We start from the raw sequence: 288358 nt of genomic DNA, 5'->3' as shown, positions 1-288358 counted from the left end.
CAAAATTAAATATTTCATCGATTCCTGATCCCCGTTATAGTTATCCTGGTGGGTCATCTTCAATCCATTAAATTGATGATTTCCCCAATGATCTTGTATGTTTTATTCATGTTCCCTGTCCCAATTCCCAATAATTTCTTTCCGCCTCCAACTCCCTCTGGGTCAGTTGTTTCTCCAAGCAACGAGTTGGTGGTAGATCTCTTTCTTCAGCTGGGGCTTCCTCCTGGAACAGCCTCCATGCCTCCCTGAAACTTAAGGAGAACCATCTCCGGTTCCGGAAGCACCTCAAAACCTTTCTCCTTGCTTCTGCCTTTTCTCCTCCTCTACCCTGCTGACCTCCTGGCTGAAACGGAATCTGCACTGGTTACGTGGCCACCCTCTGATCCCGGTCCAGGTCCCTCCCCTGCCAGTCACACACACCTGCACTGCCTGCCTGGCAACCCCCGCACATGGGGACTGTTCTTTATCCCTTCAGTCCCACTACCTGCACTTGACACCTGATGCCTACACTTACCTCTGCACTTGCCTTCTGCTGGCCGTTACTTTTACTTATTGTTATTATTCTATTCCCATGTACTGCACTGTCCCTTCCCCCTCCCCCCGCACTTTCCCTTTCCCCATCCCATGCACTTGCCCGATCTGAATGACACCTGGCCTAGTATGATCGATGTCTGTCCTCCCCTTGTTCCCCCTCCCTTGCCTCATTGCGCCTTGAAACACTTGTGTATAGGCACGTTATAAATGCCATATCATATCATATCATATCATATCATATCAAAGATGTAGATTCATGTCTTGCAAGATTTTTGTGTGGTAAGAAAAAACATAGGATCTCCCTTAGTTGACTAAATGAGAAATCCACATGGGGAAGAGGGGCTTTCCAGATTTTGCTAAATATCATTCTGCCTTTATATTAAAGCAAGACAGTGCTGGTTTCATCAAGCTGGACATGTTTCACCACATTATGGGTTCGGCCAGATGGCAATATGGTTTGGACTTTTTCTCTATCTGATTGTTATGTGTTTGATCCTAAAAATAGATTTATTAAATGTAAGAATGTTCAATTTACAGCCACACAGATTAGAAGGTATTTCATTTCTACACATCACTCCAAAATCATATCACTGTTCATATGGTTTAATAATCTTGTATGGATTAATGGCAAAGTTATTTGTTGGAAAAATTGGATACTTAAAGGAAATAAATATGTACACCAACTTTTTCATCAGGAGACACTGTTAATTTTCACTGAATTCAGAGAAAAATTCTTCACTCCCGAGTCTTTTTATCACCAATACCCTCTATTAGTGGATGCCATTATAGAGAATTTGGATCCTCTGATGGAATCCCTCAGACAAACAAGTGTGGTCAGAGAGAATCATATGTATAATGATCAGCTTTCAGCCTCTCTCTTCAATAAAGAACTGTGGAAAATCCTCAATCGAAAACGATGCAAGAATGGCCACAGGTCTGCTCTCTTACTTTAGAAGACTACGGTTTTCCATCTTTCTGGAAATAAACTTTAAACATAACGGTGTTGGCTAATCTTACCCAAATTCTTTTCTTTTTTCACCACTGATTTGTTATTACCCCTCCTATGCTTTTTAAGTGTAATATATCCTTAGTTAATAAATGCTGGAACTGTCATAATGCTGAAGGTTCTTTCAACCATATTTTCGGAATGCAAGTATATTGTAACATTTTTGAAAAGTGTATGGTGCATCATAAAATATATCTTTAAAGTAGATGAACCTTCTCATTTTAAGAGTTTATATCAGGGAAGTATTCTTTTTCAACATCATTTAGGCACATACATATCCATCACATCTATTTGATCTTTTCATTTTGATTGCAGTTCAAGTTATCAGGACTAATTGGAAGACATTTGAGCAGATTAATCATAAAATATGGTGGAATTCCATATGCAATATACACAGAAGTAAGGGATTTCAACCGCGTTATTACATCACAAATATGAATTGAAATGGAGAATGTTTTCTCATTTCCTAAATCAAAGGCTTATATTATTTAATATGATATCTCTAGTGTGGTTTAAAATAGTCCCCTTATCACATCTTTCCCCCTGCCCGCTGGCCCCCTGCACTACCTCACCGTCTTGTTTGTAATGTAAGTTATATACCTCAAACCCCCAACTTCATAAAGGCACATCTTATTCTTTTTGCTTTAACTCATGCAGGGTCCAAGCCCAATGCATCATACCTTATATTAGCAATCTATGTTACTAAAATGGATTATTATACAAATGTTTGAGCCTTGTTATTTTACTCTGGACTATGCTGTATTTGTATTGTTTGATGCCTTTAGTAAAAATGTGTTAACAAAAAATAACGTAAATACCTGAATGCCTTTGCTTTAAGCTAAAAGGCTTTCTTTGAAAATCTGCAGCAGCTAATCGCGAAAAGAACTTAACAGGCTTCTTCTGAAATAAATGTTGTGACGTGCTCACATGCAGCAAGGTCCTTTTCTTTAAGGATCTCGATTGAGCCCTTTTGGGTGAATAGAAAGGTTATGTTGTGATTAGGTGTTAGTACGTTTAGACACCCGCTAGCCGTGGTACATCCACTAGTTTTTAAAGTTCAGCATTGTCTAATGCCGCTTTTACCAGGGCAAACATATACAGGAGATGACTGCATCGCATAAACACCTTGCATATCCTTTGCAGGCAACACTCACACTTTTAAAATATTACAGTTCATTGATAATACTAATTAATTATGTAAATTTTTTCTTTACTGTACTTAGCTCAATCTGGTTGCTGAAGCTGCCTTGTTCTTTCTTCTTCAGTTCACACCACCTTTTCAGGATAACGCTATATGCTTTTCCATGAGCTATCTTTGCTCAGCTTTTAGTGCCCATGGTTCAACAACTAACCACAAGCACTTAGAAGTGAAGTTGGCGGCTAAATACAGAGTGACACTTCACTACAATATAATGCAATGTCTTTATAGATAGAAGTATGTTTTAAATATTGTATTTATCTCTAATGCAGTTAGATTGATTACATAAAGGTAAAATCAGTATTCCCTGGGGAAACAGCTAAGTTTCTACATGTAAATGTACTAAAGTACCTCATGATCATGGTGGCTCATTTTCTCTCAACGATATCCATGAACAGTTGAGGGCTACATTTTTTGGTTTACGATCTTGATTGCTTACCATGTTCTATGCTAAGCATGGATGAATTAGCTGAGCAGCAAATATTCCTGTGGCTGATCAGAGTTGGCAGTGGAGTAAATGACAATGTACATGCCCACATTGCTCTGAAACCACATGGAATGGGTGCCAAAATGAAGGAGAAATGGTACACAGAGGAAAAGATGTGAAAGAACACTGCAGGAGCTGCTGCGCTGGTGAATCAAGGGGACGCAGTACTTTTATTAAGTCTGGAGCACACTGAAGCAAAGGAAAGACAGCATGAGGGCATGTGAGTATGAGCTAATGGCCCTTTGAAAAGTACATCTGTTACTGGATGGGATTACACCAGAATAATTCTGAGTCCAAATAACTGGACAAACTCAAGAAGATGGCGAGTTGCTGTTTTATTAGCAATCATCGAAAACTGGGAGTTATAACGAGCATCAACGGACGTATGCTCATTCTCAGCGATTTCCACATGAAATAAAATGATATACTCTCTTTGTGCATCTGAAAGACTTCATGCTATGTATCAATAGTAAAAAACCTATCAAGCGTTGGGATTGGTTAAGGGAGACATCTATATATACATTCATGTTGGAGCTAGGATTGTTATTGTCTGTCAGATATCAGGTGGACAACACAAGACAACCTCTTCATACGTGTCATTTAAGAAGAATCTGTTACACAGTGTTTCATTGGTTTCTCAAGGTATAATTTCCTCATTATAAGGACTAATATAATTGGTTTGGCATGATCTCCCATGTCTGGAACATTTGGTTCAATTAGCAGCACAAAAGCCAAGACCCAGGTGCAAGTAGATAGTACATGAATCTGCCATACTACTCAGGAAGCCCAACATCTCTCATCACCCATACCTTCTGCCATGAAATTCTCCTAGTACTTGGCATTGCAGCATATTATTATCCTGGGAATACAATGGGAGTGAGGCCACTCACTAATTTATCTGGAACTCCAAGCTCAAGCCCTATTTTCAGCCTCGACTCACATGACAAGAGACCATGAGTCTGTTAATTTCTGCAAGCTTTTAAATGTTTTAATGAATTAAGACTTGTCATGTGCTCTTTCTTGCACTTTAACATGGGATGATTCCTCCTCCGCACACATGTTCCTCTTTAGAATAGAAAGCTGACCTCGACTTCTATGTTCTTTACTTCAGGCCAGACAGCCTCCCAACGCAGCTCCAACAACCTGTTATTCTACTGCGACACAGCCTTTTATTTTATTTTCATGGTTCTTTGGCTTACTTATTTCATGATACCAATGTCCAGTTTCTGTGCAATTGTGGCTCTGCCTACATTCTATTCACTACTTGTAGCTAACCTATATTATGATTTGATCTATCTTGCATTTCAGCGTATATACGTTCATTATACTTCTGATTTCTGCAGGACTTTCTAATGTGTAATCTTCCTGTTTTACACTTTTAAGGTCCACTTGATTCTTTGCTTCTTCATTTCTCCTCCAAGATTCATAGATTGTCTTCATTCAGCATTTTAGGACTTTGTGCACACTTTCTTATGACATCATCAGTTCATTTTCTTAGATCTTTCTCATATTCCTTCAGGGATCTTCTCCTGCAGGCTGTCATCAACTCAAGGGTATATTCGATATGGTTGTCTTAATGGATACCGTCTTCCAAATACCAGCTATGGTATTGGTAGAATAGCTAGTGTTAGACATGGCACAGTCTCATGTCTCCAATACAGTTGTTGGGCCTCGTGGTTGGTCTTGTTATGAATATTCACAGGTACGTGTATTATTTACGTCCTGATAGTCCAGTTTCTGATTCAGCTTGATTTGGCACAAGCATTGTACATCAGCAACAAATGTCAGTCCGGGAAAGTATTCTCAAAAAAGTCCCAAAAGTCACTGATTGAATTGGCTCCAACTAACTGCGGTAGCTCTCTTTATACAGGCTCGATTCCTGCAGTGCTTTTCACAGGGATCGAGGCCGGGGACATTTTCGAGAATACTTTCCTCATGTTCTATTCTCTGGGAATTAGGTAATACTTTAACATTATAAACAAAGAAATATCCATTTGTGCAAGAAATATTTTATTATTTACCTTGATAGTATAGTATAATAAATTACACTTCAGAATGCATAGAAACAAAAGTATGTGATCAATTATTCATTCCTGACATGGGGCTTCTTGAGACGGCCGTGAATCATTCATATTGAATTTTGATTTAGAAATAGAAAAGGTTTATGTCCAAGAAAATAAAGGCCTTTTTTAAAATATACAATAACATATATTCAATCCAAGTTGTTAAACTAGATTACATATATACGGAGTGGTATGAGGAAACTGTTCAGCTTCCCACACAACAGGAGGTGAGATTGAAGAGAAGTTAACATTTGCCTCGGAGATATGTGCATAACCTACAGTTACATCATTAAAGTGAGTACTAATGACACGTATTACTACATTCTATGAACATTACAGTATTGGCCGAAGATCCCTACACATACTTGTCTCCTCAACATCCTGTCAATGAGGAACTGGGCCTCATTCCGAGTATGGTGGTAGCCATGGAGCAATTAGCTCCATGGCTGCCTTGCGTACCGGTACCGCAGCCGGCTTGGTGCAATCGGGACTTACCGGTCCATTCCGAGCTTGGAGGGACCAGTAAATCCCCCTGGACAAAACCATTCCCCATTCCCATTTTAGCCCCCATAGGGCTCAATGGGAATGGGGAAGGAGCAAATAACGGTACCGCAAATTGCGGTACCGTTATTGGCTCCAAAGTCCCTTAACGGGTCCCGTCCACAACGCCTGGTCAGGCCAAGCGTTAAAGGAGGGACCCGCTAATGGACTCGGAATTGGGCACAAAGGGTTTACCTGCACCAGTGTCCTTACCGGTGCCGGTAATCCCTTTGCGCCCAACTCGGAATGAGGCCCACTGTCTCTTAAGGTAAGAGGAGACGATGTACAGGTCAGCATATAACTGGGCGAAGGAAATGGAAATGGCATATGACAGCAGTACCATTGCATGAGAAGATGTATCTTGCATATGATGACTATACAATTGGCATGTGATGCTGTAAATAGTATAAAATGGCAGTACCTATTCATATGACACGGGACTTACATATAGAGGCAGTGCTATTACCTTATGATGGTTCTACTAGGTGTGCCACTGGCATAGCTTTATCACAGTTACAGCATGTCTAGGCTGTATCTTACGTAAAAGGTGTACATTTATTTATTTATTTATATAGTGCACAAAACCCGGAGGTATCTGGGCACTTATGCTTAAGAGATTGGATTCAGTGCTTAACAAATACAAAGGAAGCGCAGGAAGTGATTACATCATAGAGAAATGTACAGAGGTAATTACATCACAAGCCAAGTGCAAAAAAAGAGTTCAAAGAGAGCACATTCATGGAGCCTAACCACATGTTGCAGGGAGGCTACAACACAGAGATAATTAGATTGGCACTTTCATGGAGCCTATCCCCATGTTGCAGGGCGGCTACGACACAGAGATGCAAAAGTCAATTAGAGGGGCACATTCATGGTGCCTAACCCTATGTTACAGGGCGGCTATGACACAGAAATAGAGTCAATAGAGTGTATAGTGTATGGTCACCACGACAGGGTTATTCTTGGCCTTATAGATAAGCAACATATGTTTGTTAGCCACTGCAAGGGTAACAATTTTAACAACTTTGCGAGGATAAAGGGATGAGTGGACTTGCCAGGATTCTAACCTGTGACTATGAGGTTAAACACAGATCCTAGTGAATATAGATTTTGTAACTCAAAAGACAGTGGGCCTCATTACGGGGTAGGAGGTAACCATGGTGCTATTAGCACCATGGCTACCCCCTTACCACATTCCTGGTCCGGTTTCCCGAAATAGGGATTTACCAGGTCATTCCAACCTTGGAGGATCCGGTAAGTCCCCATTGCGGGAACCATTCCCCATTCCCATTCGAGCCCCCATATAGGCTCAATGGGGATGGAGGTAATAACGGTACCGCAATTTGCGGTACCGTTATTAGCTCTGAAGTCCCTTAACGGGTCCCATCCATAACGCCTGGTAAAACCAGACGTTGAGGAAGGGACCCGCTAAGGGACCTCGGAATAGGGTGGTAAGGGATTACCGGCACCGGTGACCTTGCCAGTGCCGGTAATCCCTTACCACCTACCACGTAATGAGGCCCAATGTATCTACTTTAAAAAGCACCAAATATTTTTTTTGGGTTGTGCTTAATGTGGGTATTTTATATCGATTATGCCAGTTTCCTTGGTTATCCCAAGGGTTACGATCAGGGGACTGCACTTCTATAATGCAATAGATGTGAAAAGTCATGTGATATAATATCACGGAACGTCATCAGGCAAGTTAAGTCTCTTAAACTACTGCAGACATTTAGGTGAAATGATATCCCTGCCTACTTAGAGAATCAGTATACATAGATCATGTTGCCAATCACAAGTTACACGCTACTCACATTTAAAGTGTTGACTTTATTAAAATGCATTAATGAAGCTGCTGGTTGACATCATTAGCTATCAGCTCTTCCAAGCACGTTTGTCGGAATCTGGCGAGTCCCTGATTATCTTGCTCTTCTGTCTTCCTTCCAGTGGTCTTGGGCTTCTGTCTTCCTTCCAGTGGTCTTGGGCTTCTGTCTTCCTTCCAGTGGTCTTGGGCTTCTGTCTTCCTTCCAGTGGTCTTGGTCTTCTGTCTTCCTTCCAGTGGTCTTGGGCTTCTGTCTTCCTTCCAGTGGTCTTGGTCTTCTGTCTTCCTTCCAGTGGTCTTGGGCTTCTGTCTTCCTTCCAGTGGTCTTGGGCTTCTGTCTTCCTTCCAGTGGTCTTGGGCTTCTGTCTTCCTTCCAGTGGTCTTGGTCTTCTGTCTTCCTTCCAGTGGTCTTGGGCTTCTGTCTTCCTTCCAGTGGTCTTGGGCTTGCTGAATATTGTAAGTAGTCGCACTGAACGATACAACCCCCAGAAAGTTGTGTGAAGAATGTACTAGAGACTTTAATAACAAGATCTGTGTAGGAGGAGAAGTGGTCATCATTTTATAGGTAAAAGGCCTGCCTTGTTAAATGCTGCAGACACTCTGATTATTGAAATCATGTTCTTTGAGCAAATGAATCTCTGAATTTGTAAAGAAATGGAAGAAAAGGTTAATGCTTAAGGGCAAAGGCATGTTTTGCTAAATGGAGCCAACACCTTGTTTGATCATGTTAATCACATTTTATGAACAGAATGTTCACTCAATAAGTAAACAAGGGATCGTCTCTGTATGCCACATCACCTTGCAAACAAGAATCTGAGTCTGTTCAGCGGCTACACATATGTACCGTTTTCCAACTTATCTGAGCAATTCGATATTGAATAGCTGTACGTTTGAAAACACATGTCTGGACTATTTATAGTGTTACCCTCTTAGAAGGGCCAGTAAGGAGGACGCGCACACGGAGTGGATGTAACAACTTCTTTATTCTTCTCATCTCTAACCGGAACTGGCGCCTTCGCGCCTTACCCAGAACTCCCCGTTTCTCCTTCCCGCTCCCCAATACAATAACTCCGCCTCCCCAACGGCGGGGGCTGCACTCGTTAACTCTCGAGTGCCTGGCAACACCACCCCCGAACAATATGTCCAAACATCAAAGTCAACACTCTTCAACTAGTCTCACCGGCTTCTTGATAACTCTCCGAGGCCTCTCATCAGGGCCGCTTGGTCCCAGGGTTTCCGGAGCGTCTTCTTCCTGACTCGGCCAGTCCGGGTCTCTTCCCGGGGGAATCCACGGGTCATCCCACGGCTCGCGAGGCTCTGGAGAGACAGACCTTTGGGGCGTTCCTACTCCCTCTCGTCTGTTGTAGTGTTTAAAGTGTTGACAGTTCCTGGTGACAGCTCGATGTTGGTCCTCCGCTGTCACCATAGTGCCATTGACTGCGGTTACCCTCATGGGGCTTGGGGCAAACCGCGGATCGATCTTCCTAAGGGTTGGTTGTTGTACGAGCACTTCGTCCCCTATTTGGAAGTCTGGTAACGTTGCATGGCGGCGAGCGTCAGTGTCCCATCTCGCTTTTTCCTTTGCCTCTGCGTCCTTTTGAAGCACCTCCATGTCAGGCGGTTCTTCAGGTGACAGATTGTGAGGTATGCGAGTTCTCACCTTGTATCGAAGCATTAGTTCGGCCGGCGTCTTGTTCGTGGCTTCGTGTGGGGTGTTTCTATAATCCCTTAGGAGTCGGCACAACGCCTGGTGAGGATCGACTGCCTCCAGCATGGCTCTTTGTCGTGTTTTTTTGATGGATGCCATGAAGCGTTCGGCCATGCCATTTGCTTGTGGGTGGCGAGGGGTCACCTTCATGTGTTTGAACCCTAAGTGTTCTGCTAGTGTCCTGAATTCGTGGCCACAGAATGGCGGTCCATTGTCAGATTTGACCATCTTCGGGATCCCCCACTCGCTGAATGCCTCTTCTATCACCGCTGCTACCTGGGGGAATGCGGTGGTGGTGACGCATTTGACTAATGGGAACCTTGAGTGCTCGTCTATGAGAAGCAGGAGGTAGTCGCCAACTTCCGTCGGCCCGTAAAAGTCCATTGCCACGCGCTCCCACGGGCGTTCTGGAATCTGTGTGAGCTGTAGCGGAGGAGGGTGTTCTGGAGGGGCCGTGCACTGGCATGCATGGCAGTTTCTCACCCATTCTTCTACTGCCGTGTCCAGGAAGGGGAACCAGACGTGGCACCTCAGCTGTTTCTTTGTATTGTCCACACCCCTGTGGCCTTCGTGTGCTATGTGCACGACCTCGTTCCGTAGCGTGGCGGGGATGACGATCTTGCACCCTCTGAGGAGGATGTCGTTGTCTTTGACTGCCAGCTCCCTGTGTATCCTGGCCAACCGCTCGATTTCCTGCGTGCACACCCCCGGGTGCGCCAGCATCGCTCTGCGATGGTCGTGCCACTTGTTGGCGGAGGTGAGGCTGATGGCAAGGGCCATGGTTGGGTCGGCCGCCGAAGCAGCTGCAACTCTCTCAAGGGTCATCGCGGGTGGCAGTGAGTTGGCAGAGATGAACTGTACGTATGCGACGTCACCCTCCCGGGTCACTGGCGCCCCGACGGGGTGTCGTGATAAATAGTCAGCAGGGTTGAGGTCGCCCCCGGGGCGGTGTATGATGTCGTAGTTGTATTCTTGCAGGCGGATGCCCCACCTCTCGATCCTGGGGGGCATCTTGGTGTGGGGGTTCCCAAACAGGAACAGCAGGGCCTGATGATCAGTGATGAGCGTGAACTTTTTGCCAATGACGAAATTGTGGAAATGTTCGCAGGCCCAGACGGCTGCCAGGCTCTCCTTTTCCGCCTGGGAATAGGCAAGTTCCGGGGCGGACAGCGCCCTGCTCGCATAGGCGATCACGTGCCGTGGGTGACTGTCTTCCCCGCTGGTCTGGGCCAGGATGGCGCCGAGGCCCACCGGGCTAGCATCCACGACAATTTCAGTGTGCCATGACGGGTTAAAGTACGCCAATCGGTGTGCCTCCGCCAGGGCACGTTTGATGTCGGAGAATGCCGCACGACACGCGGGGGTCCACTCGAAGGCTGCTTCCTTCTGCAGGAGTTTGCGTAGTGGGTCCGTGAGGGACGCGTAGTGGGGTATGTATCTGGCACAATACCCCGCCATGCCGAGGAACGAACGGACTTCGGCTACTTGTCGCGGCTCGCTCAGGTTGGTAATGGTGTCGACCTTGTCAGGGTCCGGGAGCATCCCCTCACGGGAGAAGATGTGGCCGAAGAATTTCAGCTTCGACTTACTGAACCTGCATTTGGAGATGTTGAGGGTGAGACCCGCGTCTTGGAGTGCCGTGCACGTGGCAAGGAGGGCACGGTCATGGGCCTCTTTTGTGGGCCCAAACACGAGGATATCGTCGCTGTAGTTTAGGGTACCTTTAATGGGTCTTATTACCTGCCGGATGGCCTCTTGAAAAATTTCCGCAGCGGACGAGATCCCAAAGTTCAATCGCCGGTATCTGTAGAGGCCATCGTGGGTGGCGAATGTGGTGATGGGTCTGGACTCCGGATGTAGCTCCAGCTGATGGTAACCTTGATTGAGGTCGAGCTTGGAGAACATCTGTGCGTTGTTTAGTTGGACGATCATGTCCTCGATGCACGGTCCTGGATGTCTCTCCCGTTGGATGGCGGTGTTTGCCACCCTCATGTCGACGCACAGCCGTATTTTGCCCCCTTCCTTGGGCACGATCACCAGTGGTGACACCCACGGCGTCGGCCCAGTGGCCGGTTCAATGATGCCGTCGGAGAGCAGTTGGTGAAGTGCTTCCGACACTGCCGTCTGTAGGTGAAATCCAACTCTCCGAGGGTGTTGCGGGACGGGGGTCACCGAAGGGTCGATGTGTAGCCGGATGGGGGGGGCCTTGAGCTTGCCTAGGCCCTTGCACAGCTTCGGGAAACCACTCGCAACGTCGGCCTGTGTGATCACGTTTTGCGGTTGGTGGCACGTGACGGTGCCGACAGAGTCTCTCGGGTTTGGGTTGTCCGAGGTTGCGGCAATGACGTCTCCCGGTCTCACGTGGATCTCGATTAGTCCCAGACGAGATGCCGTGTGATAACTGAGGAGGCATCGGCTTTTGGTGAGCGACCTGATGACGTGGATGGTCGTGTCGATCCGCCGGCCATTCAGGAGGAAACATTGTGTAAAACACCCCACCGACTGTAGGGGCGTTGCGGCACCCCACTGGAAGATTCTGGAGCGGGGGGCTACCAGTGCTGGAGGGTTCAGAATTTTGGCGTAGTCTTGTTCGCCCATGATGTTGACGGTGGCGCCTGAGTCGATCATGAAAAGGAATTGTTGATTTCCCATCTTGATGGGGATCTTGGGGGCCTCTCTGGCCTCTTCCGTGTCCTGTATCAGGTTGACGAATTTGTCCTGGTCATATATGTCATACGTCGGGTCGTATGCCGCCTCTTGAACGTCGTGGTAGGCAGTCCCATATCTGAAGTCTATCGGGGGGTGGTCATATTCGTCGGTGAGAGCTTGTGGCTGATCCGGTTGTTCAGGTTGCATCGGGTAGCCTTGGGTCTGGTACTCGTCGATGGCTCTGATGTAGCGCCGCTGTCCCCCTCCGGGCTGGCCGAATCTTGATTGGTGGAATTGTGGGGACGGCGGGCGAAAAGGCATCCTGGCCTGTGTGAGGGGTCTCACCGGCGGAAATGGTATGCCCTCTCGGCACACGGACTGGAAGTGGCCCTCTCTCCCGCAGTTTGAGCAACGTTGTGATAGCGCTGGACACGCTCCGGCATGGGGGAACGACATTCCGCATCGATAGCACTGCCGCTGTAGGCGAGGGGTTTGCGTGGGCTGCGTCCTGTATGGGTATGAGCTTCTCTCTCCCGGGCGAGATGGCTGTAATGCTGCAACAGATTCAGCAGTGTCCAATTTGAGTTGGGCCGGATTGCACATGGATGTGGCCTGGGCATCCACCCTCTCATGAATGCGGGCCAATTCACTCACCTCCTGGATGGTGAGAGGTTTCTTCAGGAGCTGTTTCTTGAGAGCCGGAGACAGGCATCCTTCAATGACCCTCAGTCTTATGGCCTCTTCCAGTGAATACGCGTCAAATTGACAGTTTGCTCCTTTTACCCGAAGGCGGGTGATGAACTCATCTACCGTCTCTTGCGGCATTTGGGTGCACTTGTTGAATAGGTAGCGTTCATAGTCACGATTGACCTCAATAATGAGGAGTTTGTCGAGCGCTTTAATCAAGTTCTTGAAAGTGTTTTGTTCTGCAGCGGGAATCGTTTTCACCACGGTTTTAATCTCTCCCCCCACCAGATTGAGGAAGATGTCCCTGATGTTGGGCGATTCTCCATCGCCGGACCCACGTACGTAGTGCTGAAAATCCTCCATCCAGTCAGTCCATCGCGGCCCTTTCGTGGACTGCGGGGTCATGGTGAACGGTGGGGGCAGCCGCAGTTGAATCGGTTGTGCCGCACGGGGCAGTTGAGGCGAACTGGGCCCGGACCCCGAGGTGGAGCCTCTTCTGCTCATGGCGATGTGCGGTGAGCGCTCGTCGGGAGGAGACCAGTCAGGCCGTGGCGTGTCGCAGTTGCCGGAGGACACGTGGGGAATCCCCGATGTAGCGGAGCAGGAAGGTGGTGGCACGTGTGCGGCCACCGAAGGAGCAGGAGGAGGTGCCTGCGGCGGAGGAGCCGGTAGGCCTGCCGAGCACTAGTATGGCGGATTGCCAAGGAGGAGGAGGACTCCGCGGTGCGCACTGGAAAGACCTCGTCGCCAGTGTTACCCTCTTAGAAGGGCCAGTAAGGAGGACGCGCACACGGAGTGGATGTAACAACTTCTTTATTCTTCTCATCTCTAACCGGAACTGGCGCCTTCGCGCCTTACCCAGAACTCCCCGTTTCTCCTTCCCGCTCCCCAATACAATAACTCCGCCTCCCCAACGGCGGGGGCTGCACTCGTTAACTCTCGAGTGCCTGGCAACATATAGATTCTTAGATGCACTGATAGGGTGTCATTCATTCATGACATCTCCTCAAGAAAGGTAAAAACATAAATGATTGAAAACACAAAAAACTATTCAAATGACTACTGTTCAGATTCCGCAGCTGGATTCCCAAGTCTGTGGAGTAACCACAGTCCTGAAGCAATTCGGCCATGTTTGTTCCAGTATCCTAACCAATGCTTTCATTGGACTAAGGCATATGATCCATCAGGCTCAGGTTTAGTATACTGGAAGGCAATGTTTTCGAACAGCCTGAATGCATCACATGGGTTGTAAGTAGGACATTAAAGTGGCGCTATCATATCCCTCACTTTAGGAGGATGCATTACCACCTTTCGCCAACAGCAACAGGAACATCAAGAACTCGCTTCTGCGAAATGGCAGACCCATAACACTTGCTATTTGAGGCAGTCCCTCTACTGGCTAGTGGGGTGGGGCTCATGTCCATGAATTCTCTCTAAATGGGCAGTGGAATAAATGAGGCTAAACAGATATTGTCCCACACTAAACCTGACAGACCTTCGCAGGACGCCTGCACAGGAACTGCAATGCACACAAGAAGGACACTGTGGAGATATTGCCATACAGAGGTCACTGAAAAGAGCAATTACATTGTTTCACACAATCAAGGCACCCCCACGTTGACTGCGTGCCATGAGTTAATCAGATTAAATGTGAAAAATGCATTCAATTCTCTGAAAGTCTAAAACCACAATTTACCGATTTCCTTATTTACATTTTATTAGGCATTTGTACAGCGCTTATACATCAATTAATTGAGTTTCAGAGCAAGCACCCACAGGACAAAGGGAAGCAAACAAGGAAACAACAGGAAAATGGAATATGATAACAGTGATAACAGAGATGAAAAAATTACAAAAAGCGCTCCTTGTAAACATTGGAGCATGCAAGTGCAGAGAGAGAGAAGGGACAAGGGAATGGGTAACTGCTAGAGGCTCCACAATGGGGGAAGTGCCAGAGAGCCATTTGCAAAGGCAACAGGTAGGTGCCAGAGAGCCAGTTGCAAAGGCAACAGGTAAGTGCCAAGCAGTGACCACCTGGTGGAAGAGAGGTCACAAGCCAATATAAGTGCAGAACTGTGAGACATGACAGGCCAGTGGTGCCCGTAAGGCAAATGCAGGCAGAGGGCGGATGCTGCAGGCAATTGGAAAGAAGGCCGGGGCCCAGAAGGACACATAAAGGCCCCGCCACCAATCACAGTGACTGTGGGGTTTAGCACGGGAGGGAGAAGGAGAAGAGGAAAGTCTTGAGGTGCTTGTAGAACTTGAGGAGATTCAGCTCCGGTTGGGGAGAAAGGGGAGGCTGTTCCAGAGGAGGGAGCCAGCTGAGGAGAGAGAACGGCCACCCGCTTTCTGATTAGTGAAACGCTTGACAAGCAGAGAGTTGGAGCGGGAGGATCAGAGGGATCTGGAATGAGAGTATTTGGTAGAGCAAGTTGCAGATAGTGTGGTCCCCGGCCCCAGACAGCCTTCTGGATGATGCAGAGGGATTTCCATTTGATCCTTGCAGAAACCGGGAGCCAGTGGATACATTTTAGGGTTGGAGAGATACAGTCCCTGGGCTTCAGGCCAAGGATACGTCTTGCAGCACTATTCTGGATTAGCTGGAGGTGGCAGAGGGAGCAAGAAGGTAGTTTAAGGAAGAGGCTGTTACAATAGTCCAGCCTGGAGAGTACCGGAGCTCTGGAGACATTAAGCTTCTGGGGGAAAGGGAGGATGCCTCTGAGGAGGCAGAATTGGAAATGGGCCTTCTTGGAAAGGTTCAAGATGTGATGAATGAAAGAGAGATAGCAGTCGAAAATAATTTCCAGATTTCTGGTTTCAGAGGAAGGAGAGTGGGGAGAGCCCATAGAGAGTGACTAGAGTGAAAGGAGAAAAGAGGAAACAGGAGTCATGATAAGAAGAATCTCAGTCTTGCTGACATTGAGCCAGAGAGAATTGGAGGTGCATTGTAGGTGCACCAAGACTGGATGGCGGACAGGCAATCACGAATGACAGAAGAAGTCAAAAAAGATGCAGAGGTTAGTCTGAAGAAGAGTTGGGTGTCATCTGCATAACATTGGAAGTGCAGGGGCAAAGTGGAAATAAGGTGAGCAAGAGAGGTGAGATAGATGTTAAAGAGCCAAGGCGAAAGTATAGAACCCTGAGGAACGCCACAAGTGGAGATAGAGGTGGGGTAGGAGAAAGAAACCAGGACAACCTGGGAGAGACGTTCAGTGAGGAAGGAGGTCAGCCAATCCAGTGCCTGCTCCGAGATACCAAGGGTATCATGGAGACGATTTATGAGGATGGAGTGGTTGACCATGTCAAAAGCAGAGGAGAGAACAAGTAGAATGAGAACAGTGAGTGAGTTGGAGGCAAGAGATGCAAGCAATTCTTCACAGGTGTTCAGGAGATCAGTTTCCGTACCTCTGGATGCTCGGAATTGATTGTCATGCAGGCAACCAACAAGTTGGGGGAAGACCAAGTTGGGGGAAGACCACCTTCTCCAGAAATTTCTCCAGAAGCTTCCCAAGGGAGGGAGTGATAGAGATGGGGTGGAAGCTAGCCGGACATGAGGGGTCGGCAGAAGGCATTTTCAGGAGGGGGCGTGCAAAGGAGTGCTTGAGGGAAGAGGGGATGACTCAGTGGCAAGAGATTGATTACAGATCAGTGAGTGCAGGGGCAAGGGAACCAATGTCTGTCCTTAATAGTTCTGGAAGAACAGGGGGAGACCTGTTTGGAGGAGACCTCCAGAACCTTAATAGTCAACTCTAGTGACCTCATATGATGTGATAGGAGAGAAGGAGGAAAGAGTGGATGAGGGAGGAGAAAGTACCAAGGGTTGCAGGGGCACATGAAAGGGTGAGGAAGAGAGATAACTCAGGATGCCTGAGTTTTAGCAGTGAAGGGGGTGGCCAGTGCAGTGTGGGGGGCCTGAGAAGGAAGAGGTGAGGTAGAAACTGCAAATGGATTGGATAGTTCCTTGCAGATTTTAAAGAGTTCAGCCATGTTGTTAGAAGCTCCAGAGATGTTAGCCCTCTTCTTGTAGCGAATGGAGAGACGATATTGCCTTTGTAGAAGGTGACAGGCCATTTTGTAAGAGGATGAGCTCTAGGTCGTCACTTCCGTTCAGGAGCTCTGCACTTACGTTTCAGAGCTGCTTAATCAGAATTGTACCAAGTGTTACGCTTGGTGACAAGTTCCAGATGGATCCTCATGACTGGAGTGTCATGAACTTCAGATCACGCCCCTTTTGGACCTCCTGGTCCTTGTCTCAACGGGCCTTACATTCCGTACTACTTCCAACATGGCCATCCAGAGCTGAAGCCCTTGCTCGCTCCATGCGCTGAACGCGGCATGAAATATTTATAGACCACGCCTTACGCGGCTCCACGCGTCTCAATGCTATTCGCAGAGTAACCTCAGATGTGTCTTTTCGTAGCTCGCGGTATTGTTTCCTTTGTCCCAGTGCTATTACCCGCTCCTGAACCTCCCCCCTTCCTGATTCCGAGCATTACTAGCTTTCCAAGACTCTGGGATTCCTGGACTCTGCATTCCCGGAACTAAACACAACCTGGAACCAGACGAGACTCGGGCAGCACTGTTCAAGACCAGGAGCATTCGCAAGAAGGCAGCGATCAAAGACACCGGCAAACACCGGACCCAGGTGAGAAGGGGGGAACTCCTTGACAGTTTGAGACACCACCAGATCGAACCAAAAAACGAGATGGAAGCCGCTGTGCAGGGCTTAATGCGACGCATGCAAGAATTATCAACCGAGGTCCAAAATCTTAAGGCGGAAAACGCTGCGCTCAAACAATTGGTCTTATCCCTGGATTCCTCTACAAAGGAGAGTGCCCTGTTGGGCGGTATTGTTGACAAGTATGATGGATCGGCAAAAACATTTCGCGGATTCGTGGATTCATGCCTGGTCCACTTCACCTGTAAGCCCTATTATTTCTTGACTCCTAGGGCTAAGGTGGGTTTCATCATATCCCACCTTTCCGGCAACGCCTTAACTTGGGCAACTCCCCTTGTTAACTCTGGCGATGCCCTCATAGATGACTATGATGGGTTCCATACAGGCCCTTAAAGGCATGTTTGACCGTCCAGAGCAGGTCTATACTGCCCAAGAACGCTTGCTGGACTTTCAACAGGGCTCCCAAGATATGCTCACTTATGTGACCAGATTTAAACAATTGGCTAAGGAAGCAGACTGGTCCTCTGAGGCTAGTTTTACCCTGTTCAAGGAGAGGCCTGAACAATGAGATCAAGGATGAACTGGCCAGGGTGGCTCGACCAAATTCATTCCAAGCACTAATGGACCTGGCCTTGCAAATAGACTTTCGCATCCAGGAAAGGAAGGCTGAAAAGAAGAAATCCAAGGGAAACCCACCCAAGACGTCCTTTGAGAGCACAGACAGAACGGACGCAAACCCAAGCCCAGCCCCAGAACCTGAACCCATGCAAATTGGAACCATTTCGTGGACCCATATCACCTCAAGAAAGGTTGAGAAGGATCCATACAGGTTTGTGTATGTATTGTGCTCAGACAAACATTTGGTCAGGGAATGTCCTCTGGCACCTCCTCGGCGTTCGGGAAACGCCAGCTCCTGATCTTAAATGGAGCAGAGATTCGGGAGAGAGATGTTTGCTCCACATCAATTCCATCCTTGAACTCTCTTGGACAAAACAGACTGGTCGTTCTCCAGGCATTTCTTTCACCCTCGAAGAGTAAGATCTGCCCCATTCTGGCCTTGGTTGACTGTGGAGCTATGGGAACCTTCATAGATCAGGAATGGGTTGTCAGTCATCAAATCCCATATGAGGCACGAAGCACCATGTAGCCTGTGGAAGCCATCGATGGAAGACCCCTCAGTTCAGGGCCCATAAGCCTACAGACCAAGGAAATCCAGCTCTCAATAAACCACCATCAAGAGCTAATCAGATTCAATATCATTAAGTCCGCCCACTACCCAATGGTATTGGGTATGCCCTGGTTACAAAAACACAATCCGCATATAAACTGGACAGCAGGATCACTATTCCTAGGCTCAGAGATTTGTATGTCTCATTGTCTCTCCCTGGAACTTCCTTTAACACCCCCTGAGGAACCACCTAAGGAGCAAGAAACTCCACTCATGGTTTCCAATATAATACAGGTTCCGGAGGCCTACCAAGGATTCGCCAATGTCTTTTCCACTGCCATAGTCCAGCCTTTACCTCCACACAGACCCGAAGACTGCGCAATTGAAACAGAAACCTCGGCAGTGATCCCTTTCGGTAGGATGTTTATCCTTTCCAAACCTGAGAAAGAGGTCCTCAAAGAATATCTGGATACAAACCTTGAAAACGGTACCATAAGACCTTCAAAGTCACCAGCAGGCGCATCATTTTTCTTTGTTCCTAAGAAAGACACCAAGGAACTTAGACCTTGCCTCGAGTATCGTGGCCTAAATCAATGCACTCTTAAGGACCGATACCCACTACCCTTGATATCGGATATCCTAGAAGCAGTGAGAGGTGCAGTAATATTCACCAAATTGGATCTCAGGGGTGCCTACCATTTGATCCATATCCGGGAAGGAGATGAATGGAAGACTGCCTTTAGAACACCCTTTGGCCACTACGAGTACCTGGTCATGCCCTTTGGACTAGCCAATGCCCCAGCAGTATTCCAACGTTTTATGGATAGGGTGTTCTCTGACATGTTGTTTCTCTTCGTCATTGTCTATCTGGACGACATATTGATTTTTTCCAAGGACCCTCTGAAGCATGAAGGACATGTTAAGGCAGTTCTACAAAGACTCCGGGAACATCACCTCTTAGCCAAGCCTGAAAAATGTTTGTTTCACGTTACCTCTGTGCACTATCTGGGATTTCTCCTTAGTCCAGAGGGGTTTGGCATGGACCCTTCAAAAGTAAAGGGCATTCTCGCATGGCTTACTCCCACGTCCGTGAAACAAATCCAATCCTTCCTAGGACTAGCCAATTTCTACCGAAAGTTCATAGCCACCTTTTCTGAGATTGTACAACCTATAGTGGCTCTGCTAAAGAAGGATACCCCATTTGTCTGGTCAACATTACAAGAAACTGCATTCCAGCGTTTGAAGACCGAGTTTACACAAGCTCCCATTTTGGCTCAACCCGATACAAGTTGACCCTTTTTAGTGGAAACGGATGCCACTAATTACGGTATAGGAGCAGTGTTGAAGCAGAAAATGGAGGACGATTTGGAACACCCCGTTGCTTATCTTTCAAGAACCTTAACTCCGAGTGAAACACACTACTCCGTCCTGGAAAAGGAACTGTTAGCCATTCGCCAAGCCTTCACTTAATGGCAACACCTACTTCTGGGAGCTCGACATCCTGTCCACGTCCGTACTGATCATCAAAACCTTCAGATTCTACAGTCACTGGAGTGCAGGAACAGTCGTCAGGCACGTTGGGCCTACTTTTTTGCCCAGTATCCGTTCCACATGACTCATGTCCCTGGATCACAGAACCTGATCGCTGACACCTTGTCTCGCCGTCCTGACTATGTGACCACTGAAGATAAGGCATTTCCTAAAATGTTTTCCCCCACGATCTTCATAGCCCAAGCAGTTGATCTCCTGTAAGAAGTCCGATCGTAAACCCAATCCTCCGAAATATGGAAGGACATCTCAACAAGAAACCACTGGAAATTAAGAGCCAAGGAAGGCTACTTATTCAAGGAAAATGCACTACTCATTCCTACACGGAAGTTACAGCAGATAATAATAAACCTTTGTCATGACACACTCCATTACGGGCACCGACGTATCCCCAACACCCTCCGTCTTAGAGGTTCTGGTGGCCTAAAATGAAGTCTGACGTACAGCAATACATCCAGGCTTGTATGACCTGTGCCCAAAATAAACATGATAACAAAAGACTAGCGGCTCTTCTTCTACAGCCCACTCTACCCTGTAAACCATGGGAAATCATTGCTACAGACTTCATAGTGGAGTTACCACCTTCCCGAGGATATACTACCATCATGGTCACCATAGATTTATTCACCCATATGACCAATTTTACGCCACTGATGAAACTACCCTCCTTTTCAGAGCTAGCTGTAATATTTCTGGAACACATATTCCGACTACATGGGCTTCCTTCCAAGATCATATCTGACCGGGGTCCCCAATACATTTCACAATTCTGGAAACACCTCTGTCGAGTCCTAGGAATCCAACGTGCCCTCTCTTTAGGATATCACCCCCAAACCAACAGAGCCACAGAACGTGCTTACCAGACCCTGGAACAATATCTCCGATGTTTCGCCACCAAGGTCCAGGATGACTGGTCTCTCCTGATACCCGTTGCGGAATTCGCTTACAGCAACTCCGAACACTCAGCGCTACAGACCAGCCCCTTTTATTTTTTTAAAACGTATTTTATTGGTTTTGATAGAAAAAAGAAAAAGAAAACGTGCAATACAACAAGAAATCAACAGTGGTTTGAACTGGGGAAGAGACGGTGAGGGGGAAACAGGGGGGGGGGAACAAACAAATCAACAACAGTCTTCATGTTGTAGCAAACTTACAGTGGACGGGTGGGTTAGGGGCAATGACCCAAAGTTTCAGGAAGCAAGAGGGGTCAAACACAGGGGTGGTTCCACCAATGCCGGCATCCGAGCAGTGTCAATGCAGTGGTGTGGGACTTCAGGGGGGTTTGTAGTCAGCGCTGAAGCGTATGTCTCTGAGGAGGGCCTTCCATGATTCCAAAGTGCCACCTTCGGTTTCGCCACTGTTCGTGATTCCTTCCTGCCAGGCCCTGGTTTCAGCTGTTGTCCATCTCTCGAGTTCTTTGAGCCATCTCTCTTGCCTGGGGCCCGACGGCGTCTTCCAGGCCATCGCTATTGTTCTTTTAGCCAGGATACATGAGATGTCCATTAATTTAACAGCGTGCTTGGATTTGCTAGGTCTGGGGTAGGTCCCCAGGAGGCACTCGCCAGGAGTCCATTCGTATCTTGTCATTCCGGCGTCCATGCAGGTCTGTTTGGCCTTGGACCACAGTGCCATCGCCTTGGTGCAGGTCCAGAACATGTGAATCACATCTGCTTTATCATTCCCGCACCAGGGGCATGCAGGGGAGGATGTCTTATTGAAGGAGGCAACCCTATGTGGGGTCATGTATGTCCTGTAAAGAACGTTCAATTGGATCTGGCCAAACCTGGTGTTCCTGGATACTTTTTTGGGAAATATCAGCGCTCTTTCCCATTCTTTATCTGAAATCGGGGTCTCAAGGTCCGCCTCCCATTTTGTCCTCAGATCTTCGCATTTAGGGTTGGTTTTATCACATAGTCTGCTGTAAAGCCTGGAGACAGGTCTCCAGCCGTCCGAGAGGTCATGCATCTCTTGTAGCAGAGGGTCAGGGGAGGGCTCCTCCGGCCATCCGGTCCATTGTTTCTTAGCAGTTTGTTTGAGGCGATGGTACCAGAGGAACTGGCCCGGGGGAATTCCATCGGCAGCCTTAAGAGATTCGAAATCCCTGAATTCTCCCTCCTCATACATGTCGCTCCATGTGTAAATGCCGGCCTCTTCCCACCTCCTTGCCGTAGAGATGTCTGCAACCGTTCGACAGGTGTCTGCTAGGATGGGATTGTCCGGAGAGTATGGGTGTCGTATTCGCCTGATGCAGCAGGACCTGGCCCATATCTTTCTTCCCAGGTCAATCACCATGGAGGGGACCGGGGGTTGCCATGTAGGGTGCCATAGGATCTCCTTGGGGATCACATTGTCCAAGGGTTGCCTCAGCAGTTCGGTCTCTGCTGAAGGCTCATCCGAGAGCCATCTCGTTATGTGACTCAGCTGGGCAGCCAGGTAGTACAACTGGAGATCCGGTAACTTTATTCCGCCTTCTTTGTGTGGGAGAGAGAGGACGGACAGCGACAGTTTATGCCTGTGTGGGCCCCAAAGGAAGTCCCTGATGATGGCCTCCAGCTTCTTGAAGAAGGACGGTCTAATGTAATGGCAAATGTTTACGAAGAAATACAGGAATCGGGGGAGTACGATCATCTTGACAATCGCTGCCCTGCCCACCATGGCCAATGGGAGCTTGGACCAAAACTTTATAGAACTTCGGAGACTCGTGATGGCGGCCTCGGTGTTGTGTTCATGCATGAGTAGCGGGGTGTGGCTTATGTTGATCCCCAAATAACGGAACTGGACCAGTTGCCAGCTTATTCCTATCTCTGGGAGATTGTTTTCCGGAATGTTGCGTAAGCCCGCCAAGGGGAAGGCAGAGGACTTATTCCTACTAAAGCGGATCCCTGAGTACTTCGCATAGTTGTCCAGTATCTCCAACGCGGTTGGCGCGTTAACTTCGGGGGAGCTTAGGTAAAGAAGGACGTCGTCTGCATACAAGGATATTATGTGGTGTGCATTGCCCACCTTAATGCCAGCATCGAAAAGCTGCTGCCTGAAGTATAATGCAATCGGTTCCAGGCCCAGTATGTACAGCATGGGTGATAACGGGCAGCCCTGCCTTGTTCCCCTTTGTATATCCCAAGCCGCTGAAACCACTCTTCCCGTTCTTACTCTCGCCGTCGGGGAATTGTAGAGGACCTCAACCCACCTGATGAAGCCCCCTCCAAAGCCAAATCTTCTCAGGACCTCCCTGATCCACTCCCAGAATATGGAGTCGAAGGCCTTGATGGCGTCGAGCGACAACACCGCCAGGTCCTCGTCCCTGTCATATGTTTCGGCCATTACATGCTGCAACCTCCGGAGGTTAGCAGTGGTGTTGCGCCCAGGAACGAATCCGTTCTGATCTTCGTGAACGATGGAACCCACCACCCTGGCTAGCTTGCGGGCCAATATGGATGTGAGGATCTTGGCATCGTAGTTTAGCATAGCCAGAGGGCGATAGGACTCACAGTCGGTGGGCGATTTGTGTGGCTTGAGCATGGGGACTATTATGGTTTCCTTCATGGTGTTGGGGAGAATCCCATCCGTGTATGCCTCCTGGTAGACCTCGTGGAGAACTGGGGCAAGGATGGACTCATACGCTTTATAGAACTCAGGTGGGAGGCCGTCACTGCCAGGGGCTTTGTTGTTGGAGAGGGACCTGATTGCCCCTTGAACGTCCTCAAGAGTGATCTCGGTTTCCAGCTCCTCTCTCTGCTCGAGCGAGATGTGGGGAAGTTCTATCTCCTCGAGTGTGTCTATGATGTCTGCAGCAGGAATCTGGGTCTTGTGGGTATACAGTTCTGTGTAGAATTTAGCAAAGGCTTCATTGATCCCTAGCTGAGTCGAGTGGGATGACCCATTAGCGTCCCGTATCTCCACTGGGAGATGTTTGGGGTGTTCCCGTTTGCAGAGCCATGCTAGTAGTCTTCCCGGTTTGTCCGATTCTTTATGAGATCTGGCGGTGTGCGTGGCGAAATCAAATTTTTCCAGTCTTTCCCATGCCTGCTGACATTCTGTGCGGGCTTCCTTCAGCTTGGTCTCTGTCTCCATAGAGTTGTCGCATGTGGACTCCAGTCGGGAGATCTCAGCTTCCTGTGCTTCCAGGGTTCTCCGCAACTGCCTGCGAGTTCCGCCGGCTCTCGATATGATTTCGCCTCTGGTCACCACCTTCATTGCTTCCCATAATGTGCCCCAGGAGGGGACCGAACCGATGTTGTTCTCCAAGTATTCTTCCAATTTTTCGGCAAGGGTTTCCCTGAACTCGAGGTCCGCAAGTGCCGCGGTCGGCATCCTCCACATGGGGATCGGGGGTCTGGGGCCTCTCATTTGCCATAACATGGTCAGTGGGGAGTGGTCGGAGATCGTCCGCCCCAGGTATTCTGTGGTTGCTATGTGTGGGGTAAGTTCCTTATTGATGAACAGATAGTCAATTCTTGTGTGAACTCCGTGTGGAGCTGAGTAGTGGGAGTAGGACCTGTCGGTCGGATGGTGTTCCCTCCAGATGTCCACTAAGTTGAGTTGCTCCAGAGTTTCCCTCAAGGCACCGGATGTGAGGCTGCACGGGCGTGGGGGGGGCAGCGATCTGTCTGCACTCGTGTCAGCAACACAGTTGAAGTCCCCTCCCCATATGAAGGTGCGGTCCCGGTACCGAGTCAGCTTCGTTATCAATGTGGCGAGGTACGCCGATATCCCGTGATGAGGGAAGTAAGAGTTGATGAAGCAGACTGGGGTTTGTTCCAATGTGCCCCAAATCGCTGTGAATCTCCCTTCTTTATCTTGTTCACTTCCCTCCATCTGGAAGGGGACGTCCGGGCTTATCCATATTAGCACCCCTCTGGCGTATTTAGAGTAGGGGGACCCTCTAACAGTCCCAGCCCATCGGTCTGCAATTTTAGACATGGCCTCCGTCGTGAGGTGAGTCTCTTGAAGGAGTGCAATGGAGATTTTCTTCCTCCTGAGGTAGGACTGTATACGATTGCGCCTGAGTTATGAGCCCATGCCCCGCACATTCCAGGTCATTACAGTAAGCTGTGCTGCCATCCGGTTCGAGTTTCAGATTTGGTGTGGGACTCTGGGGTCCGACTCCACTTTAGTCTTGTTCGGGTGGGCTGCAGGGGGGATACCACTGCATTTCGTTCATCGGTGTCATGTCCCAGACCCATCTCGGTCTGCGTTGGCAAAAGAGGCATGAAGACTGTACAACTAATAAAACTAACAACAAAACTTAAACTGGTGCGCCCAGCAACTACAACATTGTCGCGGTGCTCAGGCGCTCTCGAGCCGTCGGAGCCCATCCGGGAGTCGGGCGCGAGCTGGGTCAGGCGGGTGCCCAGACCGGGTAAATACTACGCTGGGGGTGGGGCAAGGGCCTGGCGGCAGAGCCGAACGAGGCCGTTTCCAAGTGAAAAAACTGTAGTTGGATTATCTTCTGTATTCCGGTCTCACGTGCGATGTTTCTTACATGGGGGTCGCTGGGGGGTTAGGTCTCAGTCTGTGAGTTGTCCTTGCCATCCGCCAGGTTATTATCCTCAAGCCACATGTTGGCCGCATCTGGGTTCTCGAGAAATACCACTCTCTCCTTGTAGACAACCCTGAGGCGCGATGGATAAAGTAGTCTATATTTTAGGTTCAGTTGTCGGAGCCGGGCTTTTATCGGGACAAATGAGTGCCGCTCTCTTTGTACCTTCTGCGTGTAGTCCGGATAAATGGAGATTTTGGAGTCTCCTCGCTCGATGGGGCCCCCCTCCCTGGATCGCCGTAAGATAGTTTCTCTGTCCTGAAAGTTCAGTATCTTAGCGATTATGGGTCTGGGGTGCGATCCGGGGGGAGGGCGCCTCTGAAGGGATCTGTGGGCCCTTTCGACAGAGAATCCCTGGGTCAATTTGCCGGCCCCTATTTCTTGTAGCAGAAGGGTTTCGACGAAGGATGTGGTATTTACTCCCTCGTTCCCCTCCGGGACCCCCAGGATCCTGATGTTGCTCCGTCTGGCCCGACCTTCGGCCTCCTCCGCCTTTTCCTCCAAAAAGGTGACTTTCCTCTTCAGGAGGACAACTTCGGACTTTATGGCTGTGATGGCCGTGGAGGCTTCCTCTGCCGACTGTTCAACGGTCGCGACCCTCTCCGTTAAGTTGCGAGCGTCTTGGCGGATCAGTTGAATATCGACTTTGAATTCGTCGATCTTGGAGTCTATATGCGTCTTTAGCGAGGCTATAGCATCAAGTATCTGAGAGTGGTTATCGGCCGCCACCTCTTCGCTCGACTGGGCAACTTCAGAGGAGCTGGCCTTGGATTGAGTGGGGGTCTTCGCCCTGGTGGAAACAAAGGAGTCCATGGTGGCGGCTCTGGTCTTGTTCTTGGCGGCCATCTTGGGGCGATGGTTGCGGGTGTTTTAGGCCTCAAAAGTTAGTTCACTTGTGAGATTACTGGTGGGGCCCTTCACCTGGCCAAATATCGGGCCGTGAGCTGTGGTCTGCCCCCGTGTGTGATGGTGTGGTCCGTAGAGGTGGTCTCTAGAAGAGCGGAGCCTCTCTTTTGCTGCTGCCTCTCCCCGCCAGGCCCTGGAATCCGTTGGGGGAGGGGGTACCCCTCGCAGGCACCGCTATGCTGTGCGGGGCGCCATCTTGGATCCAGTAAGAACGGGAGGGGGGGAGAACCGATTCAGGGCCACCGGAGTCTCAGGGGGGTCCAATTTGGTGGGCCCAACAACTATTCAGGTGCAGGGCTGCTTCGCCCAACCGCTCGTTCCTTTTCAGAAGTCGGGGTCGCACGCGAGCCGGAGAAAAAGGATCAGGAAACGGCGTCTCGGCCGGAGCTCGGCGGATCAGCTACCGCTCGCCATCGGCGCCAAGCCACGCCCCCGACCAGCCCCTTTTATTGTAGTCAGGGGTTCCATCCATCGGTTTTACCCTCGGTTCTTCCTTACCCTACACCAGTACTGATTCCTGGATCGAAACTCTTATCAACATTCACCGGGAGGCTAAAGAACACTTGGAGAAAGCCAGATTACAGACCAAGAGGTATACAGATTTCAAGAGAAGACCAGGTCCTTCCTATACGGTCGGTGACCGAGTGTGGTTGTCATCAAAACTTCTTCCCCGACACTTGTGACCAAACAAGCTGGCTCCCTGCTACTATGGTCCATTTCCCATCAAGGAGATTATCAATCCTGTCTCATATCGAATCAAGCTACCTGACTCCTGGAAAATAATTCATCCAGTTTTTCACACATCCCTATTGAAACCTTACATCCAATCCTCTCGAAAATCCAGTAGACCTCCTCCTCTACTGGTTGACAGCCAACTGGAATATGAGTTGTCTCGGATTTGTGACTCCAGGTATAAGCAGGGCCATCTTCAATACCTAGTGGAGTGGAAAGGATATACTCCTAGCTAAAGAACCTGGGAACCTGTTTCAAATATCAAGGCTCTTCGGTTGCTCAGAAGATTTCACCTAATACACCCGGGCAAACCTGGAGGAAAAGGCCTTCGGAGGAGGCATGCTGTCATGAACTTCAGATCACGCCCCTTTTGGACCTCCTGGTCCTTGTCTCAACGGGGCTTACATTCCGTACTACTTCCAACATGGCCGCCCAGAGCTGAAGCCCTTGCTCGCTACATGCGCTGAACGCGGCGTGATCTATTTATAGGCCACGCCTTCTCCAGCTCTGCGCATCTCAATGCTATTGCAGAGTAGCTTCAGACGTGTGTTTGTAGCTCGCGGTATTGTTTCCTTTGTCCCAGTGCTATTACCCGCTCCTGAACCTTCCCCCTTCCTGATTCCGAGCATTACTAGCTTTCCAAGACGCCCGGAATCCTGGACTCTGCGTTCCCGGAACTAAACACAACCTGGAACCAGACGAGACTCGAGCAGCACTGTTCAAGACCAGGAGCGTTCGTAAGAAGGCAGCGATCGAAGACACCGGCAAACACCGGAACCAGGTGAGAAGGGGGGAACCCCTTGACATGGGGCAAATATATCTAGAGTGATAGAAAGATGGAGATTGTTGAGAGTCTGTAGTGGGAGGAGTGGGGGGGGGTGAAGGTGGAAGCAAATGCAGCAACTGACACGTTTCATTGGATGGATGTCTACAAACATGGCTGGCAGAGCTGGGGGAGCTTCAGTCAGAGGACGGAGAGGTTCCAGGTGGGTGAGAGGAGGGAGTGGTCAGACCAGGTGAGTGGGGTGGAGAGAGGGGTAGAGGGCAAAAGTTCAGAATGAATGAAGGGAAGAATCAAAGTGTATGTTGAAGTCACCCAGAAGGAGGAGTTTAGAGGTGGAAGTCAGGAGAGAGGAGGAAAATTCATCCCATTCTGAAAGGAAAGAGGCGATAGGTCACAGGGGCCTGTAGAAAGTGTCAATGATCAAATGATCAAAGAGGAAGTAGAAGAGATGCCAAGCTTGCAGACCAGGCTTTCAAAGGAGGGGTAGGGCTGGGTGGGAATAAGGGAAGAAGGAACTCAATCAGAGATGGTCTATGCTACTCCACCACCAGCACGGTTGGGATGGGGCTTTGAGATGATCTTGTAGCCGTCAGGGAGAAGGGAGTCAAATGCAATGACTGAGCTGGCATTGAATCATGTCTCGGTGAGAGCGAGGATGTCAAGATCAAAGTTTTCAAGGAGGAGGCAGATGTTGTAAGAGTGTTTGAAAGAAGAACAAGCTTTAAGTGTGGCTAAGTGAAGCCGGTCACCACGCTTGAAGGTTTTCCGATGTGGGGTACATGGAAGTGTTGCAACCATCAGAGGAGGGGAAGGAGGTGCTGAGAGACAGGAAGGAGGGATAGCAGGAGCGGGTGGAAAGTTGATGCTCTGATGGCAGGCACCCGTCAAAAGGAGGAGATTAGATTAAGGACCCTGAGCCATGATAGATGAGAACACTGCCAAGTGAACTTCCTATTTAGTGCCACCATAAATGGGTGAGGAAGAGGAAGCGGAGAGAGTGGAGATCAGATGCAGAGTCCAAAGGTCTGGATAGGGGACAGAAGAGAGGATATCAGTGACACTTTGTCTGGAATGAGCACTGACAAAAGTGTCCGCGATCGGTAAGCCAGGATTGGAGTAAAGGAGCTCTTTCTTGAACTTTTTTCTTCCAGGCTTCGTGAGAGAGGCAGGATAGGTAATAGAATAGCAGATAAAGCAGATAGGAGAGATGGAAAGACACATGGTGGTTGTAGAGTGGGGAGTAAAGGGATAGGTGGAAATAGTCCAGGCACAAGCTATTCACTGAGCGGCCTACTAGCCGAAAGAATCGGATAGTTCAAAAAGCACACACAGTTTTGAATTTGCTGAAAACTACTAGAAAAAGCACAATATGGAAGTTGCAGCAATTTAAAACCATCTGAGCAAGCTGAGGTGATGAGCTGGCTTGTTGAACCTGTGCACAGTTTCCATTCCTCAGTGCTTAGTGACCAAAATTACTAACACCAAAGTCACAACCATAACTAGAGTGTAGAAAGCTGGTGACAGGACTACAGCAAGTTAGAATATTTACCCAATCAGAACATTCTATGTGATGCCTGGAGCATGAGGTGCCCATCCTGTCACCATGCTCAAAAAACAGTCAACCCCCTTTATAGGTGAGCTGTTGAGCATGGCACCAATAGCATCAGGTGTGGAATCTGCATGACACAGCATGTTTGTGATCAAATTGATCATATGAGCTGAATCTGCTTGAAAAGTGTCAGATACACAAATGAAGAATTTTAACGGACATCATAGGAAAATCAAGGTGTTGCCAGGTGAGACAGGTCTTGAATGGATAGGGAGCTGTGATAGGAATCTACAACACGCAATTCTTATCGCCACTGTATACCATGTATGTTTACTTACATGCACATGAGGTTGTAAGACACTCCTGTAATTGCTCGCCAGGTTATGAAAGTTTTGCTTAAATGAGAGTTTATGGTAATCGGGCCCCATTACGAGAATGGAGGTAATTCAGCAGTGAATCTACAGAATTGCCTTCAAAATCAATTACTGTTACCGCCACTTTGACCTGTGCCATTAAGGCATATCCCATCCCCATAGGATGAGTTAAAAAAAACGCCCCTTCTCTTTTTCCAAATCAGGGTGTAAGGATATATCGTTGTTTCTTCTATAGTAATTATGGCTCTTCTCCAACATCCACTGGTATCAGTGGCATCAGATTAACCATGCTTGTTCAATGTGTAGATCAGCTTGAGTCAAAAACCAGCTCCTGCCAAGGGAGATGCTACTGTGGTGACACAGACTCCCCTCTATTTGGAACAAAACAGGCAAACTGTGCATGTCATGGTTTGAAGACTACTTAAACCACGTTCTATGTTTTTCAGGTGCAGCCCTTGTCTGTCTACCTCACTTATTATTAGCTGTCCTATTGCCACCTCCTGTTCTTCATATACATCAAGGGAAATAGGATCTCCATAAGGCATTCGAGAGAGAACAGCTAGATTAGGTTTTCGCTTATCTAAGGCTACTTGGCGTGTTCACTGTTTTGGTGGTAAGACCAACCTTCAAGGGCCCACATAACAGATTAATTGAAGCTTTGGTCTGTGTTAAGGATCAAATCCTGTTCAATCGTTACTCTTCTCTGTCACCCAATCGCCTTGTTTTCGGGTATGTTCCTCAGTCAAAATGTTTTTCTTTGCGAACCGGTAACTGCTTCTGATTCATTCCTGAAACTGGAGGGATTATGTAGATCACGCATATACAGGGCGGTGCCATGAATCCATTCATCTGGATTTGTGCTGTTACATTGTTACACTGTTACATTGTGATTGGGGGAAAAAACGTGTTCACACTTCTCACTACTAAAGGTACATGATCAGCCCAGGTCTCCCAGAAGTAAGCATGCACTTGTTCAAGGCCTGTTGAATGCCACAATTAAACCTCTCCTTCACTCCATTGGCCCGTATTCTGAAATGTGTGGAGAATTGCAAATTATAACCCAGCTTGCCAGGGCCCATTGTCAGCATGCAGTCTTCTAGCTGCTTTCATGATTATTTTGGGTTGCATGTGTTTCAGTATGATTCACTGTTGTCAGTAAACAAGTGACACAATTTGATTTTTAATGTCTTGCATATCTTTATAGTTCCATCCAACATTACGTTGCTGAAAGCATATACGTGGTTTCCGTCATGGCAAAATGGATGTTTTTTAAGGCAGCATGACAGGTCCCAAGACATTGGACCACATCACCACCATTTTGCGTGACATACACTGGGATTCTCTTCAAAATCTCCTTCATCACTTTCAAGGCAACCATCGTGTGTACATTGCTGTACCTTGCTGCCAAACTAACCACCTCTGATGGCACATGCTCCTAAAGGAGCCAGACCATCACAAGGCTTGAAATAAAAGTGGCATGTAGGGAGAAGACAAGGAAACAGTCCTTTTCTGCTGTGCCCCAGCATATTGTAACACCATCCTGGTCGGGACCAACACCGCCCTAATGCCATTGCAGTTCGGCAAAGACCTTAAGACTCTTTGTAGGGACTTTCAATGGTTGCATAGGGTCCACTGCCCCCAGATTACCAGCGCTCATCCTGTTCTCTCTAACGCAGGCACAGGTCTATGTTGCACCTGATTTCGTCATGCTGCACATAACACACATCCCATGTTATCTGCTCTGTTTACACGATGCCAAAATGTTAATTTAGTTCAATGCATTTTAAAACAAAATATATTCGTGCAAAATACACACAAGCATTCCAGGATCACTTTGCCTCAAACATCTGATATATAATCATCATTTAGAGAGCATTCTGTAGAACTGGTACAAATATGGAGTTCCGAATTTCACCCATCAACCATCTGTCTGAATTTCCTGATTTAATGTGTGCCTATTACAGCTGTTCAAAACACTTCGGGAGTGTGCTAAAATGTTGCCCTCTGTCAAAAACAATGTGACAGTTAATAGTCTGTTTTTCAAGTCGAGTACTTAATAAATCTGCTTTGGAATGACAGGCTCTTTACACGCTGAAGCCAATTGTCTATTGCCCATTAACGTCTCCTTTCAAGCAGGCGTTTGACGTTGCAGAGAGTCACATTTTGTTTACAAGCATGTTTGGTTCCAGGGTGTAGAGGAAGCAATTACTGCACATGAGCCAACCATTGAGAACTTAAATGTCATTAGTAAAGTATGGCTATTATGAAAGAGAACCATATCAATGAGTAAAGGCAGGGTTTAACTTGGAGGTCCGCACTATAAAAATTGTAGCACTCAATCTTACCACATTAAGTGAATCCTATCAAGCTCGCAAAGAAAATACTTGGTCCTAGAAAGCTCCACGTGTATACAGAAATAACAAATAGCAAGTGATCAATACAACCAATCTCAGACCACACGACTACCTAACAAAACACTTTACAATCACCATGCCCAGGATATTATCAGTTCTCCCTATCACCCCTGTATTCTTCTTATTGTATTTTATTTATTGGGTATTTAAAATGCGCCTATACAGCAAATGGTGATTCAAGGCGCAACAAGACAAAAGAGGAGGGGGAGGGAACAGGGATGAACAATAAACAAAAGCTGTCCTATTATGCCTTCTGTCAACCGGATCGTGTGAGTGCAGTAACAAGAAGTGCAGGGGAGTGGAGAGGAGGGGGGAAGTGCTAGTCAAAATGAAAAGCGCTAATGCTAAGGAGTGAAAGTAAGTGAAAGTTGGAGTGGAGAGAGTGCAGGTGCTGGATAGGGGGTTGTGGGAGGGAAGAGGGCCCCTGAGCTAGGCAAGTACTAAGGGGCGGCCAGGTGGACATGTGCCAGGGGAATGCAGAGAGTGCAGGGGAATGAAGCGCCACATACTATGTGGCATGAAGGGGATGAATGCGCTCAATAGGGGTGCAGGCTTATACAGGCTAATGCAGCGGGAGGGAGCCCGGTAGGGCAAGGGCAGATGGAGGGGTGGGGGATCTGGGGAGATTGAGGTATCGGGGTAGACTGAGTGAGGAGGGCCTGGTGCCCAGTAGGAATCAGAAGGAACCAGGCAGCTAGTCAATGTGGCAGTGGGGGACATTTGCAGGGGAGGGGGAGAGGGAAGGATGAAGGGAAAAGGAGGGTCTTGAGAAGCTTCCAGAACTTAAGGAGATCCGCTTCAAGTCTAGGAGGGGCAAGGAGACCATTCCAGAGAGAGACTCCTGTGGAAGAGAGAGATCTACTCCCTTTTCTGCCCGGGGAAGTGTCTGATCTGCAGAGAGTTGAAGCTAGAAGACGGAAGGGCTCTAGCAGAGAAGTATTTAGGGAGAGAGTGGTGGATGTAGCAGGTCCAAGGCCCCAGAAAGCCTTGTGGATGATGCAGAGGGTCCTGAACTTGATCCAGCAACAGTGGAGAGATTTTAGGGCTGGGGAGATGCGGGCCCTGGGCTTGAGGTCAAAGATAAGTCTTGCAGTCTGATTCAGGATTAGATGAATTGAGGAAGAGGCTGTTGCAGTGGTCTAGCCTAGAGAGGACCAAAGCTCTGGCGACATTGGGCCTCCTTACCAGTCTGCCAGTCCGCAAACAAAGGTGCCAGTAGCAACATATCAGCACCCTTTCCAGAACGGCAGACTACAACACTGCCTGCCGGAGCAGATGCGCCTAGCAGGTCTGAACTGCTGGGCACATTAGCCCCGGTAGGCAGAGTTGTCACAGAAGCACTGCCACCGATGCTAACTGTGCCGGTGTGACTGAGTCCTCATTCCCACAGAGTCCTATGGAACTCTGTGGTAATGGGGACTAACACTTTCCACCGCCCGATATCCCACACAGCTGGGACTGGTAATGTCCTGATGGCACCGGGATCTAATGCAGCGGAAACAGTGTTAAAGTCTGGTGGCAACCCACCGGTTGGACCGGCGGATTACTGCTGGACTTGGAATGAGGCCCATTGAGCTTCTGCAGGAAGGTGAGGAAAGGGAGAATGCCACTGAGGAGGTACAGCTGAAAGTGGGTGTTCTTGGGAGGGACTGTGGTGTGAGGAGCGAAGAAGAGAGAGGAGTCGAAGATGACATCAAGGTTATTTGCCTCAAAGGAGGTAGAGGAGAGGGGCACATGGAGGGCGGCCAGAGAGTAGGAGGGAAGGAGGGAGCTGGTGTCCCAATGAGAAGGATATCAGTCTTACTGGCATTAAGGTTGAGACTGTTAGCAGCAAACATTCCTAAATAGCAGTCAGTCAGGAATGAGACAGGAAGAAGAGTAGGCAATGGAGGGAAGTTTGAAGGACAGGTGCGTGTCATCCACATAACACTGCAAGTGAGGAGAGAAGGCAAAGATGAAATTGGCTAGAGGGGAAAGGTAGATGTTAAAGAGCCACAGCACGAGGATAGAGTCCTGAGAGATGCCACAGGTGGAGAGTGTGATGGTGGAGAGAAAAGGGCACAGTTGAATCTGGCATGATCTGTCAGAGAGGAATGAGGTCATCCAGTCCAGTGCCAGGTATGTGATGCCAAGGGTATCACAGAGCCAATTTATAAGAGTGGCATGATTGATCATATCAAAGGCAGAGGGAAGGTCAAGTAGTATGAGAATGGAAGGAGAGGTGGAATCAAGATTTGAGAGCAAGTCTTCACGAGTGTTCAGGAGTGCAATTTCCATGCCTCTGGTTTCTCTGAAGCTAGACTGGTGGTCATGGAGGCAATCAATAGATTCAGTGTGGCGGATCAGCTGGGAGAGCGCCAGCTCTGCCGAGGGTTTGCCCAGGAAGGGGGTAATGGAGATAGGATGTTAGTTAGCTTGACAGGAGGGGTCAGAAAAAGGCTTTTTGAGGAGATGGTGCACAAGGGAGTACTTGAGGAGTAGCAGGAATGAGCCAGTGGCAAAGGAGTGATAGCAGAAGTCAGCCAAGGCTGGAGAAAGGGAGGCAACGTTGTCCTTAATAGTTCTTGAGGAGCAGGGGAGCACCTGTTTGGAGGAAGATTTCATAGAGAGGACTTGTCTAGATACCTCATCGGGTGATATGGGCAAGAAGCAGGAGAGTAGGAGTGAATGGGAGAGGGGGGGCCAAGGGAGGCCTGTGAGTGGGTGAGGGAGAAGGGAGGAGTGTAGAGGAGAGTGAGGACAAGATGTCCTGAGTTTTGGTTATGATGTGAGAGGCCAGTGCAGAGGGTCAGGGATGGCAGAGGAGAAGTGGAGACTACAGTAGGTTTGGCAAGTTCCTTGCAGATTTTTAACAGTTCAGCCATGTTGTTAGTGGCCCTGGAGATGTGTAATTGGATATAGACTTTCTTCTTCGAGTAGATGGAGTGTCTGTATTGCCTTTGGAGCAAGTGACAGGCCAGTGTGTCAGAGGATGTGCTTGAAGCCTGCCACGTCCGCTCAGCAGCTCTGCACTTGCTTTCAGAGAGGCTAGGTCGGAATCATCCCAGGTGCTGTGCTTGGAGGCAGGCTTCATGCAGATCCTCATGACAGGGGCAAGGATGTCCAGAGTGTTGGAGATGGTGAGGTGAAGGTTAGCAAGGGCAGTGTCAGAGTGGGAGGGGGAATGAAAGTGGTGGCAAAATCAGCATCTGACACTCTCTTCATTGGTTGAATGATGGAGAAGGAGACTGGAAATGGGAGCAGATACTTAGCCAGGGGACCCAGGAGATCCAGGTGAGAGGACAGCAGAGCATGATCAGACCAGGAGAGAGGTGTAGTGAGTGGGTTGGAAATGGGGATGTCTGCTGAGATGAGAGCATCCAAGGTGTTTCCGGCACATTGCATCGGACCAGAGGAAAGAATGTTGAGGGAAAGAGAAGCACATAGGCTGTGGAAGAGACCAGAAGCTGCATCAGGGGAGTCAAGGTGAATATTGAAGCCTCTGAGGAAGAGAAGCTGTTGGAGGTGGAGGCCAGGAGAGAAGAGGTGAGGTCAGACCACTCTGAGAGGAAGAGGGAGACCGGACCAGGAGTCCTGTAGATGGTGGCAAGAATGAGCAAGAGGATTGGAGAGTCACCAGGTAGGACTGCATGGGTTTTATAGTAGCAGGGACCCATTCAGGGATGATCAGGGTCACTCCGCCCCCATACCTGTTAGGCCTGGGTTTAGAGAGGATCTTGTAGCCCTCTGGGAGGAGTGTGTCAAAAATAGTGACAGAGCTGGCCATGACTCACTTCTCGGTGAGAGCGAAGGCATTAAGGCTGAATTCTTCAAGCAGGTAGCAGATGTCAGAGGAGTGTTTAACAGCAGAGCTGTTTGCCACCTTTGAAGGTCCTCCAAAGAGGGGTGCAGGAAAGTGGTACGACCATCGGTAGTGGCGAAGGGCCCAGCGAGGTGGCAGAAAGAGGAGTGGCAGTTGAAGGGAGGAAGTTGATAAGAGATGATAGACATCTATCAAGAAGGAGGAGGTTGGACTGAGAGCTCTGTACAATGACAGTGCCATTCTGGTAGACATTAATGATGCCCCTAGAGGATGGGAAATATTCCAAGAGTACTTCCCATCGGGTTCTATCATTAATGGGCAAAGAAGAGAAAGGGGAGCGCACTGAGATCATATGGGGATTACAAATGTCCGGAGATGAAACAACAAAGAGGATGCTTGGAATAAGCATTGACATAGTTGTCAGCTATGGTCAGGCTTAGATTGGAGACCAAATCTTTCTTGAACTTTTCCTTCCAGTCTTTGAAAGAGAAATAGGATAGGTGATAGAGTAGCAGTTAGAGAAGATAGGGGAGATGGAAAGCAAGGGAGGGAGAAAATGCGCAATGCATGACAAACTCACCAGGTGGCTTACCAGCAAGCCAGGCAAAACACAGCAAATACAAAAAACCTAGATTTGAGCTTCCTGGGTAGAGGAAAAAGGCCTACATTTCAGATCACAACAGAAGAAGCAGAACATCCAGATTTGAGCTTGCTCGATAGTGGGAAAAAGACTACATTTCAGAACACAGCAGCACTGCAAAACACCTATATTCAAGTTTCCTGGATAAAGGGAAGATGCCTCAAGATCTTTTTCAGAGAGGACATGCCTCATCTTGGCCTGCCACATATCCCCCCCAAATACATAGGGCCTCATTACAAGTATGGGGGAGCGGAAAGAAATTGTTGGTAACAGAATTACCGCCAATGTTCCCACTCCGCCATACTATGAGTTTGGCCGTGGAGTGGAAAATGTATCTTCATCATCGTGCTGAGGGTGAATCCTCCAACTCTCCACCAAAAAATCAGCAAAATAAGCAGAATTGCCTGTGCGATAAAAAGCCCTATAGAGTGGTACGGACTCATAAAAACTGGGGATTTACACTGCCACCACCACTTTTAATCTGGCGGTAATTCCGCCAGACAAAGTGGGGTTAATGCTAATTCAGTTGGATGGTATTTCTGCGGATTTACCGTCGGAATACTGGCCAACTCGTAATGAGGCCAATATGGTTGCGTGATGAACTGCGTGTAAAACATAAAAAGTGAAGATTTTCTTTTTTCTTTATAATGCAAACCTTTACATTGTGTTGAAACCGGCCATATCCTTAACTCTGAATTATTATTGCTGGAATGTACATGAGTTCTGTGCTTGACCCAGCTACGCTAGAACTATGTCTGTGTCTCTTCCCTGCACATGTGTTGCTCAGCTTGTCAGGATTTGGGTTGTATAGACTGTATGTATATTTTACCGTCTAGACATTCTCATCTCTGGATAGGTTGCGCTCTCACATTTGACATGGAAAATGCTGCACTTCCTTCACATGTTTGAATCTCCCCGGCGTTGATTCAGTCCTCCATATTTCTTTGATCAATATTTTCAGTACCATTAAACTGGCTGATAACAACCACTATAATTACAGTGCTTACAGGAGGGAAGAATCTGCACAAAATGCTATTGCACTTAATATAAACAGATTATTATTGAGAGATGGCCTTAGTATTTTCTGTATAGAAGACATACACAATGTACCAACCACATCATAAATCCACAGTATGATGCCTGGCAGGGTCTGCTCTGTACACCAGGATGCTTTAGAAATACACACAATATATGCCTTTACTATTGAATGTACTTTGCTGCAGAGTAGACACAGCTCTACTAATCAAGCATCACTTGGCTCTTCTCTTCTGCCCTTCTCTTCTGCCAGGCACAGTCAGAGGAATAACCCATTAGCAACACATGTGCCACCACTCTCAAACCATTGGGAGAACCCAAACCTTTCTTTCCCTGTACAGGATCATAGCTCTCCCAAGAGCTGTGAATCATACATTGACCCCACCCACAGCAGACTCCCACCATTACAGTTGTTTGCCTCTCATATTTATGGCTCCTGCCCCGAGCGATGCCAGAGGTTACGATTAATTCTAAACCTACCAGCCATCAATTCTTTTTTGCTTTGGTCACCCCGAGTGGGGCGGGTTATTCCCAGACGTGGGTTGTGTGCCTCCCAGGACTAGAGATCCAAGATACCCCTAATAATGATGCCCAATGAGGCCAAAACATGTCTGGGGATGCTTGAGGTCTCGTGCAGAGGGGATGTGACCTAGCAGTTCCAGCTGGACTTCCCCTTTTGGGGCAGAACCAAGCCTGATTTCATGTGGTCTTTCCTCTCTCTGTAATGGCTTAGCAGTCGGCCAATGTCCAGCAAATCACTGCAAACATCACAGAGGAAAGCTTGGAATTCAACAGTAATTAAAAATGTTTACTCACATCTCTTAATAGGGGGTTCACTAAATGGGAAGAATACCCTGAACCATACACCTAGCAGCACCATCAGACCACAAAACATGATCATACTTGTCAAAGCTCATCAGACAGGCACTGCTTAACCTAGCAACACCATATCTACCCAAAATGATGTATGGTGCTTCTAACAGTTTCCTGTGAACTATTCCACAAGAATCTATTAAAATCTTTTAGGGCAACAACAAAACACCAATCTTCAAAGGACAACACATGTAATGGTTTGGTAATTACCTAACTGGGTTGGATACCACCCAACTTTATTTGAGTTAATGCCCACCCTTCTGGAGGTATTACAGCTGGATCACGGGTTGGGTGCTAACCGTTACTCCCCATTCCCTTTGGAATCAATGGGGAATTTTCGGTGCAATTACTGCGCGGTAATAGCACCGACAGTAATTGTGCCCAAAATGGGCATTTTCCAGCATGTTTACCCCAGCTCTTAGCTGGGTAAACATGCCAGAATCGTGATCGGGCAGACTCTTTAATGCAGCAGTAATGCCATTATTGCCGCATTTAAGGGCTACTGCCCAACTCGTGATGAGGCCCATAATCTGCCTTGTCCTACTGGAAATAGTAGGGCCTGGAAGGGAAAGAGCATCAACAGAAAAGGAACTCATTCCCAGGTGCACCTTCCGCTCTCTGGGATTAATAAGTGCATGGTCTTATCAATCACTATACCATGAATAGATACGGCTTATTTGTAGAGATTAACATGACACAAGACTGATAAGGGCAACAATTTCTACATTTCAATTCAGATGTATAGAAGTTAAGACCCCACCTCTAATGGCAGAGACGTTGAACCTTCCCTGTGCCACTGGAGACCAGGGGCTGCAGATGTTAGGAGACTGGTGCAGCAAAGGCACATTGATGCACTATGCTTTTGGCATGAAGCTATTTATTGAAGGGGTCTGATCAGCAGGCACCCCTTTCAGAAACAGAACTACCCACATCATTGTAGTTGTTCATATAAATAGAAAAGTCAGGACTTTCACAGCCTTGCCAAATGGCATCATGTCACAGCTATGTATTGCAGTCACTGTTCACTCACCATTCAAGAACCAGCAGTCACAGTTTTTTTTCTTAGTGTATTTATTGAATACAGTTGGATACTGTAAATGCCCATCCATTCCCCTCCATTCTGAACCAGCTCACTTTCCTTGCCGCACCTTCTAGAGCCCCCAGCAACAAACACACCATTCCAGTCAACCCATGCACAAACAGTAACAAGTGAATGCAACACATCTCCCCCTTTCCACATACACATCATTACATGACTATACCCTGAAATAAGCTACTCTAGTCAGGCTCCACAATTGTCCATCACATGTCACCACACTCGAATTAGTGATTTTGACACTCTGATAGGAGTGCTGAATTTTAATTCAACTTTGAGCACACCGTTTAGTAGTATAATTGTAACAATATCGTCTACCTTGATTCCCATAAATCCAGTCCCATTCTTCTCATCATATCTCTCTTTCATCTTGTCCTTTTTTCTACTAACCCATAATCCACACCCTTACATTGTTCATGAACTTGCTAATGATGCCGAGGTGAGTGCTAGTGCTTGACCTGGGGCTCCAGCACTGAGTGTTGCCTTAACTATATTGCTGGCCTGATTACTTTGTGCCACAGCCCCCTCGCGGCCATTACAGCTGGCCGCTTCCTTGTTTTTCATTGTCCCCTTCCTCCTCCCTCTATTCCTGACTCCTGATTGGGCATTTGTCTCTTCTTATGTGTTCTCAGCAGGGAAGCCCTTTGAACATTGCAGCCCTTATGGCGAAGTACTCAGAGGCTACGAACAGCTCCTGTGAAGCAGCTACAGATGGTGTCTGGCGGTGTCCACCGGGGAAGCAAGTAGCCTGCAGCCATCAACCTGCTGTGACCAATCAGATAGGTGGTCAGGAGGGGCAACACTCACTGCACATCCTCACTGCCCCCTCAAATCATTCCTAATCATTTACCGCACCAGACACAAGCATCTCAGTAAATTCTATTGTTTAACCTGCCCTCACATCTCCTCAGGAAAGTCATACTCTTTTTGCATTGCAGCTGTGTTTAACAACTAGGCCTTCTTCTCTCTTTTCAGGAAAGTTGAATCTGGGTGTTTTGCATTGCTACTGTGTTTAAAAACTATGCCTTTTCCCCTTATTTTTAGGAAAGTCAAATCTGGTTTGGCTTTGTGGTAACTGTGGTGCTGTTAACTGTGTCTCATTAAGCTCTTCCCATTCCCTAGGTCCTCACCCCGCTGGGAGTACCTTTGCACTGTTGAGTGTACCTGTCTGCTCCTTCTGTGTGTAACCTACTGTGTGACCCCCTCCCTCTGCACATCCTATGCTGTGCAGCACTGGGATGTGCATCCCTCTTCTCTCTTTCACTCCCTCCTCCTCCTACTTCCTCTTTGTACCCTCTATGGTGCTTTCTGTCTCCTCCAGCTTCTGTAGCTGCTACTCTATCTACTATCCTATCCCTCTCACTAAGTCGGGAAGGAAGACATTCAAGAGGGACATCCTGGTCTCCAACACAGGCCTCCCTTTTGCTGATGCCTACATCAGTGTTTCCTCCAGACAGACACTCACCAACATACTCTTTGCTGTTTCCTCTCCAGACCTATGAACCCCTCATATGGTCTCTGTTCTCTCTCCTTTTTCCTCCTCTCCCATTAATGGTGGTACATGGTGGGAGGTCCTCTTGGCCCCCTTCCACTCTTCCAAGACCATCATTAATGTCTATATGAATGGCACTGTCTTGGTCTAGGGCCCTCAACCCAATCTCCTCCTTTTCGATAGGTGTCTCCCGCATCTTATCAACTTACTTCCTTTTCCTGCTACTCCTATTAGCACCACTGTGGCTCCTCCACCACCTTGTTCTTCCACAGCCTCTCTGGCACACTCCTCCTACTCTCAGGCTACTATGTCACCTCCTTTTCCCACCTCTGCCCACTCCCAGGCCTTTCTATCTCTTCCACAGGTTGTTCCTCTAGCCTGTATCCCACCACGGAAGCCTTTCAAATGTCGTGACCTGCTCCATGCCACTACTCTCAACCCTCACACTAGTGTCACTCCAATGTCAAACACTCCTCTGGCATCTGCTACCTCCTTGAAGAACTTGACCTCGATGTCCTCGCTCTCCCTAGGACATGGCTCACGGTCAGCTCTGTCACAGGTTTTGACACTCTCCTCCCTGATGGCTACAAGATCCTCTCTGAACCCAGAACTAACCGTCCTGGAGGTGAAGTAGCTCTGATCTTTCCGGAGTGGGTCCCTGCTTCTTTCATTCCTACGCTGACCTACTCCTCCTTTGGATGTTTCGTCTGCAGGCTCTCTATCTCTCCTGGCCACTCTCTGACTATGGCCAGCATCTATAGGCCACCTGGCCAGTCACCCGCTTCATCTGAGAGTGGGCTGACCTCTGCTCTTCTCGTCTTGTCTCTACTTCTCAGCTTCTCTTCTTGGAGACCTCAACATCCACCTGGATGATTCTAATCCCTCCTCATAGCTCTTCCACAACTTCTGCGACACTCTCTCTCTTTCCATTCTATCCTCTGGTCTGTGAGAAACCAGAAGGTGTCTCACCCGCTTGTCCCCGGGATTCTGTCATCCAGGTGGGCAGGACATGGCCATCGCTTTTGGATCCAGTTCCTGTGGGTGGACTAGTGCATGAGGATCACCTGGGCGAAGGGTATTCAGGGAGTCAGAGTGGGACACCGGATGGTGAGACGCGGTATCCTTTTCCTTGTAACCCTTTTACCCCATCCTACCAGATAGAATATTTATGAACTCTACCCCCGCTTTAAAACACAAACACTTTCTCATGTACAGCCCAATATGAGAGAAAACAGACTAACACCGAGCAGTATACTGGACGTGTCCCAATACAATAGTCAGGCGAGGTCAGGCAATTACTGACCATCACACACACCTGACTTCCATTACACTTCCCACATGGATAAAAGGTGGAGCATGAGAGCACACTCTGAGCGAGGGAAAGCACACGAGGAAACAGCAGTTTCCAGATGGCAGCTGAGAGCAGAGGAAAGACGGCAAAACCAAATGGAATCGCAAGGAGGGAAATTCCCTTGACCTTTTTGACAAGGAAAAATTACTTTCCAGAGACCTAGAGAATAAAAAGTGTAGCACTAGGAAACCAGGCTGAAGAAACCTGCATAGTGAGTTGGAGATACTCGGGGCCCTCCCGCCTCAATAATCAAGGCGGGGAGAATCACCAGTCGCTGTGGTATTGCCCTGGTCCGCGTTTGGCTCCAAGAACAATGTGAAATCAGTGAAATCAACACAGCCGGTGAGTTGGGCAGACCGATACAAGACCAGTCTGTGTTGAAGCCAAGGTTGCAAGCAGCAAAATTGTATGGCGAGCGCATGACGAACATTGTTAAAACGCGAGTGATGAGATACACAAGTGAATTTGAACTGCTGATGATTGATTGAACTTTAAAGAAAACTATAATACCTATGGCTGAGCAGTCTGGCACCACGTGGACACTCAATCGCAGGTCTCTGTAAGGTATCCAGCTGAGAAGTGACAAAAGTAGATACATTTGGTCTGAGCCTGGTGGAGGGAGACCAATTGAAAGAGAGCAAACAAATGTGAATAGAAGTGGTCCTGTACGATGGTACGTGGTGATACTGTTCCTGCGTGGAGATAAGAGTGTGTGAGTGCACCAATCTGTGATTGTTGTACCTCTCAAACCCTTCACCCCAAAGTACGGTTTCTGTGAGCATACGCCGGCCCATAAAACTCACCTGTGAATTATGGAAGATAAGCTCTCCGTCCTGCTACTTCTGGCAGGGGCGCGTCAAATGGGATCTAGTTCCTTCACTGATCCCTGATAAGTATTAGTCCAGTCCAGCTGCGACTATGCATCTCCTTATGATTGGTAAGTCTTTCCTGAGCTCTTGTGATGATGTTCATTCTGTTTAATGTCTTTATATGTTGCTCCTATTTATGCTTGCAATAATGTATCTCTTCTGTTTTCTTCCATTAGATGGAAATGTGACCTCGATACAGCTGTGAGACTCGAGACGCGGTTGGATGGAAGATGGATGCTACCGCAATGTTCGACAGCAGGTAAGTGATGGTTTAAGGAAAAGCGCAAAGTATGGTGAAGTGCAACCTTAAACTGACTGTTTTTTCAATGTCTAACCTTGTCTTCTGTTTTTCCTTTTAGGTGCTGCTGTCGACGATGGAGCATGTCATGCTGTGGTGCCAAGATGAAGATTTTGGCGTTCCGGAAAGTGTAAAGATGAATACTTGGTTTTCTGAAGATGTACAGGTAAGAACAGCTTCCCCCAGTTGGTAAGTATGCTGGCAGAGAGCAGGATGTCCAGGAAGCAGGATCTTCAAAGATAAGTGTGACCTCAGGCGACGGTGAGCGTTATGCTGCTTAAAAGTGCAGAATAACGCGAAGCGTCTATCTTGAGGATCGGGGCAGTTTATATAGCTAAGATTGTGGGCACACCCATTAGGGCCGGCTTACCAGCCACCCCATGCCACTCCTAGAGAGTGAGCACGTGCAAAGGCAATCCATTAGCAGCCACACTCAAGAATACACTTGGGGCTGATTAATGGATGGAATGTTCAAGTGCTATGTCCATACTAAAAGATTTATGGTGTAAAATGGTTGTTCTTGTTTACTGTTGCTCATAAGCCTAGCACCAAAGACGCCAGGACAGTGTCCACCCAGGTCTCCTATGCATGCGACCCCTGCATGCTTGTGCCCCTGACTTCATGACCATGACAGCACTCCCCCTCAGGGCCCCTCTCAAGGTGGTTCTCGTCCCGATCCTGGTTTGGTGGGATTATTGCGATGGAACTGTCTGATTATACGCGGAGCATGGACGTGTTCACTAGGTTCCCAAGTTCGGTCTTGAGGTCTGTAATCTTTCCAGTCAATTAGGTAATATAATTTTGATCGAACCACCTTGGAGTCCAGGATGGATTTGACTTCATATTCTGCTTCTCCATCTATTACTTCGGGCTCTGGCAGAGAACTAAGCCGTGTATTGGATTTCATTGGTTTGAGGAGAGAGACATGAAATACGGGGTGAATTTTCATGTGAGATGGTAACTCCAATTTCATGGCGACAGGATTGATTATGAACTTTATAGTATAGGGGCCCAGGTATCTTGGGCAGAAAGCTCTTGGCCCCATCAGGGGAATCTATTTGGATGCTAACCTTTTCTCCAATCTGGTAGGCGGGAGCTTCCTTCCGATGTCAATCAGCAAACAGTTTTTGTCTTTCCTTAGCCATGGTCAGATGCTCTGTCGCCTCCTTAAGGACCTGAGTGATGGTTTTATGCAAGTTTTTTATGGCTGGCTTTCAGGGTATCAGGTGGATCAAATACTGATGTCCTTGGATGTCTTCCGTGCACAGTGTAGAATGGAGTTTGCCCTGTGCTTGTGTTAACTGAGTTGTTGTATGCATACTCAGCAATCCAGAGAATATTTTTCCAAGAATCCTCGGACTGTTGCAACACACACCTGAGATATTGCTATAAGGCTTGGTTGGTTCATTCAGTTTGCACCATCTGTTTGAGGGTGATGGCTTGTTGGCAACCGGAGATCGATTTTGGCAATCGTACAACACTTTCTCCAAAAGGCAGAAAAAAATTGTGTTTTGCGATCAGATACTAATATAGATAGAAATCCATGCAATTGAACAATTTGCTCTAGGAACACAGAAGCGAGAGTTGATGCAGTTGGGAGTCCCTTCAGAGGAATGAAATGGGCCATTTTGGAGAATAAATCCACAACGAATAATATGGTGTTGTATCCATTGCAGGGTGGAAGATCAGTGATGAAGTCCATCGACTGGGTATGCCAAGGTGCTGGCGGTACTGTTAGGGGATGTAGTAAGCCAGCAGGGTTCTGTTTTTGAGACTTGTGTTGTGCACAGACACCGCAGATTTCAATAAATTGGGTGATGTCTTTTCACCAGGTTGGCCACCAGTAGCTGTGTTTTACCTTAGCCTGAGTTTTGGCTATTCCTGGGTGTCCTTTCACTAATGAATCGTGGTAATTTGTGATGATTTGCTTTTGCAGTTCTTGGTTTTGGACATATAATCGTCCTTGGAAATACGGTAGATTGTCTTCGATGGTGTACTGGTCACCTTTTAACAGCCATTCCCGTTGTGTTGATTGATCCATCGCGGATTTCAAACTGGTTCTTTGGTCATCCACACACGTGGTGGCAGCTATTCTGGTCTGAATCCTTTCCTCAGGAATTATGGCCACGGGGTCAGATGCTTTAAAAGCTTCTTTTTCTTCACTCATGCGTAATAGAGCATCTACTTTCCCATTGCGTACTCCAGGTCTATAAGTGATAATAAAATCATATTCTGCGAAAAAGAGAGTCCAACGAAGTTGACACGAGGATTGTGCTTTGGCGGTTTTCAACTATTGCAAGATACGGTGGTCCGTAATGACAGTGACTGTATGTCTTGCCCCAAGAAGGTAATGTCTCCAGCGCTTGAATGCTGCTTTAATCACCAGTGATTCCTTATCTGTGATTGCGTATTTCAACTCGGTTGCTGAAAATTTGCAGGACCAGAATGCAATGGGGTGTAGTTGTCCTGTTTCAGGGTCTCGTTGTGACAATACTGCTCCCATAGCTATTTTTGCAGCATCTGTCTCAACTATGTAAGGTACGTCTGGTCATGGGTGTCAAAGGACTGGTGCTGTAATGAATGCTACTTTTAACCTCTGGAAGGCTTCTTCAGCTTCTGTCGACCAATGGAACTTTTGATTTTTCTTTAACATGGAGGTAATTGGATGTACAATTTGTGAAAACCCAGTTACAAACCGACCGTAAAAGTTGGCGAATCCGAGCACGCCTTGCACTCCTTTCATGGATGTTGGTGAGGGCCATTGGAGGATTGCATCCACCTTTCGTGTATCCAAAATAAAAATCACAAGGTTCGACCTCTTGATCCTCTTTATTTTCCAACTCTGACCCTAACTATGTCCCTTATTGGACCCTTTGAATTACAAACAATGACTGTTCATTACATATGGCTCCCCTAGATTTCTACGATAATGCATTTCCACTGTACTAAATTGTATATGGATGAAATACTACACCTTTGTTACTTATTGACTCAAAACTATGTTTGAGATCTTTACATTACCTGACAATTTAAAGAATGGGTTTTGACTTAGTACTTTCAATCTATTATGTTTGGATTTAAAGAGATTGATTTCTTTCAATATTGAATGTAAATACTGTACATATATCTTTTCCAAAATTTAAATTGCCCCTGATGAAGAGTGTTGTATCACTCGAAACGCGTTGTGCCCGCCACAGCTCCATCATCATGAATAAAATGGAGATTGGTTCTTATGACCCTATCTGACTGAATGATTATTCTTTCAAAATTGTCACTTTTTTAATATATGCAATATAATTACTCACTTGAAATACTGTTAATTCAAAATATGAATTGTTGGTCTGGTATTCCAGATATATGAAAGTGTGCAGGGGACGTGAGTTCCCAAATTGGGATTTCCCAATATCATCTGGAACTGAGGAACACCGATGAGATCGAAAGTAATGTCCTCTTGATGCCCGTCCTGACACAGAAGCTTGACTTTCTCGGTGTATTGTGTCACCGGGCCGGATGATAGATGCGAGCCATCCACAGCAGTGACATTTTCTGATTTCTGCTTCTGTCAGAGAGGAAGGCCTATTCGGAGAGCCAAATCTTGATCAATGTAGTTACCCACAGTTCCAAAATCAATATATGCCTCCAAGGCATGAATTTTTGATGGTTGCTTGTGATTCACCAAAAGCACTGGAAGGACTAGATGTGAGGTCTTGCTCGACAAGTGGACCCCTGAACTTGCTGGGCATTGGCGTTTCCCGAGTTCTGTTCTTCTTCTTCATCAGTTTTGTCTGTTGCCCCAATCGTTTTCTTGGGTGGTTTTACCGGGCAGTCACGGAAGAAGTGACCTACTTGTTCACAATACAAGCAAATCTGTTGTTGTCTTCTTGTTTCCCTTTCTGCTTTGGTAAGGGGACTTTGCAATCCACCAATTTGCATTGGCTCAGACGGTTCATGTGGTTTAGTCTGAGTCCCATGAGGGCGTACGTAAACTGACCATCCCTCTGATCTAGCTCGATCCATTTTCCGATTCTCCAACCTATGATCGAGTTGCATCGTCAGGTCTATGTAGTCCGCACACCTCTCAGGGGGATTCACCACTTGCACCAACACATCCTTAAGTTCTCCACATAACCCTCGGTAAAAGAGTGTAGTCCTCTTCTCTTCTGGCCAGTTGGTCTGGGCTATGAGACGATTGAAGGTTGCAATATAGGTTCATAGATCTTGACTCCCTTGTCTGAGTGACAACAACTTGTTGTCCAGAGCTTGTCCTTGAGTATGATGGGCAAACAATTTCTCCATCTCATGTAGGAAATTCCCAAAGTTCCGGAGTAAAGGGTCATCTTAATTTACCGAAGGTATAGAACAGTCCGCCGCACTACCTCCTAAATACGACAGCACAAACAGCACTTTGGCTTGGTCATTAGGAAAGGCTCCTGGTCTGCAAAAGAAATGAAGGCGACATTGGTTCATAAATACAGCAAACATGTTTGGTTCGCCGATGAAGCATTTGGGAGGGGCTAGAGGCACTGCTCCTGGAAGAACCGCCTGAACCGGTGTTGATTGTTGTGATGTGGAAGAGGAGAAGAATGGGGCACTCCAGGTGGTGGAATGTCCTGCTTATGCTTGTAGCATTTGTCTTACCAATTCGTCAGGTCTTTCTCGAGTTACACTAAGATCCCTCCTAATGCATTGATTTCCTGTCTTGAAGCATGTACTTCAGCCTGTAATTCATCTAGTAAGAGGGCTAACTGATCTGTTTCTGAAGTTTCCATAACGCCCAGGCAGAGAGTATTAGAGGTTTCACGTTATGTTACGCTCCTGTGCATGGGACCCTTGCATGCCTGTGCCCCTAACTTCATGACCATGACACTTACCTCCCTCTGAAAATAAACTTGTCTCAAAGTGGCCTGGGCCATATGAAGTATTAGAGCGAACAGGGACCTGTACCTATAAAATAGCCCAACCTGACAAGAAACAAAAGACCATCTCTACAACGTAAATCTCTAAAAAGAGTGGAAAGAAAATCCTTCTACAGCCACAGCCATGATACTGTCTTGTTTGGTACCAGAGGAAATAGATAATTTTGAATGAATTCCCCAAGAGCTGTCTAGTTAACAACAAGAACACTACAAAGATTTAGTCACAACATTCCCCGATGTATTCTGTGAGAAACCAGGGAGAGTGCCAGGCACTTATCATTATATCAGAACTCCAAAGGGAAAAAGTGGTCCATTTGAAGCCAAATAGACTCTCTGAAGGCCATAGACTGATAGTGGTTGAGGAAGTGAACAAAATGCTATGGGCAAATATTATGAAACCCTCTTCAAGCCCATATCCTCCCCTATTGTATTGGTCACAAAATCTGATAATTCCTGGATGTTTTGCATAGACTTCTGACAGGTCAACGCCATCTCCGACTGCAATGCCTCTCCCATGCCATGCATTGATGAATTGATTTTTTTTTAAATTTCTTTTATTGATTTTATGCAAACAAAACAACAAAAACCAAACAAGCAGCATAATCATAATAGTTCCATTACACATCAATTTATCTTAATCACTGCTCCCACAACCCGTCCCTGCCCCCATGAGCCTATTTGCCAATCTCATTCAACGTCTGGCACATGCGGCAGGGTTTCGTTCTCTTCGGAGTCTGTTGGATCTGATATTACGCCAAACAATTCTGCTGTTAGCATTTTCCAAGCCAACAGGGTGCCCGCCTCCCCTTCTTTGGCCCGGCTACTCGCTTCTTGCCATGCCACCGTTTCAGCCTCCGCCCATTTCTGCAAGTCCATACACCATACATCCACCTTAGGCTTGTGGCATTTCTTCCACCCCATGGCGATCCTACGTTTAGCAAGCACATACGCCAGATTTCTCAGTTTCTCAATATGCTTGAGTTTCCGTGGCCTAGGGAACCCGCCCAGTAAGCAGGCCCAGGCCGTGTCTGTAACAAGGGTAACCCACTTATCAGCCAGTTTCTGCACCACTTCTCCCCAAAAACACCTAATGACCGGGCATGACCAAAACATATGTGTCATGTCAGCGTTTTCTAGGTTACATTTAGGACACACTTGTCTTCCAGCGTTTCGGAACTTAGATATCCTCAAGGGGGTCATGTATGCCCTATGCGTTACATAGAGCTGTATTTGTTTTAATCTGGTATTTCTAGACACTTTTTTGTGATAGCCCAGGGCACGCTTCCACACCCCATCCTCCATCGGGGCCCCCACTTCCGCCTCCCAGTCCAGTCTCAGATGTGTCAAATCTTTCCCCACCTTAGCAATCACCATCTCATGCCCTCCTTCGGATATATCATATATTGCTCCCAAAACTGCATCTGGTTCTTCTATCAAAACTGTCTCTGGCCAGATGTTCTTAATCATCCGCACCAACTTAACGTACGTGACATATTGGCCCGTGTGCAGCCCCGCCTCTTCATTGAGTTCTATAAACTCCTTAATGTACCCCTCTTGCCAAACATCGCCTAGCGTTGCCAGCCCCACCGATTCCCGTAGGTCCTAGTAATCACCCTCAGCGGATTATCCCCTCCTGTCAAAGCAACCAGAGGTATCTGCGGGAGGCACGGGCATGGGACTTCCATCAAACGACAAGCCCTGCGCCAAATTTTCCATCCAAGCCTCAGCATCGCAGGACGCCCCCTTATTTTGGTTTCAGGCAGCCAAATCATTTCTTTCAAATAAAACGGGCGCAATCCTGCCCAAACACCCTGTGCTCAGGGGTCACTTCATCAGGAAGCCACTTAGCCACATACTGTAGCTGTTCCGCCAAATAGTACACCTCAAAATGAGGCAGTCTGATACCTCCGTTTTCATACAAGTTCTGCAGTTTCCAAAACGCCACTCTATTTCGGGTACCGTGCCACAGGAAGTCCCTACACATGCTGTTCAATTTACTGAAAAACTTCTTGGTATCATGTATGGGACATTACTAAAGTAATGCAGGAGCCTGGGTAGAACTACCATCTTGAGCATAGCCCCCCGCCCCATCATCGCCAGGGGCAGCCTTGCCCAAAACTGCATGCTGTTCCTAATTTTCTCGACGGCTACTTGCGTATTATGTCTGTGTTCTTCTTCCACCGTGTGGTATACATCTACGCCCAAGTAACGAAAAGAGCTAGTTGCCCATGGTACCTGTAGCACCGGTAGTCTATCTACAGGGGTCCACTTATAGCTACCTAGCGGGGATATGACAGACTTTTGGGGGTTCACCGATATGCCTGACAACTCTGCATACCTTTCCATCACTTCAAGTATGTATAAGAGATTTTCTTCTGGGTATTGCAGGTACAATAACAAATCATCTGCGTACAAGGATATCAAGTGTCGTTCCCCTCCTACCTCAATGCCTATCGCATCATACTGTGCCCTAAGGCATATTGCCAGAGGCTCCATGGCTAAGATGTAAAGCATCAGGGACCAGGGGCACCCTTGTCTGGTGCCTCTACCAAGTTGCCATCTCTCGGATATCACCGCTCCAGTTCGGACCCTGGCAAGCGGCTCACTATACAACATATTAGCCCACCTGATGTAGCCCGGCCCATTCCATACCCTTCCAGAGCAGCCAATAGCCATGACCACTTGACTGAATCAAATGCTTTAACTGCATCTAGAGACACTATCGCCATCTCACCCTCGTTCTTACTACCCCATTCGACCACCCGGTGAAGTCGTCTATGGTTGTGTGTTATGTTCCTGTTCGGGACATAACCCGTTTGATCAGGATGTATGAGTCTACCAATCACCTTTTGCAATCGATTTGCTAGGACAGCCGTTAGAATCTTGCTGTCCTGATTTAGCATCGACAAAGGCCTGTAGGAACTACATCTATGCTCCGGTTTATTGGGCTTGGGCAGCGGTATTATGATCGCCTCTCTGAGCGACTCAGGAAACCGTCCTATCTCAAACGCTTCATTAAGCATGTCCAGCATTGGGGGGAGGATTTCCTCTCTGTATACTTTATAGAATTCGCTGGGGAACCCATCTGCTCCCGGGGTCTTACAGGTAGGCAACTGCTTCACAACCGCCTCTAACTCCTCTAACGTGATTGGCTCATCTAACTCCTCCCTCTCTTCTTCACTTATCTTGGGCAGCCCTATGTCTTCTATCGTTTCAATTATCTTGAATTGTTTGATAAACTTGGAAATGCCACCTTCCATTCAACCCTAGACTTAACCAAGGGGTATTGACAGGACCCAGTACATGGATCTGATAAGGAAATTACAGCTTTCTCGAAGCCCCTGGGACTGTTCCAGTTCAAGGTCCTCCCTTTTGGCTTACACAGGGCCCCTGCCACTTTCCAAAGGCTTTTGGACAGAATATTACAGCCCTACTCTGAGGATACTGGCACTTTACCGGACCACCTGACTACTGAAGTGCCAGTGGGGCACCTGGGTGACCTCCAGCTAAATGCTGAAGGTAAGCCAGGTGCTTTACCACCCAAAAAAGCCACAGTGGCGGTAATGATTGCAAATCCTCTTATGGAGTACAATTGGACTCCGTGAATGGGGATTTAGACTGCTCCACCGGCAACCGTAATGCTTAGTAATGGGTGTTAGTAAAGGTAAGTACCAGATGCCAGTATCTGGGGTGCTCTACCGTCAGGATACCGGCATAGTCAGAATAAAGACCAGGGTTCTTAGTTCTGGCCCTAGAGTGAATCTTACCCAAGAGTTATTTTATCCTAGTCTAGTCTGTTGGAATGAGTTTATTTGTAATGGATGAGCACCAGTTCAGCCTGTGAGCTGATACTTTGAGCCATTTATCAAGTACACTGTTTTTGTCTTTCAAAGTGTTTTGAAATCAGTTTGTTGTTTGACAGGGTGCAACTGTGAACTTTGTAAAGCATTAGAGATGTGGTCATTTTAAACTAGGTTTAGGACTAGACAAGCTGGTCTATTCTGGATTAATTGTAGTGCCAGATTGTCTTTCTTCTTTGGATTTCAATATAGGGTGTTGTTGAAGTCCTTACAAATGATTCTTTTTCGTCTAAACTACTTCTGAGAACTTTTGCAAAGACTTTACCGTTTGATACCAGAACTGCTCTTTACTATCCAGAACACTAGCCATTGACTTTGGCCTGGCCTACTGACTTGAATTGAACACTTCTGGTGAACTGAAACTATTTGCACTGCCTAGAAAGTATATGTGATCTATTCTACTTACATTTGTCCTTTTTTCTCACTGCGAAGTAACTGAACTGCCATTTGGCTCCTATTTCAGGGGAGCTCAAACTGTCTCAAAAGCTTAGAGTTTTGTGGTGAAGTGTATCGTTATATAATATTAAGTTGCCTCCTTCGAGTGAAATATTTTCTAAATGATTGTGTAATACATTACTAAGTATTTGTTTTGCCAAGAAACCGTGAGTATAAGTGTCTACTTGAATCACTGTGATTGAAAGTCCTCAGTGTAACGCCTTGTACTGCTCACATTCACTCTTGAGATAAGCCTGGCTACTCAGCTCACTAGTAAAAACTGTGTGGTACAGACTTATACCAAAGGTTGGTTTGGCTAACACCTGTAGTCCTAATTGTGTGTAGTGGTCCCAGAGGGTACTGCCTGCAATTCTGCCTGACAATCCCCATGTTGAATCATTACCTGCATGTCATTGGCACAGAAGGGGTGAGGGATGATAATGCTCTCAATCATGAGAAATCAGGTGCACCAAGTAAAAATTAAAATAAAACATGGTAAATATGTAAACCTATGCAGGACCTCACAATGCTCAGTCAGAGGGTTCCAACATTTATCTATCTTTATTAAAATGACTTTCAGGAAGGAAGCTATCCAGTGGAGGGCAGGGCCTTGAATGTGCACTTTCCATAGTAGCTAGGGCAGCGAGGTTGGGTGGTCACCAGCGTTGAATGTTGTGTAGAGATTGACCATTATAAGGTTTATAGGCTGCTTGTCTTACAGCCAATCTAACATTACTTCCCTCAGGTGCTGTTGTTTCAGTGGAGTCATTCTATTCTATCATTTTGTCAGGTGCCTTGCTGATCAATGTTACCTTATGCTGCAATGAGTTGGCATTTTCAGGAGATAAGGCACTGTTATGTGGGTTTTGTTGGACGGAGTGCATCATTGCTGCATCTCTGGGGAGCTCTCAACATGCATTTCACAAAGGGGTAACTGCCTGGGGGTTGCTGAAAGCGTTTTTGTTTTTTTGCGTATACTACATGAAGAATATTGGTTGGCAGCATTGTCAGGGCCAGACAAAAAGTAGAAGATTCTGATAGCCACAAGAATGGTGGGTATTGGGCTTTGGGTTCTGCAGTCTGGTGACATTTTCTGTACTGGGCAAGGGATGGGTGTAGTTGGGTGAGGGGAGGCTGGCATCAGGCATTCCTTAGTGTCATGGTATTGGCTGGGATAACGGTGGGGCACGGTTGCTGCATATTTATTGTGGACTTGCTTCAGGATCTCTTGCTGGATGGGCCCACTGCCCTGGCTTGGCTTGACGTGGTTGTGTCTATATTAGGCTTTCAGGTAGTGGAGACTTGATCGCACTTTCTCGCTACAATTGCACGTTCTGAATACTCACAAGGCATAATAGGCTATTCTTTATTTTTACTGTATTCATTGTTTTCAATCGCATTCTCCCTCCCTGTTTCCCTGTGGGTGCTTTGAAACATAAGTGACTTACTGTATAAGCACCTAACAAATGCACATTAAATAAATAAACAATAAATAAATTAAGTTAGGAATGGGTTTACGTTTTCTGGATTGCTGATTCTGGAATTTAATTGCAGGGCAAATGCTCTCACGTGATCTAATTGATTCCATTATCATATACTACCTACTTTAGGTCTCCTCAAAGGAGTAGAGCTCAAATCTGCAATTCCGGTCATTTTCAGATAGGTATACAACTGTTCATTGGAATGCCATGTACATTCATACATCTCACTGGAACTGTGAAGTATCTTGCTCGCTGACCCCGACTAATAGAAGGCATTTATTAACAACCAGTATGCTTCTCGCTCATATTGTGATTTCACTACGTTGAAAAGCCTTTATACATGTTCGTCAGTGGTTTATGTACAGTGCCTTTACATTGTATCTGCAGTGTAGATAATGCAGCATATATCTCTTTTTAGAGACTGTCAGCCCTCTCTTATTAGTTCTAACTGAAGTGACCCACTCTCAGACTTCTTCAGTTTCTAAAAGTAGTTCCATTTGCCTTTATACAAATCATCAGCCGAACAGTGGGCACCACTTACAGACATGTCCTTTACTGGGAACGCTATGCAATGTGTCGCTAGCGTGCCCTAGATGACCAGGGACTAGAGTGTTTTCAATTGGCAGAGAGAGAATATTTGATATTTCTCAGAATGTGTGACCAGGGATGGTTTCAAGATGTCTAGGTTCAAACCAACACATGCCTCAAACTGTATGCCAAATATTACTGAAGGTGATGATGATGTAGATAAACTTAGGCAGGCATACATGTTATAGCATAGATTAAAAATAACGAGTTTCTAATTTAAAACTGAACTGGGTTGCATTGAAAAGTCAGATCGCCCTGTTCACCATCTTGCCTCTAAACCAACTTATTGCATTTGACATGCAACGTAATGGAAGAATTTGACAAATTACTTTATATCCGGCAACAAAAAGGTTTAAAAACATTCTTAGGTTTTTCATTTAAAAACATTGTGCTAAAACATATCACTAATCATTTCATCTGTATTGGTTCATGACAAACCCATAATGTTTAGTTCAAAATGTAAAGAAAGGATTCTTGAATTATGCAATATTGCATTTTTGTCCGGGAAAGCATGAAAACCCGTTACATTGTTTATTCTCACCAGGCACACAGTACATTGATGCCATGTAACCAATCCCAATCTCATTAGATGCCATTTAAACATAGCAGTAAAAACAGTGTTTATCAGCTTCAATAGCTAAACGCTAGGAATAACTCAAACGCACAATATAGAAAATGCATTGGACAGCAGGAACAGGGCCATAGTAAGATTAGGTGTTGAAAGTCAGAAGAGAAAGACAAGGCTGTGAGAGTTCCTCTTGGGTGTGCGGGTATGTTGTGAAGGAAGGATAGGGAGTGATCAGAGAGGAGGGAGTCGAGTTCAGCCTGCTGGTTAGTAGAGATTTGGGGGAGGTTGGAGTCTCCCATGAGCATGAGAGATGTATCAGTGAGTTTGTGGTCATGAAGGAGTTTGAGATTATATAAGAAGGATGTAAGTAGTCCACCCCAGCATACAACAAAGGATATGTCATATCAAATCACAGATCAGCCCTAAAATAATTATGGCATGTGCAAAAGTAAACCCCAGGAATGACAGTCTTTATGGGGTTAATTGCTGTGAGAACCAAAGGAGTGTGTGATTGGTTTTGGAGCTGAATGGCCATTGCAGCAGCCAACACACCAACATAATTTGATTGCTTGGTGCCTTCTACTCCAGAGCGGGGGGACCCTGCTTGCAGCAACATACTTGCCAACCCTACCGTTTGATGGGGTAGGTTACTGCATGTCAAGCAGTCCTACCGTCTATGGATTTTGCAGTCCAAACCTACCGATTTATGGCTGCAGCAGGCCTGGAGGCCTGAGGCCCAGTGGTAGCAAGAAACAGCATCCTCCAGTGTACGGTGGGCATGTTAAATGGCCCATTCATTTGATTGATGTCCTGCTTGTCCTTCTGGCCTGCGGTTTGTAGAGTTGTGGAAAGGATTTAACTGCAAGTGTGACAATGTCTAGTCAGTGTGGAAAATGGCATTGCTGTCGCTGCTTGGTTACTCCCATACACCTAATTCTAAGGACAACTAAGTAAACAGCAGAATCTCAAAGAATACCAGTGGTGGTTTCTAAGTTACTGTGGCAGCGTGAGGCTGCCTGAATAATTATCTTCTTGCTCCATGTAATGAAGCTGTGTTTCTCCATGTTGAAAGCATTCTTGTATTTCAAAATGTACTCATCTCTGTGAATACTGGTGCTACGGCTAATGCTGTGCCCTCAAGTGACCATACTTTGTCTTCAATGCACATATTGCTATATTTGAAGACTTACAATTACCAGTTTTTACCGTCACTTAACTTGGGGTATACAGATTTGCTATCACCTCATTGTGTGTTTGAAGAGGAAAATATGTCTTAATGAGGACGAAATTGGTCACAGTAGTCACAGCTCACACATGTGTTACATTTCTTTCTCATGTTGGGTCAGAGGACAAGCAGTCCTTTCCTGCAATCTCTTTAAGGCAATATGTCAAGTGAAATCATTGACTGTGATGTTGTAAGTTCTAAGTTCACGTGACATAATTTCCTGTGATGTCATCTCCTGTCATTTCATTGGGTCAAGCTGATGTGACATCATTTCCTGGGATCTCATCATTATGCTAATTACTATTTTTGAAACGTCAAGATTCCTACAGATTTTTAGTCACAGAATGTTGGCATGTCCTCACCAGATTCCACTGTGACCCCAAACAACAGGCGTCACAGTGGAAGTAAATTGTGAGGAATGGAGCAGATAATACTGCTTTTTCTTTCTCATATATTTGCTGGTTTATTGCTTGCCTGCATCTCGCATTCTCTCGGGCTGCCCTACCTCTCTCGCTTATAATGAGCTGTCATTAAATGGCTCAACCTTCTATTTAACAGCAGCACTGCCTGCTCATTGAACATAAAGTCCTATGATAGTTTAGCCTTAAAAGTGGAATCCGACTTCAAATGTTATGCACACTAATGGCCTTCATTATGAGGTTGCCGGTGCTTACCAGCAACCTCAGCTTACTGTTTCCGCCGCCAGATATCCCAGTAATACTGGGATATTACGGGCGGCGGAGAAACGGTAAGTTCCCATTCCCGTGGATTCCCATAGAACTCCATGGGTATGGGAACAATGAAGCATTGGTACCATTAGTAATGGTGTCGGTGCTTCAGTGAAAAATTTGCCGGTAGGGGCTTGAACAACTGACAGGTCAGGCATTTGTCATAGAACATCAACCCCAGAATGAAAGCAACCACAGGTGGACAGCCCCACTGCAATAATGCTCCCTCCGCCCCCCAATAGCAGGGAGACTACCCAACTATAGCCGAGTGAAGCTGGCAGCACTCTAATCAGTTATAGCTTTCATTGGCACACTGGGATCAATTTATAATACCACCTTTTCAAAGGAACAAAGGGTGGGCGGGCTGGGAGGCGGGAGGGAGGTAAAATGAACAGGGAAGGAGGAAGTGGGATCAGAGAGGGAGAAAAAGTAAAACAGCGAACCTGGGAGCACACAAACAGTCAGAGATGATAACAGAGGCCCAGGGGGGGACTTCAACACGTGGTAATGCTCACCTGCTCAGCTTAGATAGGAAACGCGAGCAGGGAGCACCTCGGGGCGTTAGGCACAAAAGGTACCAGAGGAATGACCAATCAGGGAGGATGGGCGGGCTGGGAGGCAGGAGGGAGGTGAAATGAACGGGGAAGGAGGAAGTAGGATTGGAGAAGGAGAAAAGGTGAAACAGCGGGCCTGGGTGCCCAGAATGTTATGCAAATGAATATTTCTCCTTTGTGAAAGCTACAGTGAACTGAAACATGATTGTAGACACTCCAAAGAGGGCACATTCACAGAGAATAGGTTATGTGGCCATGCTCACTCTGCTTAGAGAGGCACAGCTTCTCCTCACTGATGAGGCCGAACTAGGCAGAAACACATGCCTGGATTTGCTGTGGGTACTCTTGCTCATTGGAGAATTGCCTAGCATTTCGGTACTGAACTGCCAAAGTTGGTGGGACCAGACTGATATGTAAATGGTACAGTGAGCTAAACTATGGTTGCAGACACTCCCAAGTCTGCACCTTCTTGGAGAACAGGTTATTTGCCTGTGTTCATATTCCATAGACACTTTTTTTGTATGATTATCAATACTCTCCTCTTCCACAGTGACGTTTCAAATGGTCTCAAGAATGCTACTATCTTTTCTGGCTAAAATGGTGTTTGCTGGCCCACATTTGCTGGTAAAATTCTAGCCTATTACAAATGCTGGACAAAGTGGCTGCACAACAACTTCTGGTATACAGCAAATCCAACAAACATGTTTATTTATTTTTCTATTTTATTTGATTTTTGTATTTGGTTAAAAATCCATAAACAAATAAAGACAAACCTTTACAATGTAATATAGTCATGATCATCATACGCCATTCATACAAAATAAATAAAATCAGATAACATTAAAACAAAACCCCAGAGACAAAATCCCCTCACCCCATTTAGAGAGGGAAACTATAGCTGTGGAGAGTGCAGGTACGGCCCCCTCCCTTCCTTTTTTACCTCTGGATCTTTTGAGGCTTTCCTAGCTGCTGGGATGCTGTTTTGTAGTAATGGGTGACTATCCACTTAGAAACCTAGTGCCCCCAAACCCCCACTCTCTCTGTGTTCAATATTATTTTATAGAAAGAGGTTTAGTGCCCTTAATACTTCCACTATTGCCGCCGTCAGTTGGACTTCATGCCCTTATATCCTTCTAAACCACATGTTCTCTGTTGTTAGCCATTCTCTCCTTTTGACAAACGTTCCTAACTTTTTTACCCTTAGGGACCATGTCCCTGCGCACTCCATCAACAGATGCCGCAGGGACTGATTTGCTGGGGCCTCACAACCTTTGCAGTACTTTAACGCCTTGGCCCCTTGCTTTTGAATTTCTAATATCTCCCCGGTGGGCAGTATGTTTAACCTAGCCCTAAGGAAGTTGTTCCTGATCTTACCATCTGGGAACTTTTGCAGATATCTTGGAAGGAATCCTAATTTGTTATCAATACCCAGAAACATATTCTTTGGGAGAGATGTCCTGACTTTAGAGATGGTATCTATCCAGTCCATTAATTGCAACTCTCGTTTTACCTTCACAGGGTTTCTGATCAGGGATTCAAGATCTAGACCTATTTTCGTTAGCTCTGATTCCACTATGCGTTCAAGGCACTGCAGATCACTCGATTTTAAGAGCTCAAGATGCGCTTTAATGTCCTCATATAGTGAATCCGGTTTCGGATGAATGATCTCTCTAAAGAGTGAAAGCAATTTCCATTTTGCCATACAGCCTAGGGATTTCAACCTAGTTCATACCTTAGATGCCACCCAGGGGTACTCCAGGGTAGATTTAACGCCCCCTTCCATTATCTGCCCTCCAACATTGACCAGTTAAATTCCCAAAGTTGTGGTTTGGCTTATAAGCCATGTAGTACTATTGGCACGATTTTAGCAGAATAATACTTTCTCATTGGAACAATAGAGATTCTACAGTATTTGCAGTGGATTTTTTTTTTAAGTGGGGAACTAGTGAGAGTCCTTTACTCACAATGGGCCTCATTACGACCCAGGTGGTAAGTTACCGCCTGGGCCGTGACTTTACCACCATGGCGTAAACTACGTTTACGCCATGGTGGTTGGCGGACTTACCGCCCCATTCCGAGGTCGGCGGGGCGGTAAGTCCCCAATCCCCATTTACCCTTCCCCATTCCCATTTTTGCCCCATAGGGCATAATGGGAGTGGGGAAGGCGTTAATTACGCCACCGTAAATTACGGTGGCGTAATTAACTCCATGGTCCCTTAGCGCCATGGGTTTTAACACCTGCTAAAAGCAGGTGTTAAAAGCGCCATGGCGCTAAGGGACCTCGTAATTGGCGGTAAGGGGTCGGCGCAGCTAACGCTGGCGTAAACCCCTTACCGCCAGGGTCGTAATGAGGCCCAATATCCTGTTCGATTTTGTAGGTTGCTGGACTAGCGTAGACCTTATACCCAGATATACTAGTTCTTCCACTTGAGGGATTATTTGGCCATCTAATGCCCAGTGTTTACATTTGATCTTCTTCAATGGGTGTTTAAACACCATGATCTTTGATTTGTTTGGGTTAATTTATAGGCCGTTTTTTACAGCATAAACATGTTTATGACAATATGTCAGGTTTCAGCAATGCACACACCACAGAATATGTGGTGTGTGCATATCCATTTCAAAGCCATGCCCTGTTCTGGCAGACCCTTGCCACCCAGGGCATGGCTTTGAAATGGATCATGTCATTCTTACAAGACAGATGGGTCATAGTAAGAAGCTGCACATTTTATCTACATTTTTCACTACTGATAATCGACTACGCCAAGGGCTTGTCTTACCAACAAGGCTCTGCAACTGCTACATAAGACCTCTGCTAGCTACCACAGTCCATACGACAGTATGCAGATGATACATCTATCATCTTCAAACTGCAAAACCTCTCTGAAATAGAACATATCATCACCTTTGTGTGGTATTGATACAATAATGGATGATTGACAATCACTCCTGCCTGAATGTATCGAAAACTAAAACCATCTTCTTGGGTCTCAGCATTATTCGCACTCTCCCCTTTGTCTAGTCAGACTTGTGCCTCCCACAAAATGTAGTTACGGCAAAATACCTTGCCACTTTCACCTTCATAGGATAAACCAGGTTCTGCCATTCCTTAATATGCACCTTACGTTGTGGTGACCATATTTTACTGGCAACATATTGGTATTGCAACATCTTGTCCTTGGGCCCCCAAAAGCAGCTAAGACACATTATCCAAGTAATACATAATAAAGCTGTGTGTGGCTCATCTTGAAATTGAATAGCTTAGACCACGTCACCCTATGGAAGAAAGCCTTTCATTGGTGTACCATGGAGTAAATTGAATTGAAATGGATTTGTATTATTCATAGGCTGTTCACAAGGAGTGTTCAAGCCTCTCTGAAAATGCACAACATGGCTTGCAACCTTCCCAGGGAATGAAACGGGCATTACCATAGAGGGTTATCCTTGGCAAAAGTCAGGGAACAAACAGATGTTAACCGGTTCTGGGTGTTGCCTCTTTCCCGGTGCCTTGTGCTTTTTCCACCGATTACTTAAGGAGCACAGGACACACTTCCTGCCAGTTGATTCTTCTGGACTCACAAGGCATGATCTCTATGAGGTTGCAGCATGTCCCTGTCTCATAGGTTTCTTTACTATACATTCTATCAATATTCAAGATTTGTGTGGTCTTAGGTTCATCCACAAATTCCATGTGCAACCCTGCCACTCCCCAATATTGTTTTGCTGTAGGACACATATGGTCTGCCGGGCACTCCTAGCACAGCTGCACTTCATCTTTTTCAGCTCCTTTGCACTTATATGTTTCTAAATGTACCAAGAACCGACATCTGTGAAATACATGTTAACTGTACCCCTCCTTTGTAGCTGTTTCCCTCTCTCGTTATTTTTGGGGCACCACATGAACTGCGGTTTGCGCCATAAAAATCAACAGTAAATAAATGCATACATGTTATATTATGTTAAAGGTTCTTATACCGCGCACTGTTGCCATCTACCCGTGTGGCCTCTTGGCGCTCGGATGGATCTGTAATGCAAGGAGGCGGGTGGGGTATGTTAGTAAGACTGACCGGGAAAAAGCGCAAGAGTGCTGTGATTTGCTGTTGGCAGCTTCAGTTCAGAGAAACCGGTCACTGAGCATAGGTGTGTTTTTCGGTTGGTAGTTACCATGTGGTGTTGGTCGAGATATGGGCCTCATTACAACTGTGGTGGTCCGGAAATAAGGGTGCCATTAGCACTGTACCGGCACCCTTTCCGGACCGCCACAGTACAGCTCTGCCTATTTGAGGTGTGACCTGCCGAGCGCAGTGGCCCAGGAAAGCAGAGTTGTCACAGAAGCACCAACACTGTTAGCAATGGTACTGGTGCTTCCGAGTCTCCATTCCCATTGAGTCCTATGGGACTAACATTTTCCGCCGCCTGACTTCCCGATCTGCCGAAACTTGTAATATTGTCGTGTTTACCATTCCACCACATAGAAAAGAGAAACTGGGAAAATTCATTTTAGGCGCATTTCTGTGTTTTTGCTATGATGATTTGAGTATCTGCATTCACCTGCAGTTGACGTCCATTAATTCACTGTACAGAAAAGTATTGAATGGCAACATTACACTTTTGCTCACCTCAAATGGTTGTTTCTTCTTCTGAAAGCATACCAGTGATAGAAATCACCTGATGTTTCCTCGGAGCTGCAATGGGAAATGCAGTGTTCAGTTACATTGACAGCAGTCTCCCTTATCAGCAAGCCACACGCGAAAATGTTGGCATGTGTGTCTCCCACAAGAAATCTAAGAGTCATGCACTTTATCATTTCATGTCAACCTAGGGTTCTGGCTTACTAGATCCAGTGCATGAAAAACACATTAGATCAGGACATCATCCACGGTGATTGATGCCGTCCAATCCCCATGACTGCCGTCGACCATATACACTATCTCAGAAAGTTAGATTTGTTTTGAGTGCACAAACTACAATATATGTCATGGGTTTTAAATCAGTTACATGTGTTCTATGTTTGGGGGAAGACACGCAAAAACATCACAATTTCAATTAAATCTGGATTGTCATGTTTTACAAAATGTCCTTGGTAGAAAGAAATGAGGCAATGCGATCTGGTATGACACTCTGAAGATTTTATTTAGCAAACATGCTAATATGAATTGGTTACTGGAATGACCAGTAATGTGTCTACACAAAATCGGAAATGATCTGTTCTTTTTTACAAATCCATTAAATGCCTGAGTATATTCCGAAAGAAAATAATCCCTATATTATGAATTACAAAAGGGGCTTGGATGGCGCATGCATGTCTGGAACTGTCTTGAAGAAGTCCGAGGTTACTCACTTATCTCGTGTCTGAAGGGAAAGCTCGAAGTCTGAACTGGTATCAGTTGGAAACTATGTACATCTGTAAAAAGCCTCACGTCACAACTATAGGTTAATGGTTAAAGTGACATGGTTAAGGAGGGGTCAGTTTGAAAAGTGATCCATTTGGGCTTGTCCAGATGATAACTATGGCAGATGTAAACATTTGGCACATTTCTCAAGCCCAGCAACAAGGCTGCTCTCCTGTCCATGTGCCTTCTGAAGAGTGGCCCTGCCCAACTGTTTCATCAGGCAGACACGCAATTCCAGGCCCTCTGAATACTCCTCAGCTGCAGCATCCAAAGTGCTGCTCGGTCAATTTACACCTGTTCCAGTGGTTTGGGTGAAGGAACGTCTGCTTGTGCTACAGAGTGAGTGATGGAAGGAACATGAGAATGAATGCCATCAAGCAAGTGTGTAAAAACCCCAGCTTTTTTTGATTATTATTAATAATACGTAATGCTGGTAATTCTATCTCTGAAAGGGTGGTCTGCTAGTCAGACCCAACGTTCATCAAGCACCATGACAAAAGCGAAATGTACAACTGTGCCCTGCTGCACCAGTATCCTGATCGGCAGCAGCACGTAGCAGGTCACAGACACTTCAGCACAGAGGTTGCGCTTAACATCTGCACCTCTGTCCCAAATCCACATAATTATGATGGACTGTATTCCTGGTGGCAGTTTAAAATATACAAATAAGCCATACCTGAATTGATGTATGGTGACTGCTAATGCACATAATTATTAAAGCTACGTGTGATCAGTACGACACATGTGTCAACATTGTGAGTCCAGACCAGCCATACACAGGATGTGTGTATTTTGCCTAGACTGTTTGTCTTTTATAATTATAATTGTTCTTTCACAACTCGCTTAATACAGGAGACCAATTTCTAAGCACGAGACCGGGATTCAAACCAGTGTTGAGATGCATTGTCTTGCTTCCAAGACAAACATGTTGCCCCTGAGCTATCCTCCCAACCTCCCATCCTCCCAACCTATGTAAGCAGCAGGACAATAGCCAGCATGACCTACCTCTGTTTCTTTCCTTTGTGAGGCTTTCCTAGGAAACAGGATTCGAAGGGCACACCTTATACAAAAGGACTACCCTCACAACAGGGCTTTGCATACCAAAGGGCCTTTGGCGCTATGGCTCTGAGAATGGCTTGTGGTGAGTGTAACCATAGGGCGCTCAGCATAGTTGGGGAAGAATTCTGCCATCTTGCTTCTCTCTATACATATCTTTCCTTCCTGTCTCCTACACTTCTTTTTGCACAAACACTCTGGGTATGAATCAACTGTGAGACATCTGTCATCCAGGTGGCCGGGGCACAGTCATTGGAATTGGACCAGTGCGGGAGGATCACCTGGGTGAGGGGTCCTGGGGAGTAGGGCCCCCCGAGGAGGGACGCAGTATCCCTGTTCCCATTTTCCTGTAGAACACCCTCATTCCATGTACTATCTAGAATCTTTGTCTCCCCCCACTTTCCTACAAACACTCTGCTGCATGGACAGAGCGCTCCAGGGAGAGACAGACTCACACACAACCAGTCAGTTTGACATGTACCCACATCACAACCACATCACAACCAGGCAGAGTCAGACACTTCACCTTAATGACTCACACCTTTAACCGGTTACCCTTCCCCACTGGGATAAAAGGCCGAGCGTGAGTGCACCTGGAAAGCAAGGCGAAAAGGGCAACCAAAGCGAGCAAGACCAGCAGAACAGAAGGGCAGGAAATACCGGAAAGGCGATGCGACTATGGAAGCAGAGCAGAGGGGACTAGGAGGTGAATTAAAGGCTGTGGTCCTACCAGCTGCGAGAGGAAAGCCGCTGCAGGAAACCAAAGGGGCTTTCCTGCTACTGTAGAAGGTCACAGAGGTACCTCCTTCATGTGTGGCGTGAGGACTTGAAACGAGGCTAGCTACGCTGGGACAACTGTCTTGACTGAATGGAAGGCCTTGATAAACTGTATCAGCAGCTGCCGGTAAGTGAAAGGTGAGACAGGCTTGTGTTGATAAATGAAAAGGACATTAACATTTTTAGTGCTTGTTGGGTTGTCGAGAAAAACTGTGAGCAAAAGCATGTTCTAGCAAGAATGAAGAATGCCGAGATTTTGCGTGTGAAAGAAGCCGTGGAAGAGAATAACTGAGAAAGGAGGCAAATAGTCAACATGGTCATATGAGAGTAAAGTCAAGGGTACAACCCCTCCCTCGTACAGCCGAAAGTCTTCAACAAAATAACCTGAACTGTATCGAGTATTCTGGGTTGCGTGTAGGAAGGCACTGTGCGAAAGAAAAGCTTGATTTTGAAAAGTCAACCCACTTGCTACAATATAACAGAGTGGCCCGGAGAGATGCGATCGCCTATCGGAACTCTCTGTAGCGAATTGGCAAGTACTTAAAAGTGAAAGCGTGAAAGGTTGCAAAGTAACAAGTGTAATGCTGGCGGTGTGAAGGCTCATGGCCAATCTAGGCCAGCCTGAACTGCTCACAGAGGAAGGTCTGAGCCCAGAGGAGGGGAACCTGAGTGAACCGGTTTAAGTGAACTAAATATTTGTTTAAAAAGACATTAAGAGTTCCTGAATGCTGTAAGCTAGTAGAACTGGTGAAGTTAACTGAACTGTGGTTTGAAGGTTAGAGTGAATCTTACAGAGGAATACCAAGTGAAAGCAAGGGAAAGTGAATCACGCATTTTTTTTTTTAAAACTTTCTTTATTGATGGTCACAAAGGTACAGGGGCACCACATCTCGTGCAAACTTGCATATATGACAAGGAGTGCATTTAACCATAGTTCTATGTATACTGTTACAATGGCATGTCATCATTCTCAATCATATTACATAAATAGACCCTGAAGGGGCCCCATATGTCCTTGGGCCTGCATGCTGTAGGTTGGGTCATAACAAATTGTTCCTCTGCCTCATTTACATGCGTTAATTCTTTCAAAAAATGATTCATACTGGGCGGGGCGAGGCTCTTCCATTTCCGGAGTATGCATTTCTTGGCCATGGCACAAATAATATTGAATAATCTTCGAATTTTTTCAGAACATTTGCCAATATCGCCAAATAAGTATTTCTGAGGAGTCATAACCGGGGGAACTTGTGTTATTTCTTCCAGCAATTCCGCCACTTCTCTCCAGAACCCCGCCACCACCGGACATTTCCAGTACATATGAAAGGCATCAGCCTGAGGTGCATCGCATTTAGGGCAGGATTCGGAGGCACCCGGCACAATCCTAGCCACCTTGGCGGGTGTATAATGTAACCTATTTAGGATCTTGAATTGAATCAATCTCAAACCAGAGTTAAGTGAGATGTTTTTAGTAAGCATGCAATACCTTGCCAATTTGTCCTCCTCAATTGGTGTCTGTAGGTCTGCCTCCCACCTCTCCCTGACGTGGTTCAGTGTAGGGGTGTGGGCCTGAACCATGGTGTATAACCTGGAGACCCCCAAGCCTTTAGTAGCTGTTATTAACTGTATACACGGATGAGCCACCGGTTCATCCGGGAACATCGGCCATCGCTTAATAAATGCAGACCTCATACGGTAGTATTGGAGAGTTTTAGGTGGTCCATCTCCCAGTGCCCTCAAGAACAACTTCAGATCCGCAAACTTCCCTTCTACAAACATATTGCCTACTTTCATTTCCCCATCTGGATGCCACGATTCTTGTAAGCCGGTGTCATGAGTGGGAGGCAAGCCCGGAAAGTTCCAAAGAGGGACCTCCGGGTTATAGGGTGTCTCAATCTTTAACCTTTTAAATATTGCCTCCCATGCCCTTACAGTGCAGCTCACAGGGTTATAATCACAAGTATCTCTATACTTTGTGTCAAAAAGGACAGATTGTATATTTGTGGGGTGTGCAGTACGCTCCTCTATCCATGCGTGTGGTGTGTTTTCTGGGGGCTCATACCAGTGTTTTGCAAACTGTGCCTGGGAAACATAGTAATAAAGCTCAAAGTCGGGGGCCGCTATGCCTCCCATGGAATACGGTTCCGTCATTTTTTCCCAGCTTATTCTAGCCGTTTTTCCGCCCCAGAGAAATGTGACAGCTATAGATCGGAGTTTGGTGAAAAAGACTCTGCCCGGCCATATGGGGATGTTGACAAAGAGGTACAGCAGCTTGGGAAGGATCACCATTTTAAGGACCGCGACTCTCCCTGCCAGCGAAAGTGGGAGGCGCCCCCAAATCTGGAGTTTCGTGCCTATGTTACGTAGTACAATCTCATGATTGTCGGAGTACAGCGTGTGTTTGTCTCTAGATACCAGAACCCCCAAGTATCTGATGTGGTGTTCTGACCATTTAAGCCCTCCAGTGGTGGGGGGCTGCCCAGTGGCCGGGGTAAGTGGAAAGATCTCAGACTTGGTCTTGTTTATGGTGTACCCGGAGTATGCTGCGAATTCCTGTATCTCTTCCATTATAGGTGTTATATTTACCTCGGGTTCTTTGATATATAATAATGTGTCATCTGCATAGATTGAAACCAGCTGGGTGGACCCCTTCATGATGATCCCTCGGTGTATGTGTCTCAATCTGACCGTAGCCGCCATTGGTTCGATGGTTAAAGCAAACAGTAGGGGCGATAATGGGCATCCCTGTCTGGTACCCCTGCCCAAAAGGAACATATCAGAGATGGTTTTATTGGTTAATACTCCTGCACCAGGTTTTGTATATAGCAACCTGACATATTTTACAAAATTGGGGCCCACCCCGAACGCCTCAAGAACCGCAAGAAGGTAAACCCACGAGACAGAGTCGAATGCCTTCTCTGCATCGAGGGCTATAGCCACCGCGCTTCTTCCCGGATCTATCTGTGCCATAATGCCGAAAAGCCTACGCAGATTCAGGGCGGTGGACCTTGTGGGAATGAACCCATTCTGATTCGGGTAGACAAGGGTGGGGACAGCCGGGAGAAGTCGGTTCGCCAGGACTTTAGCAAATATTTTTGCATCTGTGTTTATAAGTGACAGGGGTCTATATGACGATACGTCCTGTGGTGGTCGTCGTGGCTTGGGGAGGACCGTTATTACAGCTTCCTCATGGTTGGAGGCAGGATTTTATTTTCAAGAGCCTCCTCCTACACCTGCATTAATATAGACGCAAGCCCCTTGATTGCTTCCGTGACCTCATCTGGGGTTATCGGTAGGTCCATGGCGAGGCGTTCCTCCTCAGGGAGCTTAGGGAGTGAGAGGGCTTCTAAATATGACCTAATTTCCGGGAGTGACTTCACATCTTTGTTTGAGTAGAGGTGTTTATAGAAGTTGACAAATTCCCCATTTATATCCGCGTCAGTGAGGCGTACATCGCCTTGTGCTGTATGAATACTAGTGATCAGGGTGGGTTGTCTACCCTGCTTGAGTAAATTGGAAAGGGTTCTACCCGCCTTATTCCCTTCCCGATATCTGCGAGCTCGTATGGGTGCTGCAATATATTGCACCTCTCTGCCGGCCAATTTGTTAAACTCTTGCAGGTGTGCCTGTATGTCTCCCAATATGTCTTTGTTTTGAGTGCGTGTGAATTCTGTTTCTAACCTATCTAGTTTGGTCTCAACCTCCGTTAACTCGGTTCTCACCCTTTTGAGCATACCAGCAGACCTGGATATCAACACTCCCCTAAACCAAACCTTAAAGGACTCCCATACTGTTGAAATCTTATCAACCGATCCCACATTGTTCACCAAATATTCCACAATTTCAACATGCAATGTCTCAACTTCCCCGGGGTCTGCAATCATTCCGCCGGGCATTCTCCACCTTCTGGCGGGTGCGGGAACATTCTGGAGCAATAGGTCTAACAACACTGGGGAATGGTCTGTCATAGTGCGTGGAAGAATTTCACATCCCCTCAGTGCCGTCGTCATTGATGAAGAGACCAACCAGTAATCAATTCTTGATTCAGAGTCGTGGACTGAAGAGTAAAATGTGTATCGTCTACCATCAGGATGTAGCTCCCTCCAGGAATCCACTAACAGAAGTTGAGACTGGATATGTGCCAGAGTCTGGGCGGCTTTACTGGGAGCTCTAACAGCCTTGGAGGCCCTGTCTAGTCTCGGGTCAAGGACCAGATTAAAATCCCCCCCCCAAATGACCCCTGAAATTTCAAGCGAAACAATTATCTGATACAGTTCTAAGTAAAAGGCAGGGTCGTCGACATTGGGCCCATACGTGTTGACTAGGAGAAGGCGCTGGGAGGCGATCTCCCCCCATACCAAAACATACCTCCCAGCGGGTCAACCCTGTGGCCTTCTGGCCTAAACCCCAGCCCTGGATGTATGAGTGTGATGACCCCCCTGGACTGAGACGAATAGTCTGTGTAGTACCTAAGGGATCCCCATCTAGGCAATATGTGCATATTATCGGTCCCCACCATATGAGTTTCTTGTAACATCAGTATCTGTGGGCTGTGTCTGGCGATGTAGTTACCAATTTTTTTTGCTTTCATATGATTATTTAGCCCCCGAACATTCCATGTTAACAGTTTAACCTTCAGCCCCTCGCCTGCACATCATGAGGAAGTATCTGACATTGTCACGAACGACGGTTCTACAGTATTCATATACTTGGCTCGGTACCGGTCCAAATGTGACCACATTTTTACATTTCAGGTCATAATTACCAACTTTGTGCCACAGTAGGGCTAGTCCAGAACTGTAACGTCCAATCCCAACTCCCCTTTCCGCCCCCCACCCTCATTGTCACCCTCAACTTGACAATGGATCAAACCAAACTCGTGGAACATTCCGAGGGTAGCCGTGTTGCTTCACATGGCCGCCGACTGGGTCCCAGCCTCCACTTACTCGAAGTGCCTAGACCAATAAGTATTACAGAATTTTTTTTTAAATTACGCCCCTCAAGCACCTTATGTTACATCTTCGTTCGTCTCATGAGATCATACTCCCCCTTCAATCTGCCGGTCTGGGCCTGTTGTTTTGCGCCGGTCTGCCCCCCTTGGGAGGAAGAGGTATAGAGGTTTTGATGTAGTGCGTAGCCTCAGCCGGAGATTAAAAAAAATGCGCCCTGCCTGCGTGCTGGATCCGCATTTTGGCAGGAAAAATTAGAGCATATGGGATTTGACGCTCTCGCAGGAGCTTCTTAACCGGCTCGTAGGATCTCCTGTTTGCCTGTACCCCGGCAGAGAAGTCAGGATATATATGAATGCGATTTTCCTCAAATTGAAGTGTTCCTGTCTCTCTTGCCCTGCGCAGGATTGTGTCCCAGTCTCTGTAGTTCAGGAGTTTTGCAATGATAGTGCGTGGCGGGGCACCCGGTTTAGGAGCCGGGGCCAAAGTGCGATGTGCCCTTTCGACCAGAAAGTGATCAGAGAATGCCTCTCGCCCAAACAAGTTTTTAAGTAGCTCCTCCAATTGCCGCTCCATCTGGCTTTTCCCAAAGGATTCAGAAACCCCCACCACTCGGATGTTGTTCCTCCTTGATCTCGATTCGAGATCCTCGTCCTTGTTTTGCAATTTGGCCAAGTCTCCCTTGATCTGGGCAATATCTCGGGTATGGTGTGTAATGGTGTCTTCATTGGTGCTTATTCTGTTTTCAGCCTCTGTGACACGTGAGCTCTCCTTTTCCACTCTAGCCTTAAGGGAGCCCATGGTGGAAACAATGTCATCCAGTTTCGTATTAATAGAAAGGAAGCCACTCTGAACTATCTCTGTTAGTTTATCAACTTGATCGCCAGGTTCAGGGTTCGAGGTCACATCAGTGGGAGAATGAAGCTCCACAATCGTGGTAGGGTTTTGACTTCCCGTGTATGCATCCATCGGGCCCTTCTTCTTGCCTGCCGGGGTTTTGGAGCCCCTTCCCGACTTGGCTGGTTCCCCCATAATAGTATCCGCTATATTGGCTGTACCGATGGAGTGGTCTGTTGTCTCACCCTTGTGCAGTGTGTATGAAAAGGAACGGGATGCGGTGATCCACCCCCGACACCTGGGGGGAGCCACCCAATATATCCGAATGAACTGTGTCCTCCCACGTACTGTGCAACGGCAGTGCCAACTCGTAATCTTATGCAGAAGTCTAAGAATGTATGTCAGCACTACCGGCCCCCGCAAGTTATTTCACCGGGAGATGGCCGTGGCGAACTTCAAAAGGTGTAAGAGTGCCGGGTGGGTCCACCTCACCTTATTCAGATGTGTGTCACCGTTCCTGGGGGCCCTCCGTCAGGCGGGACCCCCTCGCCGCCACCAACGTCTGTTTTTCCACTCTCCCTCTGCTGGGACAGCTCCGGTCCCCCCTCTCACGGTGATATGGAGTTTACAATTCCCTCTCGGCGCCACGTACAAGCCGTGTTACGGGCTGGACACCCGCCGAGTGACCAGCCCGGCGATGGACTCACCGGAGCTCCGAGCGCGGGGCCGCCTTAGGCTGAGTGCCCACCCGGTCGCGGGGTCCGGTCTTCCAGGCCTGTCCCACCAGCAGTGAGCCCAGCAGCGCGATCTCAGCACGGAGAGCGGGCGCCGGATAGGGCCTCAGGCTCCTCCCACCCGCGGCCACTCTGCACGGCCAAGCTGCGGCGCTCGAGTGAGCTGCCCTGGTACCCGATTCCGGGTCTCGACTGCCACAGGGGCCGGCCAATGTTCGGGTCGGCACAGCTCCGTCCTCTCCGGTCTCCGGCACACAGGAGTTGCAGGGGATGTTCACGGTTACTCGGGCCAGCGATGCCTGCGTCCGGGGTACACTGGGCAGGTCCAAGACAGATTTCTACCAACAGGATTTGTCAGTGGAGCGGGAGCTCGGCAATCAGGCGGCCATTTGTAACGTGCGCAACAGCGCCCCCGTGAATCACGCATTTTAACAAAGTGACTGAACAGTGCTGTAAAGACGAAGGTAAACCCAACAGAGAGGTATCACGCAAAAGCCCTGGAGGAGGGGAATCCCGCCTGGTGAGAGCTTGGGAAAAGTCTTGTGATGCCAAGCAAAAGACAATGGGCCACATTAATAAGGGCACGGCTACCGCCAAACTTGGTACCAGCCCCGGCACCCACAAATTGGCCATTACCGGCCCATTACAAGATGAATGGGCCGGTAATTGCCCATTTGCGGATGCCGGTACAGCTGGCCTCCCGATCCCCATTCTGCCCCAAAGGGGGTCAGGAGCATGGTTGCACCGGCACCGTTAATAACAGTGCCGGTTCAATCACATGTTCTGCTCTTGGGTGCCGGTCTGCACGCCTGGTCAGACCACGCATGCAGTCCGGAACCGGCAAGCATAACTCGTAATGTGGTGGAGAGGTAACAACGGCGCCGGTAGCACTACCGGCGCCGTTGTTGCCTTTCCGCCACATTCGTAATGAGGCCCAATGATTTGAGGGATCCTGCCTTTTCTGTAGAAACTGCTCTCTGATGCCTATAGACTCAATGGGTGCTCACAGTCCTTCTACTGTTCTGCCTTGTCCCGTGATGCAACGTGGGGAAGGGAGTGTATTAGTTCAGCATTCCTGAACTACCAAAACCTTCTGGACATTTCAGTTTGCATTTCACTCTTCTGTTATACATTTCATTGTCCCACACCCTTTTGTTATATAGAGTTAAGATGTGGCAATAGGTTTATTAGTACAGGCCATTTTGTTTTGACACACTACTACTAGGACAGCGTTTTCTTTATGTTGATGGTCATAGCTTCCTCACATCTTAGATTTAGGTTTAGAATAGGTGGTTTTCTCACCCATGTACTGTTCAATAAACAAATTTGGATTTTACACTTTGTGTCTGTTGTACTTCTGATAACAATTCCTTCCCTACACAAACAACCAAGCAAAGACCACTTGTCACAAGGACAAGGATCAGACCCTTTAACAGAGGCTTGTTTCCTTCCATGTTATTAATTAATTTATTTAATGTTTTAATTTTATTTATTTCTTTATTTAACATTTGTATAGTGCGCCACACCATGAGGCATCAGGGTGCTGTTTACATGAGACAGGTACAGGTTTCTTACAGCTACAGGGAGACAAGTAAGGGGAAGTAGGTGTAAGGCAGTGTTGCAGGTGCCGAGATAACTACATGTCGTATACAGCTGCAGCAGTATGAGCATGGTAGCACTGCCGGCGGTGAGCTGGTGAAGGTGGTGGGGTGTTGATGTCTGTGTGGTGATACGGTGGTCCTAGGTTAGGTGTCCTAAGACACTTAACCTAGGACACCTATATCCCATGTTATAATTTGCCTATAATATAGGGGGTCTTCCTCCCCTTCTTTTTTTCACTCTGGACCATCAAGGGCTTAACAAATAATTATTTTGGATCTCTTATGGGAGAGTTGATCTTTCCAAAGCCCTCAGCCATTGGGATAAAGGAGTGCTTAAAGGAAGAGATATGCTTTGCTCCCTTTCAGGGTTTTGCTGAACCACTCAACAAGTCCATTCATGTGTGGATGAGGGGCTGCAGAGAGCATGTAAGTTACCCACATTTACCCCACTCCCAGGCCGCATCTGTTTGCAAACCTCACTAGGCTGGGAGAGTAGACTCTGAAATGATTACCTTGTCCTATAGCCCCTGCAGTGGGTCTCACATCATCATGAAAGCCAAAAGAGGCAGGATCACTGTTTCCCTCCATTGAACTGCTTCAAGCCATCTTTGGACCACCTTCAACACCCTTCGAACCTACCGATGGTTTGCTACTATCTCATATTCTGCAAATATAGCCCTTCCTCTAGCCACATTACTACAAAAGAAGTGTGGGGCACCCAAGCTTGAGGAAGTGTATCTCCTAGTTATGCCTATTTTGCCTTTATGATTGTGATCACTGTGCTTTGTAGATGTGTGGGGCTGAGTAGGCAGTTTAGCCACTACTCATCATTGTATTTCTGCAGAGAAGAAGTAATTTAATAACAGAAGGCAAATGCAGGTAAGAGCATTTGGTAGGCTGGAGGAGGTTGTAAATATCCTTGTGTTCAGGTTACCCTGAAATAGCATGGCTATGCTCCAACGTGACACTCTGTCTGCCTGAGACATTAGCCTGATGACCTGTGCCAGTCAACCGTAGAACTAATTCACTTTCTGGGCATTGGCACGCCCCTCCTACCACAGGGGGAATCTCTAGTGTGCACCCTTTGAGGGGGAAGATATGAGTTAATTTACTACTAGGCATTTTAAATGGGCAATGATTAGCGCACAGTCAATTCCAGAAATTGATGATTTGATATTAGATCTTAATCTCGATCTTGCGTACATGCTATTTCATTATTAATCAGAATAGGACAGAAGGTGGAGGAGGAGGGTTGCTCTGATATGTCGGCATATGCATACAGTAAAAACTCACTCACTAGCCAGGTTTCATAAGGCTGAGATTTTAAAAGTTTCAATACACCCACATCCTTCCTTCACTATTAATGTTAATATTTGGTATCTTTCTAGGAGACTTTAATGAGACTTTCATCTCGACCATGATGTGGAAGATGCCTTTACACTCCCACTCAGACAAGAACTGCTAGATCTCGGTTTCTCTGCTCGTGACTTTGGCAAACCCATGTGAAAGGCCAGTCACTTGAACTTTTTCATGAACACCATTTTGACGAATATTTCAGTCAGATGGGTGGATTGAACAAATCATGACCTCTTCTCCTTCACCTCCTCAGTGTCTTCTTTAACAATGGCACTTTCAAATGAATGGAAGGTCATCTCCTATACATGAGCCGAATTAGGAAATCCTTTATCCAAACACACTGTTAACAACGTAATAAATATTTTTAGAGCGAAATTAACCACTTCCTGGTGAATCTAATAAATAGTTGTCTCCTTTTCCGAGCCTGTCAAGTTAATATTTTCTTCCGCTTCACACGCCCCAAATAACTCAGACATAGCACTCAGGTTATGCGTCGGTTTTACAGTAGATATGGGCTATGTGTTCGATTCCAAGGTATAGAGGGTTTGTCTGATGATTTAAGTTGGCTTTGTTTTGACTCCATCTACAGTCCATCTTCCAAGAAGTCTCTGAGTGGATGTCTAATAATTGGCTGGGATTTAATCAATCTCAACCAGAGATTGTTTTAACTCCCCTCCCACCAGCTCAGAAAAGAACATCACACATCACACATCACACAGAGCTTTGTTTGGTATAAGTGGCGACAAAAATAAAATCATCTTTGTCGATGGATCCTCAAATTAGTGCTTAAAACTAACCAGCGAAGGAATCCAAGTCCCACCACTACTGACGGTTTAAGTCTGAATACTGATCTGTAAATGGCGATCAATTCATAAAAATGAGATGCTGAAAAGCTGAATTCCTCCTTCAAGTGTGGTGCATATAATTCATAATTCAGTTGTATAGAGAAATGTTATTCTGATAAAGCAGGCAGAAAGGCCTCACTCATGTAATGGACAGCACTTAGCATAAGAAATGGAGGCTGTCTCAATTTAAATTGAAGTGGTACCGGAATAATGCATTGCTTCATTCAAAAGTTGTAGCACAAGACAAGCAGATCAGAACACTAATACTTCATTGTGAAAAAATATGTGAGAAATGCTGAAAAGCACAGAAGAAAATTTTGTTTGCATTGTTGAAATGTATATGAGCTCTAGTGCAATCAGGAAAGCAACCCATCTTTAATTTGATAATGTCACATGCAAAATATTCCAAATAGAGCACATGAGTAGTTCATTATGAAGAAATGAAAAGATGATTTTGTTTTAAATTACGCTGTGTCTTTGGGCAGGGTGTGTTGAACAAAAATGAGTGAAGCCATTGTAAAACATTTGCTAAGAATGCCCACAATCCAACAATACAATAGAAGTTCATGCATATAAAATAATATGGTGTCATGAGATGGCGTTAGACAATGCTTGGTTTGCTGTTGCCCTTCTAACCTCACTATAAGGTAAGCTTTATTCAACTTAGATTTGCTGTGGGGGTGGATTCAAGATTCTCATGAGACATACCTTTTTCCTTCGACGTGGAATTCTTTATTGTGTGTTACCATGAAAATCCCTTAGGTTCACAAAAATAAAAAAACCCTCTAGAACAGGCTTCTGAGTTAATGAGCTGACTCCACCCTCTTGAGCCCATTTCAAGGAAATATTTCAAATAAATACATTGTAAAATTCCCGGAGAGGCTGGAATGTGGTGTCATGGGATATAGAAAGGTGAAAATACTACATGGTTAGATCCCTGTTTGAGCTTCAAAGAAATATTATTGCATTTAGAGTGTCACCTTTGATATGAGTTAAGGCAATACAGCTGACCAAATGGCCAGCTTAATGCAAACTCAAACAAATGAGGCCCTTGTCAACAGACCCAGGGTAATCATTAACTAAATGGCCTGCTAGCATTAGGCGTTTGCAATCCAAAGAAACAAAACTCAAGGCTGCAACTCTGCTTCAGAAATAATGGGCCATTTAAATCAACATTACCCATGCATTATTAATGATTTGGCTTATCAAATTACAATCCTATAACTGAGGAACAAATAGAAGTGTATTATGAACACGAGGATATGATCTATCAAATTCGAATCGGCCATAGTTTTTAATAATTGATACAATTATTAATATGATTAACTTCATTAAACATTGTCATACAAACTGAAGTCGAATATCCAGGAGTTAAACTAGGCCATGGAATCACAGAAACCCACATTTCATCGGTGTTGCATGTTGATATGATAAATATCATATAAAACCGATGTTTGAATTAAAAAGCAGTCAACCTTATTTTTCTTTTCACATTTAATGAACTTACGATCAGCCTACGCATACTTGGGGTTGTAAATTCTCTGGGAGTGTTGGCTGTTAAACAGCCATTAGACATATATGGCCAGTAAAAGTGTAATTTCATCAATGACAGAGTTTGGGAATAATTCCAATTATACAAGTAGAAATAAACACGGAATCGGTGCTCACCCAGAATAAAAAGCTGCAAGAAAGGAGAACAACCTTCCAAATGGATGAGTTCTGATCTGGTATACTATCTGGAAATTACAGGGCCTTGTGCACAAGGCAGTCTGAACAAGTATAAACAGAGGCAGATCTGCTTTCCCCCCAAAAAGGAGGAAGGGACCAGGAGAATCTTGCTTGCTGTGAATTTCCTGGGAATACTTAAAGCTCTCTCCTGGGTCTGTGCCTTAAAGAAGTATGCAAACATCAGTATGAATAGTCTCCTAAATGTAATTAGATAAGTCTCTTGGGATTATAGCTCCGCTATGTCCTTGGAGTGAGAAGTAATTAAGTGGGCATTAGGAGGTGGTTTACAATAGGAGGCACTCATTTCAAATAGAACATCATGTTATGTTTGTGTGAAATACAATAATGCTTTATTACTATATTTAATGTCAAGTGATACTTGACTTTTGTAGAAAACATAGCAGTTTTCTGTATACAGACCACAGAGGCTGATAAATTAATATTAATAGAATGAGAACAGGATATTGTACTTTGTTAGTGTGAATTATGTTGTATTGTATTGTAGTTGTCATTTGTATAGCCTCAATGCGCTTTGTGGTTGGAACACCCTAAGGGACCGGGTACAGGCATGGGGAAACATTCTCAGAAAGGCTTACAGTGCATGTGTGCATTTGGCCAAGATTAGGAATTAGGTGGGTTGGCTAGGCTACATTAAGCAACCCAAGAGGTCAGGCATGTGGATGGGTGCTGAGGGATGTCACGACAGAGCACTAGTGCAAGAGACTTGATGTGTGACCAGCTAGACCCAAAATTGTTGCAGGTTGTCACTGTATTCTAATGGTGTTTAGACAAGTCTGGTGTAAGGGCAGAGTTATTATGTGTCCAGCTAGACCAAATTTGTCATAGTCATAGCTGCATTCCAAATGTGTGTATGAATAGCCATGCCTGTGGCAGATGTACACCCAAGTGGTGCATTTATACGTATTTAATGCTCCGATTGAGCTCATCTTTGATACTACTGTCTGATCCGGTCATCTGGATGTCCTGAGTTCACTATACAAAAGCTGGCACTGTGGGATCTGAATCGGTGGCCATGCAAAATAGACCAAATAGGGAATATGTTGATAATTTGTGACCTATGAAAGCCATAGATATTTAAAAAGAGTATGTGGTGGCAAAAGGTGTGTAGCCATCCTAATTCCTTGCCAATGGAAAATTATACCAATATAAATATATCCTCCTCTCTTGACGCTGCACTGTGAGGGAAGATCTCCACACTTGTGACACCCTATTTGTGAAGTGAAGTGGGATGGGTACGCATCCTTGACCTCTGAGGATAGGTTGCTACGTTCTAAAATGTGTATCTTTTCTGGTCCATCCCCCATTGTAAACATTGACATCAGCATTGAAAGAGTTTCATATATAGTTTCATATAGAGATACAGTACTGTGTGCTGTCTTCTTCCCATCCTCGAGAATGTAATTAATTTTCTACTGGCATTGGTAGGGATTGCTCACTGTGACAGTGTACCGTGCTCTGTGATGGTGTTCTTTTCCCAATTTTAAAGTTCCAGTACATTAACATACTCTATGATGTTTTTCTTTAGAGGCAATGCCCACTGGACCTCATCTTGGGGGAGGATTTTAACCCCAGTTGGAAAAGTGTTAGGAGCCAAAGCAACCTTCCTACAATAGCAACTATGTAGTGGTGTTGCAAAAAGTGAAAACAAAACTGGTGGGCGGCACCATCGTCTCAGGTAAGGGGCAGGGGTGAGGTAAGCGGCATCCCTCGGTACAATCTCAGGTGATTGAGTAGTGGTTCTGTAAGTGCAGAAATGTCCTTCATATGAAGAAGGACAATTGGGTGCTCATTTAAAAGTAAACCACCTCCAGGTATGTACCTTCCCACTGGATTCCTGGAAATTGAGAATTTCCTCCAAAATATGTAGTTAATTGATATTTGGTCATTCTAAGGCAGAATGTGTACCCATTAAAGAACAGTGTGCAACCAATCATAGGGAGCGGGCTCCCTGTGTGTCTGCAGGTGTCCGCAGGGGAGGCCAGGCGCCAGTTCCTCCGCTCTCCGGCCCACCCCTCCTCACCTTGCTCACCTCATCCGCATGATGCCTCGCCCCCCCTATTCTAATTGTTTGGGAAACTAGGGTGCTTTTCTCCCCTCGCAGGATTCTCAAACTTAGGTGGCCCTGACCTACTACGCTTTACTGTTTGCTCTGCACTGTGTTAAACTAGTGCCCTCCACTCACTTCCTGTCTGCATACTCGTGTCGGCCGCCTCCCCTCCTACTCCATGGTGCTCTCTATCTCGCCTATCTACTCTAACTGCTTCTCCATTGACTATCCTGCTCTCCTCACTAAATCCGGTAGGAAAAAGTTTAAAAAGGACATCCTGGTCTCCAACCCAGGCCTCCCTATCGCTGACACCTACACGAGCGCCTGCTCAAAGGAAACCCTCACTGACATTCTCTTTTTCGTGCCTTCACCTGAACTTTGGACCCTTCACATGGTCGCTGTGCTCTCTCCTTTCTCCACCTCTCCCATTAATGGTGGCACCCGTTGGGATGTCCTCTTGGCCCCTTTCCACTCCTCTAAAGCCATCATTAATGTCTATGCTAACGGGACCGTCTTGGTCCAAGGCCCTCAGGCCAACCTACACCTCTTTGATAGACGCTTCCCATGCCTCATCAACTTCCTCTCCGCTCCCGCTGTCCCCCCTCCTCTGTCCTCGGCTACCTTGCCTCTCCCCTCCCTCCCTGCCCCTTCTCTTGCTCCCTCTTCAACTCCTTCTCCAACACCTCCGCAGGACGTACCTCTGTTCTGTACCCCTCCCCGGAAGTTTTTCAAGGGTGGCAACCTTCTCCACATTGCCACTCTAAATTCTCGCTCTGCCATCAAGCACTCCTCTGATATCTGTCGCCTTCTTGAGGAACTGGACCTCGACGTCCTCGGTCTCACTGAGACTTGGTTCACTGCCAGCTCTGCCACCAGCTTCGACACACTCCTACCTGACGGCTACAAGATCCTCTCCGTGCCCAGGCCCAACCGTTCAGGTGGTGGTGTTGCCCTTATCTTCCCTGAGTGGATTCCTGCCACTGTCACTCCTACGCAGACCTACTCCTCTTTTGAATGTCTTGTCTGCCGACTCTCTCTCTCTCCTAGCCATTCCCTTACCGTGGCTACTATCTATCGGCCACCTGGTCAAATTTCCTCCTTCCTCTCTGAGTGGGCTGACCTCTCCTCCTCACTCCTGTCCTCAACCACCCAACTCCTCTTTCTCGGTGACTTCAACATCCACCTCGATGCCTCCTGTCCCCCCACTGGTCTCTTTCGCGAACTCTGCAACTCTCTCTCACTCTCTATTCTCCCGTCTGGGCCTACTCACTCTGCAGGGCACACTCTTGATGCTCTGATCTCTTCTGACCTTCCCCTCTCCCTCCCTCTCTCCACTCCTCTCTCCTGGAGCGATCACTTTCTCCTTTCCTCCCACCTCTCCCTCCCTAACCCACAGGCAAAGCCACCCTCTTCACTGCCACCCACCTTCTCGGTCATCCGACCTATGAAGCGCGTGTCAGTTGAGGCTTTCGCTGCTACCTTCTCGCCCCCTTCTCCCCCCTCGGCTGACTCCCACCCTGACACAGCCCTCTCCATGCTCTATTCCTCTATATCTGATACTCTCGATATCCTTGCCCCCGTCATGAGAATCCGCCTGAAGCCCAAAGCCAAATGTAACTCTTGGTATGACTCGGATCTCGTCACCCTAAAACGCAAGTGCAGGGTGGCAGAGAGGAAATGGCGTGCTTCATGTTCATCCTCTGACAAACTGGCCTGCCGCCTGCTCCAAAGGCAATACCGGCTCTCCGTTCTCACCAAGAAGAGAGCCCTTATCCAAGCCCGCATCTCTGAGGCATCTAACAACTCGGCCGAACTCTTTAAAATCTGCAAGGAGCTGGCCAACCCTGCTGCAGTCTCTACCTCTCCTGTCCCCTCCCAGGCCCTCTGCACTGCACTGGCCTCGCACTTCATCTCAAAAACTCAGGACATCCTGTCCTCGCTCTCCTCCTCTCTCCTCCCTCCCTCTCTTCTCGGCTCTTCCTCTTGCTCTCTTGCAGCCGCCCCTCCGCCCTCCTTCTCTGCTTTTCCACCTTTTTCTGCTGATGAGGTTTCCAGACAAGTCCGATCTATGAAAGCCTCTTCTAAACAGGTTCACCCCTGCTCCTCCAAAACCTTCAAGGACCACATCGACTCCCTGGCTCCTGCCCTGACTGACTTTTGCAACCACTCATTCGCCTCTGGAGTCTTCCCATCCCCCCTCAAGCACTCCCTTGTGCACCCCCTCCTCAAGAAACCCTCTTCCGACCCCTCCTGCCCGGCCAACTATCGCCCAATCTCCATCACTCCCTTCCTGGGCAAGCTCCTGGAGAAACTGGCCATCTCCCAGCTTAACCTCCATGCTGAATATGTTGGTAATCTTCATGACCATCAATCCGGCTTCAGAGCGGCCAGAAGCACGGAAACTGCTCTCCTGAACATCCGTGAGGACCTGCTCCTGAACCTCGATTCCAACACTCCCTGTGTTCTCATTCTGCTCGATCTCTCCTCTGCCTTTGACACTGTCAACCATGCCATCCTGCTCAACCGTCTCCGTGATAACCTGGATATCACTGGTCAGGCTCTGGCATGGCTGACCTCTTTCCTCCCGGTCGACCCTCCCAGGTCCAAATGGGCTCCTTCCTCTCTGACATCTTTTTCTCCACCTGTGGTGTCCCCCAGGGATCCAACCTCTCTCCCTGGCTTTTCAACCAGTATCTGGCACTCCTTGCCCACCGCATCGCCGCTCTCTGCCCCCACTTCCAGTGCTATGCGGACGATACCCAGCTCATTTTCAGGCTACCCTCGGCCTCCTCCCCTCCTTCCCTCATCTCCGACTGTCTGTCTGCTATCCAGGAATGGTGTGCCGCCAATGACCTCTGCCTTAATGCCAGTAAGACTGAGATTCTACTCATCGGCACACCCACTCCCTCCTTCCCTGCAGCTCTCTGGCCGGCCTCCCTTGGCCCCCTTCCTGCCCCTACCTGCAAGGCTAAAAACCTCGGGGTCATCTTCGACTCCACACTCTCCTTCTCTCCTCATATATCTGACGTCTCTAAGAAGTCACACTACCAGCTGCACCTCCTCAGAGGTATTCTTCCCTTCCTCTCCTTCCCCCAGAAGCTCACTGTCTCCCGAGCCCTGGTTCTCTCAAGGCTGGACTACTGTAACAGCCTCTATCTTAATCTGCCTGCCTCCACTCTCCGCCCTCTGCAACTTATCCAGAACAGAACTGCGAGACTTGTCCTTGGCCTCAAGCCCAGGGACCGTATCTCTCCAGGACTGAAATCTCTGCACTGGCTCCCAGTGGCTGCGAGGATTAAGTTCAAAACCCTCTGCATTGTCCACAAGGCCTTCTGGGGCCTGGGGCCTAAATACCTTCAACTCTCTCTTCCTAAATATCTTCCTTCACGAGCCCTTCGCTCATCCGTCTCCAACTCCCTCATGGTCATCCGCTTCTCGAAGCAACGAGCTGGGGGTAGATCTCTCTCCGCAGCAGGGGCCTCCCTCTGGAACAGCCTTCCTGCCTCCCTGAAACTTGAGGAGAACCATCTCCGGTTCCGGAAGCACCTTAAAACCTTCCTCTTCGCTTCTGCCTTCTCTCTCCCTCTCCCCTGCTAAACCTGCTTAACTCCCCACTGAACTCTGCACTAAACCTGCATCTTGGCCACTCTTAGCGACCTCGGTCCAGGGCCCAGCCACTCTCCACTTGCACTGCCTCCCTGGCTCCCCCTGCACTGTGGGACTGTCACTGTATCCCTACAGCCCCCTTCCCAGCACTTGCTCTGCACTTACCTCGCACTTGCTACCAGCTGGCCCTTTTATTTATTATTTATTATTTTATTACGCTACTTACCTTGTATTGCACTTCCCCCCCACCTCCTCCCCTTGCACTTTCTCCTTTTCCCCTTACCTCTGCACTTGCGCGATCTGAATGTCACCTGGCCTAGTAGGATCGTTTGTCTGTCTTCCCCTTGTTTCCCTCCGTCCCTGCCTCGTCGCGCCTTGAAACACTTGTGTATAGGCGCGTTACAAATACCATGTCATATCATATCATGGGTCATGACACATAAAAGCGGTACTGTCAGGTGCTTTTGAAATATTAAATATAGTTGTGTAAAAGAACCCCAAAAGGAAGAGTCCATTACTCTTACTTTTACTCAATCATTCCATGACTTCAATATACACACCCTCAAATGCAACTACCATTTCTACCTGGATGTCCCTCCCCTTCACACCTTTAGCAAGTATGCCAGTTCCACCACCCTCACCTTGACACCATATCACCTTGCTCTTGATCCCCAATGACACCTACCTCCTTTACAGCATCGCTCATGACATCTCCCCTGCACCATGTTTCCCCTGTGTAGAATACATCAGTCCCAGAGAAAGCCTAGATTCTGCCTTCACCCCATGTCCCAGTTACTGCCCATGATAGCTCTGATATCTGACACCACACCCCACACCCCGGTTGCAAGTAAGAGAAGCATATACGCCCAGTTTCACGACTACCAATTTTGAGACATTATTCTGGAGGATAACAAGGTCATTTCTAGCATCTGCAAAAACTCTATGTGCGAGATGATTTGCATTGTGTTCAAACTTTTCAGTAAGTTTGTTCAGTGTCAAGAATTGTTTAGAAAAGTAATCTTTTGATAGTTTGATTACAAGTTATCTCTGTCTCTTAATCTAATTACCAAAATCCTGTCATTTGCCCATGTAAGATGAATAGGGGATCATAGCCGTGAAAGCAAAAGGTAAATTAATTCTTGAGGATGATCTGACAGCAGTCCTGGCTACAATTGCATCCCCACTCACCAGAGTCAGAACCTCTCCCACCTTGGTCACGCAAGTATCTCTGCGAACCACCTTAGGCCAACATAAAACATTCCTTAAACCTCCCACACATCTTCTAAACATGCTGCAACACTTCTCCCAACAGAATGCTGCTAAACACTTCATAATTATTCTTTTATAATGTGCTTAATTCCGGAGACCAGTTTCTTAGTGCAAGCCTAAGATTCAAACCTGTGTTGCTATGCGTTGTATTGCTTCCAAGAAAAAAAAACGTGTTGCCCCTGAACTAAGCAGACTCATTTATGCATGTATACATTAATGACAACATTCCTTTTGAATGTTTGCAAATAAAACAAAAACAATCAATCAGTACAACTATCTTTGTGTCCTCTCCCTCTGTGAGCACCATGTTGATTGGGTAAGATTCAGATAAAACCTTTATGGGGCACTGCCTGGGATTCTGGCAGACTCTCAGATCTGCAATGGACACCACCACACTTTTCACCTCTGTCCCAACATGTAGCCCTTCAGAAAGCCAATGCACTGTCCACACTTGACAGTGAATAGCTGCAACATGAATTTGCAGAGCATGCCACTCTGGTTGACCTAGAGGTTGAAGAATATCTTTATCAGAACCTCATGGCATGGCATGAGATGTATGGCCTGCCATTAGTAATAGTCTCTTCTTTGAAAACGTTGCACACATTGCATTACTAACATTATTTTATCTTGTGGGTCATTTATACTGCACCTGTCATGACATGCCCACCAAAACAACCAAATGGGGACACACAGGAAGTGCTTCAGCACCCAGCACACATTAGGCCCACAACACCATCATCCTGGACCAACATGGTGCAAATTTCGAGAAAGGACAAATGGGCATGCAAGAACCAAATCCCATGAATCACCTGGGCTCGAGGTCCAGAGAGATTCAGAACATCTCACTGGATCTTGGGATCTCGCTTGCCATCTTGGACCCAAGGCTATTTTAGCCTTTTCCCCAGAACCAGTATGCGGCTCACTTTCTTTTTACACCGCTGCACCTGAATGTGGTGGCGGCTCCTCGCACCACACCTTCCCTTAGCCTCCCATAGCGCCAGAGTGAATGGAAACTTCTTACACCTACTGTGATGTCATCAACATTGAAAAGGGACTCCAGGAGTGCCTCTGGGCCACGCAGAAGAGACACGTTTCTTTTTGATGTAAAAATAAAAAGCACACTCTTAGCATGCATGTAGCTAACTACATGGGTGCTGAGAGGTGAGGGGGAGGGAGAGGGAAAAGAAGGAGGAGCAAAGGGGCACAGGCCAGCAGCAACCAGGCTGCTCGGAACATGGGCTTGTATCATACAGTACAGCCCACGTTCAAAAAATTTTGATAGACCAGCGCCCACTGCCAGGGTGCTAATGAAGAACGAATTGAGTTTGAAATAGATTTCAAGCCTGTAGGATTTGTGTTTTTCAGAAATGTAACGCCTGATGTAGATCAGAAAAGGCCTAATGCTTGAAAATCATGATATTGGGTTGGCATGTGAGGGCAGTTTCTAGTACTTACATTGTAGTACCGTCTTTGTTCAGTTTCATGATGACCCTTAAACGTGCTTAAGCATATCCTGGAAGCATGGCATCTTGTTTGCTAAGGTTTACAGTAACCTGACAATTGCCAGATAACATCTGTATGATACCTTCATTGAAACGGTATCACCTGAAATGAACAGCTCTAAGGGATACCTGAACACCAAACAATCATGAAAGGAGACAGAATCATCAACATTGAAGAGTGAGATGTCTAACTCTAATATCCTAGCAGAAGTGGTTGGAAGTATCACATTTTGCCTCCCGCCAAGGTGTATAGTGCATTAGTGCCAAAACCTTAATGCACTAGTTTTTCATCTTTCTGAAATCTGAGAATAAAGTCGCTGACTTTGTCTGAATCCACTTCATTTATAATAGGTGGCATACAGTGCAGTACTGAGGGCTGATATGGGAATGTCTCCAATGATAGAAAAGGACATTAAGCATAAAGTAAACCCATGTGAATGTCTAGAGCAGGTAGATGTCCATGCTAGCAAATACCAGCATCAATCAAGAGATATCAATTTAGGGACACAGCTTTTTCCAATCAACAAAAATGTATGTAGTGAGTACCAGAATACAGCATGGCAGTGGAATTGAGGGGCATACATGCTGCCATGCAGCAACTGGAGGCACACAATATCCTCACAAGACCATTCTTAAACAGTTACAAAGAATTGCAGTTATATTTGTGTTGTGATGTGCTTGTCTCTGTATGTGAAAGCTGGTGATGTCATGTGGAGTGTTGCCTTGTGAATGTCGGAATGTTTACCCAAGGTTTCCACATCCAGCCAGTTAGAGCTTCCCAGCCTGGGTGATGGGAGCCAGTGTTATGACCTGTCCACTTATGTATATAACTTCATGTAACTGTGACTTAAGTACTTGTAATAAACATATAAGTAATCCCAAGAAGCCTGGAAGTCACTTTACAACATTGGCGATGAGTTGGTCTTACAAAGAATAACATGCAAGCAAGAAACTGAAGAAAGTGGATGAAGCCTGCTGCTGGGGGTGCAGGAAGAAGTTGGAAAAGAAGGACAACACTGCCCCAAAACACAAGTAAGACCCAACACCCAGGGCACCAAAAGGGAGGAAGGAAGCCCTATATAGGAAGGATAAGCTGCCCATAAGGCGGAGGGAGAGCTGGGTCCTGGGGCTGAAGAGAGGAGCAGGGCCTTGAAGGGAAGCTCAAGAAGGGAGCTAGGCCTTTAAGATGAAGAAATCTGTGTGAAGAAGTCAAGCCTGTAAAAGTAAAATCAGAAGTGTTGTCTGTTAAGTGAAGATAAAAGGAATCTTAAAATTACACCTGGGCCCTTAAACTGAGGAAGGAATCCCACCCCATTAGTTTAAGAAACCTGTAGATTAAACAAAGCTCGTAGTGAAGATGACTTCCATGAGAGAGGGAGGAGCAAAGGAGCTGTGGGCAAGAGAAGACAGCTGATGTCATGACCAGCAGCAACTCTTTGTGATAGGAAGGTGTTCCTGGGGTATGGCGTGCTGGGTGAAGATGTCGCATTGCAAGTGCGAAGTACTGAGGGGTGAAGAAGAAAGCTCTGCAGTGATGTTTCCATTCACCAGTCAAAGTATCATTCCCCAGTCAAGCAGCGCAGGGATGTGATGCTGTTTACCTCATATGAAACCAAAAGTAAGATTTGGGGAAGTATGAAGCCCAGTAAGCATCCTCCCGTGTAGGAGTGTAAGTCTGCTTTGAGTTCATAAGTGGGACTTGGAGAAGGATGTGAGACTGCGGACAGTGAGTTGAGGGGTTCCCCAACGAGCCACTATGATGTTAGGGAAGATTTTGAAGTGACAGTCTGGAGTGAGCAGCGAGTACTGGCTCTGCATGTCCCAAGCGCAATGTGAACTAAAGGTTAGACCCAGGCAGCGCTAGCCTGGTAGCATATGCTCAGGGAAAGGGATGCAGGGAAACTGCCTGCGTGCCACTTTGTTTTCAAGGATCAAAAGCGGATTGTGTTTTGGAAGCAGTGAACCGTTTTAAAATATTGAAGTTGAAGGGTGAGATGCGCTGGGTCGAGGTACGTGGTATGAGTGACGTTTGGCTTATGAAGATCAGCATTGCCCCGAGGCAGAGGTGTGACTGGTGACATCACAGCTGGTCTAAGGGAGTCGGCGATGCCATAGAACGCCAGATTCAAGCATTATGTTCGTATAAGAATGCACTCACCATGCCAGATTCCAGCCGGTAGTCGAAGCCGTTAACCGAGGCAGGATGAAGAATAAAATAAACGATGTTATGAGGAAAGAACACTGCGACGTGCATTGCTGTGCACAGGAAGAGGGGAGCTGAAGGCATTGGGCCGTAAGATGAGTGAATAAACCTAAGTGCATTGTGGGGTGAGAGGAGAGACCCCCCTACAAATCATCTTCACAGTGTGCCTACGATTTTATGGGTATTGTCCGGCTGAGAGATGTGGAGCGCTGCTGAGCACGTCGGTGAGTCTGAAAAGCAGACAGGAATAAGAGCGCAGTAGTAAATCCGAATTCCAATATAGGATTTGCCAAGGATGTCATTATTGTCGTCATGAGTGTCGTTTCTGGTGAAGGGAATGTGGCAAATTTAGGTTATGGTGCATCAAGGTGCTGCGACTGCAGAGGAGGCACAAGGACCATATTTGAATTAATGGCTGCAGTGTATCATTTTATGTTTAAGTGATTATGATGGTCACGAATCTGGTCTTTCAGAAGATAACGTTGGACATTCAGGAGCAGCAACGTGTATCCTTTAACTGTTTTTGCATTAAGTTTGTGTTACCAACCTAGTTTTGTAACAGATTAAGGATTGACAAGAATGGAAGGTGCCCAAGAAGTTTGTGTGTGGATATATGCATGCCGGAATTGAGGTTGAAATCTAAAATGTATTGGATTTAACACATTTGAGGAATTTTAGGTTCAAAAGGACTCATTTGGACATTCTGAACATGCACAATATGCATATGCATTAAGTTTGTGGTACCAACCGAGTTTTGTAACAGATTAAGGATTGACAAGCATGGGAAGTGCAAGAGAAGTTTGTGTGTGGATATATGCGTGCAGGAAGTGAGGTTAAAAGCTAAAATGTATTAGATTTAACGCATTTGAGGAATTTCAGGTTCAAAAGGACTCATTTGGACATTCTGAACATGCACAATATGCGTAGACGTGTGCAAGTCAGTAGCAGAGTGTGAGAGAGGTTAGAGAAACCTTTGAGGGATTGCAGGGTAGGCTGCAGCCAACATGGACATGTAGGAATAAATGCGCATATTTCTTGGTTACGCCATAAGGGCTGTGTACACAAATGTCACTATGAAGTTGAGTTGTTAGGCAGTGTAGACACAAGTGTTTGTGGGTGAGTGCCACAGAGGTGCAAGAACATAGTAGATCAGAGTGATTGTGGGTGAGTGCCACAAAGATGCAGGGTGGTACTAAACTGGCCATGGATTTTAGGAAATGTAATTATATAGTTTGCTATTGCTTTAATGGTGAGAAAAGAAGTATATATATTGTGCAACATGTATTATTAGGATGGTAAGTTTTGCAAAATGGCAATGGAAAATGTTGTTTTATGTGACTCATGTATGAAATGGGTGCACATGGGTAAAACATGTGTTTTGCTAAGAGTCAAAGAGGTTGAGTGTTGGTTATCACCCAGAATATGTATTGTATGTGGGTGAAAGTGCCACATGGGTTTGGAGGTAGCGACTCCAGTGTATATGTAAGTATGGGTTTGGTTGAGTGAAACCACAGCTGTATGGGTGGTAGCGCCGCCATTAAACTAGAAAAATGTGGTGAGTGTGCCACAGCGGCCTGGACGGTAGTACATCCAGTTGTGCAGGGTAAAGATGGATAGCCTGCGTGACCATTTGGGTATGTTAGAGGTGTGTGTGGTTAGGAAAACCACAGGTGTTGCAAAATACCACAGGTGTTGCTGGGAGATAACGCCTCTAGTTCACTTTCAAGCATAGCAGTGAGAATGTATGTGAGTTGGGAGGTAGCATTTACAAGCATAACAGTGAGGATTTACGTAAGTTTTAATCGCTCCATAATAAGATGCATTCATGTTCCCTCAATGTTCCAGTGTGGCTTTATGTGTGTAGATTAGGAGATTAATGCGGAGTACCATTCTCCATTAAAAGGAAGGTTTTTGAGAGTTGCGAGGTTTGGGATGTTATGAAATAGTGTAATGGGTGAAGTGAGGTGAGAGCGAGAGTGAGTCAGAGAAGATGTGAAATGGGGCAGCACCCATAGTGTGTGTAGCCTGTGGATGTGCTACAATGAAGTGAGGAGGCAGCTCCTCCGTGACTATAGTGGAGGTAGCACTTCCACGGGTACAGTGGAGGTAGCGCCTCTCACATGAGGAGCATGAAAGTATTTTTGGAGGTAGCACCTCCGCCAGAGTAATTGGAGGTAGCGCCTCTGCCATAGTAATAGGAGGTAGCACCTCCGCCAGAGTAGTTGTAGGTAGCGCCTCGGCCACTGTGATTGGAGGCAGCTTCTCCACCAGAGTGTTTGGAGGGAGCACCTCCGCCAGTGTCATTGGAGGTGGTGCCTCTGCCTGAGTATTTGGAGGTAGCGCCTCCACCAGTGTGATTAGAGGTAGCACCTCTGCCAGTGTATTTGGAGGTAGCACCTCCGCCAGTGTAATTGTAAGTAGTGCCTCTGCCAGAGTATTTGGAGGTAGCGCTTCCGCCAGTGTAATTGGAGGTAGCACCCCTCCAGAGTATTTGGAGGTAAGACCTCAGCCAGTGGAATTGGGTAGCGCCCTGCCAGGGTCCCAGTGTAGTTGGAGGTAGCACCTCCGCCTGAGTAATTGGAGGTAGCGCCTCCGCCTGTGTAATTGGGGGTAGGGTCCCGCCAGAGTATGTGGAGGTAGCGCTTCTGCTTGTGTCATTTGGTAGCGCCCTGCCAGAGTGTTTGGAGGTAGCGCCTCTGCCAGAATACTTGAAGGGAGCACCTCCGCCTGAATAATTGGAGGTAGCGCCACCACCAGTGTGATTGGAGGTAGCGCCTCCGCAAGAGTATTTTGAGGTAGCATGTAGCGAATCTGCTAGAGTATTTGGAGGTAGCGTATCCACCAGTGCGATTGGAGATATCACCCCAGATGCTTGAAGGTGTAGGTGGGTGTGTAGGGTTAGTGGCCTAAAGAAGTAGGGAGAGTGTCCCTCAGAATTGATATTCCCCATGCTGGTGATGGATGTGGAAAGGAGGGGAATATGCTGTGGTGTATTTGTCCGTGTGTGTTGACGTTTGAGAAGAAGGGAGATATGTTGTGTCTATTTGATGTATCTGTGTGGGTGCAGTGTGAATCAGTAAAGGAAGGAGATGTGATATATTGTGCCTGAGTGTGTTTGTAATGTTTATCAGTAGAGGAAGGAGATGTGTTGTGATGTGCTTGTCTCTGTATGTGAAAGCTGGTGATGTCATGTGGAGTGTTGCCTTGTGAATGTCGGAATGTTTACCCAAGGTTTCCACATCCAGCTAGTTAGAGCTTCCCAGCCTGGGTGATGGGAGCCAGTCTTATGACCTGTCCACTTATGTATATAACTTCATGTAACTGTGACTTAAGTACTTGTAATAAACATATAAGTAATGCCAAGATTCCTGGAAGTCAATTTACAACAATTTCACATGCCAGAACATCTATATGAAGCAATCCCAAAACCTACAGTAAGGTTCCTTGACACCACAAGACCGGTCTCTGTGCCCTCATCATCCAAAGAAAACATCCTTTTTTTAACACCACATCCCAATACCACACTGCCACAATAAGCTTCAGGACACCTCAGTAAACCCGGCAGCATGCCATAAGAGATAAGACCTGACCAATATAAGAGCAACACTTTTTGTAATACTTTCTTAGATTTTTATCAAGATACATAACATAGGAGGTAAAGAGCATACATACTAACCTGCAATACAATGTGGTACAAGATAAGTCATGAGGGCTGAAAGCCTTCAAAATCAGAGACACATTTCTTAGGATACGTAGCTAAATATAACATATTAAAGTCAAGGATACACTCCAAGGATCTTCAAGAATTCCGTAGTAGATTAACTGGATGGACAGCAGTCTATGTGCAATAAACACCAACCATCTCACTAGTCCATGTAGTGTTCCAGCAGACTGAAATGTGTACGGTTTATAGGGAGGTTAGTACTGCAGATGAAGGAGAGTGCTTAGAGTGCAGGGGAGAAAGAACATTCAGCCTTTGTATGCTTCCAGAAAACTGTACCAGATTTTCTTGAATAATTGTTCTAGTTCCCTTACTCTCTGGGACATTCATTTCATGGTTGTGAGTTTCCCTGTCTTTACCAGCCAATAATCTACTTGGAGATGCTTTTATAGCTTCCAGAATATGTTCCACAATAGCCAAAGGATGCTGGATAGCACAAACGCATGAGGGCAATGTTGTATAAACTTTGGTCTCATGATAAGGAATCATTTATTGGAACCAGACATGCACCTATCTAGAACAAACCACTCTTGAGAATTAATGTGAATATGATTTCCCGGTGTCCATGATATTGGCATGCATATCAGATCTATGCCAACTCTGTGTGCTGATAATCTAAAAGCCTGTTGTTAATCTCAAGGCAGAATTTGCTGTGGGAGATAATGGAATAATGGCCAATCTTATATTAAGGGACATGCTTCTTTGTCAACAAAGTACGATTTTCAGCTCCCAAAATATGACTGGCAGCTTCTGGACTGCACTTGAGGAATGGAGCAATGAGGGCACCACTAAACTGGACATTCACCAAAATATATGGCCATGCCAACATGCATCTGTTTGGTGGATGCCTAACTGACTGGAACAGTGACCTTGGACTTCAATTGTTCAGACATCGTGGAGAAAGATTCCAATGAAAATACCAAAAGATACCATCATCATGGAAGACTGCCTCAGACAGCACAAAGAATGATTACAAGTATTCTGGACCCCTGTATGGACGTACCAGGCTGAACTCGGAAACCGGCAAATGAAATAAAGAAAATGGCACATATGTACATTACAGGCCTTTTGCAAAACAAAAGTAGGAATGCTTCGTATGGTAAGCTCATGGGAAGTACCCTGAACTTCCAGATAAATGAAACCATTAATGAGAACCAATGGCTCTTCATCCAAAGACATGAAAGCAACCTGTGAGACAGTTTGGCGAAAGTATCTGCATCTGTCGGATAAAAGAAATCATGGCTTTTCACATTGGTTTGCCTACTTTAAATAGATCTCCTGCTTATTATGTTAAGTCCGGTGTGTAATTGAAAAGGTTCTGATTAATAGATAGTGATAGGTGTACAGAAAACATTTACTACGTGATATCCCAATAATACTCCTCCTGTTTGCCTTACTCTACTCTTTAAAACCTCAATTATAATTAGAATGTATAGACAACTCCAAAAGTCAGTATTTGTGGCCTCTGCCTGCATTTGAGGAAGTGGTGTATTCTCCTACAGTGTCTATTGATTTAATTACATTGAATTGCCAAAAGTGAGAGCATCCCTGTCAAACGTTGCAATCAAGCTTACAGGTAGATGATGGTTCTCTAGAATGGATGCAAGGATGAAATGCTCACATGAATTGGTACCCCATTCGCTTGACCATTAAACAAAAAGATTTCTTCGAGAGGTAGAAAGCAACCAAGCACACGAGATGCAATCCGGAACTGGTAAAATAGTGGCATGAAGAGAAGGTGATTCTTAATGAGTATCACCCATGTCAAGGCTATTAAAATGCAGAGGCTGAAAATCCGGGGCTATTTTAGTAGAGGAATCTGTCCCTTTCACAATGCAAGCGAGGATTGATCAGGCGAACCACTCCATCTCAAGACTTCAAAATAACTCCATAGGGACTTTACATCTTTAATCACTTACATATTTTGTATTGTGCTTATATTATTTTGGCTATTCCAGCACCTCTGTAAGATTGCATTGCTTTTTTGCAAAAGTTAACAAAGGACAACCAAGTTTAAAAGTGGCTCACCGATTGTAGGGATAGCTTTCTGGTTTTACTTAGTGGAATCTTTAATTATTTTGTCGTTTGGGGAGAATTCATTCATCTCTATCTTCTGCTTAACTTCCATTGTCTTTGTTAGCTTCTACAATCATTTGTTTCAAATTGTTACATAGTCTGACAGCCAGTTGTGACTAATTGGATTCTACCTCGCAGGAGTACAAGGATGAGCAGGAGTAAAATGGCCCACTCTGCCCTCACACTTCTACAAACCAAAATTCAAACAGGGACAATCAAGGGATATATCTCCTTCAAATTTTGTGGTAATGGAGGCCAAAGGAAGACTATACTCTCAAGAGGGGTGTGATGGTGAACCAGTAGTGAGCCAAACAACACTGCTTCATAGTCCAAAATAAAGGTAATGTACAAACAAGGTTGTATAAAAATATAAGCACTTTAATAAAACACACCATCTGCACATAGAATGAAAAAAAGAGATTTCAATACGAAAACCCAGCCCAAAGGAAAGAACAGAGAAGATGTGATAGAATGGAGAAAGTAGCACGTTAAGTGTAGTTCCAGGGGTGGTAGGTAAGGTACTGCCAAAAAAAGGATAGTTGATTGAAAACAAGAGCAACCGTGACCTAATCAGTCTGCAGGGCCCAAGCGGGCCATGGTGACATTTCAGTGTCACAGGACCTGGATTCAGTTCTTGGTGGGCTGACACATCAGACTTGCTCAGCCCAAACAAAATCATTCCAGGAAACATTCCACATTGACATCACAGGCCATGCATCTTTACCATAGAATCAAAAAGCATTGGACTACAACAGACTCTAAGCTCGGATTACAGTGTACATATATATTCTCTTACTTTAAAAACGCACAACGTCTAAAATACTTTTGCTGAGCTGTTTCATAGTGAAGCATTGTATTTCTTTCATTTTTGCTGCTGAAAATAATCTTAGGTACAGTCGCATGAGTGTAAATAAGTGCCACTGAACCTCTTTGCTTTCTTCCTTTCTCATACTGGCATCTCATGTGCATAAATAGGTTTATTTCCATTGACTAAATAAATGCTACTGGACGGCTCCACTTTCTCATATTGTGCATGGTGTGTATGATGACGTTTTGTTCTGTATAGAGCATCATTCTAGTGAGGATTGAAATAAAATCATAAGGAGTGCATGCATAAAATCAATGGATTTCACGACAAACATGTTTGTAATGCTCCCTTCTCTGAAATACAGGAATGGAAAATACATGCAACTAATTAACCTCTAGTTGGGTGTTGCTGTCTGCAACATGGCCCAGACAGCTTTATATGGTGGGTTGCGGATAAAGTATACAATACCAGCAACATCACCAACTCTCTCAATTTTAAAGAAAACTGGTGGATATACAAACTTCAATCCACTACCTCAGGACTTAATGAAATAGAACCTCATCACTATTTGTAGTACCTGCTTTTGCCACCCTCAGGGTCCTGTGGGCATCTTTCTGGGCTCCGCCCGCACCTGCCTCGCCATTTCCGACAATTTCGCAAAGGCCGCCGAGTCTACGGCCCTTGCACCACTGCTTGTGCCCGGGGCCTTTGGTCGCCCGACCTGCCTCCACTACAGTTCGCAGGGAGCATATACAAAGAGTAAACACCAGCCCTGGTCCGCTAGTCCCTGTGCGTAACGCTCCATTGCAGGGACACTAGGGGCCCAGCAGCTGGCTATAACTGAGCATGCGCAGCCCTGCTCGGCATACACAGCTTCACTCTGTGCCTCTTCGAGCTTACGATCGAACGCGAAGGTCGGAGCCCGTACTTGACAGGTATGTGAGGTTCTGTCTAGCCTTCCTTTGCAATAGCAAGGTGGATAGCGCTCCCCTTACCATTTACAGCAAGCCTGACTTCCCCCCTAAAGGCTGCAGTTCTGCAGTTCTTCTGTGACGTTATAGACTTGAGCTGATTTTGTTCTCCATCCCACAGACTCGCTCTGTTCCAGTCCACTGCATTTCTCCAGTTACCCCAGCCGGCCATTTTGGTCCTTCATTATTTGGACTGCCCTGGGGCCGGGATCATCATTTTCTAGTCCAGGTAATTACGCTGGAACAGCCCTCTACCATACTCTGCCTGTTTGCCCCCAGTTTTTGCTCAGGGGCCCTCCACACACATGAGCCTTACTTTCCTCTGTACTTGCTTTCCAGCTCCATCTATCAAGTAGTAAACACCATTTTCTACTAGAGTTATTCATCAGAAATTCCATTCTTAGCCAGTTGGCTATTACCCAGGACTTCGTCCTGAGCAAGGTTAGTACCTGACCACCAATATGAGTCTACCAGAGCTCCCCTGTTTTTTCAGTGTGTCCTTTTGTATGTATTGTATTAACTTTATACATGTAATCTGTTTATATACCATGCCCTGCCAATACATAAGGGGCCTCATTCCGAGTATGGCGGTAAGGGATAGCGGCCACCGCTAACGAGAGCGGTGGCGGTAATCCCTTACCGCCATACTCCGAGTTCCCTTAGCGCCATGGTGCTTTTAACACCTGCTTTTAGCAGGCGTTAAATACCATGGCGCTAAGGGACCTTGATGTTAATTACGCCACCGTAATTTACGGTGGCGTAATTGACGCCTTCCCCACTCCCATTATGCCCTATGGGGCAAGAATGGGAATGGGGAAGGGTAAATGGGGATTGGGGAATTACCGCCCCGCCAACCTTGGAATGGGGCGGTAATTCCGCCAACCACCAAGGCGCTGCCGGTCCGGGTACGGCGTCAACCAAGGCGTTAATAGCGCCATTGGTTAGCGCCGTACTCGGAATGAGGCCCAAGGTGTTTTAATTACAGTACCCCTTCCTCTTTCACAGGGGGTCTCCATACCTTGGCTCCATGAAGAAGGCTGTGATCTACCGTCTAGCCGAAACGTCCAGGGACCCTTCCCCCCTTAGGGGTCGATAGGTCCCCACTTTCCAATTGTCTTTGATTTATGTCAGTGACGTCGATCCATTTTGGTCACCCTCTAGCCTGGCTTCTGTTAGACCCATCCAAGGTTTTGTGATAGAGCAATTAAGTGTTCTGCTAGTCCCATTGCATTGAGGGACAAGTGCTATTTCACCTTTCATTCTTCTAAGGTGTTTAATAAGAAGAACTTGGAATGTACTTAATATGTTTTAAAAAAAATCTGAGTGCATATGAATGGCACCAGTTGATACATTTATGCATCAATCTGTTTATGCTTTGTTGAAGTGTATAACATTATCCCTGTACGATTTATGTGTCCATGCAATTTCTATGTATGTAGAAGTGTACATTTAAGTGAGGAGAGTAAAATAAAAAACACTCCCAGTTACATATTAATCAAGTTTATGTGGTATATATATATATCTTTCCTCCTTGGTGCTTTTTCATCTTTCCCCTGGATATGTATAAATAATAGATATAACAGGAGAACAGATACACATTTAAATTTATTTGCATCCAAACTAATTGCAATTAGCTCTGACTGTTTGAGTCAGGACAACCCCCCTTGTGTGTTTTTTGCTGTCTGCAGCATCAGCAACGCATGGCTAGAGTGAACACATCTATTGTTTAGACTCCAAGTGCCCAGGCTACTCTTCAGATGCAATGAAAAAACTAATACTGTATTATGTCCTTAAACTACTGTATAAAGGATGTCACATTGTGGGGCAGTCTACCGATGACCAGCTGAACTCAATATTAGAAGAGATCAAAAAACATGTGTTGTATGATAAAAAATTATATGCAGAAGATATGCATGAATTTTAATAACAATGAAATACACAAATGTGTGAATGGATGACCGGATAAATAATCGATGAACTACTTCACCGTTAAAATATCAGAATGCAACAGCTAAGACAGATGACAAAACACCTTCTGAGACAGAAGGGCATAAACTGCTCTTGTTTTATCAGTCAAATAAACAAACAAGCATCATGACAAAATCTGCCTGTTAACCGGGGGTTCCCGGCCACGCTATGTGGGTCCAGCCTCCAGAAGCTTCTGAAGAGATCTTTTGTTTCAGAATGTTACATCCCTGCGCCAGTGGTGCCGGTTGAGGATGGAATGCTTGCAGGCCAAGCCGCGGTGTCATCACGGGCGCAGATCGAGAGCGAAAATAAAGAATGTCATGCTGTGCATTTGTTCTGCTCTGCCGGTTTACGGCAGGTGGGCCCTTTATTGATCCTCACGTCATCACGTTAGCGTGATGTGAGGCGGATACAACATACCTCCTTTATTTTAAACAAACAAAACTTTAAAAATAACAGTGAACAACCACAGGGGCTCCCCCTGCATACTCAAGTCCACTGCATGCGGAGCACACCCCTTTAGCTACCAACACATTAAAAATCCCAAATAGTCTTTGTGGCCTTTACCACTCATAGTCTCGCAGCCTCGCTGGGGCTTTGGGGGTGGCCCTCAGAATATATCAATGGAGCCGTGGGGGCGGCATTGTCTCTGGTCGGGTGCATCTTCGTCGTCCGATATATCACCTTGCCAGCCACCTCCGGTATCTTCCTCTTCGATGAATGGCCCCTGATGGTGCTGTGCAGGGCCGTCTCCACCTTGTGGTTGCTCGCTACTATTTTTCCACATCTCCTCGGGCCATTTCTTGAACCAGATGCGTTTTCTCGTGATGATTTGCTGTCCCCTACTTGCCGTCACCATCGACCCTTCAGTCTTTATCACCTTCCATTGTTGATGGTCATACCTCGACTCTAGTTTAGAATTTTGTGAGGTTCTGCAACAAAAAAACAGTGTCGCACACTCTGTGTCTGGCTTCCCTGGCATTTCCCTTACGACTCATGTACTTATTGGCTGAAACTCTTTTTTCGTGAGTCTGTCCACCATTAATGTCATCCACACCTTGCTCGGGTGATGGGGAATGGACAAGTCAACCACTGTTCCGTACGTGAGGTCTGCCGGGGGTCCATTGGTGGAGCTATGAGGTGTCACTCGGTCATTTCGTAGGAACCGGTATAGGTTCACCTGCCAGTGGCTGTTTTGACTTTTGGAGATGTGTAGTACCTTGTTAATTGTCCTCATAAATCTCTCTGCATCCCCATTAGCTTGCAGGCAGTGGGGGGTGGTGTGGTGGTATTGGATATGGAGCTCTTCCATGAATTTCTTTAACTCTGTCCCCTGAAAAGGTGGTCCGTTGTCACTCTTGACACATCTTGGTATACCATGTATCATGAACATTTTCTCCAATGTGGGGATAACCGTGTCCTCTGAGGTTGAACTGATGATCTCCACTTTGGGGTACCATGGGTGGTTGTCAATTGCTACCAGGAGGTAGATGCCCTCCTGTACAGTACAAAAGTCAATACTGATGGCGTCCCACCTTGAGGATCTGCGTTCTGCCAATTGGATCGGTTCAGGGTGTGGGGGTGCTCCTGTGATTTGGCATGGGAGGCAGGCCCCAATGATGCCCTCTATCTTTGTGTCCAGGTGAGGGAACCACACATTGGGCCTCATTACGACCCTGGCGGTCCTGTAATGAACGGTGCCGGTACGGGACCAGCACCGTTCATTACAGGATGCCTGATTACGAGGTCCCCTTGCGGGACCTGGAACAGACGTCTGGTAAAACCAGACATCCCTTCCGGTCCGGGTCCCCACGAGGGGACCAAGGAGATAATAACGGGCCCGTTATTAGCTCCATCCCCATTCCAATTGAGCCCTATGGTCGGAATGACCCAGTAATTCCTCATTCACAGAACCCGGTATTGGAGCCCGGTATGGAGGGAGCCATGCCCTTATTAAGGGCATGGCTCCCTCCATACTCGTAATGAGGCCCATTGTATCTTATTATGGCCTTTGTACGGACCATCCCTTGGTGTCACTCATGTGCAAGGGAGATTATCCTGTCTTGTAAGCTGCAGGGGATCACTATCCGGGTGACTCTTAGGATCAGTTCCTGCCACACCGGTAACATCCCCGTCACAAATTCTCTGGCCGCTGCTGTGCGGTTATGTACATTTTGGAGAAACAAGCTCCAATCACATGCTATGATCGAGTTTTTGATGATGTCGCAGCATGGATCATCTTGCATGGCCTCGACGATATCTGCAATGCTGACAGCTCTGGGCTTAGTGGCATTGATTACTTGGCAGATGTGCTCCTCTGTCTCCTCTGCCTCGTCCACTTCACCTTGTGTCGCCGGGTGTGGGTGCCTCGATAGGAAGTCTGTGGGCTTGTCTGCCCCTGCCTGGTACACCAACTCGAACTCGTACTGCTGCAGATGCAGTAACCACATGCCTATCCTGGCGGGAGGGTGTGCTGATGACCTTGTGAAGATCGGGAGCAGTGGTTTGTGGTCAGCGAATTCTCTAAATCTCTGTCCATAAAGGTAAATGTGGAAGTGCCGGCATCCCCAGAGGACCGCTATTGCTTCTTTCTTATGTGGGAATACCTCTGTTCAGTCGGTGTGAGAGCTCTGGATGCGTATGCGATCAGTCGGGTTTCCCCGGTCTGTGACTTCTGCACCAGTATTGCCCCGAGTCTGACTGGGCTTGTGTCCACATATAGCTCCGTGGCCAGAACTGGGTCAAAGTAGACCATCAAAGTGTAGGCAGACAATTATTTCTTGATGCACTCAAAGGTTTCCATGCATTGTAGGTTCCATTCTCATTTGACACTCTGTCTGGTGAGTTCACGGAGCAGTGCTGACATGGTGGCCAGATTGGGGATAAATATACCACAGTACAAGGACATAACCAGGAAGCTGCACACCTCCGTGGGTGTGGTTGGAGGTGATGCTTCTTTTATGTCTGCTACCTACTGGGAGTCGGTTGATCCCCTTCCTTGTTGAACACATAGCCAAAAAAGGCGATCTCCTCCTTCATGAACTCACACTTATCCCTATGGATCGCAAGACCTGCTTTCTCCAACATGTTGAGTACTGTTTCTAGACGACGTAGATGTTCCTCCCTGTTTTTAGTGTGGATGAGGATATCATCACTGACATTAGGTATGCCGGCAATGACCAGGATTACTTCCCGGATGGCCTGTTGGAATACTTCCGCCATCGAGGATATCCCAAAGCTTAGCCTCTTGTAACACTGCAGGCACAGGTGGGTCGAGAAAGTTGTTATGTAACTTGAGTCTCTGTGTAATTTGAGCTGGTGATAGCAGGCATTGAGATCTATTTGGAGAAGATCTTTGACCCTGTGAGGTCCGTGATGATCTTGTCCAATGTTGGGGTGATGTGGTTCTCCCTTTTTATAGCGGCATTGGGTAGGCGCATATCTATGCATATCTGTACCTTCCCTGGTTGTTTGGGCTTTTTGGTGACAACCATCGGGGACACCCAAGGGGTTGGGCCAGTCACTTGCTCGATGATAACCACCCTTTTGAGTTCTTGCAGTTGTTCGCTACAATGTCCCTCATGTGAAATAGGGGTTCTTCCATGGTGGACTACCGTTGGTTGTACTGTTTGATCAATGTGGAGCTTGATCAGTTTCCCTTTCAGGCATCCAATTCCCTGTAGAATGCCTAAGTATTTTGCTGGTAGACTGTTGATCTCTGTGGAGTCGGTTATGTCACAAATGAACTGGATGAGTTCCAGGTTTACCATGGCCTCCCAACTGAGTAGTCACTTGATGCCAGCGTTGACCACAAATATTTTGGAGTTGATGGTTGTGTCACTTCTACTCAATGTGGTCCAGAATAGCCCCACCACTGGGAGCGGTTTCTTGCTGCCATAAGCAAACAGTTTGGTGTCTGTCCTTGAGTGTGGGTTGCGGACACAGTTTCCAGAACATACTTGTCGGCATGACATTCACAGATGCTCCTGTATCGATGGTCATCACCGTCTCTTGTACTTGTATGTTTACAAGGCATTTTGGACTTTATCTTTTCTTCTTTTGGGTGTTGTTGCCTTGATCCAGAGCTGTGATGAGGTGGACCTTACCTTTTTTCTTTACTCGTCCTGCTGTGATTGTTGTCACTGCTTCCTCGTCTTCATCCCCTGATTCGTCCGTCGATGGATTGTTTTCAGTTGCTACCAAGTGTGTCTCTGCCTGCTTTCTCTTCTTCGTAGGGTGTTTTGTGGGCAGCGGATGTAGGCATTGGTTCGGGCCTGCCAATGCTCTTCAGACACGTACATAATGGTCTCTTCAGCCACAGTCCCTTGTGCTGGTCCATTCCTTTTTCCATGACATGCCCCTCCGCACCAACCATACTACGTTGGACTGGGGATTCTCGGCTGCCATTGAGTTTTGTGCCTGGCTATTGTCATACCTTTGTGATGGCCAGTTCATTAGCTGCGCTATGGTTGCTGTTGCTGGTGCCGCTTGCAGTTTGTGGTTGGTGGTGCCCAGTTGGGCTGCCCTTGCATGAGACAGCTCCCTCTGGCATCCGTACCCGAGTATTCTTGCCAATATGATCCCTTTCTCACTCAATATCCCTCTGTGCAGTTTTTCAGTGACATACCATTTATTATTTGGCGCCTTATCTCCTTTTTGTTGCCATCAAACTTGCAGGACAGCGCTAACCTCCTCAAGCGTGTGTGGTATACGTCCAGGGTCTCTTCCTGCAATTGCACTGTGGTGCAGAAGTTGAAAGTCTGAAAGTCTGGATTGGGTTGTGGCATGAAGTGTGCAGTTAGAGCGTCTCTGGCTAGTTGGTATGTATCTGCACTGTTGCCTATCGCCCGCGAGTTAAAAATGTGCAACACATCATCACCGACATTCAGCAGCTGATGTGACTTCATCTTCCTTGGTGTGGTGATGTCCTTCCAGACCATGGCCATTTCAAACTTCTGGATCCAGATTGTCCAGCGAGACCCCAAAGATATTAGGTCTGTGTAGGGTTGGAATGGTCCAAGCGCTGAAGTTACACCCCCTTGGCGATGGGTGTGGTGTCTGGGGTGACAGTGTTGCTGCCAGCCTTACCAGTGTGTTGGCCCTGGTTGTGGAAAACCCTGTGGCCATGTTGCTGTGCGTGGGGGTGTTCACTTCCATGCTGGTGGGGGCATAGGACCGTCTGCCTCCTCACCTGTACTATTATCCTTGTGTGCTGTTCCACCCTTGCTTGATGGTGATTCTTGTATTCCAGTTTTTTTTCTCATGAGTAACAAGATAAAAGAAAATGAAAGCATTGCAGGTGTTGTACCGTTTTTCCTTCAACACATGGCCTTGTGGCAAATGTGTGCCGAGGATGAAACCCCCTCGGTGGTTTGAAAAATGTTTTCATTTGTTGTTCTTCATGAGCTCAACAGGGATCGGTCCGCCGCGTTACAGCTGATGTGCGTGAGTCGTACTGACTCCCCATCGCCAGTGTTACATCCACGCGCCGGTGGCGTCAGCAGGGGGTGGAATGATTGCAGGCTGCGCTGGGGTGTCAGCACTGGCACGTATCGGGACGTAAATAAATCATGTTATGCTGTGCATTCATTCTGCTACACTCTTCCAGCTTCTGGCGGCCAGGGCCTTTATTGGGCCTCATGTCATAGCGTTAGCGTGACGTGAAGGGGATACAACACAGAAGCCAGAACTCGACTTCAGAAATAAATGATTTCTTCAGGGATTTCTTTCAGCAGTTGCACCGCTGGATGAAAGAGTCATTCCTGCTGTGAAATGGGAATGTTTCCTTCTAATGGTGGTGTTAGGCAGAATTATACGCAGTACCGTTTGGGAAAACCACACACAATTAGGACTACAAGTGACAGTACAAATTCACCTTTGGTACAAGCCTGTACTACACAGTAAAGTGGTAGCGATGGCTGAGCAGCCAGACTTATCTCAAGAGTAAAGTGAGCAGTATAAATAGTTACACAAAGGAAAGCAATTGCTATGATTCAAACAAAGACTGACTCAAGGTTTCTGAGTAAAAGAATATACATTTATTCACACATCAGTTATTAAACATTTCACTATTATCAAGCAGTAGAAAAGTCACATTACTAATACACTATACCACACCCAATAGATTCTAGACAAGTTATGCTCAAAATGAAGTGTGAGCAAAATGGCACTCCAGCAATTTAAAAGGGAGGGAAAGACAAAGTTAAACAGAAATTGAGCAGCACCAACAAGTGAGTAAGCAGGGCAATCTAGAAAAAGGAACTACAGTGAGGAAATCAAATTAAAGGGGCCAGGCCCAAAGTCAATGGACCAAAGTCTTTGCAGAGGATCACATAGTGTAGGGTAGTTTGCGGTTAAGTCTTTGCCAAGAGTTCAGAACGAAGTTGGTCGGATGAAAAGTTACTTTAAAGAATGGAGAAGGACAAGCCCTTGGATAGGCGAAAGATTTCACACACTTTCACCACGGCTGGATGAAACGAACAACCAGGTTAGCACAGGACATTTAAAGCCGAAGACTGCTGTAGCTGAGGCAGACGTTCCTGGCAGGTCCTGCAGGCTCACGGTTCCTGAAGCGACTGTCAGATTTACAAGAAGGGGGAAGACTGGAGGGTCCTGCACTGCTCAGGGAAGAAACCAGCAGCAGAGCAAAGCGCTGAATAAAAGGGGCTCTTCTTAAAACGCAAGCAGGGTTCGTTCCTCCTGGCTATCCGGTTCACTGTAGCTTTGTACAGCAAATTCGACCTGAGAAGGGAGGCTTGGCGGGCAGTTTGGTGAACTGGTTGTTCCCATCAGCTCAAAGGGAGAAGATTCCTTGCAGATCTTCCCTGTCGTCGAGGTTTGGAGATTCGGACTCGCAGCAGGGCTTCACCGGGAGGTTCAGTCATGGTAGAGGTCCTCTTCTGTCAGCTTCTTGTCGGCTCTCTCGATCCATTGACGACTCTGCCTTTCCAAACCCAGAGACCTGTTTTTTATGCAGTTTTCCCCCATTCACACAGCCTGGCTGTCAATTACACAGCAGGGTGGCTGGCCCGCCGGGACAGTCACCACAGCCAATCATATCAGAGTGCAGGGAATCTTACACCCCTCCTTCACATCCTGTCCCCCTCAGACATACAGGCGCCTCAGGAGGGCTTCTGTGCAGAAGCCCGCAAAAGGACGGCGAACAAAAGAACCAAACCTGGTTTGGCACGCAGAGTAAAACACATTACAAAAAGAAATGGTGAATAAACCCAGCTGGAACCGTATAAAAATGTATATGGTCTAGCGGGTTGAAGTTGAGGCTACCAAGAAAACAATACCAGGGCTATTTAAGATAACCGCGGTAGGAAAAATAGGGTAGTTACCATTGCTTCCAGGCAAGTGTTAATGAAAAGGGAACAACACAATGTTCCAAGAGAAACAGACACAAGGGATAAGTATTAACCCTTTCCAAAACTTGATGAAAGATAATTTGTACTAGGTCTGTGAGTTTTAAAAGAGAGTAATAAAGTCAATGGCAACTTTGTATGTTCTTGGAGACAGTAGTCAGTCTCAGAAAATTGGGTCTGAGTTGGGAAGTCTAAAAGACAACCCTGTGTCATTGCACTGAAGGTGCTGTGTAACACACAGTAAAAGATGATGCCTATGGAGTAGGTGGGGCTCCACAGTCTATGAACACAAGAAAATGTTAAACACACACAGCAAAACGCATGTAAGAGTGGGAAAAAAAGGCTCACACTCTTACCAGCTGAAAAAAAGAAATCCTAGAAATCCATCAAAGCTGCTGAGGGACTAAGTAGGTAAGGGAAATTAGCCATTCTGGAGAATTCTCCCTAACAGGCAGTGGCCCTTTGTGAATAACAGGACCAAGGAAGCAGGGGACGCAGAGCCCCTGCTTCCCAGTTTCTGTCAGCGTGGCGCAGCTCAGGGAGCCAGAAGCTCGCCTTCTAGAGGAGTTGTTCGCTGGCAGCAGATAAGAAATAAATACTTATTAAAAGGTATATATGCTGCATGCGTGCAAGCGAGCAAGGGTGTTTTCATGTTGTTGATGGATGTTTGTATGCGTGCATGTAGGGTGAATTATGAATATGTGATTTTTTTTAAAAAAAAAAATTAAAAACCTTTATTTTGGGTTTTTGAACATAAACAACTTCACACCCACATTAGGGTGGATTTAACTGTGCGCCGTACCCTAAACCGCCCTTCCCCCTCCCCACCACATAGCTCAGTATCTTCACAGGTATGTACTGCACAGTTCCAGTTCTCTGCCCCAGAGAGACCAAGGCGCCAGACCAAAGTGTTTGTCGGAGCGCGTCCTTTGTCTATTGAGTGCTTGCTGGGGAGGGAGGGGTTTCTTCGGCTTCCTTCACCAGAATAGTATCACTGGGCCCCAAATATCAGGCGGACGGGCATGTAGGGGCAGTAGTTTAACGAAGTCTGTTTCTACATCTTGGCAGTAGAGAATGTCCTTGAGCCAGGTAGAGGCTTTGGGGAGGGGGCCGCGGCACCGGGCCATGGCGATTCTCCTGCGGGCGAGTGTTAACAGTAATCCTGCCAGTTTCCTTACTGGTGCTGACAGCAGCTTTGTCATTCCCAGTAGGGCCGCCAGTTGGACAGGTTGCATCTCTTCCCCCACAATTGCAGCTGTCGTCTCCAGGACTTGGTTCCAGAACAGGGTCAGTTTAGGGAACTCCCACGCAAGATGGACAAAGTCGGCGACGGGTGTTCCACATCTTTCGTATTTTGAGGATGCTTCAGGATGGTGTTTGTTCGCTTTTGCTGGCGTATAGTAGGTTTGGTGAAGGAAGTTAAAATGGATTAGTTTAAAGTGTGAGTTGAGGGCTATTTTTTGCGTTTGCCTCAGGATGTAGGTCCAGTCTTCTTCTGGGATGGTTATGTGTAGGGACTTTTCCCATCTGACTTTTGCGCAGGTGTTGCTAGGGGTTGTGTCGGTAATGACGGCTCTGTAGATCTGGGATACCAGCCTGCCCTCTCTCTGTGCCTGTATTACGTTGTGTAGCAGTTGCCAGGTCTGTGGTTGCTGCGGGAAGTCGGGCAGGAGTGCCTGTAGGGTATATCGGGTTCTGAAGTAGATGAATGTGTCAAGTGCGGTAATGCCGCATCTCAGTTTTGCTTGCTGTGGAGTAATGAAGCCATCCTCAGTGAAGAATTCTCCTAGAGTACTTATATGCAGCTTTTCAACCCAATGGTGGAAGCCCCTCTCCGAAGTCAGTGGAACCCCTGGAATGAACTTGACGGGGAGAAAGGGTGAGTATCGTGTTTGCACCCCATATTTTTGGGCGAGTCTCTTCCATATCTTGTACGTTGAGAGCACCACGTTCATGGTGGTGTGGGGGACCGGGGTCTGCTAAAGATAATATCTATCAGCAGATTAGGTGTCGCCATGGCCCACTCTATTTGTACGTGTGGTCCGATTGCCTGTGTGGAGTACCAATAGCTGAGGAACTGTGCCTGTGCCGCCCAAAAGTATTTCTCCAGATCTGGGAGGCCTAGTCCTCCACTTGTTACCGGAAGAGTCAGTGTTGCATGTGCCACTCTGGCCGGTTTGCCTGCCCATAGCAGCTCGAGGACCATGCTTTTCAGTTTGTTCAGGAAGTATTGAGGTAGCAAAATCGGAATGTTGTTGAATAAGTACAGGAGCTTTGGTAGGATCACCATCTTGACCAGGGAGGCTCGTCCCCAGAGGGTTAGTGGCAGGGTCTTCCATCGCGTCACTTTTTCCTGCAAGGTTTTGGCCACCTCTTCGTAGTTGTCTTGGAACACCTCATGATAGCTTAGCGACATCTGTATCCCCAGGTTCCTGGATGTTTTCCATGTGAACTGGTAGTCATCTTCAAATGGCTTAGTTGCCAGGGTTAGTGGAAATATGATGGATTTTGACTGGTTGATTTTTAACCCGGAGGCTGCTCCGAATTTAATAACTTCCCTCATGACTGGGTTCAGATTTTCTGCAGGGTCACGTATGAACAGCGCCACATCGTCCGTGTATAGGGATATGATGAGCTTGTGCGGGCCTATTATGAGTCCTCTGAGTTGTCGTTGTTCCCGTGGGTTGGAAGCTAGTGGTTCCATTACCAGCACAAATATAAACGCTGATAGTGGCCAGCCCTGCCTGGTACCGCGTTGTAGTTCTACGGGGGCTGATTTTGCTGTCCCTACGATGATATTGGCTCGTGGCCTGGTATACAATAGGGACACCAGTTTGATGAAACAGGCTCCCATTCCCATCCTGGTAAGTAATGCGAACAGGAACGGCCACTCTACCGAGTCGAATACCTTCTCGGCATCAAGTATGACCGCGATTGCCTGTTGGGAGGGGTCTAGCGCTTCGGTGATGCCAAATAGCCTTCGGATTCTGAAGGTCGTATTACGGCCTGGTATGAACCTTGCTTAGTCTGCGAGCACCAGGGCGGGCATCACTGGCATCAACCTGTTTGTGAGAACCTTTGCTAGTATTTTGTTGTCAAGGTTGAGCAGGGAGATGGGGCGATAATACGCACATTCCTCTGGTGGCTTACCGGGTTTATGTAGGAGAACGACGTTGGCTTCGCAGGTGGACTGGGGGAGGGCTCCCTTCTCTAGTGCCTCTTCGTACACTGCTGCTAGGAGGGGGGCCAGGGTGTTCGCAAAGGCCTTATAGAATTCTCCGGTTAGGCCGTCCAGGCCCTTTGGAATTTGGGATGGCTTTGATGATCTCTTCTTGCGTGTCTAGTTTATTTTTTAAAAACTTCTGTTTATTGGCAGAAAATGAAGACAGGTACAGTACATCATACAGAGAGAGGAACAGGAATCACATTGTCACGTTCGGGCATTACATCATGCACATATCTCACAACAGTTCGAAACATGGGGGGAGGCTTAACAGTCCAGAGGGGCTAGGTGCCCAGGACATCAGGTGCCGGGTGGCCAACTCCAACAGTGGAGTGGGGCTTCCGTCCACCTCGTCCTTGTTGTTTAAATAGCTGGAAAACTCTGTCCACACATTTTTTGGGCGAGTTGATGCAGGCAAGAGTACAATATAATCCTCCTCACACCTTTGTACCCAGGGAAGGGCTTTCAGCCACATCTCGAAGGTAGGGGGAGAGCGACGCTTCCAATTCTGCAATATACATCTTTTGGCAACGATTGCACTTATATTCAAAAATTTCGACATTTTTTTTGCATTTTCCCCGGACCATATTCCAAACAGCAAAGCCAGCGGGTCTGTGTCTACTGGAGACCCAATTATCTCCGAGAGAGCCTCTGTCACCTTCAGCCAGAACGTACCCAGTGTAGTACAGGACCAGAACATATGCACGTGATCTGCCTCGCCAAAGTTACATCTCGGGAAGGTGTGGGAAGGGTCGCGTCTGAACTTCGCCACTCTATGTTGCGTGTAGTAAAGCCTGTTAAGAAATTTATATTGTATGCACCGGAATCTAGCGTTAAGGGCGACTTTTCGCGTGTATGCACACATTTTGTCCCACATTTCTTCAGTAATTTCTATTTCTAGTTCCCTGGCCCAAGCTTCACATGGTTTGAGGGATGCATTCCCTCGTTTTTCCAGTTGCATTTTGTACAAGGAGGATATTATGCCCCTGCCACCTGTAGAGTTTGCTATATACATTGGAGTTCGGGTACGTCTGGGGGCTCGTCTGCGTAGGAGGGCCACATTGTACGGACCACCGCTCTCAGCCTGAAGTATTGCAGTAACTCAAGGGCTGAGTTGGAGTGTTCGGGCCGCCATGTTAGGGGAGTGATAAATTTACTATTTTGGAACAGGTCAGTTAGCGCTCGATATCCCAGAGCCTCCCAGTGTCGCACAAAGTGCTGGTCGTTCGTGGGGGAGAGTCCCGGGAACTGCCATATAGGAAGCCATTTATAATATGGATGATGGTCCTGTGTGGTGTTCAAGATCTTGTTCCATGCCATGATTGTGGTGGCCACAGGGTCTGCCGGGGCATCTGTCTGATATGTATGATGTAGCACCATGGTCATGATATTGGTCCCATCCCCTACCATTTTCTCCAGTTTGACATGTGGAGGCGGGTTCGTATGTGCGTACCAGTGCGTAGCATGCTGGGCCTGCGCCGCAATCCAGTAGAGGGTCAAGTCAGGGGCCGCGAAGCCTCCTTTTTCGTAGAGAGGGGTCATATGTTGCCACTTCTTGCGAACGGCACCGGAGTGCCAGAGGAACTGAGCACACGCTAGATGGAGCTTTTTGAAATATTGCTTCCCCGGGCACACCGGCACGTTGGCAAAGATGTAGAGAAGCTTGGGGACCGCAATCATCTTAACTAAGGACAGTCTGCCCACCAGAGACAGTGGGAGGTTGCGCCAATTAAGCATCTTGGCTTCAATGAGCCGCGCTGTCGACTCGTAGTTCTCAGCCAGTAGAGAGGCTCTTGAAAGCGATATCTGCACCCCCAAGTATTTGATGCCCCCTGGGGACCAGCGTAGGGGGTATTCGCATGATGGTTGTTGAGTTACCACGGTCACGGGGAATATTTCAGATTTAGAGTAGTTGATCGTAAAGCCGGAGTATGTGCCTATTTTAGCTATGGCTCTGATGATCGGGTCCAGGTGCGTGGAGGGGTTTCTTACATAAAGGAGTACATCATCGGCATACAGTGAGACGATTTCCGGTGTGTCTTGTAAACGTATACCCTTGTGAGTGTGACGATCCCTGACGTGGTCAGCCATGGGTTCAATGGCGAGCGCAAAAAGAATGGGGGAAAACGGACATCCCTGGCGGGTACCCCTGTGCAACTGAAAGGGAGAGGAGACAATAGAGTTGGCGAGTACTCTGGCCAATGGGCCCGTGTACAGCAGTTTTATATAGGAGATCATGTTTGGACCCACTCCCATTTTCCCCAACACAGCCCATAGATACTGCCACGAGACCATATCAAATGCCTTTTGGGCATCTAGCGTGACCGCTACTGCATCCGCCTTAGGGTCGATTCTGGACATCACATTGAACAATCGGCAGATATTAAGTGCTGTAGAACGGCCAGGAACAAAGCCACTCTGGTCCTTGTGGACCAGGTGGGGCATAAGTGGAAGGAACCTGTTCGCAATTATTTTAGCGAATATTTTCGTGTCAGTATTGATGAGAGACAGGGGCCGATAGGAGCAACATTCGTCTAAAGGTTTCCTGGGTTTGGGAAGGACGGTGATTAGGGCTTCCCGCAGGGAGGGGGCGAGGGTGGCCAGCCGGAGTGATTCGGTCCAGACCCCATGCAGTATGGGAGCAAGGATAGCAACATGTTCCCTATAGAACTCGGACGTAAGGCCATCAGGGCCCAGAGATTTATTTTTCGGGAGGTCCGTAAGTACCTGGACTATCTCCTCGATGGTGAACAGGGTATCCAATTGCTCCATAGTGCTTTGGGAGATAAGAGTCATAGAGATGCGTTCTAACAAGTTATCCAGGTTGTGGGCGTTGTGTTCCAGCTGGGGGCCGTATAGGCTGGCATAAAAACTAGCAAAGGTGTCAGTAATGGCTTGGTCTGACCAGTGTCGCTGGCCCTGCTCATCCAGAATGCTGTCTATCCGGGATCTACCCCCTTCCACGTGCACTATTTTGGCCAGGGTTCTACTGGGTCTGTCCCCCTCCCCATATCTTCGGGCAGCCACGGGGCAGGCAAAGTATTGTATCTCGCTCAGGGCATGGGATTCGAAGAGTTCCAGTTCTGTCCTAATTTTCGCCAGGGTTGCCGGGGCAGGCGCTGCGGCGTGTTCTTGTTCTAGGGTTTTAAGTTTCTTTTCGGAATTAGTTAGGGCCTGCCTTATGGCCTTGAGAACCCCGGCCTCCCTTGAGATGCACATCCCCCTGATGTATACCTTGAATGCTTCCCACCGGGTCCCCTCAGGTTTGTCCTGCGCTTTGTTGTTCTCGAAGAAAGTGCGTATATCCGAGAGGATGTCCGCTTTAAAGACAATGGGCCTCATTCCGACTCAGGCGTTAAGGGGTTTACGGTGCCGTAAACGGCGCCGACCCTTAACGGCTGATTACAAGGTTCCCTTTGCGGGATGGCTGTTTAAGCATGCCGCAAAGGGACCTTGGCGATAATTACGGCACAGTAATTTACGGTGCGTATTTATCACCTTTCCCGATTCCCATTATGCCCTATGGGGCAAAAATGGGAATGGGGAAGGGGCCATTGGTGAATGGGGAATAACCGCCCCACTCACCTTGGAATGGGGCGGTAATTCCGCCATCCACCATGGCGGAATTGCAACCTTAGCGGCATGGACCATGGTGCTAATAGCACCGTGGTCCTCCGCCAAGGTTGTAATGAGGCCCAATGTCAGATAAGGCCTCAGATTTAAAGCGTCAGGCGGGCCGGGGGCCAGAGTGTTCCCAAGTTGAATCTGTAGTAGCACGGGAGAATGATCAGAGAGCGTGCGTGGGAGAATCTCAACGACTTTCACCCTGCCCACCAGGCACCCAGAGAGAAGGAACACATCTATTCTTGAGGAGCTCTCATGTACTGTAGAGTAAAAGGTGTAGTCTCTAACCTGGGGGTGAAGCGTCCTCCACACGTCGTGTAGATGGAGGGAGTCCATGTAAGCGAGGAGTCTTTTGGCTGCTTGAGTCGTGTCCCTGCGGGTCGCTGACGTCCTATCCAGAGTATTGTCAAATTTGAGATTAATGTCTCCCCCCCATATAATGGGGACCTCCACATACCTCATAAGGATGGTGGACAGAGCATCAATGAACTCAGGGGAGTCAGTATTGGGGCCGTAGGAGTTCACGAGCAAACATTCTTCATTATCCAAAGTGCAGTGGAGAATAACATATCTGCCCTCTGTATCGATGTGGGGTGTATGGAGTGCAAATTTTACCGATTTGTGGATGAGGGTCAGGACCCCTTTGGACTGAGTAGAGAATTGGGTGTAGAATCTTTTCGAGCCCCAGGATTGTGCAAGGTTAGATGATAGGTGTTTCAAAGCATGGGTCTCCTGCAGCATGAGCACCTTGATCCCGTGCCTCTGTGTATATGCCGCAATTCTGCTGGACTTTGTGAACTTTGTCAACCCCCGGACATTCCATGTCATTATTTTAATAGCCATATTGACAGTTACGGGACATCCCAACCAAAGGATTTGTCTCTGTCTAACTCGGTGTGTATTGCAGTGGCGTAAGTGCGCCTCTCAATAGAACCAGTCCTTCCTTTCCTGCCGATTTTATGATAACAGTCCCCAACTTTCCCGCCCCCCACCCTCACCGCCCGAACCAAACTAGCAGTGCGTAAGTACCCACCCCTGGAGTGCCCAACTGCGTGCCATCCCCAACTGGGCGACGCTTGACCAATACCCCAACAGGGGCTTAACGATAAACACTCTGCCTTTAACGACATTGCAGCTGCAGTGGGGGCTGCCGCTGCCGTTGACCCACATTGGTGCCACATATCATGAAATACATCATTAATCTTGAAACGGCTAACATATGAGGAAATTACAAAATAGCAAGTATGTTCTTAGGTAATAAAAACTGAACAAACATCAGCCCAGTCTAGTGCCAGGCTGTATGGCTCGAGTGTCAATGTATGGGCCCAGTGCGCGCCATTCTGGTTAGGATGTCAAAGGGTGTACCCCCACCAAAGAGGACGCACAAGTATCCAAACGTGAGGGCTGTGTCAGGCCCGAGCAGAAGTAGAGGAGGGGGGGCAGATACACCCCGGGGAGGGCAGAGTTAAGGTGTGGGACAACTGGTGGGGCTCCCGAAGGACCATGAGAGCCTTTACCACAGTCATCAACACAGGTTCGTCTGCCGGTGAACGCCCGGGGGATCAATTGATATGTTGTTGACTTGGCGCGAGAGTGTTAGGTGAGAGTCTAGGGCGCATCCAAGGGTCCAATCAATTGTTATATCAAGACTGGACTACGCTAACCCCCTCTACCTCAGAGTCCATGCATACCAACTGAAAAAACTACAAAGAGCACAAAACGCTGCAGCCAAACTGCTACTAGTGCTTGGTCCGAGAGGCCACATCTCCCCAGCCCTCAAAACCCTGCACTGGCTTCCGGTTGCCCGAAGGGTGACCTTCAAAACCTTATGCATTTCTCACCGAGCACTGCACAAAACCAGACATCAATATCTTCAAGACAAATTAAAACCCTACCACCCTGCACGTACACTAAGATCAAGCTCAGCCGGCCTCCTAGTCATACCAAAAGAAGAGAGAACTCGAAAAATAAACTCTAACGGATAGCCAAAAGGTTCTATTGGTTAGCTAAAAGGACCCAAAAAAAAGAAAAGGAAAAAAAAAGTGCATAGAGCGGGCGAGTGCGTGAAGCGGGCGAATACGTGGACCAGATGAATGAGTGGAGCAGATGTGTGCGTGGAGCGGATGAGAGCGCAAAATGAATGAGGGCATAGAACGGATGAGAGCATGTAACAGATAGGAGCGTGGTGCGGTTGTAGGTTGTGGTGCAGATGTAGATTGTGTGAGTGGATAATAGAATGGGGCGGATGTAGAGTGTTGAGTGGATTTAGGGCGTTGAGCGGATGTAGGACGTGATGGTGTTGAGCGGATGTAGGGTGTTGGTGGTGTTGAGCCAATGTAGGGTGTTGAGCGGATGTAGAGTATGGTGCGGGTGCGGAGTGGGTGTAGAGTGCGGAGTAGTTGTAGAGTCCGGAGCGAGTGTAGAGCGCAAAGCGGGTGTCGTGTTATGGAGCAAATGGGTGATGTATGTGCAGGATGGAATAGTTTAGAATGCATGGAACGTTTGAAAGAGCATGGAAGTGAACGGTTTTGAGTGCCTGAAACGGTTGTAATGCATGGAACAGTCGGAGTACATGGAACAGATGGAGTACATGGAACTATTGGAGTGGGCCCTAGCTCAAACACCTAAGGTAAACCTCCATATCACATCTCCATGCTTACTCTCTTCTTTACACCACCACTCAACTAGAACACAGCGATAATATGACACCATTCGGTATAGCTGTTCTCATGCCATCATCTGCCTCATGCTCCCCATCACCCTAATAAATCACTGCTGGTAAAACACCCTCCAGCCTAGGCGTTCTCCTCAGGCCTAACGCAGCCAGAATCGGTCTGGATAAAACCTGCCAGAACAAACACATACTCCTGATTTCTCAACCACCACACCTATCGCTAAGAAGCAGCTCTCACACGAATGCCACACCAGCTGCACACATATCCGGTGCTCACACACACCTTTGACTCTCTCTATTCTCTCTACCGACTTGAACTTCGGTTCCCGAGGCCGTTCAACCTACCAGCGCCTTGAGACCACACCAATGGTACATAAGGCACTATACAAATGCAAGGTAACATAACATAACATAACATATCCCCATTCCCATTGGGCACTATGGGGGCTGAAATGGGACTGGGGATGTACCGGGCCGGATTCCCTGAATGGGGAAATACCGGGCCCTCCAAGGTCGGAATGGCCCGGTATTTCCCCATTCAGGGAACCCAGACGCGGTACCCGGAATGTGGGTAGCCATGCTGCAACAAGCAGCATGGTTACCTCCAAGGTCGTAATGAGGCCCAATGTGTGAAAAGGTTACCTGTTTTTGTTTCAATGTTCGACAAATACAGGTATACTAGATGGTGTTATGAAATGATTATATTCTACCAAAAAGAAACGCTTTTTGGTGTGTTAAATATGAACATCTGAAAATAATGTAGTTAGTTTAAAACTGCTTGTGTGATATGTTTTAAGTGGCCTGGAGGAGGGTGTAGATTTAGGCTGCTAACTCGTGCTTTGTGTGTGTTTTTAGAATACAAATGACCCTTTGCATTTCTTAACACAGAAACATCTTGCCCAAAAAAATTGTCTCTTAAGTGAGCCATGAATTTAAATCGCTCATACTTTAAAAACTGGGCTAGAACAAAGAAAGTGGTAATTATGGAGCCTGCAGCATCTGATGGGCTGCTGGGAGGGAGCATTTGTATTAAGAGCATCACAGGGGGTTGGGAGGTGACCCGGTGGCCTCAGTCGGACAAACAGAAATGCTCAAATATTCCAAGGAAGCAGCACAGCCCCTCTTTATAATAATGTGAAGTGGCATAGTCAAGGCAGGCACTGGTGCCTGTGGTGGCGCCCTCTGACAGTGGGGCCCTGTGCAACAGCACAGACTGCCCATGCCTTGGTCCAGCTCTGGATGCCGGTTTGAATGAGAGACTGAATGTTGTGTGAATTGGTGCCTGTGTGTGGTGTGCGTAGTGCTGGAAATGGACATTGTTGTGATCAGGTGGGGGAGTTTTATTGTCAATGGTGTGGGGCGGACTGAGGGACAGACCTAGGTGTTGAATACTGTGGGTGCCCTGAATATAGGATGTTGGCTGCTTTGCATGAAAACAAAGTGCATTTTGGGAACAAAGTGCAACTCAGGAGGATAGCTCAGGGGAAGCAGGCTTGTCTTGTCAGCAAGGCAACACAAGTTCGATCCCTGAGTCCGCGCTTAGAAACCTCTGGCTATTAAGCGCGTTATAAATAACCAGATAAAATTACAATCACAACATAAGAAAGACCACCAATTATGTTGATGTATTCATCTGTAAGATGATGCATTGCAAAGACTTAAACCTGAATTGAATAAGCCGAAGACTTAAATGGGTGAAAGTGAAGCATTGATCGATTGTTTTATATATTGGCCCTCATTACAAGTCAGGCGTTAAGGGTTTAACGGCGCCGTCGGCGCCGTTAACCCTTAACGCCTGATTCACACTTTAACGCCTGCTTTTTGCAGGCGTTAAAGTCCAAGGCGCTAAGCGACCTTGGTGCTAATTACGGCACTGTCATTTACGGTGCCGTAATTAGCGCCTTCCCCATCCCCATTATGCCCTATGGGGCAAAAATGGGAATGGGGAAGGGCAAATGGTGAATGGGGAATTACCGCCCCACTCACCTTGGAATGGGGCGATAATTCCACCATCCACCATGGCGGTATCCGGCATGGACCATGGTGCTAATATTTTACAATGAACTACCATGATCTTTTCCGACCGGGAACACTGTTAGCTAAAAAATCGCTGGAGTCATGTTTTTCAAGATGGCACCTTAAACCCCTTAAACAGGTCCCGGTCTTCTTTTTTAGCCATTTCTTTTTGGAAAATGTATTCTAGAATTTGTCTCTGCGCGCCAAACCAGGTTTGGTCACTTTGTTTGTACACCTTTGGTGGGCTTCAGGACTGAAGACAACCTCTGGAGCCTGAGTGCCTAGGGTGGGCAGGAAGTGAGGGAGGTGGCCGAAACTCCCCGTGCTTAGTCTCCTAGGAGACCCAAATGCACTCTGGTGTGATTGGCTGGTTGACTGTTCGGCAAGGCCAGCCACTCTGCTGGGTGAGTGACAGCTAGGCTGGAATGAAAGGGAGAAAACTGTTTAAAAGGCAAGTCTCTTGGACTGGAAAGCAGAGTCGACCACTGGAACGAAAGAACCGAATACGAGCTGGAAGAGGGTAGCTGCTGCAACTCCTGGAGGGAGTTGTACATTTCACATTATACCGGTGCATTTGGCTAGTAATGAAATCAGTGAGTCTGCATTCTTTCTAAAGTCCATACAGTTTGAGGACAATGAGAACAGTAATTTTGAGGGCATGGGCTGCCCTTGAGCACATCTCAGATCGAAGAGAATTAAGGGGGTGCTTAGAAGGGTCTACCCATGTTCATGTGACACAGTCAACAGGGACGGTGCGGTCAGATATTCTGTTACAAAATCACACCACATCATTTCATTCTGGGACGCTTTTCCATGGAGAGCTGCAGTAATTCGTTCCATTGTGTATATGTTGTGGGATGTATTTACCCATGCATCCGAGCCCTACCTCAAAACTGTGCAGTACTGACATGGAAAACCTCATGATGGCCAGAGCTTCCCAGAAAATGCACAGGGAAATGCATGAAGAATAGGCTGCCACTCATTTTTGCCGATGTTATGGGCACAGAAGGACACTGCCTAAAACCACCATTGGACTACCCACACAGTAGTCTGAAACCATTGGGAATGGCAATGCTGATTGCCAAAAGCAAACCCATAACTGTGGGGAATTCATTCTTAAATCTCAAAAATGGGTGCAGTACCAGTACTCACCACTATCCAAAAGCCGGCATTTTAAAACCACACCAGATTTTACTTTTTTGTGTAAAACTGAATGAACCCAAAGCAGGCCAAAGAAAGACTTACTGAGAGGTGGATACAATGTAAAGTGATATTCTGAAGTGACTTGAAGGTTTATAACAAGACTGGCTTAGCTGTGGATTTCAGCAGTTTAAGTAAATTTGGACTGAAAGACACTACAAATCTAAATGTTTAAAAGAAATGAGTGACCTACTTTGAGTGTCACATAGGTTGCAATTGTTTAAATGTCATAGTTTGGAACTTAGAATCAGCATTCTAGCTGCATATGTGAAAATGTTTCGTTTTATTTGAATGCAGAAACTGGGGAACAGAAATGACAGCTTAAAGAGATTCCAATTTGCCTGGCAACTACCCCCATCAGGAGTGAAACTTGAGTCACAGCTGTGTTCCCAGGCCTAGCTGCCCTTTTGCTGCTCACACTAAGGATATGCCATCTATCTGATAATTGAATTACCTGTGCTCTGCAGGAAAGTGAACAAAGCCCTGTCCTGGCTCAGGCAAAGGTTTTATTGGCAGGAGTCGTAAATGGTCGTAAAAAGTGGCTTCCTCCTGAGGAAAGGGGAGGGGCACTGCCTGTGAGAGCAAGCTGGCTTGGCAGAACTGGAAAAACCAGAAATTCAACCTTGTGCTGAGGGTAAACCACACCCCTTTGTAGCCAGAATATTGTTTAGAAAAAGATGAATAACTCATAGTACGGACATGTGAAAATTTTATAAATGACACCATAATTCTTGTGATTTTTCTGCCCACATTTTAAGAGGTTTTTCGACCCGGTGGCATGTTCAGGGGGGTTTTAGCGGAAAAGTGGATATTACTCTAAATGTATGCATGTTAAAAGTCTGAAACTTCATCAGTTAATGTCCATACTCCCTACGCACATGTATGTAAAGTTGGGTCAATGTCAGAAATTGAAAAATCAGTTAAAAAGTCAATTATCTGCCATTTCTGAATGCAAGCTCTTAGAAACAGCAGATTTGGACAGAGACATGGCTAAATTCAGCCACACCATGTATATGTAATTTCAAGCAACTGTGTAACTGTGAAATATGTCTTTTATTATCAAATATAGAATGTGTGCAATCTGACAGAGGAGTGTCCTATCTGCAAGCCATAAAATGACATCCCTCTGACTCACAGTTCATTCCCCAATCAAATGATAAATGGAAGTTTGACCAATTAGAAGCTGAGAGAGAGGTAGGGTCAGTGATGCTAGAACACACCCACATTCTAAACACATAAAAGCAGACAGACAGGACAGATAGGGACCTTCAATTCCATCTGCAGTGGGACGCTCTGCCGGAAAAATCCATACTTTACCTCCATCAAACCTCCAGAGAGCCAAACTAGAGACTTCAATCTATCCAGAACTAGAGACCCAGACCAGAGAACCAGAGAGAGCTGACCCAGATCACTGTGAAGTGCAGAGACCAGAGGCGAGTTAAAACCCTGACCAGATCCGTGACGAGGCCCATTTAATTCAAGAATATAGTGTGAGTACATAGTAAAACTGTGCAGATCCAATCTCTTAGTTAAAATAATATAATTCAATCCATTTTTAACCTAAGTAGAACTGCAGCTTAGCAATTGTGTTATCCTGCCATCATTTTTAAAGCTGAAAAAGTGTGCGTTTAAAATTTCAAATCTGAAAACGACCTTTATTCAATCGTTCATATCTCCGCAACCGTTTGTGCTAGAGACTTGCAGTAACTTTCATTTTGAAGCTGAGATCCTAGGCTTTCCTAGGACCCCAAAACGATAGAGATAGTCCTTGTGGTTCCTCTGTAATAGCGCTCGGCGCATCCGCGAATTTTGCCGCGATTTGCAAATTTCTCCACATGTAAAATCAGCTGCTGCTTGCCTTCCATTTGCCAGAATTTCGTTTAACCTGCTAACTATCCCGGCCTCATTGCTAGTGTGAGCCTGGACTAATATTAACTAGATACCACTCACCCTGAACCTCTGAAAGGGAATTAAAAGTATTTTAGCATATTTTTCAATTCATTGCCAGCACATATCAAAGCAATTTGGGCCTGTGTTTTCAAACTTCTGTAGTGTAAGCTTGCTGGGGTGAACTGATTTACATTGATTGCATTTCTGAGAACTGTGTGTTTTCCAGAGAAAAGTGATTACATTGTTTGGTTGAAATCATATTGAGTATTTTCTGTACTGCATTCATTGAATATTGCATCCATCTGAGCTTACATAAATCATCCTCTACCCCATTATACTTTCGTTCCTATTCACCTGTGTGCTACCTTATCCATTTCATGTCAACTCCTTATTGATTATAGAGAAGCGTGTTAGTGCCAGATTCTCCGTTGTTAATCTTTATCATATCAGATTAAGTGTGCTATTCAATTATTAATTTATTATAAGGTGTGATATATACATCTCTTGTTTAAATTATCAAATAAACCTTTTAACTTGCAAAACAGAACTACTTCTTGGCTCAGTGGGGTCAGGGGGATTCCAAGAGAGGGGTGTTATATAGGGGTAGTCATCCAGAACGCATGAACTGGACATAAAGATATATCAATAAGGGTTTCCATTCAGTATCCCAGACTAGGCATTGACTTAGCTGTAGTGTTGAATTGAATCCTCTTACAATGTTGGTTGTCACTGTAATCCATTCCCTCTGGCTAGGGAGTGTGGCCGCTTTCCATTTGGTGGCTAAACATGCTCTTGCAGCTAATATGAGCATGGCCGCTATGCCTCTTAGTTTATTCATCTCCCCCTCGGACTGTTCAAGGCCGAATAGAACCACCAGTGGAGTAGTTTCTCTGGAGATCCCATCCACCTTTTTGATCCAGCTAAGGACTTCATTCCAATATGTTTGGGCCCTGGGGCACACCCACCACATGTGCCAATAGTCTGCTTATTCCCCACATTGACGCCAACACAATCGGCTTCCGGCCTGGTACATTTTAGACAATCTATGGGGGTCGTATTGCCACCTATGGAGGTGCTTGATGGCGTGGAGCTTATACTGGGCTGCTATTGATACCTGAGCTGCTCCCCCACAGATGATATTCCAATCGCTTGGCTCCAGTTCTATGCCCTGGTCCCTTTCCCATTTGTGTTTGAGATTATAAGTCAATCCCTTGCCTACCTCTAGTAGTGTTTTATACATGCATGCTATCATGCCCTTTGTCTCGGACATCGTGTCTAAAAGCTTTTCAAAGGGGATGAGCTCTCTTTGAATTTTTTCAGCCCTTTCTTTCCTCATGAGGGTGCCCTTTAGTTGTAGGAAGAGGAAGACTGGGAGTGGGTGGATCCCCAGTGCCTCCTCGAGTTTAGTAAGTGTGATGTATGTTCCATTTCTCCATAATTACCCAACCCTTTCCAAGCCTGCATCGTACCATGGTTGAAATCGAGGGTGATTGTGGATTTCCTCACTTATACCTGGGCACCATATGTGGCTCAGTGGGGAAGGCCACGTAGTGACTCCTTTCATGCCTGTGCACTCTCTCCATATATCCCATATTGTACCTAGTATCAGGTGTGTCTGTAGTGTGTTTTTTTCTCTCAGGTGGTGGATTAGTATTCTCAGTTGCACTGCGTTGTAGAACAGTCACAGATCGGGGAGACCTACGCCTACTTTTTCTTTGGGCAGGGTGAGGGTGTCGTAATCTTTTTTTGGTTTTATCCTTTGCCATAGGAATCTGACGATCGCTCTTTTTACTTCTTTAAAGAATGTGTCTGAGATTTTTATGGGGAGCATTTGGAATGTATAAGTACCTCGGGAGGCAGACCTTAATCGCATTCAGTCTCCCCATCCAGGAGATCGTGAGTTTTTGCCATTTCGCTAGATCGTTATGGAAGCATGCCACGAGTTGGGGAAAGTTTGCCTCATATAGATGGTCTATTTCTTGTGTAAGGTTTATACCTAAGTATCGGATGACATTACTTCCCATTACTAATCCGAGTGCAGAGCAGGTGTAAGTGTCCACTGGGGTGAGTTCCTTCAGTGGGAATATTACTGTTTTTGACTTGTTGATTTTGAAGCCTGAAGCCTGAGAGGGTGCCATATTCTTCAATCAATAGTATAGCCCTTGGTATTGTCGTGAGGGGATTTTGAACGTGAAGTAATATTTCGTCTGCATAGAGGGCTATTTTGTATTCTTTAACGGCTGTCCGGAGGCCTTCTACCCTGGGATCCACCCTTAGGACTTGTGCAAGAGTTTCTTAGGGTGAATAGGATAGCAGATAGCGGGCAGCCCTGTCTCGTTCCTCTGCTTAAGTCAAACCACTTTGAGTATTCAGAATTTACCATAACCGAGGCCTTTGGGGCTGTGTACATTGCCTTGATTCCTCTACGTAGGGTTGTGCCTATTGCTATCTTGGTGAGGGCTGCTTCCAAGAAGCTCCATTCCACTCTGTCAAATGCTTTCTCAGCATCTAAGGACAGGAGCACTGGGTTGTTCACCATTTTCTGTGACTCATGAATGAGGTTTAGTGTTTTCCTCATCGTGTCCACTCCCTGTTGGCCTAGTATGAATCCCACTTGATCTGAGTGGATTATGGAGGGCATATGACTTTCCAACCTGGCAGTGAGAACCCTCGTGTATATTTTTGCATCTTTATTAAGAAGGAAGATAGGACGGTAGGAGCCACAATATTTGGGGTCCTTTCCTTCTTTTGGGATTACAGAGATCAAGACCTGGGAGAATGATTCAGGGGCAAGTCCTGTTTGCAAGATGTCATTCAATAGCTCTACCATGAAGGGAAGGAAGGGTGTTATAAAGGTTTTATAAAACCCTGCAGTGTAGCCATCGTTTCCAGGTGCTTTCCACTGTGGAAGTCGCATAATTGCTTTTTCCACTTCCTCTGCCGTAATTGGTGAGACTATCCCTTCTGCTGCGTCTTGGGGTAGTCTATTCCCTCTAGGTATAGGTTGATCTGCTCCTGGGTTTGTCCTATTTCTGACGTGTAGAGGCGTATATAGAATTTTGCAAATGCCTCGGAGATCCCTCCTGGGTCCGCTATCTGCATTCCATTCTCCACTTCAATAGCCTTGACCCAACTTTCTGCCCGTTGTCCCCGTAATCTGGCTGCCAGTAAGGCGTCGGCCTTGTCTCCCTTTTCATAATGTTTCTATTTGAGGAATTGGAGTTTGTGGACTACTAGGCCTTCCTCTAAGCATTTTAATTCTTCCCTTTTCTGCATTGCCTCTGCGACTTTTGCAGCCCTATCCGTGTCATTATTCCACGCTATTGAGTCTAGCTGTGTGATTTAATTCCTCAATTTCTTTCTCTATTATGGCCCTTTCCCTGTTCTTTGCCACCCCCTCCCTAATTATGATGGCCCTCCATGTCACCTTGCCCGCCTCCCATACAGTTCTTTAGAAGATGTCACCCGTGTCATTTATTTTGAAATATTCTTCAATTGCGTGGGTCATTTTGGTACAGAAAATTGGGTCTTTCCAAAGTGACTCATTACATTGCCATTTTGTATTTTTGGAAGGTAGGGTGTCCAATTTAATGGCGACCATTACCAAGTCATGGTCAGACCACGAGATTGGGATTATGTCAGCTGTGTCGGTGACTTCAAGAATGTCATTCGTTAAGTGTATGTAGTCTATCCTAGTGTATGTTAGGGGTGGGGCTGAATAGAAATTTAATCCTTTTTCCCCGGGGTGTAAGAGTCGCCAGGTATCATGCAAACCATAGATTTTCAACATCTCTATCACCTCTGCCCGGCCTCCGTCTGATAGAGGGGTGGCATCTGGGTTGCCTGCCTGTCTGTCTATGGTGGGATCAGGCCATAGATTAAAGTCCCCTCCTAGGATGGTGTGTCCAGCTGGCTCTAACATTATCTTCGGGACAGTTTGCTTCAAAAAGCGGGTCTGACCTGTGTTAGGGGAGTGTAGTGTGGCTAAGGTAAGAGTTATATTGTGGATTCTGCCCACCACTAAGATGGCCCTCCCTTCCTGATCGGTCTATGTCTTGGAGACCTCTAGGTTTAACCCCTTCCTTATCAATATGCCTACGCCAGCCTTTCTCAAGGGGCCAGAGCTCCAGTATTCTAAGCCCATTCAGGTATGTAAATCTTTTCGTTCTTCTCCCCTTATAGATTTTGTTTCCTGTAAAAAGAGCACGTCTAGGCACGCTCTCTTGAATTCTCTTTACACCAGGGATCACTTGTTTGGTGAGTTTAGGCCCTTCACATTCAGTGTGCCGATCCTGAGCAGCCCATGTGCGTTAACTGGGGGGTGGTGCCATCATTGTACTCCTGTTCGTTTTTGTTTCTATGCGGAGATCTCACACACCTATGGACCTTTAGTTGCACTGTGTATTTGCTTCCAATTGTAGACTCCCCTGATTCTGCTTGTTTCCTTTCCCCATGCTCCCCTCTCCCTTCCTTCCTCCCTCCCCTTTGGCATCCGATCTAGCTGGAACATCTCACCCATCCAGCCTCGGACCGCAAGTGCTGAATGTGCTATCCACGTTCCACATTTTAAACATCTCTAATAACTTTGAGCCCCCCTGACCTGCCCCCCTCTCATGTGTTCATTTCCGGAAGTCTTTCTGTTCTTTGCCACTTATTTGTGTGAATCGCACCTTCTTGGTAAAGACTCAACTACTAGTGTCATGGCTAGGTTCAAACGGTTTGACTCACCATGTCGATGCTTGACCCGTTAGTCATCTAGGAATAAGTACTGGCATCTACTGGAGTATATATCTGTGGTGCTTTGAGCGTCAACGTTCTCCGAGGAGGTGCTTCTGTTAATCCCTTCTGTTTCCTGTCTACTATTCTTACTGTTCCATAACCGGCGATGTGTTCATTCTCCTGTATTTCCTTGATCCCTTGATTCTTCTATGTCTGGGACCTTGTACCTTCGATTGTCGGTCGTCATAGGGTCTTTCATCCGAGTTCTGTTTATTGGGGAGGTTGCCTACTAAGTCTGCTATGCAGTTCCGTATGTCCTTTACTGTTTGGAGTCTGACATGCTTCCTTCATGTTCAAATGTGAGGGATAAGGGAAATCTCCACCGATATCAGATACATTTTTCTTTAAGCCATTTGGTCAGTGGTATGCATTTCCTTCGCATGGCTAGGGTGAGTGTGGACAGGTCCTGGAAGATCATCACGTGGGCCGTGTCATGTATTATTTTGGGGCTTTTTTTGGCTTTATCTAGTATTCTTGCTCCGTCTGAGTAGTTGTGGAATTTCACTAGTACTGTCTTCCTGCCACCTGGAGGTCCACCAGCTCTGTGTATACGGTCTAATTTGGGTTTGCCTACCGTATCATCCTCGAATAATACTTTGAGAATTGCATGGAGGGATTTTTTAAGCCTCTGGTCTATTCTGGGATTCGAGTGTATCTAGTGAGGTTTGGTTAGTCTCCACTCCCTCCAGCCTTTCCTCCAGTTTGTCTATTCTGTTTGTTATCCTGTCAATTTTACGTCTGATGTCTGCTCTCATAATCTTCATTTCAGAAAGAAGGGCCGCTACGTCGCTCTTCGTTGCGGCAGCTCATGTTCCTGATGTCACCACACTAGATGCCGATTTGGGATCCGAATCAGAGTGAGGTGGGGAGTATTGGTATTTAGCAAGCTCCTGTCGTGTGCCCATGTGCTTTGTGTCCTGTACACCGCAGCTTTGTGGCTTGAGTGTTCCTTCTTGCCGGGTTTCTTTGGTGTATAGTTATCAGGGCAGGTGTCTTGTGGTAGTGGTCTGTGTGTAGGGTGCAAGTACTCTCTTTTTGTGCCAGAGGGCCCTCTTCTTCTGTTGTTAGTTGGTTGGTTTGTAGGACCAAGGGAGGCACACGCCTCTCTGTTTTTCTGAGAGGGCCAAACCCCTTGCTGCCTTCAGTCCTGTTGTGAAGCTTGGATAGACATTATGATGGGAGTGGAGGGCCCATGGATTGGGCAGATCGTTCAACCGGCCTAATGGGAGCCAGTACCAGGGTTTTCTGGGTGCTGAGGTTTCCTTCTTTGAGGCGAGGGGTTAAATTCAGTGCCAGACTCTGCCCTCTCTCCCTTTGAGCTCGAGGCTGTTCCAGAATCACGTGGATTATAAGAGTATCTAGTCACTTTTGATGCTTGTCCGTGTGTTATTCGTACTGAAAGTGGGGCTCAGTAGGTGTACGTTTTGGGGAGGAGGCAGTGCCTATATGTGTGAGGTTCCAGAGTTTTTATGATTTCTGATGGTTCCAGGACCCATTCCTTCCAGTGGCCCCTTGACAGTATTAATGGTCTGCCATGTCCCGGTAATGTGGGCGCGCAGACTGTCTTACCTTGATGTGGGCCTGCTATACACCGACTCGGGTACCACGTTACCCAGTCCTAACTGGTGTTTAATGGGGGCACAGTCTACCAGGTATGCTTGAGGACTTCTTGAGATTGGTGGTATTCTTAGCTTTGAATTACAGAGCTGGATGAGTCAGGTCTGCAGGTTTTTTTGTGGTGCTAGAGATGCAAGGGTGCTGTCGTGCTATAGAAGGGCAGTGTACATACCCCCATGGTCCTCAAGCTTTTGAATCTTGTAGCTTGGAGAGTGCAATTCCTGACAGCGTAATCCACACTAATCTAGTGTCCACCGGGGGGTTAACAGTGCACGGTACAGCAGCGGGGCTGTGGGTTCTCCAGTAGAAGGGGAGAGGGTTCCGTTGCAGTAAGGGTGCCCCTGTGTGTGTGTCCTTTTCGAAATTCGGAGTCGGGCATTGGGTTGAGCTGTTACCGCTGTGGTGAGGAGGTGAATCAGGTCTTCTGGGTGGAGTCGGGCTCCCACCCCATATCGCGCTCTCACACTCTTACCTCCGCTTCACCAGCGTAAAGAGGGGTCTGTGTGAGGACACTCGGGAGCGGGGGGTGCTTGAACCGCAGCTCCTGGAAGCGTTGCAGGCAGGTCGTAGTAGAGGATGGCCCAGAGCAGTGGAGGTATCCACTCCGCCAGCTCTAGTACACTGTGACAGTGTGCAGGGGTCAGGTGCACCACTGCACACACAGAGCTGCCGGGGTGTCGCGTGTTCCCTGGTGATAGGGGACACTGTCCGCATCAGCCGCACTATCCCCTCTCTCACACTACAGACGGTGGGTTCCATTTCTCCTGGACGCCGTCACCTCCTTCCTCTCGGGCACGGCGTGCACACCAGGTCCCAGCTGAAGACCGAAACTCCTTCGTCGAGTTTATCACGTTTCCCTGGTCCGATTTTAGTCCAGTTTTCTGTCGTTGGTGAGGGGAGAGCAGTTCCCATGCCGAATTCTCTCGTTTATAGTGGGGAGGGGGTCCACAAGTGGGGGCTCATGCCGCTTCTGGGACCAGGGTACACAGAGCTCACACAGAGGTTCAACTCATCCGTATGCCCCCTGGTGGCCATCCCGTACAAACTACTTCTGAAAACTGTGGCAAAGACTTTACCGTTTACTACAAGAACTGCTCATTACTATCCAAGACACTAGTCCATTGACATTGGCCTAGGTCTATTGAACTAAATTGAGTCCTCTAGTGAACTGAAACTATTTGCACTTCCTAAGAAAGTATTTGTGGTCTATTTTATTTACTTGTGCCTTTTACTCCCATTTAGAGTAACTGAAATGCCATTTTGCTCCTATTTCAGGGGAGCCTAATTTACTCAGAAACGTATTGGTTTAGTATTAAAGTGTATTTGTTTATGATATTAGGTTGCCTCCTTCTAGTGAATGTTTTCTAAATGACTGTGTAATAAATGAATATGTATTTTACCAAGAAACCTTGAGTACAAGTGTCTACTTGAACCACTGTGATTGTATGACCTCTGTGTAACATCCTTTTACCGCTCACATTCCCTCTTGAGATAAGCCTGGCGGCTCAGCTCGCTACCAAAAACTGTGTAGTACAGACTTGTACCAAAGGTTGGTTTTCCTTACACTTGTAGTCTTAATTGTATGTGGTGGTCCCAGAGGGTACTGCATGCAATTCTGCCTAACACTGGTGGCAAGCGTTGACGATAAAGTATAGTTGTTACATTGAGAGTGCTGCTCTTACTTTTCGTCAAATAACCTTCTCAATGCTAAGCACCCCTAGAAAAGCAATTGTTTTATAAATGCCAAATATGGATAACTTCAAATGGGAAGCCCTGATCATTCTAACAATAGATCAACTGAAAGATATGTGTAAGGTCAGGTCCCTCCCGGTTAAAGGCAAAGAAAATGAATTGATTGAGAAATTGTTGAATCATCAAAGACTGGGAGGTAGAGCTATAACCCCTACCTCCTCAGCAAATGTGGAAAGTGTTGATGAGGATGATAATGATTCAGAGTCTAACTCTAATGTTATTGAGGAGCTAGAAGAGTCATAGGAGTTTCAGGATGTGATCCCCACTGCACCTCTGCCTGCTTTAGGCCCTCAACCTTTAGCCACAGGGACCCTACCAGGTCAAGAACTGAGTCAAGAATTTGTGTCTCTTGAAAAGATGATACTTGAGTTAGAGTTCAAAAGGATCTAAATGCAAACTGAAAGTAAACATCAAGAAATTAAACCCAGAGAAATGGAAATGCATCATGCTCTTGAAATGAAGAAATTGTCTCTTGAAAATGGTTCTATGCCAGAGTCTTCTAGGTCTTCCAGTGCTAAGAGACCTTGCATGCCTAAAGAAGCTGTGAGTATGTATGAGGTGAGACTCGATATTTTGGACTGGTTGGCTGCTTTCGAGTATAACTATGGGATTCAGGGTTTAACAGGGAATCAGTTGAATCCTTGGCTTTTGTCGAGGCTCCCCCAGGTTGCACTTGATGCTGTAATGGAGGTGGGGGAACTTTAAAGATTGGAGTTTTAAAATTTGAAGCTAGCTTTGATATCTAGACTTGGGAACACTCCTTCCCAGTACCTTAAGAGGTTTAGGACCCTCAAAAAAACATGATGGTACCCCTTGGGCTACCTGGATGTGTGACTGTTTGAAGAACTTAGATGGTTGAGTAAAGGGTTGCAGAGTTAACACTTTGGAAGGAATGAGAAATCTATTTTTGTTGGAATCTCCTCTCCTGAGCTGAGACAGCACTTGGCTGACTCTAAGGAAATTGATCCAAAGAAGTTACAAAGGCTGCTGACTCATGGGTGGCCAACAAGGCCACTCATAAGGATTCTGGGACCACTCATAAAAAGGATGAGGGGAAGCAGCACCAAGGCATGAATAAAGATAGCTCTAATTCCAACCAACCAGAAGAGTCCCCCAATCCACATAAGGGTAGATCGTTTCGGCTGTCCCAAGGTTTAAATCCCTTCTCTGGGATTAACTACTGTTTCCCAGAGAATGTAAGGTTAAATTGACTTTACTAGTCTTTTTAAATTCCTAGACCCAGCACACACTATCTTCCGATAGAGTGCTGGAGGGGTTATCTAGTATCCCCTGTGTCTAGTAACTCATGGAGCAGTCAAATACTACCCTTTCCTAACGAAATGACTAGTGGCAGCAGTTTTACAATGAACTACTATGATTTTTCCCAACCGCGAACACCGGTATCTAAAAATCGCGGGAGCCATGTTTTTCAAGATGGCGCCTTAAACCGCTTTGTTTAAACAGGTCCCGGTCTTCTTTTTTCACCATTTCTTTTTGGAAAGGTCCTTCTAGAGTTTGTCTCTGCGTGCCAAACCAGGTTTGGTCTGTTTGTTTGTATGCCTTTGATGGGCTTCAGGACTGAAGACCGCCTCTGCCACCAGAGTGTCTGGGGTGGACAGGAAGTGAGGGAGGTGCCTGAAACTCCCTGTGCTTAGTCTCCTAGGAGACCCAAATGCACTCTGACGTGATTGGCTGGCTGACTGTCCGGCAAGGACAGCCACCCTGCTGGGTGAGTGACAGCTAGTCTGGAACGAAAGGAAAAAAACTGTTTAAAAGGTGAGACTCTTGGACTGGAAAGCAGAGTCGACCACTGGAACGAAAGAACTGAAGACGATCTTGAAGAGGACGGCTGCTGCAACTCCTGGACCATTGGTTTGCCCGCTGAAGCCCTGCTGCAGGTCCGAATTGTCAAGTTCATGTCGACAGAATCCTTTGAGTTGGTGGGACCAATCAACTCATAAGCCACCTGGATACTATTCTCATGGCTGGTTAGGATTAACCAGGGGGAAGGACACCAGCTTGTGTTTTTGACGACAGCTACTCGAACCAAAGATCTTACATTTTGCCGGCTTGTTTGACCAGTCCTCATGCAGTGCAGCACTCCCCCGCGTCCTCCCTCTTGTCCCCACAACTGAGGCTCAGGAACAGCGAGATCTGCAGGAACAGCCAGGAACCAATGTCTTCAGCTGCATCTTTACTTCATATTAAGGTACTGAGCCAACCCGATTGAGAGAATTTAAGTTTTGCGGTGAAAGTTTGTGAAACTTTCCCAACTTGCGGGCCTAATCAGCTTCTGAGAACTTTGGCAAAGACTTTACCGTTTACTACAAGAACTGCTCTTCCTATCCAAGACACTAGCCCAACGACTTTGGCCTAGACCTATTGAACTAAATCGAGTCCTCTAGTTAACTGAAACTATTTGCACTGCCTGAGAAAGTATTTGTGGTCTATTTTATGAACTTGTGCCTTTTTACTCCCATTGAAATTTAAAGTAACTGAAATGCCATTTTACTCCTTTTTCAGGGGAGCCTAATTTACTCAGAAACGTATTGGTTTAGTATTGAAGTGTATTTGTGTATGATATTAAGTTGCCTCCTTCTAGTGAATGTTTTCTAAATTACTGTGTAATAAATTAATAAGTGTTTTACCAGGAAACCTTGAGTGTAAGTGTCTACTTGAACCACTGTGATTGTAAGACCTCTGTGTAACATCCTGTGTAACATCCTTTTACTGCTCACATTCCCTCTTGAGATAACCCTGGCTGCTGAGCTTGCTACCAAAAACTGTGTAGTACAGTACAGATTTTCCATACATTCGTTACAGAAAGTCATGATTCTATTAAAGACTCGGAGGCGAAAGATTATGCTTATTCTTCTCTTTACTAAACTCGAGCAGCAAAATTTAAACAAACATATCAATCATGAAAAACCAGAAAAACTACAATTCCAATAAAACCCAATATATTTGTAGTTCGTTTTTCATTGGTGATCAAAACACGTGACTTCCTCACACCAATCACCGCTACTTCTCCTCTATAATATGTCAGAAGTCCTTAGTCCTTCCTCTTTCCTTTGCTAAACTAACAACTTGCGCCCCAACCGGTAGACGACTTAATTTCCTCTGGCATTTCTTCACGGTGCCGCTCTCTGCTCCGTCCCTGAAACAAATAAAACTGTTACCGATCTCATCATGAACGGGTGGGCAATCGCAAACATTAACCATATAATGACATTATCGTTAACATTAGCATCCTTCAAAACAAATATTACAACATATATGCATATCACATCATCCACTTGCATCGCTGCGATTGAATTGGGTGGAATAATCTTTCGCCTCCGAGTCTTTAATAGAATCATGACTTTCTGTAACGAATGTATGGAAAATCTGTATTCTATGTCAAGACTCGGAGGCTCAGATTATGCTCGTTTAAAGCTTACTCACCACCAACGACGCTACTTGGTCCACAGGTCTAAAATAAAAATTCTTGAATGTTGTTTCATTAGACCAATCTGCAGCTTTTAAAATATCTTCTAGACGTGCTCCTGCCAAAAAAGCAGATGACGCCATAGCACCTCGAGTGGAATGTGCCCCAAACTGACTCACATCTACACCTGCTTCTTCCATGCACCACCTAACCCATCTAGATAAAGTGGCCGACGCCACTGCTCTGAACAGTTTTCTAATAGCTATCAACAACTGATATTCCCCCGCAGGCCTCACTTTATTCGCTGCTTCTTCATACACTTTCAGGCATCTGACTGGACACAATTTGGGCCTATCTGGGAAAGCCATGTACTCAACGGATTTAATGCTCGTCTTTGTTCTCTTTTCTATGTAAAATACTACTCCTAATGGGGAAAAAGATTTCCTGTTTACTTCCAAAGCTCTCACGTCAGATACCCTCTTACAAGAAATAAGGCATAGCAATGTGGTTAATTTAGCCCACAAAGCTTTTCTAGACAAGAACTCGTTGTCTGGCCAAGCTTCGAACATTCTCAACACTATACTGACATCCCATAAGCGAGAATATCTAGGTATAGGAGGTCTCATGCATTTAATACCTTTCATAAGCCTGCATACTAGAGGATGTTCACCCACTGGCTTACCCTCTATATATGTATGTCCTGCAGATATTGCTGATCTATAATTATTAATCGTCCTGTAGGCCTTCGCCTGTGCTGCTAGTGCTGCTAAGAAATTTACAACGTGAACTACATCTGTACGTAAGGGATCAACCTGTCTCTCCAAACACCAATTATCCCATCTAGTCCATGCCAGTCTATAAGCTTTCCCTGTAGCTGGAGCCCAGGATTCTCTGATAAATTCTTGAGCCGTGCCTGAAAGTCCCGGCTTAGCCCAATTTCTCCTGAAATCGCCCACGCTAATAGGCTCAGCTTCCCTGACTCGACCAACGGATGCAGCTCTCCAGCTGGATTTAGCAATATGTCCTCTCTGACCGGCAACCGAATCGGAGGTTCGAAAGACAACTCCAGAAGATCCGGAAACCAAGGCTGACCTCTCCAGTCTGGCGTTATCAGAATCAGTGTGGCTACTTGACGCCTGACTTGCGCTACTGTGCGCGCTATCATGGCGAAGGGGGGAAAGGCATACTCCTTTCCTGGACCCCAAACCTGCAGAAATGCATCTGTCGCTGCCGCTTCCGGATCTGGTCTCCAACTGAAGAATCTGGAGATTTTCTTGTTCAGCCTGGAGGCGAACAAATCCGTCCGGCACGGACCCCTGCGACGCCTCAGCTCCTGAAACACAGAGTCGTGCAACTGCCAATCGCTGGAATCCCTCAGGTACCTCGAATTCCAATCTGCTACCTGATTGAGATCCCCCGGCAAGTGCTCTGCTCTCACGGTTATACCCTTCTGGAGACATATCTGCCAAAACTCCTTGGCCATCTCTGTCAGCCTCTGCGACTTTGTTCCGCCCAGCCGATTTATATATCTGACTGCTGAAACGTTGTCCATTTTCAACAAAATGGCAGCCTTGAAGTTCCAGGCAATTGATGTGGAGACCTAGCTCTTCGTTCGACCATCTCCCTCCTGTCGCTTGGTCTCCGCACCTGGCTCCCCATCCCCAACGACTGGCGTCGGATTCTATCACCAGGTCCGGGGATGAGCCAATATCGCCCTGCCATTCCACGCTTCCATGTGATGGTACCACCATTCCAATTCCAGTTTCGCTTCTTGCGACAATTCCACTTTCTGTTCGTAAGATAGGCCTCTCCGAAGATGCTCTATCTTCAGTCTCTGCAACGCTCTGTAATGCAGCGGACCTGGGAATATCGCTTGAATCGATGATGACAGACGTCCTACCAGCCTCGCTATCTCCCTCAAAGAAACCTCTCGTCTTGTCATCATACACTTGATCTCTTTTTTCACTGAATTTACTTTGTCTAATGGAAGCTTGAGAACGCCTTAAGTCGTCTCTAAGCTGAACCCCAGAAATTCCATCTCTTGCGCTGGTTCTAGCTCCGATTTCTCCAAGTTCACTAGAAATCCCAGTTGTTGGAGCAATCCTGCAGTCATATGAACTTGCTGAACTAGCACTCCCCTGTCCTGGCACATCAGACAGATATCGTCCAGATAAATAATCAACCTGATTCCCTGCTTTCTCAGGAATGCTACCACTGGCTTCAGTAACTTGGTGAAGCACCATGGTGCTGAAGCTAACCCGAACGGAAGGCATTTGAACTCCCATTTCCGTCCTTTCCATACAAACTGCAGAAATCTCGTCTGCTCTGCCTGTATAGGAATCGTCAAGTATGCATCTCTGAGGTCTATTCGTGCCAACCAATCTCCCTGTTGGAGAACATCCCTCAGAAGATGAATACCTTCCATTTTGAAATGCCTGTAAACCAGAAAGTAATTCAAACCCCTCAGATTTATCACCGGTCTTACTTTGTTCTTTCTTTTTACTAAAAAGATATTGCTTACAAAACCTCTTGGGTCTTTTGAAGCTGGGCCCACTGCGTTCTTGAGCTTGAGCAACTCCACCTCTTTGTCTAGAAGGCTCTCGTCTTCCCTGCTGAACTGAATCTGCCTCGGCAGCTCTACCTGATATGGCCCTTGCCAAAATTCCAACTGAAAACCTCTTACGGTTTCTCTTATCCAAGCATCTGAGGACAATTCTTCCCATTTCTTTACATGCAAACGCACTCTTCCTCCTACTGGAGGGATACTCATATGCGAACTTTGTGGACATTTCATATTTCTTACCTGAATTACTTTGATGCTGCTGTCTATTACTGCCCCTCCAGCCTCTACCCCTGCCTCTTCCCCTGGAAGGGAAGAAGGGGTTGGATCTTCGGTCTTCCTGCTGCCAGGAAGTTCTGTCCCTGAAGGAGCCTCTGAATTGACCACGGCTGGACGAGCGGCCCTTTCCTCCTCCAGCCCTATCGAAAACCTTCCGGCCAAAGATCTTCTTCAACGAAGATTGAGCTCTATCTAGCGACACATAAGTACTGGCAAATTTTGCCATGTCCTTGATGAATGTGTCTCCGAACAGCTTGCCTTTTGCCGCCATAGCTTGTTCGGAGGCCGCCATTTCGCCCAATCTGGAGTCTAGCTTCATGAGAATGGACCTTCTTCTCTCGGTCGCCAACGCTGTATTGGCATTCCCCAGCAGACAGAGGGTCCTTTGCGCCCAGCCTGCTACTACATCCGGATCTATGGGCTCTCCTTTCGTTTTCGCCTCTTCTGCCAACTGCCAAATTCTAGTAATTGGCCCTAGTAGATCCAGCAGTTTATCCTGGCAGGCGCGCCAGGATCTATCAATGCCCTTCTTGACGTCCCTGCCGTACCTGCCCAGGAACGTGAGAATCCTGTCATCAATTTCCGGGGTCTCTGCCACTCCGTCTGGCACTCTAGGCCTTGGGCATTCTGCCCTCAATTTAGCTCTCGCTTGTTTACTTAGGGGTGCTCTCAAGCGTCGCCTAATGTATTCGGCGATCTTCTCTGGAGGGTCCCATTCATTGGACCGGGGATGCACTAGATCATCGGGGTCAAATTCATCCTTTATAGGATCCTCGCTTTCCCTCCTGCCCTTCTTGTTCTTAGGTGGGCTCTCGGCCTCTTCTGGGGAGGTTTGAAAGTCGGATGAGGTGTAACCCTCAGATTTTGAACTACTTCTGCAGTAATCCTCGTCTGATTCGCTAGAAGTTGTGGCCCGCCTTGTTCGAGATCTCGCCTTCCTTTTCCCCGTGGCCTTGCGGGGTGAACCCGGGGGGGTCTGGGCGCTACGGTCCCTGCGGGTTGAATGCTTTCTTCCCCCTTTCCGCTTGCGTTGCTTGTCCTGCGACAACGCGGCCAGGCTCCTCAAAATGCCCCTGTCTTCTCGGGAGCTCCCGGCACTCTCCAATCTCTGGACTGCCTGACTCATGCGCAGCCCACTGACATGAGGGCCTTGCGAGTCGTCTGAATAATCACTCATCTTCACACTGCTTGGAAGCACTTATGTGAAGCTTATGCAGTTCACTTGGGCTGCCCCCGTCACAATTGTAGTAATTATGTAGCTAGGCGAGTCTCCACACACAGTTTTACTTGGGGCTGTGCCCGTCAATCAGCTGCCACACTTTCTTGCACCTCCTCCCAGTGGCCAGAATGAGGGCTTGGTGTCTCAATCAGGTTAGAACCTTCAGTCAATTTTTGGCTGCAGTATCATAAAGCGCCACTAGATGGCGTCCGTGACCAGCGAATTCTGCTGCTATTACGCACGACACGAAGCAGCTTTCCGCTGTCGATGCATTATTCCCGGGCTTTAAAGGCTGTAAATCCAAGGTGTACCCTGCAAACCGCGAGAACTCCTCGCACACGCAAGTTCGCAACGACGCCGGAACTCCTGTGGCGTCGCTGCGAACTTCCGTGTATGCCGAGTTTCGGCACGAAGGGAAACCGACGCCGGAACGAAAGAGGTCCCGTCGCGTCTATCCCTTGCGGATATGATCCGCCAACTCCTTCTCGCAGAGCGCTGAGCGTAACTACGCGCGCGCGCGCTGCTAATTCCTTAATTTATCTGTCAAACTTCCACACATTCATCCACATTAGGAAAATATGTAAGGGTACTTATCTCTGCTGCTCGAGCAGCAAAGAAAGAGGAAGGACTAAGGACTTCTGACATATTATAGAGGAGAAGTAGCGGTGATTGGTGTGAGGAAGTCACGTGTTTTGATCACCAATGAAAAACGAACTACAAATATATTGGGTTTTATTGGAATTGTAGTTTTTCTGGTTTTTCATGATTGATATGTTTGTTTAAATTTTGCTGCTCGAGTTTAGTAAAGAGAAGAATAAGCATAATCTGAGCCTCCGAGTCTTGACATAGAATCTTATACCAAAGACTGGTTTTGCTTACACCTGTAGTCTTAATTGTATGTGGCGGTCCAAGAGGGTACTGCATGCAATTCTGCCTAACACAGGCCTTTCAAAGTGGAGGATTTACCTCTAGCTTGCTGCAGTAAAAATGGTGTTAATACTGTTAAAGCAAAACAAAAAAGGTGCATAACAGAATTACCGCCACTTTATTACTGCACCGCCAAGCAACACATATTGCCAGCAAGTTAAATATGCACTCTGACGCATTGCGGTTCACACGTTGTGCTGCACCTCGTTGTAAATCGGCACCTGATAGGGTTAAAGACAGACTCTAAAGGATGACTGCTATATGCAGGGAGATTGACACAGAGCGAGGAACTGAAGCTAAGATGAGAAACAACAATAGTTAGCAGAAAATATTTCAGTGAAATGGGGCATAAGACCTATTTTTTTATAATATAGGGTTGTGTACAACAAAAACTGAACCACCTCAGCTAACAATTCCAGGAATTAAACCGATTATTGAATTGGATGCAAATGTGTTATGCAACTGGAGTCAGAAGAAAACAACATGGTAGGAGATTAAATGCTAGAAAAAGATGTAGCCGAAAAATGAAGTCCTGTCGTTGAGGAGTTCAAGCAAAAGACTACCAATTATCTCAGGCTTCGACTGCAGATGAGTAAAATGAACGTTCGGACTCAATATCCGCATTGTAAGAAAATGTGTGAGTCATATCTCTAAAATTATAAGTAAAAGCCAAAGGAACTAGTTATATCAACTGGTTGTAGTTGATGTTGTATACAAAAAAAATTGGATGAAGTTCGGAATCTTTCAGACCACAAGATCAAGCAGAGGCTGAAACGTTTTTCTGTGTAACTCAGAACTAGTGGTAAGATTAAGGCGAAGTGAAGAGCAGAACAGGTGTTCTTATAGTGAGCTTGATAAAGGAAATGCATGCATGTAAGAGTGCAGTAGCTTTGGAATGGTCAGGTTAAAAGTCTAACGGAAATGAAGACAGTGTTTATGAGTATTTAGAAATTAAGGGAGTACACGATAAATGATTCGTCCTACCAGTTTGGACAAAGGTGAGGGGATTAAGGGAATATATTTACAATAATTAAAGCACAGTAGCCAATGTCTACCCCTAAGGGAAAGATACATGGCTCAAGTAACAAGTTAAAGAGGCACTCCCTTTCAATCCTTTTTTAGAAATCATAGACGTAATCACCAGTGTTTCATGAAATCTGACCATAAAACAGTGAATGGTCAAGATTAACTGTGAAAGGTCTTCGCAATGAAGCCAAATAGAGGACTTATTTTATGAGGTTAATAAAGATGTCTTGACAAAAACGTTGTTGTTTTCTAAGATGGAACTGTGGAGTATTTCAATGTTAACAAAGAACATATGCATGGGAGTGTTCCTTTATAAAGGGTGTGAGGTACGAAACACACAGCAGATTGGGAGATTTAGTAAGTGATGACGGATTGCATAGCCATTGGATTGATGCGCGAAAACTTAAATGGATGCATTGGGGTTTAGTGATACAGGCATAAGATGAAAATGGCATAGGGCCTCATTAGAAGTTTGGCAGTAATTCAGTGGTAATTCTTCTAAATTACTGCCTAACTCAATTACAGTTATTGCCCCTTGGATTTACCACATGATTACAAGTGGTGGTAGGGTGTGTAATTCTCAATGTCTGTAGTCCATAGTACACCAGGGGGATATTTGGCAGAGTTACCAGCGACGGTATCACAGTGCTGTAAATCGGCTGACTTTTTGGAGGTAAACCACATGTCCATCAGGCACTTTTCCTCCAAAAATATGCACATTTACCACACAGTAATTTCTCCAGCAGTAAATCCGCCAAAACATATATTTGGCAGTGCAGGAAAAATGGTGTTAATGCTGACTCCAAAAAAAGTGTCGCAAATGAAATTACCACCAATTTTTTCCTGTGCCTCAAACTCATAATACGGTAGCTTCTAAAGATGGATTTTCTGTGTAGGAGGACGGATTTTGTACAAATGAGATTCATTTCAGAAATTAAGAGATCTGCAAAGTCCTGCGTGCAGAGAGAAGACCATTTTACAGTATTAAACAGAAACGTAAGAAACATGGCAAAGGGCAAGTGTGAATGGAAGTTTGCTTCTTGACTTGTCTTTGTGCCAATGATGCGCATGATTGCCTGAATCAGATTGAAGAGTGTGAATGTACAAGATCGGGTGTATGCCAGGGTTATGCTTTATTTTTGAAAGGTTAGGAAGATTTTAGATTGTAAGTAGGTCTTCTGACCAGTCTCTTCTCGTTGTTCCTCGATTTTGACATGACCAGAAAGGGTTTCATGCCTTTCCCTAGTTTTCCCCTTTCCTTTGGAAGGTCCTCCTTCTGCCTATATATACCACTTCTTTATTCCATGGGCCTCATCACGAGTTTGACGATAATTGAATGCATTGACTTTTTTAACATTCTGCAAAATTACAGGGTACAGAAACCAGAGGTAATTCCACAACCGGAATTAGCGCTAATGTATTTAGCACTGATAAACCAGCAGTAATTCTGCCAGTGCTAGTTCTGCCAGTGGAATTGGCCCCAAAAAGATCGTGCTTAATCCACTGTATTACAAGATGAAATATCACAGACAGAAATACCACTAAAAACAGGCAATAATTCCTCATTGCGAGTATGGCAGTGCAGGATAAAAGTGGAGGTAACAGAATTGCCACCACTTTTGCCACACCGCCATACTACGTGTTTGGCTCTGGAGTAAGGGATTTACCTCCAGATCATGCGGGATGTAAATCCGCCACTTTCCGTGGAATAATCTGTAAACTTGCTGCTGCAGTAATTCTGCCGATAACCCCAATGGAGTCGTATGGACTCCATATTAATGGGGACGAACACCACAACCACTAGGTGTAATCCGGCGGTAAATTCTTTGGACCAAGTGACAGTAATGGTAATTCCATTGGGCGGTAGGCCAGGAAATTTACCACTGGAATACCACCCAACTCATAATGAAGCCCAGTACAATTACCTCCACCTCTCAGTTGGAGGTAAAAGCATCCAGATGATGAAAATTAAGATACCAGTGCTAATAATGCCACTAAAAGGGTATTTCTGCCACACACCTTTATCAAACACACTTCCAAGCAACATGCAGCCAAACACAGACATTAACCATGGAATCCATAATCTGCTACTTTTATTTCAGCTCCAGCAGCATGCACGGCCACAGAAGGGAAGGATACAGACATCACAAAGTCCGAAAAGACGTGTTGCAGAAATTGCCCAGACCTTGTATTCATCCTTCTCCCAGGTCACTGCCGGATGAACAATTAGTCACACTGTATCACCTGAACCTTCGGACCCTGATGGATGCAGACCTTCAGAAGACCATCACCATCAGGACTGCCATCCCACCCCTAATGAACTTCTGTAGCTCAGGCGCATTCCAATACACTGATGGAATGCTCCTATACAATTCCCAGCTAACCTTCTCCAAAGTGCGGGAGAAAGTGGTAGATGGACTCAGTCCACAATCCAGGGCCAGATGCATGCTGCAAAGGCACGGTTCAATGCCATCGCTTAGTTCCTCAGTGTGATAGAACTACTGAACTGTACACATGTGGCATTAATGACCACCAAGCGATGGAGCCAGTATATCAGAACCAGAAACAGTAACATACCATGAACATTCAGATGGCATGTGATGCGTATTTCACTATCAGCCACTGCTGTGCCCAATTTCTTGGTTCCGTGCATGATGCAATGGTCCTGAGGATCAGCACCCTGTCAGCTTACATGAACACAAACAGTAGACAGCATCGGCACAGAAGAACACATGGAGACAAGTACCAGAAAAAATGTGACCAAACTACAAGTCTCATAATGCCTGGTCAAAGATGCATGAAATAGGTTGTGGCCTATTACTCACCTTCCTCCTGGCACAGTGTGACCTGAGCAAACAAGAAAGGAGGGTATCCTGCTATGCTGGTGTCTTGTGTGCATGGAAGCAGGCACACAATTCCTTGTATCGATCAAGGTGCCTGGCAGACTCAGCAAGCCATTCTAGCCTCTTGCCCATTGTATTATCTTTTGGGGGGATGCCCAAACAGACATAAACCGTTGGACACAGATACAGGATACACTGCATTCTTCTGTGTAGGTCCATTCAAAGCCACATACACACTACATATTGTAAGGGGGCATCTACAAATACATATCCGCACACAAAGGCCACTTCCACAGTAGTAAGAAGCACTTTGACAACCAACAGTCCTGTTCAACAATGTCCTTTGTAACTGTTGTGGGCGACTCAGGCTGTTTGGCGTTACCATGGTTGATGACACCTGTGAGGAACCCTGGGACACCGCAAGAGGTGGCCTATAATGACGTACAAAGGAGGACCAGTGTGACAACATGACTCTGCTCTGCAGCAGTACAAAGAGGAGTAGCAGCTAAACTGCCTACTCAGATCCCACACTTCTACCAACCAACAGTGATCCCAGTCATGAAGGTAAAACAAACATAGTGAAGAGATATAGTTCTTTTGCTTTTTGTGGTAACGCGGGTTGAGTGTAAGGCATACTCTCAGAATGGGTGTGAATATGACCCAGTTGCAACTTAAAAAGCAAAGTACACACAGTCCAAAATACAAACGTATGTCCAATCAAGGTTCTATAAAAATATAAAAATGTAAATACTTTACTCAAACATACTAATGTACAAATAACTGTACAACACTATGAAAACCCACCCCTGTAAGAGAGAACACAGATATGCAAAAGATGGAAAGATGTAGTACTTTGGGTAATAAAGCAGGGTTGAAAAAGGCAATAAGCAACCACAAGAAATCAAAGCATATGTTTTGCATAGTGGAAAATGGTGCAGAAGTGACCTAAACAGTCTGTAGGGTCCACAATTGGACCAGGTGTGCAGTTATGGGTCAATAGTACAGTTCTGCTGTTCTTAGGCATTTTGACAGCATCTGACTTTGAGCTATACTGCTTTGCTATGCTGCTTTGATTCTCTAACCAATGTATGGGTACGGCGAGTCATGCTGGGTCAAGCAGAAAGTTGGCCTCTAGTCAGTCAGAGTCCCATATAGAGTTGGTTCAGGTCAGTGGGTGACATCATGCTCCAGTGTTTCCAGTCAAAGTGGTTGGTTCTATGCAGTGACCTTGGTGATCTGATGCAGGGTTCAAAGAGGTAGTGGTTTGAGTCAGTTTGAATACATTTTGACCCCACTTTGATGCAGCACAATAGGAAGTATTCTCCTCTAGATACTGTAATAGGAAGTGTGGTGCAGCATGGGAAATCCTGTTCCTCAGCAAGAGTCACCCTGTGTCCTGGGTGTCGGTATGGATCAGAGTTTACCTCTGCCTTGGACTGCCCATCTTCATCTCAATGGCTGTGGGCTTTGGAAAGAATAACTCTCTCAAAGGATGTCCGAATTAATTCTTCCTTAAATTCTAGAAGTACAAAAGTGAATCAGAGAAAAAGTGCAAGAAGTCCACAGGTGATTGGACTAAAGATAGCCTGCTTTACGGGGTCCAATCACTGACCTTGAGACAAATTGTGTTTGCCTTCTGGCATCATACCCAAAGTGCTTTGTGCTGAAGGAAGTTGAGGACAATGGAAGAAAAGAGAGGTATTGAGTGAAACACAAAGGTTAAATCTTCCTCCAACTGTGCTGAGCTCCCTCTGTCGACACTACTACATCCCCTTTACTTGCTTATAGCATCAAAGGTTCCTTTTTGTATGCAGTACCCTGGTGAGAGGCTATTCCTTTTGATTAGGATGTGCCCTTTGATTCTTGTTTCCCAGGACAAGCCGTGCTGAGGAGCTATCTCCATGTAGGGAGGTGTTACCTGACCTCACAAATGGTCAAAGGAGAGACACAACCATATGGCGGCAGGGTCAGGCCGTCTGACCAGAATACACATAATCCTTCTACAGCTTAGCTGACATAAGTATGATATCAATCTAATGTGGCTTTAATAATCATGAATGATACTAGCCACCATACCTTAAACAAAGGTGTGGCTCATATTTAATGTTTACAACAGCCACCAGTAAAGTAAATCACATAGTTATGTGGTTTGGAAATAGAGGTGCATTCTTTTTAAATGCAGCTGTCAAGAGGTCTAGTGTATTCCCTGAACCTGTGTTATGCTTTTGGCATGGAGTTTGCTGAAAGGGGGTCGGGGGAGGGGGCTAGTTAGCAGGCTATCTTTTCCAAGACAGAATAACCCTAATTATTTTATTTTTCAATGAAAATGTAACAAGCTAGGGCTTCTATATCATTTCCAGATGGCAATTCTTCACAACCAGAAACATGCATTCAGTGCATTTTTGGACTGCTGAAGGGAAGGTTCTGGGGCCTCCGCCAGATAGGTGGGGTACTCATGCACAAATTACAATGCCTTCAGATGAGGACAACAAACATACTGGCTGAATGATGGAGAAGGTGCATGTTACAACAGGGCACCTCAGGATGGATTTGAGGAAGTGGGAGAAGGACACATTGTTTTCAAGGACCACATGGACAACTATTTTTGATTACACCATATACCCCAGGCACAGTACTGCTTCCTTTCGATAATATTACATATATAAGTGAAATAAAATGATCACTGGCTGTACAGTTAAGTGATATCCTGTTCACACCCTCACCTCCAATATTCTCCCCCACCCACACCCTCTTTGTAAACACCCTCCCCTCCCAACACCCTTGTGGTATGCAATCACTAATATGAAAGTCTCTACTTCTTTCTCTTGAAACCTTCCGAAGTTGGAATAGTGGGATGAGGGATGTGCCCCAGAGAGTTGTAGAGGAGCATATGTTGAACATATTCCATATGTTAGAAGCCTGAGATTGTGCTGTGTTTCACACCAGCAGTTCTGCCAATACTGCAACGTATGTTCGATGAAGATACCCATTGAGACACCCCTATCAAATGTATACCCCCAAAGGGACAACAATTTGAATGAAGAACTCCATGAAGGAATATGAAAAAAGTGCAAAGAAAGAAGCCTGTGGTGTCATAAAAGAGTATGAATGATGTCTCAGAATACTGGTTGAAGAGGATGTGTGTGGGAAGGGTGCCCCACCAGATAGGAGGGTTGCGCCTTCTGCAGTGCATGGGTAAAAATGTGTTCCACCAGGTAGGCGGGTCATGCCTTTCGTAATGTAAGTGAGTAGAGTGAATCCGTACTAAGTTATTAGTGGTTGTGCAAGTTCACATTGGCCTTAGCTAATAAGGATGCGCCCATGCTAATTTCAACATGTGTAGAGAGGAAGGGGTGCCTTCCATGTACGCATACTGGGTATGTTGGGGAGGATGCTTCCCACCTTTTATGAGTCGCATCTCTCTTTAAAAAGATGCTGTGTTAGTGTGTCCCCTATGTGTTCCCTTTTGTGGTTTTGTGTGAGTGTAAAGGAGGGAGATGAGTCGTATAGTGTCTGGAGTGAATGCAATTGCATGCTGATGATGAGAGAATGTTGATGTGCTGAGAGAATGTTTGGGTGTGAATGCTGTTGTCAAGGTTCCAGGATTGAGCAGTTTGGAGAAGCTAGCCTGGGTGATGGGACCCAGTGGTTTGCTGTAACATCTTCATATGTAACTAAAATAAAGCAAACCTTAGGAACCATACTGAAGTGCCCTAGGAATCTGCTTTGAAAGAGTTTCCAATAAAGAAAGAAGTGTTCTCAAATCATAAGTCAGGATGTAATTGCCAGGGGGTTTTCCTTCCCCAAATGTTCAGCACTGGACAAGGTGGAGCCTTGGAGCACAGCACACGCTCAAACTTTTCCAGCATGAACTGACAGTTCTGGATCCGCTGTCAGGGACTTCATGGGCCAAGTGTCTTTTCAATAAAAGTCTCCTGCCTTTGAGGCCTGATGTATCCAACAAACAAACAAACACAAAGTTCTGCTTCACGTATACCTTGGGCGATGGTTTCACTCCTGGGCCCCCCTCTTCCAGGGCCTAGACACTTCACAAAATCGTATTCAACAGTTCCTTTTCAATGTACTTTGGGTGACAACCTTCCACCCTGGATCTCCCTCTTTCCAGCTTGGACCACTTTCAGACATTTGCCTCCCTCCTTCGGGTTCACTGTGGCTTTTCTTACTTTCACAAATCTCAATGTCCTTTTAAACAGTTCTTTGGGCTTCACCCCTTTTGTCGGCTTCCCTCTGCAAGGTTCGCCCTCGCCAACTTTTACAACACACTGTTCATATGCTAATTTCACCAAATGGGACTCACTACCCTTAACTTCCTAATCATCTGTTGGTCAAAGACTTTTAACGGTACAGAGGATTTTACAAGACCCCTGTATAACCACTTTGACCTCTTGTCAATTCTTTCCAAGGGCTTCTGGTTATGGTAGTCTTTCTACCATATGGTAATCACCCACAGTAATCCTGCCTGAGCACCCACGTGGTGCCTGCCTCCTCTGCTGCTGGTTTTCCCCCCGTTTAGCAGTTGGCCATTTATCGTTCAACACAGTTCAGTTTCTTATCTGCTTTTCCCTCGACTCACTGACTGTGATGAACTGCTTGGCTTTCTTCTCCTTCGAGTCAAGGTTGTTACCATAAGGAACCGTGTCTCACCCCGGCTTGGTTATCAGCAGAGAAGGATCTCATGTACCATAGAAATATGCTGCAACACACGTTGGCTATTCTGGCTATTATTCGCAGACTTACGTTTTCATCTGCAGAGGTTTCACAGGCCTTGATCGGAAAGGGCAAGTTTACTTCTTCCCTTGTCACCCTCTCAGTATTTGCCGTCTTTCGCCTCCTTTTGAACTGCCGTGCTGAGATTGCTCTCAAATTTTGTGGTCTGCCTACTTGCAGGGTGTTGTTGCGCTCCACTTTTTATCCCTGTGGCGAAGGGAAAGGAACATCAGGTGTGTGTGATTCTGGTCAATTGCCTGACTTTGCCTGACCCTTGTATTGGAACATGTCAGGTAAACAGCTCTGGTGTTAGTCCATTGTCTTTTGTATTGTGCGAACGCGTTCGTGTCAGAAAAGGAGGGGCAATGTTTTGGAATATCCTACGTGACAGGATGTGGAAAGGGTGTTGAAAGAAAGGGGATACTGTGTCTACCCATCAGTGTCCCAATCCCACTCCCCAAGGACCCCCCATTCAGGTGATCCTGCCTCACTGGTCCACCCCCAGGAACTGGATCCAATAGTGATGGCTGTGTCCTGCCCACCTAGATGACATATCCCCGGGGACTAGCTAGGGAGACACCTTCAGGTTTCTCACAGTGGCTAGACTGGCATTTTGGTGCAAACAGTCTTGTCATTTCATACTGTGGCTTGACTTTTTTTTCTGGGCATGTCTGATTAAGCAGTCCTGATAAGTGTGATTACTTGGCTAGATTGGCATTTGGGTGCAGTCAGTGTAGCTGTTTCTTACTGTGGCACTGTATATTTTTCTGGGCATCTGTGATAAAATAACCCGTATAGGTGTTATTGTTTCGACTGGCGTTTTGGTGAAACCAGTCAAGGAATGTCTTAATGTGGCATTGCATGTTTTAGTGTAATATGTTCATTACGTGTCTAGACTGGCCGACATTTTGTAACCAGTTGTACATGTTTTCATTGTGGCATGGGATTTTTAATAGCAAAGAATTGCAAATATTGGATTTTTGGATTGGTGTTACCATACACAACAATTGCAAGCGCTTTGGCTTCTTAGCCGATTTATCACAGAAAGTGGGATGTATAATACATGAAAACACGTATTTATATCTTTCTCCTAGTGCAGTGATCCTCTGCAACAGCATCATCATCATGTATATTGCCCAAGCATGGTTGTGTAGGACAATAGGACAGCCCAGAGTGTGCTGCGACCAGTGATTTGTTGCAGAGTGTGGGGGAGGGGCATTAGCGTGGCTTGCAGGGGGCCCCCAAATGTTGTGCTCTGCCACTGTTTCCATCATATTACAACATTGTATCTCTGAAACAAAAACACTGTAAATGTGCACTGTTTTATCATCAGAATGAATGCAAACTTCTTCAGGGGATAACATTTTATTTTGGAGTCTATCGATTAATTTCAGACTCTTGTGCCATTTAAAAGGGCTACCACAATTGCTTTAAAAATAGTGGGCTTCATGACCAATGCGTTCTGTTTTAATTTGTCAGGTTGTAACAGCATTTTGCGGTTTTACGCTGTCTCCTTTCCATCATAGTTCAAATGTTGCATTTCTCTTTTATTCTGAGGGGTCACATAATTTTGATTGAAAAATAAAAGCCACACCCCATGTGACTGATTGATTAATTAATTACAAAACAGATGTTTCCTGATGAACTGCATTTTGTCTTTGAATAAAGTAAACAACATTTACAGTGATTTAATGCCAATGAGATTATGAGCAAAATATGATTTTATTACAGAAATATATTTATATCATTTTAAGGAAATCCCAGAGCTACATCTCAAGAAAAAGCCCCAGAAATAAAAAATAAAACAATGGGATCCAAAACACATCATTTGGTTGTGATGTGTAAACTTCACTGTCAGGCTAAAGCAGGAAATAGGTGAAATGATTTAGGCACACAATCGAAATAAGACCCACCAACCTTTTGGAATACACTAAAAAGGGAAATTGATATTCGTTTCTGGAAATAAAACATATTTGATAAAGCCCACCCCAAGTACATTAATCTGGTGACAGAAAAACAATTATATTGGGCTTTTATATAGTGTGTCATGCCAGAGTCAGGCCTCTAAGCACAGGACCGGGTATCAAACCCATGCTGATCAGTGCTGTCTTGCTTTCCAGACAAGCACATTGTCCCTTAGCTATCCTTTTGCCCTGTAAAATAATACAATATTAACAATGAGATTGGAAAACAACAGTAGTTAGCACCTTTGAAATATAGGCAAAGTGAAGTGATTTACTTGAAAGTATTCGGTCCATATATGTTTCAAAGAAGCGTGCAAAAAGCTCTTCGTAAAGCTATAACCAATAACATGTACATTATTTTGGGAGACAAACATGTCACACCTGTAAGAGGATTCAATTCAACACTACAGCTAAGTCAACGCCTAGTCTATAATACTGAATGAAAACCCTTATTGATATAACTTTATGTCCAGTTCATGCGTTCTGGATGACTACCCCTATATAACACCCCTCTCTTGGACTCCTCCTGACCCCACTGAGCCAAGAAGTAGTTCTGTTTTGCAAGTTTAAAGGTTTATTTGATAACTTAAACAATATATATTATATCACGCTTTATAATAAATTAATAATTGGATATCACACTTAATCTGGTATGATAAAGATTAACAACGGAGAATCTGGCACTAGCACACTTCTTGATAATCACTAAGGAGTTGACATGAAATGGATAAGATAGCAACAATACTTTTATGGTTTCCAATGGATGCAATGTGGAATGAAATGCAGTACAGAAAATAACTTGATAGGATTTCAGCAAAAACAATGTAATCACTTTCTTGTACAATTCACCCCCCCCTTTTATGCAATGCAAGGAAATGGAAGGAAGGCACACAGTTCTCAGAAATGCAATTAAATGTGATTCAGTTCACCCAGCAACTTAGACTACAGACGTTGAAAACACAGGCCCAAATGCTTTTAAATGTGCTGGCAATGTAGAAGAAAATATGCTAAAATGCTTTTAATTCCCTCTAGGAGGTTCAGGGTGAGTGAAATCAAGTTATTATTAGTCCAGGCTCACTTTAGCAAGTATCTAGGAGTAACTAGCAGGTTAAACGAATTTCTGGCAAATGGAAGGCAAGCAGCAGCAGATTTTTACACGTGAAGAAATTTGCAAATCGCGGCAAAGTTCGCGAATGCGTGTTCCGCGATTGCGGTAAAACTATAAGGGGTAGGAATGTGGTTCTTGGTGCGATTAAAAGCTAAGATTCTATGCTTTCAGATGAAAGTTACTGCAAGTCTCTAGCACAAACGGTCACGGAGATATGAGCGATTAAATAAAGGTCGTTTTTCAGACTTGAAATTTTAAAGTTCAAAAGACAAGTGCAGCTTGCAAATAGAAAATGACAAGTGACAGCTTTACAAATGACAGGTGACAGTTAGGAGACAGTTCTACTTAGATTAAAATAGGATTGAATTATATTATTTTAACTAAGAGATTGGTTCTGCACAGTTTTGCTATGTACTCACAATATATTTAGAAATATGCCTTGCCACGGATCTGGTCAGGTTTTGGACTGCACTCCGGTTCAGCTCTCTCTGGTTTTGGATACTGCTCTGCTTTCTCTGGGTCTTTCTGCACAGCTTTCTCTGGTTCTGCTAACAGGTCAGCTCTACTCTGCTGGTCTGGTCTGGGTCTCTAGTTCTGGATAGATTGAAGTCTCTAGGTTGGCTCTCTGGAGGTTTGATGGAGGTAAGGTTTGGAATTTTGGCAGAGCTTCCAGCTGCAAATGGAAATGAATGTCCCTATCTGTCCTGTCTCTCTGCTTTTATGTGTTTTTAAAATGGGTGTGTGTGAGCAGCATCACTAGCCAGCCCTTCTCCACTTATCATTGGCCAAGCTTTCATTTCTCCCCTGATTGGGGGAGCTAAGTTGTGTCAGAGTGATGTCATTTTACAGCCTGCAGAAAGTCCACTCCTCCTGTCAACTTACACATAAATCTAGATTTGAACCAAATACATATTTGCAGAGGTACATATTGTTTTAAAATTACACGCACCCCTCACATATCACAGGAGGTATCCGCGGTTCAAACTCTGCTCTTCCTGGGAGCTTGCCTTCAGAAATGGCAATATTTTGCACTTTTTAACTGGTTTGTGATACCATACATTACCCCAAATTTACACACATGTGCGCAAGGAGTATGGACATTAGTTGATGAAGTGTCAGATTTTTCACATGCACACATTTTGATTAATATCCTCTTTTCCGCTAAAACCCCCCTGAACATGCCACCGGTTCTAAAAACCTCTTAAAATGGTCAGGAGAGGGCTTTGTTCAGAGCTCCTGTATTCTGTGGGGGCTTCCCTTAATTCAATTATCAGAGAGATGGCATATCCTTAGTGTGGCCAGCAAAAGGCAGATAGGCCTGGGAACACAGCTGTGACTCAAGTTTCACTCCTGATGGGGGTAGTTGCCAGGCAGAATTGGAATCTCTTTAAGCCAGTTTTTAGCTACATGTCATTTCTGTTCCCCAGTTTAAGTCAAGACATTTTTTTTTACATATGCAGCTAGGTTGCTGATTCTAAGTTTAAAACTATGACATTTAAACAATTTCAACCTATGTGACATTCAAAAGTAGGTCACTCAGTCAATTTGAACATTTAGATTTGTAGTGTCTTTCAGTCCAAATTTACTTAAACTGCTGAAATCCACAGCTCAGCCAGTCTTGTTATACACCTTCAAGTCACTTCAGAATATAACTTTACATTGGATCCACCTCTCAGTAAGTCTTTCTTTGGCTTGCTTTGGGTTCATTTATTCAGTTTTCTACAAAATCTGGTGGTTTTAAAACGCCGGCTTTTGGATAGTGGTGAGTACTGGTACTGCACCCCTTTTTGGGATTTAAGAAAATGAATTCCCAACAGTTAGGGGTTTGCTTTTGGCAATCAGCATTGCCATTCCCAATGGTTTCAGACTACTGTGTGGGTAGTCCAATGGTGGTTTTAGGCAGTGTCCTTCTGTGCCCATAACATCGGCAAAAATGGGTGGCAGCCTATTCTTCATGCATTTGTCGGGGAGAAGCTGGATCCCCCCCCCCAGGGCAGTGGGGGGCCAGCAGCCATACCCTCACCAGCTATGGGAGGCCCCAACACCTCCCATATGGCCCCCAGAAATGCAACAGAGTCCCAAGCAGGCAGCAGCATGTTTCAAACTGCTTTATTTCTAGGCAAAGAAAAAAGAAAAAAAGCCAAGAAAAGCACAGAGCTTCGTGCATCGCGAGTTCAGGCGCCGTCTCCCCCGGGGCTGTCTTGCAAGTAAGTTTTATAATCACACTGCGGGCTGACCTCACAGAATTGGATCAGCTCCCAGAAACCTATCTCCTCCTGTTATTGGCTGCAAAGTGGTGGGTTACATATGTAGCCCTTATAGAGAGCCTGATAATTGGATATTAACCTCCTGCGTCAGTGGGTTGATTTAGCTGTGCCAGCCCCCATTACCTAATTCTAATCTTGTTGCAATGTGACTTTGTTCCCATAACTTTTAGCTGAACAAGCAGTTCGCACCTGGGCTCTGGCTTGTTACAAGTTATGTTTCAATGTTGTGCGTGTCCTTGAGAAAATGTCTTTCTTTCCCAGAAAGAAAAAAAAGCACACTGGGTTGCCGTGATTTATTCGCATTTGTGGATAATTAAAAAAAATCTCTGTCTGCAGAAAGCAATTTTATCTTGAATTTGCGGCCTTGGCAGTTCGAATGTTTTGCGAGGAATGTTGATAAGGCTCCCGCAGCCAGTGTTCAGTGAGTGAAATGAACTTAGCTGTAATTTTCCTGAAACATAGCTTTACACTGTGCATTTAGACCATGTTAATTCATATAGGCATTTGCAAGCCTTTAAACAGGGATTTTTGTGTTTGTAGATTCTGATATTGCAGCATTGATTCTAATGTAGCATAGAAGTTGCACTGTTGGTGAAGTGGGTGTGTTTCAGCATATTTGTCACCCATGGGTGCGCTGGGGCCTGGTTCAAATGATAAGTGCGCTCCTTGTTCTTCCTGGTGTTCTTCTATGTATGCGCTTGGGGTGCGGGGGCATGGATTTGGTCTCGATTTTCCCTCTTCAGTCCCCCCTCTAGTCGACTTTGTCGACCACACCACCAAGCAACATTCACCTCCTTCCGGTCTGCATATCCTTGCCAATTCCTTGAAGTGTCCATAATTTTCTGCATGTTGTCTATGAAAAGTACATATAGCAGCGTCCTCCTTCTGTGTTCCACCACACTCACTTCCCTTCGTACTTCCTCTTATCACAGGGAGTGGCCACCTTTATTACTGCTGGAACCATGTTGCGCACCGCTATCTTAGTCCGGCTCTTCCTTTCACCATGTCTCTTATTTGAATTCCGATGTCTTCTTCTGTTGTTCTCCTGCAATGTATCTCTATCTTGCACAATGGTGCTGTGCTCGGTACTCGTCCTTCCGTTATCACCTTCAAGCAACCAGGCAGTCATGATGTCATCCATCACCATGCAAGCACTAGCTAGTTCTTTGCTTTCTCTTTTCAGATGCATTTTTTGCTGATCATTCTTTGGTATGCTGGTACTTTACCCACTCATCCTTCTGTCTGGCTCGAGAAGTAATTCCCCCCTCTTTTTACTTCTCTGTCTTTTCTCTTCTTCCGTTGTTTTCCATCTTTGTTAATGTGTCACTCTTCACATCTTCCTTGGTCATCACCAACAAGGGCATGCTGATGCGCACCAATGAACACTCTCCTCCCCAATTCAGTGGTAGTTTCTCTTGATCTTTGGATGCATGTGCTCAATAGTAGTCCATAAGCAGTGATGTTCCTGCTCTCATCTCGCAACTTCTCTCAACCATCTTGCATCCAGCATGATTGTCCACTTCTTGTCACTGTTGTGCTGGTAACATAACGTTGGTACCTTAACAGTATACGTCCTTCTTCAGTGACCATCTTTGCTCTTTTCTCCCACTCTGTTAGGCACTTATCATATTTTTGTCTTTTTCATTTTATTTTTTCTTCTCTCTTTTTGTTTTTCTTTCTTCTTTTATTATTTATTTATTTATTTATTTATTTATTTATTTATTTGTTTATTTTTTTCAATCTCAATGTTGCTGTCTTCCCTTGCAATCTTCTTCGCATCTTGTCATACATGGGCGTCGTGCTCTGCTGTAGTAATTTCTGTTGTAATCAATTCTCTTCCGGCATATGTTAAAGAACAGTCAGGACAGCTCTCTCCAGTGGTGTCCCTACCAATTTTGTACATGTGTGCATGTTGTTGGTCACTTCTGATATGTGTGTTATGTGTATGTTTTACTCCCCTTGTGTCTGCCTTTAACTCTCCTTACTTTAGCAGCAGCTTTTCCTCACCCACTGACGCTGTAACTCTTCCTGCTTAGGTAAGGGAATGTTAGCAGGGGATACAGCGGTAACGCTCATTATTACAACTAATTTTCAAATTACCACCCCCATTATTTCGTTCATCATTAATAGTCCCATCGTGAAGGTAAAAGTCCTTATTTGCTTGCCCATACCCACTTACGCTGCTGGGTCCTTGCAGCTGATGAGATGATAAAGTTGCCCGCCTGAAAATCGCAAGAAAAGCGTTAATACGTTAGTACTTGTTAGTAACCTCAAGCTCCGCGAACTTAACAATCACTAAGGGCAAAATCAAACCTCCCCCTGGACATTTCGTGTTTTCAAAATTTCTCAATATGGGTAGGGAAAATCTTGGGCTGTTTATTCAATGGAAGCAAGGAAATATACTTCAGGGAAACATGCTCTAAGGGGTCTGAGGTTCTTGATAGGGTGGGCAATTGAGTGGGGAATGCTACACAATGTTTTAATCAGTAGGCCTCACAGTTTCTAACGGAAGATAACATTAAGGAAATTTCCTACACATTTCTAACAGCATACATACGCAACAACCTGCATGTGCGGGGAAAAGAGAAGAAACAAAACAGTGTTACAGCTGTAGGTGCACAAAATGTAATATGAAACTCAATTAAACTTTGGAAATGCGTGTGTCGGCCCCTATTCTAGTTGCTAGTGTGCGTTGGACCATGGGATGGCCATGTTTCCCTAACTCGGGAGAGTTCGTGCTATTTTGCAGTTCATGAAAATCTCTTGCGTTGGCCCTGTTGATCATCGCTCCCTCGTTGCCAGGGTGGCCACCGCTTTGTAGGGCTTGATGCCTTACACTTCTGACAAAGTCTGTCAGGAGGGGAAAATGTCCCACTGTAGTCCATAGCCATTGGGTGTTGGTTGTCCGTTGTCTTCAGGCCTGCCCTGGGTCCTTTGTATCTGGCGAGAAATGAAATGGAAGCGCTTGAGACGTGAGAATTTACATATTCTTCATTTTCTTGACCTAACCTCTCTGCACTACTCTCACACTATTCAGTGTCCTAGTGGGAGGAGCCAATGGTACACCTATGCACCATCCTGTCACCACCTGGTGGCGTTCAATGGCGGTCTGACTGTAAATTATTACACAATCCGGAATGTACCCAGAAAATTGGTAGGCACTTAATTTATGTGAAGATACTCATTACACACTTGGATCATATATATGCAATTTGGGTGCTAGTGTACAAATGGGCCTTTGGATCTTTATATTTACTGTGCTTTTGTTGTAAGTTATTTATAGTGTGTGCCTTTGTCCCGTGGGGCATCAGGCACTGACAAGCTAAATAGGGAAACATCAGGGTGGTAAATTTGTCATATAGGGTGGCTGTGTTTCTAAATTAAGTGCACCATGTTACTTAGTTAAGATAATCGCAGGGTTTTTAAAACTTTTTTTTTTTTTCTATGGCTCCTCTCTCACTTCTCAGGGCGTGCCTCGCAGAGAACTGCAGGCACTTTAAGCTGGTACTAATGAAATCCGCTACCAATTTACTCCCATTCTCTCTATCCCACCCCATGTCCACTTTTTAAAGCCTACCTACTCTGTTAATTACACATTTAGTCTAGTATTTTATTACTCCACTACTGTAATTACTGTTACATTTAAACAATATATATTTCTAATTACTGTTACATTTAAACAATATATATTTCTCCCCCCAATATCTGCTCTCAAATTTTAATTCAACCATTATGCTCCAGTTCGTGCAGCAATGACCTCTTTCCCTATGTGTGTTGGCTAATGCATTTGTGCCAGTGTTATTTTCAAAAGCGCTAGTGGCAGTACCACTTGCACTGTTATTTTGTCGCCAAATTAATTCTGTTGGGAACATGGATCATCCACCCTTTACCCCTATTTCTCTCCTCCTGTGGTGAACTGTCAATGAAATGTAGCCCCCCCCCTCAAGTGCACCTTCTTCCACCTTGTGTGTCTCATTTAATTGTTCTGTGTTAATCGTGTATTCATGAGCCCAGTCTCCTCACTGAAAGATCTGTGCTCAAAATGTAGCTAAATGCACTCTCTTGTGATGCGCTATCATTATGCACCCCCCTCTGTACCGTGCACCCCCATTATTCTTAAACAATCTTCCTTACTTTCAACATGTGTATGCCTGGTGTTTAACAAGTTAAGGATTTCTCTGTTAATAAGGTGGTCATATCCACATTGCTCATGATGTCACAAATGTCTCTTCCCTAATGCATGGCCTAGTTGCCCCACTGTCACCCAGAAAAGAAAATGTTTTGATACCTATCACCACCCCTATGCAATTGTCCTCTGCATTATTGAGTGTGCATGAGTGTGTGTGTCGGCGCGCGTCTCGCCCGCTCTGTCGGTGAAGCGGAGCATGAGTGTGTGTGGCAGAGTGAGTCAAATCAAGTTTGTCTTGGGCTGTCCTATTAGCGGTATAATGTCAATCTATGTCCTTTGAAAGATTTGTTCCCCATCAGGAAGACCCCACCCAGTCATGTAACCGGTACCATTGCTATTGTGTCAGTGTTCTGTATGGGTGCTGGCTGCTGTGCAGTGCCCCTGTGTTGTCATTCTAGTCAGTCCTGGGGTAGTGGTGCTGTCATTTGTTGTGTCTGTACATGTAGTGGTAACAGTACCTGCATTGGTGCTTGTGGTGTCTGCTGAAATGATCCCATCCTGCCCCATGTATCCTCCCCACATGGGCGGTGCATATTGTGGTGATTGTTGACACTGCTATTGTGATTCTTGTGCGTGTGTGTTGAAGCTGTTTTTAACTGCCCCTCCCATCGCATGCTTGAATGATTTATTTTGTGCCTACTTGTCCTCATCTGCCTTTCTCTGCCCCTGTGTCATCAAATATTACACTCCCGGAGGTTCAGAAGGGTGAGTCCCCTCTTCCCTTTGTTCGTGCTGGTTCAGCATGAGCTGACCCCTCGCATTTTCCCTTTCCTTCGTGCACACAGTTCAACTGTAGCCATGTGCTTTTAAAGCTATTCCCGTGTAAGTGCTGTGTATGTGTGTCCTTAGCGATTGCTGCACGCTTCTGGAGAAGCCGCCTATGAGCAGCCATGGTCTTTTTAATTTACCTTCAGTACTTTTGAATCTTTGCACACTATGTTTTACTGACTTATTTCAGCATGGAAGCTGTGTGCTACACAACAAGTGAAGGGGAGTCATTTCTGTATTGTGTGATACATTTTACCTCTATTCAATTCGAAAATTTCGATAGTCCGCTGTTCAGGGAGCAAAAGTTAGAAGATAATTGAACAATATTCAACTTCTGTGAGCCTTCTTGGCTCCGCACCTTAGCCAGTGCACTCCACGTGCAATCCATCTTCACCAAACCATTGCCTTCTCCGGCACACCTCCACAATCTTGCGCATGTGTCTTCCACACACCGCCTCTGGGTCACCTATTCTCCAAATCCAAAACCACACCACTATCTCCTCACCATCAAAACTTTGTGTCCTTATGCATCAATCTGAAGGTGACGTCACCAAACTAAAAACACAATGCAAATGAAAAGACAAATGTGCATACACAGAACAATAACCCATTTCTCCCAACCCCACAAAAATCCCAAAATAAAACCCCACAATCCCCACAGCTGTCTTCCTGTCTCAACTGGAACAAGGTAAACCACAATAAACTCTTATAATTGGACTGCACACACTGCGTCGCCTAGTGCGTGATACGCTCCTCACCAGGGGACCTTAACCAGCCAACTATCTTCCACTCACTGAACTAAACGCTCAATTAGCAGGGAACCTCATCTACTCATTGATCTATAACGTCAATTCATAGGAAATCCAGACCCCGTACATGAAATCACCATCCAGACCAATCAGCGCGGCACTCCTGTTCTAGACCAATCAGCGCGGCACTCCTGTTCTATGTGTAGGGAGTCACTACCCCACCCAATATGCTCAAAAACACAAGAAGGGACCACTGCCACCACCCCAGTCCCAACTACAATTCACGTGCCGATCACTACCAATGCGCTGAATTTTGTGACAATGTATAATCACCCACCACCCAATTTACAATCCCTCCCTCAGTTTCTACCCAAAAAAAACACTTTAACATTTCTACTTTAAACATTTCCCCCCCTCAGAGCCCATGTTGCTGGTTTACTTACATTTTCCTATGCTGCACTGGCAGTTGCAGCGCTGCTGGACACCCCCTCAATGCGCTTCACCGGACCCCTTCTCCTGCAGGGCTCTCACCTGCCCTCAAGCGGGGTATTTCCAACTGGCCCCCAAAGCCTTTAGCCGGTTACGCGTTTTTCCGGTGGTCTTCAGGTGCAGGCGAGGGTCTCACAGCTTCCTTGAGTCGGCGGCAGGGAGCTCAGTCCATCGCAGAGCTTGCACAGGCAGAGCTCATTTACCCATGTTACAATGAGCAATGGGCCTCACAGAGGGCACCAACTTGTCGGGGAGAAGCTGGATCCCCCCCCCCAGGGCAGTGGGGGGCCAGCAGCCATACCCTCACCAGCTATGGGAGGCCCCAACACCTCCCATATGGCCCCCAGAAATGCAACAGAGTCCCAAGCAGGCAGCAGCATGTTTCAAACTGCTTTATTTCTAGGCAAAGAAAAAAGAAAAAAAGCCAAGAAAAGCACAGAGCTTCGTGCATCGCGAGTTCAGGCGCCGTCTCCCCCGGGGCTGTCTTGCAAGTAAGTTTTATAATCACACTGCAGGCTGACCTCACAGAATTGGATCAGCTCCCAGAAACCTATCTCCTCCTGTTATTGGCTGCAAAGTGGTGGGTTACATATGTAGCCCTTATAGAGAGCCTGATAATTGGATATTAACCTCCTGCGTCAGTGGGTTGATTTAGCTGTGCCAGCCCCCATTACCTAATTCTAATCTTGTTGCAATGTGACTTTGTTCCCATAACTTTTAGCTGAACAAGCAGTTCGCACCTGGGCTCTGGCTTGTTACAAGTTGTGTTTCAATGTTGTGCGTGTCCTTGAGAAAATGTCTTTCTTTCCCAGAAAGAAAAAAAAGCACACTGGGTTGCCGTGATTTATTCGCATTTGTGGATAATTAAAAAAAATCTCTGTCTGCAGAAAGCAATTTTATCTTGAATTTGCGGCCTTGGCAGTTCGAATGTTTTGCGAGGAATGTTGATAAGGCTCCCGCAGCCAGTGTTCAGTGAGTGAAATGAACTTAGCTGTAATTTTCCTGAAACATAGCTTTACACTGTGCATTTAGACCATGTTAATTCATATAGGCATTTGCAAGCCTTTAAACAGGGATTTTTGTTTTTGTAGCTTCTGATATTGCAGCATTGATTCTAATGTAGCATAGAAGTTGCACTGTTGGTGAAGTGGGTGTGTTTCAGCATATTTGTCACCCATGGGTGCGCTGGGGCCTGGTTCAAATGATAAGTGCGCTCCTTGTTCTTCCTGGTGTTCTTCTATGTATGCGCTTGGGGTGCGGGGGCATGGATTTGGTCTCGATTTTCCCTCTTCACATTTCCCTGTGCATTTTCTGGGAAGCTCTGGCCATCATGATGTTTTCCATGTCAGTACTGCACAGTTTTGAGGTAGGGCTCGGATGCATGGGTAAATACATCCCACAAGCCCCCCTCTTGCGATGGCCATTCGGTTTCACTGATGGGACTCGCAAGACCTGGGATGTTTCTTCATCTTCTTCCAATAGATGGCACAGTTCAGCATCTTTTCTCCATCCGGTCGGATCGATCGGTTCTCCTCGCCGGTCCTGATGGGAATATTGGGCGGTACCCCGGGCCCGTTGCGTCTCGGCTCCCGGTCTCCGGATCGTCCTCCTTGGTCATTCTCCATGGTTTCATCTCTCCTAGGACGACAAAGGAAGAGCGGCAATACCTATTCATAGACATTTTTCCACCACTGTTGAGATAGTGGGGCAGCATATGCATTTCATCATAACGAAACATTACATTCTTATTTTGAAAAAAAAAAACAGTATAACTAAGATACAGTTTCATGCAAATCACAATATTTTAGAGACTAGATGTGGTATGTTTTATGGTTGGAACTGAATTAGTCTGAGACAGTACCCGCTAGGATTCCAGAGGATTCCTCCAGTTGTTGCAGAGTGTGCCTGGGATGGCACCATTTCAACTGGTTTATGTGGACCCACTTGTCTTCCCCCGCTGCCAAAGGACCTTTGGGGATGTGGATTTTGTAGGCCACAGGGGAGATTTTGTCGATGATCTCAAAGGGTCCCTTCCACGTAGGCAAAAATTTCCGCTGTTTTGCCTGGTTTCTTTGGAAGTTGTATAGATAGACCCGGTCTCCCACCTGATATTCCTTCCTGGAAGTTTTCAGCTCATAGTGGGTCTTCATGCTATCAGCTGATCTTTCTAGATTCCGCTGAGCGTAAGCAAAAGCATGTTGGAGGTGTTTCCTTAAATTCTCCACATGAGTAGTGGAGGCATTTATCAGTGTCTGCTCTTGGGTCCTGTAGAGCAAATGCTGCGGAAGCACCATCTTGCGCCCAGTCATCAACTCAAATGGTGACATTTTGGTTGCAGATGAAGGGGTAGATCTGATGGCCATTAGGACCAGAGGTAATCGGATATCCCAACTTGGCCCAGAATCTGCCACAAACTTCTTTAACATGCTCACAATGGTTCGGTTATATCTCTCTACTGCCCCAGAAGAAGCTGGCCTGTAAGCGATATGCAACTTCCTTTTGACCCCCAGTATCTCCCACATCTTTGTCATTACTTCACTGGTGAAGTGGCTACCCCTGTCTGACTCAATCCTTTGAGGTAGACCAAAACGTGAAAAGATGTGGTTAATCATCAAGGCAGCTGCCGTTTCTGCCTTGCAATTTGGGGCTGGGAGACATTCCACCCACTTGGTAAACAAGCATGTCACAGTCAACATGTACTTATTCCCCCTAGCAGAGCGAATCACAGGGCCTACAAAGTCGATTTGTAAATCTGACCATGGCAGTGTCATCCCCCTCTTTTGGAGAGGCGCACGGTGCGTGAGGGAGGATGGCTGAAATTGTGCACACACAAGACACCCCTTCAAGTATTGGTCGAGGTCCTGCCCCATGTGTGGCCAGTATGCAACCTCTCTTAAGATTTCCAATGTTGTGTGAAACCCCCTATGACCGGCAGTGGCCGCATCATGGGCGTGACTTAACATCAGGCTTCGGAATGAGGTAGAAACCACCCACTGATCGTGGCCAGCTTTGGATTTCCTTACCAACAAACCGTCTTGGATCCGGAACATTTTTGGACATTTCATCAACACTCTTAGGTCCTCTTTCCCAATGTAATCGGTATCCGTCAGGGGAAAGTTCTCAGGGTCCTCAAGGTGCTGGTAAAACTTACCAATAATTGGATCCCCCTTCTGAGCGGTAATCAAATCAGCATCAGGGGTCTCCTTACTCCATTGTGCAATTGAAAGGTCGTTGTGAGCATTTGTCTGGGACCTAGTGATAGCAGTGAACTGGATTTCCCCCAACAGGGACTCAATCTCAATTAGATCCCCTTGGATGGCCCCGGTTTTGGCCAGCTGATCAGCCAAGTCATTTCCAGTTTTGTCTGGTCCCTCTACTTTGGAATGACCCTTGATCTTTTTCCAATAGATGGTCATCTCATTCGAGGTGACCAGATCATCAATGTTTTGGATCAACTTCCCATGTTTCAAGGGTTTGTTGTTAGCACATAACATGCCTCTGGTTTTCCAATTAACCAGGTGCTCCACGAACCCATTCCGTACATAATCCGAATCTGTGATTATGACCAGTTCGTGGAGTTGATGCTGGACAGCAGTGAGGATGGCTTGATGTACAGCCATCAATTCTGCCACCTGACTACTTCGGGGACCAATTTTGTATCCAGCAGAGGGTTCTGGGGACTCATTCACCCATGCATTCTCTACGCCGGCCACCAGTTCTTTCTCCCCGTCGTTGTCAACATGGTAAGAGCATCCATCCACATAGACAGTGGGCATTCCCTCACACTTGTCTTCTTCAAAGACTTTGTGTGGGGAATTAAGGTATGCCTCCATGTTGTCCTTTATTTTTAGACTTTCGTCCTCGAGACAGTTTTCTCTGGCACAATCATGCAAGTCAGCCAGACCTTGCGCGAGGGGACTCTTCTTGTTTTGGCCATATCGGACCTCCACAGGAAAGCCTTGCATTGACAGAATACAGGAAGTAATTCGGGAATTACTCACATTTCCGGTCCGGATTCTATCACTTTGGAGATATTGCAGAGGCTGGTGTGGAGTCTCCACTATGATGTGTTCCCCCTGGATAAACGGGCGGTAATTCTTCAATACCCACACCGTTGCCAGGAGTGCCTTCTCACAATCGTTGAATTTTTCCTCCACAGAGGATAAAGTTTTGCTCGCATAGGAGATTACTTTATTGACCTTGTCATGCTTTTGGTATAATACTGCCGTCAAGCACGTATTAGAGAACCCCGTCTCCAGGAAGAACTCCTTGTTTCTGACAGGGTAAGCTAGGCAAGGCGCTTGTGAGAGGCTTCTTTTGAGTTGTTTTACTGCCTCGGCTTGTTCTGGACCCCATTCCCACTTGACCCCCCCCTTCAGGAGATGAATCAGGGGTCTGGTGATCTCTGCGTAGCCCTCAATGAACTTTCTGCTGTAATTAGTCAGTCCAAGGAGGCTCCTTAGTTCCCGCAGAGTTGTGGGGTCTTTCAGTTTCTGAAGTGCTTCCACTTTCTTTTCCTGGGGACAGAGGCCCTGAGGAGTAATCTCATGCCCCAAGAAATTAACACGGGTTCTACACCACTGTGCTTTCTGAAAGGAAAGTTTTGCTCCGGCGGCCCTCAACTGCGTCAGAACATAACGGATCTCCGCTATGTGTTCCTCCACAGATGAACTTTTGATGAGGACATCATCTACATAAGCCAGGTTACCCCTCGCACCCAGGTCGGGCATGGCCTTATGTAGGAAAATGTTGAATTCATTGCCGGAGTTGAGGTATCCGAAGGGAGTCCGGGTCCAGGTGTACTGCTGGCCCCCAAAGGTAAAAGCCAGTTTGTATTGGTCCTCCCTACTGACAGGCACGGTCCAGTACCCATTGGTCAGGTCTATTGCAGTGAATACCTGTGACCCCTGGATCTGGGCCAGCCCTTGGTCAATGTAGGGCAGAGGCCATCGGGAAGTATGGACCCATTTGTTGAGCTCCCTGAGGTCAGCACAGAGTCTCCACTGGCCGTTTGGCTTCAATATTCCCAGCACCGGATTATTGAAGGTGCTGTGGACTGGACGGATTATTCCCCGGGTCTCAAGGTTCTTAATTATTTCAGTAAGGGACTCCATTGATGCGAGAGGCAAGCGATATTGCTTCACAAACACTGGAGTCATGCCAGGGTCCGTGGGGATTGTTGTTGTGTGGATGTCAGTGCGACCACAGTCATATGAGTCTACCGCAAAGAGATCTTGGAAATCCAAGAAAACTTGTTTCAACTTTTGCTTTTGTTCCAGAGTCACACAGGCATCAGCTAGGTTAACTCTCTCTTCCACCATCTGCCTGAAGCCTGGAAAGACTTCTGGTTTGGCTATCTCCGCGGCCTCCTCCAGCTGGGTGGAGAAGTCCCTTGTCAGAGTGCTGATTTGGACTGGAGGCTTCAGGTGGGAAAGGCAGCCCTCATTGACTTGGAAAATCACCTCATCCCTCCTGAAGTCACAAGTCACATCTTCCTTACCATAGGGGCAGGAAGTGTACACCAGGAAGTTCCCCCCATGCCGGGTAAAAATCCTGTCTGGTGTTGTATTGTCATCACTGTCACTGTCAAAGCAGTCCTTGGGGATTGGCCCTAACAGTTCATTTCCTAAATCTATGGAAAAATGTCGGTCATCAACCGCCATTCCAATAATGGTGCCTGCGGCTAGAGTAATACTCTTTAAGTCGCTGTTATCCACCTCTATTGGAATGGTGTCATGTTCTATGTTGACTAATGGAGTTGGGTTTACCCCCAACCCTTGCTGTTGGAGAGAAGCGTTTAGATGTATGTAAGCATCAGGGTTTTTCAAATGTTGTCCTCTTTTAACTTTCAATTCCAGGGAGAATTGTCGGGTCCTTTCTGGGATTGTGACTTCCTCTTTGATCTGAATTTCAACTGCATAAGGTAGCAATTGAGCTGACCTAAATGCTTTTTCTGGATCATCAAAGCCCATGGGATTATCCGCTAATCGGGACCAAGCTTTGAAGTTTATTAGGTCCAAACTAATGGCAAAGCGATTGAGAATGACACTGCCTAAGTAAAAGGCGGCAGGGACGTCTCGCACGACCCAACAATTGTGGACTATGCTCTTGTTGCCAATGGAGATTTTGAGCATACACCTGCTTGGCAGGAGATGTTTGGAATTAGGTGCTTCCAGGTCCATTTCCCATTTGTCTATCAGTTTGAATGTGGGAATGGCTGGATCTTTTGGGAGGAACATGGCTTCGCTGATGAAGCTCTTACCGTTGTTCACACACACTCGAGCGAGAACAGAGTCCTTCCCATCATTTAATTGGACAGGGATGAACAACTGCTCTCCAATTTGCTGAATATCAGCCAGGCTCTGAGCTGATTTCGCATCTTTCTGGACTATAGGAGTGGGAGTTTCAGATTGTGGATTAGTATAGAATCTCAGAGTGTTTCCTTCCAGCGTGGAGTACCACTTTAGACTGGAAGGAAGGTTGATTTTCAGAAATAGAGAGGACCCTGCATCACCAGTCTGTTGTCCTACTGCTATTACTGTCACGTCTGGAATTTGGCTATTCTGGAAGTGAAATTCTACTTGGTCAGATTTCTGTTCAACCATGTGGCAGGTGCCGTTTAAACTAACATGGTTGACACTCTGTTTTAATTTTATTGGTCGGCTAGTCTGGGTCCAGAGGACCCTGTTTATGCAATCTATTAGGGGTGACAACCTTCTCAGGAGGTCATTCCTAGTAAACAAGGGGTGCCCTCTGGGGTCACAACTATGACCGGGTGTTTCAACTTGTGTCGCCCAATTTTAATGTCCAAATCTGCCGTCCCCTCGACGGGAATTTCCTTCCCTTCAAAGTTCTGGAGTTGCCCAGGAAGAGAGGTGAGAGGAATTTGGTAATTCTCTCCCCTTCCTGCGTTCAGTTCGTCAAAGGCCCTTCTGGACAGAAGGGTAGCTTGAGATCCAGTGTCCACCAGTGCCAAAATTGTACCCTGCCCCTGTACTTGTACCGGGGCATAATATCTTCCCTCCTTCTCCTCAAGGGGGCACAGATAATGTACATTTTTGGACAACTGGTGGGCTAACTTTCTGGTTTTGGACATCGCTAGCGAAGAGATTTGGGCAGAATTCTGTGGAGAGCCTTGGGAATCTGAAAGAAAAATTTGGCAACTGGAGATCAGAGCCATTGTGGGTTCCCCTGGCTCCGGTTCTGGGCCGCCCCCCCCTTTTTGGAGGCAGTCACCAGGATGGGTTTGAACCAGGGGATTTTCTTGCGGTTGGTTCTGGGATGAGATGGTGGGCGGCGGTAGCTCAGTCTCCACATCTCCCCAGTCTGGATTTGCATTCCTAGGGACCCATTTTTCTTTGGGAGGAGTTCCCCCCTCTCTGAAGGAGAAGATCCTTTTCCCAGGATCCTCTGAGGATCCCTCTCCCTCAAATTGGAAGACCTGTACCTCCTCCTCAAACTGAGTCTGTTTGGGTCTTTTGTTTCTCCTACCACCCCTCTGCTCCTTAGGAGGCAGACTTTCAGGGGCAAGAGATTTTGTTTCCGGTTCCTGGGTTTCCAGGGGCTGTTTACAAGTGAGGAAGGAAGCTTCCTCCAAGGCTTTACAACCCTCTTCCCCTTGTGCCTCCTCCCTGGGAACCGGTGAGTTATCGGGGTGCTGCCCCCGTCATTGTTCTGGGGCACCAGGTCCAGAGTTGGGTGCGTTCTGCGCTGGCACGCCGATCTGAATGTTCTGCTGAGCCCTCAGTATGTGACCCAGATCCCGCGCCATGTTTTGAACCTGGCGCTCTAACTGGGACACCCGCTCAGGCTGATACGGGGCCCTGTTTTCTCCCCTGGGCTGATCCCGGGAAGGGTAGCTGTCCCTCCTCTGGTAATACCCCGGGTTGGGAAGATTTGGGTACCCCTCCACCCTTGGCCTCCCCTCTCCCGGATTAGGTTGTCTGGGCTCAGGGAATTGGGGAAAGAAGGATGGATGATTTTGGGGTTGGAAATTGGGTGGATACCTGGGGAAAAAGTTCTGCCCAGGATTTGGAGAATTTCTGCCCTCCTGTGGGAAGTTGGGAGGGAAGTTCCCTGGGTTAGGTGCTTGGCTGGATCCCCCCCCTTGGGCTGGAGGAGTCCACACATAACCCAGGATGGGTCGATTTCCCTTGTAACGGGGACTTACATAATCAGGAGAGCGAGGGACCCCATTTGTGGGGCTGCCTCCCTGGCTCCCTGTCTGTGACTGACCCGAGGACCTCCTGGGCGTAGCATTATTAGGTGCAGGTAGGTTTTTAGGCCCCCCCATCTCCAAATCTAAAACGGGGGTGACCTTTACCTCTGCCACCTTGGCAGCAGCAGGGGTGTTGTTGGCGTTGGGGTTTTTCTGGGCATTACTTTTGCTATCTACCGGTTTCTGCACCTCATAGATCCGGGTAGCCTGTTCAATGACCCAGTCTAAAGATCTTTTCTCATGAAAATCTCTCACGAGCTGGGTCATGATATATTTGGTCAGCTCTACTCTGCTGGTCTGGTCTGGGTCTCTAGTTCTGGATAGATTGAAGTCTCAAGGTTGGCTCTCTGGAGGTTTGATGGAGGTAAGGTTTGGAATTTTGGCAGAGCTTCCAGCTGCAAATGGAAATGAATGTCCCTATCTGTCCTGTCTCTCTGCTTTTATGTGTTTTTAAAATGGGTGTGTGTGAGCAGCATCACTAGCCAGCCCCTCTCCACTTATCATTGGCCAAGCTTTCATTTCTCCCCTGATTGGGGGAGCTAAGTTGTGTCAGAGTGATGTCATTTTACAGCCTGCAGAAAGTCCACTCCTCTTGTCAACTTGCACATAAATCTAGATTTGAACCAAATACATATTTGCAGAGGTACATATTGTTTTAAAATTACACGCACCCCTCACATATCACAGGAGGTATCCGCGGTTCAAACTCTGCTCTTCCTGGGAGCTTGCATTCAGAAATGGCAATATTTTGCACTTTTTAACTGGTTTGCGATACCGTACATTACCCCAAATTTACACACATGTGCGCAAGGAGTATGGACATTAGCTGGTGAAGTGTCAGATTTTTCACATGCACACATTTTGAGTAATATCCTCTTTTCCGCTAAAACCCCCCTGAACATGCCACCGGTTCTAAAAACCTCTTAAAATGTGGGCAGAAAAATCACAAGAATTATGGTATCATTTATAAAATTTTCACATATCCGCTCTATGAGTTATTCATCTTTTTAGAGTTATGTTCTGGCCCCAAAGGGGTGTGGTTTTCCTCCAGCACAAGGTTGAATTTCTGGTTTTTCCAGTTCTGCCAAGCCAGCTTGCTCTCACAGGCAGTGCCCCTCCCCTTTGCTTCAGGAGGAAGCTACTTTTACGATATCTGCAATAAACCATCTGCCTGAGTCAGGAGAGGGCTTTGTTCAGAGCTCCTGTATTCTGTGGGGGCTTCCCTTAATTCAATTATCAGAGAGATGGCATATCCTTAGTGTGGCCAGCAAAAGGCAGATAGGCCTGGGAACACAGCTGTGACTCAAGTTTCACTCCTGATGGGGGTAGTTGCCAGGCAGAATTGGAATCTCTTTAAGCCAGTTTTTAGCTACATGTCATTTCTGTTCCCCAGTTTAAGTCAAGACATTTTTTTACATATGCAGCTAGGTTGCTGATTCTAAGTTTAAAACTATGACATTTAAACAATTTCAACCTATGTGACACTCAAAAGTAGGTCACTCAGTCAATTTGAACATTTAGATTTGTAGTGTCTTTCAGTCCAAATTTACTTAAACTGCTGAAATCCACAGCTCAGCCAGTCTTGTTATACACCTTCAAGTCACTTCAGAATATAACTTTACATTGGATCCACCTCTCAGTAAGTCTTTCTGTGGCTTGCTTTGGGTTCATTTATTCAGTTTTCTACAAAATCTGGTGGTTTTAAAACGCCGGCTTTTGGATAGTGGTGAGTACTGGTACTGCACCCCTTTTTGGGATTTAAGAAAATGAATTCCCAACAGTTATGGGTTTGCTTTTGGCAATCAGCATTGCCATTCCCAATGGTTTCAGACTACTGTGTGGGTAGTCCAATGGTGGTTTTAGGCAGTGTCCTTCTGTGCCCATAACATCGGCAAAAATGGGTGGCAGCCTATTCTTCATGCATTTCCCTGTGCATTTTCTGGGAAGCTCTGGCCATCATGATGTTTTCCATGTCAGTACTGCACAGTTTTGAGGTAGGGCTCGGATGCATGGGTAAATACATCCCACACACCCCTTATTCAAATCACTAAAATCTTGTTAATAGATGGTGTAATCAAAACATACATTTTGGTCCAAATGTTGTGTGATCCAAATAATTCCTATTTTCCTATTTTGAGTCTGAATAGACAGATTTGTAATTTTGACAGGCCAAATGAAAGAACCGAGAGACATGCACACCCCGCCCACAGTTTTCCTAAAACATGTGATCATGTCAGTTGTATTCTTTAATACCTTGTATTGCTACATCCAGAGGCCAGTCTCCTATTTATATTGTGTGTATGGTCTGGTTGGTCATTCATTTGAAACAACCTGCCTACCTGGCATTCAAATGTATTATCTCAAGGGTTGGGCTGCAAGAGGCATTGCTAGGGGGTGGGGGGCCTGAGGGGGCTATAGCCCCGGGTCTTTTGGCTGTAGCCCGAGATAGACTCTCAGGGGCTACAACTAAAAGGCTAGCTAGTCCCCAGTCCCAACGGTCCTCACATTAGTGTAGCCCAAGGTCTTTGCCAGACCTAGCAACACCCTTGGGCCGCCTGCAAATCTTTCTTGAATTCATAGTCTGCATTGTTTGGGACTGCAAAATCTATTTCAATTGTTTTTGTAACATTTAGGCATACCTTTTGATATGATTGCATTCACTGAATTATATTAAATGTCAACTGCAATACTTTTCCTGACTGCACTACTATGAGTATATCCATTCTGCCATATTGTAGATGGCTATGCACATTTTTAATTTGCTGTAGGCTTTAGACTGCAATAAGGCAATACAAAAGTAGCAGGCTTAAGAGAGTATATTGAATCCCATATTTATTAAATTGGAAATGGCCTATTGACTTTACTATCTTTAATGCTCATATTTTACCTCTTTAAAAGAATACGTATGCATATGCCTACATTCCGAACAAAAGTATGAGAACATTCTTTATGTCTTACTATTTTGTTGGTATAAAGATGTACTTTATTTCAAGTGGAAATGCTTGCTGTTTGAGTAATAGAACAGTTTACGGAAGTTTGCTGACATGTAATTTTGACCAATTGAAGATGGGTAATAAGGAAAGGTTTCTAAGATTCGATACTGAGGGCCCACCACACTATCACTTACTAAAAATAAACCTCAGGAGTGAAGCGTGAAGAACAAAGATTTAACTCTCTCTGTAACTTTGCATCGAGTATAACACTATTCTCTGCTTTAAAATCGGTAATTGGCCGAGGCGAGCAGGTGACTGCCTCTGATATGGAAAGTGAGTCAGATATGACTCAAGTCCTGTCAGATTGTGCCAAATATTGGGCCCTATTGCTAGAGCTTATATCTAGTGCCTAGCACCTCAAAAACATGAATTTTACAATTCTCTGCCCCTTCCTGCCCTTACACCTATACATCCCCCTCAAAGCCCGTTACCATATCTAAATTACCTATATGCTGTTGGGGGAGAAGAGAGTTTGTCTGGACTTCGAAATAAAGCTTTGCGCTGAAAAGGATAACCTCTGCCTTTTTTGGATTAAGTTGAAATGCATTGTTCAGTTCAGTTCAGTTTTATTACCATTTTGACAGACGCGTAAAAATAGAATATAAAAACATTTGCAATACATGTAATGACAACAACAGTTTAATAATGTAAAAAACATAAAGAACAAATCCGATAAAACTAATAAAATGTCAGTGCGAACAAGTGCATATAGAGTTTGCATTTGCATCAGTCAGCAATATTCATGTAATGTTGTCACCTCTACCAGATTCTGTGCAAACATTTTGCTACTGCAAGAATCATTATTTCAGTCAGTCAACGGCACTTAACTCAAGAGGGTGCTAGAGGGCCAACCAAGATGGCCACCTCTTAGTGAGCTCCCGCACGGCCTGCCATAATTCCGCCACAATCCTCCTTAAATCGGTTCACCCTCGCCTAGTCGACCAACATCCCGTGCCTGCCAGACTCCGCTCCGCCATACAGCAAAATCTGGGGGAAAAACGGACTTGCAAAGGCACAAAATGTAGCCTCTCAGGCACTTGCGCCCTGGTGCAGCAACCAAGCCCGCTGGGCCAAAACAGGCCGCGACCGAGCCTGTGCAGAAAGGAGTCGCCCAGCGACAAGAACGGCACAGGCTCGACATCAACCCGCCAACCAGGAGACTCGCGGCCCGGAATGAACACCTGGGGATCCACGAAAGGCCGTGGGAAAGCTGTGCGGTCACCGGAGCACCTACGCGGGATGGCCGCCAACAGGGGGGTGGGCCAGCACCATCTCCGGCCTCTCCCTCCCCACGACTGACAACTCCAACACTGGGCGTGGGACCATGGCACTAACACTGCAGCTGTAACAACCCAAGAGCCAGCAGACCTTGGCCACTGCTCGGAGGTCCCCCACCCCCCACAACATCAACCCGCCCATCAAGACCCCTGCCACTCGGGCCTGAATAGATGTCCTGGGTCCGCGGGGGGTGGTGCAGACACCGGAAAACCTACACAAGACAGCCGCTGACAGGAGGGACATCCCATGCCGTCTCTGGTCTACCGCCTCTCCATGCCTCACACTTCCAACATGGGGCGTGAGACCTCAGAACCAGCTCTGCAGCCGCCACTCGCGGGTGAAGAACAGCGCCCCCCCCAAACTCAACCTCGCCCCGGACCGAGGAGATCCCTCGAAGAGCAGAGACCTGTTGGAGGACAGGAGAGACGAGACAGGGCTGCGGAAAAGAGCCCAGTGGCACGTTATCCAGATACAGAGTGCATTGGGGGGAGCAGCCACCTGACTGGCGGGAGCCGGGCTGGGCCCCTTATACCGTAAATGAAACTGAACCAAACATGTCTCTTGAGACATAGAGCGTGCTGTTAAAGTCCAGCTCCAACCTCTCATACCCTCAGCACTAGTCCACTCTCCCCCTCAGCAGTGGCCGCCAATCTCCAGCCGCCTCCCGCCACCCCACGCAGCGATTCCTGGCTGCATGAACATTTTACCTAGCTGTGCCCACCACACTAGAGTTGTCTCTCCCACCTACGGAAAGCTCACTCTGCCCACTAACTGTTGCTCCGGATACCCAAAGTGGCCCCCTGCACTTAGCCGCCACAGCAAGCTCACCCAAACCCTCCTCACCCGACTGGCATTGTCTGGTGACCTGCAAAAGACCAATCTCCTCTTGAGCAAATCTCCAGGACAGCCGTGCCTGTCACTGCAGCGGCATTTGCCCCTCGAGGCACCCCAGCATAGTGTGACCAAACCCCACTTCTAGGTGCCTGCAGGCAGTAAAGCGACTACCCATCCTCAGCATCCCCCACAAGGTGAAACCCACAACCCCCAGCCCAATGGGGAAAACAAACAGATCGCAAAGGAAACTAACCTTTGAATCTGGCACACTCCCCAAAACCCCCAGGCTCCAAGAGGACTCAGAACCTATGACAAGCGACACCTCCCAGATGGACGAGGATACCTCCTCCACAGATATCAAGAGCCTTTTACTGGACCTCAAGGTCGGCATAGGGAGCCTCAATAACAAAATGGACGGTCTCTCCTCAAAGATGGATCTCCTAAAACATAGAATGGATACCCACACAGAATGCCTCAATTAGGTGTAACAACGGGTCTCAAATCTAGACGACGGCACAACAACCCTGGCAGCCAAAGTTAACCGACTGGAAGCCCAAATGAAAGCAGCCAAAGCCAAATGTGAAGATTTAGAGGGTCGCTCCAGAAGGAACAATATTAGGATCATCGGAGTGAGGGAACAACAGATGCAGCTAAAAATTGATAACTTTTTCAAGGAGCTATGCACCACCCTCTTTGGCCGTGAATCCCTCTCTCACGTTTGTGGTAGAAAGTGCACACAGGATCCTCTCTTCCAAGCCCATCCCAGGAGCACCATCCACGCCAATAATCGGCAGACTACTAAATTACAAGAATTGTGACAATATCCTCTGCCTAGCCAGGGAAAAGGGCGAGCTACACCATGATGGAGACAAAATACACTTCTATCCAGATTTCTCCCCAGCAGTCCAGGAACAGCAGAGATCCTTCACCTCCGTCAGGCAAAGGCTCAAAGATAATGTACTTACTTACTCCATGCTCTTCCCGGCGCTACTCAGAATCCAACACGAAGGCAAAGTCAATTTTTTCCAGCCACCAGAGGAGGCCAACACCTTCCTAGACAGAGCAGGATGTCTCGGACCAAACCCCAACCAAGCACGCGCGCAACGGGAGAGGGCACACAGAAACCCACCCTAAACAGCATGGGATCGACGTCTTGAAACTTGCACACAAGAAACTCACCGACCGAACCGAAATATACACGGGAGCAAAACACTCCAAGGCCGTGCTGATTGGGAGGCCCCCTGGTATCCCTTGCACAGCAAAAGTTTTCAAACAAGTTCATTGTTCACGGGTGGGAAAGGAGGAGACAGACACGCACTGTTGTGGGACAGTCTCCGATGGCAAAAGCAAACAGGCAAGTTGGGGGTTGCTCGTGTAAGGAAGGAAGCCAGAGACAGGGATTGGGAAAGTGCCTTGGTCTCGTCACACCCTGCCACACCCCCAACCACCACGCCAAACCAGACCTCCCTCGCGGACAACACTGACCTCCCCAGAGATCACGAAAACGCACCTCCTACGATCGCAGGTGCCCCACGCGACAAATACAACAACACCAGCTCACTCATTCATACCAGACAAATAATTCAAGGTTGCCACATGGAACATTAGAGGAGGCAACCTCCCCTCTAAAACAAGGAAGATCCTCCAATATTTAAAGAGGCATGAAGTGGACATCGCCTTGATACAGGAAACTCACCTTCTCCCTGAGAAGGAACACCAGTGGGCCAGAAACTGGGGGTGCCATAGGTACTTCTCCTCGTTCTCGTCATACACAAGAGGAGTGGCGGTCTTGATTAATCACCAAACTGGCTTTCGAATGATGTTTGTTTGTTTATTTATTTATTGTGCACACCGGACCCTGGGGTAGCAGGGCGCAAGAGACAAAGGAGGTTTACAGCTTAGTTACAGACGTTACAAGTTACAGAGCAGGCAGAGTGGACATTTCTTGACTCAGCAAGGTAAGACAAGTGCAAGTGCAGATAAAGCGCAGCCAAACAATCAAATCTATGGCGAATGAACAATTTAGCAAGTCAGTGGCGAACAAACAATATAGCAGGTCATAGCGTGTCAGGTGACGTACAAGTGGAGGTGCGAGGGGTAGAGTGCCATTTATATCGCATTCTCGGTGAGCCATTTTATGGTATTCTTTCTGAAGTTGTTGAACATTTGGTCAGATCTAGTGCATGAGGTAGGGCGTTCCATAATTGCGCTGCCTTGACTGGGAAGATGGATCCTCCAATAGTGGCTAGTTTAAATCTGGGCACTAGGAGGCAGTTAGGGCTGACTGTCCTTGTGAGTCTAGTGGGATTTTTTCTATTGAAGCGTTCTGAAAGGTAGCGGGGGGCTTTGTTGTTTAAGCATTTGTGGATAAGGGAGGCAGATTTGAGGTTGATTTTTTCTTGGGTGGAGAGCCATTTGTGTTTACGTCTTATTTCTGAGATATGTGCTCTTCTAGGGATACTTAGGGCCGCTCTAAGTGCATTATTTTGGAGCACTTGGATTCTATTGATGATTTGTTTAGTTGTCCCTATTTAAAGGGCGTTACAATAGTCTAATTTTGATAAAATGAGGTCTCTAGCTAGGATAAGACAGCTGTCATCTGATAGGAATTGTTTCCCAGCTCATATTAATTTACATGTATAAGCCGTGGATGAGGCCAGTGAGTTCACCTGTTTGGTTAAGGATAGTGTCGCATCAAGGTAAAAACGTAGGGTTTTTACTTCTCTGGCGACCTTGATAGTGTTGCTATCGATGATGAAGGCTGAGTAGTTTTGGTTGAGTTTGGAGATGCAGGCTGCAGTGCCCAGGATGATGAGCTCTGTTTTGTCATCGTTCAAGCATAGGCCATGGTTGGCCATCCATGCTTGAACGATGCTATAGACTCTGTTCACCAAAGCCAGATCTTCGACGTAATCCCCAGTAAGTGGTAGGAGAATCTGGGTATCGTCTGCGCAGTTGGTATAAGTGATACCCAGATTATCGAGATCGTTGAAGAGTGGCTTGGTGAAGATATTATAGAGTGTCGGCGAGACACAGGATCCCTGGGGCACTCTGTAGGTGACGGGAATCGGGTCTGCTGCCGCTGCCGGGGAGAACACCCTCATGGTCCTGTCACTAAGGAATGACTGTATCCTTAGGGATATATCCAACTCTCCTGAGAAGTGGGCCGCCGAGTCCAAGTGATTGCATAAGACTCTGTGGTCCACCAGATCAAAGGCGGCTGAGAGGTCTAGAACGAGGAGGAGAGCTAATTTGCCCTCGTCACTGAGTGAGTCTATTTGGGCCTTTAAGTCGATAAGGGCAGTCTCTGTGCCATGTTGCGGACGGAAACCGGATTGGCGAGTGCCAAGGAGACGGTTCATCTCAAGGAAGTTCTGGATTTGGGTGTACGCTACCTTGACTAATATTTTTAGTAGGAAAGGCACCGTGGTGATGGGTCTATAATTTGTGGGAATGTTGGGGTCCAATGTTTGCTTTTTCAGAAGGGGGAGTACCCAAGATTCCTTTAGATTGCGAGGGATGGTGCCCGTAGTGAAGGAGGCATTAATAAGTTTTGTCATGAAGGGGGCTAGATCTCTAGCTGCGTCCTTGATCAGTTGTGCGGGGCATTGGTCACCTTTGCAATTAGAAGGTTTAAGAGTCAGAATGGTCTTCTGTACCTCAAGTACTGAGACCTTGGAGAAACGGAATTGGCTAGATTCTTTAGGTTTGGGTGTGGTAGTTTTGTGGAACGGAGGTTGAGTTGGTAATGAGGCTTTCTTTAGGGCAATTTTAGTTTGGAGGTTGGCCACTTTGTTGGTTAGTGCCAGTTGTATGTCTGTACACCAGGTTTTATCTTTAATGGAGTCATCCTGTACTGCGATAGGAGTTTCCAATTCTTTTAGGATAGAGAATAACTCCTTCATACTGGAGTTGGCTTGGGTGATCCTGTTATTATAGGTTACTTGTTTGGCCAGGATAATATCTTTTTTGTATTGCGAAGAGATGTTTATTAGGTTGGTTTTATTTTCAGCTGTAGGATGCCGGTTCCATGCTGTTTCGCATTTTCTCTTCTGTAGTCTTAGGTTTTTTAGTGGGGTGTAAAGCAGGAGTTCAGATGCTTTTTTGGTTTAATGTTCCTAGGTTTAAGCGGAGCAACTCTGTCAAGAGCGAAGGACATGGCATTATTGAATTCCTCCACTAGGATGCCTGGGTCGGTATGGTCAGGTAGAAAATTAAGTTTGGGTAGGATGCGGGGCAGAATATTATCGGCTGTGATATTTTTCTTATTTCTGGTTAAGGTGGGTATGGCGGGAGCGGGTGTTAAAACTGTGGGTCTTTTAGTGTTGAGGGTAAAGGAGATAAGGTGATGGTCTGACCATATTTGGGGGGCAATGGCTGTTATAGAAGGGTTGCAGTTGTGACTGCAATCCAGTCAAGAGTTCTCCCTTTGGTATGTGTGGGGGTATTCACGATCTGCGTGAAACCTAGTTCTGACAAGGTATTGGCTACTGCAGTGGCCTGGTGGTCGTTGATATTGTTGAACCCTAGCTTGAAGTCTCCTAACACTAAGGTTTGAGAGGGATTTTTTAGCTTCTCAGAGATAACAGTGGTGATATCTTCATTGAAGGTGCTGATGGGGCCAGGTGGTCTATAGAGGAGGTAGATATTTAGTGTTTGAGAGTTGGCGGTGGGTAGTTTGATAGAGAGAAGCTCGCAGGATTTAAGGGAGGGTGTGGAGGTGATTCTCATAGAGAGATTAGATTTGGCGATAATTGCTATTCCTCCACCTCGTGTGTCTGGTCTCTCAGCTCTGAGGATGGTATAGTTTTATGGGACTGCCAGAGTAAGAGCAGGACCTGCTGCCTCGTGGAGCCATGATTCAGTAATGGCAATGAAGTCAAGGTCATTTTCCCATATGACATCTGCTATGTCAGTAGCATGAGCGACTAATGATCTGGCATTGATTAATGCAGCTTTTAATTCAGGTTCTGGCTGCGTTGTGAGAGGGGGCTTGGCCAAAGGTTTATTGATTTTAGGGTAGAGTTGGCGTCTGGGGGGGCGGTGGTTACCAATGGTCGAAGTAATTTGGGTCAAAGGTGTTCCAGGTTGATGTTATATTTAATGATAGATTCGAATATTTTGGGTAGTCGAGCCCGGAGTCTAAGGTTCCTCTGTGGTAGGTTGCAAGGTTTGGAGATAGGTTGTATATGGGCTTCTGGGCCTTCTATGGGCAGAAATGTTAGCATGGTCATATAGACAATGGTAAGTATAACTATCAGGTTGGTAAGTGATGCTTGGTGGACTGGGTTAGGCAGGAAGGAGTACATAATGTTACTACTAGTTAAGCTAGGGAGACTAGACTTAGATGCCGTAGTTGGATGCTGGGCAGAGTAGGTTAAGTACAGTCATCAAATACTAGACAGGATAAATGCAGCAATCAAGTACTACGCTAAATGCAGCAGTCAAATACTGGGCTAAAAGCAGCAATCAGATACAGGGCTAAAGCAGCAGTCAAATACTGGGCTAAAAGCAGCAATCAGATACTGGGCTAAAAGCAGCAGTCAAATACTGGGCTAAATGCAGCAATCAGATACTGGGCTAAATGCAGCAGTCAAATACTGGGCTAAATGCAGCAATCAGATACTGGGCTAAATGCAACAGTCAAATACTGGGCTAAATGCAGCAATCAGATACTGGGCTAAAAGCAGCAGTCAAATACTGGGCTAAATGCAGCAATCAGATACTGGGCTACATGCAGCAATCAGATACTGGGCTAAATGCAGCAATCAGATACTGGGCTAAATGCAGCAGTAAAATACTGGGCTGAATGCAGCAATCAGATACTGGGCTAAATGCAGCAATCAGATACATGTCTAAAGCAGCAGTCTAATACTGGGCTAGAAGCAGCAATCAAATACATGGCTAAAGCAGCAGTCAAATACTAGGTAAAGATAAGGCTAAATGCAGTGATCGGAGTATTTAGGCTAGATGCAGCAATTTGGAATGGAGAGTGTGCTAATAAGGGTTGACTTAGACCTTTCAGTGCATGTGGTCAATCAGCGTAGGCAGTTGGCGGGAGGCAGATACACTGGGGCTAGCAACCAGGGTGAACAGAATACATGGGGAGCAAGGCAGTATGAATGGTGCACAATACCGGACGGAGGGATGTAGCAGGTTCGCGCATCCTCCTGTAGTTATAGATTCAAGTGCAAGATTTAAGCATGTTTGAAGGCTATTTCAGTGACAGCGTGTCTAGTGTGGGCACAGCTCGGTTCGAAAGGGAGGTCGTGCATGCAGAGACTAGGCACAATACAAATCTGCAAGTTGTAATACAGGTCGCAGGAGCATATTAGAGCTGCAGATCGAAAGGACTTACAAGAAGCGGTGTACCTTTGAGTGTAGCGGAACAATGGCTAGTATCTCAGTTAGTGGAAGTACGGTAAGTAATGAGATGATACAAAATGAGATACAAGGCAGGACTGGGTTATAAGTCTAATGGATGGGTGCACTTTATAGTACCTTCATGTCCCTTTGTACTGCGGCGGCGAGCAGGTGTCCTGGCAAGTGGCAAATGAGCAGGCAATGACAGGCTAGGACAGGGATTAGCCTTTGTGCACGCCTTCGTGTGGATGCCGGCTTGCGCCTGCCGGTCGATGGTTGGTTGGCTAAGATGTGGTGACGAGCAGCCAATAGTGAGCCCCGATCAGCCTGGGTGGACTCAGGCAGGGAGAGGCAGAGTCAAGAAGCGGCGGGCAGACATCTTTGAATGGCGGATACCGGATGCAAAACGAGTGGCAAACGTAGGGTCGCAGATGATTCCAAGCAAACGGAGTAGCTTCGTGCAAAATCGAATTCTGTTTGAAGGTGGCAGGCAAGAGCGCACGCTAACGCGCAAATTCTTGTGGATGAACGCCTGATTCCACAAGAAGGTAGAACGAGCCCGGGGCCTACCTTATTGAAGGAGGAAGCTCCAGCTTCACTCCACTGCAGAGCCCTGCACCTGCAGTGGGAAGAGGTCTCCCGATCCTCTTGGGGGCCGTGTGTGAGTGATAGACACTAAGAAGGACACTCAAGGTAGGGCACAGCTTGTGAGAGGAATCATGGCCGGCAAAGAAATCATCCTCGTTGATTCCTACGCCCCCAACGTCGATGGGGCAAACAACTTCGACTGGGTGCTGACACACCTTTCAACACAAACCCCGGCAACGATTATCTGGGGAGGCGATCTCAACACCGTCCTCGACCCCGAGAAAGACAGGACACGGCCCACGACACTATAGCCCTCCAAGACCAGCCTGCAAATACAAGAAATATGCAGAGCCTACGACCTAATAGATACCTGGAGACATAACAACTGGGAACAGCGGGACTACATGTTCCACTCCGCAGTCCACAACTCTGACTCCAGACTGGACTATCTAATGGTGTCCACCAGCGGCCCCCTCCACTGGGAAAAATGCCACATCCTGCCTAAAACCTTTTCTGATCACTCACCGGTTACTCTCGTATGCAATCCATCTACACCAAAATCCTGTCTACTGCAGTACTGCTTCAAATCCAGAGCCTTACAAGATTATGTATTTTCATCCGAACTTCATGACGAAATGTCAACCTTCCTAGACATTAACCTTGGTTCAGTCACGTCAGCTAGTACAATCTGGGAAACTCTGAAGTGCTTCGTAAGAGGGGTCTGCCTCACCAAGGAAAACGGAATCATCAAGCTGATCATGCGCAAACTCACCACCAGTAAGGGACGTTTGAAAATGCTCGAATTGAAGCTTTCAACCGCAGATGACCCACAAACCCAAGCAGCACTTAGGGAGGAGCTACAAACGTTCAGAGCCTCGGCAGAACGCGAGCTGAGATTCCTTGGCCGTAACAACCAAATTCGTCAATACGATGAGGGTCATAAACCCCACACCCTCCTTGCAAGACTGATCAGAGCCGATCGGAAGCCGACGACGGTCGAGAGAGTACGCTCCAAGCATGGCACCTTTGTACATACAGATGAAGAAATAGCCAAGGAATACCGACTCTACTATCAAGATCTATACTCATCCAAACATAATGCGAGCTCAGATGCATTAAACAACTACCTCAAAGACACTGAACTTTTCTGGGTGGAAGGAGAACTTTGTGAACCCCTCAATGAGATCATCACCCCAGAGGAAATCGTGGAAGCCATCAAAACCCTTCCAAACACTGAAGCCCCAGGACCTGATGGTCTAACCAGAGAGTTTTACAAAGCCTTCGCTGAAACCCTCTCCCCATACTCGCAGAGGTATACTACGAAGCATTAGAAGCGGGCTATCTCCCACGCTCATCCCTTTAGGCCAATATCATTCTCTTACATAAAGCAGGCAAACCCCTGGAGGAGTGTGCATCATATAGACGCATTTCTCTACTCAACCTAGACAATAACATCCTTGCCAAAATACTCACAAGTACGTTACTACCGCTGATGCCGGCCCTCGTGCTTGCAGACCAGGCCGGATTTGTGCCTGGGCGCTGCACAACGTTCTGCATCAGGAGGCTATTCGGTGTCATGCTGAGAAGGCCTTCCACTCCGTGGAGTTGCCCTTCCTATTCACCGTACTAACACAGATGGGTCTGGGGTCCCACTTCATCAAGCTTGTTTCCTTACTACATACTGACCCCCAAGCCACAATACTGGTGGGCTCAGCGAGATCCTCTCCCATCAAACTTCAATGGGGCACCAGGCAAGGATGTCCTCTCTCCGCACTAATCTTCTCACTAATAATGCAACCCCTAGCGTCGAACCTTAGATCCCAACAACTCCATAGAGGTCTCACCATAGGTTCACACAGGCTGGTTATATCGTTATACGCAGATGATGTGGCGCTATTCGACCCCGTAGAAAATCTCAATCCAATTATGAGGGAAGTAATTAAATTCGGGGCGATATCAGGATTAAAAATCAATCACACAAAATCGATTATATTCCCACTCATCCCAGTTACCAAACCGTTTACCGATGATTACAATTTCACATGGGAGTCCTCAAAGGTACGCTACCTTAGGATTCAAATGTCACTAAAATACTATGACGTATTCCAAGACAACTACGAGATAGTAGCTAAAACACTACAGGAAAAAGTGAACCGGTGGAAAGCCCTCCCGCTAACCTTATGGGGAAGAGCTTCACTAGTAAAAATGGTCGGACTCCCTTAACTACTATATTTATTCTCCAACATCCCAATCCTACTCCCACAAACCTTTCTGAAGAAAATCAAAAGCTTTGTGCTTGACCTCTTATGGGTGGGTAAACCAGCCAGGGTCGCTCATTCGACGTTGATACTTCCAGTATCCAGTGGCGGGCTAGCCCTCCCGGACCTGCAAAGGTACTTCAGGGCGCCCCAAGCACAATTCCTCAGCTTCTGGAATTCCACCCACGCCATCAGACCACATGTGCAGATAGAATGGGCTCTACTGACTCCCAATTTATTAAGGGCCATCATAACCAGCTAGCTTCCAGTGCTTTTCAACATGATGAACGTAGTTCTCGCCACGTACGCTATATGGAAAAAACGTGCACAAAAATACGAAGTACAAGTGAGATACTCTCCCCTGCTCCCAATCAAATTTATCCCAGGAATCCCCCTCACATCCGAGAGAGTCTTCCACCAATGGGTGAGGAAACTGCAGATAAACCTGCTAGGGGTCCTGTTCGTTTAGGGCTCCTTTATCACACCACAACAGGCTGTGGAAAGAGGAGGCAACACACCATTGGATAAGTTCATTTATTTTAGGACCAGATATTCCCTGCAGGCTTTATTCCCCACGTTCCGCAACAACCCCCAACATGGCAATTGTTGCACAATACGATATAGGCCCAGGGCGAAGGAAGACTAGTCTCACTGCTTCACAAATCCTTCTTATCAGATACGGTATCCATCGATACGCGTACAAAAACTAGATGGGAAAGGTCCCTCCAGCTAACTATCCCAGAAGAGGAATGGATGTACATATTAAAACAGACCCAAAAAATAACTCTCAATACACGCTACAAGCAAATACATTTCAATTACCTACACCAGACATACTTCACCCCCGCTAAAAAGAACAAGCAACACCCAGATCAGCCAGCAAAATGCGAAAGATTGGGGGAACCAACCGCAGACTTCATTCACCTCGCTTGGGACTACCCTAAACTCACCTCGTTCTCGTCTCATATCCTCCAGACCACTGCAGCAATAATAGAAGAGGAAGTACAACCCATTCCAACAGCAGCACTACTTGGGATGACAAAACAACTCTCACCTGGGGTGAGGAAACTGGCCAGGTTACTATTAACGCTCCATGACATGGCGCAGAGGACCCACCGCATTGGTGGCAAACTGGCGTAAAGACATCCTATATTGTCAGGATTTCCGAATTTATCAGAACACTTCTCCAGCACGCCCACCCCTGCGACATCTGGGGGCCACTGGTAACCTTTCTAATCAATGAGATGCTTCTCCATCATCTTCAGGGAGCCACAGTCCCCAAAACAGTGACCCTTAGTCCTTTTAGAACAATGAAAGTAGCTGGCAGCCAGATGAAACATCATAAGGACGACAACTCAACACCAGCCTTGGTGGAATGGGGAGGGAGTACGGATAAGGGTGCTGGGGGGGGGGGGTGCATGGATTACGAAGGCACTAGGGTTACTCACCCCACAATGGGGCGATTGTTTTGTAACTGTGTTTATGATGTTAAAATTACCAAAAATAAAGTTAAAAAAAAACCGGCACTTTATACCTCATACATTGAATAAACAATTTCCAGTATTGAACACATACAGCAGGGTTGTATAATATAATATAATAAATAATAGTCTTTGAACTATTATATAAACCAACATTCAATATGTCACAGTGGTTATTCCTCTTTTTTTGAGCCACGCTCTATGTATACATTTTTGCTACTGAGGCTGTGAGTGCCTCATTCGTGGTTGACCTACACAAAGATATTGCTTCAACATTGTTACAAATATTAGCAGCTCTCCATAAGGGTTTAAGGTAGAGAGATCTGTATTTAGCATAGCCTAGGCAAAAGCAAAGGAAATTTTCATAACGTTTGATATCAACTATGCAGCAAGGGCACATATCTGAATGTGTCATGGTCCACGCATTTCGTTATTGACCCCAGTAATATGGAGCCAAACATCATGTAATATTCAAGGAGCGTGCCTATAAGCGACTAGCTCATCAAAATCATTTTTATGTGTAGCTCGTTGTTTCTGTAACCAATGCGCACACGTCAAAGACGAAGTTTCCCCCATTGCCAAGTTTCTAGCCTTAATGACATCCCAATATGCTGTTTTATTTTTTTTTCTTAATTGCAACATTAGTGTTCGTCTCTGTTGATCACAAATGGGTGAGGCGTAGGAAGGACAAAATGGATTTGATATGTGTACACCACCGGGTGGTCTTCCCACCGTCCTTTGATAGCAAATCGGCCAACAATTTCCTATATTTCCCTAAACGGGGGAAGCCTGTAAAAAAACCCAATATAAAATGGCTTTCCGAGGTATTTCATCCAGTTTTCCTTCTATTTCTGCATGTATTGTGTGGTTTGATGTAGATTTTGGATGGCATATGGATTTTGTCCAACATTTATTTTCCAGCACCACCAGTTTTAAATGCGTCTGAATCGGCCATAGTTCAGCGCCGTACAACGCAGACCCTTTGGCGTGAAGGTTATATACATGAACAGCAGATGACAATGTCCTTTGCCATATTTTGTATAGAATCTAAGTGTAGTGTTAGTACCTCGTTCAAGCTTTAAACAGGACTCATCAATATGATTGAATAATTTTCAACCACCCATAAAATGTATAACTACGTACACAACATTTTGAACTTGTTCAATAATTTTATAATCCACCAACAAATGCAATTTTGGTACGTTCTTCTTGGTATGGGGGTGAAATACCACACATTTTATTTTTTTCAGTATTCATCTCCAAACCACTTACCTTACAACCCTCTCTAAAAGCTTGCAGCTGTTTTGCAGATCCCTTGGGGGTAAGGGAAATGAGAATTGCCTTGTCCACGAACAGCAGCAGATGGGTTTTGTCTATTTCAGGTTTCGGGGTGTTTGTGTTCATTTGGATCAGAGAGGGCACCGATTTGTTTATAAGAATACTGTGCAACATGGGGGCTAAAACACATAATTGATGGACCACTCTATGCAGTGATCTCACAAGCCAAATTCCAGCAGGCAATGGTTTGGTTCTCCCTATGTAAGCACTGGATTGCCCTTAGAAGCTCTATCATAAAGCCCATCTCCATCAGTGTTTCCCATAACCTGGTCCTGAGCACACCATTAAAGGTGGTCCTTAGGTCAACAAAAGTAGCTTGAATACAAGTGTTGTTCAACACAAAATACTTCTGAAGCAAAATAAATAGATGATAACTTTGACCTCATGTACTTGGTTTTCTTTGAACCCATCTTGTAGATAATTTATAATTCCCCTTTAGCTACCCACTCCAGTAGATGTTGTAATATTGCCTTGGTAAAGATCTTTCCACCAGAATTTAAAATCTCTAATGCATTATTCAACATCCAGGATTACACTTCACCCATTGTTATTGTTATTGTTATTTTGCATTTATATAGCGCCTTATATACCATTGGTATGGTCTGAAGGCGCTGGTAGGTTGAACGCCCTTGGGAACCGAAGTTCAGATCAGTAGAGGGTTTATCCAGGCCGGATGTGGCTGCCTTATGCCTGAGGAGAACGCCTAGCTGGGGGTGTGTAACCAGCACTGATTACTTAGAGTGATGTGGAGTGAGCGGCGGATGTTGGTATGAGAACAGTTATACCGAATGGTGTCATAGTATCTCTGTGTTCTAGTTGAGTGGTGATGTAAAGTAGAGAGTAAGCGTGGTGGTGTGATATGATGGGTTATATGCTCTTTCCAATGTTCTCTGTATTCTAAACCATACTATATACGTCACGCAATTCTATGTGCTCCAGTCCGTTCCATGCACTCCTATCCACTCCATGCATCCCAGTCTGCTCCATACACCCGGTCCGTGCCACGTACATATGCATTCCGGCTCGTGCTCGGGTCCGCTCGGCGCGCTCCAGTCCGCATGCGTACTCGGGTCGGCCCCATGCATGTACTTTTGTCTGCCCCATGGATGTACTCTTGTGTGCCCCAAGCATGCATTTTTGTCTGCGTCACGCATGCACTCCTGTCTGCCCCATGCAGTTGGCTTACTGGCGAATTCTAGAAAAGGCATAATTAACTTTAATATAGGCTTGCACATCATTGGTGTCTGCATGGTATCTGAGATTGTATCTATCAAAGATATCATATATCGCTCTAATATTTATACATTAAACAGCAGCAGGGAAAGAGGAGAACCTTTGAGGAATCAAGCTTCTATATCTCTTGCGGGGCCCGTTTGGTCGATAGCATAGAAGTACGTTAAATAACACATAATGGCTAAGTTAAAGATCTGAAAATAATAAAGATTGGGATACACTTTTGAAATTAATATTCCAAAGGTGAATGGCGGTAACCTCTTTCAAATGTAATTGGCTCTACTGGATGCCCATGGAGAAGATTAAGAAAATTAAGTATCATGTCTGATGAAAGTTCTGAAACTATATGATAAGAACAGAAACATGTCAAGCATATATTAAAGACATATATATATAGGTATATGTTGTGCATTATTGCATGCACTTTAACATGAGTTACACTATTTTCTCATAGTTATTTGTTTTAAATATATTATTATGGTAAAATGCTGATGAGAGGATTTGTCACATGGGGTTCAGGATCAATTCATGACACTCCATTGAGGACTGCTTGTATAAAACTGTTTAGAATATTGTTAAGAAAGTTTTGAAGACAATATGTCCTTTTCACATTATATCTACCAATGATATTGGAGATTATTTGAGATTATATTTATGAATACATTCCAGAGAGGTAGAATAGATAGTTTTATAATTGTGAGATTACATACAAAGGAAATTGGTGCTGAAGAAGATGCCAATGTACATACCTGAAAATCCTCCTAATTTTATGTCCTGGCAAGATCAATTGTTTGTCATAGCGTTATTGAAAGAGTCTTTGAAGGTGAAACAGAATATCTGGACTGAAGACAGTATAATAATGGATAACACCTGGTTTTAGAGATGCAGCATGCATGGTTCAGAAACATGTGTTCCTGATTACAGACAACTTTCAAAGTGGTGAAACTTGTGCATAAAAGACCAACAGTCCCATCACCTCTATCCCTCCAAAAAGTGAACATGTCAGGCTTACACTGATTACATGAAAACAGTTCCAATTGGTTACTTCCCTATGCCTAAGTGAGAAAAGTCTTTCTCTCGAACATTCTTGAGTGCAGCCACAATATTACATGCTCTGCGGTAGAGGCTGTGTAGTCATGGTTAAGTTGCTCAACTAATAGGAAGAGCGCTTTTTTGGCTGCTGTTTTGGCTGCTTATAACGTGGGCGCCATTTGACTATTCCTGACCAAACTTTTATATGGCTACCTCAGAATGGCCATCTCAGAATGATTGTGTGAAGTTTGGTGCAGTTGTATCCAGGGGGGTAACGTTATGGGGAGGTAACAAAACTTTTGAAATCCTCAGAGACATAATGGAAAATGAATTTTTCTTGCACCTATGGCCCAAACCGCTGTAAGGATTTGCACCAAACTTGTGCGAGGAGTGGCGGATTGGTCCTCAAAGTGTGCTTTTTCAAATTTGGTGTAAATCCATCCAGTCATTTTTGAAAAATTAGGTTAAAAAAATGAATGATATCTGGGTCCATTCTGCAGACTCATTTCCTGATTTGTAGTCCGCGGTCAGCTCTGGACCAATCAGGGGGTGGATTGGTGTCCGCAGACATCAAAGACACTCACTGATTGCATGTTCAAAAATGCGAATTGTGTCAGAATGTTTTAAACAGACGCCATAATGAATCCACTGACCACCACTGTAGTCCGTGGACAATGCAGTGAGCAAAAAGTCTGGAAATACATTTGGGGTTATTTTGTGGACAAAAGAGCGCCTGGAGAGGTAACAAGTTGATATGGAGCTGTTTATATAGGTGATAAAAAGCTGTGCAGGTGCTGCCGAGTATGCGGTCAATTTTACTGTCCACGGACGTCACTTGGATTGGGGGATTCTGGGTGAGTCTTGTTATTTGAAGATGTATTGTACATTTGTATATGCTTATGTGGTTTAATGGCCATGCCCCCAAGAATCTGGCCACACACACTATAATAATATGTGTATAGTAATTATAAGTACTGTCGGGTGAATGTACAGATTTTGTAATATAGAGGAATGATATAATTGAAGTGTAAACGCTATTTATGATCATAGTAGAAATGAGTATAGTACTTATGGAATCTGTATTTGTTTCTTTGTGAAGAAAAACATAGGATAATACTGGGTATGGTTACTTAGTTAGATATGGTAATAAAGCTGGAATCTCTGGTTCTTTTTTTGTGAAAAAACAATATAATTTGTTAAAGACAATAGTTCAAAACCTTTAATTGCATACAATTGTACATATAGATTAACTTTTTTGACCCTCATAAATAGTACATTCTATGTACTATGTTTGGTACAACATTAGTGTGTGGTACACTGTGCCACATTACGAGGTCAGCGGTAAACCTCTGGTGCTATCGGTGGGTTGTTGCTGACCTCGTAACACTGTTCCCTGCCGCCTGATATCAAAGTGCCATCGGGATATTACAAGTCCCGGCGGCCCGGGATGTCAGGCAGTGGGAACTGTAAGTGCCCATTCTCATGGAGTCCCATAGGACTCTATCGGAATGGGGACACGGAAACACTGGCACCATTGCTAGCGGTGCTGGTGCTTCCGTGAAAAACATGACTGCCGGGGTCGGTGCTCCCGGCAGGTGAAACCTGCCGGTAGCACTGGCCCCTACAAGCTTTGTCGTAGTCTGGCAGGCCGGAAAGTGTACCGGTATGTTGCTACCAGCACCGTTATTTCCAGTCTGCCAGACTTGTCATGAGGACCAGTGACTGTTACTGTATTGACATGAAATAATCATTGGGAGAAAATAAATCATAGTGGATAATACAATTCCTACTGTAATTACATACAGTTTTTGGCATTTACATAGTTTTAAAGAATGTACATGTTACAGAATACTCGTGTGTGGTAGCATGGATATATTATGTAAGTGTAAGTGTGATAGGATGATTGTTTGAAGTGTGTTTGCAGTGTGTTGTAATTAAGGGTATGTTTAAAGTAGTACCCATTGGCATATTCTAACTATATCACACTTTACAAGAATTTTCACAGTAACAACTGATGGCACATTGGAAGTGTGTTACAATGAAAGGTATTTTCAAAGTAGTTAGGTACCTGTTGGTGTATTCTAACTGTCTTAGATTTTAAAATTACTACTGTAGTATTATGGATGTAGTTAGATAACTGTTGGCATATTCTAACTGTGTATTGTAGTATACTTTAGTGAGTACATTTGGGTTGAAGGATATTAAGGTGGCATTTGTTAGATGTCTTGGTAACCTATGTTTTGGAGTAACAGAAGTGTTTTTACAACCACTTTTTTTTAACATATGCAGTATAGTGGCCTGAAGTGGTTGTGGCACCAGTGTGATAGATTATGCCTAATGTTGTAAAGGTTTTCTTGCCAAGAGATACTTTGTTGTGTGTAAAGCTATTCAGTTTACAGTTATTTTTGGTACCATCTGCATTGTGCCTTAGAAGCATTAGTATGACATATAGGCCATGTGAGTGTATTTGTATGCTGTAATTATTGTCTGAATTGCAAAAATGGCATAATATGCCACGATTTGCAAGCTGGTGAATTTGGTATGGATACATGTACAAATCATTCATTAGGGATGTGCTCTTGTGAAACATGGTTGCAGAGAGTGCACATATGTTTCCACGTGTATGAAATCTGGAAGATTCCATTTACAGTGATGTTTTTGGTTTCTAAGTACATTAGGAATTCGTGTAGGCCTTCCTGTGTTTTGTGGTGAATTTGATCATTCCTGTACAGTAGTCCAATGCATGCTTATACCTGAGGCACTGTAAGTGCTGTTGGGATTATTTGTGGCATTTCTATGATGGATAAGCATTTGCAAACCCAGGGTACACAGTTTACAAGTAAGCATAGTCACCTTCCTCTGGCCTACTGTTGACAGTGTGTATGGGTCCTGTCAGCCCTGCACTTAGTTCTCACTGACACACCCAGTCACTGAACATCCCCAAGAGAGAAAAAGGCCATGCACCATGCAGTGTACCAACAGAATGTTGCATGCTGATGGGAACTCTTCTGAGTGAGTATATTATTTTGCGGGCCAGCCAGGTGCCTGGTTGTCAAATGACCCTTGATGAGTTGCATCACAATGGCAGGGCAGACTGTCTGTCTGGCTCACTGCATTCCACAGGTTCATATTGCACATTTGGTTCATCTTGGGTTGGACTGCTTGTCTAGTCATGGCCATTGAGGCAGCCATTTATATGCCACCTGTGTTGGGACAGTGTTGACTCGAGGGAATGTCCCTTCATGCAAGGCCCCCTTACAAGTAAATGTTGTGAACAATTGGTGGCAATTGAAAGAGAAGATTGATTGGTACATTTGCATAGCAAGTTCCTCTATGTGTGTTGCTGAATTTAAATGGACCAGAGAGTTGTGCCTCTGTATCCTTTGATGGGCGGGTAGCTGTTTTTTGAGAAGAGACATTTTTCTCTTTGTCTGCTGATAGACGTGCAGTTTTTTTTGACTAGAGAGTTTGTGGTTGTATTATGTGATGGAGCAGTAGTTGTTCTTTCTTTTTTTAGCAGTATTGCAGGGAGATCTGCTATAGGTTCCGTTTGTCTTAGTTTTCTTTTGAAATGTTTTCTTTTTTGAGTTAAAGGGTATATATCTAGATGGGGGTGTACAGTCTACATAGCCTGTTGTAGTCTAGTATGCAAGGAACGTCTGCATTGACTGTGTTTGCATCAAAGTTAATTAGGTATAGGCCATTGAGTGTACAGTGATGTGAAAATGCTACGTAACTCATAACTTCTTTGAAAACTGTGCTGCCAATATCAATCAATGCATGATCTAGGGTTACACCATGCGATTTGAGAATAGTGACAGCATATGCAAGAGATAGAGAAATTGGTTCTAGCATATGTACATCTCTTTGAAAATAAGGAAACATGCAATTGTTCACCCTGTTTTTTTAACTTCTGCAAGTGTGTCAAAGTGGATGTTGACAAACTAAATGTTGTTGTCATGTGGCTATGTTTGGAAGCCAACAACTGTACCGATCGCTCCATTGACTAAACTATGTTCTATGTTAAGGCTACGTTTTAGAATTACTCTGCAGTTTAGACACAGAGTTAATACTTTTTCTACTCCAGCTATCTTCGAGAACATTTCTCGAAGTCTAAGCCATTTAGTCGTGCTGTTTCTTGTTGACACATAGAGAGGGTCATGCTGTACACATCTAGTTTGTCTGTGGAGCTGATATGTACTTTGGTTTGCATTTCCTTTTTCAAAATTGTATCACTGAATTAATTACAGCTTGCAAGGTTAATTGTTAACTTTAAGTCAACAATGAGTTAATTGTTCCATGACATCAGGGGCAGATGTGTTTTCCCCATATATCTCATGGATTAGTCTAGTTTTTAAGATGGATTTTGCATCTTTAGTAAATATATCAGTTCTAATCAGGAGCCTATCGGAGGCGGGTAGGCGGGAGCTCACTCTAACGAGGCTCCGTGATTCCACCGTACCTCCAAGCCACTCGTAACCGTCCTGGAGCAGCAGCAGGAGCTGCGCTACTCTGCAAGATCAGCTGGCAACGACATCCGTGTGCCGTTGCATTCCCCATGCAAAGGTATGATTGCAGCTGGCTGTATCTGAACACAGCATTCATCCATACGGCTATTCTTAGCGTGGCAAGCGTGGTAGCCTAGAGAATATTCCAAGAATTAAAACATTTAATTTGTAGACATCCGTGATGCACATGAGTTGTGCTGCCTGAAGCAATTTACTCCAGCACCCTGTGCCACCATTGAAACACACAAGGTGTTTTCATTTTCAAAGATGGCTGCCCGGGTCTCCCTCATTGCTCACCATCTTCAGTCCTCTCACCAGAGTGATGCCTGATGGTGATTGGGCCCTGCAACAACATCAGGAGCCTATCGGAAGCCGGCAGGTGTGAGCCGGCCCTTCCTGGAAAGGCCCTGAGGGTAAGGCCAGCAACTGTCCTGAGACTGTCCCGAGCTGACCAGAGCCCAAGGCCATGCCCCCCTGATCTTACCCCATGAGGCTGTGAGACTGTGAGTAATCCATGTCTGTCTAACTTACTCCCTCTATATATCTATCCACTCTTAACATTTCCTTCCATTACCTCACCTACACCCGCCATGTGCACTAATCACTGTGTTGAATTTGAATGCCACTTAGCATCTGCAACAATGCCTAACCCAGATGTACCTCTGCCTGTGTACCCTGCATCTTGGTGGACAACCACACCTTGCCTACTCCTCATTGGCAACTCACATCTAGTATACTCACGTATCTGTTGCTTATGCATTTGAATTTAGTCCCTTTCTGGCGTTGTGTATGCATTTGAATTTAGTACCTTTCTGGCCCTCACTGCTAAAATCGAATTTAGGTATCTGGGCACTTGTATTCACTGGGCCACTCTGGTCATTGATACTATAAGCCCATCTAATGAGACCCAATCTTGACCCGTGTGAACAACTTCGCAGGTATCATACTCAGGTAACTAGTACTACCATCATGCACGTCAGTGTGCTCCTCCTACTATACTATACTCTAGCCCTACGGGCTGCCCTAGCCACTCAGGAACCCACTGTAACAACCTTCCCCCTTTGGGTTAAACCCGATCAGCAACCCAATAGTCTGGCCTGCCCGAACCCACATCACCAGGCACTGCCGACTGAAACTGTGACTCCTATAATGAACCCTGCAGCAACCACCGCAGGCCTACATTACTCTAGCAACCATATTAACCAATACCTTAATGACCCAGCTCTGTGGCTGGAACACTTCACCAGGAAACCTAGACCTAACCAACCTTGCCCCCTCTTTCTTAGAAACAAGAGACTAGGCACTAGATTCCGCCTACGACACTCCCGCAACAACGCCTCCAAGCTAACTTCAGATACACCACCTGGATCACCCTCATCCACCGCCACATGTAATTCCACTACCTCAGGGGTTAAACTGCCTGTGTTCAAGGATGCCCTTATCAACGCTAGATCCCTCACAGCACACGCTTTAGACATTGCTGACCTCATCACCACCTCTGACCTTGACTTCATCGCTATATCCGAAACGTGGTTACATGCTGCATCTGGCCCCTCACTATCCTTGGCTCTACCACCTGACTACGACATCACGCAATGTGACCGTACCACTGCCCATCACAGAGGTGGTGGTGTGGCCTTCATCCATAAAAACTCTCTTGACCTAAGAGTGGTATCTCCAAACTCGAATCAGCCAAGTCGCTGTCAGTCAAACTATCACTAACGCCCAAACAAACAGCCACCCTCCACCTTATTTATAGGCCCCCAGGTCCGGCACCGACCTTTGTCAGTGAAATATCCACTCTCCTCCTTGACAAAACCAAAAACAATTCACAAACAATCATCCTAGGCGATCTTAACTTAGGTCTTGGTGACCCAAAAGACCCCATGGCAATGGATCTGGAGAATGTTCTAACTGACCTCGGCATCACCTTGTACATTCAAGAACCCACCCATATCAAAGGCAGAACCCTTGACTGGTTAGCCGGCTCTAACTGCAATATCAAGGTTCTCGACAATACCCCTTGCTTATGGTCTGACCATCACATCATAACTTTTAATATTGAAGCAACCCCGCGAACTACGACACTGATAGCCAAAGCACTCCCTACTAGAAGTAAAAAGGACATAACCAAGGAGAAACTCCTCCCACTGTTACTCCCTTCCCTCAACGCGGCCACCAACACCTACTCTGATCCTACCTCCCTAGAAGACATCTATAACCAAACTGTGCTCACGGCCATAGATTCTATAGCACCCATCAACTTAGGAAGGCCAAACCACAAGCACATCTTAACTCATGGTTCACCCCACAGTTAAGAATGCTCAGCAAAGTTAAATGCTGTGCTGAAATTAGCTGGAAAAGCCACCCTTCTAATGAGCATAAAGATGGTTTCCTTCTTGCCTCACTCACCTACAAAGATGCCATCATCACTGCAAAAAAAGAATCTCTTAACAATCGCATTCTGCAAGCTGATTGGAATACAAAGGAACTCTTCAGAATCCTAAAAGAGCTAGAAACCCCAGTCACCCCCCCAGACACTTGCACGAAAGATAGTAAATGGTGTGCTAACATTCAAGCAGCCTTACTAAATAAAATCTCTATGCTACAATCTAAAATTAAAGACAAGCAGGACTGCCTGAAGCTCGACAACCGCTCACTCTCCCCTGTTAGCGCCCTCCCTCTAGACACTGCTAACACCAAAACATTTGCCTTCTCACCGCTCACTGTTACCGAGGTAGAAAATATCATCCTGAGAACTGCCCAGCTCCCATCATTAAGGACTCTGCACATGATTTGGCCCCATTCATTACGGCCTTCATCAACTTCTCCTTTAAAACAGGTATTGTCTCGGACAACCTTAAGGACGCTTGGGTGATCCCACTGCTCAAAAAACCATCCCTAGACCCAAGCATACCTACTAACTTCTGACCTATCACCACGGTACCATTTTTGCTTAAGATTTGAGACCGCGCAGCATACCTTCAGATCCAAGATTACCTGGAATCTAACAATCTGCTAGGTCTACGACAATCCAGATTTCGTCCCAGACACGGGACGGAAACTGCTTTAATAGACCTAAAAACCCAAATCGAGGTATTGAAGGATAAGGGCAAACTAGCAATGCTACTACTGCTACTACTGCTCGACCTCTCTGCCGCATTTGATTTGGTCAACCACCAGATCCTATGCAGGCACCTCCACTCTGCTGCCAACTTCTCGTCATCTGCTGCAGCCTGGATCAAATCCTTTTTGAGAAATAGATCCATGAGGGTCTTTGCCCCTTCTGCAGCCGTATACCCCTCCCCAATTCACTGCGGCGTACCTCAGGGATCTTGCGTGTCACCTACACTCTACAACATTTTCACGAAACCCCTCTTTGATGTGCTTGACAATCTTGGTGTGTCCTACACTAACTATACAGACGACACCCAGATACTCATCCCCATCACAGGTGATTATCTAGCTGACACCAAGGCCCTTAACAATGTCTACCTGGTCATCCAAGCCTGGATGGTCCAACACCAGTTACGCCTAAATGACGACAAGACGGAGCTCCTGATCCTGGGCACCACACAACACCTGAGTAAACTAGAGAAGTCCTATCAGTCATTCACCATAGACGGTAACAACATATGAGTCTCAAAAGATACCAAAACGTTAGGTTTTTACCTCGACTCCACCCTTTCCTTATGCCGACAAATAAATGCAGTCAGATCTGTTGCTGCATACACATGCAAACTTATTGCAGCTTGCAGATCGTTTCTCACCACCCCTAACAGTGTCACACTAGCTAGAACCCTCATTATGGGCAAAATTGATTATTGAAGTGCTCTTTACTTAGGTACCAGCCAAGAGAACCTGAATAAACTCCAAACTACCCAGAACAATGCCGTTCGTGCCGCCCTAAACATCCCCCGCAATCACCACATTTCAGAATCTAGAAACAATCCGAAGTGACTACCTGTCAAGCAGAGAATTTTACTAAAGACATTGCCCTCACAAATGCTTAGCTAACAAGGCCCCTATATACCTCTGCAGTCGGCTGTCTCGCCACTCGACCTCCCGACTTCTAAGAACTGCCCAGACCCATTGTCTATCGATCCCTAGGTTTAAACTTCAAAAAGCGGGGGGCTCTAGCTTCCCTGTCTTAGCCTCTAAGCTATGGAACTCCCTCCCCGCTACAATCAGAGCTGAAGACTCATTCAACACATTTAAGGCCAAAACAAAATACTGGCTTTTTGACCAGCACTAAGACATGCTCTGCGCCTTTGTCTTACATACTCTGGGCCGCTGACCTCTGTTATGATTTTTCTGTACACCCTATGGCTATGTCTGTATATATGCATTTCTGTAACTTTGTACAAATTGTGCCCTGATGCCTCCGGGCCTGATAGTTTGCACGTTACAAACAAACAAATACAAATACAAATAATGCCTTTTAAAATGTCAGCATCGGTGAGATCTGCAGTATGACGTAGATTTTTATTTAGTCCTCTATAGCAAAAAGGGTGAAAGAGATTATGTTGCCCAGTGTGTTATGACATTGTTTGTGTCTTAATGTTTTGAAAATAGGCTGGCCTTCTACTGGTGTTAACTGTAGGAGGTCTGCAAAACCAATAACATTCTCTTTGTAGTTGGTGTTTAGGACTTCTTTCCTTCTGAGATGAATTAAAGCCAACATGAGGTTGGAAACCATGCTTAATTCATCTATCAGGAGAACTTACATTTGTTTCAGAATTCTGCACACTTCAGTAGCAGCTTCTGCTAATAATAGGTAGTATTCTAATTTGTTTTGGTATTCTACTGGGAGGAGCAGTAGTCGGTGTAAAGTTGCACCTCCTATGTTGTAGGCAGCTTGACCTGTATGTGCTGTTACAACAGCTGAATGGTTGTTGTTTGTTAAGTCTTGAAGACATCTGCTGATTATTTTAATTAGGAACATTTTGCCAGAACCAGGTTCACCACTTGCATACAGGAGCAGCTGTATATTGTTTTTACAGCTAAAAGTTCTAGTTTTATGTTTAAAACCATGTTCTATTTCGTCAGTGACTGCTCAATAAATGGTGAGTTGTTCATCATTTAGATGTGATTTGAGCACTGACAAGTCTTCAGATTGTTTAGATTGATACATGGCTATTTCTGCTACATTTAGAATTATGGTTCTCCAAGCGGTTCTTGGCTTCCTGTTAGAGAAGGTTGACTGCCTTCAGGAGGGTCTTTATCTAGTAGAGCTTCAAGTTCTTCCTCTTGTTGGCGTTCATTGTCCAACATGTGTTTGTATTGTTTAAAATTGACATTTGTTACACTGCTTTCATTTGCATTGAATGCTGCTTCAAAGAAGTCATTGTGACCCAATAATTTGTCTTCTTTTTTCTAAGGTTTGAAAAGTTGTATTATGGCCATGTAATAAAGTTCTCTATGTTGCAGAGTTTGAAATGATAACTTTATATGATTAATTAAGCTTGGTCTGGTAAATTTTACTAGGCCTCCTTCACAAGTTGAAACAGAATATTTGCCAGTTGTCTCATCTGGTGTGACATTGTTTTTTAGGTGTAGCTTTAGGCTATGTTATACAGGTACATGTTTTCCAAAGCAGTACTTCTGTTTGGGTAGTATGTGTCAATTAATTCGTTTTTTTTTTAAATGTACTGGCTGTTGGGATCATTTGTGACTACTCTTGGTAGGATTTTAGTACCCATTTTTGTGATGAAGCTGGACCAAGGTTTAGGAAGACAGTGTTTTCAGGTTTCTCATATAAGGGTGTACCTGTTAAGTACCTGCAGCTTCTTAGCACCCCCATTATCGATGGGAGAGCATTTTTATACCGAAGCTGTAACATTTTTGTGACTGTGTTTTGTCAGGTGCTTTGTCATCCCAGTGGTCTTTTAGATCTGTTCTCTCAGGCTGTGGCATAGTTTGCAACTGTAGTGGAATTGTCTGCAATGTATTGTATGTCTATATTTGCATTTCAAAAGAGGGCATTGTATTGCAATCATTGATGTACTTGAATGCTTCGTCCCTTTTAATGTTGTATGTGTTTTTTATGGGATTTCCCTTTCACACATTGTCTAACAGAAGACATGAAACTGGTCTAGGGAAGCCAAAGCGACATTTGTTAGAGAATTTACCTTTGTTTTTATATCGATGTCTGCAGTATTTGCCACACTCATGTCATTGGGAGCGTACGATTTGTGTACGAAGGTCATTATGTGTGGTTTCTCAATGGATGTCACAGGTAATGTATTTTTCAAAAAAATGTTAAACTGTGGCATCACTGCCATGGCCAAATTTAGGAGCATCTTTTATCAACAAAAGCATGTGGTTGTGTGGTGCTCCAATGGATTGATATTATTTTCTCCAAAAGAAGTGTTCCATTTCTCAGAGTGGAGGGGTAGTTTTATTACAGATGAAGTGCAGCAAGGCAATGAAGCGATGGTGAAAGTACCTTGATACATTGACAGGGTTGGGAGAATGGGCTTCTCCTTTTGTTTCTATATCTATTCCTTCTTTATTTTGGTTTGCAGTGCAAAAGAAGTCATGCAAGTCATCCCATGCATATTCTGCACAACTTAAAGTAACACACCATGTGGGTGGGCTTAAGTTCCTTAGCATACAATATACATCAGCGTGACTTCAGAACCAGTATTCTTTTGTACCACGCATGTTTACCTAGGGATTTATGATACTTGACTGCAAAACATCATCTTTGTCTTTTATCTTTTGAAGCAGTTGGGTAGCAGACATGTTTAAAATATTAGAGCCTGTTTTCATGTATGTGCAACTCTATAGTATAGAGTTGCTATTTCACTTTGAAACAGTAGGTGAAAAATGTATTGTACATTTTGTCTGAATCTGAGGTCTTCAGAATACATTCATATGGAGCGATATTCTGATGTACTAATATGTGTGCATATTTCATCATATCATCCTCCTTTTCCTGTAGGAAAGAGTAGAGGAAAAGAACGTGTTTCTACACTTTTCTCCCATATGCTCATTGAGGAACCTTTGGCTTGACATATATGGTATGTTTCTAATGAATCTTCTATGGTGTTTATGGAGTGCAGTGGGTAAATTGTCTACAGGTCTAAAATGTTGGCTGCAGTAACAGGATCTGCACGTTCCAATTGGCCAGTTTTCAGTGAATCTTTAACTACTTGGGCGGTTTCTTTTGCGTGTTCCTCTATGTTTGTATCTATGTAGTATTCAATGTTTTTGTTGAGATATTGTAGGGCTTGTCTAACTTTGTTTATGTCGACTAGTTGTTGCTAAATTCTTTTGTCTTTTGTTGGTACACAATTAACTAGTACAATCAATGATTGATCTATTGGCTGTTGTATTACTATAGTATCTACATTTTCTTTAAGATCTAATGGCAAATATACTACCTTACCATAAGTGCCTTTTAGTAAATCAGATGGAGTCAATTTGGCCGTTTTCATTTGAAGGTGTATTATAGCGTGAAATGGGTGCACTGTTCGGATTATAATGCTTTCATACAAGTTTAGTTGTGTGGGATATATCTGCCAGCCCAGCAGAATCCCCTAGCTCACCAAGCTGTCACCAGCAGAATGGCTGCACTGGTTCTGTTGAGAACTCTTCCCTTGCATCAAAACTGCATTTTGCACCTACAAAAATGATGGCTGGCCAGTCTCACCACCCACAAATGGGGCAAAATGAAACACAGAACACCACGAGAATTGCTGCCAGTATTTTCTTTGTTTCGTCAAAGGAAAATAATCCAAAAAGGCAGCGCTGCTATGCTGCCAGCTCAAAACTTTTCACTGAAAAAGAAAATAATCTGCCTTTTAAAATGACTGCGCCTTGATGCTCTTTTTCATCTGTTCACAGTACACAGTTCTGATCTAGTGAGACCCACCTAAGTTCCTCCATATTCAGGTTGTGCTCCAGCAAAAGGGGGCATTGCTCATTGAATGATAGGCTGTGTCAGGCAAGATCTGTGAAGTAATAATGAACTTCCCTCCAAGCCCTACGAAAAACGATTTCCTTGTTGCGACAAAATGACACAGATAAACCCTTCATAATAAGCTCTCTCTCTCTTCGCTCATGTCAGTTTCATTGGACACATGCTTTGAACAGATTCCTGTGTAGTAGAAATTGACTATGTTCATGGATATGCCCAGAACATAGATGCGAGAGAAGACCACATTTGAAAGTGACATTTAAGGAAAATTAAGCACATGTAAAATTGTGCTTTTAACAAACAAGACAATGTTGGTTTGAAAGTAAAAATGTTGAATTAAGGCCCTGTCCTTGCATAGAATTGTGATGGGGTTTTCTTTTAAAACATATATAGGATATGTAATTCCAACAGACTTGCTTTCTGGTTCAGAAAATAAAAAAAATAATAAATTAAAATAAATTTGCTGAAGCCACAGAACAGGTTTTTTCCTGGCCTGGCTTCAAAGGAATTTGCTTCCTGGGAACTGAATCTACCTCCCCCCAAGTGGACCAGCATTTGGGGCATATGAATAGGCAAGGGTGAAGCATCTCGCACCCTCATCAGACATTGCGGCAGTACTCCAACCTTGGACAAAGGATTTCTGTGACACATAGGTGTGACTTTCTAGCAGCACCTCCCCTCAACTCAAACTGAGGAGCTTCAAAGAAATCATCATGACAACCTCTGTGCCAGTGGGCCAGAGAAATACATTTGGCTTGAAGGGTTAGAAGACTGCCCCTCTTTGGGGGTAAAGCCGCCCCCCTTGGTTCTAAAGACATTTCTTCTAAAAAACTGTTATTTCTGTAACCTGAAAACTTAATATTGGGCATGTTGACAGTACAAATGTAAATGTTATGCTTTTAAAATAAGACAATGTTGACCTTTCTGACAGGTTGTGGGCGCAAATTTCTGAAAAATGACATTTCGGAGAAAAGTACAAAGGACCCGGTTATGAAAGTTGGATGTAAATATGTCCCACATTAATCTACTTCAGTGCACCTATTTATAGATTTTTAGGGGAGACGTTTCCTACTAAAATTGCGAAAGATTATTACAAGGACTAAATGACACCGTACAAACTTGGGAGTTGGAATGCCATCCTCTGTGTGAAATATGTCATTTGCCTATGTGATTTGCAAAAGGGCCACAACTGTAAAAATGTGCATTTCATGTCATAACTGATTTTTATCAAAATTGACTCTGTGAGGGCCATGGGCATTGTAAGCACATAAAAACTGATGTCATGTCCCTGAAGTCCAACCGGCTGACAGGAAGGCGTGACTGCCACCCCTGACCAATCCAGTTGTTAGAGGCATGTCCAGCCAAAGCTTGTCCCCATAGTAAATCCTATGATGTCATGATCCCTACATAAAGGGGAGGCATGGAGAGCTCTGGAGACTCTCTTCTGAATTTTCCAGCTCCTGCACATACAGATATTCCATATTCACTCTGCAAGATTCCAGATTCCACTGCCAAGTCAAAGCATAGCTGACCCTATCCAGACAGGACCACTGATCCAGAAAATAACCAATAAAAATCCCAATAACTCAGGGAGAACGGGGAAAGGTGGCTGAAGGAGAGCACGCTGATGTGACCAGTGATCAGATATTGCCTCATTGTCCAGAAACCCAGTCCGTTGTTCAAAATACCCCATTCAAGTGTTTGTTGTGAGTTTTTCCCTTCCACAACAACCACAAACGGTATCCTTTGCTCTGTTAGCTTGTATGAGGTCCAATCCCATAGAAATCCCATAACTGCCTTAGCGGAAATCCTGAAAATTGTCAGAATCCTTTGTGCATCTTGTCATTGATTTCCAAGTGCTAGTGCCATACTTCCACTCATTTCTGTCCTGGTGTAAGTCCTTAGTACTATTTTTATCAAATACATTAATTCTCCCTAAAAGAGGCACACAACATGAAGGGGTTAAAACTGCAGCTTAACCTTTCTATTCAAGGGTGTTGTTTCTCTTTTCTAGCCACTAAAATCTATTTTAGGTGAATCTTGTCTTTTCCATTCCAAACCGATTTTCTCTGTCAACTGCTTTTATTTTAAAACTAAATTTCCTTTCCCATTGAGAATCTCATCCTTGTATTAATTTAGAGTCACTCTTTCACTTTCATATTATCCCTATGATGTGTATCTGTCCCTCAGCATAAAAACCACATTCCAGTTTTGTCTGCTACACCCGTTTTAAAAGCTGTTTTGGCATTTAAACCTGTGAAAATTAGCAAATTTAATTTCTCCACGTGTGATTTTTTGCACTGTATGTTCCTTCCAAAGTTGATTTTCTGAATCGTATGCCAATTGCTAGTACATTGCCTTGTAGTTTATACGTGTTCTGACTTCTTTGAGACAGCCATACTCCTATTTAGCTCATTCATTCAACTGCAGATGTAAATTAAATATTTATATTTCCGAGTGCTATCTTGTGCAATTGCACAAATTTAGCCTCCCATTTCGGGGGGGAAGGTCGGATTTCACTTCTGTCTGCTGCCTAGTATATCTGGCTCCTTGCTACTCCTTGCTAGCCACCCAAAATTCGGTTGAGAGAGTATTGCAGGAGAAATCCTAACTGAGTTGCTATCTACCTGAAAAGCAATCTTGCTCTCAGTCACTTGTGCTTTGTTTATGTTATATTAGAAGGTCAAACTAAGTGTATTCTATTATCACCTCACTGGTGATTGCTGCCCAATATTACATTTTTGTGATTTCATTTGGATTTTCAAAATAAATAAATATTGTATTACCGCCCACCAGCCTGGTTCATGGTCCATTGTGGCCCTGGGTATTTGTAAAAAGTGGTGTGAGATGGGTTGGGTGCCATCTCAATCTGAAAACTTAGTAAAATAAGGTAAATGTGTTTTAATTGTGCGCTGCAGCCTAGTCCAGTATCAAGGGTACTGGTCTGGTGTGTGTCACCCGATAAGAATCCTTAACAAATTGGGGGCTTGTGCCGGGGATTGAGAAAGTGTTGCCAACCGTGACAGCTTAACACAGCAGGCTAACCTTCAAGGTGTGGTTGGAAAGCTGTGTGACTCTATACAAAGTGTCTTCCCAAAACTTAGACCCTAAGTATCAGGCCCGTGTGTAAAAATAAATTAAAATCAACCCCAAACTAGACAAAAAAACTAGACAAAAAGCAACAAAATACGGGTTACCATTATATAAATAAATGTATAAAGAAACAACACTCTCCATAATGACCACACTAGAGATAAATATGGCTAGACGGAACCTTCTTCTTAAACTATTTATTAGAGGAGAATGGGCACAGCAAGATGAGGGGGTCTGGCTAGGAGAAATGATGCAACAGGTCACCACCATGGACATGGATATGTGGCAAGATGGTAGCCTGTTACATCAAGCTTTGAGCGAGTTCTACATGACTCCAGATCTTAAAGAAGAGCAGATTAAAATGGTTAGAATCACAGCCTACATATATCTCCATATGGGGATTATACAGAACAAATCTGAAGAAAACAGAACTCTTGCGCAAAACCAATCTGATCTCTTAACTAAGAGTTAGCTAAATCACAATAAGAACAGAGATAGAAGAAATCAGCAAAAATTGTCTACACTTAAGTCATCTACTGAACTCAAGAAGATCTTAGAGGACACATACCAAAAACTTGATTCCTACAAAAAAGATATAGAGCAGAGGAAAATCAGGAAATTTAGATGTGATACACTAGATTATACAAGAGACATTGTCTACACGTGGCAAGACTTCTATCAAAATTCGAGACAAACAGCATATAATCCGACAAGACAACCACCTAACAAACCCAGTGGGGAGAGTAGTGATGTAAGCAGTGGTGAAAGTGATAATACCAACAATCAGAGTAACAAGGCCTCAACCACAGGATCAATACTGGATAAGACATCTATACCCACACCGGCATTTCAACATAGTACATTAACCACAAAAGCATTGGTTACAGAATGCTGTTACAGAACCACAGCCTTTTTTAGAAGAAAATTGACCAGAAGAGGGGAAAAGAAAACCAAAACCAAGACAGAATTGAATAATTCAATCATTGTCAATATTTCAAGCAAACCTTTGACCGAACCACAAACAGATCAATCTGTTCAAACTTATATGTCAAATGGAGTTAAAAATCTTCTTTTAGAATTTACCAGAGACCCAACACAAACCAAAAGAAATACAATATTTGGAGATGAAAGGAAAAGTACATTTCACCCGCAAGTCAACCGCCCCTTTGTGAATTTGTTCAAATTGAAAATGACAAAAGAATTGAGATGCCTAAACTACAGCTCAAATGGAACTCAAAACATCAGGCATCACCAGATGAGATTGATCAAAGAATTAGCAGAAGATGGATCATTAATTATGAAACCAGCAGACAAGGGCGGAGCCTTGGTTATTATGGACACAACATTTTACATTGAAAGCTGTATTCAATTACTACTGGATGAGAAAGCCTACATACAACTGGATCATGATGCAATATTAGAAATAAAAAAGTTGGTGGAAAGTGCAATTATCAAGGCGTTTGATTCAGAATGGATCTCAGAGCGCACAATGGAATTTCTAATAAACAAAATATGGATGACAACAATTTTTTACGCTTTATCCAAGATACACAAAAATCAAACCAAACCTCCATTCAGACCTATAGTTGCTGGAACAGAGAGCATCTTCCAACCGCTAGCTATCTACTTGGACGCAGCCATTCAACCGCTTATACAGGCCACTGAAACTTACCTAAATCATACCACACATTTTTTACAATTACTAGGAGAAATGAAATTAACAAACATTCCACTTATACCTTTCACAATGGACGTCACCAGTCTTTACACTTCAATTCCGCATGGAGAAGGCATAGCAGCAATGGAGTGGCTATTGTTGACACATGAAAATTATACCATTAAAAAGAAGTTTGCCATGGAACTGATACATGTAATTCCATACAACAATTACTTCAGATACAATGATAAATACTTCTTACAAATTTCAGGAACCTCAATGGGGTCATCAGAAGCACCAGCATATGCAAATAGGTTAATGTATCACTTTGAAAAGACTTTTGTGTTGAGTAACCAGACATGGACACCAAAACTAAAATTTTGAAAGAGGTTTATAGACGACGTCATTGGAATATGGTTAGGAACAGAGGAGGAACTTCATCAGTTTCACTGTTACCTAAATAGTTGTAATGAACGGATCAAGTTTACCATAGGGATCGGCAACCCAAGCATACATTTTTTGGATGGTACAATTGAACACACAGGAACAGAATTTACAACTTCCATATATCGTAAACCAACTGATGTAAACAATAGGTTGCATTACAAGGGCTTTCACCCGAATCACTTCAAGGAGAACTTACCATATAGCCAACTGCTAAAATCAAGAAGAATAACATCAAACACGGATAATCTACAAAAAGAATATGAAAACACAAGGTTAGGTTCCTGGAAAGAGGCTTTCCAGACGAAATCCTGGCAAAAGCCAAAACAAGAATGTATCCCTTGGAAAGAAGTGACCTACTCAAATATACAAAGCTAAAAGAAAACACCAGATTGATACATTCTTTAAAATGTCCTTCCCAAAGCTTTCAAATTAAGAGAATCATAATGAAAAAGTGGGCGCTAATCAAGAATGATCAAATTTTAAATTGTCTATTCCTGGAACCCCCCATGATAGCCTATAAGAGAGGCAGAAACTTTAGAGACTCTTTGGTGAAGACTAAGATACTAATTACAAAGAAACAGACTGTTTTGAAGAAACAAAAGAAAGGCACCTTCGCATGTCTGAACTGTCAGCATTGCCGGATTTGAATAAAGATGATCATATTAGACATCCGAATACAGGAAAAAAGATACCAATCAGAGACTATTCTACATGTTATTCAAAAAATGTCATCTATGCTCTTAAGTGTCCTTGAGGGAAATATTATGTGGGGAAGACAAAGAGGAAAGTCAAAGAACACTGGACAGAGCATAAATCAAACATCAGACCAAAAATCAAAAATCCCCAGTTTACAGACACTTTCATGGCAGCAAGCACACAATAGCTCAATATTGGAAGTAATTCATCCCCCATCAAGAGGGGGCAACATCTCCAAAATCCTTTCCCAAAGAGAACTCTTCTGGATCCACAGACTGAATTCCATGTCACCACTGGGGCTGAACGAGGAATATTACTTGGGAGCATATCTTTAAAGACACAAACAGAACGTAATAGCTTTGATGGACTCATAATGAACTATTGGGAAAAGCACACATATATGACCAAGACATAACTCTATGTTGCCATGAGGGTGGAGTACAAAATTCTTCTTGTTTTGTTGAATATAATTTTCCATTGTGTATGAAAATATATATCTGATTGCACAACCACGATGGATATACTGGGCAGTGTGGTCATGAAACAAATGGACAGAAAAGAGATCCCAATTTGGACATAGAACAAGTGAATCATCTATATTTAAAATGATTCAATACAGACATGATTTCAACATGAAGTATGGTAATGGTAATTATGGTTATAATTCTTAGTATTTCATTTTTCCTTAAAAACATGCAGTCTCTGGAGTTATTTGAAGAATCTTGAAACCGAGAATTAGGAGGAACATTCATAAAATTGCCTGACAACCAGATGTTAACCTGTGTTTTTTGAGGGGACTATGGTACCCTGATTATACGTTAACAATGCTTTTATTTACCTTTGTCTTTGTCAAAAATAGTACGAGTAAGTAATATAGGAAATAATATCCAGTTTGACAACTCTTTGATAATGCTACAAAATCATTCCTAAACATTCTTATACCACGGATACTGGCACAAATGTTAGTATTCCTACTAATATAATAATTGCAGATGGACATAGTTCTTTAATCCCTATAACTACATTACGCACTAATAGTCTATGAAAATAATAATATACATACCACCTGTCATATGGTCACTTCGATTATGGAATGCTTTTCAAAATTTATACGAGAAGTCCACAAAAACAGATTACAAATCGTGGGTTATTGAATGATCCTTTGTTTACATCATTGACGTCATGCGCATTCTACGTAACGCTATGATGTCATCATCACGCAACGACGTGCATATAAATAGCGGCCATTTTGTGGGCATTCACAAGAAAGGCAGCCTGGATCAGGGATGCTAACCTGAAATAACAAACTTAGGTAACGATCTTTCCTTCAAGAACTCCCTAAAGGGAAATGTAATACTTAAAAAAAAACTCTGACATGATACCTAGAAACATTTTCTAATTACTGTCACAATGCTTACTTATAGAACAACATAGAGATATTCGTGACATAGCACTTCCTTCCTCATTGGAGTAACTGCAGCTTATAACTGATTTGGGACAATAAGGACAGTGGTCCTAGAGAAAATGGAGATCGTTCCATCTATATATCCACATGAGGACATTGGAGTTTACCAGTACATATAAGTACCACGCACAAAAGTATTGACTTGTAAGTAGTCTCATTCACTTAATAAGAATTGGCATGTCATTGTCTCTATTTAGGAAAAAGTATCCAACAAATCCTTTTGGGGTTATTTTGAACATCGTAGGTGGCAAGAAGGAAATTCAACAGGGCATATAGATATAATGATTTGGAAGGAAAAAATGGATTACCTTGTGATTTTGTGATTTTTTCTCAGTTGCCACTTCAGTCAGTGGAAGCTTTGTTATAGCCTCCACTGATGCAGCAGTGATTGACCTTGACTCTATGCACATGGACTTTTATGCACAACCCATATCTGAAAAGTTATCTTTCTCTCCAAATATGTGCCCTGTTGTTAGCCCGTCCAGGTCTAATATTTCTTTTTCCTTTCTAGTTCCTACGCCTAGGCAAATTAGGCAGGGAGAAGATGGGTCACTTTCTCCTAGAGGAAACAGAGTGGTGAATTAGCCTTTGAAGCCATGAACACCACCATGAACACATGAGTCAAATTTTGTGAATCTTTAAATGATAGGATCACAGCACAGAGTGTGCAGATAGCATTCATCTTGGCATGGCAAGCCATGCCTAGAGTTCTGGAGGAAAATTAACTTGGTAGTCGAGAAACAGTAGCACTATCACCGATAAGGGTGCCTCTCATTGACAGGCCAACCTCCCCTATAAGAAAAATCCATTCTAACCAACCTCAATGGCCATGTCCAACTTTGGAAGAGAGTTCTGCTGTTCCTTTGTTTCCAGAAGTTATCACTGATCTGTTTGTGTCCATTAATGATGAGGTTATCAGCCCTACTCTTTCGCCAAACCACTCAGAAAGGCAAATGTATACTATCTTTGCCAATCCATCTAAAGGGGCACCTGGACGGCTCCTTAAAAAGAACATTGGGCTGAATAAATCTGGTAGTGATATAGTTGATGACCGAAAGCAAAAACCTAAGAATGCAAAACCTTTAAGAACAATATGATATCCGGCTCCACCAAACAGTTTATTAAAGCTCTGAACATTCCATCTAAAAGCTCCTCTGTAGTCACAGCAGAAGGTGTGAAAAAAAAATATGTGGAACTAAATAATTTAAAAAAGATTAAAGTGGGGTTGGCGAAACAAAAATCTATCAGAGGGCCTTATGCTCCTCTGGATAATCTCGTGGAGGCATTGCAGCTCCATTCTAACCCCATTGTGAATCCACCCTCAAAAGAAGGGCCCCAAGTCACTCCCCTGGCTCCTAGGACCCTTATCACAACCCCAGGAATGGGTGATAGGCGGGAAGAAATCAGAAGGGAAGTGGATGCCTATATGGCTAGGTTTGTGCAGTTGCCAAGTATAGGCGCCCCCAACCTTACGCCTAAAACCGTGACCTTTTGTGACTTGGGGTCAAGTGTGGCAGCTCCCAATTTGAAGGAACCACAACTCAATGAGAATGAGACCAGTCAAAAATGGCATCGAGGCAGAGCCTCCAAATAGTTGCGCCAAACGAGTTTTGACGTGACCAAAACCAGGGAATGGCCGAGGGCCCAACGGTACCGTGGAAGCCTAGATCTGATTCCTTTGAGGGGAGTGGAGATGAAATTGCTCAATTACTTCAAGCCCTTCTCCCCAAACAACAACCAAAAATTCTAGTGCCCGAAGTGCAACAACCACAAGCCCACAAGCAGCCCCTTAAAAAATCATTGGTGAACTCTAAACAAGACACACACGCAAACATACTAATCCTTGGGTGCCACCCTGATCCCCATCCTCAATATTTGTTAAACAGGCATAGTGGTTTGGAAATATTTTCTGATGTTAAACAACTTGAGGATATAGGAACAGCTGACATTGAACAAGCTGAATTTATGAATGAGAATGTGCTAATCACCATTTGCCTGAAATTGCGATCGAGGTTGGTGCGTAACATAATTTGGGCAGTCAAAAATCAACAGTTTGAACTGGGTTTTATATTATTGTTGGGTCCAGCCGTTGGCGAAGAGTTTGATAAATGTACTATCTCCAAGTCAGTTACAAGCAATGATATGGTTTGTGCACAATCTACGCAACCTCAATGTGTCTGTTATTGTGTGACAAAAACTTAACTAACGCAACAGTGTGAGAATGACGTGGTAAAGTTTGCTTTGTGGAATACACGTGTGCATTCACATCTGTTTAATAACCAAAATTCCACCCTAAACAATTACGACATCATTTTGCTGCAAGAAACGTGGCTGACTATGTCCCCGATTTGGCATGACCATATTATGCATTTTACCCTTGCCTTGCAAGGGGACAAAGGCCGTCCTATGGTGGGTTTGATTACGTGCATTAAAACTAGCTTCAAGCTTAAAATGATATCCACTTATTCATTGAACCCCTTTATGCAATTGACTATAATTTCCATTTGTTCCGCCCTGTATGTGTTTGTGAACATCTACTGGAACTGGCAGGGTATTGATGATTTGAAATTTTTTAATGATCTTGCTTGTCTGCTAGACTATGTTACCATGCTCCCAGATGTGGTCCATAAGGTGTTAGCTCGGGATCTTAATTTGCAACTGTTTTCACCTGGTACAGCTGGTGAATCCGTCAGACAAACTCAATGGAAACACACAATGTCTTCACGTGGCCTAATCATGCTTAATGGATTTTGCATGAGTGATAGTCGGCCAAATTTTACTTGGCATCATGGGCGAGCCATCATTGACTATGTGTATGTTGACTCGAAACTGATGTCACAAGTAATTAGCTTTCAAACAGTTCCAGTTTTAGACAGTGATCACCACATATTAGCCAGTTCCTGGCACACTCCTTCAAGAGGTTTAGTAAATCTGTTGATAAAGTACCCTGGGACTGTGAGGGCTAACACTCAGTCAAATCAGATAAGGTGGTCCGAATAAACTTTAACTCAATTCGCTAACTCGCTTACTTCTGCATTTGCCCACTCTTGACTAACTGGGGAAGGCTCAAATGTATGTTACTTTGATCTCATGCAGAAACATCAAGTAAGTAAGCAGAATCCTCATAAACCCTTAGAAGTGAAAAGACACACGTTTGATGCACAGGTCAAAAACAAAAAAACTGAATATCGAGCAATGAGAGAGAAAGCTGCTCGGTTGCTAGCTAAGTTTATAACAACTGCCTTGGCTAAAGTAAAGACAAACTATAAAAATTGGTTGCGTAAACATCGCGCCATACTTTGGCAAAAGGATGGGAACACATGCTTAAACTAATGTGTAACCAAAATACCACGCAAATGTGGGCAACTCTCAATGGAGTTGTTAGCACCCCTCAAACGTTAATTCACGGCCATAATGTATCTGAATTGGCCTGGATTGAGCATTTTAGGACAATGTATGCTTCACCAGTTCCTGTCCCTCTAGCACAGGAGGAGGTCCGGGTTCCGGAATTCCATCTTGAGATACTAAGAATGGATATACGCTATTACATTTCCTCAATAAACCAATCCAGAGCCCCAGGCCCCGATGGGTTATCATGGGACCGATGGGACCTTTAAACTTAATATTGACCTATGGACTGAGATATTGGTCCAAATTTTTCAACACATTAATGTTACGCAAAAGATCCCCAACTCTTGGAGGCATTCAATTATTATTCCACTGTTCCAAAAAGTCGATTATAGTCAACCACAAAGTTACAGACCAATTGCCATGTTGGATGCTCCGGGAAAACTTTACAGTCGCATTATACTACAACAGTTGAATGAATGGACAAAGCTTGCAGGAAAAAGAGATCGCTTTCAGGCGGGCTTTGTCTCTGGGTTGGGAACTTCCCTTAACATGCTCCTCCTTCATTTAATTAAGAGCAAGTATGCTGGACGTAAACAAAATGTATATATAGCATTCGTACACTTAAGTAACGCATTTGACTCTGTTGATCGCCAGTTGCTGTTCAAAAAACTTGAGCAATATGGCTGTCCCGAATCCATACTTGCTCTTATTAAATTACTGCACACAGACACCTTCCTGCAAGTCAGATTGTCTTTGGGTGGCACTCTGTCTGCATCGATTCCAACTTATCGAGGACTTAAACAGGGGTGTATCCTGGCCTCAACAATATTCAACTTGTTTTTGTTAGATATAGGTACTAAATTCGCAGACGCTATCTCTGATGCTCCTAAATTGGGCTCACAGAAAATTATCTGGCTTTTATACGCGGATGACCTTGTACTACTGTCTTGCTCTACGCACGGGCTGCAAAATCTGTTGGATAAACTTCAAGCCTATGTGTGTGAGAATCATTTCACCATTAACCTTGCCAAAACACAAATAGTAACCTGCATATCCAGTATTAAAAAGAAGACTTCTAGCTACAAATGGACTATTCAAGATCAGGAGGTAGTCAAAGTCTCTCAATACAAATATTTGGGTCTCCCATTCACAAAGTGGCAAAATTAGTATATTTATTTTGCACTTTTGGATGCAAAAGTGTGCTCATTAACTTCTCAAGCAAACATTTTGCCGTACAGATATGGGAAATTTGCATTAAATCACATTCTAAGTTTTTATCAACAAAAAGTGATCCCTATTATCATCTATGGAGCTGAAACAAGAACTCCAAAGGAGAGATAGTTTTAGGATTATTACAAATCGCTTTTTTGGTTAACTGTCTTAAAGCTTCCTAAATTTACTCCATTACCTTTGATTTGGCACAAATTGGGAACCGTGTCGATGCACAGTCAAGTAGTATGGAAGTTTTGCTCTCTGTACAGAAAATGTATTATAAGTGCCAATGTTCCAAATGTGTTGGGTATCCTTGCAAATTACATACTTACTCCTTGTATTGTTTTTGCTAAAAAATGGAATAACTATGTGTTAGAGGCTTTATCTAGTGCTGACATTTCTCTTGAACTTCTATTACTGAATCCAACTAAGGCTAAACTGAAGCTTTACCAGCTAGATTGGATATACACCCGCAGTCAATGCCTAGTCTATGTGGAAAGACTACACACTATGGAACCTTATCTAGTGAAATGTCCATCTAACTACATTAGATCACAAATGTTGCGTATTCGACTGAATCTGTGTGCCACAAGACAGATTCTAGGAAGAAGACGAATCATCCCTAAAGATGAAACATACTGTCGTTATTGCAAGGATGGTCATCAAACTGAAACATTGTGTCATTTGGTTGTTGATTGTCCAGCCCTGAGTGTAATTCGGGAACAACTGTTCAAGATGTGTAGTCATCTCTCACTACCTCAATCTAGTGAGGAAATGTGGGCTTATCTTCTATCCAACTCTAGAACCTCCATTCAAATAGCACTGGTCCAATTTGTTAATGCAGTTATTCCTTCTTGATCATTGTGAGTTTCAAACTGGTGTTATTTTGAATCCTGTGACCAATTTAGATCATGGCTGTGGGGTAAGGAAGAGGTAGTATGTCTGCTAGCAGGAGGCCTCAGAGTATTGTTGGTTTGTTTTTGCTTTGTTGTATATATTTGTATGTGTTTTATGTTATTAATTTGAGAAATGTTTATGGTGCTGAACATTGAAATACGCATTGATGTATTTCTTTTAAATTGCTAAAATAGACAATTTTTGTTTTTTCTGTAATGTGAATATTTTTTAAGGTTGATATCTTCAGCCAATCAAAATAAAAAATAAATTAAAAAAAAAAGATTTTGTGATTACGCACTCTAAATTGAGAAAGAAGAAGAGACCAGTCAGGTTAGCAATTTTTTGCACTTTTTACCATTTGGGTGAAGAAAATTTGAGTCACTATGGGATACATGCACAGTATCAGAGATATGAGCACTAACTTACCAAAAGTAATCTATACATAGCACAATTTACCATGATAAGAACGATTATCTGTATTACCTTTCTCCCTAAACACAGTGTTCTTGCAGATACTTGAAGTTGCGCTTGAATTTCGAATTTTGTGTGAGGTCTCCCGATCACCCCTGAGCTCTTGCTACCAACATTATAACTAGCTTATGTGATGTCATTAGTGATGTCATCAATGTCATTTGTGGTGTCATCTTTGATGTTCTGGGTGTTTGTCTTAGCAGCGCACAGTGGTGGCACGAGTTCTGGTTGCTTTTCTGGTAAATTTCTGGACTTTTTGGTTTAACTTGTAATCATAAAGTCCCTTTAAAAAAGTTTTTCCATTGAATTTTATAGGTTTTTATTAGTGCAACTTAACTATAACGTCCCTTTAACCATGTTTTTTCACTGAATTATGTAATATTAACTTGAAGTAATACAATAATCATCTAATTGTATATATCTCAAAGACACAAAAATAGACAAATGCATATTCCCACATTCCATGAAAAGACACTTCTGGAGCCAAAGATTCAAAATGGTTTTTGGTACAAGAAGTCCAGTTTACTTTTTGCTGTGGATGGAAGGCATCATTGTTTACAGTGATCGGAGTGGGCGGCAGCGGTTGGGAGCGGTGCTCTTCTTCTTTGTTTAATTGAGTTTTACTGTTCCTATAATTTTATTTTTTAAAAGAAACCATTTCGGAATGGCTTCGTTTTAAAATAAGAGCATGGGAAGAAGCTTGAACGTGCACTTCAGTGCACTGCACTGAATGTTGCCTTAGACAGCAAGTGTGTTTGTTTGGGGGTTTGGATTGTGCGTGGGAGTGGTGTGGCGATGGCGTGTGTGGTGTGTGGAGAGCTGGGGTAGGCCAGCAGGGAACCTAGTTCCACTACTTCTTTTCATACAATTCGACCACCGATTGTTTATATGATTGTTAATACTGTAACACTTTTTCACTACATCATCAACATATCCTGCCCATAGTCTAGTAAATGAAACATTATCACATACACTACATAAGAGGAATTCGCAGCACCCATCTTTAAGTACGCACATTTATAAATGATACATGCTTCAGGAATCGTTTCTGCTGGTGTTCCTAGTATGTATTTAAGAAGATATCAAGTGCTAAACGTAGGGCATTTACCGGCTTTGTTAAATCCTGAAGCTGGCATATAGCTAGTCTTATTTTTTACACTTTTTTTGTTTTATAAATATACCCAGTACAGTGATGGTTAAACAAAACCCACTGGGAACAGTGCCTTTCTGAAAAACATCTCGTGAATTAAAGGCCTGGTTTTCCTATGTAACACTGAGATCCCATACACGCATATAACAACCGAAGGCTAAAAGCGTCTTTTGCTCTGCAAACGCTGTAATCTTTGATATCATGTTTTATGCATAAAACAAAGGCATGTATTAGTGCCTTTAAGCTCCACCAGTGGTGTGATTCTTGTCAAGCATGGGAAGATGGCACTTTTGACATAACCTGTATAATTCCTAATGTCAACATTTTTTTATATTTTACCTATTTTCATGAAACTTATAACAGTAGAAATGTATGGTATTATTAAGATTGGGAAGTCAAAGAAGACAGGTTTTTGGGTAATTTGCAAAGAACATATGCAATCCCTAAAGCCGCAGATGGGTAACCTGTGCTTCAGGAATAACGGTTTCCGGGGTTATGCAGCCATTCAATGTGACAAAAGAAGTGTTATTTCTATTGCATGTCTTGTCATAGAGGCCATATTAAATGTAGCCATTACAAGACTAAGGGAATACACATCAAAGCTTTTTATTCTCACAAAAGAAGGGAAATATAAACACAATAGTCTAGACGTAAAATGTCAACAGAAGAATTGTAACCCACTGGGTGTGATAACATCTCAACTCCCCAGAGGTGGTGTGGATCTTCAAAGGTTTCTGTTAAGCGGAATCATATGCAGTACCCTTTGGGAACACCACTTACAATTAAGACTACAAGTGACAGTACAAATTCACCTTTGGTACAAGCCTGTACTACACAGTAAAGTAGTAGCGAGGGCTGAGCAGCCAGACTTAATCCAAGAGTAAAGTGAGCAGTATAAATAGTTACACAAAGGACAGCAATTGCTATGATTCAAACAAAGACTGACTCAAGGTTTCTGAGTAAAAGAATATACATTTATTTACACATCAGTTATAAAACAATTCACTAAAGTAAAGCAGTAGAAAAATCACACTCTAAATATACTACACACCAACCAATAGATTCTGGACAAGTTAAGCTCAAAATGAAGTGTGAGCAAATGGCACTCCAGAAATGTAACCATTTAAGTGCCATGGGTATTTCTCCCCAGTGCCAGGGCCTTTTTTGGTGATTTTGGTATGTGGCCATTCAATGGCTTGTAACATTTTTGTTACATGAGATATCTCGGCCAAATTTGGCTCCTTTTTTTCCCACATGTAGGCGGTTGTAACGCCACCCAGGAATCCCAGGCTGCTGTAGGGGGGTGAGAGAAAATAAGGAAAAAGTGCGAACATTTTCAAAAAATGACAATCAAATGATGTACAAAGAAGCCTGTGGTTTTTTCCTTGTAAGAGCTAGGAACAAATGGTTTGCTGTGCTGAGTTCCCCTATTTCGTGGCTTTCAGGAACAGGTTGAGTGGAAATGGAAAAAAATTATTTTGATGTGGTTATCAACCGTTGTGTGAGAGGTAGGCGATTTTTGCCATTTTTGCCAATTGGACATGCATGGACAGAATGGAAGAAAAGGGCAGGAAAGCCAAATTGGAGGACAGAACGGCATATATTTCTGAAAAGTAGACAAAATTCCAAGTTTAGGAAGGGGTGATTTGCATAGGTCAGGCAACAAATAGGTAGGGGAAACTGCCATCGAATGGGGGAAAAGCGGGAAAATGACTGAAAAAAAAGGTATGTGTTGGACATGGTTGGCTTGGTACGGCAATGGCTTCTATGAATTTTGAGAAAAGCAATGCTCCGCTACATTCCCCCGACTCCTGCAGTTAGGAGAGCATACAATTTTTGTAGTGTTTTTACAAAACAAGCAATACCACAAGCCAAACACTGAGCCATGGTACACAGGAGTTTTACGCTCACGGCCTGACCAGACGCACTTAGCATGTGTAAATTGGGAAAACCAATGTGGTGAGGAACAGCAGCCATACATTTTTTGAAAGAGCACAGGCATACCTTTTCAAGGGTAGGTGACTTGTGCAGGTTACAAAAGTGTATGGTGGCTAAAGCAGCGACTAAATGTAGGTCACATTTGGGAAAAGAAAGGGTTGTGAGACAAAGGGCACCAGGAAATGGGTCAAAACGTTATGAAAACAACACAAACACAACACATGGCCTACCGTCCCGCGTTCCCACAGGTGTCCCGATGAAAACGGTACCCCACATGTGTGGGTGCACCTACCTGGCCGCCAAGGGGAAAGCTTAAAACACAAGTAACCCCAAGTCTGTTTTCAGAGCGAAATCTCTGACATTCTGCCGACCGGCACAACATACAGATATGGGCCTCGGGTGTCCAAGTCACCGAGGAAAACAGGGAACCCCATGCATTTCCAAAAAGAGGACACCCGTGGGAATCCGCGGAGGTATGATTTGAGCACATCGCCCCAGAATTTATTACCCAGACAGCCCTGCAAAGTCTGAAATGTGGGGAAAAAAACACTTTTTCCGCACATTTTGCTCGACACACCCATCGAAACACGCCCCCAACAACACATGGCCTACTGTCACGCGTTTCCACAGGTGTCCCGATGAAAACGGTACCTCACATGTGTGGGTGCACCTACCTGGCTGCCAAGGGGAAAGCCTAAAACACAAGTAACCTCAAGTCTGTTTTCAGAGGGAAATCTCAGACATTCTGCCGACCGGCACAACGTACAGATCTGGGCCTCGGGTGTCCAAGCCACCGAGGAAAACAGGGAACCCCATGCATTTCTGAAAAGAGGACACCCGTGGAAATCCGCAGAGGTATGATTTGCGCACATCGCCCCAGAATTTCTTACCCAGACAGCCCCGCAAAGTCCGAAATGTCGGGAAAAAAACACTTTTTCCGCAAATTTCGCTCGACGCACTCATCAAAACAGGCCGCCAACAACACATGGCCTACCGTCACGCGTTCCCACAGGTGTCCCGATGAAAATGGTACCTCACATGTGTGGGTGCACCTACCTGGCCGCCAAGGGGAAAGCTTAAAACACAAGTAACCCCAAGTCTGTTTTTAGAGCGAAATCTCAGACATTCTGCCGACCGGCACAACATACAGATATGGGCCTCGGGTGTCCAAGCCACCAAGGAAAACGGCAAACCCCATGCATTTCCGAAAAGAGGACACCCGTGGGAATCCGCGGAGGTATGATTTGCGCACATCGCCCCAGAATTTATTACCCAGACAGCCCTGTAAAGTCTGAAATGTGGGGAAAAAAACACTTTTTCCGCACATTTTGCTCGACACACCCATCGAAACACGCCCCCAACAACACATGGCCTACTGTCACGCGTTTCCACAGGTGTCCCGATGAAAACGGTACCTCACATGTGTGGGTGCACCTACCTGGCCGCCAAGGGGAAAGCCTAAAACACAAGTAACTCCAAGTCTGTTTTCAGAGCGAAATCTCAGACATTCTGCCGACCGGCACAACGTACAGATATGGCCCTCGGGTGTCCAAGTCACCGAGGAAAACAGGGAACCCCATGCATTTCCGAATAGAGGACACCCGTGGGAATCAGCAGAGGTATGATTTGCGCACATCGCCCCAGAATTTTTTACCCAGACAGCCCCGCAAAGTCCGAAATGTCAGGAAAAAAACACTTTTTCCGCACATTTTGCTCGATGCACCCATCAAAACACGCCCCCAACAACACATGGCCTACCGTCACGCGTTCCCAGAGGTGTCCCAATGAAAACGGTACCTCACATGTGTGGGTGCACCTACCTGGCCGCCAAGGGGAAAGCCTAAAACACAAGTAACCTCAAGTCTGTTTTCAGAGGGAAATCTCAGACATTCTGCCGACCGGCACAACGTACAGATCTGGGCCTCGGGTGTCCAAGCCACCGAGGAAAACAGGGAACCCCATGCATTTCTGAAAAGAGGACACCCGTGGGAATCCGCAGAGGTATGATTTGCGCACATCGCCCCAGAATTTCTTACCCAGACAGCCCCGCAAAGTCCGAAATGTCAGGAAAAAAACACTTTTTCCGCACATTTTGCTCGATGCACCCATCAAAACACGCCCCCAACAACACATGGCCTACCGTCACGCGTTCCCAGAGGTGTCCCAATGAAAACGGTACCTCACATGTGTGGGTGCACCTACCTGGCCGCCAAGGGGAAAGCCTAAAACACAAGTAACCTCAAGTCTGTTTTCAGAGGGAAATCTCAGACATTCTGCCGACCGGCACAACGTACAGATCTGGGCCTCGGGTGTCCAAGCCACCGAGGAAAACAGGGAACCCCATGCATTTCTGAAAAGAGGACACCCGTGGGAATCCGCAGAGGTATGATTTGCGCACATCGCCCCAGAATTTCTTACCCAGACAGCCCCGCAAAGTCCGAAATGTCGGGAAAAAAACACTTTTTCCGCAAATTTCGCTCGACGCACTCATCAAAACAGGCCGCCAACAACACATGGCCTACCGTCACGCGTTCCCACAGGTGTCCCGATGAAAATGGTACCTCACATGTGTGGGTGCACCTACCTGGCCGCCAAGGGGAAAGCTTAAAACACAAGTAACCCCAAGTCTGTTTTCAGAGCGAAATCTCAGACATTCTGCCGACCGGCACAACATACAGATATGGGCCTCGGGTGTCCAAGCCACCAAGGAAAACGGCAAACCCCATGCATTTCCGAAAAGAGGACACCCGTGGGAATCCGCGGAGGTATGATTTGCGCACATCGCCCCAGAATTTATTACCCAGACAGCCCTGTAAAGTCTGAAATGTGGGGAAAAAAACACTTTTTCCGCACATTTTGCTCGACACACCCATCGAAACACGCCCCCAACAACACATGGCCTACTGTCACGCGTTTCCACAGGTGTCCCGATGAAAATGGTACCTCACATGTGTGGGTGCACCTACCTGGCCGCCAAGGGGAAAGCCTAAAACACAAGTAACTCCAAGTCTGTTTTCAGAGCGAAATCTCAGACATTCTGCCGACCGGCACAACGTACAGATATGGCCCTCGGGTGTCCAAGTCACCGAGGAAAACAGGGAACCCCATGCATTTCCGAATAGAGGACACCCGTGGGAATCAGCAGAGGTATGATTTGCGCACATCGCCCCAGAATTTTTTACCCAGACAGCCCCGCAAAGTCCGAAATGTCAGGAAAAAAACACTTTTTCCGCACATTTTGCTCGATGCACCCATCAAAACACGCCCCCAACAACACATGGCCTACCGTCACGCGTTCCCAGAGGTGTCCCAATGAAAACGGTACCTCACATGTGTGGGTGCACCTACCTGGCCGCCAAGGGGAAAGCCTAAAACACAAGTAACCTCAAGTCTGTTTTCAGAGGGAAATCTCAGACATTCTGCCGACCGGCACAACGTACAGATCTGGGCCTCGGGTGTCCAAGCCACCGAGGAAAACAGGGAACCCCATGCATTTCCGAAAAGAGGACACCCGTGGGAATCCGCAGAGGTATGATTTGCGCACATCGCCCCAGCATTTTTTACCCAGACAGCCCTGCAAAGTCTGAAATGTGGGGAAAAAACGCTTTTTCCGCACATTTCGCTCGACGCACCCATCGAAACACGCCCCCAACAACACATGGCCTACCGTCCCGCGTTTCCACAGGTGTCCCGATGAAAACGGTACCCCACATGTGTGGGTTCACCTACCTGGCCGCCAAGGGGAAAGCCTAAAACACAAGTAACCCCAAGTCTGTTTTCAGAGCGAAATCTCAGACATTCTGCCGACCGGCACAACATACAGATATAGCCCTCGGGTGTCCAAGCCACCGAGGAAAACAGGGAACCCCATGCATTTCTGAAAAGAGGACACCCGTGGAATTCCGCAGAGGTATGATTTGCGCACATCGCCCCAGAATTTGTTACCCAGACAGCCCCGCAAAGTCCGAAATGTCGGGAAAAAAACACTTTTTCCGCAAATTTCGCTCGACGCACTCATCAAAACACGCCGCCAACAACACATGGCCTACCGTCACGCGTTCCCACAGGTGTCCCGATGAAAATGGTACCTCACATGTGTGGGTGCACCTACCTGGCGGCCAAGGGGAAAGCCTAAAACACAAGTAATCCCAAGTCTGTTTTCATGGCGAAATCTCAGACATTCTGCCGACCAGCACAACGTACAGATATGGGCTTCGGGTGTCCAAGCCACTGAGGAAAACATGGAACCCCATGCATTTCCGAAAAGAGGACACCCGTGGGAATACGCAGAGGTATGATTTGTGCACATCCCCCCAGATTTTATTACCCAGACAGCCCTGCAAATTCCGAAATGTCGGGAAAAAAACGCCTTTTAAGCACATTTCGCTCGACGCACCCATCGAAACACGCCCCCAACAACACATGGCCTACCGCCACACTTTCCCACAGGTTTCCTGATGAAAATGGTACCTCACATGTGTGGGTGCACCTACCTGGCCGCCAAGAGGAAAGCCTAAAACACAAATAACCCCAAGTCTGTTTTCAGAGCGAAATCTCAGACATTCTGCCGAACGGCACAACGCACAGATATGGCCCTCGGGTGTCCAAGCCACTGAGGAAAACAGGGAACCCCATGCATTACCGAAAAGAGGACACCTGTGGGAATACGCAGAGGTATGATTTGCGCACATCACCCTAGATTTTATTACCCAGATAGCCCAGCAAAGTCCGAAATGTCGGGGAAAAAACAACTTTTCCGCACGTTTCGCTCAACGCACCCATCGAAACACGCCCCCAACAACACATGGCCTACTGTCACGCGTTCCCAAACGTTTCCCGATGAAAATGGTACCTCACATGTGTGGGTGCACCTACCTGGCCGCCAAGGGGAAAGCCTAAAACACAAATAACCCCAAGTCTGTTTTCAGAGGGAAATCTCAGACATTCTGCCGACCGGCACAACGTACAGATCTGGGCCTCGGGTGTCCAAGCCACCGAGGAAAACAGGGAACCCCATGCATTTCCGAAAAGAGGACACCTGTGGGAATTCGCAGAGGTATGATTTGCGCACATTGCCCCAGCATTTTTTACCCAGACAGCCCTGCAAAGTCCGAAATGTGGGGAAAAAAACGCTTTTTCCGCACATTTCGCTCGACGCACCCATCGAAACACGCCCCCAACAACACATGGCCTACCGTCCCGTGTTCCCACAGGTATCCCGATGAAAACGATACCTCACATGTGTGGGTGCACCTACCTGGCGGCCAAGGGGAAAGCCTAAAACACAAGTAACCCCAAGTCTGTTTTCATGGCGAAATCTCAGACATTCTGCAGACCGGCACAACGTACAGATATGGGCCTCGGGTGTCCAAGCAACCGAGGAAAACAGGGAAACCCCATGCATTTCCGAAAAGGGGACACCCGTGGGAATCCGCAGAGGTATGATTTGTGCACATCGTCCCAGAATTTGTTACCCAGACAGCCCCGCAAAGTCCGAAATGTCGGGAAAGAAACGCCTTTTCCGCACATTTCGCTCGACGCACCCATCGAAACATGCCCCCAACAACACATGGCCTACCGTCACGTGTTCCCACAGGTGTCCTGATGAAAACGGTTCCTCACATGTGTGGGTGCACCTACCTGGCCGCCAAGGGGAAAGCCTAAAACACAAGTAACCCCAGGTCTGTTTTGTTTTCATGGCGAAATCTCAGACATTCTGCAGACCGGCACAACGTACAGATATGGGCCTCGGGTGTCCAAGCAACCGAGGAAAACAGGGAAACTCCATGCATTTCCGAAAAGAGGACACCCGTGGGAATCCGCAGAAGTATGATTTGTGCACATCGCCCCAGAATTTATTACCCAGACAGCCCTGCAAAGTCTGAAATGTGGGGAAAAAAACGCTTTTTCCGCACATTTTGCTCGACGCATCCATCGAAGCACGCCCCCAACAACACATGGCCTACCGTCCCGCGTTCCCACAGGTGTCCCGATGAAAATGGTACCTCACATGTGTGGGTGCACCTACCTGGCCGCCAAGGGGAAAGCCTAAAACACAAGTAACCCCAAGTCTGTTTTCAGAGCGAAATCTCAGACATTCTGCCGACTGGCACAACGTACAGATATGGGCCTCGGGTGTCCAAGCCACCGAGGAAAACCTCGGAACCCCATGCATTTCCGAAAAGAGTTCCGAAAAGAGGACACCCGTGGGAATCCGCAGAGGTATGATTTGCGCACATCGCCCCAGAATTTCTTACCCAGACAGCCCCGCAAAGTCCGAAATGTCGGGAAAAAAACACTTTTTCCGCAAATTTCGCTCGACGCACTCATCAAAACAGGCCGCCAACAACACATGGCCTACCGTCACGCGTTCCCACAGGTGTCCCGATGAAAATGGTACCTCACATGTGTGGGTGCACCTACCTGGCCGCCAAGGGGAAAGCTTAAAACACAAGTAACCCCAAGTCTGTTTTTAGAGCGAAATCTCAGACATTCTGCCGACCGGCACAACATACAGATATGGGCCTTGGGTGTCCAAGCCACCAAGGAAAACGGCAAACCCCATGCATTTCCGAAAAGAGGACACCCGTGGGAATCCGCGGAGGTATGATTTGCGCACATCGCCCCAGAATTTATTACCCAGACAGCCCTGTAAAGTCTGAAATGTGGGGAAAAAAACACTTTTTCCGCACATTTTGCTCGACACACCCATCGAAACACGCCCCCAACAACACATGGCCTACTGTCACGCGTTTCCACAGGTGTCCCGATGAAAACGGTACCTCACATGTGTGGGTGCACCTACCTGGCCGCCAAGGGGAAAGCCTAAAACACAAGTAACTCCAAGTCTGTTTTCAGAGCGAAATCTCAGACATTCTGCCGACCGGCACAACGTACAGATATGGCCCTCGGGTGTCCAAGTCACCGAGGAAAACAGGGAACCCCATGCATTTCCGAATAGAGGACACCCGTGGGAATCAGCAGAGGTATGATTTGCGCACATCGCCCCAGAATTTTTTACCCAGACAGCCCCGCAAAGTCCGAAATGTCAGGAAAAAAACACTTTTTCCGCACATTTTGCTCGATGCACCCATCAAAACACGCCCCCAACAACACATGGCCTACCGTCACGCGTTCCCAGAGGTGTCCCAATGAAAACGGTACCTCACATGTGTGGGTGCACCTACCTGGCCGCCAAGGGGAAAGCCTAAAACACAAGTAACCTCAAGTCTGTTTTCAGAGGGAAATCTCAGACATTCTGCCGACCGGCACAACGTACAGATCTGGGCCTCGGGTGTCCAAGCCACCGAGGAAAACAGGGAACCCCATGCATTTCTGAAAAGAGGACACCCGTGGGAATCCGCAGAGGTATGATTTGCGCACATCGCCCCAGAATTTCTTACCCAGACAGCCCCGCAAAGTCCGAAATGTCGGGAAAAAAACACTTTTTCCGCAAATTTCGCTCGACGCACTCATCAAAACAGGCCGCCAACAACACATGGCCTACCGTCACGCGTTCCCACAGGTGTCCCGATGAAAATGGTACCTCACATGTGTGGGTGCACCTACCTGGCCGCCAAGGGGAAAGCTTAAAACACAAGTAACCCCAAGTCTGTTTTCAGAGCGAAATCTCAGACATTCTGCCGACCGGCACAACATACAGATATGGGCCTCGGGTGTCCAAGCCACCAAGGAAAACGGCAAACCCCATGCATTTCCGAAAAGAGGACACCCGTGGGAATCCGCGGAGGTATGATTTGCGCACATCGCCCCAGAATTTATTACCCAGACAGCCCTGTAAAGTCTGAAATGTGGGGAAAAAAACACTTTTTCCGCACATTTTGCTCGACACACCCATCGAAACACGCCCGCAACAACACATGGCCTACTGTCACGCGTTTCCACAGGTGTCCCGATGAAAATGGTACCTCACATGTGTGGGTGCACCTACCTGGCCGCCAAGGGGAAAGCCTAAAACACAAGTAACTCCAAGTCTGTTTTCAGAGCGAAATCTCAGACATTCTGCCGACCGGCACAACGTACAGATATGGCCCTCGGGTGTCCAAGCCACCGAGGAAAACAGGGAACCCCATGCATTTCCGAATAGAGGACACCCGTGGGAATCAGCAGAGGTATGATTTGCGCACATCGCCCCAGAATTTTTTACCCAGACAGCCCCGCAAAGTCCGAAATGTCAGGAAAAAAACACTTTTTCCGCACATTTTGCTCGATGCACCCATCAAAACACGCCCCCAACAACACATGGCCTACCGTCACGCGTTCCCAGAGGTGTCCCAATGAAAACGGTACCTCACATGTGTGGGTGCTCCTACCTGGCCGCCAAGGGGAAAGCCTAAAACACAAGTAACCTCAAGTCTGTTTTCAGAGGGAAATCTCAGACATTCTGCCGACCGGCACAACGTACAGATCTGGGCCTCGGGTGTCCAAGCCACCGAGGAAAACAGGGAACCCCATGCATTTCCGAAAAGAGGACACCCGTGGGAATCCGCAGAGGTATGATTTGCGCACATCGCCCCAGCATTTTTTACCCAGACAGCCCTGCAAAGTCTGAAATGTGGGGAAAAAACGCTTTTTCCGCACATTTCGCTCGACGCACCCATCGAAACACGCCCCCAACAACACATGGCCTACCGTCCCTCGTTTCCACAGGTGTCCCGATGAAAACGGTACCCCACATGTGTGGGTTCACCTACCTGGCCGCCAAGGGGAAAGCCTAAAACACAAGTAACCCCAAGTCTGTTTTCAGAGCGAAATCTCAGACATTCTGCCGACCGGCACAACATACAGATATAGCCCTCGGGTGTCCAAGCCACCGAGGAAAACAGGGAACCCCATGCATTTCTGAAAAGAGGACACCCGTGGAATTCCGCAGAGGTATGATTTGCGCACATCGCCCCAGAATTTCTTACCCAGACAGCCCCGCAAAGTCCGAAATGTCGGGAAAAAAACACTTTTTCCGCAAATTTCGCTCGACGCACTCATCAAAACACGCCTCCAACAACACATGGCCTACCGTCACGCGTTCCCACAGGTGTCCCGATGAAAATGGTACCTCACATGTGTGGGTGCACCTACCTGGCGGCCAAGGGGAAAGCCTAAAACACAAGTAATCCCAAGTCTGTTTTCATGGCGAAATCTCAGACATTCTGCCGACCAGCACAACGTACAGATATGGGCTTCGGGTGTCCAAGCCACTGAGGAAAACATGGAACCCCATGCATTTCCGAAAAGAGGACACCCGTGGGAATACGCAGAGGTATGATTTGTGCACATCCCCCTAGATTTTATTACCCAGACAGCCCTGCAAATTCCGAAATGTCGGGAAAAAAACGCCTTTTAAGCACATTTCGCTCGACGCACCCATCGAAACACGCCCCCAACAACACATGGCCTACCGCCACACTTTCCCACAGGTTTCCTGATGAAAATGGTACCTCACATGTGTGGGTGCACCTACCTGGCCGCCAAGAGGAAAGCCTAAAACACAAATAACCCCAAGTCTGTTTTCAGAGCGAAATCTCAGACATTCTGCCGAACGGCACAACGCACAGATATGGCCCTCGGGTGTCCAAGCCACTGAGGAAAACAGGGAACCCCATGCATTACCGAAAAGAGGACACCTGTGGGAATACGCAGAGATATGATTTGCGCACATCACCCCAGATTTTATTACCCAGATAGCCCAGCAAAGTCCGAAATGTCGGGGAAAAAACAACTTTTCCGCACGTTTCGCTCAACGCACCCATCGAAACACGCCCCCAACAACACATGGCCTACTGTCACGCGTTCCCAAACGTTTCCCGATGAAAATGGTACCTCACATGTGTGGGTGCACCTACCTGGCCGCCAAGGGGAAAGCCTAAAACACAAATAACCCCAAGTCTGTTTTCAGAGGGAAATCTCAGACATTCTGCCGACCGGCACAACGTACAGATCTGGGCCTCGGGTGTCCAAGCCACCGAGGAAAACAGGGAACCCCATGCATTTCCGAAAAGAGGACACCCGTGGGAATTCGCAGAGGTATGATTTGCGCACATTGCCCCAGCATTTTTTACCCAGACAGCCCTGCAAAGTCCGAAATGTGGGGAAAAAAACGCTTTTTCCGCACATTTCGCTCGACGCACCCATCGAAACACGCCCCCAACAACACATGGCCTACCGTCCCGTGTTCCCACAGGTATCCCGATGAAAACGGTACCTCACATGTGTGGGTGCACCTACCTGGCGGCCAAGGGGAAAGCCTAAAACACAAGTAACCCCAAGTCTGTTTTCATGGCGAAATCTCAGACATTCTGCAGACCGGCACAACGTACAGATATGGGCCTCGGGTGTCCAAGCAACCGAGGAAAACAGGGAAACCCCATGCATTTCCGAAAAGGGGACACCCGTGGGAATCCGCAGAGGTATGATTTGTGCACATCGTCCCAGAATTTGTTACCCAGACAGCCCCGCAAAGTCCGAAATGTCGGGAAAGAAACGCCTTTTCCGCACATTTCGCTCGACGCACCCATCGAAACATGCCCCCAACAACACATGGCCTACCGTCACGTGTTCCCACAGGTGTCCTGATGAAAACGGTTCCTCACATGTGTGGGTGCACCTACCTGGCCGCCAAGGGGAAAGCCTAAAACACAAGTAACCCCAGGTCTGTTTTGTTTTCATGGCGAAATCTCAGACATTCTGCAGACCGGCACAACGTACAGATATGGGCATCGGGTGTCCAAGCAACCGAGGAAAACAGGGAAACCCCATGCATTTCCGAAAAGAGGACACCCGTGGGAATCCGCAGAAGTATGATTTGCGCACATCGCCCCAGAATTTATTACCCAGACAGCCCTGCAAAGTCTGAAATGTGGGGAAAAAAACGCTTTTTCCGCACATTTTGCTCGACGCACCCATCGAAGCACGCCTCCAACAACACATGGCCTACCGTCCCGCGTTCCCACAGGTGTCCCGATGAAAATGGTACCTCACATGTGTGGGTGCACCTACCTGGCCGCCAAGGGGAAAGCCTAAAACACAAGTAACCCCAAGTCTGTTTTCAGAGCGAAATCTCAGACATTCTGCCGACTGGCACAACGTACAGATATGGGCCTCGGGTGTCCAAGCCACCGAGGAAAACCTCGGAACCCCATGCATTTCCGAAAAGAGTTCCGAAAAGAGGACACCCGTGGGAATCCGCAGAGGTATGATTTGCGCACATCGCCCCAGAATTTCTTACCCAGACAGCCCCGCAAAGTCCGAAATGTCGGGAAAAAAACACTTTTTCCGCAAATTTCGCTCGACGCACTCATCAAAACACGCCGCCAACAACACATGGCCTACCGTCACGCGTTCCCACAGGTGTCCCGATGAAAATGGTACCTCACATGTGTGGGTGCACCTACCTGGCCGCCAAGGGGAAAGCTTAAAACACAAGTAACCCCAAGTCTGTTTTCAGAGCGAAATCTCAGACATTCTGCCGACCGGCACAACATACAGATATGGGCCTCGGGTGTCCAAGCCACCAAGGAAAACGGCAAACCCCATGCATTTCCGAAAAGAGGACACCCGTGGGAATCCGCGGAGGTATGATTTGCGCACATCGCCCCAGAATGTATTACCCAGACAGCCCTGTAAAGTCTGAAATGTGGGGAAAAAAACACTTTTTCCGCACATTTTGCTCGACACACCCATCGAAACACGCCCCCAACAACACATGGCCTACTGTCACGCGTTTCCACAGGTGTCCCGATGAAAACGGTACCTCACATGTGTGGGTGCACCTACCTTTGCGGCCAAGGGGAAAGCCTAAAACACAAGTAACTCCAAGTCTGTTTTCAGAGTGAAATCTCAGACATTCTGCCGACCGGCACAACGTACAGATATGGCCCTCGGGTGTCCAAGTCACCGAGGAAAACAGAGAACCCCATGCATTTCCGAAAAGAGGACACCCGTGGGAATCAGCAGAGGTATGATTTGCGCACATCGCCCCAGAATTTTTTACCCAGACAGCCCCGCAAAGTCCGAAATGTCAGGAAAAAAACACTTTTTCCGCACATTTCGCTCGATGCACCCATCAAAACACGCCCCCAACAACACATGGCCTACCATCACGCGTTCCCAGAGGTGTCCCGATGAAAACGGTACCTCACATGTGTGGGTGCACCTACCTGGCCGCCAAGGGGAAAGCCTAAAACACAAGTAACCTCAAGTCTGTTTTCAGAGGGAAATCTCAGACATTCTGCCGACCGGCACAACGTACAGATCTGGGCCTCGGGTGTCCAAGCCACCGAGGAAAACAGGGAACCCCATGCATTTCCGAAAAGAGGACACCCGTGGGAATCCGCAGAGGTATGATTTGCACACATCGCCCCAGCATTTTTTACCCAGACAGCCCTGCAAAGTCCGAAATGTCGGGAAAAAAACACTTTTTCCGCAAATTTCGCTCGACGCACTCATCAAAACACGCCGCCAACAACACATGGCCTACCGTCACGCGTTCCCACAGGTGTCCCGATGAAAATGGTACCTCACATGTGTGGGTGCACCTACCTGGCCGCCAAGGGGAAAGCCTAAAACACAAGTAACCCCAAGTCTGTTTTCAGAGTGAAATCTCAGACATTCTGCCGACCGGCACAACGCACAGATATGGCCCTCGGGTGTCCAAGCCACTGAGGAAAACAGGGAACCCCATGCATTACCGAAAAGAAGACACCTGTGGGAATACACAGAGGTATGATTTGCGCACATCACCCCAGATTTTATTACCCAGATAGCCCAGCAAAGTCCGAAATGTCGGGGAAAAAACGACTTTTCCGCACGTTTCGCTCAACGCACTCATCGAAACACGCCCCCAACAACACAAGGCCTACTGTCACGCGTTCCCAAACGTGTCCCGATGAAAATGGTACCTCACATGTGTGGGTGCACCTACCTGGCCGCCAAGGGGAAAGCCTAAAACACAAGTAACCCCAAGTCTGTTTTCAGAGGGAAATCTCAGACATTCTGCTGACCGGCACAACGTACAGATCTGGGCCTCGGGTGTCCAAGCCACCGAGGAAAACAGGGAACCCCATGCATTTCCGAAAAGAGGACACCCGTGGGAATCCGCAGAGGTATGATTTGCGCACATTGCCCCAGCATTTTTTACCCAGACAGCCCTGCAAAGTCCGAAATGTGGGGAAAAAAACGCTTTTTCCGCACATTTCGCTCGACGCACCCATCGAAACACGCCCCCAACAACACAGGGCCTACCGTCCCGTGTTCCCACAGGTGTCCCGATGAAAACGGTACCTCACATGTGTGGGTGCACCTACCTGGCGGCCAAGGGGAAAGCCTAAAACACAAGTAACCCCAAGTCTGTTTTCAGGGCGAAATCTCAGACATTCTGCAGACTGGCACAACGTACAGATATGGGCCTCGGGTGTCCAAGCAACCGAGGAAAACAGGGAAACCCCATGCATTTCCGAAAAGAGGACACCCGTGGGAATCCGCAGAGGTATGATTTGTGCACATCGTCCCAGAATTTGTTACCCAGACAGCCCCGCAAAGTCCGAAATGTCGGGAAAGAAACGCCTTTTCCGCACATTTCGCTCGACGCACCCATCGAAACATGCCCCCAACAACACATGGCCTACCGTCACGTGTTCCCACAGGTGTCCTGATGAAAACGGTTCCTCACATGTGTGGGTGCACCTACCTGGCCGCCAAGGGGAAAGCCTAAAACACAAGTAACCCCAGGTCTGTTTTGTTTTCAGAGCGAAATCTCAGACATTCTGCCGACTGGCACAACGTACAGATATGGGCCTCGGGTGTCCAAGCCACCGAGGAAAACAGGGAACCCCATGCATTTCCGAAAAGAGGACACCCGTGGGAATCCGCAGAAGTATGATTTGCGCACATCGCCCCAGAATTTATTACCCAGACAGCCCTGCAAAGTCTGAAATGTGGAGAAAAAAACGCTTTTTCCGCACATTTTGCTCGACGCACCCATCGAAGCACGCCCCAACAACACATGGCCTACCGTCCCGCGTTCCCACAGGTGTCCCGATGAAAACGGTACCCCACATGTGTGGGTGCACCTACCTGGCCGCCAAGGGGAAAGCCTAAAACACAAGTAACCCCAAGTCTGTTTTCAGAGCGAAATCTCAGACATTCTGCCGACTGGCACAACGTACAGATATGGGCCTCGGGTGTCCAAGCCACCGAGGAAAACCTCGGAACCCCATGCATTTCCGAAAAGAGTTCCGAAAAGAGGACACCCGTGGGAATCCGCAGAGGTATGATTTGCGCACATCGCCCCAGAATTTATTACCCAGACAGCCCTGCAAAGTCCGAAATGTGGGGAAAAAAACGCTTTTTCCGCACATTTTGCTCGACGCACCCATCGAAACACGCCCCCAACAACACATGGCCTACCGTCACGCGTTCCCACAGGTGTCCCGATGAAAACGCTACCTCACATGTGTGGGTGCACCTACCTGGTCGCCAAGGGGAAAGCCTAAAACCAAGTAACCATAAGTCTGTTTTCAGAGCGAAATCTCAGACATTCTGCCGATCGGCACAACGTACAGATATGGCCCTCGGGTGTCCAAGCCACCAAGGAAAACAGGGAACCCCATGCATTTCCGAAAAGAGGACACCCGTGGGAATCCGCAGAGGTATGATTTGCGCACATCGCCCCAACATTTTTTACCCAGACAGCCCTGCAAAGTCCGAAATGTGGGGAAAAAAACACTTTTTCAGCACATTTCGCTCGACGCACCCATCGAAACACGCCCCCAACAACACATGGCCTACCGTCACGTGTTCCCACAGGTGTCCCGATGAAAACGGTACCTCAAAAGTGTTGGTGCACCTACCTGGATGCCAAGGGGAAAGCCTAAAACACAAGTAACCCCAAGTCTGTTTTCAGAGGGAAATCTCAGATATTCTGCCAACCGGCACAACGTACAGATCTGGGCCTCGGGTGTCCAAGCCACCGAGGAAAACAGGGAACCCCATGCATTTCCGAAAAGAGGACACCCGTGGGAATCCGCAGAGGTATGATTTGCACACATTGCCCCAGCATTTTTTACCCAGATAGCCCTGCAAAGTCCGAAATGTGGGGAATAAAACGCTTTTTCCGCACATTTCGCTCGACGCACCCATCGAAACACGCCCCCAACAACACATGGCCTACCGTCCCGCGTTCCCACAGGTGTCCCGATGAAAACAGTACCCAACATGTGTGGGTGCACCTACCTGGCCGCCAAGGGGAAAGCCTAAAACACAAGTAACCCCATGTCTGTTTTCAGAGGGAAATCTCAGACATTCTGCCGACCGGCACAACGTACAGATCTGGGCCTCGGGTGTCCAAGCCACCGAGGAAAACAGGGAACCCCATGCATTTCCGAAAAGAGGACACCCGTGGGAATCTGCAGAGGTATGATTTGCGCACATTGCCCCAGCATTTTTTACCCAGACAGCCCTGCAAAGTCCGAAATGTGGGGAAAAAACGCTTTTTCCGCACATTTCGCTCGACGCACCCATCGAAACTCGCCCCCAACAACACATGGCCTACCGTCCCGCCTTCCCACAGGTGTCCCAATGAAAACAGTACCCAACATGTGTGGGTGCACCTACCTGGCCGCCAAGGGGAAAGCCTAAAACACCAGTAACCCCAAGTCTGTTTTCATGGTGAAATCTCAGACATTCTGCAGACCGGCACAACGTACAGATATGGGCCTCGGGTGTCCAAGCCACCGAGGAAAACAGGGAACCCCATGCATTTCCGAAAAGAGGACACCCGTGGGAATCCGCAGAGGTATGATTTGCGCACATCGCCCCAGAATTTATTACCCAGACAGCCCTGCAAAGTCTAAAATGTGGGGGAAAAAACGCTTTTTCCGCACATTTTGCTCGATGCACCCATCGAAGCACGCCCCCAACAACACATGGCCTACCGTCCCGCGTTCCCACAGGTGTCCCGATGAAAACGGTACCCCACATGTGTGGGTGCACCTACCTGGCCGCCAAGGGGAAAGCCTAAAACACAAGTAACCCAAGTCTGTTTTCAGAGCAAAATCTCAGACATTCTGCCGACCGGCACAACGTACAGATATGGGCCTCGGGTGTCCAAGCCACCGAGGAAAACCTTGGAACCCCATGCATTTCCGAAAAGAGTTCCGAAAAGAGGACACCCGTGGGAATCTGCAGAGGTATGATTTGCGCACATCGCCCCAGAATTTATTACCCAGACAGCCCTGCAAAGTCCGAAATGTGGGGAAAAAAACGCTTTTTCCGCACATTTCGCTCCACGCACCCATCGAAACACGCCCCCAACAACACATGGCCTACAGGTGTCCCGATGAAAACAGTACCCAACATGTGTGGGTGCACCTACCTGGCCGCCAAGGGGAAAGCCTAAAACACAAGTAACCCCAAGTCTGTTTTCAGATCGAAATCTCAGACATTCTGCCGACCGGCACAACGTACAGTTATGGGCCTCGGGTGTCTAAGCCACTGAGGAAAACAGGGAACCCCATGCATTTCCGAAAAGAGGACACCCGTGGGAATCCGCAGAGGTATGATTTGCGCACATCGCCCCAACATTTTTTACCCAGACAGCCCTGCAAAGTCCGAAATGTGGGGAAAAAAACACTTTTTCCGCACATTTCGCTCGACGCACCCATCGAAATACGCCCCCAACAACACATGGCCTACTGTCCCGCGTTCCCAAACGTGTCCCGATGAAAACGGTACCTCACATGTGTGGGTGCACCTACCTGGCCACCAAGGGGAAAGCCTAAAACACAAGTAACCCCAAGTCTGTTTTCAGAGCGAAATCTCAGACATTCTGCCGACCGGCACAACATACAGATATGGGCCTCGGGTGTCCAAGCCACCGAGGAAAACAGGGAACCACATGCATTTCCGAAAAGAGGACACCCGTGGGAATCCACAGAGGTATGATTTGTGTACATCGCCCCAGAATTTATTACCCAGACAGCCCTGCAAAGTCCGAAATGTGGGGAAAAAAACGCTTTTTCCGCACATTTTTTCTGACGCACCCATCGAAACACGCCCCCAACAACACATGGCCTACTGTCACGCGTTCCCACAGGTGTCCCGATGAAAACGGTACCTCACATGTGTGGGTGCACCTACCTGGCCGCCAAGGGGAAAGCCTAAAACACAAGTAACCCCAAGTCTGTTTTCAGATCGAAATCTCAGACATTCTGCCGACCGGCACAACGTACAGATATGGGCCTCGGGTGTCTAAGCCACTGAGGAAAACAGGGAACCCCATGCATTTCCGAAAAGAGGACACCCGTGGGAATCCGCAGAGGTATGATTTGCGCACATCCCCCCAGATTTTATTACCCAGACACCCCCGCAAAGTCCGAAATGTGCCCTGGACTTTGCAGGGGTGTCTCGGTAATAAATTCTGTGGTGATGTGCACAAATCATACCTCTGCGGATTCCCACGGGTGTCCTCTTTTCGGAAATGCATGGGATTCCCTGTTTTCCTTGGTGGCTTGGACACCCAAGGCCCATATCTGTATGTTGTGCCGGTCGGCAGAATGGCTGAGATTCCCCTCTGCAAACAGACTGGGGGTTGCTTGCGTTTTCGGCTTGCCCATTGCCAGCCAGGTAGGTGCATCCACGCATGTGAGGTAGCGTTTTCATCGGGACACCTGTGGGAACGCGGGACGCTAGGCCATGTGTTGTTGGGGGCGTGTTTCGATGGGTGCGCCGAGCGAAATGTGCGGAAAATGCATTTTTTTCCCCACATTTCGGACTTTGCGGGGGTGTCTGGGTAATAAATTCTGGGGCGATGTGTGCAAATCATACCTCTGCGGATTCCCACGGGTGTCCTCTTTTCGGAAATGCATGGGGCTCCCTGTTTTCCTTGGTGGCTTGGACACCCGAGACCCATACCTGTATGTTGTGCAGGTCGGCAGAATGGCTGAGATTCCCCTCTGCAAACAGAGTGGGGGTTGCTTGCGTTTTTGGCTTGCCCATTGCCAGCCAGGTAGGTGCACCCACACAGGCAAGGTACCTTTTTCGTCGGGACACCTGTGGGAACACGAGAAGGTATGACATCTGCTGTTGGCAACGTATTTCGGTGAGTGGACACAGGGAAATGTCTCTGAAGTTGGCTGTTAATGAAGACAATTCTCAGACATTTCGCTCTGGCCACCCACCGAAACACACCGCCAACAACACGTGGCCTACCTTCCCGCGTCCCCACATGTGTCCCGATGAAAACGGTACCTCACATGTGTGGGTGCACCTACCGGGGGCGCAAAAGGAAAAGGGTAACCGACTGGGAACCCCAAGCCATTCGCCACTGCCCATTTTGTTCATGTGGGCAACCTACAGATTTGGGCCTAGGGTGTCGATGCCAGCAAGGGAAACAGAGAACCCCATGCATTTCCCAAAAGAGGACACCCGTGGGAATCCACAGAGGTCTGCCTTGCGCAAATTGCCCCAGTTTTTATTAGCCGCAAACCCTGGCAAAGTGTGATATTTGGTGGGGAAAAAACACAATGTTCCCTTTGTCTGGGGTTCTGGGTCATAAATTGTGGGCCGCTTCATGCAATTCAGACCTCTGTGCATTCCCACGGGTGTCCTCTTTTGGGAAATGCATGGGGTTCCCTGTTTTCCTTGCTGGCTTCGACACCCTATGCCCAAATCTGAAGGTTGCCCACATGAACAAATTGTGCTGTGGCGAAAGGCTTGGGGTTACCCGCGGGTCACCCTTTTCCTTTTGCCCCCCCGGTAGGTGCACCCACAAATGCGAAGGTACCTTTTTCGTCGGGACACCTGTGGGAACACGAGAAGGTATGACATCTTCTGTTGGCGACGTGTTTCGGTGAGTGGACACAGGGAAATGTCTCTGAAATTGGCCGGAAATGAAGACAATTCTCAGACATTTCGCTCTGGCCACCCACCGAAACACACCGCCAACAACACGTGGCTTACCTTCCCGCGTCCCCACATGTGTCTCGATGAAAACGTTACCTCACATGTGTGGGTGCACCTACCGGGGGCGCAAAAGGAAAAGGGTATCCCACTGGGAACCTCAAGCCTTTCGCCACTGCCCATTTTGTTCATGTGGGCAACCTACAGATTTGGGCCTATGGTGTCGAAGCCAGCAAGGAAAACAGGGAACCCCATGCATTTCCCAAAAGAGGACACCCTTGGGAATCCACAGAGGTCTGACTTACGCAAATCGGCCCAGAATGTAATACCCAGAACCACCAGCAAAGACCCACATGGGAGAAGGGTGCCCAAGGCCAGGGATATTACCGCCGACTTTGCTGGAGCCCTGGCTGCCCTGCGTTACAGCTTCTCCCCACCAAGGAGTCTCGGCAGTGTGCCAATACCTCCCCGAAGGGAAAAGCTGTAATGCAGCCCAGCCGCAACTCCAGGACAGTTGGAAGTGATCTGCCCAGAGGGGCCATTCCCACCCACACCACCAACAATCCAGCCCCAGTCTCACCCACCCCACTGACAGTGGGCCCTAACCATAGAATAATAAAAAACAGTACTCACATAACGTTGCAGCTGCTCGGGTAGAAAAAGCTGTAAACAAAACAAAGAACATGTGTTACCTACGGTCACACCAGCAAAATGTAGCCCTCCCTGGGGGCAGAAAAGGGGGGGGTCTGTCCTGCGCTCCTCCCTGGGCTCAGGCGTCCGTTCCTAGGAGCAGATATCTGGTCCCAGGGAGGGCTGCATGACTTGGCACCCATTCCATTGCGGGTGGGGGGGAGGGGGTCAACGCCCCATCCCATTAGAAAATTCCCTGACCCTTTGGGGTGCCCCACAGCCCCCCCCCTAAAAAGCGTTCCACCATTTTCATTTTTGTCCTTTGGTAACCCAACTCCCCTTGGTGCAGCGGGTCACATAGGTGTGCCAATCTGGCACCGGGGTGCCCAAACCTTACTGCCCCACCCACTGGAGGGGCCTGACCCACCATATTTGGGGGCCCTCTACCCCCTCACCCCAAATGGCTGGCGGGGACACCTCATGCAGGCCTCCCCGGGCCTCCTACAAACAGCTGCTTGAGGTACACCCCACCTCCATTTGGGGTGGGGGGGAGAGGGCCAGAAGGACCCCCAATAGATGGGGCAGTAGGGTTTGGGCACCCTGGGGGCAGATTGCCACACTAATGTGGCCATCTGCACCAAGCGAATTTGGGTAAACAAAAAAAATAATACAAATTCATAGGCTGCTTTTTAGGGGGGGCTGAGGGGCACCCTAAATTGGCAGCGAATGATGTACTGCAACGGGGGGTGGCCCTCAGCCCCCCCTACCCCAAATGGAGGGCCCCACCTCATGCAACCCTCCCTGGGGGCTGATATCTGCTCCTAGGAAGGGGCATCTGACCCCAGGTAGGGATACAAGAGGTGGCCCCCCCCTATCTGCCGCCAGGAAGGGTTGCATGAGGTGGGGCCCTCCATTTGGGGTGGGGGGACTGAGGGCCACCCCCCGTTGCAGCACATCATTCGCTGCCAATTTAGGGTGCCCCTCAGCCCCCCCTAAAAAGCAGCCTATGATTTTGTATTATTTTTTTTGTTTACCCAACTTCGCTTGGTGCAGATGGCCACATGAGTGTGGCAATCTGCCCCCAGGGTGCCCAAACCCTACTGCCCCATCTATTGGGGGTCCTGCCCCACCTTTTGTGGTGGCCCTCTCCCCCCCACCCCAAATGGGTGGCAGGGACACCTCATGCAGGCCTCCCTGGGCCTCCTACAAACGGCTGCGTGAGGTACACCCCACCTCCATTTGGGGTGGGGGGGGCCACCACAAAAGGTGGTCAGGTAGAGGTTAACTCTCCTCCTCTTGAAGTGAAGCTAGAAGCAAAGCTCCTACTTCTAGTCTCGAGACATATGCCTTCAAACAGCTGGTGTGAAAGACTCTCGGAGCTTTCCTTAGGTCTGCCTAAGTCCACCAAATAGTTCACCTCTCCAAGTTTGCCCACATCCTTGAAGGGTTCTATCCATTTGTCCTGCAAGGCCCTCTGGCCCTCTGGCAACATAACTAGTACAAGCTGGTCTTGAGTAAACTCAACCATGCTCGCCTTCTGGGCATGCCAATGTTTGATCAGAGCCTGACCTGCTTTTAAGTTATCACTAACTTCTGCCATCATGTGTGACATTCTCCTCCAGCGATCTATCACATAGTCAGTCACTCTGACTGGCTTGGGGGAGGGAGCACTCTCCAACCACTCCTTAATCAGGGCCAATGGACCTCTGACTGAATGCCCATAGAGACGTTCAAAGGCACTGTAACCAACTGTAACCAACTCCCTCCTGAGGGACTTCTCTATAAGCTAAGAGAAGGCATGGTAGTAGAAGGTCCCATCTTCTTTAAGGGATTCCTCTAAAACACCTATCATGTTCTTCATAGTACGATTAAACCTCTCTACCAATCCATTTGTCTGTGGATGGTAGGCTGTAGATAACTTGTAAGTGACAAAACAGTTTTTCCACATGGCTTGAATGTAGTGGGGCATGAAATTGGATCCCCTGTCAGATATCACTTCCTTAGGAAACCCTACTCTGCTCTGCTAAAAATACCAAGTAGAGCCTTAGCCACATCCTGAGCCATTATAGTTCTCATAGGTATTGCTTTGGGGTATCTAGTAGCATGGTCTACTACAACCAGGATAAACCTGTTCCCTGAAGATGTGGGAGGGTCAAGGAGACCAACAATGTCGATGCCCCACCCACTCAAAAGGAACTCCCACCACTGGGAGAGGCACAGGGGTGCCACATTCTTGGATCCACTCTTGTCAGAGTTTTGGCAAGTTTGACAGTTCCTACAGAATATGTCAACTTCTGAACCTATCTTAGGCCAGTAGAAACATAAGGAGAGCATTTCATTGGTCTTTTTGAAACTCAAAATGCCAGCCAAAGGTATATCATGGCCGAACTGTAGGAACTGGAGTCTGTTTGCTAGGTGCACTACAAGTTATTTGCAGTTCCCAGGGATGGACTCAGTTGGTTCACTGTAGAAGAGGCCATCTTCCCAGTGCAACCTATGCTTCCCAGGCTCTTGCCCATCGAGCTGAGAAGCTGCCTGTAGGTGAAGACCTTCGGGAGTAGGACACTCTCTTTGTCCTCTGCTGAAGTCTGCCCTGTTCGGTTCACCTACTGCCAGTAACGACTGCAGCTCAGGATGGTCAAAAGGGTCTAGATCTCCAACTAAAACAATGTCTTCCTTCAGATCTGACTCTTCAGAAACCGGATCAACCACACAGGGTTGTACCTCACACTCTGCCTCAGCAGGTGGAGGAGTCACAGGTGTGACTTTGGACAATCTTGGGAATGTCATTGTTGGTAGCACAGGGGTGCTAGTTGTCTTTTTATTGGTGGTCTTGGGTTTCCCCTTTGTCTCCTTCTTTCCAGAAATAGCAGTGAGCAACTCCTTTGGACTGGGAGTGATAGTTTCCTTTACCACCTCCTCTGGAGATCTTCACAAGGTCCTCTCCCTTGCAGGCATAGTGAGCTCCTGTTTCCTTTTTCTGCTAGGCCTGGGGGTACTAGACACAACTCAAAGAGTTTTCAGGTCATTACCCAACAGGACTCTCCCAGGCACTTCACTCTGCACACTAAAAGGTATCTTGACAGTCATATCATTACACTGGATGAGAGCTGGTAACTGGGGAGGCATTTGCACAGGACCTCCAGCTAACTTGGTCCGGCATTTTGGGTGCCTTGGCAACATCCTCCACCTTGAAAAATGATTCATCAACCACAGTTATGCTGGCTCCCGTGTCTCTGATGGCAGGGGTCTCCTGGCCATTGACAAGAACAATATCTTTATAATACTCTTTAGTATTATCTGGGATGGAATTATAGACATCTAGATTCTGTTGTTCCCACAAGCCCAGGGACACTAAAGAAACACTAGCTGCGACTCTCATGTGTTCATCATCCAGTAGGTGAACGTTTCCACTTGCCATAGGTAGTTCTTCCTCTGGGAGAAGGCTAAGGAGACAGTGTGGACCCCTGAAGGTTTACCCTTACATCTGGGATCCCCTTTCAGATGGTCAGTTGACCCACAAACATAAGATTTCCCAAATGTTTTGATGAATGAGGGCTTGTTCTGACCTCCATCTGGTTTGTGTCCAGATGGTGCACTAGCCTGATTCAGTTTCCCTTGTGGCTTAGCCTTATTATTTTGTTTGGGGCCCTCTTTTGGATTGGAGGTATTTGAATTCTCCTTGTTATCTTTCTTTGGCTGCTTTCCCTCATCCTTCTTCTGAGTTGCCCCAGAATCCTTATGAGTGGCCCTGATGGCAACCCACAAGTTAGCAGCCTTAGCTTACTTCTTTGGATCTATCTCCTTAGAATCAGCCAAGTGCTGTCTGAGGTCAGGAGAGCAGGCATCATAAATTGACTCCAACATGACAAGATTTATCATACCTTCGTAAGTGTTTACTCTGTAACCCTTAACCATCTAGGTTTATCAAACGTTCACATACCCAGGTAGCCCAAGATGTAGTATCATGCTTTTTGAGGGTCCTAAACCTCTTAAGGTACTGGGAAGGGGTCTTCCCAAATCTAGCAATGAAAACTAGCTTCACATACTCATAATCCATCCTATCCACCTCCTCCAACTCCATCACAACATCAGATGCTACAGTGGGTAGCCTAGAAAAGAGCCAAGGAAGCAACTGATTCCCTGTAATGTTTTGAAATCCATGGTTATATTCAAACATTTCCAACCAATCCAGAATATCAAGCTTATCCTCATACATACCAACAATTTATTTAGGTATACAGGGTCTCTTAGGTCTTCTTAGGAAGACCTAGAAGACTCTGGGAGAGAAGCATTTTCAATAGACAGATTTTCATTTCTAAGGCATGGTTCATCTCCATTTCTCTGAGCTTAAGTTCTTGATGCTTTTGTTCAGTTTCAACATTTAGACACACATTTAAATTCCAATCCAAGCCTCATATTTTGTAGAGCAGTGAATTCAGGACTAAGTTTAGGACCTGTAGGGGTCCAAGTGGACAAAGGTTGAGGTTGCTGAACAGGCAGAGGAGCAGTGAGGCCTACGTTGTGGGACACACCTGCCTAATCTTGCTCATCAATAACAGACACATTATCATCCTCAATCCTTGCTACATTTGCTGAGGGGTTAGGTATTTTAGACACACTCTCCCGACTTTGTTTCTCTAACAACCTTTCAATCAATTCTGACTTTTTGCCTTTTAACAGAGAGATTCCTTTCTCTACACAAATTTTTCAGATAATCCACAGTGTAACTAAGGAGGGTCTCCTGACTGTAGCTTTCCATATCAGACATGATTAATATTGCTTTTTAGTGATGTTTCGCTTTGTGGTTAGTTGATCCAAGGTAATAGCAGCACTCTAAGTGTAATCACTATACTTGATCCTCACCGCTGTACACCAGTGTTAGGCATAATCATATGTAGTACTCTTTGGGAACACCACACACAATTAAGACTACAAGTGACAGTACAAATTCACCTTTGGTACAAGCCTGTACTACACAGTAAAGTGGTAGCAATGGCTGAGCAGCCAGACTCATCTCAAGAGTAAAGTGAGCAGTATCAACAGTTACACAAAAGACAGCAGTTACTATGGTTCAAACAAACACTGACTCAAAGTATCTGAGTAAAAGAATATACATTTATATACACATCAGTTGTAAAACAATTCACTAAAGTAAAGCAGTAGAAAAATCACACTCTTAATATACTACACACCACCCAATAGATTCTGGACAAGTTAAGCTCAAAATGAAGTGTGAGCAAAATTACACTCCAGCAATTTAAAAGTGAGGGAAAGACAAGATTAGATCAAAGTTGAGCAGCACAAACAAGTAAGCAAGCAGGGCAATCTAGAAGAGGCAACTACGGTGAGGAAATCAAATCAAGAGGCCTGGGCCAAAGTCAATGGACCAAAGTCTTTGCAGAGGATCACACAGTGCAGAGTAGTTTGCAGTTAAGTCTTTGTCAAGAGTTCAGAACGAAGTTGATCAGACTAAACGTTATTTTAAAGAATAGAGAAGGACAAGCCCTCGAATTGGCAAAAGATTTCAAACACTTTCACCACAGTCAGACAGAACGAACAACCGGGTTTGAACAGTATCTTAAATGGAGAAGAAGGGTGTAGTTGAGATAGATGTTTCTGGCAGGTCCTGCAAGCTCACGGTTCCTGAAGCGACTGTCGGACTGACATGAAGCAAGAAGACTGGAGGGTCCTGCACTGCCCAGGGAAGAAACCACAGCAGAGCAAAGCAACGAATAAAAGGTGCGCTCCTTAAAATCCAAGCAGGGTTCGGTCCTCCTGGCTATCTGGTTCACTGTAGCTGTGAACAGCAAATTCGATCAGAGGAGGGAGGCCTGACTTGCAGTTTGGCTAACTGGTTGGTCCCACCGGCTCAAGGGGAGAAGATTCCTTGCAGATCTTCCCTGTCGTCGAAGGTTGGAGATTTGGACTCGCAGCAGGGCTTCACCGGGAGGTTCAGTCGTGGTAGAGGTCCTTTTCTGTCAGCTTCTCTTCGGTTCTCTCGATCCATTGGCGACTCTGCCTTCTCATTCCCAGAGACCTGCTTTTTATGCAGTTTTCCCCCATTAACCCAGCTTAGCTGTCAATCACACAGCAAGGTGGATGTCCCAGCGAAACAGTCAACACAGCCAGTCATACAGAATGCGACATGGGTCTCTAAGGAGACCCTGTGCAGGGAGTTTCAAACCCCTCCTCACATCCTGTCCCCCTCAGTCATTCAGGCGCCTAAGGAGAACTTCTGTGCAGAAGCCTGCCAAAGGACGGCGAACAAAGGAACCAAACCTGGTTTGGCACGCAGAGTAAAACACAAGAAAGACCTTTACAAAAAGAAATGGAGAATAAACCCATCTGGAACCAAATAAAAGTGAATGGGGTCCAGAGGATTTAGGTATGAGGCTATTAATTTAGCCTAAAACAGTATCAAGGCTATTTAAATAGACCACAGTAGGAAAAATAGGGTAGATACCACTGCCACAAGCCAAATCTTAAAGAAAGAGGAACAAAATAATGTTCCTTGAGAACAGACAAAAAGGGATAACTATCAACCCTTCCCAGAACTCTATGTAAGATATTTTGTACTTGGTCTGTGAATTTAAAAAGACTAATAAAGTCAATGGCAACTTTACATGTTCTGGGAGACAGGAGTCAGTCCCAGAAAATGGAGTTTAATGTGGGAAGTCTGAAAAAGACAACCCTGTGTCACTGCACTAAAGGGGCTTTGTAACACACAGTAAAAAGGTGATGCCTATCGAGTAGGTGAGGCCCCTTAGACTATGAACACAAAAATGTTAAACACACACAGCAAAACATGTTAGAGTGGGAAAAAGGCTCACATTCTTACGAGGTGAAAAAAGAAAATCCTAGAAATCCAGCAAAGCTGCTGAGGGACTCAGTAGGTAAGGGAAATTAGCCATTCTGGAGAATTCTCCCTAGCAGTTTCCAAATGTTAAAACTTCTCCTAATAGTCCATTGTTGGTTCTGCACAGTTGCCTTGACCCTGATTGTAATTGGTTATTTATAACCTGCTTAAAACCCAGAGGTTTCTAAGCACGGACCCAGAGATCGAACCTGTTTTTCTCTGCGTCGTTTTTTTAACTGGCTGAGCGGGTTACCCCTGAGCTATCCTTCTGATGCCTCCAACCAGTTATTGGTGAGTTTTTCTAGGGTTTCCTGAGCCATGTCTCTGCTGTATTTTTGACTAATTTCGCTTAGTCTGTCATCTCATCTCTTCCACTAGCCACAGATATAGCTGCAGTCAGAAATACATTGGTTTATTGGACAGCATATTGCATGATAAACACCAATTCAGTTGTTCCCGGATTTAGCGGGCCTTATGGGACCCATGATCTCAATTTCAATCCAGGAGAAAGGTCTTTCAATAATGAGGTGGTTCATACCCGCATCCTGTTTTAAGGTCTTGTGGCACACAAAGCATGCCTCACAGAATTCCTGAATTTGCTGGTGTAGTCTGACCAGGAAAATCTACCAAGCCTATGCTCCAGGATTTTTGTGACCCCTTTGTGTCCCACTGACAGGCGAAAATTGTGTGTCCTAAAATGCCCCAAAGGAATTAGGGGGACGGACTATAAACTGTTACTTAATCAGCTCATCTACTTTTACCGGTTCATGAGCAGTTTTAATAGCCCCCTTCCTTTTCACTAAATGGATCCCCTTAATGCTCTGCCAATCTGCGCTGAGATAGCTGAAACAAAGGTAGCGCTTGGGTATGGGTCGCCATGTTAGGCTCTAGGCAACTCTTTCTTGGATTTGGAAACTGTTATTCTGGGAGGGATCTTTAGAGTTTGAATGGGACAGATAAAAACAGCAATAGTGTTTATGTTTGGAGAAGGGGGCTGGAGAATGTTTGGAGATTTGAAAGGAAGTTTTGGGGAGTGCTTGGGGAAACAGGGGGGATAAGGTTGTTGGAGGCGAGAGCTGCAGAACAGTCATCCAAGAGAAAAGTGAAGGGAAGGTAAGAAGAGGTTGTTAGTCACCAGCCACCAGGGAGAGGTTGGAAGTCTCAGACCGGGGTTGAAAGTCATTATGAGAGATACCGAATTCACTCAGAGGTGTGGGATCAGGAGGATGTGTGATTGTTGTAAAGATGAAACCTTGGTGGCAGCAGGTATGTTTCATAAGGACGTTTTTGAGCATTAGGGTAATCAGGTGATATCAGGTATACATCCATTAGGTATAGGAGCTAAGATCGGGGGGTGAGCTCACTGTCTCCCACCACCCTGGCTGCCTGGGTGGAACATCAAGTCAAATACAAACATTCCACACACACTCCAATCATTCTCTCATGACATCAGCTCACACAGACAGCAAGATACAACACAGATCATAGTATCAGAGAGAGGGGGTGGGATGGGAGAGTCAGGAGGAAGCACTGGAGGCTAGAGTTGTTAAGCTGGCAACAACAGGTGTTAAATACATGGAGGAAGGGGAAACAAGCACATTGTGTTGCATTAAAGAAGAGCAGGATCGGAGGAGTGGGTACAGAGGTTGTGGAGAATGGTGAAATCAGACTGGACCCTAAGAGAGGCCCGTGCTAAAGGCCCTCTTAACCTTGCATGTGGAAACCTGGGGCTCTGCATCTACATGAGCTACAATGTGCACCAAGGTGGTTGTATCTCACCATTAACAGAAGACACACAAGAGGTAATGAAGAGACAGTACCTCAGACCCTTGGTAAGGCAGCCCTCAGAATGTGGGCACTTTTGAGAAAAGACAGTCTTGACACTATATGTTTGCTTTGAATGTAAGAGATGAACATTTTGAAATCAAAACCCATTTGATCCGATGTTGTGCTTGGCCTCTTTGTTGCCCCGCTCAGCCATTAGACATCCCCTAAATAAGGCAATCATAGCCCCAATCATCAATAAAAGCATAGCTAATATAATGAATGCAAATACCCCATTTGTGTCATAATGCCTAAAAACCTAGTCATCTCCCACCTCCAAGCGAACAGGGAATAACTCCCTTTTAAACAATTACCAATCAGGTGTCACACTACTACATTGACAAGAGGGTCTGATACAACTCTGCTTAACATCTGGGATGTGATACTGAAACACCTGGATGGCAACAGGCCAGCGTTCTTCACTGGCCTTCAAAACTGTTCATGAGATTCTGCAGTTTTACAAAGGCATTTAAGGGCTATCATTGCAACAATGTGCCTCCTTTTTGAACAAATAACTGCGCAAGAATGGTGGTGTAAATTCATTGCAAACCTCTGAAAACTGAGATTTGGGGGCATACAAGCACTAGCCCTCGGACTTTTCAACATGTATGTGAAGCTTTAAGTGATTAACAGGTAACAGTGTCTGCTTATTTTCGTCATATTGCAAGGAAACAACATGACAGAGTACCCTTGTCAGAACTAATGATCCACCAATCACACAGAACTGACCCAATGGTTTCACCTACAAATAGGGAGTAGTGAAATAATGAGCCTCCTGAACTTGGCCAAAAAGAACATTTGATAATAGTGCTATCCTTTGCTATTCATCGCCTGCTTATCTGTGCCTCTTTAAGTCTCATTATAATACCTTGCTTCATACTATCAGCTATTATAACAGATGACTTGCCAGCAAGGATGTGATGCAGAAAGTCAGAAAAATCAGACATAATATGGCTTTCATGCATTTATTTGTGGTTTGTGTTACATATGTGTCCCTCCAAAAAAGAGTACCTATGTACATTGCAGAATTCGCCCTCCTGCATGCCACACTTATCTCTACATGTCCTTATCTTCCAGAGGCTTATACCTTTTATACCTTCTTGCCCTGGACTTTTGTTACTTGACCCGGTCATTTGGAACTTGGACTTTTTTCTTCAATGCAATGTATATAGGAGTAACATCGTCAGGATTTCAATATTGGCATTGGGGTGTTCTCACGACCAAGCCACAATCATTGTGGTTCGCGGCCCGTATAACATTCGAGAAAGGCTGCCATTTTTGTCACTACCCGTACCATAGCAACAGACGCTGAAGGCTTTATGCTTACTGCGAAGCTACAGCAGTTTTCACACTGATACTGACGGCCATCGAGAGCGCACCCTTACCAGTCAATTAATCAACATGAAGCCACACAAGGTAAGACTTTTGCAGTCCCTGCCGCATGATCCTAAGTAAATCATGATCTCACGGTAGGCTTTGTGAATACGTTAACGGATCACTGAGTGAATGACCGCCATACTACTGACTCATTGATTAAGCCGTTCTCCAGCTGTGTTTTCCACGCTACTAATATCTATGTGTATGGGGGCAGATGTTGTGTCTTGTGGGGCGATGTACAAAACAAGTACTCACCCCTTGATCATCCTCACTTTTCTTTCTGGTGACATCGGTCAGACACGAGGGGTTTCACACGGTGCCAGTATTGGCACAATTGATTAGGTACCTCATATGGCACTACTCTGATGGGCTGTTATCCTTTGTTCACTTGTATCAGATAGCTTGAAAGGTCAGACATATCCAGAGCACCCCACATGTGCAGCTCACTTGACACATGCACATGTCATCCACCGCGGTTTGAGTCTACACAGTGTAGCCATGTCGCTATGTGATTCCGGCTCTCCCTAAGGCTACACTTGTCCGTCTATTGTCTAGCAGACCATCATTGATAAGGTTTTTTGGCAAGGATTTCTCATCCCCAGCCTTACCTGGACCCCCTATAACCAATATTAGGGGAGTCCCACCTATACCCTGTTGAACGAGGTTTACACGGTAAGCCCCCAAGGGGGTTTCCTTATTAGTTACAGCAGGAACAGCTTGTAAAATAATCAATGTTTTTACCCAAATGGCAAACTAGCCTACCACACTCCACCCTCTGTCCCATTTTCCACAGAGTTACACAGGATCCTGCAACTATGTGCCGCCACCCATCTCTCTTCCGTCCTGATGAAGGCCACCCAATTTTAAGCACCCCGGATAAGCCACAGTGACTGAAACACACCCGTGGCAACATCTTCTTCTGCAGTGTCAAACGTCCTCACTGCCATCTCGCAACTGTTTAAATCAGCCAATGTTATAAAAATGTTTGGCTCCCAATAGACTGTATGGGACCAACCTGTTTTGTATCTCTTATAATGTTATTGTTATGTCCTTTCTGCACTTGCATTTGCTTCAACAGATCACATAATTGTAATGTTCTATTTCTTCCTGTGTCAATAGGAGTATCTTTGTACTAGAAACATTTTTGTTTGTATTCAAAATATTTATTTTTTTGGATTAGACATTTTTTTCTGTGATGACTAAATTGTTTTGGATTTTTTTATGAGTAAAGCACTCTCTAAGTATCTATGAGTCACAGTAGTTTGTTGTCCATTCGGGATGACCTGATCAATTGTGTACATTAACACTTTACCTACCTGGGCAGGTCAGGGAATCACCAGGAGCCCTATTGTTTACAACATATTAAAACAGTGCAAAAAGTAAACAACATATGTGTTGACAATATGTACATAAAATAAATTCATATTCAGCTTTCAAATGAGCAAATATTCACAACTACTAAAGAGCTACGCAGTAGGGACAGGCCTCTATGGCTGTCATGTTCTCTTAGGGCCTTATTCTGCTCTAACTGTATCTGTGGTTGACCAATAATTTACTTTAAGTCAACTGTATATATAGTAGACCAATCCTTTTGTCTAATCTTATCAAACAATATCTGAAAAAGACCAATCCTTTTAGTTGACATCACTAATGTTTAGTTATAGATGGAGTCCGGGACCAGCTGGCCATGGTCCTGGTCCTCACTGGAGAGATTTCGGCAGGAAAAACTGCTTTTGCTGCCTTCTTCTGAACTGGATTGGGTATCCCTGTAAATGGGAAATGGGTGCACTTAGTCGTATGTGGTGCATTTATAAAATCAGTTTAGACAGAAGAGAAGGGAACATGTCAGACAAAAGGTCTGTTGTCCACTAACCTCTAGTAAAGTGCCCTTCCGTGTAAAGATATGTTGGCACTGAATTACAGTCAATGATCCTTCCTATAGCTCCATGAAGGATGGGGTCTCCCGTTGTATACTACAGTGGGATAAACAGATAGAACAGGGATTAGGTATATTTTTGAGTGACCCCTGATGTGGGTAACATAAAGGCAGGAGTTTGTGAGTCCTCGTGCTGACTCAGTTGGTTGTGAGTACTGCGATTATAAATTACCTTGGGTTTGGTAGTGGTTCTAGCAGTGCTGGTGTGGTGCTGAGGCCAGCATGCCAGATATGCTCTTAGGTCTCAGGATCGTAATTCCCTAGAAGCGGAGCAATTATTCCTAGCATATCAGATACTTAAAATACATTACTTGTCCTGATGTAAAGAACATTGAGCACACAGTAGTTTACCTGGTTGGTCGGTACTCCAGGAGCATGAAGGATCCTATAGTTGGGGTTGTGGATGCACAAAATCAGCTGGTATACCGATATGAAGGCCCCCTGTTCACTGCAGATATAGCACAAGTTTAAGGTGTGAATCTGAAGAGAACGGACATTACAATTATCTAGCAGTGCCACAGCATGAGGAGATACAGCTTGTATGTCGCTGTATGGCAATTCGGTAAAAAAGCCGGAGGAGGATCCCCACATACCTTTAGTGATATCTGTTTGTCTGCCTACTGGGTGAGGTGTTCGGGCAAAGGGATGTCATAGTTTCCATGGTGATCTTTAGTTGTTCTCTGTGCGTGCATGCGCGTAAGGCAACCCCATGTGAGGCTTGGTATAACATTGAAGTGGCAGGACATTGTTTTTAACATGGGATTTCTAGCTGTTGTGTATGTGCGCATGCGCAAGGGGCAATCTTGCATGATGGTCAGTTTAAAGTTAAAGCAGCAGACATGTTGCCATTGTGTGCCATCCGCCTAGAGGAGGTTGTGTACCATATTCTGGTACTGTTCCATGGATTGGATCACCATTCACCTCCGTTGTCTGCTGGTTTTATAACAATTTCTCTGTTGTTGCTCAGGGTTTTTAATGCAGCTTGTTTCCTATTCGATAAGTTGCTCCTTGTTTGGTATTTAGTCCTTTTTAAACATCTCCCGTTAGGACCAGGACCACCGTCATCTGGTCCCAGACTATATCTATAACTAAACATTAGTGACGTTGACTAAAAAGATTGGTCTTTTTCAGATATAGTTTGATCAGATTAGACCAAAGGATTGGTCTACTAGATATACAGTTTACTTAGACTTAATTATTGGTCTATCACAGATACAGTTAGAGCAGAGTCAGGCCCTATGAGAACAGGACAGACATAGATGCCTGTACCAACTGTGTAGCTATTTAGTATTTGTTAATATTTGTTTATTTGAAAGCTGATGATGAATTTATTTTATGCATATATTGTCAACACGCATGTTGTTTACTTTGTGCATTGTTTTAATATGAACATCACATTGTTGTTTTGAAATTGTTGAAATAATGAGGAGCGACATGGAATGGGCTTCTATACCCTGAGCCAGGTCACTATAAAAATACATAATAAAGTTTAGGGGCAATAGGAAACGCCCCACTCAAGAAAGTGTAATGAATAATTTTTGTAGATAAAGATGAAGGGATACAACTTGTGAACTCCACATACGGGTGATGAAATGATTGAGAGTCTGAATCATCTCAGTAACTCATAAGCAGGACACCCTCTGTTATAACTGTATTTTCCAGCCCTATGTCCGGATAATATATGGCACCCTCATGTTCAATATATTCATACTATCAGCTGTACATCGATGCTCCCACTAATCATGTGCTACGTATCCACCTGCACTCTCCTTTCTGTCATGCCATATGGACTTCACTGTACACAGTCGTTTATTACTGTCACTGTAAGCAAACTTCCTGTCTTATTATTTCTCATTGTAACTGCCTTTTAGACCATGCCACCTTCTAATGTGTTAATTATGGCATGTATTTATTTATTTATTTATTTCTTTTATTTATTTGTATAGCGCTAAAGCCCGCGGGCATCAGAGCGCTTCCGAAAAGACACGACAACAGAAAATTAAGACGGGACAAGATATGGAGTGGCCAAAGTTACCTCATACTCGGTTAGTTCTACTACCAGGATTCATTTGAAAAGTAATGTTTTCAATTTTTTCCTGAAGAGGATGTAATTGGATTCGAGCTTCAGTGAGGTGGGAAGTTCGTTCCATTTTTTGATACTTAAGGTCGGGAAGGCCTTGCCAAGGCCGTGCTGCTTTTTCATTTCGGTGGTTTGCAATTGACCTGTGTTGGAGGATCTGAGCCACCTAGGTGGCTCGTACCACTTGAATTGTTTTTTGAGGTAGACCGGGGCTTTGCCATATAGGCATGTAGCGCAATATATTGTAATGTGATATGACGGGCCGCAACTTTGAACCAGCCCTTTCTTTAACTAACTAGCCTCCTGCACCAATACCTGCTTGCAATATCCACTGTCATATGTCCTATTGTCGCATTTGTACTACTTTTGCAGCTGACATTCTCCCCAGCATCTCATGGTTAACTTAACTATTTTTCAATGTACAGCCCAGCACAACATTAATTCACAAAGTGCACACCTCAAATTCTTAACCCTCATTAGGACTAGCCATGCAGTTATATCACTTAGTGCTCATCCTTATCATCAATGGCCTCACCTAATTAGACATGCCCATGTCAGCTCAACCGCTAGGCAGGCCTCTACCAAGACACATGGCCAATTTACCTAGTCACAGTGCACACATTACTCGCCTGACCATGACAATCAATTTCCCTCTCGCAGCCCACATTGCACCATCAAAATCCCTACAACCCTGCTTTCTTTTGAAATTATACTACCGCCAAAGATTACCCTCACTAGTCTCTAACATTGAATACAAAGATCAGCATTCTAAAATGGCACTGTCTCTTGTTACAGTAGCTCAACCACATGCTACCATGTTCCGAAACAACACTACTCACCAAACACTTCAACTAGACACTTATACTTCTACAATGTGCCCTACTATCCCTTGCTCTATACCAACGAGTAACCATAGACTCAGCTCTAGTTCCTTGCACCAACACCACACACTGGGCAACTAAGATAATAGCACAGTAGCTATCTCCCCAGCCTATACAGCAACGCTGCACATCGCACCTGAAAATAATAGGAGATCTCCTAAGACTAAATCATGCAACCCTGCTCCCACCATTAAAGCGAGTGTCATCAATGCTAGATCGCTCCAAGTGCACATAGCTGACATTATAACACTTCATGATCATGACTTCATTGCCATCACAGAAACATGGCTGAATCCAGCTTCTGGCCCTTCACTTGCCCTTGGCATCCCGGATAACTATTCTATCTTGCCCGCTGATAGAGACGCCAAAACTTCGAAAGGAGGAGGCATTGCATTCATTCACAAAACAGCTCTAGGCTTAAGAATGGTCATTAAGCAACCTCTACCATCAGCAGAACTGTAATCCATTAAACTGTCCGCCTCTACTACATCCACTATCACAATCCATCTGATTTACTGCCCCACAGGCCCAACCAATACCTCTGAAAATGACATTTCCCATTTGTTATCCACCAATACTAACAGTAACTCTCAAGTCATCATCCTAGGTGACTTTAATTTAGGTTTTCACGATCCTAAAGATATCAAAGCCTGCGCCCTTAAGGACACAATCTCTGAACTAGGGTTCAAACATCGTGTAACCGACCCCACCCATAATAACGGAAGAATGCTAGATTGGTTAGCTGACCTAAACTGTAATATCGATATACTCTCCAATACCCCTTATGCTTGGACAGACCACCATCTAATCACATTCACTATTAATGATGTAACACTACCTATTCTTCAAACTCAAGTACCTGCCGCAATGACCAGAAGCAAACTTAACCTCACATTAGAGAACCTTCTACCATTACTTCAACCTATCACTCACCCAACCAGAACACACTCCCACCCAACAGTACTAGTTGACCTGTACAATGATACCATCCTGAAGGACATTAATACCATTGCGCCCCTTCAACTACGCAAATCTAAAATGTGCGCCCACCTTAACAACTGGTATACTCCTCATCAGAAAAATCTCAGAAAACTGAAAAGATCAGCTGAAACATCATGGAAAAACTCCCCATTGACTTCAAATAATGGCATTTTTATTGCAGCCTCATTTAGCTATAAGGTAGCCATTGTCCAAGCTAAAAAAGACCATTTCATCGATTGCATAGCCAAAGCTAACACCAGTGCGAAGGAATTATTCAACATACTGAAAGAGCTGGAATCTCCTGCCCCTGCTCCTGATACTTGTATTAAAGACATCTTATGGTTCACTAACATACATAATGTCCTTCAAGACAAAACTACCATGCTCTTAAACAAAATAGAAAACAAGAAAAACCTTATCTCAGATACTGCTCATATTCAGGACCTTCCGTCCCACTCAAAAACCAATTTTCTTCAATTCAATTTTACACCCCTCACTATCAAAGAGGTGGAGACTATTAATCTAAAGCTCAAGCCCTCTAACTGCCAGGGAGACATATGTCCAGCACCACTTATCAAGGAGGATGCTAATGAACTTGCCCCCTTCATTACCTCTTTCATTAATGCCTCATTCAAAATCAGAACTGTACCCAATAATTTGAAAGACGCTTGGGTACTCCTGCTATTAAAAAAATCCTCACTAGATTCTCAACCCCTCAAACTACAGACGTATTACAACGGTTCCATTTTTGTAAAAAAATGTGGACCAAGCATCTTATCTGCAGATACAGCAACAATTGGAATCTAACAAGCTGCTAGATCTGAGACAGTCAGGATTCAAACCTAGACATGGGACAGAAACTGCGCTCATTGACTTGAAGACGCAAATCTAGACTTTAAAAGATAAGGGTAAATTAGCCTTGCTTCTGTTACTTGACCTATCAACGGCATTTGACTTGGTGAACCATCAAATCTTATGCAAACACCTCTCATCTGCGGCGCACATCTCAGACCAAACAAACGCGAGGATAGAGTCCTTCCTTAACAATAGATCCATGAGGGTCTTTGCACCTTCAGCCTCGGCCTTACCAACTCCAGTTACCTGCGGTGTTCCTCAAGGATCCTGTGTGCACCCCACTCTCTACAATGTGTTCACTAAGCCTCTTTTTGATAAACTTGACTATCTGGGAGTCATGCAAACAAACTACACGGTTGATACCCAGATACTCATCCCCATTACTGGTGATCACATTGTAGACATCAAGACTCTCAACGACATTTACTGCATCATACAAACATGTATGGCAAAGCACAGGCTTTGCCGTAAAGACGAGAATACTGAGCTGCTCCTCCTGGGTTCCTCTGCCAAACTAAACAAACTAGGTGTCCCATTCACCTCATTTAACATTGATGGCAATGTTATCAAATTAACCAACGTAGTGAAAACTCTAGGAATCTACATTGATTCTGCTCTCACCTTAACGAGACAAACTAATGCCTTGGCATCTCCTACAGCTTACACCTGTAAGCTTATTACAGCTTGCTGCCCATACCTGACTACAATCAATTGTTTCTCAGTAGCTAGAGCATTCGTCTTATGGAAGCTCGATTATTGCAATGCACTATATAAGTGCACATCTCAACAAAACCTCAACAAAATGCAAGGTATGCAAATTAACGCCATCAAATCAGCATGCAACATTTCCAGGAAGCAACACATAACCGCAACCAGACATACAATAACATGGCTTAATATTAAGCAAAGAATTGACCTGAAATCACTCTCCCTAACCCAAAAGTGCCTCTACAACCAAGCGCCTATCTACTTGTCCAACACTATTTCACGTCAGTCTCGACACATCCCAACAGAACTGCACAGTCACATTGTGTTTCCATCCCACATTTCAACCTTCAACGTGCAGGGGCAGTCAGCTTTCCAGTCCTTGCTGCAAAGAAATGGAACACACTCCCTTTATCATTAAGAGAGGAACCTTCTTTCTTTCTATTCCGAAAGAAGGTTAAAAACTGGTTCCATGAGCAAGACCTCAACCCAGCTATTTTATAGACAGAATTTTAGTTAGAATAACTGGATTGATCTTCATCTCCTGCTGTACATATACTACCTCTGCTTATTTTTGCATTGTTACCTGATGTACATTTGTACATTTTTGCATGCAACCTTGTGTATCATTTATTGTATTCCAATTTTTTTGTATGTGTCCTGTAAGAATAGCGCCCAGATGCTCCCGGGCTTGGCTGCGCTCTACAAATAAATAAACTAAACTAAACATTTTAACTCCTTATTACACAGTGATTCCTGGTTCCCTTTCTAACTCATTTAATGACAGTTCATATTACATATATGTTTTTGAACATGCTTACAACTCTGTCCGAATGTTGCTGCTGAGAAAAGAAATTATTTCACATATTTCTTGTTATACATTTCTTTTAAATGTCAATAAAATAAGCTACTACATGAATAGTAAAGCATTTCACAAGTATGCTACTTTTGGGTTTATAGTCATAATGGCGAAAAAAAAATGTCGACAGACAAAAATGTCGAAAAAAAAATGTCGAAAATAATAATGTCGACATCCTATACTTATAATGTAAAAAGTCATTTTTTCGAAAAAAAATGTCGACATTTTTTTTTTTGACATTATGACTATAAACCCTTAAAACTATCAACACCTCACCCAACACCCCCCTGCCACCCCCCCCCACACCCCCCAACCACCCTTTCACCCCTCATACTCAACACATACCAATTATTTATTTATTTATTTATTCAATAAATAAATAACCTAAAAAAGGATCATTTACTATGGGGGGGTCCCCCCCCAACCCCCCCTCACCCAACACCCCCCTGCCACCCCCCCACACCCCCCCAACCACCCTTTCACCCCTCATACTCAACACATACCAATTATTTATTTATTTATTTATTTATTCAATAATTAAATAAATAAAAATTGTATTTACTATGGGGGGGTCCCCCCCCAACCCCCCCTCACCCAACACCCCCCTGCCACCCCCCCCACACCCCCCCAACCACCCCTCATACTCAACACATCATATATATATATATTTATTTATTTATTCATACACTAAATTAAATTTCGAAAAAATATCGAAAAATGTCGACATTTTTGTTTGTCGACATTATTGTTTTTCGACATTAATTTGTCGACATTTTGACTGTCGACATTATTGATGTCGACATTATGACTGCACACCCTACTTTTGTGCACAAAACCACTTTTTGGTATTTCATATACAATTGGGCACCTAGACTGTCTCAGATGCTGCTTATTTTAAAGGGCAATCGAGGCTTCTGTATTGATGACACTTGTATCCTCTATGTATGCATTTGTCTAGGATTTTTGTGCATTAGCCCCTGTGCATGCCTTACCCTGAAATCTTGCTAAAATGTAGCATGAGGAGAAGAACCATGGTCTATGGACCGAGTTACTTCATTGATGCCGCGCCAACGTATGCCTCATCCCAAGCCAGAGGCTGTCTGAATCAGGATGCTGATCGGTCATTGTGTCGGGAATATAAAGACCTTTGGATATTTGTTCATCATTTTACCCACCATTGTGACAGCTCAGCAATGCAGAATCTGGGCCCAATTCACAAAGAATGACCCAGGCGGAAAAAAATGCTGAGGATGATTCAAAGAACTGTGCAGGTCACAGTATTCACTAAAGTGAACTATGCATTGCTTGGGCAGCATACACCACAGCAAATGATGCATCAGGTTGTCTTCTCACACGCTCACACAACCCTAAATGATCATAGTCTCCCAGAATCCACGTGGGTGCCAAAAGTTCAGTCCACAATACTAAGACCTTCACTGTTATTGTGAATTGTAAAAAAAGTGAGTAAAAGCATTTCTATCTCCGGCTGCACCTGCGGTAAAGAAAATACCTATTTAGAGTCTGACTGTGTGGTAAAACATGGTGGTAATGGATAACCACCACTTTTACTGCACAGCCATATCTAGACTTTCAAAATTAAGCTCTGCAGAAACTAACTGGTTTTGTCTGGAGGAAATTTCCATCACTCCAAACCTTTACTGCATGCACTAATTACCGCATGCGGTAATTACTGCATGAAGTTATTACTGATCCCCATGGAGTCTTATGGGATTCCAAAATATGGACTAACTGAAGGCATTACTCTAAATCATGCACTTTCTGTTTTGCGATTGTTCTTTAACTAAATAGTAAAGCAAGAGTGAAATGTATACATACCGTGTGCGCTTCACACTGATTAACCTTTCAGTCACATCTGGCTCCACATTATATGGTGCCACATCAATATGGTGTCATCTTAGCGAACTACCACCATATAGACGCATATTGAATTTAAAATTACTTTTTAGGTTTTGGGATTGAATTTCTTTTTCTGCTTGAGCTCCTTTGTTCTAGCAGCTAGTAAATGGCACTTTAAAAAGAAAACACGCATTAGTACTTCTGTGGTGGGGCGCTTTGGTGCTAAACCTGTAGGCTCTGCGGAATACAACCATCCTGTTGTGACATTTATAGAGACGGGGGTTTATAGAAAGTCTCGCAATCCACACGTTCAGCGTTACTGCGCGATCCAGCAGTTCACAGCCAGGGCAGGCCGAAAGAGCACTGGCAAGCATTTGTCTGAAATGATTAATGTTAGTAATGTACAGTGGTGTACTCTCCTCATCTTCCATGAAATCCATCCAGGGGAAAGTAAATGGTGAAGAATGTGTTAACGGGACTCAGGCAATACTTTCATTAAACCATGACATTTTGGATGATGCCACAAATGTGGCAATTTTTCAGTGAAGAAAACATTACATTTATATTTATTTTCATCTGGTGACGAGCAAAATGAATCTACTCTGCAGGTTTGCTGTTTTCAGGAACTATATGTGTTTATACATCAAACATGCAGGAGCTCATTTGAAGAATAAACGTAAATTGCTTGGAGGGGACCACTTACATTTGTACTTAAGTGCAAACAGGTCCTCTCTGGGAAATGTTAATCAATTGCACTGCAGAGTGCAAAAGAGACGTGTAAAGTCATGACTGGAGCGTCCTTACGCGTCTCCTTTGCTCTCTGCAGTGCAAAAGGAGCTCTCGTCACCAGCCACGTAAACATGGCAGGGGCCAATTACAATGATTTCCTATGCACTCCGCTTGCTTTTTGGGTGTACAAATAGCATGTGGATTATGCAGGAAATCGTTGGTTTGATGCCAGCATTAACAGGAAATCATTGGTTTGATGACATGCTAAGTTGTTTTTGAAAGTAGATGGTAAAAATGAGGCACAAGAGTAACTCCCGTTCTTCCCTCCGCCTTCAAAAACAATGAACATGCCCCAGAGCATAAATGGAGGTGTTCAGACAGGTGTAACACCTTTATGGTTGTCTTTTATGCTCCCGGGAATGAGTTCCACAGTAGTTTATTTCTCATATTGACAGTGCAAAACCAGAAGTGAACTAAGGAAATGCAAGCACCTTCAAAACCTTATAACCTAACAAAGAACAACAGTTGTAAATTAAGACACCGTTCAGCAGGTGCAGCAAGAGCTATGCCAGTACACATGTCCTTCAGTTGTGTTCCAAAACAAACTATCATTTTCAGAAGATTACACAGTAAACAGCACAGATTCTTTCTGAGGAAAACACAAATCAACCGTGCCATGTAGAATGTAATGACTCGACCATTGACAAGGCAACCACACTCGTTACTATAGTATTATATAATATTCAAATTCCTTTCTGGTTTGGGATGGCTAAATCTCATGAGATGCTAGTCATACAAGACTTTTTCTCATGGCCGGTTAGACATTCAACCTGTTTATAAGTTTGAGGATTTAAGCAGTGGCAATTTCTTCAAAAGACATTCTAGCAAAATACATTTGCTGGAGTAATATATCCGTATGGGCTTGTAACTTCTAATCAGGAGGATTGAAAAAAACAGGAGGCTGTTCTCTTGCCTCCTATTAATTCAGTAATTTTCAAACTTGTAATGAGGCCAAATAGTTATACACCATTTCCACACAAGCACTCCACTGAATCAGTATTGCTAAACTGAACCAGTGTTGTGGTCTAGAGCTTAAGAAGACATGTAATCGGGAGGATAGCTCAGGGGCAACGCGCTTGCCTTGGAAGCAAGACGACGCAGAGCAACACAGGTTCAATCCCTCGGTCTGTGCTTAGAAACCTCGGGGTATTAAAGGGATAGTATGCTCAAAAATTGTATTGTCCCAAAAGATGGGCAATGATACAAAATATATGTAAAACATATTTTTAAAGAAAGTTCCTATGTAAATTTTGAGTAAATGAGGCTCAAAGTGTTTACATGGGGGCAACCATTATGTGATTTCAAGCAGCCTCCTCTGTGCATGTTAAGCTCTGCTCTGGTGGCACTAATCAAGCAGAAAAAGCCCCCTACTGGGAGCTTTTGCGTACTGCAGCCAGAGCAGAGCTTAACATGGAGAGGAGGCTGCCTTCACTTCATTTTACATTTTCTGTGCTCCCCAAATCCAGGGAAGCACAGAAAACATAAAATGAAATGCAGAGCAATTATAAATACTTTGTCGGCTGCGGGCAGAGTTTTCATAATTGCTGCTACTTTCTTTTCTAGTTTCTGGTGCGCAGGAAACTAGAAAAGAAAGTCGCAGCAAGTATCAATACTTTGCCGGATGCCGGCGAAGTATTCATAATTGCCTGGACTTGCCTACAAGCAAAGGCTCAGCAATTATAAATACAACGTTGTTGTATTTATGATTGCGGTGGCTTCGGCTTTGAGTCACGCGGTTGCATTTATAAATGCAGTGGTTTTCTTTTTAAGTTTCCCGGGCTCACACCAGAGGAGCCCGGGAAACTTAAAAAAGAAAACCACAGCATTTATAATGTATTTATAAATTCGGGTACTTTCGATTTGAGTCTCCCGGACTCCCCTGGCTTGGGGGAGCCTGCGACACTCAAAGCAAAAGCCGCTGCAATCATAAATACAACACAGTTGTATTTATAATTGCAGAGGTTTTCTTTTTAAGTTTCCCGGGCACCTGGGAAACTTAGAAAGAAAACCACAGCAATCATAAATACAATGCAGTTGTATTTATAATTGTTGTAATTTTATAAGAAACAAATTAAAAAGCACTTACCGCCATGCAGCCTTCCTGCCTTCATTCGCTACTCTCCGGGAATAATGAGGCAAAATCCACCTACTGGTAGCTTTTGTTTATTACAGCTGGCTGGCTTTTGCTTCATTAGTGCCGCTAGGGCACAGCTTAACACATGCACAGGAGGCTCATCAATTTCACAGAATGGATGCCTCCTAGTGCTTGACATTTTTGAGTTTGAACCTTATCTGCTCAAAACTTTACATAGGATCTTTAAAAATATTTGTTATATATATTTTTGATTATGGGCCATCTTTTTAGCCAACACAATTTTAGAGTGACCTTATCCCTTTAAGTACATTATAAATAACCAATTACAATCAATGACTGCATCAAATAAGATGTTTAGGGAATATTACAAAGTTAGTCGAAGTAGCACAATGGATGCTAATGTTGCTAATGTCAACACTATTCTTCATACTCAATGAATGAAGGTCTCTATTGCTGATACTGGGGATAACACCAGCCCATAAGTTAACTAGACTGTGAGTTATTTGGCATGAATGGTTTGAGGTCAGTAGGCAAGCCAAGACAGCAACATATGTCCTTTGAATTCTAATTTTATCCCAATAAACACAATCACATTTATTTCTGTTTCAGTTGTGACTAGTTGTGGAGAAATTAGTTCGAGGGAAATTAGAACCAACTTCATTTATGATGGTGGGCGAACATTCAAGCACTTTTGGGATTCCATCCCACAAAGCTATAGTTTCACATATGAGGATTGCTCTGTGAAGGAGGACAGGCTACCATCCCACACAAGGCTTCTGGAAATTCTCCAGTGCCCTGCCAACCCTAAGCCGGGTCCTGCGTGACAGTGGGCATGTCTAAATAGAATTTGTTTTTCTATTTTCAGAGCGAGCAGGTCTCAACGCCAAAAATTAAATAAAATGGCATGTTCCCTCATAGCCTTCCAAATGATCTTTTCCCTTAGCAGTGTAGGGAACAATTTTCTACAAAAGGAACACAGAATATGATGAGCAGCTGAGGTTGCTGCACCACACTGCCTTCCCCAGAGGCATACCTAGCAAATGGGCGTGGAAGGGCGGAAGTAGGGTCATAATTGTGCAGGGTGAGGAGGTTTGATTCTTAGAGAGACTGCTCCTCATGAATAACACATGAATGTTAACAGATCGCCACATTGTCTAAGCAGTATCCTACAGACAAGCCTCTCTGGTTGCAAGACTGTGCTGCCTCAGCAGTGTTTTTCTCATGCAGGATGCAGGCAGCAGGAGAAAGAAGAACTCTTCCTGCTTTGCTTGCCTTCTTGCTCTTGCTGCCACGTGCATCAAATGAAGAAACATTGGTGAAACCAGGGAGTTGCAGGAAGCCTATCTGCAGCATAGCTTCACTCCCTCATCCCTGCTTGTACCAACAATGGCAATGCAAATGCAAAGGCAGGTGGAATGGAGAAGCAAATCAATGCTGCTTTTTTCTTTACAAGGTTGTTCCTATTCAATGCTTTTGAGCAGGAGAAGAGCACAGCTATGTTGGTCCCTTCTTTTGAGACTAGTTCGCTTTTCCTTGCTGTTTTGGCAGAGACGAGCACAGATAGGCTGCCAGGGATGCCATTCCACCAAAATGCCAGGGGTAGCGAAAGTGACGTCACATGACCATTGACCTCTGATGACATCATAGCAAGTGATGTCATTTGACCCCACCCCAAGTTCATCACAGGAAGTGATGGCACACAATCTTTCACCCCTTGATGAAACGGGAAGTGGCATCATATAGCATTGTTCCTCAGTACACTTAAAGAAAAATATGGTTACAATATCACTGTAACATGATTTACATTTCATACAAGAATGGATCAACTTATGTAGCGTTAATAGTGTGTATATGCCCAAATTACTGTGAACAGTAAGCAGACGTACAACACAACAACCGGGACTATTGTACATCACTCTGGCTTAACTGTAAACAGACCATCTCGAAGAGGCCTAAACCCCAAAGTGCAGACATCTAGTGCCTGCCAAATGTCTGTACACAGACTGGAAACAGCAACTGACCAACGAAAGTTCAACCAGAAGACAATCAGAGGCTGTACCAATTCATGATTTTACAGTTGGACAATACACAGGGGTTTTCTTGTCAATAGTGCACTTTGAACCATTGCACAGCAACCCACTCCCGACAGTCACCCTGAGCCTTAATATCCCCCAACCATTTTCACCACAGGGTCCCCACCATCCACTGCGAGTCACTAAGGGCCATCTGTCCACAGCTTTAAATGTCTGGCATCCACTCCCGCCCTCCATCATCTTACACCTCCAATGCCTTGCTCAAACACCTTCATGTTTACACAGTGCCACCCTCCAACAACTTAAGTCTCCAGCATTCTCCAACACCATCAACCTCAAGCAAACTAGCAGCTTATGTCTCCAGTACCCACCTTCAACACCCCAACAGTGTGAGTCTCAGTTACCTGCCTTAAACATATTATATCTGCATTCAATGAGTTTCAACTCTCTTACAACACATTACGTCTCAAACACTCTCTCCCAACATCTATAAACCATTAGTAAAACGTCTAAAGTCTTCCGTACCAGCCTCCATAACATTGAGCCTCAAGCACACAACTCAAACCCAGAGCTGTACCAGTGGTTATGAATGATTCGAAACCTTCCAGCCATTGAATTTCTGTCTGCTTTTTTGGTAAGTAACCCACTGTTTGTTTGTTGCATGGGAGAGAGAGGGGACGTATGTGTTGCAGATCACAGTAATTGCAGGTTATTTTTTCATTTTAAAATGTAAACAGCAGCAGCAGATCCAAGACATCAGCCATAGAAAAGGCCCATTTTGTATTTGTATTTGTATTTATTTTATTTGTATAGCGCAAACCAGGCCCGGAGGCTACCGGGCGCATATCTTGAGAGCAATGGTTACATAGGTTGCAAGCAGTGATTATATATCGAGCAATACATATAGCATAGAAATAGGCATAGGTAAGTAGTACAAAGATACATAGTTTGTCGAATATTACATCCATACATAAGTTATTGCATCACGTTTTCAGAATGTAGCTTGGGCAATGGAAGTGACAAGCCAACATTTGGCTCTATGTTTGAAAAGGTTGAAGGAGGGGAGGTTTCTAATAGTCAAGGGGACAGCGTTCCACAATTTGGCTGCCAGGACTGGGAAGCTGGATCTGCCAGCTGTTTGGAGCTTGTATCTAGGTATCAGTAGGCTCTGGTTCAGGGTAGATCTAAGAGAGCGAACTGGGGTGTACAGCGTGAATCGTGAGGAGAGATAGGTGGGGGCCAGGTTATTCATGCATTTGTAGGCTAGGGCAAGCGATTTTAGTGAGATCCTTTGGGAGACTGACAACCAATGAAGGTTCTTCCTGGTATCCGAAATGTGTGCAGATCTGGGGATGTTGAGGGCTGCCCTGATGGCATTATTTTGTATGATCTGGAGCTTGTCTAGGTTACCCTGATTAGTGCCCTGGTACAATGCATTGCAGTAGTCCAGTTTGGACATGACCAGGGTCCTAGCAAGGGTAGTACAGTTGTGCGTGGAGAGAAAAGGGCGACATGCTGTGATTAGCTTGCAGGTATAGGCGGCGGCGGTCGCAACTGCATTTGTTTGTCTGTGAAGGGAGAGGGTGGAATCGAGGTAGATTCCAAGCGTGTTGGTATCTTTGGAGACTTTTATTAGATTTCCATCGATGTTAAAGGAACTGAACATAGGGTTCAGCTTGTTTAGTCTTTGCTGAGTACCTAGGATGAGGAGCTCTGTCTTGTCATCATTGAGACAGAGCTCATGTTGGGCCATCCAAGTTTGAATGACATGGTAAACGTCATTTAGGGCTTATGAATCTACTGTGTAGTCACCCGTGATAGGGATGAGTATCTGGGTGTCATCAGCATAATTTGTGTAGGTGACACCCAGATAGTCGAGCACATCAAATAAGGGTTTAGTAAATACATTATAGAGGGTAGGCGATACACACGATCCTAGGTGGACTCCGCAGGGGACTGGTGCAGGGTCAGCTGCGGAGGTGGGCGGGAAAACCCTCATCTGACTGTTATCCAGGAAGGAATGAATCCAGTTAGTGGCCATGTCGGAGAAATGAGCTGCAGTTTTCAGGTGGTGACAGAGGATTTGGTGATTAACCAGATCGAAGGCAGCAGATAAGTCTAATAGTAGCAGCAGGGCTAGTTTACCTTTGTCTTTGAGATCCTCAATTTGAGTTTTGAGATCGAGGAGGGCTGTCTCCGTACCGTGCTTCGGTCTGAAGCCGGATTGTCTCGTGCCTAGTAGGTTGTTTGATTACAGATAGTTCTGTATCTGAAGATAGGCTGCTCTATCTAAGATTTTTAGCAGAAATTTGACCGTTGTGATGGGCTTGTAATTGGTTGGAACCTCCGGGTCTAAGGTGTTTTTTTTTAGGTGAGGAATAACCCAAGCATCCTTCAGGTTATTAGGGACCACTCCCGATTGAAAGGAGGCGTTGATAAAAGTAGTGATAAAAGGAGCGAGGTCATGAGCAGACGCCTTAATGATCGGGGCTGGACAAGCATCCCCTTGGCAGTTGGAGAGCTTTAAGTTGCAGATGATTTTTTCAACCTCCAGAACGGTGAGCGGTGTGAAGCTGAACGGCACCGGGGAGTCAGGGGTAGTTATTTTAGATGACCTGGTATTGCTGAATATAGGGGTGTGGAGGGTATTTTGTTTGGCATTAATTTTGGATTGCAGGGTGGATATTTTGTTAAGAAGGGCATTTTGTATATTGTTGCACCAGGTGCTGTCCTTGGGGCAGGTGAGGGAGATTCTAACTCTTTGAGGATTTTGAATAATTCTCTAGTGTTCGATTCTGCCTGGGATATTCGTGAATTGTAAGTCTCCTTTTTGGCTTGTAATATGGCCTCCTTGTAATTAAGAGAGGTGATTAGAAGGGAGGCTTTATTATCTGTGCTGGGGTGACTTTTCCAGAGGGCTTCGGCCTTGCGCTTTTCTTTGCGCAGAGCGTTGAGCTGCGTGGTGAACCAAGAGTTCAGGTGGGACTGTTGTTTGGCTTTGCGGATCTTTAGTGGAGCTATGCTCTCAATGGCATTGATCATTAGGCTGTTATAAGTGTCTACTAAGACAGTGGGGTCCTTATCCTTGTGCTGTACAGCAAGAATGTTCAAGCAAGGGAGGATAAGAGGAAGCAGTTTCTCCCTGGTGATATCTTTTTTATTTCTGGTAGGTATAGCGGGGGCTATGGTAGGTGTGGGCTGGGGGTTGGTGGCTGGCAGAAGGAAGATAATAACATGATGGTCGGACCAGGCGCAGGCATCGTTGGAGGTGACATTGGTGTTACAGTTAAGGTCGGCTAGCCAGTCGAGTGTTCTACCTTTGGTGTGTGTAGGATCACGAATGCGCTGCTGGAAGCCTAGGTTGGAAAGGGTGGTGTCTACTTCAGCGGCCATGTGGTCCTTGGGATATGAGAAGCCTAGGTTGAGGTCGCCTAGTAACAGTATCTGAGAGTTAGGCTTAGTGTTAGTCGACAGGGTTGATGCCACATCATCAATGAATGAGCCCAGTGGGCCTGGAGGTCTGTATATAAGGTGAAGTGTTGCTGTGTTGGTGGGAGAGAGTGATAGTTTCACTGAGAGAGATTCTGCAGAACTAAGTTGTGTGTGGGGAGCAGCTCTCATAACGATTTTGTCGCTGTGTATGAAAGCGACTCCTCCTCCTTTCGACAAGTTGGAGTGGCGGTCGTTTCTAATAATGGTATAACCCTTGGGTAGGGGTAGAGCGAGGATTGGGCCAGAGGCATCATGTAACAAAGTTTCGGTAATAGCTAGAAAGTCCAGGTTCTGGACAGTGATGAGGTCTGCGATGTCGAGGGCGTGAGCCGTGAGGGATCTTGCATTGAAAAGGGCTCCCTTTAGAGCTGAGATGGGTGAGGTGGAGAGTGGAGGACTAGGCATTGCGGTTGAGTTGGGCAGTGGAAGGGCAGAGCGATTGCACTGAATACACGGTGGTCTGGGCAATCTAGTTCTAAGTCTGCTATTCCTTTGTTGTAGAGTACATGGGATGTTTGGAGTGGGTTTGGTAGCAAAGTGCTTGAGCCAAAGGGCTGGGTGATTGAGGTAGGGGTTCGATGGGGGGTCGGGATGGTAGAGCATGGTAGGAGGGAAAGTATGGAAGGTCTTAGTGTTGCTTGCACGGTAGCTGGCAGCAGTGCAAGCTGATAGTCCTAAAAGGACTGTGAATATAAGGTCAATGCTGACACAAGTTCTTAGCTGCATGTCGCAGCTTGTATTTTATTATTTTCTTTGGTCCTTTATATGTTGCTTAAGGCCAGCCTCCTCCAGCTTCTAAGCAATGGAACAAGAGATGAACCCATGTTGCACTGCATCCTCTTGTTCCCAAAGTAAGTGTGTTGCCCCTGAGCTATCCTTCCAAATATATATACATATTGTTTTCATGAGTAAGCAACATATGGTTTACTTCAAACGGGGAGGGCAACTTCATGTAAATGATTGATCTCACCTTGTGTCTATCTAACTGTGCCTGTGATGCAGGTCTGGCAGTGGATATTCAAAGCAGACAATGCAAACACTGTTGAGATTTGCTTTCATGCTGTGCTCTCAGTGAGTATTGCAGTTCAATAGGTAGCAAAGGGGCTGTCAGGGTTAACAGCTGCTACCTCTGACATCCCCAAAATAATGTCCCTGTATGCTGCTCTCTTCTTTTGAGGCTTGTTAACTATTCCTTGCTGTTTTAGAGGAGAAGCGTACAGCTATGCTGCTCTCTTCTTTTGAGGCTTGTTCTCTATTCTTTGCTGTTGCAGAGGAGAAGAGCTCTGCTATCATGGTCTTTTCTTTCGAGGCTCATCCACTATTCCTTGCCATTGCACAGAAAAGGAGTACAGCTAAGCTGCTCTCTTTAAGGCAGCTGCCTTCTGTACAATGGTCTACATTGTCAGTGCAAGGCAGCATAACCAGCCCTGTGCACACATATCCCATTTCTGAGCCAAGACACTGCTGATGCAGCTCTGCTTGCACATACCTTCTTTTACTAATTGACTACAGACAATCTAATACAATTTATTTTCTCCAACATCAACGAAAAGTGTCCATTTATAGAGAATGTTTAACCATAGATACATAATATTCAAACTATGTTTGCTCATTTATGTAGTGTACTGATATATTTATATTGCACTGTTAGTTTCTAGTATAAGCTTGTATTTAAAATGTAAATTATGGTAGTTTCCATTAAGAACGTATCAACTTAGATTTGGAGAAACTGTGCTTTCAGTTGAAGAGCACAAAGAATATTGGTTTGTTTGCATGACATAGAAACATGAAAGTATGATTTTATGAAAGTATGATATGATATGATGTGGCATTTATAATGCGCCTGCACACAAGTGTTTCTAGGCGCGGCATCATAAATCTCCCTGAAATTTGACTTCACATTTTGTGTCATTCTAACATAGGGTCCTCTCCCTTCTGCACAATGTCATGGGAGATAATTTTGAATGGTTGTTTTAAATTGCATACTTTTCTAGGGCATGGAAGTGGACAAGCTAATCTCCCTCTCAACACACTGGAATGATGTGGGTTTTCTCATAATTTCTCTTTTTAAATAAATATGTCTTCTACAGGTAGAACATTGAATAACCCTCTGTAAAACTTTGGAGCATTGTGCGCCTGTTCACAGTGCTCAGAGTACCTGTGGAAACCCAGGATTTGTTTTACTTAGTTACTTTCAAAAGATACTGCTCACTTTGCACAGAAAATATCAACTGAGTGTAAATCACCTATTGTTTTTAATTCAATTGCATGGTTTACATTTAAAACCTCAACACACAATTATAACACCAAGAGTTTGACCTCAATCCACCTGCGCTCAGTGGACAAAAGTTACTTATACTGGATAACAGCTTGGCGCACCAAAAATCACAATGATTGAAGAAAAAATACTAATCTGAAATATTAAGTACTACATAACTATCAGCATTTTGTCAAAGTTCTTTCATTCCAGGATTTGAAGAATTGACAGCAACGAAGGCTATTGGTCCTCAAGGTGACTCAAGAAAGATCTAATTCTTTAAACAGCTGACACAGGTTTCTACTAACAGGTCATCTTCAGGAATGAATGGCACATATCCAAGTGTGTATATATACATATGGAAAAATAGCACACATAGCAAATGCATAGCATATACATATAGAACACCACATTAAACATTAAACACAAATTAAATGCAGATACAATTTCATGAAAACAAAAAGAAAAAAAGCAAAAAGGAACAGAATGAAACAATCCAATTGCAGCTTTTTGCATGAAATACAGAATGTAGGTTAAATTCTGCATTAGCAAGTTTCATTCCACTCTAACATGCATGAACTAGTGTTAAAACCACCCATAGGCTAGGGAAAAATATGGACTAACTGAGCCTGAGTAAAAGAAGAGCCAATCCCCCGAATGCCTGTGCAACCAAAGGTTGAAAATCCAATAGAAACGATAAATGATGACCACCAAAACAAAACACATAGCACCACCAGTGAAACACCATGACCAAAAAGCATATCAGTAACATTCCTTTACACAGCGGAGCGTATATACAGTCATACACCCCAAAGGTGCAACCGTCGAGTGACGGACCATCCACTTGCTCATCTGGGAAAAATAGGGCTCGCTAATAACTATTGTTCACAAACAATCGGTGGCTGAATGGATCATTTCACAAGTGTTCTAATACCATGTATAAAAACAACATATGAACAACCAAAACTCAAAATTGCCCTTTGTGGAAGTCACACGAAATGTTAACAAATGTAGCATAGTTTAACACAGGTCATACCTGCTAAGCAGCATCCAAAATCCTGCAGCTCCCTAGATATGAAAATCTGCTAAGCATGCGCAACGGTAGTTACACCAATAACTGACATATGGACGGTTCCATGAATAAGCATAGCTTCAAAATAGAATGGACCAATATGAACAACATAAATGAGGTAAATATAACCCTCAATATATATACGGGTCTGTCAAATCCCGTAGGCAGAATTCAGCATTCCGTGAAAAGCAGATGCCATTGCTGCTTGCAATTTAAACTTCCTTCCAAACGAAAGGCAACGTGCTACGTAAACTAACACGCCATGCATGCTGGTTGTATATACACATTGCTAAAAAAAAAGCAGCTGGTCAGTGGGGTCTGCAATGAAAAAATGAATATTACATAATCACTGGAAAAAACTTCAGCTATATAGTTTTCCAAATTGAAAGCAGCACAAGTGGATGATTCCTAAAGTCGTGTTAAAAGCACTATATTGAGCTAATATGGACCTATCAAGGGCATTTGAAAGGGCCAATAGAGTTGTTGTGGTTTAAACTACAAAGATTGTCATTTTCCAAAGGCATAGTAAAACTAATTTTGTTATTCTATGCAGAAACAAAAATTCAGGTGAGCATAACTAAGGAAGGGGCTATGTCTAGATCTATAAATGCGTATGTCGGATTGAGGCAAGGATGCATTTTTGCACCAACACTTTTCAATGTTTATCTTCCAACATTAATCATTTATGGACATACATTGTTTCACAGCAAACATAGGTTTGTTGGCCCTACATTAGTAAGCTTTTGCTGATAACCTCATTTTTTTTCGTTCTGACAACAGTTGATCTAGAACGAAAACTTGACATATTTTATATTTATGCAGAAACAAGCACCAAGACCTTGTGCTGGGCCATCTCTAGGAAAATACTAGAAGTAGTCCACAATCATCTGTAGTTAGGCTTTTCCTTCGCCAATTCTATAAGTAAAAAAAAAGATTATTGGCCTCTCTTAAAATTAAATCTAAAAGGTATTGGTTCAGTTAAAGGGAGCCCATAATAAATTATCCAGATTCTCCCTTATTATGGCCATAAAGTATTATTACATTAAAATTGTTCCCATTCCTCGTCATGCCTCCCCATCAGTGCCAACCAACATGAACTGGGGTTGACATCTTTGGGCACTATTGCCAGTTGGGAAAAATTCTATTTATATGCTAACGTGTTAGACCCTCCAGCTGAATCACTTTGTGTGGACCTCAATCACTGTTTTATTGACTAAAATGTTGTTTAATTGAATGAGTTTGCTAAGACGAATGGTGATGTGTTAAGGTCACTTGGTCTAAAGTCTAGCGATTTAATTTCAAACCCATTAAAGTATAAAAAGGCTGTTCAAATTAGATTGGAGTAAGATTAGACTGGATAACATTAGCTGTTATATGCTTTATAATTAATATTCTTCTATTGCCTGGTAGAGGGGTTCTTTTCCAGAATATTTGCTAGGCTTTCCTGCAAATAGAGAAAGGAATGTCTGCCTGAGATTCATATTTAATCTGGTCCCCACCTTGCAAGTCAGGAGACATTGGATGGGTACTTCAAGGCATGGCAGGCTTTTTAGACTATGTAGGGATCCCTTGATCATAGAAACCACAACATATCTTGTGATTTCATGTGCAGTTTTGAATTACCTTAGAACCCTACACTTTATAAAATGTGTCTGTACACCTTCAAATTATGCAGGTGAGACAATGTAGTAAAGAAAGTTAAGAGGTCGGCACATTTCAATGATTATAGCTCTAACTCGGTTTTTAACATCACTTTATGAAATGTTGCCTTAATAAGTCTATGTTACTTCAATTGATATTCTTGTATGGATTATTTTTATCCGCATTCTTTTGTTTGAAATTGTAAATGTATTGTAAATATATGTATTAAGTGTATGGGCCTCACATGTGCGGAATGGGTTTAACGGCGCCGGTAATGGTGCCGGCGCCATTAAACCCACTCCGCACTATTACAAGGTCCCCTCGCGGGAACCGCTCTGGACGTCTGGTTTTTCCGAGGGGACCAGGGAGCTAACAACGGGCCAGTTCATAATGGGCCCGTTGTTAGCTCCCTCCCCATTCCCATTAAGCCCTATGAGGGCTGGAATGGTAATGAGGAAGGAAGGGTCCCGGATTCCCTGAAGGAGGAAATACCGGGCCCTCCATACTTGGAATGTCCCGGTATTTCCCCATTCAGGGAACCCGGACCCGGACACGATTTTGGAGGCAGCCATGCCCTTATTATACATGATTACATCATGTATATATAATACTGTATGCATGGGTTTAACGGCGCCGGTAATGGTGCCGGCGCCATTAAACCCACTCCGCACTATTACAAGGTCCCCTCGCGGGACCCGCTCTGGACGTCTGGTTTTTCCGAGGGGACCAGGGAGCTAACAACGGGCCAGTTCATAATGGGCCCGTTGTTAGCTCCCTCCCCATTCCCATTAAGCCCTATGAGGGCTGGAATGGTAATGAGGAAGGAAGGGTCCCGGATTCCCTGAAGGAGGAAATACCGGGCCCTCCATACTTGGAATGTCCCGGTATTTCCCCATTCAGGGAACCCGGACCCGGACACGATTTTGGAGGCAGCCATGCCCTTATTATACATGATTACATCATGTATATATAATACTGTATGCATGGGTGAAAGTTTTGAATATTATGTGAAAGGTTTAATTTAAACCACATAACACTACAAAATTAAAGATTAAAACACACAAAACATTATGTATCAGTGCAACACATTTCTATGTTTAATATCTTTCCTGTAAGAGAGGGGTTACTAATAATTCAGGATTTTACTACATGTTCACTGTATTTGGGTGATTAGGTTTGGCTGAACGTTTGAATTATTTTGGTGACTAATTCCATTTAAGCTTATGCCAACATATGTGATGAAATGTTTCTGTAAACATTAAACTGAAAAGGTCAGATCGTTTTCTGCCAGCACATGTTCAAAGCAAAGTATACATTTCATGGACTAGGTCAGAAGTACAGAACCTTTTCTTCCAGGGATGCTCTGAGAGAAAGCAAATGTCTAAAGGACTAACGGCTTGCACATGACTGTTCCTTTTTCACATAGAAACCAAAATGAGCTCTTTCTTTGCAGGTGACAAAAACTGCAATCTTTAAAAAACTTAGTTCCAAATTCACAAAAAGTAAAGCAAATAAAAAATGTGCAAGGATGTATTATTTATTTAAATTACTTTGAGAAATGTGTGGGGCAACTTATTCACAAAGCTGTAGTGCTCATTTTCAGGGGGCTGTGCTACAGCACAATGTGAAAGACAGCCCATTGCACACATTATTGTCAGGATCATTTATGGTGCTCCCTGCACCAATATATTTATCTCTTACAGTAGTTATATGTTATGTGTTTTCCCAGGAACAGAGCTCATAACATCATCCTATTTTACAAAATGGTATTCATTTACCTAATTTCAAAGTCAACATCATGAGTGATTGGCATGTGACTGACTGATTAAATCCTAATGGCCTTTCTGAGGTCTTTTACCAGTAGTCATGGACGCTCCCTGTTATAAATTAATAATCTCAAAGTCTTCATGGAAGAAAACTCAGCAGAATGAAACACATGCATGCAAAATGCATGACTGAGTCTTCCACAGCACTATAGGATTTTTAGGTGTCCATACATGGTATGAATGTCCTATATTGTAATAATGTGAACCTCAGTAAAACGCAATGGGCCTCATTACAACCCTGGCAGTCCTGTAATGAACGGTGCAGGCACGGGACCGGCACTGTTCATTACGGGATGCCTGATTACAAGGTCCCTTATCGGGACCCGGAACAGACGTCTGGTAAAACCAGATGTCCTTTCCGCATCCCGTGAGGGGACCAAGGAGCTAATAACAGGCCTGTTATTAACGGGACCGTTATTAGCTCCATCCCCATTGAGCCCTATGGGGCCTCAAATGGGAATAGGGAATGGTTTTGTGCATGAGGAATTACCGGGTCCTCCAAGGTCGGAATGACCCGGTAATTCCTCATTCACATAACCCGTTATTGGAGCCCGGTATGGAGGCAGCCATGCCCTTATTAAGGGCATGGCTGCCTCCATACTCGTAATGAGGCCCAATGTGTTGACTTCTGAATGATGAAAAGGAGACCCAATCATTCCTGACATGTGACTACCTCTACTGATCGGGCATACAATCTAACAATTCCCGACTACAACATCTGTCAAATGATCAACTTCAGAAGGATGAAAGGTTAAGTTCTTCCTACCCCGATAAAAACATGGCACCTGCCAATTGCACATGGACCTCCGATTTATGTGCATTAATCTACTGAGATATCTTACTCAAGTCGTGTTGTCCGTGATGAGGAAAGACGGAGTTGCTAAAGGTAAAATGAAATTGCAGTGCAAAGTGACCTGGACAAGTACAGCACAGTACCAGAGGCATGACCCTTCACCACCTGTGCCATGCCCCTTCAGTTCCCTCAAAACTGCTTTACAATTAAGGGAAATACTACAAACCTACTGTTTGGGTACGCAATATGCACTGTCAGAGTTGCAGAAAACGGGTGTCTCCTATCAGAATGAGTGTGGCTTGCTTCCCTCGTGTATCCAGTTCCAAAGACAGAAAGTCTTGTTTGTCACCTGTAGGCATCTCAAAAAGTAACAATATGTGGTAGAAGGCATCAGCAGGCATCATAATTCCACAGCAGAGAGAGAACGAAAAGGTACACCTAAAATGGAGAAAAAGCATATATATGTGTTGTGTACACGACAAGGATGATCCATACTGTAATGTTATGTGAGTAAAAAAGCCTTACACTGTATTTGCTGCCAATATGGCCATGGCAGACCAGCAGTCTTCAACTGGTACTGTATTAAGAAACCATGTAAAGAAAACATAATTGCTCCTTGCTGATGTGTGCACTTTGCTGTACATCATCCCAAAAATTAAGGTTTGTATAGCGCAAAACCCAGCGCATGCCCGATCACAGAAGTGAAACTTACACCTGTGTAGACAGAAATCACCCATTGAAAAGGGAAGCAGGCAAAAGATAAAGAGCCAAAGTGCACCAGACATGAAGTATAGGGTGCTTTGCAGGACGATAACAAAAAAACAGTATGAGCTTGCTCAGTATTAGAAAGCTTTAGAATGCTAGAAAGACATCAGACTGCATGACTTGACACACATGTATCTACATTTACCTAGCAATCACGGCAGAATGGCTGGCAGGGTTCTTACAGAGAGTACTGAGCACTGCACATGTGGTTAAAGTAAGCTATTATAACATGTCTGTGGTAATTTCTGCTCTCCATTTTGGTTCATCCTTTTTTTGTGAAGCAAATATGCAATGAAAAGAGACTACAAAAGACATTGACACTGATGATTTAATTTGATTTAGTATTTATTGAGCACACATACACCCAAGGGCACCTTGGCGATATGAACCGCAAGAGCAGGAGACAGAAGAGCTGATCACAATTAAAAAAAGGAAAGGTCTCTAAAGCTTGATGAAAAGCCAAGTGTCTCCTTTACCTACAGCTCATGAGGGAGCAAATGCCAAAGATGGGCTACCGCAACAGAAAAGACGTGACCACCAACACAGGAGAGCCGGATCCTAGGATCTGCAATAACTGCATTATCCTGGGAACAAAGTACACGACTGGGAACATACGGCCGTAACATCTGTTGGAGATACTCAGCCCCAAATCCATACAACGTCCTGTGTACTAAGCACATGGATTTAAACTGCACTCATTGTTCAATGTGGAGCCAGTGAAGCTGGTGAAGAACAGGAGCAATGTGAGAGGAACACAAAACCTGTGACACCACTCGTGCTGCAGAGTTCTGGATTACCTGAAGCCATCGAAGGAGATATAGCGGCTTGGCTAGGTAGAGACATATTCAGAAGTCTGCTCCACTCAGATTGAGGGAAGTGGCCACTGGAGCATGAAGGTGGGAAGGGATAAAACAAAGGACTTTCTGCAGAAGGTCTAATTTAAAGTGCCCGGCCTGCCAAAGAGCTGACACCTGTGCGTCCAAAGAAAGTGAAGCCCGTTATTTGACACCACCTTCCCTCACCAATAACAAAGGGGGAGGAAATGAGCCAAGAGAGACAGGCCAAAAGTCAGAAGTCCAAAGAGAGGAAACAGAAGGAGAACACACCAGCAAGGACTCCATATTGTCCCCATTCTGCCTAAGCCAATTATCACTCATCCTATTGATCTACAGATGCAACTCCAAAACTGGGGATACCCCTCAACCTTTAAAAATTGTTAAACAGGCAGGGAGAAGAGTAGCACAAAGTAGAGAAGAGTAGCACACATGGATATATCTATTTGTCTGACCACACAAAAAGAGCAAAAAACTGAAAAAATGGTCATTGTAATCACCTCCAGACTATTAGTTATACATTGTTTGTACTGAAAAATTACCATTTGATAAAACAACCTAAATCTCTACAAAAAAAAAGTAAGTTGGAATTTAAAAAAGTGCAAATATGCGCAGGATGTTAGTACACACATATAGATTACCGCAGGAAGAATACTCTATCACAGCAATCTGGGGCACGGAATCAATCAGTGGTCACTACAAATGTGGCAAATGTGTGGCATGGCAATTCATGAGAACTTTAAAAATACTTTGAACATAACCAAGTCAAGTGTACCCTCAACGGTTTGACTAATTTTAACAGCTCACATGTCATAAATATAATCAGATGTCATATTCTTTAATTTTTTTTGTTTTGAGAACACTTTGAGACCAGTAAAGCAATGGATCTCAAAATGTATGTCATGGATTCGGAACCATCTAAGATAAAACAATAGTGGAGTTTTATATGAGACTTAAACATACTGATAATGTTATACAATGATATGCTATACAACAAATATCCCCACACCCACGAGGCGGTGACCGAAGCTTCAGACATATTGAATAAAAGTGGTTATATCATCTGAATGCAAAAATATGGGTCTGAATATCTATATTGAAGGAATGATTTGCTGTTCTAATAAATCTCTACTTGTTCATGATTGGCGAGATCATAAAAATTGCTTTGGGCAATGAAGACGATCAGAAGAGATTATAATGATTAATCATGAGGTATGTACTCTGTGCATTCCCACCTTTCCGTGTTCTCTTGTAAGATCTGTGTAGTACACAAATAGAAACGAGAATGTCTGTATATCAATTGTTCACAGAATATTTGTTTAGACATTGCAAATATTTGAACTGTAACATTATTTATTTATGTTTTGCCTTTTTAAAGCACTCCCACAGCCCGGGGGCATCGAGGCACTGAAACAATGCTGTGATTGCTTGAATTATAATACCCATTATGATTTATAGTAGAGATATTATATTAAACAACGTTTAACCTGTGAGGTTAATTGGCTGCTTTGGTTTATGCTTATATGAATTATGGGGCACTGCTATCACCAATATATAAGATTTGTTATAAGGACAAGGCTAGTGACATATAACTGTGGCCATATATGGCTGTTCATCTCAATAACTGATGAACCCATATGCATGCATCGTTATAAGACGAATCCCGACTCTCACCCAAAATGATTTGTCTCCCAACATTTTGTCAAGTGTTGGCAATAAAAGGCCATAGGATTTTATTGTACAGATATGGTTATGCAGATAAACAAATAATCACATATCATAATAATATCATACTTTTGGGCACCGGGTCCTGATGTTACCCCCTCTGGCCCGTGCCGCCTTCTCATGTCCCACGACTCGTTGTGGACACCGTACAGTGCCCTGTACTTCTTTTCTTTGTTCTTCTCCCTTATTTGTAGGGTGGGAGGATTTTGTGGTAAAGAAGAAAAGTGTGGAAGACACTGAGTGAACAGCGAACCTCCTGTCAGTTTGGGACCCCGTTCAGGGTCCACAAACAGATTGTGTTCTCGTAGAGCATTCTGCTCTTATTTATCTTTGATGTGTATAGTAGTGGGGGCTGTTTTCCAGCCCCGGCCAGATAGCCGACATGTCTGGCCCCCTGAGGAGGGGGCAGGTCTTTGAACTTGGGCCCTGCGCGCCTGTTGGTTTTCCGTAGGTGCTTAGCACCTTGTTGTTTGGAGGAAGGGTGAGGCATTTGTTCGCCCCTCATCCTTCCTCGGCTTTGTGTGACAGAGACTGCGTGTCTCTGCGCTTGTGGGGGAGAGGATCAGGCGTGGGGGCGGGAGCTGCCCCTCTCCTAGCCTGCCGGATGGTAACATCATTTACTCTGCCTCGCCTTGGGCGGCCCTGCGGATTGTCCACTTGTGTAAGATGTTTTCAAGTAATATTTGTGAATAAGTATGCAACTCGATTTTTATTACCACTATGGCAGTTATCCCTTAAATGCAGGGTTAGTAAAGAACATCTATGAGCAATGAGTAATGTATGGTTGTTCTCTTGAACAAAGCTGCTATTACGGTGTATTGATTTCACATCAATGAGCACAATATGAGACATTAATTAATAACAATGTAATGTTATGTAAACAGTACTTATAAAGCACAATGGTCGCCCAGGGGCATCTTGGCGCTTACCCTAAGTAGTGCACAGTTGGACTGACAGAACCAGAAAACTAGAATAAAAAAGGTTTTCAGAGCACAGTGAAAGGAAAGATGAACCTCTGTAGTACGGAGGGACAATGGAAGAGAATTCCATACCCGTGCAGCAGCCACTGAAAAGGCTTGACCACCGTTACGATTGTAGTTAGGATTTTCCTTCGCCAATTCTATAAGTAAAAAAAAAGATTATTGGCCTCTCTTAAAATTAAATCTAAAAGGTATTGGTTCAGTTAAAGGGAGCCCATAATAAATTATCCAGATTCTCCCTTATTATGGCCATAAAGTATTATTACATTAAAATTGTTCCCATTCCTCGTCATGCCTCCCCATCAGTGCCAACCAACATGAACTGGGGTTGACATCTTTGGGCACTATTGCCAGTTGGGAAAAATTCTATTTATATGCTAACGTGTTAGACCCTCCAGCTGAATCACTTTGTGTGGACCTCAATCACTGTTTTATTGACTAAAATGTTGTTTAATTGAATGAGTTTGCTAAGACGAATGGTGATGTGTTAAGGTCACTTGGTCTAAAGTCTAGCGATTTAATTTCAAACCCATTAAAGTATAAAAAGGCTGTTCAAATTAGATTGGAGTAAGATTAGACTGGATAACATTAGCTGTTATATGCTTTATAATTAATATTCTTCTATTGCCTGGTAGAGGGGTTCTTTTCCAGAATATTTGCTAGGCTTTCCTGCAAATAGAGAAAGGAATGTCTGCCTGAGATTCATATTTAATCTGGTCCCCACCTTGCAAGTCAGGAGACATTGGATGGGTACTTCAAGGCATGGCAGGCTTTTTAGACTATGTAGGGATCCCTTGATCATAGAAACCACAACATATCTTGTGATTTCATGTGCAGTTTTGAATTACCTTAGAACCCTACACTTTATAAAATGTGTCTGTACACCTTCAAATTATGCAGGTGAGACAATGTAGTAAAGAAAGTTAAGAGGTCGGCACATTTCAATGATTATAGCTCTAACTCGGTTTTTAACATCACTTTATGAAATGTTGCCTTAATAAGTCTATGTTACTTCAATTGATATTCTTGTATGGATTATTTTTATCCGCATTCTTTTGTTTGAAATTGTAAATGTATTGTAAATATATGTATTAAGTGTATGGGCCTCACATGTGCGGAATGGGTTTAACGGCGCCGGTAATGGTGCCGGCGCCATTAAACCCACTCCGCACTATTACAAGGTCCCCTCGCGGGACCCGCTCTGGACGTCTGGTTTTTCCGAGGGGACCAGGGAGCTAACAACGGGCCAGTTCATAATGGGCCCGTTGTTAGCTCCCTCCCCATTCCCATTGAGCCCTATGAGGGCTGGAATGGTAATGAGGAAGGAAGGGTCCCGGATTCCCTGAAGGAGGAAATACCGGGCCCTCCATACTTGGAATGTCCCGGTATTTCCCCATTCAGGGAACCCGGACACGATTTTGGAGGCAGCCATGCCCTTATTATACATGATTACATCATGTATATATAATATTGTATGCATGGGTGAAAGTTTTGAATATTATGTGAAAGGTTTAATTTAAACCACATAACACTACAAAATTAAAAATTAAAACACACAAAACATTATGTATCAGTGCAACACATTTCTATGTTTAATATCTTTCCTGTAAGAGAGGGGTTACTAATAATTCAGGATTTTACTACATGTTCACTGTATTTGGGTGATTAGGTTTGGCTGAACGTTTGAATTATTTTGGTGACTAATTCCATTTAAGCTTATGCCAACATATGTGATGAAATGTTTCTGTAAACATTAAGCTGAAAAGGTCAGATCGTTTTCTGCCAGCACATGTTCAAAGCAAAGTATACATTTCATGGACTAGGTCAGAAGTACAGAACCTTTTCTTCCAGGGATGCTCTGAGAGAAAGCAAATGTCTAAAGGACTAACGGCTTGCACATGACTGTTCCTTTTTCACATAGAAACCAAAATGAGCTCTTTCTTTGCAGGTGACAAAAACTGCAATCTTTAAAAAACTTAGTTCCAAATTCACAAAAAGTAAAGCAAATAAAAAATGTGCAAGGATGTATTATTTATTTAAATTACTTTGAGAAATGTGTGGGGCAACTTATTCACAAAGCTGTAGTGCTCATTTTCAGGGGGCTGTGCTACAGCACAATGTGAAAGACAGCCCATTGCACACATTATTGTCAGGATCATTTATGGTGCTCCCTGCACCAATATATTTATCTCTTACAGTAGTTATATGTTATGTGTTTTCCCAGGAACAGAGCTCATAACATCATCCTATTTTACAAAATGGTATTCATTTACCTAATTTCAAAGTCAACATCATGAGTGATTGGCATGTGACTGACTGATTAAACCCTAATGGCCTTTTTGAGGTCTTTTACCAGTAGTCATGGACGCTCCCTGTTATAAATGAATAATCTCAAAGTCTTCATGGAAGAAAACTCAGCAGAATGAAACTCATGCATGCAAAATGCATGACTTTGTCTTCCACAGCACTATAAGATTTTTAGGTGTCCATACATGGTATGAATGTCCTATATTGTAATAATGTGAACCTCAGTAAAACACAATGGGCCTCATTACAACCCTGGCAGTCCTGTAATGAACGGTGCAGGCACGGGACCGGCACTGTTCATTACGGGATGCCTGATTACAAGGTCCCTTATCGGGACCCGGAACAGACGTCTGGTAAAACCAGATGTCCTTTCCGCATCCCGTGAGGGGACCAAGGAGCTAATAACGGGCCTGTTATTAACGGGACCGTTATTAGCTCCATCCCCATTGAGCCCTGTGGGGCCTCAAATGGGAATAGGGAATGGTTTTGTGCATGAGGAATTACCGGGTCCTCCAAGGTCGGAATGACCCGGTAATTCCTCATTCACAGAACCCGTTATTGGAGCCCGGTATGGAGGCAGCCATGCCCTTATTAAGGGCATGGCTGCCTCCATACTCGTAATGAGGCCCAATGTGTTGACTTCTGAATGATGAAAAGGAGACCCAATCATGCCTGACATGTGACTACCTCTACTGATCGGGCATACAATCTAACAATTCCCGACTACAACATCTGTCAAATGATCAACTTCAGAAGGATGAAAGGTTAAGTTCTTCCTACCCCGATAAAAACATGGCACCTGCCAATTGCACATGGACCTCCGATTTATGTGCATTAATCTACTGAGATATCTTACTCAAGTCGTGTTGTCCGTGATGAGGAAAGACGGAGTTGCTAAAGGTAAAATGAAATTGCAGTGCAAAGTGACCTGGACAAGTACAGCACAGTACCAGAGGCATGACCCTTCACCACCTGTGCCATGCCCCTTCAGTTCCCTCAAAACTGCTTTACAATTAAGGGAAATACTACAAACCTACTGTTTGGGTACGCAATATGCACTGTCAGAGTTGCAGAAAACGGGTGTCTCCTATCAGAATGAGTGTGGCTTGCTTCCCTCGTGTATCCAGTTCCAAAGACAGAAAGTCTTGTTTGTCACCTGTAGGCATCTCAAAAAGTAACAATATGTGGTAGAAGGCATCAGCAGGCATCATAATTCCACAGCAGAGAGAGAACGAAAAGGTACACCTAAAATGGAGAAAAAGCATATATATGTGTTGTGTACACGACAAGGATGATCCATACTGTAATGTTATGTGAGTAAAAAAGCCTTACACTGTATTTGCTGCCAATATGGCCATGGCAGACCAGCAGTCTTCAACTGGTACTGTATTAAGAAACCATGTAAAGAAAACATAATTGCTCCTTGCTGATGTGTGCACTTTGCTGTACATCATCCCAAAAATTAAGGTTTGTATAGCGCAAAACCCAGCGCATGCCCGATCACAGAAGTGAAACTTACACCTGTGTAGACAGAAATCACCCATTGAAAAGGGAAGCAGGCAAAAGATAAAGAGCCAAAGTGCACCAGACATGAAGTACAGGGTGCTTTGCAGGACGATAACAAAAAAACAGTATGAGCTTGCTCAGTATTAGAAAGCTTTAGAATGCTAGAAAGACATCAGACTGCATGACTTGACACACATGTATCTACATTTACCTAGCAATCACGGCAGAATGGCTGGCAGGGTTCTTACAGAGAGTACTGAGCACTGCACATGTGGTTAAAGTAAGCTATTATAACATGTCTGTGGTAATTTCTGCTCTCCATTTTGGTTCATCCTTTTTTTGTGAAGCAAATATGCAATGAAAAGAGACTACAAAAGACATTGACACTGATGATTTAATTTTATTTAGTATTTATTGAGCACACATTCATCCAAGGGCACCTTGGCGATATGAACAGCAAGAGCAGGAGACAGAAGAGCTGATCACAATTAAAAAAAGGAAAGGTCTCTAAAGCTTGATGAAAAGCCAAGTGTCTCCTTTACCTACAGCTCATGAGGGAGCAAATGCCAAAGCTGGGCTACCGCAACAGAAAAGACGTGACCACCAACACAGGAGAGCCGGATCCTAGGATCTGCAATAACTGCATTATCCTGGGAACAAAGTACACGACTGGGAACATACGGCCGTAACATCTGTTGGAGATACTCAGCCCCAAATCCATACAACGTCCTGTGTACTAAGCACATGGATTTAAACTGCACTCATTGTTCAATGTGGAGCCAGTGAAGCTGGTGAAGAACAGGAGCAATGTGAGAGGAACACAAAACCTGTGACACCACTCGTGCTGCAGAGTTCTGGATTACCTGAAGCCATCGAAGGAGATATAGCGGCTTGGCTAGGTAGAGACATATTCAGTAGTCTGCTCCACTCAGATTGAGGGAAGTGGCCACTGGAGCATGAAGGTGGGAAGGAATAAAACAAAGGACTTTCTGCAGAAGGTCTAATTTAAAGTGCCCGGCCTGCCAAAGAGCTGACACCTGTGCGTCCAAAGAAAGTGAAGCCCGTTATTTGACACCACCTTCCTCACCAATAACAAAGGGGGAGGAAGAGAGCCAAGAGAGACAGGCCAAAAGTCAGAAGTCCAAAGAGAGGAAACAGAAGGAGAACACACCAGCAAGGACTCCATATTGTCCCCATTCTGCCTAAGCCAATTATCACTCATCCTATTGATCTACAGATGCAACTCCAAAACTGGGGATACCCCTCAACCTTTAAAAATTGTTAAACAGGCAGGGAGAAGAGTAGCACAAAGTAGAGAAGAGTAGCACACATGGATATATCTATTTGTCTGACCACACAAAAAGAGCAAAAAACTGAAAAAATGGTCATTGTAACCACCTCCAGATTATTAGTTATACATTGTCTGTACTGAAAAATTACCATTTGATAAACAACCTAAATCTCTACAAAAAAAAAGTAAGTTGGAATTTAAAAAAGTGCAAATATGCGCAGGATGTTAGTACACACATATAGATTACCGCAGGAAGAATACTCTATCACAGCAATCTGGGGCACGGAATCAATCAGTGGTCACTACAAATGTGGCAAATGTGTGGCATGGCAATTCATGAGAACTTTAAAAATACTTTGAACATAACCAAGTCAAGTGTACCCTCAACGGTTTGACTAATTTTAACAGCTCACGTGTCATAAATATAATCAGATGTCATATTCTTTACTTTTTTTTGTTTTGAGAACACTTTGAGACCAGTAAAGCAATGGATCTCAAAATGTATGTCATGGATTCGGAACCATCTAAGATAAAACAATAGTGGAGTTTTATATGAGACTTAAACATACTGATAATGTTATACAATGATATGGTATACAACAAATATCCCCACACCCACGAGGCGGTGACCGAAGCTTCAGACATATTGAATAAAAGTGGTTATATCATCTGAATGCAAAAATATGGGTCTGAATATCTATATTGAAGGAATGATTTGCTGTTCTAATAAATCTCTACTTGTTCATGATTGGCGAGATCATAAAAATTGCTTTGGGCAATGAAGACGATCAGAAGAGATTATAATGATTAATCATGAGGTATGTACTCTGTGCATTCCCACCTTTCCGTGTTCTCTTGTAAGATCTGTGTAGTACACAAATAGAAACGAGAATGTCTGTATATCAATTGTTCACAGAATATTTGTTTAGACATTGCAAATATTTGAACTGTAACATTATTTATTTATGTTTTGCCTTTTTAAAGCACTCCCACAGCCCGGGGGCATCGAGGCACTGAAACAATGTTGTGATTGCTTGAATTATAATACCCATTATGATTTATAGTAGAGATATTATATTAAACAACGTTTAACCTGTGAGGTTAATTGGCTGCTTTGGTTTATGCTTATATGAATTATGGGGCACTGCTATCACCAATATATAAGATTTGTTATAAGGACAAGGCTAGTGACATATAACTGTGGCCATATATGGCTGTTCATCTCAATAACTGATGAACCCATATGCATGCATCGTTATAAGACGAATCCCGACTCTCACCCGAAATGATTTGTCTCCCAACATTTTGTCAAGTGTTTGCAATAAAAGGCCATAGGATTTTATTGTACAGATATGGTTATGCAGATAAACAAATAATCACATATCATAATAATATCATACTTTTGGGCACCGGGTCCTGATGTTACCCCCTCTGGCCCGTGCCGCCTTCTCATGTCCCACGACTCGTTGTGGACACCGTACAGTGCCCTGTACTTCTTTTCTTTGTTCTTCTCCCTTATTTGTAGGGTGGGAGGATTTTGTGGTAAAGAAGAAAAGTGTGGAAGACACTGAGTGAACAGCGAACCTCCTGTCTGTTTGGGTCCCCGTTCAGGGTCCACAAACAGATTGTGTTCTCGTAGAGCATTCTGCTCTTATTTATCTTTGATGTGTATAGTAGTGGGGGCTGTTTTCCAGCCCCCGGCCAGATAGCCGACATGTCTGGCCCCCTGAGGAGGGGGCAGGTCTTTGAACCTGGGCCCTGCGTGCCTGTTGGTTTTCCGTAGGTGCTTAGCACCTTGTTGTTTGGAGGAAGGGTGAGGCATTTGTTCGCCCCTCATCCTTCCTCGGCTTTGTGTGACAGAGACTGCGTGTCTCTGTGCTTGTGGGGGAGAGGATCAGGCGTGGGGGCGGGAGCTGCCCCTCTCCTAGCCTGCCGGATGGTAACATCATTTACTCTGCCTCGCCTTGGGCGGCCCTGCGGATTGTCCACTTATGTAAGATGTTTTCAAGTAATATTTGTGAATAAGTATGCAACTCGCTTTTTATTACCACTATGGCAGTTATCCCTTAAATGCAGGGTTAGTAAAGAACATCTATGAGCAATGAGTAATATATGGTTGTTCTCTTGAACAAAGCTGCTATTACGGTGTATTGATTTCACATCAATGAGCACAATATGAGACATTAATTAATAACAATGTAATGTTATGTAAACAGTACTTATAACGCACATTGGTCGCCCAGGGGCATCTTGGCGCTTACCCTAAGTAGTGCACAGTTGGACTGACAGAACCAGAAAACTAGAATAAAAAAGGTTTTCAGAGCACAGTGAAAGGAAAGATGAACCTCTGTAGTACGGAGGGACAATGGAAGAGAATTCCATACCCGTGCAGCAGCCACTGAAAAGGCTTGACCACCGTTACGATTGGGAGCGCAGTGCTCTAGAGGGAACATAAGGACAACATTTCCTGTGAAGATGAATAACAACAATCTGGCATTTTTTCTACCAATGTGGAGGACAGGGAATGTAAGCTGTGGTACATTATACAAATAGCCCCCGTTTGCTGGCGCCTTTTTTCAAGCGAGAATGAAACGATATTGGATTGAAACAGCACACCTGAGATGAATAAGCAATGCTGGTGCCTTTGTAACAAAAAGCCAGTAATTCAGATTTGTTCTCCAGTGTTGACAGGCATAATGAGTGAGGAAATTACCAAACCATTGATACTTTCTGTTTTATAACCATTGTTTTTGTGTGATTTAGAAATAACAGACACCTTGTTCATAACAAGAACGTCAAGAGTCTGTGATGGAATACTACACTCAAATCTAAAGAGTTGTGGGTGTCTGATTTAAAGAAAAGTAGATATTTAGGTGTGATTGCTTACACTCTTCCAAATATGTTGAGAAGGGTTTATTGAATTCCTTGTTATTACAGAACGGTTTACAATAACTGTTTTACACATATTTATTATGACATTTTTTCATGAGGATACTAAATAAGATAAGTCACATTAAATAGTCGCTACAAAGCTGTAGATTTTTTTAATTCAATTGTAGAGTAACCAATTTTTTTGGAATTTGAGTTCTGGTGAGAGCATACACAACACATGAATACTGAATTTGCAGTTTGCAGATATATTGGCGCAAAACGAATTGTTGAAGAATCAATTTTGTCCTGATGAAGGCCAAGATTGTATTGGAAGGAACACTTTAGTTTGCTCAAATAGGATGAAACAAAATGGGCCTCATTACGGGTCTGGCGGTAACCGTCCGGTGATACAGGCGGGTTGCCTGGTGGACCGGAAAGTCAGGCGCCAGCAAATTATAAGTCCTCATTCTCAGAGAGTCCTATGGGACTCTACGGGAATGGGGACTATGGAAGCACTGGCACTATTGTTATTGTTGGGCGGGAGGGCACCCTCCCAGCAGAGTTTTAGTGTGTCCCTTCCAGCAGAGTTTTAGTGTGAGGGCACCCTCCCAGCAGAGTTTTAGTGTGCCGGTCCGGAAACAACAGTGCTGGTAAGCTTACTGGCATCATTGTTTCTGGACCGGCACAGTTAGAATGAGTCCCAATGTGTCAATGCTTTTTCTTTTGCACTCTGTAGCTACATATTTTTTTGATAATAAGATGTTTTTGTGAAATAGGAGCAATTATACAACGGAATCTCAGGTGGTGTTCATGTTCCATAGCCATATTCATGTTAATTCTTATAGCATTTATACCATTCCCATGTATGAATTGTTTTTACATGGTTTTAATCAACATTTTGCATATGAATAAACGTTTGATAGCAGAACTCGGATGTGTGTGCACTAATTAAATTGCTGGTTAATTTTCATTCTTTCTGTTTAAAATGTTTTATAGGACAATTTGATATCGAATAAATAAGGAAAATAAAAAGTTTGTTTTCCATCCTGTGACTACATTTTTGTATTATTTTTGTAATGTTAGATGAAGGAGTAAACGGAGAAAAAGATTTGAGTGTCATAAGCAAAGATATGATAGTGAAAGCCAAAGGAGGAGATATATCTTCCTGGAACATAGGTTTAGAGGGTGAAGAGCAGAGGTTCACAGACTGATACTTGGGGTGATGCTGACAAGGAGACGGGTGGTGTCAGAGACTTGCTAGTTCAGGAGCGTTTAATGGATCAACCTTCCATGTAGGCAGCAATCCAGGCAAGAGCAGATGTGCGAAACCCAAGGTTCTGGAGACTGAAGGGAGGGAGAAGTGGTTAGGAGTATCAAAAGCAGCAGAGAGGTCCAAAAGGATGAGTATAGAAGGGAATTGTGAGTGGTGAGTATCAGAGAGAAAGTTCTAGACATGCATGAGTGCAGTTTTGATGGAGTGTTTACTACGGAAGCGGGATTGAATTGGATTTCCAAGGCCATTATCCTTAAGGTACTTAGGGATCCAATTGAAGACCACCCTCTGAAGGACCGTTCAATATTGTAGAAGGAGGAAACTAGGAGTTGGTCACTTCAATATCCTGACGCATGTCTGCAAAAAAAGTGTGTCCTAATTTAATTTCCCTATCTACAATGATCCTAAACATTATCATACAATGAAATACGGCCCCAATCCTTTTCCATCCCCAGATCAGGATGCTGTAAAATTAAAAGTCTTTGAATTTAAGTGTGTTTTTGATTCACACATATTTTTAAAGATCACAGATTTAGGGGCACCCTGGACTAAAGGCCCAACACTATGTCAGGAGTCACCATCATTAAGCAATAAGCCCCGAGCCGCGGGGCATAACCGAGTCAGGTAATGCCCCGGGGCCCATAGTTATAGGGCCGAGTGTAGCGAGGTCCTTAAGGAAGGCCCCAGGGAATTACCTGACACAGTAATGCCCCCGCGGCAAGGGGCTTATCGCTATTAGTACCCCATCCCGCAAGACCGGGGTACTAATTGCATTTGTTCTGTTCTGTTCATTTTCCCTTTCCATGGTGGCCGTCGGGAGCAGACGGGCTCTTTAAAAAGGATAAATAAGAAGGTAAGTGGGGTTAGGAAGGCGGGCAGGGGATTGTTTGCAGGGGAGGGAGGAGGAAAAAAAACACTTACCTGAATCCCCGGCGGGGGAGTATGGCAGCCTCCAGCTGTATGGAGGCTCGGAGCTGAGATGGCCCCGTTTCAAGCCTCCTCATTGGCTGAAGGCTGCCATGCCCCCCCCGCCGGGAACAATGGCAAGAAATCCCGACCAAGGAATTCCGGATCGGGTAAAGCCCTGGCGAGGGCCAATAAGAATGTTTGTTACATTCTGGTTGACCCTCGACGGGTACTAATGTAAAATACAGCTTGCATTTTAAAATATGGCACTGTTAATTTGGTAATATTGTATTTGTAAGTAAAAATGGCATTGGTTTTCAAGTGGTTCTGCACTTGTGAAATTTGAAATATGGATGGACTACCTCGAGTTATCAAAAGTGGCTGAAAAGTAAGTGTATCTACCAAGTCATGAGGTTAAAATGCTGCTCCAAGCATGCATACTCTTTTACTCCACAATGTCTGTCCCTGATTGTGTACTATTTGTTAACAGGGAAACCAAAAAGTAACACAAAAACAATAAAACAAAAACAGTTAAAAAAGGCATTGAGGAAGTAAGATGCGTGACTAAATCTGCTGTCTGCTCAGAAAAGAGAGATCAAACCACTTCACTACCAACATACACACGTTTGAGGACATGTGGAGTGTGGCTTAGCTCTACTTCTACACCTTGCAAATTGTGGAGCAATGCCACTGCATTCTCTTTTGGCCTATCAATGATGGGGGAAAAGCAATAGATTTCCCAGAGGCCTCTCAGCATGAAAAGTGATCTTGTATTTCAGCAAAGAGTGGCCTCGTATTTCAGCAAAAGTGATTTGCATTGTTAACTGATATTACAAATGTTGATGACAAGTGACAAGATGACACCTCTATAATCAGGCATGGCTTTGGAGCTTGCTGACCCTAGTGCCCCAAACACCAGCTCACTTATGATGCCCAATGTGGTCGGGACATGTCTCAGGCTGATCGGGTTCCATGCATTAGGCATGTGGTACACAATAGACTTTAAGGACAGCCAGAGCAATTATGAGTATTTATGTTTACTGGGCATCCATAAGAGAAGTAGCAGCACTGTTCTTCCCGGCTTTTTAAAAAAAAAAACTTAGATCAAGCAATTAGATTATATATTCAACGTTGAACATGTGTCAGTGAGGATGCCATTCAAACCCAATCATGCACAGTGACAAATTGAAACTGCAAGGCACAGCAAGCAAACTATTGGCTAATGTTCCAGGGTTGTATTAATGGGGACTGATGGAGTTAGTTGGCATCAATGAAACTGTACATCTGTTAGCCCTCTTAGGCTCTCCTGACATATGTGTCACGGGTGAGCATATGAATAGTTGATGCCACATTGCATGGTAAGATCTCATGTCAATTACAGCATCACCTGTCAAACCCCATATATTGGAGTTCAGTACTGCTAGACATGGAGCCTGATTCATAGAAGAGTTGTATAATGGTGCAATCCCATAGGAAAACGTTCTGTGAATCAGGCCCATAAAGTGTATCCAGGTTTTGCTGTTTCACTCAAGCCACGGCGAGGCTTGTACGCATCAAACCTAATGGTAGAACTTGAAACGTGTACATTCATTTGGCTCCAAAGTCAGGAGCAACCAACTTTATTGGGTTTACTGAACAATTCCAGAGCCGGAGCATTCGGTGCAACAGAGCCTGTTTTAAATTCGTTGATGAGAGGCATATATTTGATGCTGTTAAAGATGACTATTTTGATGGCATGTCATAAAATGTTGACAGTCATTTTATTCAAGCTGCAATGGGTTCAGAGGGAGTTCTCTCAGAGGCCAGCATCTGCTCCCGGAGCTCCCTGCTGGTTCATGCAAGTAGATGCATTGTCATTTCGCTTCACCCACACTTCAACAGAGACATCTGACGCAATATATAATTGACATTTTTGATTTTAGATGAATACAAAAATGTGTTAAAAATATGGCTAGATCGCAATTTAAAGACGTTTATTATATTCAAATAAACAAATGATGCAGCAGATATTTAGTGAAGAGCCCCAGAGCTGTCCAAGTTTCTATCTCACTGGAAATGTTCCAGCCATGAAAGTGAAAAATGTAGTTTTCCGCATGGCCATCTTCCTCTCCTTTAGATTTGAATGTAGCAATACACTTAACGTACCCGATTTTGTACTATGCCTTATTTCTGTAATGCACAACAATCCTGTACTGCTTAGAAGTTAATACCATTTTAGAAAGCGCACAAAATGGAGTTGGTTTACTAAGGAAGCATGAATCGAAAACTCAGCTGTATAATTGATTTTTAAGAAAATACTCAAATACAAAGAGGGATTTTAACAAGATGTTTTATTATAGAAAATTGAAAACATCATTGAATGGCAAACTTAAAATACTGTATTGCATCATTAAGTCATTTCAATATTGGGCCAGATTCATATAAGCGTTTTAAAATGCCACAAACCCGTTGGAAAATCTCTGTGAATCAGGCCCATTGTGTCAATTTCGTAACAAAATGTCATTTGTGTATTCTCTATTTGTTAGGTAACGGTACTGAGTATTTTCGAACTTCGGTCACGTTGAATGCGTCTTTTTTCGTGTTATTATTATGTTTGACATCATCCTTTGGTGTATTAATTCTCTTAGAAGGACAGGCAGGATAAAGCAATGTCATTGTACATCTAGCTGATACTTGAGATTGCAATACACATTTCTGATAAATATATGTATTATGTATCTTGTAGAACCAGCCCTTTTAATGGACCTTTGGTCCGAAATGCATCAGCTATGGTTTCTGCTGCCCTAGCTTTGAGAATACTACAAATGCACCAATAATGCATGTTCACGATGAAGACTTGTGTGATTCGTCTCATCGCTTGAATGTTGTATTGATTGAGTTCATTATGTGTATATTGTGGTACTTTTTACTACATTATGGCGTCCTCAGCTCTACTGATGTAATCATTAGGATCTTTTTGTCACTATTTTCCTGACAGAGTGCTATTCAAGTATCTGGAGGGCAGCTATAAGCTGATATTATCATTGTTACAGAATCTAACAGTTGCAGTGCCCAGCCACTCCCCTATTTTAAAAAAATGTCACGCCACAGTTATAAATGACTAGATTGGCTGTACCAAAATGCCAGTTTGGCCACTAATAATACGTATCATGTCTGCTCTATTATGGATGCCACTTATGTTTTAGCCTCCTCCTACCATTCACACACATCCCCGCTCCCTCCCGCAATCCTCCTACAACCCCGAAAATCAGCTCCTCAACCCTTCATCACCTCTGCATTCCTCTTTCTCATCCTAGAACTTATGTATGAGGCTAGGTGCTTCATAGGCAATTTCTGGGACAAGGAAGATTAGAACTAGGAGTAAAGGCATTGAATACAAGCACACACATTCACACACCAATCACCTGATCATTTTACACATGCACTCATTCACCATTCACTCTCACATGCACACCCTGCCACCAATACATCATGCACATACACACACACACACATACACAAACACACACACACATGCACTCACACAGTTACAAAAAATAAATGTTTTTACCTTTTCCTCAAATCCGTTGCTCAAGGAAGTCTTCTGCAGGCAGGCCTCCAGCTCGCATGCTCCATTCACAAAAGGAACCAGCGCTGCACAGAGCAGAGGAGCCAGGGGACTCATGTCCTTTGGGTGGGGAAAAAGGGAGTTGCTCGGATGTCAAAACTAAATAATTTCTTTGTGAAGTCACTCTGACTTCAAAAAGAAATGACGTATTTTGGAAGTCTGAGGCCCCCACCCTAGGACATGTGGTGGTGGGGCAGGAGGTGCTGCCGAATGTAAAGAGGACTTTTGATGGAGTCCTCTTTACTTTTAGTTTATCTCTGCCTCTGCAACCCTTAACCAGGGGTCGCAGTGGCAGTGCAAGAGCTTGCAGGCGAGTTTCCAGGGCTCGCAGTTGTGACCCCTGGTAGCCCCCAAATGCCCTTCATGCCCTGTTTCTTCTATTCTAGCGATGTTGGTTGCATGGTTGACTGTGACAAAAGCAGATGAAATGTCAAATTGTATCAGTGTCAATGTGGGTTTGGAGTCTGAGTTCATTTTTAGATCATGCAAGATTAAAAGTAGTGGTGATTCAGTCCCTCTCATAGATATGAAACCCACTTTTACTGGTCCATTATATGGTTGGGTTTCCCGTGTGTAGGATTGTCCATATACATACATTTCTAGGCGTTTGGATGGGTAAGTGGCATTCTATATTGGCTGGTAGTTGGTGGGATTATCTGTGCTTCCTGTGGAATCTTTGAGAAGAGGTTTATTTTTAAATTTTATTTTTTAAGTTTATTGGTAACATGCCATTAACTCAATTTACATTAACATCACAATCAATTAATGGAACTTCCAAAAAGACTGAAACATTTCATTAAAATTCCTATGAAATCATTACAAGTTTCCTTAATAAACAGAGTAAACAAATTGGCAACATTTGTTATCAAAACCTGTGAAGTTACACTCTAAAAACAACATAGTCAAGGATGTAATACTTCAAAACAGGGGGAAAATAGCAATGGTTACTCAATCTCTGCAAGATGGTGTCACTATAAGCTGCCATAAGTAAAAGCATACATAGTTCAATTTCACATTTTCTCCTGAGTACAGCAAGGTCCAAAATTGGTCAGATCGGATATTAACCAAGTTATTTACCATCTTACTCTAGCCTTTGTTATAGGTGTTGGCCAACATTGAGCACTGTGTCAGTAAGTGTTGAATGCTCTATATTTCACAAGCACAAATTTGGCAGATTCTGTCTTCATAAGGGATATTAGTCCAAGATCCACGATGATCATATGTAGGTAACTGTTCAAAATGTACTCCCATAATCAAGTGCCATACTCTATGGCTCCATATTTAATAAATAGAATTAAAACGAAGTTTCATACAGGACCCTTGATTAATGCATTGAGAAAAGGATGACTTTGTAGCAAGGCTTTCAATGTTCTGGATTCTGTCCCACAACACTGCTTTATTTTTAAGGTCTTAACTATCAGCAGCAATGTTAAATGGAATATTTAATTCAGCAACAATCTCCTTAGGGAATTTACTATATCCTGAAGCCAATTTCCCAAGACTCTAGTATGCTTTACAGGATCTTGTAAGTTCTCAAAGTAGGAGGAAAGGGACCATCAATCTGTGCAGGATTCACAAATCTGCAGATGATAGGCTACGTCAGACTTTGCTATTAGTTGCCATAGATGTCAGGGCCAATTCAATGCAAATGGCTTCTATTGGTGTAGTGGGGGAGAGACCCAATGTTGTGCACCACAATTTACCCTCAAGAATTTTGATTCACTTTTTGTCATGTTACAGAAACATTTCTAGTCCATATAAAGTGCTT

The sequence above is a fragment of the Ambystoma mexicanum genome, chromosome 2p (assembly GCF_040938575.1).
Source record: "Ambystoma mexicanum isolate Mex_15411 chromosome 2p, UKY_AmexF1_1, whole genome shotgun sequence".
Classification (NCBI taxonomy): Eukaryota; Metazoa; Chordata; class Amphibia; order Caudata; family Ambystomatidae; genus Ambystoma; species Ambystoma mexicanum.
Note: the sequence above shows the minus strand (reverse complement) of the source record.